The following is a 239,560-nucleotide window of genomic DNA, read 5'->3' on the forward strand; positions in this document are numbered from 1 at the left end:
TGAGTCTTATTTTCATCACTGGGCTTGTATCCCAGAAATCCTTGGGGTTGCTAGACCTGCAGCTGTGTGTCTTTGGCTGTGCAGGTCTATGAGGTAATCGGCTGCATGTTGAAGGCTCAGTGTGAGGGAACGCAGCCAGGTGTGTGTGTGTGTGTGTACCTGAAGAGCACCTGTGGAAGCGTTGGTCAGGAACGCTTGAATAATGCAGCACACACACAGATGTTGTTGTGTAGATGCTGTGTCTGTATTGGCAGGCATGATGGATGGTACTCATTATGTCTATGAATGTCAGCAGTCCTCTTGAATCTGTCTTTAGCAAAGCTTCACAGATCAGCGATGGATTCAGTTGAGCATGTGCTTTCATTAAGTTTTATAGATATGAAAGCAGTGTTGGTTCCATGTGCATGTCTCTAGACAAAATAAATTATTGGTCAAATATAATATAACAATAATAGAATAGAATTTCAAATTAGATGGTGTTTTATTTTATATATTTTTTTATAATGTATAGTGTTAAATTATTTAATTATATTAAAGAACAGAAATTAAGTAATTTTATATTTATTCTGTTCTATTCTGTTCTATTCTATTCTATTCTATTCTATTCTATTCTTAACGTTTCTTATCTGAAAAGGTCCATATAATTAAATAATTTCAATAATTTTATATTTGTAATAAAAGTATAATTTAAATAATATATAATTTAAATCTTAAATTAAAGACAAATGTAAATATTATATAATACATATTAATAATTATATTGTGGTTGTTGTTAATAATAATTTTTTTAGTCTTTTTATTATTTTATTTCTGCTTTTTAACACAATGGAAATGAAATCATCATCATTTATTATTATTATTAATAATAATAATTTAAAGTATTATATGTCATTGTAATATATTTTGTATTTGTATTTAATGTATTATTTTATATAATATTATTATTATATTATGATATTATTTATATATTATTAGATATGTGTCAGTAATGTCTTCCTGTGTCTTGTGTTTCCCCTCCTCTCATGCCCTTATTTGGTCAGTTTCCTGTTTCCTGTTCTCGTTTAGTTCTCATCATTAGTTTATTAGTCTCCAGCCGTGTTTTATTAATTATCTAGTTTTCCCCAGTGTTTATTAGTCCTCTGCTTCCCTGCCTCTGTGTCTGGTCTCAATTGTGATTCTGTGCATGTCTTTCCGTGTCTCCAGTGGTCCCTAAGTCCCTAAGACGCTTTGGGGAACGCCTACAGCGTAACCAGCTCTGAATACCAATTAAATCTGTCCAATGGATGGGAGGGACGTCACGGGCGAGGTGACTTAATGACCAGCTGGTATAAAAGCACGTGTGGTGAAACCGGCGTCAGCTTTTTGTCATTCAGCAAGCGCTCTGTGTTTCTGTCAGTCTTATTTACTGTTGTCTGTCTTTAGCCATGGCTAAGAAGAGCCAGTTTAAGGCTTGGAATATGGGAGAAGTGCAATACGAGCTGTGTGTTCCTCCCCGCAGATGTTTTTTTGTGTATGCGGGGGATACACACAGCTTGTGTGTGTTGGCGGTCCCTGCGGCGCTGCCCGCTTCCGCTGAGGCAACCCCTAGTTACACGTTTCCTCCGTGGTGCACTAAGGCAGTCGGTTCGTGGATGCCACTCAGATGGCCTATGAGTCTTCTGACCTCCCCTCGTCATGGGAGTCAGAGCTCATTCCATGAGGAGTGTGGCGGCCTCCAAGGCCTTTCTCGCAGGTGTCCCTATTGAGGACATCTGCAACACTGCGGGATGGTCTACGCCCCTGACCTTGTCAGGTGTTATGGCCTAAACATACGAGCCACTCCAGGTTTTCCGTTCTCTCGCCCTAGCTGTGTTCCTTTGGATACACACAGGGCAGGGACTTGGAAGTCTGATGCCTTGGGTATCTCGTTCCCCAAAGCGTCTCCTGACGCAGCTCGAGTTCCTGAAGAGGTAACCCCAGTTCCTCGAAGGAACGAGACGCTGCGTCGCGAGGCCACACTTCCGGCATCCCTGCCAGCGCTTGCTTCATTCTAGAAGCTGACGCCCGTGACGTCCCTCCCATCCATTGGACAGATTTCATTGGTATTCAGAGCCAGTTACGCTGTAGGCGTTCCCCAAAGCGTCTCCTGATGCAGCGTCTCGTTCCTTCGAGGAACTGGGAAAGGGGAAAGGGAAGGGAAGTGGTGTGTGGCCAAGTATGGTGACCCATACTCAGAATTTGTGCTCTGCATTTAACCCATCCAAGTGTACACTCAGTAGTGAACATACACCCGGAGCAGTGGGCAGCCAATGCTGCGGCGCCCGGGGAGCAGTTGGGGGTTTGATGCCTTGCTCAAGGGAACCTCAGTTGTGGTATTGAGGGTGGAGAGAGTGTTGGTTATTAAATCCCCCACCTACAATCCCTGCTGGACCTGACCTTCAGGTTACAAGTCCAACTCTCTATCCATTAGGCCACGACTGCCCCTGTAACCTAAGACGTTTTGAAAAGTTCCTCGCCTCCTCGTTCCCTGGCTCCAACGTGCTGTTACAATATGTATTTATCTTTTAAATGCATACATTTATTATAAAATTTTATATGCCTGTGTATGTACATTTAAGTTTGTTTTTGAGTTTGTGTTTTAATAACTTTACACGTAAACTTACTCCATGTATTGCGGAGAAATTGTGAGTAATTGCTTTCCATAATTCTCACACTTGCTTAGCATATCAGTTGGGTGTGATGGCACATTTTTCCACCGCTGCCAGACGTCTGATGCTCTGAAAATAAACCTTGCAGCATCTGAGCACAATTATGAAGGTTACTGTGTTAAATTTAGCTGTGGAAACCACGGAAGAGCAAGGAGATGTGATGAATGAGTGCGTGCTGTTGTTGTTGACTGTGAGCGCTGTGGCGGAGGTGAGTGTGTGGAAAGTGTTTTACAGCGGCTTTCTGTTTCTCGTGCTCGCACTTTCACTGTGAATGTTTCGAGCTTGTTAACGTGGGCTCATAAATACTAGAAGCCTGCAGGTCCATGTGCGCTCAGGTCAATGCTACGTGATGTGTAAACAAACCGTTTCCTGTTTTCAGTGTATATGTGTATTTCTATTAATGCACGTGTGGGTGGAGATTATATGTGATAAACAAAGTATGTTCTGCTAAGTATGTTCTATTCAGCTTTTTCTTATTTCCTTCATTTAAAAGCTTTCTTCAGAAACTGTGGGAGTCCGTCAGAGAGGTATCTCTGCAGTTTTTCCGTTTCTTAAGATAAAAAGGTTATGAAATTCAACAGTAGCTGCAGGTTTGACTCATGAAATTGGTGTCAAGGGAAATCAAACCCCTCTTGGACCCCTGAACAAATTAAGGAAGGTTTTTAGTTGTTCTAATCAGAAATTAATTAGAAATTAGAATTTAGAAATGAGAAATACTACAATAGAGATACAACCCTACACAATATACATACAACTTATGAAAGAATCCCGCATCCAAAGAGCACTGATTTTTGGACTTTTTATTCCCCGGCAGCATTTTTTTGCATAACTTTGAAAATATACATACAACTTATACATACATACATACATACAACTAATATATATATATATATATATATATATGTATATATACAGTGTATATGTGTGTGTGTGTGTGTGTGTGTGTGTGTATTACGTGCCTTGCGAAAGTATTCATACCCCCTTCATTTTTATCATGTTATGTTACTGCTAAACTGCTTTGAATTACTTTTTCCCCACATCAATCTGCACTGCATACACCATACTGACAAAGCAAAAACAGAATTGTCACATCTTCTTAAATTTATAAAAAAATAAAACATTTAAATAAGTACATTGCATAAGTATTCATACCTAAATACCTTATAACTAAATATTTAGCTAAAGCACCTTTACAGTCTCAAGTCTTTTTTGTTTGATGCGACAAGCTTTGCTCATCAGCATTTGGCAATTATCTTCAATTCTTCTCCTCACCTCTTCACCGCTCAAGCTCTGTCAGGTTGGATGGGGCAGATGCACATTTTTAAGTTTCTCCAGAAATATTTGATTGGGTTCAAGCTCAGGCTGTGGCTGGGCCACTCAAGGACATTCACAGAGTTGTCTATAAGCCACTCCTTCTGTGTGCTTAGGGCCTTTGTCCTGTTGGAAAGTGAACCTTCTGCCTGTCTGAGGTTCTGAATGCTCTGCACTGGGTTTTCATTAAGGCTATCTCAATATTTTGGTGCATTGAGCTTTTTTTCTACTCTGATGAGTCCCTCAGTCCCTGCTGCTGAAAAACAGCCCCACAGCATGAGGCTGCAACCAGCACACTTTACTTTTGGGATGCTACTCTGCAGGTGATGAGCAGAGCTGGTTCCCTTCAAACATGATGCTTAGAATTGAGGTTCATCAGACCAGAGAATCTTGTTTCTCAGAGTCTGAGGGTCAATTTAGGTCCTTTTTTTTTGTAAATTCCAAGTGTGTTTTCATGTGTCTTAACTGAAGAGATAATTGAGTCTTGCCACACCGCCATAAAGCCCAGATCGGTGGAGTGTTGCAGTGATGTTTGTCCTTCTGTTGGTTTCTCCCATCTGCATATACGATCATGGAGCTCAACTAGAGTGACCATCAGGTTCTTCGTCACCACTCTAACCAAAGCCCTTCTCCATCAATTGCTCAGTTTGGCCAGGAGGCCAGCTCTAAGAAGAATCCTGGTTGTTTCAAACTTCTTCCATTAAGGGTAACAGAGACTACATGCTTCTGTGACCCTTCAGTGAAGCAGAATTTTATTTTTTTCTGAACTCTTCCCCAGATGTGTGGCTTGACGTAAACCTGTTTCTGAGCTCTACAGACTGTTCTTTTGACCCCAGGGCTTGGTTTTTGCTCTGATATACATTATCAGCTGTTGTACCTTTTATTAAGTGTGCCTTTTTAAATCGTACCCATTCAATTGAATTTGTCACAGGTTACCTTCACTCAAAGTCTAGTAACACCTACAAGCAATATGAATGCTCCTGAGCTAAATTCTAACTGTCCCAGATAAGGGTATGAGTACTTATGCAATGGAATCATTTAAGTTTTTTTTTTTTTTTTATAAATTTCCAAAGATGTTAAAAAACTTTTTTTTTTCCTTTACCATTATAGTGTATGTGTCACGGAACACTTTGAGAGCGCCGTGAAAAGACGAAAACAGTGTCCAAATGCAGGTAAGGCTCTCTTTAATAACGAAACAAAAAGGCCAACAAGGCAAAACAAAACAGATTAGAAACGGGATACATTAACGGCAACACAGTGCATGTATCCCCAGAGTTTCCACAGTGAAAAAGACTAGTACCATAAATTACAATTAATTGAACCAGACAGAGTAGCGGGAGTGTGGTGCATAAATAGTCCATGCCAATGGGGAACAGCTGGGAGTGTAATATGCTACCAGGTGTGTGTAATGTGACAGGTGTGTGGAGTTTAGGGGAATGGAGTCCGGGAGGAAGGGAGATGGTGTCCTCTGGTGGAGAAAGGAAGAACTGTAGCCCGGACTCGTGACATTATGGAGTGTAGATTGATGTGGGAAAAAAAGTAATTTAAAGCAGTTTAACATAAGGCAGCAACATAAAACGTGAAAATAAAAATGAAGCGGTATGAATACTTTCGCAAGGCACTGTATATATATAAAATTAAAATTACCGTAAGTCTTAAAATGTCTTATGCTATAAAAAAATTTAATTATGACTTTAAGGTCTTAAATTAGCAATTTCATTTTGGTCTTCTTTCTCCTTTTTCCTTTTTTTTTTTTTTTTTTGAGCTGATTTTTTTTTTTTTTTTTATAATTAAAAGAGTCAATTGCCTTTTAAAGTCTTAAAATGTCTTAAATGCCATAACAAAAGTCTTATGATTTTAAGGTCTTCAGTTTGGGGGAGAAAAAAATAGGAATCACAATACGGATTAATGTAATTATTAACTTTTTATTTTTTCTCATTATCTCTATTTTTCTTGAGCTGAATTTGTTTTTTAAATAATAAAAAAATAGTCAACTGCCTTTTCAAGTCTTAAAATGTATTAAATGCCATGACAAAAGTCTTAATTATCTGAATGTTCAGACAGAAAATTATTTATCTTTATTTTTCTTGAGCTGATATTTTTTTAGCCTTACAATAAAATAGCCAATTACCCTTTAAAGTGTTAAAATGGCATAAAAATGCCATAAATAAAAATAAATGCCCCCCCCCCCTAAAAAATATAGATTTTTGCCCCCATTTTTCATGAGCTGAACTCAAAGATCTAAGACTTTTTCTATGTACACAAAAGGCCTATTTCTCTCAAATATTGTTCACAAATCTGTCTAAATCTGTGTTAGTGAGCACTTCTCCTTTGCTGAGATAATCCATCCACCTCACAGGTGTGGCATATCAAGATGCTGATTAGACAGTATGATTATTGCACAGGTGTGCCTTAGGCTGGCCACAATAAAAGGCCACTATAAAATGTGCAGGTTTTTCCCCCTTGTTGTGGAAGTGGAGGTGGTTGCTGAGGGACCCTGTGAGGGCCCCTGACTCCTTGTCATGCCCAGGAGAAGCCTCAGCTTCCGAGCTAGCCCAGGAAGGCTTCCTGTTCCTGTGGGCTGTCCTGTCCCAGTCCTGTTCCATTCCTGTTCCTGTCTTGTACTGTTCTGTTCAGTGTGTCTAGCCCCGAAGGGCTCCTGATACCCCCTAACTTCCCCAGGGAAATTTCCCCGGGGGGGGTAAAAGGGATCCGGCTGTAGGGGCCGGGCCGAGGGGTCCGAGGCCAAGGCCCCGAAGACCATCTGCCATGGCCTCCTGAGCGCCCAGCTCCGCCTTGGCCTCCGTCTGTCTGTTCCACTCTGAAGGTGCCCGTCCTGTGTTCCTGTCCGTGTCTGTCCTGAGGGGCCTCCAGAGCGCCCATCCCCCCTCCCCGATGGAACTGTTAAGGCTCGGGACGAGCCTTTCAGGAGGGGGGAGTTATGTCAGTCCTCTGTCGTGTGTGTTGTGTTCCCGCCTCATGTTTCCATATTTGGTTTGTTTCCTGTCCTTGTCTGATGTGTTTATTAGTTAATTCTTGTCCAGCCATGTTTGTCTAATTATCTATGATTATCCTGTGTATTTATAGTACTGTCTGTTCAGTTTGATTTCTTCTGGTCTGCTCGTTACTCCCCGGTGTTCCTGTCTGTGTCTTGCCCTGCCTTGTCTTGCCCTGCCTTGAAGTTATCAGTAAAGACTATTATTTGAAGTTATATCCTTGTCTGCGTGTTCCCGTGTTCCTCCTCGTGTGTGCACCGTGACAGCTATAGAGTGCATAGTTTATCTCATCTTTTTGAATAATTAGTTGAAAATACTGAGGCATTTCAAAATAAGAGCCACGTTAAATATTTAGTGGAATTAAAATAATTTTGGTCCATTTTCCTTATAGAGAAAGACTGTAAATTTCAAATTAGCATATCTGGTTAAAAATAAATGTGAAAATAAAATGTGTTTAAAATTACTAAAATACTTTTGTCAGTTATAGGAGTAAATTCACATATAGGGGCTCTCTTCCTCTCTTCTTTTACAACCTCTTTTCCGAAAAGCCCTGGCCTTTGACCCCTGGGCTAATGTAGTTGTCCATCTCTGTGCCTGTCACTCTTCTCCAGTCTAATGCTGTGAAATGAGACTCAGCCATTCTATAAATTGCCTGTCAGAGTTGTGAGCTGCTCTTCTGAGGGGAGGAGGGCTGAATGTACAGCATGCATAGCTGTGAATTATGTATTGTGATTTTTGCTTCTTGAAGATACAGCGGCTCAGAGGGATCTTGCTGTAAAAACTGCTGTCGTCTGAGACTTTGGGCCTGCTGAGCCATCAAATATAGTGTGTTTTGTGTATGCATATTATTTTCTGTGCGACGTAGATTCACATTGCTCGTAGGATGACCTCATTACTCACTGTACACACACACATACATACACACGTATGTCACAAAATAATACTCTCTCCAAAAAAACTTTACTTATACTGTAAAACTACTGTAAAACCATCGTAAATTAATATGGCTCCTTTTTTCTAGTTTTGTTTAATTTCTTATTTTTTGACACTGGATATTATTAACAAAAGTAGTTTTATTATTCAGACTAGTTATAATTTTGGTGATGAAATGGCTAAAACATATTTGTGAAATTTAACTAAAAAATAGCAAATAAATGGCTAAATAATAAATAATAAAAAAAACAATATCCATCAATAATAATAATAATAAAATATATTTTACTATTTATTGTCAATCAAACCAACCAACCAAATAAATAAATTAATTAATTAATGGCTGAAAAATATCAATATAAATATAAATAAAAATATGTGAAATTTAACTAAAATATCATCTACATAAATTAAAATATAACATATTAAAACAAACAAACAATGGCTGAAGATTATTTCCGGAATTTAACCTTAAATTAAATATAAATAAATAAATAAATAAATATATGTGGAATTTAACTAAAAATAATCTACATAAATTAATACAGTATGTTAAACAAAAAACAAAGACGGAAGAATATTGTAACTTTTTAAAGAAATTAATTAATTAATTAATTGTTGAACAATATCTGTGGAATTTAGCTAAATAATAATAAAAATATCTGTGGAATTAAAAATATAAAAATAAATAAATAACTATTGAAATGACTGAAAATTATCTGTGGAATTTAACTCAAATTCTGCTAAATAAATACATAAATACTATCGTAAGTCAAACAAAGGGGGATTTTTATTGACTTTACTTGTGACCTCTTGCTAGAAATAGTCCTGTATGCAACAATGGCTCATACTGAAGTTGAAATCCTAGAAAAAAACTTAATATGGAAATTGTATTTATCCTTACCAGTCTAATCAGTCATTTCTGCACACACCACTCAGATATACCTTAACAGACTGATTGTGATCGGACGGTTGTCAGGCTTCGTCATGTTCCTCTCTCATGTAAAGCATTGCACCACTGTGATCTCTGACTACTGAGCTCAAGTTTCTTCACAATCTTCAGCTCTACTTCTGACCTACTCAAGTCTTCCATCAATCAAATATGAATCTCACTTAGCTTTTTTTCTGAAAGTTATAAACCTTTTCACCACAGTATCATTTCCAGCACATCTCAGATGATGTATTGTGTTTAACAGCGTTCTGTAGTGACAGAGACATAAATTACATGAATACTCATATTTTTACTTTCCATTAACTATGATCACTGCTGTTTTAGAGATGAAATAGAGATGTTTGTAAGGGTATATTTGAGCAAACAGCAGTAATTTTGAGATTGTAGGAGGGTCACTGGGATATTGGGTCACGCTTGCATAATGTGGTTAAAGTCAGACTACATTACTGTGCTTTATAGGGCATTGGAGTTTATGTGAGATTTGTTGACTAATTATTTTCTCTCTCACTCTCTGTTTCTAGGCCTGTATTTTTGCCTGAGTCTTCCTCACCTGCCAGCCATGGACTAGACGAGAGGAGTGTGTGTTAGAGAGTGTGTGACGCAGACATAAGCATGGTGGTGAGGTGGCTGCTCAACTACAATTGAGAACACAGAAAGTAAGAATGCCTTTATTCATGCGACCAGTATTTATTCACAGGAACTTCACAAAGCCCATACGGAATCTGCATGTGATTATATCTGACAAATTCTCTGTAGAATTTTAAAACCCGTCTTTTACAAAACTTAACATATTTCCGCACTTTGTTGATTTTGGGGGGGGGCTTACTATTAAAAAAGAGATTTCATAAAATATATTAATAAAATATATTTTTTATAAATTAAAATTATATACATTTTATATACTCTACTATTTCAGCTACTAGAAATTGCTCTATATACAGTCTCAAACATTTATCATTTTTATTGATCATGAACAACTGGAACTCATTGTTTTAACAGTTTGCAAAAGATACAAAACTACTGTATTTGAATAAGTTATGTTACAATAAAAACATAATATTCTAATTATTATGGAAAAATAATTATAACAATATAACATGTATATTATTATTATTATTTATATTTGAATGATTATATACAAGTTTAATTCTATAAACAGTATATATATATACATTTATGTATTTACGTTTATACTAATGATTACATGCAAGTTTAATTATATAATAATATATTATGATTAATTTATAGAAAATATATAAATTACAGTTTATATAATTATAATATAACATTTTTATTTTACTTTTATATGTGAATGATTATATACAAGTTTAATTGTATAATTCTATATAAATATTAATTATATACAGTATATACATAACATTTACGTATTTACTTTTATATTCATGATTACATGCAAGTTTAATTATACTATATTGTAATATATTATGATTCATTAATAGAAAATATATAAATAACAGATTATACAGTATATAATAATAATAATATAACATTTATGTTTTTCATATTAATTATTATACAAGGTTGTTTATAACTTATTTATAACTATTTATTATTATATTATATTAATATGATGTTTTATTACTATGCAGTTATTAAAATTACAGATGTTATAAAATAATTAACATTTGTGTTTTTTATATTAATGCTTATATACAACAATTTTATTCATACAGTATATAATTGTTAATAATTCATTATTTGTAATATAATTATGAATTAGATATACTTTACAAATGCACCATAAGTAGCAGAAAGTTTTTATTTTTATTTTTTAAATAAAATGAAAAATACCCACCTCTTGATTTAGGCCTACATTCACTAGAATAAACTCCACCATAAATCACACTGAATCCAGATCTTAAAAGCATGTTAGCGAGTACATTTGGCTGACATTGCACTAAAGTTTTTTTGGGCTGTGGCTTTTATGGTTTTTTTATGTTTGAGTTTTATTGGATGACCATCATTATGTTGATGTATTACAGAACAGGTCAGTCGGTGATCACTAGATCTAGAATATAAATGTGGCTGAGGTGTTTCATAAACAGTCATAACCAAATACATTCGTTTTAAATACTGAACCGCTGGATATTTTGGAGCTAATGTTTTGAGTGCTTTACTGAACTGGTTTTGCTTACAGTGAATCCCAACACAGACCCACACGTACCACACAATACAAACAGCAGGATGGAACTGGGTCAGCTAAACTGCCACTAAAGTGCTGGGCTTCCTGATAAATAATGCAAGGCATATGAAAAGAAAAATGTTTTCTTATCTTGATATGAGGAACATATAGGTTTTTGCCATCAAAACAGAATATTATGTAAAGACAGATATACTGTATTATTACTGTATACAGGTTTAGGATTTGCCATTATTTATGTAGTTATATGCTAATCTAAAATTTTGAAGTGACTGTGATTATACTACATATTAGTATGAAAAGTGCTGTACTGATAAAAAGGGAGGTTATTTCGTTTTATGTTGTTGTTGTTGTTGTTGTTATTAATTTACTAATTTGTCCTTAAACACATGACAATACTGCTAACTTTCCTAATGAATACCAGTAGTGCTGTTGTGTACAATTAATTAATTAATTTATTAAAACTTAAATAAAAAAATACTTGAAGATACAGTGAACTTTCAAAAGCAAAATCAAGTCCCTGCAATATTTACCACTGAATATTGAGTTATTATGTATTTGTATCAGGGTTATTAGTTAAACTAAAGCTAAACTGAAACTTAAAACCAAAACCATAGAAATTATTATTAATTGAAAAATAAAATAAAAATCTTTAAAAAATTTTAAAGATTAAAAGTGCACCAGAGCTTGCGCCGCGCTGACCTGTCATCGGTGTGGATAAATTGCCCGAGCCGCGCAACCAAACAAATCTCGCGCTACGTCTGGAGTGATACACATATTTAGGTAGATTTTGAGGCGCATTACCTTGAAAAATGAAAGTAATCCACAGCGTCCTCAGCAGCTCGGATGTTGTGAGAAAATGTCTTACACGAGTGTGTCTCACTCGTACTGGAATGTGAAGCTGCGGGCTCTTTGATCGCCCCCTGGTGGCTGGCTGCAGTACAGGTCATAAACCCCGCCCTCTCCATGTAAACGAATGGGACTTGAGTCATAACAAAAAATTAATTACACTTCCAATACAATTTTCCAAAATAGGATTTTGGTCATTTAAGATAGTTGTTATCACACTGATATATGTTCAATTGTTCGCTTTTGGGATAAGTTTGATTTTAGCTAGTAAATTGATGCTATAAAAACGGGGCGTGTCGTTATGGTTGATTGGGTCTGTGGGAGTTTTATTCCGCAGCTTCACCTCACGACTCTACTGCGCAGACTCTGGCTCCAAACGAATCTCTACTGCGCAGACTCTGGCTCCAAACGAATCGCTACTGCGCAGACTCTGGCTCCAAACGAATCTCTACTGCGCAGACTCTGGCTCCAAACGAATCGCTACTGCGCAGACTCTGGCTCCAAACGAATCTCTACTGCGCAGACTCTGGCTCCAAACGAATCTCTACTGCGCAGACTCTGGCTCCAAACGAATCTCTACTGCGCAGACTCTGGCTCCAAACGAATCTCTACTGCGCAGACTCTGGCTCCAAACGAATCTCTACTGCGCAGACTCTGGCTCCAAACGAATCTCTACTGCGCAGACTCTGGCTCCAAACGAATCTCTACTGCGCAGACTCTGGCTCCAAACGAATCTCTACTGCGCAGACTCTGGCTCCAAACGAATCTCTACTGCGTAGACTCGGGCTCCAAATTACATCATTTACTCACGATGGCAGTGGCCATATTGAGATGTTTTGGCTTCACTTTTCTATAATGGAAGGAAGCGGAGACGCGTCGTCCATCTTTTTTAAAGTCTATGGTCTTACATATAAACACAGAGCAATGGGATTGCTTGCAAGACATTGTTGACGTTACAGCTGCTCGAGCGTGGAGAACATGGAGGACAGCGGACAACTGCTGAGACCAGAAACTATGGCAATGCAGGGCTATCAATCAGGCACCGTGGCCCGGCCCTCCGAAATGTGACGTCACACTGTGGTGAGAGTCAAAACGGCAGGCCTAGTGAGACTGACTTGGTTTAAAGGGGATTAAAAAATGAGGAGTGGGTGGATTTTTATCATTGTAGGGTGGTTGTGTTCACACACTGCCAACACACATTTATGTCCAAACACCATTTAAAAGTGGATTTTGCATAATAGGTGCCCTTTAAAATATTAATTAAAAATATAATAATATCTCAATAATGTATAACACTTATTTGGAAGTACTGTATGTTATTTATTTGTAATTTCCCACATTATATATTACCACACTGGTTGTGTAATGGTCATCAGGCTTTGTGATTATGTCATTCTCTCATCTGTTTGAACCGGACAACATCTGGCAGCACAAAGGTGACATATGAAAAAGCACAGAAAGAAACCACCTGCCGGCAGAGGCCATACAGTTTGTATTGTTAATGTGCTCTGTCTCTTAGAGAGTGAATTATCTAATCTTATGTTTATTTCTTCAGGGTTAGTCAGGCTTCTCTAATGGCTATAGCAAAAAGTAATTGCAGGTTTTGTAATCTTACTCAAAGTGCAGTGGATTACTTTGTATTGTTTTGAAGCTTACTCTCAGCTGTTCGGTTTAGATTAGAGACCAAAAACATACTTCACGCAAGTATCCAAACATATGAGTGGAGTAATGAACTGTTTAATTAATTTCACATTACTGATGCCCTGCAGCTCACATCTCCAAAAACGAAAGCAAATTTTCGAATAGATGTTGTTTTTATTAACAAATTGCATATTTAAGTCTAAACAACTACATTCTCGCCTAAAAACTCTTAAAACTACATTCCGTGATGTAAAAAGAGTATTATTTACAGAGGCGTATTTAGAGTTTTAGGGGCCCTTAGCAAATGGTCCCTTGGTAGAAATCACATTCCGCTGGACCCCCCTACTGATTATTTGTAAAATTATAGTGGATTTGACACTCGCTGTGAGAAATACTGTAAACAGAGTTATACAAACGATGAAATGGTTGGAGTGCTGTTATCACTAGAATATCCCACTCTTCTCAGCCAATCAGATTCGAGGACCAGAAAGAACTGTATGTATCATTAACCCTTAAATGCATACCTTGGGTCTTTAGCAACCCGGGACGTCATTCACTACCCTCTCCCTCCATTTTTTAAAGTTAGACATCAACTTTCGTCAACTTTCTAGACTCAATCTATTCATTATAATCAATATAACAAGAAAAAAATTATAACATTTAAAATAATGTCTGTTTTCTGATTACTTTTTTATAAAAAAGTGTATAGGGTCACTTGAGACCCGAGGTGTGTATTAGTGTAAGTATATTTTTTCTGCGCAAAAAAATATTTAAATATCTGATGACTCAATGCATGCAATTCTCCTTTACTCCTCGAGATGGCACTGTTTAATAGACAATAATGACATGATGTTTCGCTCATAATCACCACAGGCATAAAACTAAAGAATATCATAAGCAAAAATTTAACTGGTTTGAATGGCTGTACTGCAGAGCAATTACTGTATGCCATAAAATATAAATGTAATTGTCATTTGATGGTGGATGTGGTGAATAAGCTGCCAGCGATCAAACTATTGATTTTGAAGTCACTGAAAATGGTAGTTTTGCGAATATGTTTGAGATCGCGAATATGAGCCAGATGCTGAATCATCTGCTCAAATTATTTTTTTTTTTACTTTATTTTATTCTTCTGTAATTGTTCTTAAAATATCTAGAGAGTTTTTGCTATTGCAGCAGTTAGAGATCCATCCAGCTAAAGACCCGAATATGTAATCAGAATCAGAATCAGAATGAGCTTTTATTGGCCAGGTATGTTTACGCATACGAGAAATTTGTTGTAGTGACAGAAGCTCCACAGTGCAACAGAAAGACAGCAACAGGACAGGACACAGATAATAAAAGAATAATATACAAATAGGCAATGTACAAAATAGCAAAAACACAATATAAAATATACAATTATGTGTGTACAGGTCTGATATGTGCAAATTTGCAATGAAAAAATAAGTATGTGTGGTGAATAAATAATGTATAATAGTGTTGTGTGTTCCACGTTTAATGACAAGTGTTCATGAGATGGATTGCTTGAGGGAAGAAGCTGTTTCTGTGTCTGATCGTTCTGGTGCTCAGAGCTCTGTAGCGTCGACCAGACGGTAACAGTTCAAAGAGGGAGTGTGCTGGATGTGAGGGGGTCCAGAGTAATTTTGCCAGCCCTTTTGCTCACTCTGGACGAGTACAGTTCTTGGAGAGTAGGGAGGGTTGTACCAATGATTTGCTCAGACTACCCTCCGTAGTCTTCTGAGGTCAGATTTGGTAGCTGAGCTGAACCAGACAGTCATTGAAGTGCAGAGGATGGATTCAATGATGGCAGAGTAGAACTGTTTCAGTAAGTCCTGTGGCAGGTTGAACTTCCTCAGCTGGCGAAGGAAGTACAACCTCTGCTGGGCCTTTTTCACAATAGAGTCAATGTGATTGTCCCACTTCAGGTCCTGAGAAATAGTGGTGCCCAGGAATCTGAATGACTCCACTACAGTCACAGTGCTGTTCATGATAGTGAGTAAGGGGAGAGCAGGGGGGTTTCTCCTGAAGTTCACGATCATAGTTTTGAGCGTGTTAAGCTCGAGGTTGTTAAGACTGAACCAGACAGCCAGCTCCTTAACCTCCTGTCTGTAGGCAGACTCGTAACCATCCTGGATGAGGCCGATCAGTGTGGTGTCATCTGCAAACTTCAGGAGCTTAACAGAGGGGTCTTTAGATGTGCAGTTATTCATGTAGAGGGAGTCAGTTTTTTCTGAAGGGTGTCGGGATGATGGTGTTAAAAGTGGAGCTGAAGTCTACAAACAGGATCCTCACATAGTCCCTGATCTGTCCAGATGCTGCAGGATGAAATGCAGTCCCATGTTGACTGCATCATCCACAGACCTGTTTGCTCTGTAAGCAAACTGCAGGGGGTCCACTGGAGGCCTTCAGATAAGCCAAAACCAGTCTTTCAAATGATTTCATGGTCACAGACGTTAGAGCCACAGGTCTGTAGTCCTTAAGTCCAGTAATTTTGGGTTTCTTTGGGACGGGGATGATGGTGGAGCATTTGAAGCATGAGGGGACTTCGCACAACTCCAGTGATCTGTTGAAGATCTGTGTGGAGATGGGGGCCAGCTGGTCAGCACAGGTTTTTAGGCAGGCTGGTGACACACCGTCTGGGCCTGGTGCTTTCCTTCTTTTGTTCTTACTGAAGACCTGGCGCACGCCGTCTTCACTTGTCTGCAGAGCAGGTGTGGGGGAGAGGGGGGGTTACAGGAGGTGTGAATGGTGTCTTTTCAAACCTACAATATAACTCATTCAGGTCGTCTGCAAGTTGTTGATTCTCCAGAGTGCTGGGGGATGGTGTCTTGTAACTGGTGATATCTTTTATACCTTTCCACATTGAAGCAGAATCACTGGAAGAGAATTTGTTCCTTAGCTTGTCAGAATAATTCCTCTTGGCCACTCTGATCTCCTTTTCCAGTGTGTATTTGGCCTGTTTATACAAGACTTTATCCCCCTTTCTGTAAGCATCTTCTTTGGCCTGACGGAGCTGTCAGAATTTTGCAGTGAACCATGGTTTGTCGTTGTTGTAAGTTAGATGAGTCTTGGTAGGAATCCGCATATCCTCACAGAAAAGGATATAAGATGTTAACGTCTCTGTGAGCTCGTCCAGATCGTTTGCAGCAGCTTCGAAAACAGTCCAATCAGTAAGGTCGAAACAGGCTTGTAAAACCCGCTCTGTTTCATTAATCCATCTTTTAACAGTTCTTAATACAGGATTAGCAGATTTAAGTTTCTGCCTGTAGGTCAGTATGATATTAACCAAACAGTGATCAGAGAGTCCTAAAGCTGCTCATGGGACAGAGTGATATGCTTCCTTTATCGCTGTGTAACAGTGATCCAATATATTACTGTCTCTGGTGGGACATGTGATGTGTTGTCTGTATTTTGACAGTTCGCGGGAGAGATTTGGTTTATTAAAGTCCCCGAGAATGATTAAAACAGTCCGGGTGTTGTTATTGTGTCTGTGATCTGATCAGCGAGTTTCTGTAAAGCTGATCTCGTGTTCACGTGCGGTAGAATGTAGACACTCACGAGAATGAACGAACAAATCTCCCGCGGCGAATAGAACAGCTTGCAGTTAATGAAGAGCGTTTCTAGATCAGAACAGCACATCTACTTTAACACAGTTACATCTGTGTACCACCTATCATTGATATAAAAGCACGTCCCGCCACCACGCGATTTTCTTTTTTATTCTGCACCGCGATCTGCTCTGATCAGCTGGAAGTTAGGCAGATGTAGCACGCTGTCTGTTATGGCGTCATTCAGCTAGGTTTCTGTGAAACACAGAGCAGCAGAGTTTGAAAAATCCTTGTTTATCCGGGAGAGCAGAAGGAGTTTGTCCATTTTGTTGGGTAGAGTGCGGAGAGTCTCTAGATGGATGCTAGATAACGCCATTCCAAATCCGGCTCGCTTCCCCCGTCTGTGCGTCCTGAAGCGTTTGACCAGAGCTATGGCTCCGCCAACTACAATGTCCAGCAAAACGTCCGAATCATCAAAATCCGGTAAAAGATTTTGTGGTGTGTTCTACTGAATGTTCAGCAGGTCATCGCTGGTAAAACTGATCGTGTTTGAGAAACAAAAAATAGGAAAAACAAACAAAAACAGTACAAACACTGAAGAGCAAAGACTGTAGCTGCCATCTGCGGCACCATCTTATATTGTTTTTTAATAGTGATTGGCGAAACATTTATGCATTTAAGGGTTACTACTATTTTTCAAGTCAAGTAAATTTTTGTCTTATATTTGACTCGTGACCCATTCATATACAGAACGCATCATAAAGCTTGTTTCAGGTCTGTGAGTTGCACTCAGTAGTGGGCAGTTAAGCTTGTTCTTCACTGTGGGCAGTTTCACATTCTTCTCATTTTTGTGTCACGCTCCGTAAATGGTGCGGAAGCTGCTAGCCGTCTGTCCGGCCGTCTGACACACGGCACACGTGCACAGATAAACAGTCCTCTGTTATTGCAGCGAAGTCGTAGGCGTTCCCCCTTCCAGCCAGCATAGCAGGGTTTGGTCTGATCTCACCAGCATCAAACAACGGCGCATTTCATAAGGCAATGACAAAAAAGGCCTTGAGCAGAATGTCACAGCCAACGTGTTCCAGGTGAAAAATCCCACACGCAGCCCTCATACAGTCAGCACAGTGTTGAAACATCACACCAGTCTGTCCGCTGTCAAGCGCTGTGACTCACTCGCACGGCCTTGTGACAGAAGAACACACCCATAAGCACACATGCAACAGGTTATTGACGCACTACAATTTAAAGGAACAGTTCGCCCAAAAACGAAAACATGTTATCATTTACTCACCCTAAAGTTGTTCCAAACCTGTATGAGTTTCTTTCTTCTGTTGTACACAAAATAAGATACATGTATTTTGAAGAATGTTGTTAACCAGACAATTGATGGTAGCCATTGGCTTCCATAGTATGGGAAAAAATAAAATGGAAGTCAATCCAGAAACCAAAATGGGTTTTGGTTACCAATATTTTTCAAAATACTGTATCTTATTTTGTGTTCAGCAGAGGAAAGAAACAACATGAGGGTGAACAAATGATGACAGAATTTTTCATTTTTGGGTGAATTGTCTCTTTAATAACTTCGTACAGTATAATCTTTCTTTTCTCTAAGTAAATTGCATTATGCCAAACAGCTGCATCCCACAGCAAAGCACTGGCGTAACATTATATGTTCTCTTTGGGAGTTTGTTAGTATTTCTATACCATTTCTATGGCGATCAGTCTCCACACACTCAAAAAAAAAAAAATGAAACGTAAATGAAACAGAGATTACTGGAGTATGTTTTACAAAACATACTATTTAATTCGTTCTACTTCAAAATTTCATGTTTATTGAATGTGTTACTTGATCAGCTAATGTTTGATGACCAATCAAAACATTTTGTAACCTGTTCGTTCAAAGTTATCTGGTGTTTAATCGTGATCTCAAAATGTTAGCATGGAACATTCTTCTAAAACTTTCGGCTAATCTCTGTTAGTCTGACATAGGTTTCTAAAATTACAGTGGATTTGGGCGTCCGCTATGACACTCGCTGTGAGAAATACTGCAAGCGGAGTTATACAAACAGTGAAACAATTGGAGTGCTGTTATCACTAGAATATCACACTCCTCTCAGCCAATCAGATTTGAGGACCAGAAAGAACTGTTGTAAATATATACAATTACTACCATTTTCTGAGTGAAAACTGTTTCAAAGTAAATCCTACACCTTTTTTTTTTTTTTTTTTTTTGTCAGTGCAGTCACTCCTCACAGTCATGTCACTCATTCCTCAGGCTACATTCATCTCTGATTAATCTGAATGTGATCAAACTGTAAATAACAGCCTGATGTACTGGTAATGCTGCATTTTGCGCTCAGTTTTCTTTTGTTCTTTATTTGATGTTCTTCAATGATTTCTGTGATATTTCCTGTGATTTTTGTGTAGATGAGAGCGTGAAGCTGCAGGGCAGGCAGCACAGCCACATGATCCCATGACTCTGGACATGGATGCGGTCCTGTCAGATTTTGTTCGGTCCACAGGGGCAGAACCAGGTCTGGCACGAGACCTGCTGGAAGGTAAGCTTTTTGCTTTTTGTTTTAAAAAGATGCTCTAGTACTGGAGGTTAATTTTGTTTAGATGTCTTATTTTTAATGTATTGCTGGTTATTAGTTCTTGTAGACACCTAATGTCATTGCTCTTGTTACATTTAATGGTGATGATATTTCATTTAAGGGCCCCAAAAGTGTTCTATGAACATGATCCACTAATGTATGACAGCCACTCCAAATACTTTTGGTTTTTAACAGTATATCAGTTGTTGCGTGTGTTTGTACTATATTTATTATGATATATTATGTTATAGCTTTTTGTAGATGTTTCTAGAGTTGTACAATTTTCATTTATTTATAAATATATATTTATATCTATATATAATATCTTGTGTTGCAAGGTATTATATATATATATATAATATCATTCTCTGTGTCAACGGTGCTTTGGATTTTCAGCTCTTATGCTGTGTTTGCTTTCAGTCCATTAATGGCTATATTAATGAAAGTAAATGTGTCATAGTATGTCAGCTATATTATGTAAAGTAATTTATAACAGTGCTGTAAATGTGAAAGTGTGCATCTGTTGCCTTTAGAAGCAACAGTATTTGTTCATCTCATATCTGATAAAAGGCACCATGACAGATAGTTTTGTATGTTTTTTTTTGTATATAGGAATAAATAAATAAATGCATAAATGTTTTATACATAAATAAACAAACAAATCAATCAATCAATCAATACATAATTATTAATTAAAATAATGATATCAGACTATACAGAGTAAATTAAATAAATAATGAAATAATAATGCTGCAAAATGTGATAATGGTATAATAATTTATAAGCTAAAAATATGAATATAATATGAATATATTATTAATATTGCTATAATATAATATATGTTTAGTTCAAATATATTATATGTATATTAATATATTAAAGTATTAACATAAAATATAATAACATTTTAATAAAACAATTTTTTTAATTTTATAATATGTTAAATTAAATCATATTTTAGCATATTTTAAAATGCAATTCATTCCTTTGAGGCAAAACTGAATTTCAGTATCATTACTCCAGTCTTCAGTGTCACATGATCAGAATCATAGAAATCATAGAAATATGCTGATTTACAATGCCCTTCATTTTTTTCACATTTTGTTATGTTGCTGCCTTATTGTTAAATTGCTTTAAAATAGTTTTTTTCACATCAATCTACACTGCATACACCATACTGACAAAGCAAAAACAGAATTGTCACAACTTCGTAAATTTATTAAAAATAAAAAACTAAAATATGTACATTGCATAAGTATTCATACCCTTAACTAAATATTTAGCTGAGGCGCCTTTAGAGTCTCAAGTCTTTTTTGATTGATGCGACAAGCTTTGCTCATCAGCATTTGGCAATTATCTGCCATTCTTCTCCTTGCCTCTTCACCTCTCAAGCTCTGTCAGGTTGGATGGGGGCAGATGCACATTTTCAGGTTTCTCCAGAAATATTTGATTGGGTTCAAGCTCAGGCTGTGGCTGGGCCACTCAAGGACATTCGCAGAGTTGTCTACAAGCCACTCTTGCGGTGTGCATTGTCCTGTTGGAAGGTGAACCTTCTGCCCAGTCTGAGGTTCTGAATGCTCTGCATTAGGTTATATTTTGGTGCATTGAGCTTTTCTTCTACTCTGATGACTCCCTCAGTCCCTGTCATTGAAAAACAGCCCCACAACATGAGGCTGCTACCACTACACTTTACTTTTGGGATGGTAGTCTGCAGGTGATGAGCAGAGCTGGTTCATCAAACCAGAGAATCTTGTTTCTCAGATTCTAGGGGTCCTTTAAGTGCTTTTTTGCAAATTTCAAGTGTGAATTTAATTTCTTATTATTTGACCTCTTCAAAATGAGTTTTTGTTGCTGTCACTGAACCTCATATAGGAAGGTTAAAAGCTAAGCTTTACTAGATTTACAGTACTGCTGGGACAGCTGTTTAGGATATGCATCTCTGGCTTTGTCTGTGTGGCGTCTGTGTGTCTAAGCTTGATTTTTGTCCCATGTGTGCCTACATAGGGTTTATGGTTCAGTCAAGCGCAAAATGCACTGTCAAATCTACAGTGGCCCTGTGCTTGAGATTTAATTCAAGCTAGGTTGTTTTCTCCAGTATAATGAGTTGATGTACAGCTTCTCTTTCCATGTAGTCTAGGCCCGAGTGCAGTGTGCTTAGACCTGTGTTTTAACTCTTGTCCTTTTAGGCTCGTCGATGGCACTTGCGATTCGTTCCAGACTCACTTGCAGGTCTTTAGGGTTTTGGTTTCTGCTGTGATAAGGGTTTTGTGCTGATCTACTTTCTGCTCTGATTGGCAGCAGGGAGGGCCTACCACGGTGGGCGGCAGGGCAGATTTAGGGCCCGTGTGATGGCTTTACGACCAGGCTCCCCCATGAGAACTTTGTGCCCATTGAGTGGAACTCATTGAGGAGTGGAGGGCCGCAAATGCAGTCTGTCCTGAGGAGACGGGCCAAAGAGAGAGCGAGAGTGAGAGACATATCGACAAACAAAAAGTCAAGGCCGAGGGGAGAGAAATGTTCCCTCTATAGAAAAGAATAGGATGGAGAATAGAGCCAGCAGAAGAAAAGAAGTGCACCCTTTTGAGAGATGATATACAAAGAAGAATAAGAGAGAAAAATGTCCTTCAAAAATGCAGGAGAAAAAGTGTGAACTATGGCTGTGTGCCAGTCCTACCTAGACAGCATTTTAGACAGCAAATCACATTGTATTATTATTATTATTATTATATTAATATTTTCAGATTTATTCATTTGATTTCATCTCATGCTATCACTAAAAAGTACTATTTATAATTTATTTGTACCATACTAATATTTATTTATAAATAAATGATGCTATTATTATTAATTAATTACTTTTTAATAATAAAAATTATTATAATTATTAGTTATTGTTAATATTTTATATAAATTATTAAATACATATGTCATAAAAATAGACATAAATAAATGTATAATATAAAAATAACTTGAAATATATGTGTGTGTAAATCTTAATTTATTTAAATCATTTATATATATACATATACACACACACACATACAGAGATCACATGACGACTTCTATTGGACAAAGAAATATAAAAAAAATTACATTTCATAAAACATGTGGGTCTATGGTTCATAAAAGGTGGTAGAACAGCAATATAGTAGAAACAATAAGAGAACAATATGACTCAAGGGATGTTTTCTTCCCCAATGCTTTGACATCAATTTTATGACATTTAAGTTTTAATGCCACTTAGGTTCTAATGGGTGAATATAAGGGTACATTTGTACCCAAACACACACCTGCTTCAGCTATAGGGCCTCACTCAGCATCAGCTAGGAAGCTGTTTAGCTGTGAGTGTTGTGCTCACCTGCCTGGCCAAGGCCACCTCACACCTCAGAGCCGTTGCACATCATCACAGGATGATATTTCCCATCTGTTTGAAGCCTGACGCTGATAGAGCAGTGCTGTTTTTAACAGAATGCTGGAGTGAAGAGAAACACATCCGTCTCTGCCTTGCCATCATAACCCTGGTGATATTCCCAAGCACATGGAAAATTATTCTTAACAGGGTCATTTCATTAGAGCATAAATGTAACTCTTAAAATTTCTTACTGTAAAATTTATATGGTTATGTTTATATGGTACGTACTGTATGTATGTATGTATGTGTGCATGTATGTAATATGTATTATTATTATTATTATTCATTCATTCATTATTTTTATCTATTTATAAATTATTATAACATTTATATTATTATATTATATTAACATTATAATATTTAAGTAGTATTATTTATTTAAAAATAATAATTTAACATGTTATTATTTAATCATCATACTATAATATTATTTATTACAGTTTATTATAATATATAACCTATTGTAATTTTAAAATTCTTATAATTTATATATATATATATATATATATATATATATATATATATATATATATATATATATATATATATATATATATATATATATTAGAAGATTCTTAAATTAGACCGATGATTTTGTATTTGTAAATTATAACATTTTCACAATTATTTAAGCATTATTATTAGTCCTATAGTTAACATTAAATTCTATAATAATTTGTTTTTATTTATAAATAATACTATTAGTTATATATTATTATGTGTAAATTATTAAAACGATATTATTAAAAATTATTACAATTATTATTACTAAATTATTAAAGATTATTAAGACATACACACATATATGCGATGCAACCACTACTTTATATGCATTTCCATAGATTAAGCAGTTTGTTGAGTGTTTTGTCTGATCCAGCATTTATTCTCCATAAATCATATCATACATCAGAGTGAATGTACTGAAGCAGCTATTTTAGATGTTGCATAAGCATTCCTGTGTGCTAATGTACATTTAAACCCCTCTCTGAGGACTCTGCGTTAATAGATAGCTGTTAAACACTTTCAGCAAGCATATTCCTCAGAAAAAGATCAGGATCAGCACCTCCCCGTCCCAATCTCTCATAAAAACCCGTAAGACCGTTCTCAGATCAGTACTATAACTGCTTTGCTGTAAAAACACTGAGGCTGAGGCTTGTTATTCAGAATTAGCCATTTGTTAATGCTCTTTAAATGGCCCCACCGCTGACATTTCACTCCTGCCTCTAACAAGCCATAGTTATGAATGAAAAGGGTATGAAGTGCCTTCAGTCCTCCCCCTAGATCCCAAATAAATGGCACCGCTGTAGTCAAGCACAACATACTTTGTATCCAAAAAAGCTTGGGGAAAAAACACCCTCTATCCACGTTTATGGCTTATTAAGTCTGGAAATAAAATGGTGATTTTCTCCTACTGCGTGGTTATGTAATCCATTGTATCCTACGAAGCTTATAAACGTGGTTCGCAAAAGGCAGGAATGTCGTTATCATCCCGCACATGTGCTCGGATGTCTGCAGAGGGGGTCGAACGTCGGGTCGGCCGGGAACTTTTCACCGTCAGCTCCTCCATGCGTATGTGCAGGAAGAAGTGCAACTACTGAAGGGGGGCATGTAATGAGAAATAAAGTGGGCTTATTAGTAAAGGCTGGGCGAGAGCGCAGACCCTGCCAGCTGTCTGCAGCGTCCCAGCTGTCACACACTCGCAAGCGCTCACAAAGCACTGATATTTATGTAACATGCACTCAGTAACCTCTGCATATGCCTGAAATCCCCTGTTTGCAGTGTCATGTTGCCATACCACTAGCAGGCGCTATTATACTATAGAGTTACAGTCAATCACAAATGATTTGGAGACTCCCACAACCGACTGAGTGCACAAGTTGCATTCCCGAAGTAGAAATTCCATTTATTTTCTCCATAGGGAAATGTATATTTAAAAGGAATGGTTCACACAAAAATTAACATTTGCTGAAAATTTAGATGAAGGTGTAGATGGATTGGATTCTTCATAGGAAGATGTGGAGAAATGTAGCATCGCATCACGTGGTTCCTCTGCAGTGAATGGGTGCCGTCAGAATGAGAGCCCAAACAGCTACCACAAGCTAATCCTCAAGTAATCCACACCACTCCAGTCCATCAATTAACATCTTGTAAATTGAAAAGCTGCATGTTTGTAAGAAACAAATCCATCATTAAGACAAATTTAACGTTAAACCATCGCTTCTGGCCAAAATACAGTCCATAATAATCCTTCCATCTCCTGTCCTCCTCTCACATCAAAATATACCAACTTATTTGTTTAGAACTGTTTTTGCTTGTAAGCATTGCTTGATCTGTGCATATTTCTCACCTGATTCAGACAGGATGACTTATTCAGTGGAGAAAGCAATATTATGGAGAGAAGATTCACATATTCATATATGTTAGCCGGAAACAATGGTTTGATGTTAAAAACATCTTGATGATTGGTTTATAATAACATTGAATTCAAAGCAACAATTTACCCAAGAATGGTTTACAAAGATTGAGCCCTCAATCTCAGCCTCATTTTTGTTTGTCATTCTAAATATGGCCACCTTTGAATTACAAGGTTCTATCTGCATTCTGAGCGGTTTTGAGGTATTGAGCATCAAAGTTTCCACATTCCAAATACTTTGTAGATAGAACTTTTTTTCTTTTTTTAATGGGATAGTTCACCCAAAAATGACAATTCTGCCATTACTTACTCTCCCTCATGTCGTTCCAAACCTGTAAGACCTTTGTTCATTTACGCAACACAAATTAAGATATTTTTGATGAAATTTGACTCTGCATAGACAGCAACACAACTACCACGTTCAAGGCCCAGAAAGGTATCAAGGACATCGTTAAAATAGTCCATGTGACATCAGTGGTTCAACTGTAATTTTACAAAGCTACGAGAAAACAAAATGACTTTATTGACGAAATTGTCAGATAGAACCTTATAATTCCAAGGTGACGATGAGGCATCTCCTCTGAATAAGGTTCATTATACAGTCGATTATGTATCAAAACTAACAAAGACATTGAAGGCTGATCTAGCCTCAGATTTACCAAGGCTGGACTGTTTTTCTGTATTGTACAGAAGTCAGTCCTTGCTCTTCATAAGATCCTAGTGTTAGATGCCTTATGTTTTCTGTGAAGTGTGTCTTGAGAAGAGACCTCTAGGTAAAACTGCTTTACTGATTGGGAGTAACTAGCATAAAAGCACTGATGCTAGCTAGCTCAGCTGTTTTCAAAATATCATAGCTTTTCCATTAAAAGCAAGTTTTTTCCCAAACAAACTAAAGTGTATTTTCTCTCATATTTATTGTGCGCAAGGGAGTTGGGCACAATAAATATGACAGCGTTCAAATGGTAAATTCACAAGTTTAACAAACTACAAAATAAGAGCATGACAACAGTTTAGAAGGGTTGTTTCACCCCAAACTGGAAATTCTGTCATCATTTACTCACTGTATTGTTCCAAACCTGTATGAGAAGATATTTTTAAGAAAGCTGGTAACCAAACAGCTTCTGGTAGCCACTGAAATCCATAGTAGTTTTTCAATACTATGGAAGTCAGTGGATACCAGCAACTTGTTGTTTACCTTTGTGTTCATACAGGTTTGGAAGAACTTGAGAGTGTGTAAATGATGACACCCTTTAACTACTGTAAAAGTGCACTTAGTTATACAGTGATCTTGGATTTTGTACTGACACCTATTGGTGTGGATGAATGACAGGGCATTGATATGTGTTTACTGGGGATTTTCTAAGAGTTTTTATCATGTCATAAACATGCAAGAAGATTCCAAAGTGTGTGTTGCTTGTCTAATAGTACAAAACTAATATATATTTTCAACAAATATCTTTCACAAGACAAACAGCTAGAGCTTTTTGAGAACTAAACGTCTCACTGATTGTTTCACCCACCAAACCAAGCAAAACTGCTCTCAGATCAGATCAAAGATATGCCACAAGGCTCAAATGATCTCTGGCTGTGATTGACTGATAGATGGTGGCAGGGGAAGCATGTGTCCCCGGTTGTCAGTGCCACTCATCATTAGCACGTCATCCCACCTGGCTGTTGTTGCTGTGTGTCTCCCGCCTCCATCGGTTCCCTACGGATCCACCGTCACTGAAGCTGTTGTGGAAAGCTGAGTGGGAAGGGCCACAGGCCCTTTGAGCGGTTAGAGGTGTTCTGGGGGGAAAAAATTACTCAGCCGACACTGGCAGACATTTTGTTATGGGTTTTGTGCTCTATTCAGTTACTGTTGTGATTGAGAGATGACATTTCATGCTAGCAAAATTGACTTACACTTTTATGATTAAAGACCCATTATAAAAAGATACAACTAAAAGTCTTTAGTTGTGTCATCAATGAAGCTTTATTTGTGGTTTGCGATTGTGGGGTGTATTGTCACCCTCTAAAGGACTGATAAGGTATCGCAACTACTACTAGGATTGTTTCTGCAGTAGACTGTGCATATATGCAAATTTTCTGTATTCATGTTTCACACTACTGTTTGAAACATTTGTTGTCGAATAATATGTTGTTTCATATACTGGATTGCAGTGTATAGTGTACAGTATTCACTATGTAGTCAGCATATTGTAAGCTTTTCAGAAACAAAAATATTTCACAGAATATTTAATGTGTTGTCTCCTCACATCTCTCGATTACAATGTCATTCTCCTCAACATAAATAAAGCAGAGCACCTGGTTAACGGGGAAAGAAGTTTAATTACTGAAAGAACATCTTGCAGAAGAACTGTGAATGTATTCGTTCATTAGCAAAGACACAGAAAAGCACCAAATTAGAGTTGTTCAGTTGTCCAGATTCATTCTTCACCTGCTTAGTTTGTGTTATTTGAACAACAGGCAAGGAGATTGGTTACAGCATGCTAAGTTTGAATTGTGAAAGGCTTTCATCCAAAAAGATAATAAATAAATAAGTCTAATATAATATAATATACACTCTAAAATAAAGGTGCTATATAGCATTAAAGTGGTTCTTTGGCTCGTAATCATAGGGGAACTATTTTGGTGCTGTACAGCACCAAATCTTGGTGCTTCAGTGGTTCTTCACCGGTTCTTTGGCATGACTCAGGGGCTATATAGCACCGCTACCATAAACAGAACCTGTTAACCCTCTTTACGAGCCAAATAACCACTGTTGGTGCTGTTTAGCACCATTTTTGTTGAAGAAATACAATGCAGTATGGCACCTCTTATGGTTCTACATAGCACCATTTGACAAAGGTGCTGTATAGCACCTTTAAATATATGGTGCTATATAGCACCAAAAGTAGTTCCCCTATGATTATGAGCCAAGAACCACTATTAGTGATATATAGCACCATTTTTTTAGTGTATAATATAATATAGTTGTAGTATAATATAAATACATATAGATAAACAATACAATTTAAAATAAATAATACAAATATATAACATAAGTACAGTATGTTTAATATTTAGAAAAAATATTTAGTAAAAATTAATCTGAAAATTATTTGAAGTATACAAATAAATTTGTATAAAAATAAATATGAATAGAAAACAAACTGTATAAAGATACTGTACAGTATTTTGGATGATCTGGAATCAGTTCAATATCATTATTGAATAAAGCTGATTTAAAAAAAGAAAATTGGACAGGGTGATTTGTTTTTTTTTTTTTTTAAACCCTGCTAACCTTTTGCCATCAAAGCTCCCATGTGTACTTGTTTAATTAAATTAGGTGTTTGACCACGTTTGCAACCAGCGCTGGAATTTTAAAGCACTGACCTAAGATGAAAAGAATGTCTGCTTCAGAAATGATTGAAATATTTTAAATTGTGTGGTCTGAATGTGTCCACAATATGTGATAATGTCTGCAAAATCCAATTGTAAATCTAAAGCACAGACAGAGGAGGGGACGTCAAAAGGAAACTGCCTTCAGCACATTGATTGCGACCCATAATGCTTAGCAATCTGCAAGATGCATGTATCAGAGGTGCTGAGCGGTCATTCAATTAAGCCTTAAAATGTCTTTTAAAATTTCTGGCTGGTCAAAGGATGAGGAAATCCATAAACTACAATGAGATTTGTATTGATTGATGTGGGTTCTGGTGCTACATAAGCTACAGGAAGAATGTAATAACTCTGCCCAGACTGACCGATGAGAGACTTGCCAGTTAGAAATAAAATGGATGCTATAGGCTTCAAATGATTACAGAATTATTTTTGTTTGTTTCAAGTTTAAATTTAAGTGTCCAAATGTCTCTTCTGGCCATTAAAGAAATAGCATCTGAAAATTCACTGATCCTCAGGTCATCCAAGATGTGTTTGTTTCTTATAGGAGCAGATTTGTACAAATTTAGCATTACATCACTTATTCACCCATGAATCCTTTGCAGTGAATGGGTGCCGTCAGAATTAGAGTCCAAACTGCTGATAAAAACATCACAATAATCCACACCATTCCAGTCCATCAGTTAATGTCTTGTGAAGTAAAAAACTGCATGATTGTAAGAACAAATCCATCAAGATGTTTTTTTAAAAGGTGGGTAACATGTTGTTTCATGCATTCAGAGTTCTTTACACTATTAAAGAGTTGGATTCTCATGCTAAGCGTGGACAAAGTTTCAAAAAACAATTTGAACGTATAACAGAGTATTTCTGTGCCAAAAATTTTACTTCCGCATTCGTACAAGTTTCGGAGAGTTTTTTTTTTTTCGATCATGGCTCTTCATGATATAAACAAAGGTGGAACTCCTTATATGGGCATTTCTCCCAGAAGAACGCGCCCGTGCACGCATCGACCAGAGCGAGAACGAGAGCGCGCCCATCAATGCGCTTCATTCGGCTGCACTACATGGGATTCGCTCGGGAAGTGTGTTTTCGGTTGTGAGGGAAAGATAACCTTGTTCAGCTTCCCAAAATAATCCAGCGTTACTTGAACAGTGGATGCAGTTTGTTTTTACGGGGCAACAACAGAGTTTCTCAAGTGTGTTTTTTGACAAACATTTTATAAACAAGGCCCAGTTCGACACTGGATTTGCTCATCGTTTGATACTGAAAGATGGAGCGGTCCCAGCTATAAAAGATCCCATTCATGAACTGCAGACAGTAAGTGAAACGGCATCAGTCTCTGGCTGTATCCGAAATCGCCCCCTATACCCTCAAATAGTGCACTATTTGAGGGGACGGCCATTTTAAGTGGTGTTCGAAACCTTAGTGGATGTTCTCGAGTGCACTCATTCAATCCCACAATGCACCGCAAAAACGAGTGTACAACCGATGTACACTCAACGGCTAGAGAATCCCCAGAATGCACTGCGAGAGTCGCGCGGCGAGTCAATTCCCACGTCTCACCAGAAGATGGCGCCCGCAGCTGAATCATCCATTCATTGATTTTAGAAGCGCTCGTCCACGGCGTAATACAGTGGAATACAACAAAGGTACAAAATTAATTGTAAATTGACTATTAGGGTTTATACATAATTTCCGTGACAGAGTTCAAGATAAATCCTTCAATCTTACTACTGGAGCTGCCCGTTTCAAATGATTATTTAACAGGAAGCAAACTATGCAAAAGCGGCAGTTCTTCCGGTGCATTCAGTGTCCGAATTCACTCACTCGTTTTCATTCACTCCTTCAAGTGAACTATATGAGTTGACTAATGTAGGGAATAGTGAATGAGGGTATAGGGGGCGATTTCGGATACAGCCTCTGTTTTGTTGGCGATCGGCGCTCAAGTGCTCGTCACTCTTTAGCTCCGCCCACAGCGCCCCCTCCAGGAGCTTGGCTTTAACTTTAAACAAGTCCTCTATCCATAATACTGCCTTCTCCAATGAAAAAGTCTTCTCGTCTGAATCAGGAGAGAAATCTGCACAGATTAAGCTCCGTTTATGAACAAAAAAACAGTAAAAACATGCGGCCTTTCACTTCACAAGACATTTATTGAGGGACTACTTGTGGATTATTGTGATGTTTTTATTAGCTGTTTGGACTCTCTTTCTGACGGCACCCATTCACTGCTAAAGATCAACTGGTGAGCAAGTGAAGTAATGCTAAATTTCTCCAAATCTGTTCAGATGAAGAAACAAACACATCCAGATCTTGGATGGCCTGAGGGTGAGTAAATTTCAGTAAATGTTCATATTTCTTTAAATCTGATTTATTTTTATCATTAAAATCTAGTTATTAAAATCTAGGGACATTGTTTAGTATGTTATTAAATAAATTGTACATTATGTTGGGGATTTCAGGTTTTACTATCCCTGCAGAGGTATTTGTTTTCCACAGTATACACAAAACACACACACAGGCTGTGTGTATCTCTCTGTAGATGGTTAGACCGACCTGTGTCTTTGGTCCCTGCAAGGCCTTTGGGTTACAGAGATAAGACAGTCGCTGGAGGACATGGAAGCAGCTGCGTGTGTGTGTGTGTGTGTGTGTGTAGGAGTCTTGAGGTGACTGTCATTTCACATTAGAGGGTTTGGCTTCTCTGTCTTTCCTGTGATTGTCCTCCCATTTTGCTTGGTAAGAACGTTCTCTCTATCTGTAGACAAAATGAACTTAACCAAAAACAAATCTGTGTTGTTTTTTCATCGAATTGTCTTCGCTCAGAGCACACTGGTGCAGAAGCACAATCGTTTTGTCCCTCTTTATCTTCAGGCTTGATGTGAAGCGGAACTCCATTGTTTAGGGTTTGATGTGAACTGTAAGCGTTTTGTGGCACTCGTGTTGGCAAGTGGTGTAATTGGGATAAGATTGAAAAGCCTTATGGGAGTTGGCAGGTGCACTCAAACATTAGCTTGACGAAATGAAAGAGAAAGCCAAGGCCATGTTTATTAACAAAGACCTCCTTTTAGTGGTCATGGAATCAACGTGATTTTTGGCCCACTTTACTTCAATGTTTCAAATAACGTTTGTGAAATAAAACGTCAAAACATGGGTGAAATAATGTTCCATCATCATTCAGTGTAACAGATGTATTTATGTAAAAGTTAAATGTTTTTTTAATGTCATCTAATGATTCTTGTTCTTAATATGTCTGACAAGATTTTTTGTTACATGAATTATTGCTACACTGAATGACATTTTATTCTGTAAATCATGGTAAAAACTGGTAATAAGTTAGTCTTTTTTATTAAAGAAATAATACGTGTTTTTGCTTTTTTTTTTCTTATTTATACCTAAATAAAATATATCAATGACAAAATTTATTTTATTTTTACAAATATTTTATTTTTATAAATATTTCTGTCATGACAACTCTGAGTGATTTGCATAGTAATGAACATGACAATGTTAATGTATTTGGTCTTGGCGGAATAGATCTGCTACGCTGCTGCTGTGGCAGAGCAAGTACCGAGACTTGCTACTGCCAATACATCTACAACATGCTGCTGTGAGCATGTAAGAAACACTGCTGCTGCACATATAATACATGAAATACCCCCCCCCATACAGCATACATGATCACCCCGTAGCAGATCTATAGAGGTGGAGCTGGGGAAGGTGGAGGATTTCTGAAGCATGCTGCAAACTGCTACAGTAAACACTAGTCATATATTTGAATGTTGAGCAGCGAGCTCATTGGCTACCGATACAGGAGAGAACCAATCAGCTGTGCCATGTGATAATGATGTCATTATGTCAGATTGAGTTAGAACTTATCGAACTGCGCCATCTAGAGTTTCATGCCATATATATATATATATATTATATATTATAGTTTTGTATTACATTATTATAATTTTTGATGTCTGATTTCGCTTCCTGTTTAAAATTGTGGACATCATATTGTTTGTCGATGTTAACAAAGAAATAATTATTGGATATTTGGTGCACAGCATAGTTGTAAGAGCATATGTGCGATTACCTTATCAGTTTTAATGCAAATTATTGTGCCACTAACAAACTATGGTCCTGAGGGAGGCAACAGAGTTTATCTAGAGTTTATTATCTGTAGCATTAAACAGGATGTGCTGTTGTTACTGTAAATAACTTTGCTACAAACATGTTGACAATTGAACTTTTTTCAGCAAGATAATTTTCTCTGCTCCATGACAGTTTTTCAGTTTGACCTACCGTTGATGCTAAAGCATTAGCATATTCTCACAATGTAACGTCAATTTTGTTGTTTGTTTGTGATGAATCAGGTAAAAACTGGGACCTGAGCGCCGCTCTCAATGACTATGAGCAGCTCCGGCAGGTTCACACTGCCAACCTGCCCCATGTCTTCAATGAGGGCCGTTACTACAAGCAGCCGGAGCATAGCAGCACCCCGCAGCACATTAGCAAGCCTGAGCAATGCCCTCAGAAACAAGAGGACAACACTCAGGGTGAGCAAAGCTCTCTTACAGCTCCTCCTCTTGAGATTTATTGTTCAATATTTTCTTCTATACCAGTTTAAAGTCGTTTATCTTTTTATCTTTTTAAAGTCGTTTATCTATTATCTTTTTCGATAATCCATTTCACACTAGTGCACGCTACGATATGGATAAAAATATCTGTGGCTATTCTATTTTATCACAATTGTAATATGCAGAGAATAAATATAAGTTAGACATTTGTTGATTGATTTCCCTGAGAATTCCAATAAACCCAACAACATCAGCTTGACCAATGGTGTGAGGGATGGGTGGAGCCATCTGTTTTTCTGACTAATGAATGCGGTTTAGTGGCACTAGTGGTGCAAAAATTACACCCATCACTTTTCAATTGATTATGAAGCAGTTTTGTGTAGTATTAGATCATATAGCATTCAAGACAACAAACAATGACATTGGTAATGATTTTAAATTATTTAATGTCATTTTTAAGATTGAAAAATAATATTTAGGGGAAAATAATGTAGGGCTGGATTTCATTTTGTTTGGATTTGGTTGGATCCTGAAAGGTCTAATAAAAACATATTAGTGGTTATATTATTTTTCCCTGCTCACGTGGACTTTGTTATATCAGAAGCAAAAGAAGTAAAGGTTGAGAAAGTTATTACATTACCAAAATGTAATAATAATAATAATTTAATAGTTTTTTTTTTTTAAATGAGGAAAATGTTTATAATAAATTGCATATTAAAAAAAAACACAACCATTGATTGATTGATTGATTGTCTGTCTTATTGTGCAATGGTGATTAATATTAAAAGACCTGGAACATTTTTTAAGAAAGTAAAATCAATTTTAAAAATTTTTAAAATGAGTAAAAAAGGTTTTTATTTATTTGTTTGTTTGTTTATTTATCATTTGTTTGTTTGTTTGTTTGTGAAGCTGTGATTCATAAACATTAAAATACCTTTAACATTTATTTAGTAAATACAATTTTAATTTTAATAAAAAAAATACATAATTAGAATATTTTCTTAATCTTTTAATATTTATTTATTCATTAATTTAATCATTTATTAATTCATTTATTTATTCATCCATTGTGTGGTGATGATTTATAGACAATAAAATATTATTAACATTTATAAAGAAAATAATTAAGATATAAAAACATTTTCATAATTAACATATTTTCATTTAGTATTATATTTTTGAAAAACGTATTTATTTGAAAAATATGGATTAATTAATTGATTGATTGATTGTTCAGTGATGATTCATAATCATTAAAAGACCAGAGAAACATTTGTTAAGAAAGTAAATTTGTTTGAAATATTTATAAATAGTTTGATTTTTATTTCCTCTCTCTCTCTCTTTCTTCCAGAGAAGCGTCTGTCCCGGGGCATTTCCCATGCCAGCTCTGCCATAATGTCTCTGGCCCGGCTGCAGGTGTCAGGGGATTGTGCCAGGGAGCAGTTCCCCCTGGAGATGCCCATCTACACATTCCAGCTGCCCGACCTGAGCGTGTACAGCGAGGACTTCCGCAGCTTCATTGAGCGTGACCTCATTGAACAATCCACCATGGTGGCCCTAGAGCAGGCCGGTGAGCCCCAAATGCTGCTCTCAGATCAGCGGCAGAGCGAATCCCAGGCCTAGCCCTTCCCTGCAGTGATGATAAACACAGATGTATCATCCGTACTAATGTCATCTTAGATTGCACAAGACCAACTACCGACTGCTAGAGTATGGTAAAATTAGAATGAATTAAGACAGAATTATTCTAATCTCTCATCTTGGATCAACAGGAAAACCAAGCAATAAACACAGACTTGCACTTCCCATACAACAGAGCTCAATAACACCAACAGATATAGATATAGATATAGATTCTGACATCCTTTATATTTTTTTCAGTGAAACACAAAAGAAATTCTGAAGATTGTAATTACAATAAAAGTCAATTACTTGACTATCATTTATTTATTTGTTTAAAACTTAAATTAAATGTATTATTATTATTAATTTGTTATTGTTATTAATAGTATTAGTATTGTTATTATTATGCATTTATAATTATTATTTATAATAATAATAATAATAATAATAATTTTTATTATTATATTTAAATGTAGTATTTAAAAAATGCCTTGAATTTTTATTTATTTATTACAATGTGTTACGAAATTGAATCTTTTGCTGAAAGTGGCATAAATCCATATAAACGTGTTTTAAACTAGAACATTAATTAGCAAAAGATCAAGTATTGCAAGGACGCATTTCCAGCCTGTGCAAGCAAATACTATAGCGAAATGCAAGCAGGTTGGACATGGCCTCAGGGCTTTGGAAATGCTTTTGGACAGTGGGAGGAAGACCCTGTCCCAAGGGAGGGCAGAGGGGCTGAGGCTGGAGGTGCTGAAGTTCACCCGCGGTGAGCTTCACCAGCTCCAGAGAAAAGAGTGGGCGAATGGTCAATGCCCAGTTCAAACTGCCTCAGGGCCCAGAGCTGCAGAGGACTGCATGCCAGCAAAAAAGCGATGCTTAGTGAGCTATGCATTATAACTAAGCTAAACAAATATGTATTTTGGATTCAGGGCCCAAAATGAACAGAAAAATCACAATCGACCAAACAATGCCTGTGACGATTAAATAAAGATAATTGGCTGCATGACTAGAAACTTTTTAAGGTTGATTTTAGTTTTGAGAGTGTGATGGGATGTTGGGTGATGTTTATTAGTCCATGCTTGACTTAAATCATTGTGTTTAAACCGTTCTAGGTCGTTTAAACTGGTGGTCAACCATGTGCACCAGCTGTAAGAAGCTACTACCGTTAGCGACAACAGGAGACGGCAACTGTCTTCTGCATGCAGCTTCTTTAGGTGAGACTTTCAGAATTTACATTCATGCACGCTTGTCACGTGTATTGCATGAACACCTGCAACACCTGGAAAAAAGAGAACCGTTCAGTCTCAGATTTCATGTGATGTTCTTTTATATAGAAACACTTCACCGTTGTATGTTTCTGAATAATATGGTGTCGTGTGTCTGGCTATCCGTATTTTCCAGGAATGTGGGGCTTCCATGACCGGGATCTGGTGCTGCGGAAGAGTCTGTATGCCATGATGAAGAGCGGAGCGGAGAGAGAAGCTCTGAAGAGGAGGTGGAGGTGGCAACAGACTCAACAGAACAAAGAGGTTGGCAACTAACACCTAAAATATACTTAAGTTCAGGCACGAATGCTTCGTGTATGTGTACAACCGAACACTTAGCCTTTCAATGTGTGTACTCCATCTGATAGTATGCATGAACACAGGTGTTCAACACATGTGCACTAAAAAGTTAATCTTGGTCTAGATTTCTCTCCACAAGTTATGAGCGATAAAAGTGACTTTGTACTTTTTTAAACTGGAGTTGCGTGTATCTATGGAAGCCTGTTTCCGCCACCGAAAAAAAGAAATTAAAAAAGGCAATGACTTCTTATCTCATAATTCTGAATTTTTTCTCTCAAATGTGACTTTATATCTCGCAATTCTGACTTTATAACATGGAATTGCAAGTTACAAAGTCAGAATTGTGAGATATAATCTCGCAGTTGTAAGAAAATTGCCAGGCTTTTTTTCCCTTAAAAATCTGACTTTATATCTCACAATTCTTTTCTTTTTTAAGTTATATTTATTGACTTTTATGCCTTTATTGGATAGGACAGTAGAGAGCAGACAGGAAAACATTGGGTGGAGAGAGGGGGACAGGGTTGGCAAAGGACCTCAAGACGGGAATCAAACTCAGGTCGCCGCGAGCATAGTTACGCTATAAATCGGCACACTAACCACAAGGCTATTGGTCCAGATGTAGCTCGTAATTCTGAGAAAGAAAGTCAGAATTGCAAGTTTATATCATGCAATACTGAGAGAGAGAGATGCAATTGTGAGAAAAATGTAGGAATTGCAAGATAAATTACCTTTTTTATTTTTTATTCAGTGGTGGTAACAAGCTTCCATATGTATCTCTAAATCCACTCATGCAAGTACACATTAACGCAGGCATCTATTATTGTTGCGTCTCATTCGTTTCATTTTTTACTGTGAAACAAGGGGCCAGTGTCACCACTTTGTGGACAAACTGTGGTAATGACACAAAAAAATTCAAGTTGCATGTGCAAGAAAAATCTGGCTGCGCATGTACAATATGAATGCTATGCTGACGATTAAATTTATGTCACACACACTCTATATATAGCCTAGCGTACACTTATAAACGGATAAAAATCCACGTCATATGCAATCATGAAAAACTGTATTAAAGGAAATGAATTAGCATTAAGGTTCACCGTTATCATTGTCCTTCTGTTCTAAATCACTTCTGTTTCTATTATGAAGATCGACAGTAGAAACGTAATCAACTTCCTTGATTTTTCGCCATTTTGTAACTAGCCTATTAAGTTTTAGCATCTGTTTAGCATGTTAGCATCTGTAACACAATTCCTCAAACATACCAAAAATACTGTTTTGATATATTTAATCTTTAAAACATACTACCACTAAGTACTTTTATGTACTTTTTTTTCATAGATAAACTACCGATTTCCTCACTGTACTAAATAGTAAATAGCAGCAATGCTATTATGCTAATATTGTGTTTATTGTAGTTTTGGTTTGTGTTTATGCATGTTTCTTTTTAGTCCTGAATTTGTTTCCTTAGCTGTCTACTTTAACGCAATTAGGGAAACAAATCAAATACTAAAAAGGTTTGACCTATTTTATTTATTGCAATTGTCAATTTTGTAACTAGCCTACTAAGTTTTTGCTACTATGTTAGCATCTGTTACACAAGTTCTCAAACATACTGTTTTAATTTACTTACATATTATTTATTTACATTTCTATTTACATATTAAAATATCCTTACCACTTTTTTGTATAGATAAACTACATAGCAGTGCATGTTATGGTAAAATGGTGTTAGCTGTAGTTTGGTTTGTGTTTACACAGACATATTTCTGTTTAGTCCTCGATTTGTTTCTTTTGGTGCCTACATAGATGTTACAAGCACAATATAAGTACTTCCTTCAAGTAGTTTGGTAAAAATCCGTCTGCCAAGTGTGTAGTTGTAAAGCGTAAACATTAGCCTGCGGTTCATTATGGCTCTCCCCATAAACACTTGTGCAGATTAGCTTGTGTGTTTCCTCCACAGCTTTTAGCGTAAGAGCTTATTGCTGTAACAGCATACCGGAGGACAGGAAATCAGCAATGTGATCGATAGCAAATCCTTGAATTCTTTATTAGCTGCACTGTTTTCATTGTCATGAAGGCCCGGAGCTTCTGCTGAACGAGTATCAGTGATTAAAGCTGTAAGAAACGAGTGGGTGTGGATGAAGTGGAAATGTTTGTGTGAGAGGTGGAGGAGAACGAATGAGTGGGTGTGTTTCCTATAGAACTTGTACATATTGACGCCATTGAGATAAAACAGACTATAAAACTGAACAAAAGTGCATATGCAGGGGAAAACATTTGAATTGATTAAATACATTCAGATGTTTTCACTTACGTTTGCGCAACCTTCTGTTTTTCCATTTACTAACGAAATGTTTTAACTTGCTGTATCAAGTTAACTCATTAACTCAGCGCCATCAAATGCAAAAATTATGCAAACTGCCAAATAATGACAAATTTAGCAATGGACTATAGACAGTTGTCCAACTGATTTTTAGCACAGTTGCTATTGTCACCACTGACAGAAAACATTGTATGACTGGATTCCATTTATTGTATGAAGTAGCCATTTAGTTTTTTTGCCTGGTGTTACCAATAGAATCTATGCAAAATAGGAAATTGTATTTAAAAATTACATATAAAAATCCTGATAATTTTTAAAAGAATTTATTAAATTTTTACAAATATTATGCACAATATAAATACAGAAAATGACAAAAAAATTACATTAATAAAAGCTATTTTTATAATAAATAAGTACACAATTTAATTAGGGAGATAAAAATGATACAAATAATTTTATTATTTTTATCTCCTTAATTAAATTGTGTATTTATTTATATATAATGATGAATAGAATTAAATTAATATAAATTGTCTATATTTTTCAAATGCACATTTTTATTTTGGGATATAACAGTAATCTATCTGTCTATAAAATATAGAATTCTATAAAATATGCACAATATACCTACAAAAAATACTAAAAAGCGTAAAAATAAAAATGTCATTATTTATTATTAAATGTAAAGTTATTTAATTATAAATCATAAATTAATTATAAATTTGTATTAAACTAAATTATATTTATTTATTTTTATTTTTAAGTGATAAAATGTTTATTATTATTAAAATATAAAATATTTAATTTTATATACAAATAACATTTAAAAACATTTTATATAAATTTATTATATATATATATATATATATATATATATATATATATATATATATATATATATTTAATTATTTGTATTTTTTGAGTAATGAGTTTTTAATAAAAATGAAGTATTAATTTATAATCTGAGCACAGATGCTTTTGACGGGTGTGATGGATATAAAATGGGACATCTCCGGTGGAATATCAAGTGAAAATTTTTCAAGTAATGTTGTGGGAAATGTTGTAAATCAGCGATATATTCTCTCTGTAGTCAGGGCTGGTGTACACCGAGGAGGAATGGGAGAGAGAGTGGAACGAATTGCTGAAGCTGGCCTCCAGTGAGCCGCGCACACACTTTAGCAAGAACGGCAACTGCAGCGGAGGGTAATGCTCACCCACACACCCTCACATATATAGACAAACAGTTACATCTTGTTATGTCACATTCGGTTGTCTTTCCATTCCCACCTACTGTAGAGATGTTTAAGCGCAAACACTTCTTCTTATGCAAATTGTGTAACCATTTACAACAATAGTACAATTTACATAAAATGCTACAGAATAAAAAAAAAACTTCATATCAGCCTCCTACACACGTTTACCCAGCATAACATTCTCATACATACGTTACTATGTATATGTATGTAAATTTTTAGGGCATTAACCAGTATGTCATAGGTGATGTGTAATAATTTCCACTTCAAAGTTTAAAGTTTGGATAAAATGCAGTCAAACTAATGACCAACTATGGACTGTCCCAATACGCCCAGCTACGGATCCCACAGACCCACTCAATGCACTCAGACTGCCATTAGAGGCCACTAGAGATTAACTCCATCCAGTAACCTCACTTAACTCATGACCTTTAGATGGACATTATGCCATTAGACAAAACACAAAGAACCCATCAAGAACCTTCTTTTCTATATACTGTTATAATGCATGGAGAAGAATGCAGGGAAGTTGAGCTTATTTTGTGGTTGAAAAATAATGTTGTGTTCATTTAATGTGTGACGGTTGGACTATTACATTATTTTTGGCTTCATTCAGAATAGCATACATACTGATACTCTTTCTGCAGTATGTTTACTGTACACAGTATGTATATTTTCTGAATGTGTGGAACACTGTGTCCCACAATGCAATGTGCCTCACATTTCCAGTGGAAGAGATGAAAGGTAATATCAGCCTTAATTTTTAATCATCTTTAAAAAAGGCTTTAAATATCTTTTTCTTGATTTCTTTTCTTATTCTTGATTTTATTTTATTTTTTTACACAAATGGGAATTTTGGGTGAATTTATTTTATATATCAATTGTTTAAAATTCAAAATGATTGAAGAAAAAAAAACGTAATTCTATTATCATTTACTGACCCTCATGTCTTTCCAAACCTGTGTGAAGTCAATAGGGTCCAATGCAATGTTACTTTAATATTATTCATATACTATTATAGTTTTTAATAACATTTATATTTAAATTTTATTTAATTCATGTTTCATTTTTTTATGTCATTTTCATTAGTTTTTTGTTTTGTTTCACTTACTAATTTTAGTACTTCAATTTATTCCCATTAGTTGCTGAGGCAACATTTCTAATTTTTATTTAGTTTAAGTTTTTTTAATCAAGTATTTGCATTTTTATTTTATTATTTTATTTCCATTAACAAAAATATTTAGTTTTTGTTAAGGATAACGGCAGTAGCCCATTGGTTTTTGGACCTCAACATTCTTCAAAATATCTTCTTTTTTTTGTTCTACAGCAGAAATAAAGTCGTACAGGTTTGGAACGACGTGAAAGTGAGGAAAGTTATGGGTGAAATATTTCATTTCCAAGATAATAACAACAAAGTAGCTTGCTAATGTTTGAAGCATTTATTATTGCTTATTATTATGACACATACTGTTTTTATTTTAAAAGTAGTATCTAGTATATACTGTGTGATGTAGTATGCAGAACCAGTATGCTAGTATTCCTTCATGAACACCCATAGTTCTGAAAGTAGTGGATTTAGAAAATGATTCAGATTTTTCTGAAATTTTCTTGCAAATCCATAACCATGGACTGGACACACTCACCATATGAAGTGTGTATTTTTTCACTGTTAAAATACTTTTTCCTTTCTCAGTTTCACATGCAGAGACAACTATAAGTAAACCACTTGTAGCCCGATTCCTCTCAAAAGTGTAATTATGTGCCTCTGTGCTGCTTTTGAAACATTTCTTTGTTGTTTGGGTATTCTGACCAGCCCAGCATAGCAACACTGATTCAACCAATAGCATGCATTTGGAGTGTTTGTTCGACCAATGACAGACAGGAGGAGTGTTTGGGTAACCTGTTTGAAAACAGTCCATAGTTTTGCAGTTCCATTTGGTGACGCTAGTGCTACAGAAGTTATTTCACCTTTAACTGAGCATGTCAACCAGTACAGTTGATCTCAGGTCACAGATCAGCGTAGTGGAAACTCTGCGCTGGCAGACAGCAGTTTGGTTTGGTTTCTCCTCTCAGTAGTGTGAACTGAAGCGCTGCGGTCAAAAGAGTTTCGAACTAATCTTGCTTCAGGAGGAAACTTACCCCTTACCTTTCATCTGCCTTCTGAAGTCACGCTGACTGGAAGTGAAAGCATTAACCGCCAGGTCTCTGGTCATACTTCAGAGTCTTCTGGATTGGAAAATATAGCTTCCTGTTTTTCTCAGAGTGATCACGGTTCTGTCTGCTCTCACAATAGTGAGCTAAAAATGAACTGGTTCCTTTTTTGACTTGTGTATGAGAACCAAAAGATTGGTAATAAGTTTCAATAAAACGTTTAGTAAGTCTGATGCAGTATTTTAAAAGCCAAGAACAGTATCAAAAGACAGTGTAACTTAAGGGATGCATTAATAAATCGCTCTGTGTGATGAAGAATAGTCCAATTAGTGATGGTACAGTGCATGAAGGATATTAGTTGGAGAGGTTTGCCTTTTAAAAAGCTTTTTATGTGTTTAGCTGCATTGCCGCAGTGGATAAAGGAAGGTTTTTATTATGCTGGACTCTCACAATATGACAAATATGTCAGAAGTTTTCATTTTAAAGGGATAGTTCACCCCAAAATTAAAATTTTGTGATTAATTGCTCACCCTCATGTTGTTCCAAACCCCTAAGACCTTTGTTCATCTTCAGAACACAAATTAGGATATTTTTAAAGAAATCCAAGAGCTTTCTGACTCTGCATAGACAGCAATGCAACTGACAAGTTCAAGGCCCAGAAAGGTAGTAAGGACATCATTAAAAAACAGTCCATTTTTTATGCAAAGAAAACAAAAATAATTACTTTATTCAACAATTTCTTCTCTTCGTCGTGGTACTGTCATGAATGTGTGCCGAACACTGACACGAAAGAGAAGAAATTGTTGAATAAAGTTATTTTTGTTTTTTTGCGCACAAAAAGTATTCTCATAGCTTCATAAAATTACCGTTGAACTTCTGATGTCACATGGGCTATTTTAATGATGTCCTTACTAGCTTTCTGGGCCTTGAACATGGTAGTTGTGTTGCTGTCTATGCAGGGTCAGAAAGCACTCAGATTTTATCAAAAATATCTTAATTTGTGTTCCAAAGATGAACAAAGGCCTTACTGGTTTGGAACGACATGAGGGCGAGTAATTTATGACAGAATTTTTATTTTTTGGTGAACTTTAACGCCTTTAACGCCTGCATCAATACTGTAGGTGATATTTAAATTTATACTTCTGAAATGTTTTCATGGCATAATTAGGTACAAGATGTTATATTGTTATGTTACTGAATATGCGGTATGAGGTGTTATATTGTTATGTTACTATGTTACTATAAATGTGACTGTTGCTGGTTTTCTGAAGTCAGCGTAGATATTTCGCCACCCACAGTATGAGTGTGTGTGGTTTGGTAGTTAGTACTGATAAAGTGCTTGAAATGAGTAACTGTTCATTTTTTAAAACATACAATTCAATTTCTATTATTTGTTTTTCCAAAAACGCATTTTTCACATCCTAAGCATGCTTTGCATGGTATTTTTAAAAAGTAGTAGGCATATGCAGTAAGCTAGAGAAGTGTGTCCATTCTGAATGCAAGTGTAGTTCATTATAGTAATGGATTTAGAAAATATGATTATCCAAAATTTATCCTTCTGATTCTTAAGCAGTTTTATATACCCAGCCAAGTCAAGTCTAAAGCTCACTTGAATTAGCTGTCAATCTTTAGACATAACATTATGGTGAACTGGAAGCTGCTGTACCTTGAATTAATTTTCTTACTTGCACCAATAAACAAAGAATCATAGTGTTTGTCAAGAATGTCACTATGTGTATGTGTGTCTTTTAAAGGGTGGATAACTCAGAAGACCCGGTTTACGAGAGCTTGGAGGAGTTCCATGTGTTTGTACTGGCCCATGTTCTGAGAAGACCTATCGTGGTGATCGCTGACACAATGCTCAGAGACTCTGGAGGGGAAGGTAAGACTCACAATCAAACAACTAGAAAATGTGCAGTTTTTTATTCATACCACTAGAGGGCTTCATCGTGTTTTCTATATAAAACCTATTTCAATGGAAAGCAACTTTATTTTCTAGTTGAAAACCAATTAAAGCTGTTATCAAGAGTTATTAAACACCTGATAACTCAACGTTGTGTGGCTGTAATTACATGCTTGAATGCTTTTAAAGGATAAAAAATGTAAACTCTGTCATTTACTCACCCTCATGTCATTCCAAGCCATGACTTGCTTAAAAACGTCAGCGTTCAAACTTCAAAACTGACACAAAGCAGAGCATTTGAGTTTTCTGAATCCATATGAAAGTTTTATGTGACAAACTGTTGTCTTGGAAAATACTGACTTCTGCCCTATAGTTCCCCTTGTAATGCTCATGAGAGAAGTAGTTCCATATTCTTTTGATTCAAACCTTTTCAATGAATCAATTCAAGATTCTAAATGATTCATTCACAAATTCGGACTGACCCAAAGATGATCCACTGGAGGGGAAGATAAACATAATTTAAAAAGATTATCTGAATTTTTAGATGAATTCCCTTACCAAAAAGTAGTATACTTCAAGTTTATTTTATTAAGTATACTTAAGTAAATTTCAAGTATATTTTTAAGTATACTTAATGTAGTAAGTATACAACTATCAGTGTACTAGTAGTACACTAGTAAGTGTACTGTTTCAATACTTCTTGGGACTAAATTGGCCCACTTTCTAGTATATAAAAATATACTTTTAAGTATAACAGTAGTACACTTTGAGTGCACAACTAGTTTACATCAATGTTTTTAGCTTGTACTGCAACTATACTACATTTACATTTATTCATTTAGCTGATGCTTTTATCCAAAGCGACTTACAATTGCTATATATGTCAGAGGTCGCACGCCTCTGGAGCAACTAGGGGTTAAGTGTCTTGCTCAGGGACACATTGGTGTCTCACAGTGGATTCGAACCCGGGTCTCTCACACCAAAGGCATGTGTCTTATCCACTGCGCCATCACCACCCACAAAAGTGCACTTATAGGTATACTGATAGGCTAGTTTACTAATTAAATACTTGTAGTAGCATTTTTAGTTCACTTTGAAGTATAGTCTCAGTAAACTAGTTTTATACTGCAAGTATACTAGTAAGTTTTCTTTAAGTGAACTTTACATCATACTTTAAGTATACTACTTTGTCCCTATTTAGGTATTAATTTGTATATATTTTGTTATATGAATATCTGAACATACAAAACATCAAAATAAAGAATAGGGTATCTGCTTGTAAACAAAAACATTGTATTCTATCTTCATGCATTCTTTTTTTAAACACTTGAATGTGGTTACGTTTCATTAAAAAAAATAAAGAAATAAACAACATTTTGAACAAAAAGCTGAAAAAAAGACTATGAATTGGATTCAGAATGATAATCAAAACATAGATGGAGTCGATCAACGCCCCAAAGCTTGACAGTCATTATTACCTCTTCATTGGTCGACATTTTATTCCATAACGTTACATTTACATTTATTCATTTAGCTGACGCTTTTATCCAAAGCGACTTACAATTGCTATATATGTCAGAGGTCGCACGCCTCTGGAGCAACTAGGGGTTAAGTGTCTTGCTCAGGGACACACTGGTGTCTCACAGTGGATTCGAACCCGGGTCTCTCACACCAAAGGCATGTGTCTTATCCACTGCGCCATCACCATCAACCACGTTACACAGTTTCGATGCTGTTTTATGTCAGATGATCGTGTTAGATTACATGTGGAAGTATCTGTTGTTTCGGTTTCTTCTTCACTTGTGTTTTCTGGAAATTCTGTACAGAAGAAGAAGTGCCTCCTAACATATAACAATGAAAACACGGATTGTAAGAGCACAAGTATAGCTCAAATATATTTAGAGAAGTACATAAAGCCCATTTCTGAGAAGTACATAAGTAAACTAAAAGCATACTTTCCTATTTTTAGTTTAAAAGAAGTATACTAAAAGCACACTTGAATAAACTTATTTTTCGTAAGGGTTATTCATTTAAGATTCAGTTCCCCCAATGTCAATGAAACATTTTAGTATGAATTTAGTTTTTAACTTTAAAATAGATTCATTTAAGTGTCATACAGACAAACGAACCATTTGTTGTTCTTATGCCTTGCAGCTTTTGCACCCATTCCCTTTGGAGGGCTGTACCTGCCATTGGAGGTGCCTCCCAACCGCTGTCACTGTTCCCCGCTGGTGCTGGCCTACGACCAGGCCCACTTCTCAGCCCTGGTGTCCATGGAGCAGAGAGACCAGCAGAGAGAGCAAGGTAGACACACAGCAGACCGAATCAAACAATCACATAACATGATGATACAGCCGGGGTTAAGTAACTATGTCTAACTGATATAAAATCCAATGTAGACTCTAAAGGTTTTGCAGTTAATTCCTGCTTTAGGGCAGGAATGCTAAGAAGATGAAATAATTTTACAGGCAATAATTTAGAAAACAAAGCTTATTTAAAATCTATTTTAGATATTGAAGTAAATACAAACCACAAAATGAAACATCTGGAGAAATAGCATAAAAACAGTATCAGTATTGATATTGGATATTTATTTGTGCATGCTTATTTTCACATATTTTTACATTTAGACTACCTTTGCCATCATGCAATAATCATTTAAATCTAATATTTAAAACATGAATAATACCACTGTTAAATGTAATCTTTTGAAAATTTCTAAATAAATATCCATTTTTAAAAATACTTTATAATGTTGTGATGTGATGCCTAAATGCAGTTGTAGCATTTAATTTTATATATATATATATATATATATATATTTATACAAACTAGAATAGAATTTTACTATCTCCTATTTATGTGATGAAAATAAAGAAAATAACTATTAGATTTTTCATGTTTAATCCATTGATGAGGAGATTTTTGTATTTATATTTATCTAGGTTTTTATTTCTTTATTGTGTGTACAAGGGGAATACCTCCATTTTATATGGAATTTATCTATAGTTTATCTATAGCAGAAATTGGTGGCTTATCAACCTTTTTTTTAAATGTGCCATACTGGATAGCACTTAATATGCATTTTTATTATATTATATTATATTATATTAAAGAAGTGACCATTTTTTTTACATAATCTAATGTTGAAATACCCAGCTAGTATTACTTCAGGTTCATTAATCACTCTTGAACTCCAGGTATTCCATGCATATTGTTCATTCATTCCACTGAAATTGTCTAGAATTTTTTGCAAAGAATGGACTTGAATCCATCTAATGCTAAATGAATAATGCAGACCTGAAATCTAATTACCTTTGATCAATTATTAAAAGTACATTTTGTAGACTCCAGTCGATTAGAGATTGAGACAGAGGGGGAAAAAAAGAAAAGGAATTATACGGTTTACTATACTGTTTCAGACTCTCATTTGGGAGTCTGGCTCCCAGTTAAGGACATTATTAGCTGTCTTCTAGACCATTATGGTCTATCTTGCGATCTGTACAGTAGAGTGTAATGTGCACTATAATGTGCCCTGCCCCCTCAGAAGTCTGTCTGTTCACTGCAGTGGTGCCAGTTTGAGTGTGAGGTAAAACAACACACATGCAGGCAGAGATCCACGCATGCTTCTCTCTCTATCTTTCTCTCTTTCTCTCTCCAACCCCCGTTTCACTGACACACTGAAGCTGTCAGTACAGTACAAGCTGTTCTCTTCACACACACACACATACACACTGCAGTTGTCTCACAGTCAAGGCATTTGCTACAACTACCAAGGATGAGCAAAACCTTGCCTGTGGCATGGCCCTTTGGACACCATCAAAAATCAAATGAATATTGTAGGGGACACCGGGGCTAGTTGTCACATGGGCTATATTTCTTTAACTGTTAAGTCCAAAGTCTCATTTTTATCGGGTTAAGTTTTCACAAATGTTTTAGGTCTTATAAGTTTATACCAAAAATCAAATTGTTTTTTTTTCTTTTACTTAGAATTTTGCAGTTTTATATTTGTTATACCATTATACAGGCAAAAGTCATATAATAGTCTGTTTTTTGTCAGGTTCCATTATGACAACTTGCCCCATATATTGTGAAAACATGCCCTGTCATAACAGTGAAAATTTGAATTTTTCATTTTTTTTGTAGTCAAAACAGAACCCTGAGAAATGTTCCTTAGAAAAGAGTAAAAAGTTTGACAACTAGCCCCAGCCACATGTTAGTTTGACAATAAATAACTCTCTAAAAAGCATATTTGATGCACCATATTTTGTGCCATAAAATTGAATATAGACAGCATTGTCTGTAGTTTATGTAAATAACATGTCTGGGTGATATAGAGAACCACTGGTTGAGTGTTTATCCCGCTAGATGGCGCGCTGTCCTTCTGTTAACCGCAGGAAACCTCCTTGCATACCCTCATGTACCCATTGACCCCAAAAGCATGTGGTCGGTTTGAAGCAGTGGGTTGTTGACAGATTAGAGGCCTTCACTGTAGTCACATTTCTCCAGGATATGAATGACTGGCTACTCGGAAAATAAAAGAAAAACACCTTGCACACTCCCGTCTGGAATACCTCCACCTTTCTGTGAAGGTTCCTTTTTTAGAAACGTGTCATTTATATATTATATTATATTATAATTTTAAACTAAACACATTTGACTGACTAACTTTCCTTAAGAATGGCCTAATAGCAAATTTATTCATAAAAGTTATTTGCAGTTTTGTATGGTGAAATTAAACAATTTTTCAAAGTATGAAAAATCAAATACAAGTTGTATAGGTTTCATCCATACAGACTATACTATTTTCTTTTCTTTTCTTAAACAGAAAGAAAAATCATTTAAGGAAAATGACGAGATTGATCACAATTAGTTTTTTTTTTAACTATCAGCAACTTTAAAATTTAAGTCCTATGTATTTAATGACCCAAAATCTAAAATTTTAAAAAATACATCTAGTTGGGAAGCACTACTCATGCTATGCAGTGAGGTGAAGGAGCGCCCGCCTTGGTTTCCTCTGAGCAGAATGAGGTCATCTGTTGCCATGTGTCTGGAGATGGTTAGTGCCATGAGGCCCCATTTACATGTTTACCACTACTTTACACAAATGCACACATTCACACAATAAGACATCTCCCTCTGACTCATTTCCCCAGATTCTATTCTTACCCACTTTCTCTCTCTCTCTCCATCCCTAAAGAACTGCTTGGTCTCTGCCATTTAGGGCAGATCAGTCCAAGCCAATCACTGCATGTGGTTTAGGCCCTAATCTGCTCCTCCCAAACCCCTACCTCCCTTCTTCCACTTCCCGACGGAGAGTCTGTCTCTGTGTGGCTGTCTTGGTGGGTGATACCCCTTCCCCCCGGATCTTCCGCTCGGGTCTGCCAGGGAGTGCCCGTCTGCCCAGTGTGAGTTCAGGTGCCAGCGGTTTCCCGAGAACACTGAGACTCTTGTGTGTGTGTGTGTGTGTTAGAGAGAGAGTTGTGTCAAAAGACCCGTGAAATTTTTCACTTGTGGCTTTCGATGTATGCTAGCTTTGAAGCTAACATCTATATATTAGTGTACTTCTAAACGTTACTAAAATAATTTTGTTTTTAGCATATTTGCACATTGAAATTTGTGTCTTTCTCTTCTACAAAAGCAGAGCAAAAATATTGATGACTCATCCTGCACTTGTGGTCGAGTCAAGTTTTTGTCCTATCAAATCCTTTAGAATGAAAATGGCCCCACCCCTTAATACCACATTCTTCTGACTAGCAATAGAAAATAGCATCATTAGCAGCTGTGATATAAATTAAAGCTTTAAAAAAATTATAAATAAAAGGCACAAGCCTTTCAAGTATGTCTAGTTCAAATTTCCTGTTTCAATAGGAAATGTGTCTACACTGGAGAAGACTGAGTGAATTTATGCTGTCTTTAAATGACTAGCCAATTTGTAGGCTCTCTATGCTCTTGTCGTTCTTCATAAAAATTTAAAATGGATGTTCAGACTCTTATTTACATGTGCACACATCTGTTTCATTCACTCATTCTCACTCATTCATTAATCCCTATGTTGTGTATGAAAGTTGAGTGCACAATATAAAAAGTTAGTTTTATATTATAATGAATATGCTGCCTACAGATTAGCGAATAGTTTTAAATCATTCACCAAATTAACATCAGATATCTATCATCTTTTGTAAGTTAACTGCCACCTCAGTAAATTTGTAAGACATTAAACTGAGTTAATGCCTACATAATATGTTTTAATATTAGTGAGTGTATATCGGATTTTAAACTCTTTTGGTGATTTAAGGCCCTTTTGAAGTTTTATTTTTTTCCTGCGAGTTACAGACATACTGAATGGTTTCCCTGTGACGTGCCATGCTAACATTTCTTTAATGCACCTTCATTTTTCTGTGGTTACACTTTAAATGACACCAGTCAACCAACAGGAAACATGCGTTGCTATTTTAAGACGCGCCTGTCCAGCTTTACGAAGTCCTCTATTTTATTTGGCATTTGGCAAGCAGCTTTTAAAGTTTCATCTTGAAAGAATGAAAAACCTTCTTGTGCCATGACCAATTTATGCCAAGCTTGGGTTAAAAACATCCAGATTCCTCACATCGCAATCAGCGGTAAACATCAGGAGGCCTACGGATATTTCCGTATACAGATTGCGTGTTTTATGTGGCTCTGGAAAATATGTAGGCAATCACATTCCCACGCATGTTTCGGAGATTCACGATGAAGCTTTGTTTAGCCTTGCGATTATTGTTTACAGTGGCTGTAAAATACACAACTGTGAACGAAAACTCCTAAATTCACACCTCATCAAGCACAAGAACGGTTTGCGTGACTAAAGTGGACTAATTGTTTTCCTCGGTGGGTGCAACTGCAGTGATTGATATCACCCACCAGAGGGGGGAGAGTCAAGAAAACCACTACGATCCTGGGAAATAATGCTTTGGGAGTCACTCTCAAAAGGATTATATCACACATGCCTCACATGACAGATATTCCCGCTCATTGCCTAACTTTCCTGAGGCGGTGCCATGTCGTGCAGCCAGACCCACTCGGCATACATCAACCTCCCCCTCGTGCCAACAGAATAAACTCTGCATGTAATGCGCTTGTAATGTAGCATGTTAGACTCCATGAACAATATTGTCTGTCAACAACTTCTGTTTGTATTATCACCGCAGCGCTAGGTCAGTAGGTCAGTCAAGGACAGGTCTACATGACTGCCAGAGGAGATACAAAATACATTACACTCTAGTCCCTCAGGGTAGAACTGGCAGTGGCGGTGTTTGGACCTGGAACTGGCCCAAATGGTAACAACAGTGCGAGATGAAGCGTGTGAGTGTGTATGGCAGGCCAGAGAAGGGAGGACAGCTGCAGTGTAGGAGTCGGGACACAACCCCACATAGCTCCAGCGTTCACTGTCTGACCCTTCTCTGGTGGGAAACTGTATCTGTGTGTGCGATGGGGAACACAATGGGGTACTTGTTGGTTAGGTCTATGTATGAGTGCATGCCCACGTCTACGATTTTGTGTGTTATTCTGAACAGTGTGTGCTCTGCTTTGGGAATTCCACTTACATTTCTTTCAGTTTGGACTTTGGATGCTCTTTGTTGTCCTGGTGTGACTCCCCAAGAATTTGACCCACAAAATGCTGGAAGAAACCTCATAGCCTCAAATGTGTCAGAAGTTTATGTGTTTCAATAACAGTGAAAAGAACGTCATGGTTGGGATAAATGATTTTGGCAACTTAGATGTTTTTTTTGGATCAACATCTTTTGTTGGTCTTGGAGCAACATTCCTTTTAAAGAAACATAGTTGTAAATGAGATTTGAGATTGCGAAGCAATTAAATATTCTTCTTTTAGTCAGTGTTATCTTGGCTTTATTTCCTAAAATGTTTCTTTAATTGCCAAATTCCTGTTGTAGAACTACATTAGGCTACCCATTATCATGAGGAGAGACTTTGATCCTCCAATCAGCAAGAAGCACATTATAACAGCTTGGCAGCGACCTCCCATCCCATGGAGTTTTGTAAATGACATAATTGAGTCAGAATCGCTCCATGGTCCCAGGCCGAGACCACCTTGTCCAGACGATTTCGCATGATTGTTTTGGTACGATTGTCATGTTCATATATGCCTAAACCATTTGATCTAAGAAAGAAAATGTGCCAGGTTCAAAAACATATGCGCCAAATGAGTCAGGTGTGAAAACAGCATTAGTACCAAGCCTAAATTTGTCTTATGTAGCCATCTGTTTGCTTCAATATGATTTGAAAGTGGTCACAACCTTTTCAGTAAATACGTTCTGCTTCTGAAGGTTACAGCTAAATCTTTCATTTAGCCTTTTTGTACCTCAGTTTTTTTCTTTTCTTCAAATCAAAGTTTGCAATGTGATTATTCATCTCTGTGCTCTTTGGTTTAACTCACTAAGCTCCACTGGAGGAATTGAATACAACAAAAGTAGCCAATGACAATTGTGTTCTTCTGTCATCCTCCCCAAACCTTCACAAAAAAGTACTGTGCTGGTACCATGATACGGTAATGATATGAGATTGTAATTCCATGGTGGATAATAATCCCTTTGTTTTTTGAGAAAACTTACAGAAACTGAATGAAAGGTACATATTCAAGACAAAATGTGCTTGAAGGGAATAAAAGTTGGAAATTCTTAGAGGATGGACTGAGATTTTGGATTGTATGAATGTTCAGTAGACCAGCTGGACATTTTTGGCACTTCTTGTTGCCAGGATTGTGAATTAAAAGACGTGGGTGGGAGGCAAAGTCGTGTGTTGATTGAAAATTCAACAGGGAGGAAGTGTGCTTCAAGCATGCTCATGTCTTACTGTAGAAAATGGCTAGATGGTACACTTCTCTACAAACTAGGGTTGCATAATTAAAAAAAAAAAAAATTATTTTGACATATTGTGATTTGAACTGCTATTTTTTTAATAATAGGTTTTATAATGTTCCTCAATCCATATATATATATATATATTGTGTAATCTCTTTTTTGTGATTGTTTGTGTCATATTAGTAGATTTAAGTATAATAACTTGCATCTGTTAAAAATGTGTATCTTGAACATAAATCTTGTAAATTTTGTGGTATAATAATCTTACATATCCATAATCACGATTTGATTTTTTCTACTTTTTATCAGCCCTACTACAGACACTTTCTCTCTCCTTTGACCTTTTCTTTCTTTCACACACACATTTATTCATTACTTGACTCGATGTCTCTCACTCCTACTCTACATAGTGTCATTTAAATGAGTCATCGAAGAGCAGTATGTTCATCATTGGTACACCGTGAGTTCTACCCAGCAGTCACCTGGCAAATGGCAGGCCATTCATGAGGAGAGGAGACAGTTTGTTCTATCAGTGTGTGCGTGTTTGTGAGTGTATGGTTGTGACAGAAGGGGTTGGAACGTCCTCTGTTCAAACATGCTGTATTTTCCAACAGTCACGATAACTCATAAAAAAAGCGCTATACAAATAAACTTGATAACTGAATCTCTTTCTTTATCTCTCTTCTTTCAACTCACTCTCTCTTTTCCCTTCCATTCTGTCTGGTGCCTGTGGTTTAAAAAGACTAGTCAGGTACAGTGACAAATACTGTAACGGGAAAGGGAGAAAAAGAGAAGTAGTTGGAAGGATGGAAGGCCGTGATATTTTTTTTAGGAAACAGTGCCGCACCCAGGCCTGTTAACTTACGGTTAACATACCCCTTGATTAATGTTGAAATGTTTTTCCTGTCAAATGGGTGTTGGAATCATGGAAATATGATTTGTGTTTCTCTTACATAAATTTAAGCCATTGTGCACTGATAAACTTCTCCTGCTAAATCAGATATGATGGCTATGGCACAGATAAGTAACATCATCCATAATCACAGAATCTTCATTTTTGGGTGAACTATTCATTTAAAAGTACAGTAGCTAAGCAGTGTAATCTAAACAAGTACACCTCTTCCCCCTAGTCCTAATGTCCAGTCAAAAACTAGGTCCACTGTTTGCTTGAATCTGTTTGGAAACTGGTTGCAACCTGGTTTTGAAGGTTACATCAAAATCTTTAATCTCGTCTTTTTGTCCCTCCCTTCCAGCCGTCATCCCACTGACTGACTCTGAGCACAAGCTGCTAGCGCTGCACTTCGCGGTGGACCCTGGGAGGGACTGGGAGTGGGGGAGGGATGACAACGACAATGCTAAGCTGGCAAAGTAAGACCCCATCCTCCATCCACCCCTACAGCAAGCTTAGAGAAATTGAATATCTTATGAGCATGTTCCAGCCAAAATGAGGGGTAATTAAGACAAAGGTCAATTGAGGCCAAATTAAGGCCTCTCTATATATGTTATCTCTACCATATGAGGGATTAAATTGGACTAAATCTGTCCAGAAGGTCCCAGCACATGGAACCAGCGCATATTATCCTCATAGAGGTCGATCGGTGCTTGATTGACACATCTTAAAGATCCATTCAATCACCTGTACATGTTCCAAACTTTTATCACTTGCATATTCTTGCATTTAGTCTTATGGTTAAGATCTGAGTAAGTTTGCAGAGGTCTGTCAGTTAAAGCATATATATAAACCACCCCAGCCATGACTTGCAGAAGGAAGAACATAGACCAAAACAAACATCTGTGCTGAAGTAACTGTAATGATTTGGCCCCCAGTCCATTAGCTCCATTATGGACTGATAAATACAAACAAAATACAATACAAACTATCATTCCCTGGTGACTAGATTTATGCACTGATTGAGTTCCTATTTGCATGCCTCAAATTGTTTGTAATTTCTTCCATCCCCTCATTGGCACATAAGAGATGACAAGAATATTCAATGCCTCATTCGAGCTGATAAATCTTTTGAGCTACAAATTAGGTTTTAGAAGAGATGTGTGACTATGTTCTCCTCTCTCTCTAGTCTTATTCTATCACTGGAAGCTAAACTAAACCTTCTGCACAACTACATGAATGTAACATGGATTCGAATTCCTTCTGAAACAAGGGTAAGTGGTCGTCCATTTATTGATTGACAGGGGTTGCAAACCCTGCTCCTGAAGACTACCTTCCTGCAGACATATGTTTCAACTCTGCTCCAACACACCTGGATATGTTTTCAAGTAATCCTGTAAAACTTAAATAACTGGTTCAAGGTATAATTGATTTAAGGATGGAAGCCCTCCAGGAGCATGGTTGTTTCCCCCTTTTCTAAAATTTTTGACTGCAGTACTTGCTGCTGACTACAGTTTTGAGTCCTAATGGCTGATCTGTCTATTACAGGCTCCATTGGCTCAGCCCGAGTCGCCCACTGCCTCTGCAGGTGAGGATGTACAGTCTCTGGCAGAATCCATGGACTCGGACCGGGAGTCTGTTTGCAGCAACTCCAACATCAATAACGGCAAGTCAAGTAAGGAGAAGGACAAGGACAAGCAGCGAAAGGACAAAGACAAAACAAGGGCAGACTCAGTGGCCAACAAACTGGGCAGCTTCAGCAAGACTCTGGGTATCAAACTTAAGAAGAATATGGGTGGCCTTGGAGGACTTGTTCATGGCAAGATCAGCAAGTCCACTTCAACAAATGGTCGAACGGTAGAGAACGGAGAGCAGAAATCCAAGAAAAAGGACTCGAAAACACGAAAAGGGAGCAAAGAGGAGTCAGGCCAGTCGGCCAGCACATCCTCCTCAGAAAAGGCAACCAGTCCCTCTCCTACAGACCATGCTTCTGGTAGCTCACCTGTTGAGAGACTGCCAGGATCAGGCAAAAACTCTGGTGATCGGACACTGGACAACTGGAAGTATAGCACAGATGTCAAACTCAGCCTGAACATACTTCGGGCAGCCATGCAAGGTGAGCGCAAATTCATCTTCGCTGGGTTGCTGCTCACCAGCCACCGACACCAGTTCCATGAAGAGATGATCAGCTTCTACCTAAGCAGTGCCCAAGAACGCTTCAGTGCTGAGCAGGAACAGAAGAGAAAGGCTGAGGCTGAGAAGAAGCCTCAGACCAATGGGGTGGCACTAAAGAAGCCTGAACAGGAGAGTATTTTCCAAAGGGAGCGTTCAGATAGCTCTCCACCTGAGAGTTGCTCACCGGTGTTGCAACCTAGCCATAATCCTTTCCAGGCTGTGAAGGTCCAAGAAAGGGGAAGCCCAAAGCTTGCTGCTTCCCCTATCCAAATACCCATCGCAGCTTCCATCCCAGGATCATCCATGTCCCCTGTCCCTTTCTCCTCCCCTAGTAACGGTGCTAAGAGACCTGGACCAGTCCCTGTTTCAGCTCACTATAGCCATACGCCACCTATCCAGAGGCACAGTGTCATTCATCTGAGGGATGTCAATGTGCAGTCATCCAGCTACCAAGATGAGTCTTACAAGCCAATGGTCGGCACTCTCAAAACTTGTGCCACCTACCCCCAGCAAAACCGCTCACTGTCCTCTCAGAGCTACAGCCCAGCCCGCATGTCTGGTATCCATACGATTAATGCCGTAGACACCCTTCCGTACAACATGCCTGGGGAACATAAGTCCCACACTTATACCAACGGCTTCAACACTGGCGACATCCGGGACTGTCTGGAGTTTGCAGATGAGGACCCGGCGCCCCATGCCTGGCTGGAGCAGGACAAAACCAAAGGGCAGAGTGGTGTTTGCCCAATGTACTGTTTTCAGCAGAAACGTTGCAGGAGGGAGAACTGCACCTTCTATGGCCGACCCGAGACAGAGAACTTTTGCTCATACTGTTATAGAGAGGAACTGAAACGCAGGGAACGAGAGGTGAAGGTGCACCGACCTGGATAGCCCTGCAAATCCGCACACATATATAGCCACCCCCAATGTGTGTGAAAAAGAACAGCAACACCACCACCTTTTTGCACTTTGCAAGCGATACAAAGAACTGGCATAACATTTTCCTACTATATTTAAGATCGGCCTCCTTGTATTCTTGTTACTTTACTCTCAATAGCGAACGAACACTGCTTTACAATGACAGGAAGTGCAACCAGAATCAGTTTACAGCTTTGGCCAGAGATTGTGTTATTGTTTGTCCTGTGTCCGATTTAATTCAATCTTTTACTTGTTCTAGAGTAAAAGCTCTCGTCTGTGCATTTTGCTCAGTCTGTGTTGTAAAACTCCTTGTAAAGAGATGTAAAAGCATACGTCAGTCTCTAATGGAGCTTCCCAAATCATGGAAGGGAGAATTCTGTTTAGAGGTCATTATAATGCAATACTTCACAGCATAGCTCTTTTGAATCTTTATATTAAATAACATTGATTTGCTGTGTATTGCAAATAATTACAAAGGGAGGGAGATGCACTGTTCAGCACTCAGATTTTTTTGAAAGCAATAAGTTTGGTAACAACCGTCAGTCCTCCCCTTTTTATCTATGCATTCATGACGTCAGCCATATTCTACTTTTCCCCATTTGATTCTACGGGATATAGATTATAATAGGTCTGCTGTACAGGGATTATTATGGTGGAAAATATTTAATATGTGGCATATCAAAGTGTGCTTTTGGATTGATCATGTGGTGTAAATATATATATATGTATATATATATATATATATACTACAGTATATTGTAATATAAAGTGGAAGAGGGTTTGCATTCCATCATTATATCAAATGAAACCTCACTGTTGTGTGCTACTTGAACTTGACATCCGATACAGTAAGCATTTGACTTCCATTCATTGCTTTCTGTATTTGCAATATATAACAGTCATGCTCGCGAATGCTAAATTACAAGAACCACCTTACCTGAGGATATATGTGAAATGCAAACCCTTATATGCTTTAGCTGTGGACTAAAGGTGAAAAGCTTATGAAACTGTGTATTTGTCAACTGTTTTATACCTTAACTGATGACACAGCTTGGCTACAAGCAACTGGCAACTGCTCATCAACATTCTTTAGCACTCATGCTAACACTGCCATGCTAGCCTTTCATGTGCCAAAATGGTCCTTCACCTCGATTTCATATGTCCTCAGGAATATTAGTCTTAACCACACAATTGTGATAATAATATACATAGAAACATCTAAATATATAAATGTAAAATTGGATATTTAAAGGTACAAATCTACCTCTTGAAAGCGTTTTAGGTTTTTGACTCATAGATTACATAGCAGTGTAAAATGTCCTTGGTGAAATGTGGAATGTTAGTAGCTGAATTTTTCATGTGTACAATGAAAACGAAAATTCGGAGACACAACAAATTCACAGCCAATTAGAACATGTTTTATGTTTAATAGACCAATGAGATTGCACTGTGGGTGAAGCAACCTAGTGAAACCAAGCGATAGACAAAATATTCATATGTTGCTTGACCTGGTCAAAAGTTTTAGTTTGGACAAAATCTCTGATTAATTTATTCTTTGTCAGTTTGTATCACGGCTGGACATAATGCCAAACCAAATCTCTAAATGTAAAATTGGACATTTTATGACACAAGCCAAAATTGATCACAGCAGTGCAAAAACCATTACAGACAACAACATGCTAAGTAACTAACTGGCTAACAAACATACATGCTCGAAGCGCTTGTTCTCATTATGTGCTAGAAAATCAGGATGTTACAGATAACTGCGCCAATCAAGTCAACTAGCGACTAGCATGTTAGCCACTTTGTGTGCCTCTGCTAAGCAAAGGCCCAACCAAGTGCTTTTCTACTTCATGACAAGATTACCATAAGAGCAGCGCTTGTTGTGTTTTGTTGTGTGGCGGTTTCCAGGTAACCAACGCCGTTTCTCTGTAAGTGTTTTGTCTTTCCTGGCCAAGGATGTCCACTGCTTCGTTCTCTTCCCTCGTTTCTACACCTCTACAATCATGTGTCTTTCGCTTCCCATCTTCCTGCTTTTCCTCTCCCTCCTTTATATTCGACAAGCTCATGGAGCTTGCTCACCGTCTTAGAATTGTAAAATATGATTTTGTATTCATTTGAGAGTTTTACACTACTTTAAATTATTAATTTGCACATTAGGTACCAATGTAAATAGCAGGAGAAAAAGAGACAAAATAAGATTAGTTTATTGTTAAAAACGGTGTCTGTGTGGTTCTTTTAATTGTTCCTGTGAAAGAAAGGTGTGCGCCTGTGTGCTAGCATACTTGCATGTCTGCGTGTGTTTTTCCTCAACGTTCTGTAATTTGAGCTGCGCCCTCGGCTGCTGTTTCAGTCTTCAGTATACAACACCCACATTAGACTGTCTGACTTCTCATATGATTGAGTCCGCAAAACTGGAATAGAATCTGGTGTAAAACTTCACGTCTAGTGGTGTCCGGCTTTTATATCCCTGCAGTAGTTGCTGTCAGTCGTGGACTATGGCATTAGCATGAAACACAGCACCAAACAGCTGCCCCACCGGTCACCTGTTTAACATCTGCCAAAAAAGTCTCGCCCTGACAATGAACTCTGTTGTGTTGCATGTTCACTTAAGATGGACATTCTTTGCATACTATACACAAAAGATTTTAGAGGCCCGAGACTTAAAATGCAAATCAGGTCACTTTAAAGAACGGGAGGTAAATAACTCTATGATTTGGGTCACCCTTAAAATTTTAGTCATGCATATTTTAAGCCCCTCTCCCTTTGAGACTGCAAAATATCTTGAATTGCAAAACCTGACGGTGGCTTATCTGTTATCGTCAAATGTCATTTGCATCATGTGTGAGATGTTTTAACGACTGTCGTGAAACAGGATACTCTCAAGATTTTGCAAAACGATCATAGACACACCCACACATTTTACTGAAGGCACATGGTATGGAAGATATAATTCTGCTGATGCAGAAACTAGGGCACTTTCCCAAGAATTGAACCATGTTCCAGCTGTCATAAAGATGTAAAATGACTTAGCAACTTGTTCACCATAGTTTTAGCAGTGGATTTCAAAGAGACTGGGGAAGTTGGGGCTTCTTAACAGTATCAAGTCTTATACTTATATGTAGTAATAATATTGACCTAATTTATGTTTTATTTAGGCATGGTGGGAGTCTCAACAGTGTGATTCTGTGCCCTTATTTTACCTTATAATCATACAATAGTATACAACACCAACATGGACACCCTAAAGCCACATTTACTATCTCCAACATTCACTTATGATTGTCTCATTTCTCTCCTAATTGCACAGAAGTTTGAATTAGAATCACAACTGGTCTGGTGGCCTCATATAGTCTAGCCGCAAAAAGTAAAACATTTTGAAGCATCCAAAGTCTAAATCCGAAATTTACACACGCATATGATCAGGAACTCCATGTACTTCCATTGTAAATGGAAAACTTCCGGTCTGTCATTTGTTGGAGATGAAAACTTGAAAACTTAACCTTTTGATTTTTTGTTCAGTAATTTTAATGTTTGCCTTTCATGACAATTCATGGGATTGCTGTCAGAATTCACCAAGTCATACAATAGTGTAGCACTGCTTCTGCTTGTTTATCACAAGTACACGATTGTTGGAACTTGTACCGTATTTGTGCATAAAAAACATGCATGCAAACATTTTATTAGAGAGGTATTTGAGCTCATTTTCACATCTCTGATGTTTGATTGAAGGTGCTTGATTGGAAACTTGGCAAATACAAGCATAATGTGAGATGTTATCTCTTCTGAAACTCTCAAAGACACATGTGTGAGATTACTTAGATCTTTTTCTCTGAAGAAACATCTGAGCCCTTTTCTTGTACTATGTTCTGAACATGAAAACCAAAATACTACTGACATATGTGCAGGGCCCTGACCTCTCGAGGGGTAAGTAGAAGGGGAAAGATGTTTTTCTTTTCAAGGAGGCACGTGAACTCATCTCCGTTCAAAGCAGCACGCACGGAGATGCAAAGACACACTGCCATCTATCAATCAGCAGAACGGCCCCTGTACGGCTCTCCCATGACCTAGTTTGCATTTGTGCACAGCTCTCTTCCAAACATCACCCTGCCCACATTTTTTTTCTCAGAAGTCTCTCGTCAATAATCCGACTTTCTGTTTGGCGGCTTACAGTTTCTCAAAAGAATGTGAAAAATGTGAGAAGAAAAATAAAACGAGAGAGAGAGACAGTATAAGGTCACACAGTTCTTTGCCGCATGTTATTTGTGATCCATGTCTTTCCTGCATTGCTGGAGAGGAAGAAGGAGAAAGTGTACTGAGCTCAGCTGGGGCATGGCATGCTGTCATGTGTTTCTAGGACTTAGAGGTCTTGTGACATTGCAGCCAATGCTTTATTGTGTCTTACAGTACATAACAGCACAAGACAGTGATAGTGTACCATTGTACGTAGTCCAAACTTTACGGTCTTGACTCTACTGACTGTTGATACCACAAACAAATTTCATGCTATTAAAGCATTACACCACCATTTACCATGGGTTCTCAGGCATTATGTGAAGCAGAGTAAAATATGCTTGTCTGTGGTAATTTCATACAGCCTCGAATAGCTTGCTTTTAAAAAATAGTGATAATAAAAACAAGTATACAATGACTAACAAAATCTCTTTAACAGGTGTTAAAGTGACAGTGGGCCACGTTTCCAGTCTTTTCTATGTAAATTTGTATTTTGTCCTAAGCATTTTCACTAGCATTTTATTGTTTTTTGTTTGTTTTGTTTTCGTTGAATATTTACAGCAAGGGATCATGGTTTAACTTTTTTTTTTAGCTCTAACCATTTTCACAAGCATTTTCTTAACAGTTTTTGTTTCTGTTGGCAGTTTACAGCAAGGGGTCATGGTTTACCATGTTAGCACAGCTACATTAGCCCAGTTAGTGTACTAAAAGCTAAAATATGTTAAATATTCCATGTAAAGCTTCTTTTTTTTTTTTTTTTAAGTCCTAACCATTTTCCCAAGCACTTTCTTGTCATGTTTTCTGCAGGCTGTTTCCAGCAAGGGACCAAGGTTTATCAGGTTAGCATAGCTACATTAGCCCAGTTAGCACATTAAAACGTAAAGTAGCCTATCTCTTCCATTCAAACCAGCATTTTTGTTCTCACCATGTCCTCAAGCATTTTCTTGTGTTTTTTTCTTTTCTGTAAGATATTTACAGCAGGGGGTCAAGGTCTATCAGGTTAGCATGGCTGCATTAGCTAAAAGCTAAAATATCTCTTTCATGCAAACCTGTATTTTTGAAAATGTTCCCAATGTTCCCAACCATTTTATTGTTTTTGTTCTTTAAGCTATTTAGCTATATCAAGTAGTCAAGGGTTATCCAAGGGTTATCAGGTTAGCATGGCTACATTAACCCTGTTACTATGCTAAAGGCTAATATATCTCTATCATGTAAACTTGTTTTTTCCTAACCATGTTCACAAGCAATTTCTTGTCGCTTTTTTGTTGTAGTACAAGGGTTAGCAGGTTGGCATGACCCCATTAGCCCTGTTAGATGATGCTTTAACATTTTTATAAGTATCTTTATCCTTTTCACGTCATTTTTTGCACACTAGTTGTCTGTGTAGCCGATCAAACATAAAATGTTAGAAAGAGTGAAGGAGAACATAAAGGTCTTTGTAGAGGTGAACCAGCCCACCCTGTGTAGGCGATGTACTGTAGACAAGCAAAGAAAGGAAACAACCAAAATACTCACTGGTGGGTGGGTCCTTTTTTCTGAAAGAGACAGTGAGACACTGCAAAGAAAGAGAACAAGAACTGTCTTTTCTTTTTTGTGTGTCCGCCAGATTTATGGTTGCAATTGAAACCATCAACAGCTTTGCTCTTTTGGCAGAGACCGGAGAAGCCCCAAGATGGAGACACACCCTGTGATCAGTGTTGCCACTTGTATGGAAGCAATTTTCCAACAAAAGCCCTTATCAGAAACGCTAATTATCATCTTTACTTTCATGTTGGTAACAGCGGTGTCTGTTTTGGCTCTGACATAATGAGACCAAAAAGAGGAAATGAAGCTTCTAATAAATATGCATGCTTATTTTCTGCCAAGATCATTGAGCATTTAAATTAAAACAAGAGGACTGACTGTAACAGCATGGAAAATGGATCACTGCTGTTTTAGCAATGCTTTTACCTTTAAATCTTCAACAAAGCTGCAGTTTTAATAGACAAAATATTCATAAATCCTTATGAATAAGATAAATCCTTACCAAAATGGTACCATTTTAGCTTCTTTAGTTGAGCTTTTTGAGTTTGTACAACAAACGTAGAAGGACAGCGTGCATCAGGTTTTGTCCGCCTTGCTAACTTCCACTAGGCAATGAATTTTAAGGCAATGAAAAATAATTTACAGTGCCATTGAAGAACATTGCATCGAAGTCTGCTTTGATCCAAAAGTTTTAAGTGTTTTTTTGGTTTCAGGAACTTTATGCTCCCATAAACCTGTTCAGTCGGCTTATACTGTACACGGGCCTGTTCAGATTATAAATGCTAGTTGAGGTGTGTCTGTGATCTATGTGTCCCCAGAGAAAGATGTTCCCTGCTCACTGTGTCTCATCCAGGACGGCTTAAGCTCAGCCCTACAAAGAAACAAAAAATGTTCTGTTGATAGAATGATAATGTTTCCTTTTGGTCAATTTGGTTGGTATAAGAAAAATAATTCAGGATTTATTCTATGAAAAGAAGTCTTATCTTACACAATTTTCTTTCTCCAGGTATTTAATAAATGTATTTACTTAGTTACACTTTATTTTAAGGTGCCCTTGTTTCAGTGAAATTATACATTTAAGTACTGAGTAATATTAATTAGCTACATTTACTTACTATGTGGTTAGGGTTAGGATTAGTGTTTGGCTTCGGGTTATTTGCATGTAATTAGGCATAAATTATTGTTATTATAATAGTAAGTACATGTAACGTGCAACAAGGACAACTTAAAATATTACCTCACTTACTTACTGGAAAAGAACACCAAAATTAAAAGTGAGATTTTATTTTTTAATTTGTACATACTAAAACTAATAATAAATATAGATGCAAGCAGCAATTTCGGGGCCAAGCACATCAGCGGCAAAATGAAGAGCTAAGCATGGAGCATCAGACCAACTGCAGAAATTAATAATTGGAGCCATTTTAAGATTATTGTAGTCCAAATGGTTGAAAAATCACTTAAAACTACTAGTAATATGATTGAATGACTTTTAACTTTTAACCAACAGGTGGCACCGTTATGAAATCGATGTGGTGTGTTCTGTGTGAGGTGACAACGGCACACACAAAGTTTGGTGTCAATATTGCATTGCAGAGATACGTCCTCAAGTGTCATTTTGGCATCATGTCTCAAATTCGTTGTTGTGGTATGTGAAAACTGTTTTGTCTATCAACACAAAATCCATAATCTTTTGTCAGCATGGTCTGAAGATGATATGATTCGATTTTGGTGAAAATTGGACCAACGGTCTAGGAGGAGTTCGAAAAAAGTAGGTTTTTAAAGAAACTCAAAAGGGCAGAGAGGAAGTTTGGCTGACTGTGGCAACATTGGTATCACTGTTCTCAGCATGACCCAAGGAATATATTAATACCAGTCTCATTACAATAGGCAAAATTCACAGAAAGCTATTAGCATTTATTTGATATGTCATTGTAACTTTTGAACACAAGATGGCACTGTCTCAAAGCTTTTTCAGTACTTTCAGGTCATGATCTCCATGGTACATATAAAGTTTCGTAATGGTACACCAATGCATTCGTAAAATATAGCATTTTATATCATAATACTCTATTGTAGTCAAAGGTAATTTCATGATTTGTTCAATTATAGCGCCACCAAGAGGCACAATCCAACCAGATTTTTTATGTGTCCTTAGAGTGTGGCCATACGTATGTGTGTCAAATTTGGTGAAAATATCTCATTTTGTTTTGGAGTTATAGACATATTTGTGTATAAGTAGATTAAAAATGACTGACTGCTGACATTTTTGTGCCCCTTACTATCAAAATTTTGGCAATTGGGCATTAGAGTATAGCTGGCACGCTATGTTTTCGAATTTCCTACGGTGGTTTCGTGTCGATCGGAGTAACGGCTCCTAAGATATTGGCAAATGTTTTTTAAGCGCTAAAATGCAACAGTGCACAAACCATAAGGCAAAATCTGGCAAGTTTGGTATCGCTGGACTCGGCAAGAATTCGGGACTCTAAAAAGGTGACTCCCGTGAAAATAAGTCAACCCCACGCAAAGTTATAAGCATGTTAATATTTGATTTTACCACTACGTGGCGCTGCCTCGAAACTTCGCAGGCTTCTTCAGGGCATCGTGCTGATGACCCATACCAAGTTTCGGAATGATACGTCAATGCGTTCGTAAAATATAGCATTTTACTACAACATTCAAAATGGCCGACACCCAAAATGGCTAACATGGGAAAATTGGATATGGTTGGACTTGGCATGATACACCGAATTTAAAGAGACCAGTTTTGATAGTGATTTTTGGCCAAACCATTGTGAAGTTATAAGCAAAAATATGAATTTTTCATATCTCCTGACCACTAGGTGGCGCAGCGCCGAAACACTGCAGGCAGCCTCAGGTCATGCTTGTTATAACACATACCAAGTTTCGTCTCAATACGCCAAACCCTTGCGGAGATATAGCCTCAGATACATTTTTGCATGCTTTTTGGCAAATTCGTTGTGTGGTATTCGAGAACGCTTGGTCGAATCGACTTGAATTTCATAACTTTTTGCCAGCATGATCTGTAGATGATCTAAGGCAATTTTGGTGAAAATCGGACGAACCATCTAGGACGAATTAAAAAAAGTAGGTTTAACGAATAATTGAAAATAGCGAAAAAACTAAACCTTACGATTTTAGAATTTTGGACTTCATTCGACTCGGCTTGAGCCAAGGATTCAGAGGAAAAAATCATTTTTGTTACGGTTCAAAAGTTATTAGCATAAACATGACTGAAACTTTGGACAAGTGGTGGCGCTAGAGAGTCTGAGATAGACACTTCAAATTGGCTGTGATTAGTATTGACACTATCCTCAATATTAATAATAATAATAAGAAGAATCCTAACGGTTTCAATAGGTGCCTTAGCACCTACGGTTCTTGGCCCCTAATAATAAGAAGAAGAATGCAATGGATACAATAGGTGCCTACGCACCTTTGGTGCTTGGACCCTAATAATTTAAGTCTAATCCACCAGTGTTATTTTAATATTGATTATGCACTGTTGTACTATTTATTAATACTATAAATTAGCTTGTATTTTTCTATTTAATCTTTATTTTAATAATTTTATTAATATTTGTATGTGCTTTTGTGATTATTATGAGTTTTTTAATATTTCTATTTAGCGTTCATTTATTTTTATTTAAGTTTTAATTCAACTACTTTAAGTACTTCAACTTGGTAAGTTAAATCATCAACAATTTATCATTTATTTCAGTTTAGCTTTATTTCAATTATCAATAACAACACAGTACACAGTAATGTACATTATAAACTGAAGATATTTTCTTGTGTCTTGAATGTTTTTTTCATAATTTCCCGGTTAAAGCAATAGTTCACCCAAAATAGGAAACTTTTCTAAAAATGTTCTCAGGCCATCCAAAATGTAAATGAGTTTGTTTCTTCATTGCAACAGATTTTGAGAAATTTAGCAATACATCACTTACTGTACATACACTCACCAGTGGATCCTCTGCAGTGAATGGGTGCCGTCAGAATGAGAGTCCAAACAGCTGATAAAAATATCACAATAATCCACAAGTAATCCACACCACTCCAGTCCACCAGTTAATGTCTTGGAATGTCTTTTCTCCAAATCTGTTCCAGTGAAGAAAAAAACTCGTCTACATCTTGGATGGCCTGAGGGTGAGTACATTTTAATTTTGGGTGAACTTTGCCTTTAATAGGCTGAATTATCTAGAGTAAGCTAACTTGCTATGCAAATTTATGCCAGTCTTGTTTGCATTACATCATTTTAGGATTTCTTAAACCAAATAGGAAGTGGGTAAAAGTGGGTAAGAATGGGATCAGGATCAGACCCACATTAGCAGTATGATTTTCTGGACGGGCATTGAGTTCGCGCCAGTGCCACCCGGTGCCTCCCCCCTGCCATGCTGGAGTACGTGAGGGACAGAGGAGATTCACACCACGACGGCACCCACAGAGACACCCACTCACAGTCTGAGCTCGTGAAGCTCAAGTCCTGATCACCCAGCACAACCACACGGCTTCACCCACTCTTTATCTCACTGCCTCTCTCTGTTTCCCACACACACCTTCTTTTCTTTTATATTTGCAGTTTATACGCCCCGTATCTGTTTTAAACTCAGTAGCATTAAGACTCTAAAGCCGCTGTGCCACAAAACTGAATGAAATGATTGCCGGCCTCACATCATTTCACCGCAGACTGCCATTTAGCATCCCAGCTGGTGAAAACCAAAAGCAGATAGAGAAAGAGAAAGAGAGAGAGAAAATGAAAATAGTATGATATTCTCTCTCGCTTTTTAATCTTTCCCCTTACCCCTCCATCCAGCAGCAGTCACTGTACACACACACACACACACACACACACACACACATTCAGCAGAGAAACAGTTCGTTCTCTGTCTGTCTTTCTTACTCACTGGCTCCCACTGCAGTACCATCACTCACTGAGGGGGAGAGAAATGAATGATGTGTCTTCCTGTCAGTCTGTCTCTGTTGGTCTGTCTGTCTTTCTGTCTTGACTGCTGGACCCAGGACATACAGGGTACAAGTGGTGCAAAACTTACATCTGGGTGTATTGATTTATTCAAAAATACATTAAAAACACACTTCATACATAACCTGAATACACCATTTCTCTGGTGAGCATGTTATTAATTTCGGTATTAATATTCATGTTTCAGTTTATTGCTGTCAGGGTAATATAACTGTATCATATCATAAGGGAAAAGGTCAAATTCATAGATTTAATGTTTTGAAAAGAAAACGTTATTGAAGCAACTGTATGTCAGTTTTTTTTTTTTACCTTGAAATCTCAGTTTTAAAATCTTCTTATAAAGCGAATGGTTTCTTTTTCTTTCTCACAGTCCCCTTCAAACGTCTGTTTTGGGAGTTTGTAAGTTTAGTGAGCGGTACACAATTCCGAGAAAATGGCGGACTACTTTACGGCAGCAACTTGCACGTGCACAGCGATCCATTGTAATTATGAGAGTTCTATATTTACGACCGTGAATTCCACACAATTAAATGTAGGGGGCGCTACAGTTACAAAAATACACAATACTACATACGGTTGCTTTAAGTAGTTAGCCATAATATATTTTTCTTCTTTAAAATGTACAAATATGTTAAATAATAAATATGAAATATAAATTAGTAGGCTAATTAGTTGCTCCACCGCTGAAACGACTTTCCCCTTTACATCATCTTGACTTACATCATCAAGGCCTCTTATTGTTCATTTCAGTCACTTAATCTCACCTCCCTTTTTATTTTAGGTTGCGAATTATATTTCCATTCCCATTTAAAAAAAAAAAAAAGTAAAATCTCTCTGAGAAGTAAAAATGGCAAGATATTAAATAAATGTATTCATTAAAAAAAAAAAAAAAAACATCTGGCAATGACAAAAATATATTTGTTGTCCCTTCTATTTTTTACCCCACTGGCAATTTTTATTTCTTGCAAAAATGTATTTTGATTCTAAATTCAAATAAACTCAACTTGTTTCAAGATTCAACTTGTTTGACGATGCACACTAAAATGACAAGGTGATATTTCCGTTTGTTTTGTTTTTTTTCTCTCTCCAGCATGCCCTGGAAATTGCTGTCTTTGTTTTAACCAAATACATATACCTATGGAAAAAAAAAAAAAAAAAATCTTTTAGGAGAAGATTCGCAAATTTGTTGAGTGTTGTAAATTGTGTAACAATCGATATAAATCATTTTCACACTATAAATATTGACATGGTTTCTGATTAGTTTTTCACACTTTATCTAGATTTCAAATTTTAATGTGGCCATACAGAAAACTAAAATAATAATAAATTAATTAATTAATAGCAGACGGAGTAAGGAGCACACCAGCTCTATCTCAGCATATTTTTTTAGCATTTTCATTCTTCTTAACAGGCCTCAAAATGAGAATAACCAGAGAAAGACATGCCAGTTAGTGGGTGGTTGTGAATTTTGAAAGTGTTGCTTCATTACATAACTGAGTGGGACAAAATGTGGGCCACTCATTCTTTAGTTTTGAATAGGCCCTTATTTGATATTGCAGTGGTCCAGATTTTCAAAACAGTCTTTTCTGTGTGAAATATATCACTTTACACACGGCGTATGATGCGACGCACATGTGCCAGCCACATTGCTCCTTTGATATCTCACCATCTTGACCCTCTATTCAGCACAGGCCTTGTTCAGTGTTGCAAATGACTAGACAGAAGACACAAATGCCACCTGTTTTGTGGTCTCTGTTGATATGTCCCTGCATCACTTACAGTAAATATTTGCATGAGTGCACTAATGCCAAGAACAAGGTGTACTTCCTGCAGGCGGACGTATCTGAGCGCATTATTCCACTCAACAGGCATCTCTCTGTTCTCGCTTCTTATTGGCATCCTGCTGAGCAACAAGTGCAGCCATTGGCTGTGCGCTAAAGGGTTCGGTTGAATTTGTGATGCAAAGTCTGCCTAGAATTGTGCTCTGCGTGCCAAAACTTTTGATATTCAGAGCCAGGGACTGCAGTGCGCTCAGGGCTGCCAAATACTGTGTATGTCATGGATATCTTTAAGGAGTACACTCTCAGAGTCTGTAATGAAGTTACTGAGCATACAAATGAGCAAGTCTTTATTTGATGGATTGTTATAGACTAGCCTGATGAGAATAATTCTTTGACAACTTTGAGTCAAGTTTGACAACTTTTACTTAAAAAACAAAACAAAAAAAATTGTTAGTGTAAATTCATTTTGAATTTGTGTGTGTGTGTGTAACTAAATTATTTTAAATAATATTAATAATAATATCATAATTAATTATTAATGAGTAATTAATGACATAATACAATATTAAATGTATGTATAATTAAATAAAAATAGTAATTAAAATAATTACAATAATGTATTCAAAATAATATATGAACAACAACCACTGTGAAAAAAAGCTGATAAATTAAACCAAATTAAAGGTTTTATATAAAAAATATTAAATGTTTTATATTTTAAATAATCAATTATATACAAATAGCATATTAATAAATAAATAAAATCATAATATTATGATATTAACATAATAATATATTTCAATTAATGAAATATATTTATTAAATTAAATTTATTTTATTTAATTATGAATCGTAAAATATTTTAAGAATATATGTCAAAATATATAAAATAAAAAAATAAACAGTTTTATTTATTTAAACATTTTAAATAGTTGTTCACACCTATGCTGTCAGATGGATATATTATATTATATATTAATATCAACATATGTATATTGTACAAAATTAAAACCTGAAAATTATATTTGTTAAACAAACAAACAAAAAAAAGACAATTAGAGCATTGCTTCTTATTTATGAATTTATTCTCAAATGTAAACTTCACTATTTCATGCATACAAGTTAAGACAACATACATTATTTGACAAATTCTTGTTAATTCTCATATTTGCATAGGACATAGTCACAATATTGTCTAACATGTAAAACATAAAAGGTCATAAAAAGGTACAGCAGAGCAACCATAGACCAGCAACAATAATATAATCTGAATAATTCAAGGAACTGTACAACTGTAATACTTCACTGTAGTGATTTGGTTGATTGCAAATAAAAATCAAAACAAAACAAACAAAAAATCAGTTTCATTATGCGGCAGTTGTTTTGAATGAGGTTATGGAGAACAGAACTGGCCATTGCTAGAGAAGAGCTATTGTACAAAGTACAGAGGTGCTGGGAAATAGAAACCCAGCGTCATGTAGTCACTGGAGCAGGCATCACACGGTGTCGTTAAAATAGATTGTTAAAATACAGACGGATACGTACAATAGGAAGGCAAGTCGAGTTCACGCGGCGAACGTCTACAGGACAGCATGAGGCCGCTAGTTCTTCACTACGATTCAATATACAACACTTATCGAAATCTCTACGATAGGAGAGCATTTGCACACGATGTGCTTGACTGGTATGTATGAAGAGGGAGGAATTTGAAATTACTTTGTTCCCATATCAGGAACATCCACCACCCGAACTGATTTCACAGGCGTCGGAGAGAAAAGTCGCATGGAACCTGCAATGGATGATGATGCGTTCAGTCTGTCAAATGGCTCTTTCAGAGTGTCTGATCTTCAGAGCACGATTATGGGGTTTTATCTTATGGGAAATGTAATATTCATTTGAAATTAATTTTGGCGAACGGTAGGGGGTCGTTTGCGTGATTCTCCTCAAATGAGGGGGACTAGGTCACAACACCTGGGGATCAGAGACAAATGGGCGCCTTGAGTTTTTTTGCAGTTGTGAGGTTGTTCAAACCCAACCACGTGGTTTGGCAGACGACCAGACTAACAGAAATGACCACAGCCCTCAAGAGCAGTTAGTGTCTCCTGAGTTGAGCAAGAGACAAAACATAAACAACAGTTGAAACTAAGCCACGGCTAAGACTTAAATCCACTTCCACCATTTCAAATCAGAGGCTACCGTTACGCAGACCTCAACTAAATTATGTTTGTTAGCACATGACATGGTAAATATCCATTTCTGAAGTTGCGCTCACTGTCTAGCGACTCAAGAAGCGTTTTGCTTTGTTTACCTGGATAGACAATCACTGTATGGCATTTACATATCCATAGGTTCTTTGGAGAAACATCTAACTGCAAAAACACAGTGTAATTTTCACCAGTAAGTGATCTTCACACCGAAATGTCCAACTTTAACTGGTGGGACTATAAAGGCAATGTTTTGTATGTGGACATATTCACAGATATGTATTTCTTGGATTATATTAAATCAAAAAAGCCTTTTGAATGTGTGAATGAAGGTCAGCCAAGTCAAACATTGGCAATTTTGCATATCCATGTTGAAAACTGTCAGCCTTCTTTGATTGTTTCCACTAAAAATGAGTTTTGTATGCAATATATATTTTTAAAATGCCCCTCAGTTCTTTCTCTTCAATAAAACACTTTTCTGAAACCATCAAACGACGGAATTCCAACTATGCGACGTGAACATTCATTAATTAGATCCTGAAGCCTTTGGTAACATCTTTTAAACAAGAACTCAACTCTTCTAATGCAATCACCCAATGCCAAAAGTGAGAAAGTCGTGGCATTTCAGCATCCTTGGCAATAGCATCTTACTAAAACGCCATCCTCCATCAGCATTGAGAACATCAGTTATTCAAACTGACCCTATTTTGTATGGGAAGACAATATTGGAACTGATAACTGCGCATTTGTATGGAAGCCATCTTGTCTTTTCTCTATTCTGTTGAACATATCAGAATGTGGCATGGCTGTTTCTTTAGGTAAGAAGAGTATGGAGAAGTTTACAGGATGCCGGAAGGACAGCAAAGTTGGGGGAAAAGTTAGGTACCAAATTGAACTAGTAACAAAAGTCATGTAATACATGTATCACAGTCAAAAAGAGTAATACGAGCAAAATAAATACATAAAGAAAAGAAGCTTTGATGCATTGGTTGGATATAAGCAGCATATTTATAGCAAATGTAATTGCAATCCTTTGGAATGGTAGAGCTTTCACGTAGGATGGTGAACAGGTTAATATCTAAGCTTTCACTTTGACTAATATGTGCATTTGTTCTGTACAACAATGACAAATTAAGAAAAGCATAACTAAAAGAAACAAAAAGTATATCAAGATCGCGCCAAAGGGGGGAAATTAGAAATACTCGCGCATCTAATACATCATTCACCCCGCTACATACACATAAAAACGTACATCACTCATAGAAAACTGTACAAGGTCATATTTATCTTGACTATCACTGTATATGATTAAATAAAATCACCTTCCCAATGCCTTTGGCACTCATTATTGAACTAGCATGCAGTTTGTTGAATGTAGGATTGAAGGATTCGATAAAATGCTATTAAAATCCTTAGTTGGATTTTGTGAACAAATAGCTTTGTACAAAACAAATTGTTTCTCGTTGAGTCGGGTCTGTGGGTTTACTGGGAGAATGAATTTCATAAAAGATGATTTGCTTTCAATATGGTGCTCTGTGGCTCGTAAGACCATGATAATTCATAAAAAATATTGTATTTAAATTTACAATTCATTCAGATATGAAATCCAACAAATACCCCTACCCCATCCCATGAGAAAAAAAAAAATCATAACCTTCTCGATTTTTGTAGAGGTATGAGTTTGAAAATATACATGACAGAAAAAATTTAACACATAGATGAAATTCTAATTATGTTAAATAACACAATAAAACATGAATGTGACTATCTACTCACAATGCTGTGGTCTCTATGGTAATGCGATATATCAGACTTGATCGTGTGTATCGCATTCAGTCTCATTAAATGTTTTTGAAAAGTCAGGATATTTCCCTTTTTTCTCACTTAAAACCACCTTTTACCCTCCATGATTTAAAATTTGGTGGTTATACACCTATATCCCGCTATTGACAAAAAGCTTTCTTTCAGTGTCCAATTTTGCTAGCATCGTTGCAGCAGACAGAAAATAAAGCCTTATGAAACACTAACAACAAACTTTGCAAGAAATATTAATAATAATAATAACAGCTAAGAAAATAAACAGAAAAAAATACAACACAATGCAGAAATATTGAACAAAGAAAGAAAAATGAGTACATCCATGGGTTTTAAGCCGAGAAACGTAGCAGGTACAGTTTGACTTGTCATGACCTAGACATGTTTCCACCTGTGTTCAATGGTCTTGCTTCGCATTCAAGTAGTATCGGTACAGTGAAAAATACAGAAACACAAGCACGCATGTATTCGTTTTTACATGTAATTCACACTAACCTGGGCTGTGAGTGAATTTGAATTGAGAAAATACATTTTCAGTAAATATTATAAGGAAAAAATATATATATTTAGTTGTGTATACTCTAACCAGTACCCAAATGCAAGAGACTTGTGTTGCCTGCAGGTTTCGGGTTTTCGAGGTTCACTGAACATGTTTTACCAGGTTTGAGAAGTACTAATGAAGAGGAGGTTGGTTCAGACCGACCTTATTCTGCCCCAAAATACCCTCTCCTGACCAGCAGTTGAGAGTATTTGCAAGATACAATCAAAGGCGGTTGAACAGCAACTTAAATAAAACGTCTACAAATTAATTTCTTGCACACAGTGAACATACATGGCCAGCTTACTTTGGAAGTAAAAGCTGACGTGCGAAATTCTGGAGGAGAAATCAGCTAAAGTTGGCGACGTCGCAATGGCGATGGTTGACGTCACATTTGAAATGACTTTGAAGGGCCAGGGGAGGGTGCAATCGCAGCTAGACAGCTTTACGTGTGGGTTTATTGCAGAAATAATGCCACCGTGGCACTGTTTATTTTGATTAGGGCTGTTTTCTTTAGCTGAAAGCCGTGATTATGTGGAGGTTTTTTTTTAGGGCTATGAGAGAGGCCCCTGGGAGGGGGATGGGGGCTGTTAGGAAGGATAAAGAGGGGACAAGGCCTGGCATTCACAGGCCTCCCCACCTGCTCCTCAAGCCCTGGAGCACTCATCCAGCTGGGCGACTCTGATGCTGGTTTCCCTGCACTGGGCATGGAGGGTGGGCAAGGAAAACGTGCAAGATAATATGAGACGAGACAAGATGGCTGGTGTTGAATAATGAGCTTATGAATATAAAGTGAAAAACTGTCACAGAAAGCTTGGAAAATGAATATTAAAGTGTCACTTAAGGAACATTGCGCGTATGGGTAAGTGAGACAGTGGATGAGGCAGTGCCACAGTAGTTTTGATAGCGGTGCCTCAGTTCCTGGAGGGTCTTGTATGCCTTTCGCCTGAGCGAGTAAGGCCCGGTCGACAGTTTCTCATGGTAACCCTTCTTCCTTGCAGGCTGAAGCGACAAAGGACGGTAAATTCATTGTTCACTTGATATGTATGATTATGTACAAATCGAGTAGTAATGCCTAAAGCCCCCTTTTCAACGAGAGTCAAGTTTGAAAGCAGCTGTTCATTGAGGTAATGAGTGGTCACACTGACAAATCAGTGGTCCGCAACAGTAAAACAAAAAAGGATGTGCGAGCGGTTCCCTGTGCTTGTAGAAAAAGTACAGTCATTTAAAGAAAGAGTGACTGATCTTGTCTGAATAGTAGTCGACAGTGCCAAACTGAGGAAAAAATACTGATAACATCTCATTTTAAAAATTCCCAACATGCTCAACTCTGATTTGATACCACATCATGCCTATTGTCTGTGAGCCATTATGATTTGGGCCTCAACTTCCTCTATTACAACCTCCCTGGCCGGCTGCTTGGATGCTATCCAATCAGACGAGGACATTTTCCCTCTTTAAGCTCTTGCAATGCATTGTGGGATGCTGTTGGCGGGTGAGAGGGGAGTAGTGCAGAGGGGAGGGAGGTTTCCGTGTGTGAGAGAGAGGGAGCTGACTGGGTGTTTCTTCTGCTGGAGTGCTCAGCTCCTGATAAAGCCTCCGTCTTTATCTGTCTCGCTATGGGCCAACCCCCTCTTTCCTGCCTCCTGTAGATAGTGCTCTTTGTTCTCATGGAGGCCTGTTTCTCTCTTCACCACAAAGTGAAACAACCCTGATGATACAAACTCTGACAATCTTGTTCACAATGAGTTGTAAATCTGTGTCCTAACTAGTGGCCAACCGATAAATCGGCAGGGTTGGTTAATCTGCTGATATCTGACCATTTCATGAATAACTGTATCGGCTGATAACAGTGTCTGACAGACCAATATATCAGCAAGGCCCATTGATTGGTCATTTTGAATATCGGTATTGGCAGATAACAGTATTTTACTGACCAATATTTTGTTCAGGGCTACGTTTCCATAAAGCATCATAAGCACCAATGATCTCTAAAGATGCACTTAGCCTTACAATGCTTTTGGAAAATGCAGCCCAGGCTGATTATTCAAGCCGATATTTATCCATTATGAGATTAGAAATATTGGCAAACAACCGATATTTCAGATTAATTATTTAATTGAAATTTGTTAAAATTGTCATTAATTTATCATTGATGTAATACCAGTATTTAAATAATAATATTTAAAAACAGAAGTTGCATATCGGTCTCATATCGGTCAACCAATAGTCCTAACCAGGTGCAATGACAAGTGATAACTGACAAGACATTGTTTTGATTTCTGTTTGATTTACTGGGTAACTCTGCCCACAGTGCAATCTCACTGGTCCAAATTCCATCTTCACATAGCTGTATATTAAGCTGCAAATATGGCTGCAATATTGTCACTTTACTATTTGATGCATGGTGCTTGGTTATGACACAGTGTATAGATCTGATATCTTTTTCTTTTAAACTTTGCTTTGGCCCTCCATCTATCTCTCTCATACGCCCACTCCTTCTTGTCAGATAGAGTGAGCGAGACAGAGTGCGTAAAGCTCCGCTGTAATGGCTCTCGTCTCCCTGGCTAGTGTGCTATGAATAGCCCTGTGTAGGATGATGCAGTTTCCTAAGTGGAAGGCCTCTGCAGATGGAGCTCTGCGGAGGGCAGAGGGCCAGGACTTCTGCTGTTACCTGAGAGAATGCCAACATCCCTCCCTCCCTCCTTCCTCTGGGTAGAATAAAAAAAACCTCTCTGTTCTCTTCTTCACACCTTGGTCTTTGGTGGATTCTGCTCATGTGCTTTTTGTCTTTATTTGAGTCTGAAGTAGGCGTACATCCAACAAGTCCCTTTGAATGTGTCGTACTGTAGTGAAAAACCCTGAAGTTGATGAATGTGCTGTTTTTATTGAGGAAACAGCTGCTTTGAAACTTCAGCCTCTAAATTTTCAAGGGGAGTTTAGTTTAGTCCACCGAGAGACATGGTGCTGTCTGTTCTCCTCATTGGGCGGCTCAAGCATGTAAAAGTGGACTGATAATGACATTCATGCTATATTGAGAGGATTCCCTTTGAAACATGGACCCAGGCCAACACAGCTCTGTGTGACAACAGGGTTAGCGGGAGATAGCAATGTTGAAAATAAAGTCATTTCCAGTCTCAAGACAGAATTGCCCCCCTCAACCCTTCGTATCTGCTGAGTGGTTCTGCCACTCTCGTTAAAAGACTGATTTACAAAAAATATATATATATATTAATAAAGAGAATGAATGACTGTTAAAACCCAGAATTTGCTTCCCCTGATGTGAAAACCAACCAACCAACTCAAAAAAAGAGTGCAAAGTTTCCTTTTGTCCAAGTGTAAGGCTCTTTCTTAACGTATGTTTCTCTTCATTGTGTTCATTCTTTCAAACAAACGAGGCCATTCCTGAGCAGGGCGCAAAATTCAACCTCTGTTGAATTTCGGAGTAAAGTGATGCTTGTATTGTGCAGTCAATGTGAGTATTAAAGGAGAAAAAAACTGTTCTGAATCCTGAGGTGTATGCGTGCCCCTCTCCCTCACCCGTTTTAAATAAAAAGAAACATCTTTACCTGTCAAACCTTTCAACTTTTTAGTTCATTTGAACAGAGCGGTTGTATATGAAAGCAACAAAAACCCATAATGGAAAGAGACTGTGGCCAGAAGCTATAAAAAATACAGACATATGGTACATCATGTAAATATTGCCATGTGGAAAAGGCATTTTCTTTTTGTGTTTTTTTTTCTCTTTTAGGGGTTGCACAAGAAAATTGCACTACAAGAAGCAGTTATGTACAGTACAGTACACCACACCACAGCAAGCGACGGGGTTTAGCATGGCGCTTATTATGCCGCTCAATTTTTTACGAGAAAAATGATGGATAGAGCAGAATTTAAAAAATGAGCCTAGAGACCCAGGCGCCGTGGAAAGAAAGTGCGGCCAGGTTAAGGCGAGTTGGCTGGGCTGAGGGCGGGGCTAAGGGTGGGGCTTGAGGCGTCGGATCGACTGTAATCACTGAGGGAGCCAGGGCGCGTGCTGCTCGAGACGGTGGCATTGCCACCGCCGTGCTGCCTCTTCAGCATGGCTGGCTGGAAGTCGGAGTGGCGGCGTGCGTGTTTCATCAGGTGGTCGCTCCGCATGAATCGCTTGTCGCACAGGGGGCACCCAAACTTCTTCTCGCCCGTGTGGGTGCGATAGTGCCGTGCCAGCTCATCAGAGCGAGCAAACTTCTTACTGCAGTCAGGCCAGGTGCAGGGAAAGGGGCGCTCTCCTGTGACAAACACAGAGAAAGCAGAACACACAGCTGTTAGTGTTTACTACACATTCATGATCACTCAGACATATGTGATGTTTTCAAAACATACTGTAAAAATATACAAGCTTTACACTCTTCACAGATTCTAGGCCAATGTGCCATCTACAAACAAGTTGTAGTTGTGCTTCCGAGTATTTGATTGTTGAAACTTTGCTTTGAATCCATTTTTGAAAGCGTAAACTTGCTCCAAAAAACAAGGTGTTAAAGAGGCCACATCATAAACACCACCATGCATTGCTAACAGCCATAAATAGGGGCAGCGGTGCCAGCTGATGTGAACCAAGTCCAGCCCTTATGTGGACAATGAAGTCTTTCAGCAAAGAAAGTCCTACTGCTGCCTTTTTTATTCTACATGGTCCCCATTAAGCCCGTGCCGACATGCCTCATTGGCATAATATACTCTTTTAAACTGATCTAGAAGCAGTTTTGTGGTTTCTCTTGGTATGCCAACATTCAGCATTCACTGAAGAAAAGGTGAACCTAAAACAGTGCACAAAAGCCATACAGGCCCCAATACCATCCAAGTTCACACACTAGAGCAGCTAAACCACCACAGAATCAAGACCAGTTCATGCTAAAAACAACAGTGAATGTCCCAGACCATTCAGATCCAGGTCACGCAAGGGTTTACCTTCCACGGATGGCTTTTAAATCCCAAAATGAGCAGTCTTTAACCAAACGTGAAAGACCTGATGTGGCACATCTATTTAGAAGCGGCTCATGAGAGCGTGCTAATCCTATCCCATAGAAGCAAAAGTCTGCAAAAAAGTTTTTTTTTTTTTTGCAGTCACTAAGCTGAGTGAAAAGCCCACACATTAAACCAAGAATGCACTGCATTAAAAATGAACCATATGTTCCAGCCCAATAAGCACTGCATCATGCTAATTGGAGAATCATGAGAATACTAGGGGGACACGTATCACTTTGACTGCTCCAAAGAAGCTTATGGGATTTACTGACTCATTATTGAGATAACTGATGGACACACAAACACATACTCACTGGTTTATTTGGACCTGGCACACATCTCGAAACGACCTTGAAAAGTATTTTTTCTTTCTCCCATTACAACCACATGTTGCAGAGCCAGACAGCCAGTTTAATTAGGCAGGTTAACGGTCTTTACTATGGTACCCTGCCCCAGCATGTACTCAAACACGAAACTAGCAGTGAGCCAAAAGCATGGGAAATTATACCCTACCCCTTTCCCCTTCAGGCAATAAAAGTGGGCTTAGACACAAATCTACCCAAAGCCAGATGGGACCATATATCTCGGTGTGGTTTCTTCACAGTCGAGTAAATGCGGTACCAACGCCCTCTTTCTTTGTGCACACGTCAGATACAGCATGTATTTTAGCACCATTTCATTGGTTGTCTTCCTCCACAAATGTGAGAATTGCTTTACTCACTTTACCAGCTTTTCAACAGCAGTTTTCCCTCCCTTAGCAGCGCCACCACAAAGGTCTTAAAACCGCCATTGAATATTGTGAGGGTTCTGTGACTGCACTTTTCATAATTTTGAAAGGCAAAGAACGGGAACGAAAAAAGCCAGACATCTCAGTCATTACTTGGTTAAATTAGACAGAACAGGCTAAGTACACCGAGATCCAGACAGCTTTTTGCTGCTGCCTTTGTTTTGTGGTTTCCCCTTAAGGCCCCAATGGAAAACAACTTCAAACGAAACATATACGTGATGCCAAATTTATGTGTGGGACGACAGCTTTGCTGGGGTCCCTTCCCCCTACTATAAAAGATTGAGAAAGTGAGAGAAACACCAGGCAGAGCGAGTCTAGACTGCCCCCATCTAAATCTATAACCTGCCACTCACTTTCAGACAGACCTGGTCCCACCATTCGAAACAACACACATACAAAAAAGTAATGTGATGACATATGCACCTCACATGTAGACCCTTGCTATGTTATATGTCAACAAATAAAACCTTCACACACACAACAACTTCTTAGCGCTCTCATTAGTACAAAAACACATCATTAGCCACACACATATTCAAGTCCATCCAAACATACAGCAAATATACAAAGCTGCAATTTAAATCCACAAACCTTCAAACATGCCACACCCACAAGAACTAATCTGAGAGGGTCACTGTTGTTTCACCTTTTTTAAACATCCTGGATCTAGTCATGATTGTGGCATATAAACATAAATACACAAGATCTAACATTAGCATAATAGGAATGGGGACAGAGCGGTGGATGGTCTGAGATTCTCCCTTCAGCAACGACAGGATCCAACCTGTAATTTACAGTCTAATTAATACAAGAAAGAGTCTGTGGGAACTCAAGGTTGTAAAGTGTGAGTTATGAGTGGTGAGGAGCTTCACAGCAAAGCTAAGAGTTGCAATATTATGACTATTTCACAGGTTATAACAGAGATGAGCAGGACTAGGCTATGTAAAGGTGTGAATAGTGACATCAATACAATGTGCAGGTGTTAGTCTAATTCTTCTGAGAGCAAAGCAGCTTCGAAAAACAACAAAAAGCAAAACAATTCTACAATTCTGCTCTTTGCAGTCAGTTATTTTATTATCAGTTATATACAGTACTGTACATTTTAGTAGTTATTAATATATTCAACTAGGTTTTATTTTTATATTTTCAGGTTTAATTTTAATTTTTAGCTTTAGTAATTGAAGTTTTAGTATAGTTTTATATGTGCATTTTTATTATTTTTATGAGGGTTTTTTATAGCTTTAAATTGTTTTTATTTCATTTTTATTTTAATCATTTTAGTACTTAAATGTATTTTTTTCAGTTAGTTGTCAACAATTCTAAGTTTAAGTTTATGCATTCCCATCTAATATTTATAGCTTTGTTTTAATTACAGGAAGCTCTGTCAACAATTTCACCGTTTGCAGTTCACTGCAAAGGCTTGTGCACTGGGCAGCTAGCATATAAGCTCAAAATAACCTGTTACAGAAAGCATTACCTTACAGACAAGACCATTTGCAACTAACGTGCTTAAAACTTTCTGCTTGCATGGTTTGACCATGACATGTCAAGTAAGACATGTTTCCAGGAATATTATTATCACCAACAAGGGCACTCTTGACGTGGCTCTAAAGAAGGCTTATGTAAAAAGGTCGCACTGTCCAGTGTGTAACAGTTTCATAACAGATGGAAGTTGCTGCGGCTCTATCCACCACGTCAAAAACCATGCAAAAGGGACACGAAGGACACTTCCTCTTTTTGTCCCTCTGGGAAAACAATAGTGAGGCCGTAACCCATGTTGCAACTGTGTCAAACCGTTCATGCAAATACCCACAACAAAATTTATGTAAACTTTACTCAACCCCTTGCCTGTGGTCAATATATTTATTCACAGCATGACACTTGTACAAAAGGAGACTTTTTTTTAAAGTGGTTTGTTTCGGGCACTGTCATGTCTTCACACTGATGAGCTACACCCTCTTTGGTGTGGTGCAACCAGCCCTGCATGCGCCCAAGTCTTTTTCGCAACAGGGGCCAGTAATTAGGAGAGCTTAAGATTCGACCTCTGTGTTAACGAACACAGTGACCCAGTTACCCTTTACAGCAGTTACATCACAGTTGCTAGTACGGACATCCCATAGCGAAGGTAGCCGAGCAACAGTGTTTCCCTTCAGAGGCGATACCTTTATGTCACAGACAGCAGCTTTACATAACTGTTCTCTTTTGGGGCCACTGGGTCAGTAAATAAACTCTTGCTCATGTCTTCGCTCAAGTACAAAAACACATTGCAAATCATCGACTCAATTTCATAGAGGGCCCGAAGAATGAACAACTTCAGATTGCCTTGAATCTGTAGGTAACAGGAGAAAAGGCCCTTTTGAAGTGAACAGCCTATGCCACAGACATCTGATCAGGCCACTATCTGAGCAACACAAGTACAGACTGAACATCGATCCAGGAGACTTGGTGTCGCTCACCTGTTCCAACAAGAGCTACCAGCATCTCTGTGTGGGTGAGATAAAATTCCTCAGGTTTCTTCAACCGTGAGGCCACTTACGGAGGCCGAGACGTAGGTAGGGATGGAGACAGCCAGACACTACGTGAGAAAGGCAGTAAGGAACTCCAGTGGGAGGTCTTACAAATGCTTTATAACCACAAGCTCAAAGTGGACTTTCTATGCTTGCTCAAGAGCTACACACTTGATGCCCTAGAACATGCTTTGAAATTAGCATAGTCTGCAAGTCCAACGTCAGCTGCTGTCATTCGGAAAGCAGTTCCGACTGAGAAGACATTTTAATGAGGTAATTAGGAGAAGACTTTGAATTCATCCTCTAGATACCAAACTGACATATCTCTTGCAGACATCACACAATTGAACACAGGAGAAACTCTGTGCTATTTGTTAAGTTTGACTTGCAGTAATGAAGGTCAGCACCAGGACAGTGGAAACTGACCTTAGATTGGTACAAAACGCCTATTTCCAACCGTAAAGATCTAGATTTACAAGATTTTTTGGCCAAGAATCTTACAGACAGTACACATGTGCCTTCAGTTATCTTTAGCTAGAGGCAAAGCAAAAACGATACAACAAATACAGATTTAAACTAGACCAAGACATGATGCTTTCAATATAATATGTATTAGATCCCGATGTTGCCCATGGTGATCCCAATTAGATCAGACATTCTGAATCAGGGGCACACTGTGTCCTAGCCTCCGGTCTACCACTGATTTGTTTTCTGTGGAAAACCACAACAAGCCTGATCTCCAAAATGGCACCACAAATGTTGCTGCAGCACTTACCAGCAGGTTGTAATTTATTCCTGGTGGGTCATGCAGAAGTCTGCCAGCTGAAGCCCTCAATGTTAATGACGAGACTGCTTTGGGCCACTGGAGACCCAGACAGGCCGGTTCTTAATCGCAGAGTTTCCAAGACTGTCTGCAAGAGAGTTCTCAGCTTCTCTCCGCAAACTGGGGAATTTCTGCCAACAACTCAGCTTTCCCCTTTCCACCAGGGCTGAGATGCTTGCCGAGATGATCTCATCACTACCCCACAGGAGCAGGGAATTTTGGGAGTATATGCAATCCCATCAGCAACCGAGTTGGGAGAAGATATAGGTCACACCCTCCATCTAACTGAGGTTTCCAAGAAGTGAGTTCACAAAGATTGCAACACACCATGGAGACCAGAAACCACAAAGTGTGGCACAAACATAGCTTGGACTTACGCTATAGTCATGGGCAATTTAACAAATAGTCAGCATTATCGTCATATCTACATTAGACACAACTTCATATTAATCCAGTGAAGGTCTAGTGAGCAGATTGCTGACTGAACGAAATATTTCCTGGTGGTTTGACCCAGATCACAGCATTTAAAGACAACTGTGGGAATGGAACAAAAAAGACAGAAGTACACGACACATATGCATGTGCTTATGGAGGGAGGGGGAGCCGGGTTGACTAACCACACTGAGTCTTGGTGAGTCAGATCAGGCTTTCAGTACTCTGTTCGTGACAGTGATTTTGAGAAATTGAGGATTAATGCTAATGGATGTGGGTGTAACAAAGACATTACGGCTAGGTCAGGTGCAACGATTAGGACTGGGCCAGACTTGTCCAGAGACATTGTGACAAAGGCAACTATGTTTAATTTATCATCCTCTATTGTCATCAATGAAAAATGCTAAAAACCACTTTCAATTGCACATTCTCCTTCAAGGATTTTAATGCTGTTGAGAAATGTGAACAATAGTACTGGCCTTGTGTCTGACGGAAGAGCCTTCACCATCAGGCATTTCAATCAAGCCTTCCAAGCCTAGTAGACATAACTCACTCCTCCCAGTCTCTACAGCACATGTGCACACATGGTCACATTATATGAGGACGCATCCACAACTGCTGCAGATTTATGTCCCCTCCCCTCTATATTTTCCCACCTCACAAAGAGCACATCTCACAGCATTGCCCTACTCATTGTTGTAGCTTTGGAATGGACCTTCTTGTGGGTCCTGACCTAACTGTGCCACTAGGATTGTTTTGCAACATATCATAATTATTTTAACCCCATTTTCCATTCAGCCATAAGCCTGTGAACGGTAACAGGCAAGGGCAGGTGGGTGGGGTCACCCACAGCTCTGACATTCATGTACAGACACAAAGCTTGCTAAATGTCAGGACACTGAGCTAAATTTTATTTTTATACTATCATAAGAGTATAAATTAAATGGCTATTAACAAAAATTGCTCATGAAGGCTGATCTTGAACAAGTTTCTTCTATTGTTAACCATGTAAAAATTTTCAAACATTAGTCAAAGCTGTTTGACGCTCTGTTTACATTCTTGAGTGATGCGAAATTTAAAGGGGATAGTTCATCCCAAATTGTTGATGCAAACCTGTATGAATTTCTATCTTCATTCAGAAATGCCTGAGTGCTTTGTTTGTCAATACAATGAAAGTCAATGGGGTCCAATGTTATTTTGGGTGTCACTGACTTTCATTGACTTAAAACAGGGGTCATCAGACTCTGTCCTGGAGGGCCGGTGTCCTGCAGAGTTTAGCTCCAACCCTATAACACCACTGACAGTAAGATCCTCTCTATTCGAAACCGCCAAGCCAACCCTTCCCCCATAACTGTCCACTGAATGATCCTTTTCATCCTACAGCCACGCCTGGAAGAGCGCACAGGCCCGGATCCTCCACACACATATTTATTAGACAGTAAGGGATCAAACATCTCACTGGCAAGAGCTAATGTCAATATAAAAGCCTGGAAGGAAACCAAGGGTCTGGCACACAGCAGAAAACAACCTCTCTCCATTTCTTTTTGTTTGCCCCCTCAAACCTCATCACAAAAACCCAAATGCGTGCACTGCTACTGCAGAGAATCACCAAATCAGATTGCCAGCAGATGCAGCTGAGCAAGTGACCTACATCAATGGAGGGCTTTGACAACGGATCCCACCCTGTACCCACCCCCACACTTCTGCCTCTCTGTACAGTACATCCCCACCCACAAATTGCAGTGTTAGCGCCCCATGCAGAGTTTGCGTGAGACCCTAAGCCAGCGGCTCTTGCTTCAGGAAGCTGAAAATACAGCTCCACACTAGCTCCAGATCCCCTTCTTCCTGCACAGAGAAATCGACACCCATACATAGTAAATGTAGGAAAGCAAAAGAGCTCAAACTATACAACGCTTCAGCAGTTCTGTCACCTTACGCCCTTATGGGTGTAGAGGACACAGGGCAATGGGGGGATGGTTAGGCAGGAACAGACTCGCTTTTATAAGACTCTGCCAAAGCTAACTAAAGTATACATAAATTCAGCAGAGTTTGAAAGGTACCAACTCCAATACCAAATCTATGGTGAGTTAACTAGTCCTACTTGTGTTTTGGTTTTTATAGCAGCTAAAAACTCTATGCTTTTCTTCATATGAAAAAAAAAATAAGAGAACTGTATTCCCATCAGTGAAGGCTGCTTCAGGAGAGATGGATGACTGCAAAAGGGTGGATGAGTGCATGATGAAACACCCAGGGGGCTTCAGCACTTCAGCCTATCATATTTGAGTGTGAGAGAGTGATGCACCAAAGCATGGTTTCTACCACTCACACAGGAGGCTGACAGTAAAAATCAGAAAAGATACATGTTAAGTGGATAGAACTGATTCATACAGATAACTAGTTAAACGGTGTGAAGAGTGTACACAACAAATTAAAAAAAGAATGTATTCAAAGCATATGCATCAAGTTCCTAGAAATTTACTTATTACATTTATTTTGGGTTCATATGGTTTTCAAAAAAAAAAAAAATTTAATCAAGTATTACTTTTTTGGAAGGTCATAAGATAACATTTTAAAATCTGACCTAAAATTGTAACCCAATTACCTAGATCTTGTGACTTCTGTTTGCACTAATCTTCTCTCAAACATAAACACAGGTGCACATATGAAACTCATAAAATCCCTGCTTAACATCATTCCCAATTAACTAGCTGGTGCGTATACTGAATGGCAAGTGGGTCAGCCAAGCCCATACACTCTTGGCATCTAACATATATTCTGGTTACAAGGTAGCAGGCCAGGGGTGTGGAACGGAAAATAGTTTTAGTCAGAGAAAGTAGAATCCCTGCTGTGAAGCCATCACCATCACACTGAGCCCAGCCCCACTCCACCTCAGCCATGGCACTGTGCCAAGCACAAGGCAGAAGAGCCCAAGTCCCACCCATCCTCTAAAACCTTCCACCTGAACCACGGGCAGGATGACTGCACAGGATGTCATGTCCGTAAATAACCCAGCGCAGAGGAAAGAAAAATGGCTGACGAGTCAGTTTAATTTTGCATGTATTTGCTATAAATCTGGGAGGAGGGTGTTCTAGGAACTCGCTGCTTTAATGCACACTTGAACCAATGGTCGGATCTATTGTTCGAGTGAGAACATTTGACCACGTACACTGTTTTTGTCCACGCACAAAATTCTGTAGCAAAACAATGTCGTCTTTGCATTGTTCACACTACTGGGACTCTTGAAAACAATACAAAGGGTCACATAACGAACATAAGTTTACAGGCCATACAAAAAAGCTAACCAACTGTGAAATATGTCATTATGGGCTTTGTATGCATGTATGGTGCTTCTGGTGATTGAATGCATACTAGCCACACACAGAAGCAGCATGACCTTTACTGATGACCCTACCCATAGTGGGTCAATTACCATCTATTTCATAATACTCAAAGTGGACAGTAGGACTACATCATGCTAAATTAGGATTCAAAACTAAATGTTTTAATTTGAACCTTTGTAAAAAGCCCATCCTGTCTTTGGTGGCACAATGTCCTTTTTAGGATCCTTCCCCTAACAAAGATGCTATAGCCAATCTTGCACATCAATTTGTGACAAAATCTGTCCTCCTATTCTCCATAGAATTTGGGGTTGGAGAGAAACCCCGCCTCCTCATATTTGCAGGAGATCAGACAAAGCTGTCTGGTAACCTTAGACCCTCAACCTGCTGTGTCCCCCTTCTCTTCACCAACCCACTCAGCACAATGAGCAATTTGTGTACCGCATTCGCTCTCATCTTCTACATCCCACCGCTCCGCTTGCTCATACTTACCATCTCAATGCGGCGGAGGATTACAAAAACCTCTGAGGCCTTGGAGGTGATCTCATTTAATCTCCCTTGCACAGCACATCATGCAACAGTGTGATCTGAGGCGTGCTATCAATATTCAAGACTCTCTCGAGTACTTAGTGGCTTGATGTGGTAACATGCCCCTCCACATCCCTGGAGATATTCCCATGAGTACAAGGACTGGTGATATAGGTCCTGAGTAGCCCAATCAGGATAATGAGTCTACGAACTGGGCCCAGATGACATTATGGAGTTGTACAGGGAGCAGATTAGATTATGGGGCAAGGGAGATTAACCCAGAACACAAGGGCCACATGTACCCATTCTGATCACGAGGGTCCATCATGAGTTTGCCATTGAAAGCAATTTGTGAACCTAATGAACCTTTTCATTTAGCCTTGACTTTCAAAAAGTATTGGAAGGGAATGGTAACAAACACAAGTCTGGTGAATACCGTACCTTAAAACTTTAAAGAGGATTATATGGGAAAGTGAGTTAAGCGAATGCAGGCTAGTTAAGGGAATATACTGGGTTCAGTACAAGATAAGCTTAATCGACAGGATTTGAGGCATAATGTTGATTTTCAATAGGAGTGAATGGGACCAATTCAGAAACATTAAAATACTCCCCGTTTCAAAAGTATAGCCACAAGACATAAACATAATACAGATGGGCTTTTTAGTGTGCAAAATAAAATGGCTAATTAATCTTTTGCGTAACTTCCATGATGACACAACACTTAAATCCATAAAACTATAAAATGACTTGATTTAAACAGATTTGCAGCTCAACACAAGTTTTAACAGAAAACAGTCATGTATGTGCTTTTAAATCCTCTAAAAACGGGCCTGATTTACTTCCATTGTACATACCTCACGTAACCTTGATTTTTATTTCTTTTTTTGTTTTTAATAAAATGAGGAACGAGTTGAATTTATATTTTGAGGTAATCAACATTATGCGACAAATTGCACTTGCATCGAGCAATGCTTTAATGCATTACATTTTACATGTGTAGAAATCTAACGCTGTAGAGGTATAAGTACTAATACAGCAGTTTCACTTTGAGCAAAACATTTTTCAAGTCAGGTATTGCATGCAAAACACTTTCAGAGGAACTACACTTATTAGAAATTCACATGCACTGAAAGGACACCATGTCTTTTCTGCATAACGAACAGCCAGAATACGTCACAGCCATGGCCTTGGCAGTCTCCTCAAGCCATGTCACTTCCTCTTGCTAAACTGAAACTTGCAGGTTTGTGAAAATCTTTTTTTTTTTTTTTTTTGTTCCCGGATGACCCCACACCCATTTCATCTGCATGTATGCATACCACAGGTTCCTTTTCTTGTAACAAGTCAACTGCGGCCTAATAAAGTAATGAGCATGTTATAAATTATCATCTGCAAGCATATTGTGCACCATTACAGTTAACAACTCATCAAATGCAAACCAAGCATCTCTCTGAATCTGTCCATCTGTGTTTATAAGGATGATTAATGAGCCCTTCCTTATCCAGCCACATGCTAGTTGGAATCTTTTCCTTACTTTCTACCCTCTCCAACTTTCCTGTGTGTCCTCCTTTTTGCCTCGAGACTGTGCATAGCCATAAAACATCTGTCAAATATTATACTTGATGCTCTCCTAGGCCATGAACTAATCATGACTATAAACCTCAACAAAATGGAGATTAAAGTCCAGGATGCGCCAAGAGAACAGAGGCAGTGGCAGTACAGTCAGGCTAAACTGAAAAGGTCCTCTCGAAAGGTCACAAAAGGGTTATTTACCAGACTTATCTCAGTGAGGGACACGCAGTAACCACAGGTTGCCACAGAATTGCTGTGTTACAATACATAGTCTTTCTTTATAAAGAAAGCAGAGCTACAAATAGACCCAGAACCTAAAATTGGTGGCTTGGCAAATGTATGTGGTATAAGACAGTAAGCGAGATGGAAAGGGTAATTTCAGACCGCAAACAAGTGCTTTACAAAGTTATGTGAGCTAGTAACAAATTCTTGGGAAGGGAAATAACACTTAAAAGACTTTGCACTGACACGGTTATCTATACTAATGCAATATTGTACAGTCTTCAAAAGTACAAAGTTAAAAGTTCTTTTCAGTGCTGTTTAAACAACTGCATTTGCTGCAGTGCATTTCAAAGGGGAGCCCTTTGAAACATTTCTGTGCCGTTTGATCATGATAGTACATCTGCTCTAGCTCTATCATAAAACGCCTTCGTCTTCCAGCAAGCTTGCACTTGTGATGGTTTGGGCCGTCCCCCTTTCTCCTGGAACTACTCGTTCAACGGAATAGCATATGAACACCGCAAAGGTCTAGCGAACAAATAAAATAAAATAATTATTTACACTTTATCCCTAAGTTGCCATGGCAGTACAATGCAAAAAAAGAAACATATCAAGACCTGTTGCATTTTTCTGAAATTACTCCTCGTTTTCACGAAAGCAGTTTGACTGCATCTCTGCGCAATGAAGGAAAGCCCCAGAGCCCAAGCTTTTATCCTACCGCTACAGTATATGACTCCATCGGCGACACTACGGTCTAAGTAGAAAGCTGGACGCAACTCTCTGTGCCCAATTCCTGCTGGATTAAGAAAAATTATCCAAAGCAGGGTGCAAACCAGAACCAGCAGGGAATTTAGGGCGTTTGCTGAAGTCAAATGAGGTCCTCAGTACTTTTGGCTCCCCAAGTTTGTTTTTATAACTCTGTGTTCCCCCTTCATTTCAAAAGCAGTGCATTGCTGGGAGAAAGATCCATCTTCTCTTTGCTCCATTGGTAGAGACTGATGGAAAATCTGCTGAGTGCTTAAGAAAGGCGCCCAGAACGGAGCAGGTTGGCTGAGCCTGGGCTGCTGAACTCAAATGGCCCACATTCTCTGATTACCAAAACAAATGAGATGGAAAACTCATTGTTTAACTGAATCATGGTCCGATCGCAGACCGGTGACTACAGTGAAACCCAATCTAAAGTCTGCAATTTAGAGAACAGCCCAACTGAAAGACAGGAAGTGAGGGAGATCTTAAATACATACCATAAACAAATTCACCTCAAACGATTAACTGAGCTGTTTATCTGACTTACTTTGACATGTCAACACAAAACTAGACACATAACCAACACCATACACTGGACCGCAACTAAAGCTGGAGTTTTACAGAACAATATGCCTGAATGCAGGGTGGCATGTGGTGTGTTCTGACATAAACATGTCATTATATATACTGTAAAAGGCCCAACCTATTATCAAGCGAAGTAAAAACTAAAAGGAACAGCAACCGTGTAGACAACACACCCACCTTGAGTTCTTCAAAGCTTCAAAGTTATATATTATATACAAGCCTTCTGCACCGAAAATCCAGTCAACCCACACTATATACAGTATGTATTATTTTAAAATCAATGTGAGGTTTTGGGGTAGTCCTGCCTCACCAGCTATTCATGGTGGCAGCAAATCCTGATAGGCATGGTAGTACATTTGATTTTATTCTGGCTGTTTTTTGTTTTCTAACTGACGAGATGTGCTAGTTATGTTGTAATTTCAAAGATGAAAGTTTAAACTGTTAGGTTATCATAGGCAAGTAAGTCAAATTTTCAGAACACCATTACCACAAGTGATAAGTCACTATGGTTGATTAGTTGGGTTCCGGATAAGTGGGGGCGACTAGTTTAATTAGATTTTTGTTACATTGCTTTTATATATTTAGCGCTAGTGCTTTAATTAGAATGCGATCACAAAGCTATACATTTTGCACAATAGCTGAACCTAATTATACGGTATATCTTATTAATGAATGTGCAAAATAGGCTATAGTCTCCTCCCCTATCATTCAGATAACTGTGGTCAACCAACATGAGCAACAATTAGCCTACACTTTCTTAAATTTCTATATTTCATAAAGCAGAGATGATGACAAAGAACTGAGTGTATCACTCCAACCATCACACTTTTACAGAAACTCTATCTGATCTATTTTGCCTGATAAAACACATCGCACTGTCTGAACATTCATCATTTAGAGTAACCAGGGGTGTGTTTCGGAAAGCCCTGACACAATTCTGCGGTTTATCTCTGATCTGAGGCTACAGCGCCTTTGGGTGTCAAGAACGTTTCGATTTAGACCAGGTTTCCTGTCAGGACATTAATAAAACGATAGCGGCGCCAATACACGTCACGACGCGTGAAAATGCGGTACAGAAACGTGTAAATACATTTCGAAGTGTATTTTCCATTCTAACAGTCAATTCTAAAGGCTTGAGGTCTGCGCTGACTCTGAAGGCGGTTCAGCGCTCGGCTGGTCGAGTCTGTTGCTGGCCAGATCAGCTGGCAGTCTGTCCGGGGGTGTGGCACATCACAACAAAGAGCTTAACAGTCAAACAAGCAACCGCAGAAGTCTCGCCAACCCCCATCTTTTATTTTATTCTTTTATCCATCTTTTTCATTTTTTACCCCCCTTGCATGTATCTAAAGGACTAACGCAAAGAAAACCAAATTATGCGCGAACCCGCTGTTTCTGGACTTTAAAAGCCATTCGCTGTCTGCGCCGCGCCGTGACTTTTCGCAAACTACCACCATCGCCTCCAGAAACTATAGCCTACAAGACTTTATGAGCGATTACATCATGGGGTGCCTGGCTCTTTTACGCCAGCAGAGTGTTAGATTTAATTGCCAGCAGATTTTTGTGAGAAGGTATTGAATGTAACGTTATATAAATATGTCTGTATGCATGAGCACGCGAACACATGTTGTAAATAGTTTTTTGTTGGTATTCTTGTTGATTGTTTATTTTATGGTACTTTTTATTAACATTCCTGCCACTTTGTTTATTTTTATTTATTTTTTTCTGTCACCGTTTTATTGTGTGGATTAACGCGCTGGCACCATGGTATGCAGAATAATCGTGCCAATAAAGTGCTTTGAACTTGAAACTTAAAACTGCTTTATTGGACATATGTGTGTGTGTCGAGTTGGCTCATATAGGCGAGGCACTGGGGGGAGAAGAACTGTTGCTGTTTATCATATAGCTTCCTTAAAGTGGGCGTACCAATATTTACTATGCTACTTACCTAGAATAACAATTTATTTCCTTTAAACCGACTAGTTAGAGTAAGTGCATGTTTAATAAAGAATATGAGTGCAACACAACAGTTTTGCCCCATCATTTATAAACTGACCTCGTGCGGAACACAATGTGCCCAAAGTGTGCGAACGCGTAAATGTCGCGATGTTTACATTGGATCTGCTAAATGGCAATACACTTGGCAGGAATGGAAACTGACCTGTATGTGTCCTTAGGTGGGCTTTGAGATGGGACGATTTGCCATAAACTTTTTCACAACCTGAATAGTGGCATTTGTGCTTTTTCTGTGGGGGTTCTTGTTCAATTCGACCCCTAAATCGTTTGCTTCTTTGTTTAAGAGCAGAGTCGCCGGTGGTGATGGTGGTGGTGGTAGGTGTGGCAGAGTTCCCATCATCTCTGGTTAGGGTTGCTGTTGTTGGTGGCGTGCTCTCCTCCTTTATTTTTGCCTGCTCGGCAAAATTGGTGGGGGTCTGTTGATTAAAATCCGCCAAAATTCTCGCCACCACAAAAAGAGATGAGTTGTCTTTCAAAGGCTCCTTGGTTTCTTCTCCATTCCTCTGTGCAGCCGCAGTTTCTGGCTTGATCTCTCTATTCCCTTTAGGACCGTGGACAATTGCTTGGCTGGACATTGACACAAGGCACTCTGCTGCGAAGTGATCCATTTCGTTGAAGAATAGAAGTTGTTTCTTTATGACATTCAAACCCAATGACAGTAGACCATTGAACTCAGTAGATCCCTTTGTGTGATGCTGAATAGGCAGCTCTCGTAAGCAAACTCACTTTGCACTATCTTACCGGCTTTTCAGCAACACTGACATCCTGCATGTAAATCATGCGAGATCGAGCCGTGAGCGCGCCACACCGACTGCTTTCGTCCTTTAGAGATAAGTTTCCGGTGATGAGAGCTCTGAAAACTTGTCTGAATTGACTATCAAAACTCCCATCGTGGCTGTAGTCCTCACAACGTTAAAGTGACAGTATGCTGTGCGCCGATTAGAGCTGATCGTATCCATGCTGGGGGCGTGTCGGCCGGTAGCGTTTGGGAACGTCACCGAGCCGGCGCGCACTCACTGGATGGCGACGTGTCCCGAGTGCGCTACCTTACTTGCCCCCACCAAACTTTTTTATTAAAGTATTAAAGAAACTTCACTGAGAACCTATATGCTTAAGACATGCATTGATAGGTGTGGAAATGTAGATTATTTTTCAAGTAAAATGAATTTACATTGTAAAATTCACATGGTAAAGTAATGGTAAAAATTGCTAAAGATTTCACCCCTCACTCACTCACTCACTCACTCAAAGCATTTTTGTAATGACTCCAATCCTACATTTTTTATTTCTATAATTTAACAGGATTTGTAAGGCTACAGTCAGAGACTCCTAATGATAATGCTTCTGTTCAGCGTATTTTATTAATAATTGCAAATATTATCAGCATAATATTTGCATATAAAGTTGACCTGAACATTTTATTTATTTATTTATTTGATTTCATTCATTATCTTTGTATACTGGATTTTATATATATATATATATATATATATTATATATATGTATATATATATTTTTTTTTTTTTTTTTTTTTTTTTTTGGCCAGTTAATTCTTATTTCCCGCTTTATAAGTGGCACTCGTTTAGGCTGGAAAAAAATCAACATTATTTCATATGATTTACTGTATGATGAAGCAGTAGTTGCTATAATAGTTCTCACTTATGTTAAATAGTCCCCCAATAGCCCCCAAAGAATGGAAACAATACAGTAAAATATTTATGCAGTTGGCTCCATTCAGTCAAAGACTCCAAGAGCCTGGATTCACAAAACATTTCAGAATAAATAACGCACAGACACAGAATCCCAGACTGGAAAATATATTCATATTCCTGCATTTCACAAGCAGACTGTGGGGGTGAAAATCGAGATCAGTGTCTTAAAAGTTACTTAATCTTTTTCATATGAAAGCAGGAGAGGAGGAAAGAAAGGGCTGAAGCCCACCACTTCAGCTCTAACGATGCACTATTCTCCTGTGGGAAAGCATGTTCTCTCTTTCAGTCCTATTCACAATAGACTTCTCTGGAAAGTTCCAAGTGTTCATTGAGAGCAAGGCTACATGGCATTCAGAGAGCCATCTGGTTGTATTACTTTACATTTTCTTTCACCATCATGAGAACTTGGTGTTCTTGCATTTCATGCAGTCTTTCTGAAGCAAATCCTATCACAGCATAACGACAAGACGGCAGATCCAATTTCACAAGATGGCTGCCTCAAAACCCAAATGGAAGAAAATGCAACTTAAAAAGATAAATTATATAAAAAGTATTTATTTATAAATACAATTATTGTGTTTTGTATTCATATTTTTGCATTTAATATTTATTAATTTGATATTTATATGAACATATACATTTATAATCTTTAATATTTATACAATTATCCTAGCTCTTTATGTGATTCTGTAAATTTATAGACACAGTGTAAGATACACCTTACATTTTTTAGCATAATTACCCCATAACACATCATAAGATGCACTGATTTGCCTGATCATACAGTACGAAATGTACCAAGTACTGCAAAATGCCTTTTTCAACCAGTGAGAAAATTTTAATGAAACTCAGTGCCTCACACATTGAACAACCCACGCTATCATTCTCCTATTATAATTTGTGTTCCTATCTCAACAATCACCAAAACGTTTCAGAAGTAGGTTGAATCATATTCTCAATTTCACCACGCGAGTGAGATGACTCAGCCATTCTTCTATACTATCAAGAAAAATCACATTCTCATGGGGCTCTGCATCATTACTGATGATTGTTGCACATACCCTCTTGAGTTCTGAGATGTAATCCCATTGGATACGAACAGTTTGTGAGAACAGCCTGACCGCACCACCAGGTGGTACAGACCAATCAAGGCCATGCTGTCCTAGAACACAAGGCCCACATACTGTAGTGCTGTGGACTGATTAGACTGTTTCCTTGTATGGCACACGCCATACATAGTGTGTACTCTATTTTTCTATTTTATATAAACGTGACTTGATGAGATTTGAGTCTGCCTTAGTGTATGTGTTACATTTAAAGGTGTATTTACTTTTCTTCTGAGAAAAACAAGGCTGTTGTTTTCCATCCAAAGAAAAAGAGAGACAGACAGATGAGGGATAGATAGACTGATGGACAGACAGACAGACAGACAGACAAGACAGATAGATAGATAGATAGATAGATAGATAGATAGATAGATAGATAGATAGATAGATAGATAGATAGATAGATAGATAGATAGATAATGTAAAGTCCCCTCAAAGCTGTCAACTTTTTACCTAGGCAAGCTGATACCTTTTAAGCAAAGTCATTATGGGTGGAAACTGATACTTTTCCAGTCATGACTCATGTGGGTTGTGCATGTGATTCCTTTCCCGCACTGGACAAGCAAAGAAGAACAATAATGTGGCACCTCTTACACCGTCTCTCATAATCACCACTTGACTGCACGCTTCCCAACAACGTGTCATCATGACCTGAAAGTCTGATTAGCAAACACACCTCAAAAGACTGAAGGACACATAATACAGTTAGGTTTGTCTTCTTTCCATGGAAACTATAAATTAGAAATGACCTGCACTCTCATCATGGCCTGACTCTGATAACTAGGGCTTGACTGTAAAAAGATTTTGTATTTGCCTTTTCTTTTCTCCCTCTTTCTTTCGTTTATGAGCTTTTTTGTGTTTTATATTGAAGTTACTGAAGCCTTTAAATGTCAATTCAGCTGCTCTGGCACATGTGAAACACAGAGGCTGTTTACTACTTGTGGTTTAGCTGTGTTCTTTTGATCTACAGTTGGGAAACATATCATTTCCCATCATGCATGTAACAACTCTCTTCCTGTTCATCTTCAGACAGTGCCCTCTTATGTTGATCTAGGACCAGCTTTGTCCCAGCCCAGTTCTGATCTTAACCATCAAAAGAAAAACCACAGAACTGGCCTCAGATCAGCACCCAAAGACAACTTAAACAAAACCCTCTGCGAACTTGAGCAGCACAAACCAACTAAAAAAACATTAAACCTACAAAACAAACCTCATCATGAGAATAAAAACCTGCAAGAACTTCCTGAATAACATCAACAGTGCTCTTACATAATATAGTTGACTGGTCAATCATTTCACATGTTGAAATTTCCGGCCATGTCCTTGGCAAGATTCCTGACCTCAATGACTACCGTGGATCACGCTGTTCTCCTCTGTTGTATCCCAAACACCCTCGAACAAACATCTCACTTAAAGGTACATGAACTGAGCTTCAACCAGATGCTGGGCTTTTGTTATGTCTGTTGAAGGAGACTAGAGCACAACCAGAAACATTAAGCTATAAACCAACAGCGAGTCTAATATATTAAGCAGTTCTTCAAGGATTTCATGCTTCTGAGAGACAAAAACAAGTCCAAAGTTTACTTAATCAATGTCCAGAGCTTGGATTTGGTCCAGCTGGATATTTAAGTTAAACATGCCACAAGTAATTCATATATTTATCTCAGTAAAGCAGTGAATTTTCATTTACAGTTTGAAATATTACAGTTAAATATAGAAATATAATTAAGCCACTTTAATGACCCTATGATATGAAAATAGTATAGGTTTTAGTTTTATGCCTTAGTCCATGTGCCAGTGTAGTCTTACATATTGCATAAATGGGTATTTAAATGTATAGTCACTGTTTTATAGGGAAACAGACCAAAACACTGATGACTCATCCTGCACCACATATTTTTGTCCAATTAAATACTCTTCAGAATGATAAAGTCCCACCCACATATACAATCTGCCATAGGTAGATAGATAAATAGATAGATTTTGCCCAAGCGTCCTGTTTGAACAGAAAATACATTTGCACAGGAATCAAACCTGCAGCTGTCAAGCGATTTCAATGCAAATATTGTATTGTTCAATAACCCGAATATACCGTATCAATTCATTAAAACAGACCACAAGGTCATATTAGTTTTGCTAATTAGTACAAATCAGTGACATGCTAAGCGTAAATTGATTTTATGAGGCTGATGCTTGCTGAGGCTAGCAGTAATCCACTCTGAAACAATTCTGCAGGGAATGGCTTTGTCTGCTTCACACATTACAGCTTAAAAAGAACAAATTGGAACAAACACACTTTAACTTGCTGGCTGAGAGGAGCAGCTCTGTTCATGAGGCATCAATCAGTGGGCTGGTAAGACATGTCTGATGGAGGAAGAGGAGGAAACCTTCATCTATCTTTATCTCTCCCTTCTACCAGTTTGACCCTCAGACTCTGCATTAGCACGCCTTGATGACGACATGTATAGAGGGCCTCTAGCTGACCCCTATTCAAACTCAACAGTGATATGTACATGCACACTATGTACACTACTCACATGTAACCTATATCACACAATGGCATGGCCTTAGGGTACACGTATGTAATGTACTCAATGTAGGACTTTGAACGTTGCTTTTCCTGTTCTTTATCAAAAGACGTAACCATTTTTGTTTATGATGTTGACTTGTGGCTTGAATAATTCTGACTTGTGTCAGCAACGCTGGAAGATCTTCAAACGTTTATATGTTTATGTTAAAAATCTATTAAAATAAAGAGTTCTGTTACTCCAGTACCCTAATTGCTCTCTGTTGGCACATGATCTATAATCACATTATAGCATCTACCCCAACAAACTTTGTCATGTGGGATAGGCAATGGAAATTGAAAATTGAACATCAATATTGCAACATTCAAACCTTGCAGCAGATGTCAATACCCTGCACATATGAAAAGCCAAGTAGGCCGTGCCCTCTAGCAGCTAACGAAAGGACAGATTAACAAGGCTCTCATTACATGAGAGCAAATCCTTCTGAAACACAGAGGGGTCACCGGATGGATTTGAATTCAATGTAACACCAAAATCGTTGTTAAGACTTTTAAATGTTATTTTTAACTCCTAAGATTTGGATAATTATTTATTTAATATCGTCCTTATTCAATATTGTTTCAAAATCACAACAAAGAACTGGATTGCTCCTATTGATGTTTTCTTAAGGGATTTTCAGCATGAAGAATATGTTCTGACGGCAGAGCAACTGACCACAATAAAACAAGGCTAAACACAAACATAAACTGACCACTGACTCTTTATGGAAACTTTCATTCCATAGGTCTGCATAGTAAATATCTATATTTGAAATTACATTATTTGAAGCCAGTGCAGTGTTGGGGGTAACGCATTACAAGTAACGCGAGTTACGTAATCAGATTACTTTTTCAAGTAACTACTAAAGTAACGCATTACTTTTTAATTTACAAGAAAGTATCTGAGTTACTTTTTCAAAAAAGTAACGCCGGTTACTTTGTTTTCCCATTTATTGACTGAACTCTCCTGTCCCCATGTTGGGAGAAATCAGAAGTACAGAGGCGTTGTGTGCACTGTCTGAACATGATGTTACTGTAGTTCTAGACTAAATGTGAATGTGCATTAATTCATCCCACTCGCAAAAAAACAGATTTACTATTCATCAAAATGAATTAAATCAGTGAAATGCAAACTCAGAATATGACGCAAACCTGCAATAATTAAATATGTTAAATAACACAAATGTATCTAATCCCATTTTATTAATCAATGTCTTTGCTGCTGAACTTTGATGATCCAGTTCAACCATACTAATAAGCAAAAATGACTTTAGGTAAACTAACAATTGTGCTTCAATGTTTTTTTATTGCTGAAGAGTGTTGAACTTTCTTCTCCTGCATTCTACTGTACAGACGTGAATTTACTCTTCCTTCAGCCTGAGGTTTATTCATGACACTTTTTGGTGTGAAAGGGCTTCTACATTTGCTATAAATAGATTACATAATTAGTTACTTTTTTAGGGAGTAATGCAATATTGTAATGCATTCATTTTAAAAGTAACTTTCCCCAACACTGGCAGTGGGTGTGCATTTCTGCTTTCAAACATATTGTTTGTCAGGAAATCTTATGAAACCAAAATGAGAAATGCAGCTGCTATAGCGTGTGAATGTCTTCTTCAAGTGCTTGTGATTTCAGAGCTAAATTTACTCAACAATGACAGTAAACAGTGATAAACAGTCTTTGTAAGTAGCTTTGTAATGTGAAATGGTACTTATGCTCATATGGGATAAATAGATATACAATAATATATTTTTCAATAATCAAGCAGTACTTTTGCTTTAATTGCAGAATTATTTAGCTGACCTCACCCTTGCTGTGTAATGCCTGGTTTTTATGCCATATATTTTTACTGAGTGCAGAAGGTATAGGTATTATTGCATGTTCTCACATGCTGAGGTTGTAAAGTATTTGTTATTATGGCCTTGAATGGAATTCATTAGTCTCTCAACTATATCTGACACATGCTCTGCATTCAGAATTGGACTTTGGAGACATAAACAATTAAGCACTGTACACAAATCCACTGTTATCGAGTTGCACAACAAAGTGAGGTAAAATAGCAGGCAATAATGTGTGTTATCTTGAACAAGAGCTTTGAGAATTATGGAGGAAGCAGAGACAGTTGTATCACTTTTTTTGGTTTGTTTATTTATTCAGGAAATATTAAGCCTTAAGCTTTGAAATTTAGACTTTTAAAACATATTGTGGCAATTAAAATTATAACTAATGTGACTCAGTTAAATTCACAATGTAATAATGGAAGTAGCGACCAATCCTTTCTTCCATATTGTGATGCACAAGTGAGTAAAGCAAAAAGCAAAAAAAAAAGAAAGGTAGGGCTAGTCTTGGTTCAATCCACTGGTTGTTGATTGGATGGAGTCAGATGAATGCAAACATTTAGTCAACCAGAGGAAAGGGGTGAGGTTTAAGCAGATGAAATGATTGGAGAAGTCCAGCATATGTCACCAGAGAAAAGTCTGTAATTTCACCAGAAGATTGATTGAGTTGACATTGTAAATACAAAAAAAAAAAAAAATACATTAAAAAGGTCAAAAGGTTTTTAAAAAATAGAAACATATTTGTGGATGAATCATTTACAATAAGATCAATAAAAATGCATTCAGAAAACAGACATTAATACACACTAGACACATGAAAGTAGTTCACTACATTGAAGGGATAGTTCACCCCAAAATGAAAATTCTGTCATTAATTACTTATGTCATTCCAAATCCGTAAGACCTTCGTTCATCTTCGGAACACAAATTTTTGATGAAATCCAAGAGTTTCTGAACCTCCATAGACAGCAACGCAACTGCATTCAAGGCCCAGAAAGGTAAGGTGGCAACAGTGGCTCAACCATAATTTTATAAAACTACGAGAATACTTTTTGTGTGCAAAAAATAAACAAAAATTACAACTTTATTTAACAATTTTTTCTCTTATGCATCATTCTTCAACGCAAATTCACAAGAGTACCACGATGCATGCATGTGTTGCGGCTGACGCAGGAGCCAGTATTCTGATGTAGAACATGGACTATTTTAACAATGTCCTTACTACCTTTCTGGGCCTTAAACATGTCAGTTGCATATGCAGGGTCAGAAAGCTCTCGGATTTCATTAAAATATCTTAATTTGTGTCCTGAAGATGAACAAAGATCTTACAGGTTTGGAACGGCATGAGGAATTAATGACAGAATTTTTATTTTGGGGTGAACTAACCCTTTAACAAATTCTTGAGTTAATAAGGGTCTATAAGAGAAGCAATTGCTTCTGATTTGTGAATGAATCGTTCTTCAATTGCGATGGCACACTTGGTCAGTGAATTGGTCATCCAGTTCATAAATTCAGGCTGAACGATTTGCTCATAAATCAGTCGAGTCAGATAAATTTGAGAACCAGATCAGTCGGAATCATGAATTAATCATCCACTGTTTTTGTGAACTAAATCAACTGATTCGTTGAAAAAATCCAACAAAAAAAGATTCGTTCATGAAACGATCATCAGTGTTGGGGAAAGTTACTTTTAAAAGTAATGCATTACAATATTGCGTTACTCCCTAAAAAAGTTACTAATTACGTTACTTAGTTACTTTTTATGGAAAGTATTGCGTTATGTTACATTTGAGTTTCTTTCGCGCTACTTTTTAAATATGAGCAGGGCTTGATTGTTTGTTTTTAATACAAGAGGTTCTATTTATAGCAAATGTAGAAGCCCTTTCACACCAAAAAGTGTAATGAATAAGCCTCAGGCTGAAGGAACAGTAAATTCACGTCTGTACAGTACAACGCAGGAGAAGAAAATTCAACACTCTTCAGCAATAAAAAAACACTGAAGCACAATTGTTAGTTTACCTAAAGTCATTTTTGCTTATTAGTATGGTTGAACTGGATCATCAAAGGTCAACAGCAAAGACATTGATTAATAAAATGGGATTAGATGCATTTGTGTTATTTAAATACTGCAGGTTTGCGTCATATTCTGAGTTTGCATTTCACTGATTTAATTCATTTTGATGAATACTAAATCTGTTTTTTTGCGAGTGAGATTAATTAATGCACATTCACATTTAGTCTAGAACTACAGTAACATCATGTTCAGACAGTGCACACAACGCCTCTGTACTTCCGATTTCTCCCAACATGGGGACAGGAGAGTTCAGTCAATAAATGGGAAAACAAAGTAACTGGCGTTACTTTTTTGAAAAAAATGTTGTAAATTAAAAAGTAATGCATTACTTTACTAGTTACTTGAAAAAGTAATCTGATTACGTAACTCGCGTTACTTGTAATGCGTTACCCCCAACACTGACGATCATCATACTACTTTTGAATTTTCAGAGCTTAACAGTTCCAGTCCCCATTCACTTTCAATATACTGAAAACAATATTCTTTAGAAGAAAGGGAAAAGTCACGTTTTTAACAAGAGGGTAAGTAATGATGCCATACATTTAATTTGGGGGTGAACTAACCCTTTAATTTGAGAGGCATTTTCTAAAATTATTAATCTACTACTAAAATAGATTTTTAATTGCATGAACACTTAGTTTCAAATAGTACATAATGGTAGCCACAAAGATGTATTCTACCCCTCAGACTGAAAACAAAACCCTCCCCCGTTGTGTGCACATTCTTTGTATGGTTGTTTTGATCGGAGTGCAGCGAGTCAACGGGTTCAAAAGTGGGCGAGGCTCATCGGGGCTGCGCAGCGTTCAACTCTCTTTCCCCAAACACACTGCGCTGTGTCGTCTCACACGACGAAACGTGTGCTATTCCTGCGAGAAAACTGATCTTGCATCCTTACCAAAAACTGCAGTGTTCCAGAAATGTTGTACACTGTGTTTGTCCTCAAGTGACCCGCTGCAGAAGTGAGTACATCCCGTTCCTGTGATATTAATAGCTCCCTTGCGTCACCAAATTGTGCTAGACTGCTCTGCTAGACACGCGATGCTAGCTTCGCACTCCAAACAAACATCGTTATAAAACAGATATCTATCGGGCATCAGATGTGGGAACGTGTGCGCAACCTACGTGATGCATTGATTCTACAGTAGGGCTTACCAGGAAGTGGTTATCCTATTTTGTTTAATTCAAGAGTCTACTTAATATGAATCTTATTCGTGTGGAAATGCAATATCAAATGAATGTTGCATAAGTTTAGTTTAGTCATGAAAAATTATAAATACAGACTAGGTTAGAGGGAGCATGTGGGTAGAGAACTGTAACTCATCAACAGGTCACAGTATCAGCAGTACAGTGTTAGTCAATACTGTAAGAAATAGTTTGTAGTGCAATAATAAACAGTATTTCTGTATCCATTAGTGCTAGTATTAACTGCATATGTTCTACTGTCAGAATTGACACTAATCTTCACGCCAGTGTCATGTTTTCATTGATCATCTGTGACTTTTTGATACATAACACATTGAATATATGTTACAGGCATAATGGATTAGGCATGTCTACTTCCTAACGTGACTGTGGCCTACATTGCAGTTGCAGCACTGTAACATTTTTTTTTAAACCATTTTATGCTCATTTCCCAAATATTTATATGTGGTGCGGTCATATAAAGCTCACTTAAAGGCATAGTACACCCAAAAAGCTAATTTGCCATTCACTCGCCCTCAGGGTATGCAAGATGTTGTTTGTTTCTTCATCTGAACTGATTTGGAGAAATTTAGCAGTGCATCACTTGCTCACCGATGGATCCTCTGCAGTGAATGGGTGCCGTCAGAATGAGAATCCAAACAGCTGATAAAAACATCACAATAATCCACAAGTAACCCACACCACTCCAGTCCACCAGTTAACATTTTGTGAAGCTGCTCAAAATGTGAGAGCACAACAGGGGATGGACTTTAAAAACACAATAATTTAACAATACTGTTAAATGTAATCTTTAGCAAATGCCAAAAAGAAGATACATTTGTCATACTGTACATAGTATTGCTGTGATGCATAAAGTCTCTTGTAGCATGTAAAAATATTTCAGTTTGTAGTGTTTTATTTTACATTTATTTAGACAAAATCGTGTCAGTTTTTCCAGATTCACCTAGGTAAATATTATGTTTATCCTCGTGTCTCCCCAGGTGAAAGCCGAAATTCAAATCCACACTTGATGCTTAGAAATCCCCATGTCATTATAAATGATTTTGTAAGCCTATTTTGGCATTGCTCTTGATCTTTGTAAACACACTTCAGTTTGTGTGATTCACATCCACACCTGTTGTTTTCAGGAAACTCTTTAACCATAATGCCACACGCAGTTTGCAATTACGTACTAACATGCCCTGCAGTTGCAGCGTTGCATAATGTGTATCTGGTTACATTATTAGAGCAACCGCTGATATCATTCGTTAGCCTAATATAACAACGTGATGCAAAGTAATGCTGATGTGATCGCCTTTCACCAGCTTCTGCTGGAGTTTACGCTCGGGTGCAGTGGGATCTTGGCATGGCCCCAGAGAAAGGGGGAGGATAGCAGACAGAGAGGAGGATGGAGAGAGAGACAGACAGAGGAGGGAGGTGGATCTTTCGATTGTTGGGTTCAGCGTTGTAGTCTATGGGGAGATGGGGGTGTTGATGAGACAAACCTGACCGAGCTCCCCTGTGTGTACTGCATGGAGACAAACCTATTCAGTCACAAACAACTCACCTAGATATTTTTGTTTGACTTCAGTAGGAAGTTAGCAGAGTGAATGCGCTGCGAGTATGCAAGTGTGTGTGAGTATGCAAGGTTTTTCAAAATAAAGACTGTTTTCAAACAAGTTTCCTAACTGCCATTGCCTATCAAAACCAATAGCCACACCCTAAACCTTCGCTATTGGTTGAGTTGTTGTTGTTGCTATGTCAGGCTGATCTGGAATAAATAGACTCATTTGATAGCACCACAGAGTGCAGACCTACAAATGGCATTTATTTGAGTATTTTAATAATAATAATAAAAATAACAATTGAAAAAAAAAAAACTTCACAAATAGGTGTTTTATGTGCAGCAATTTTTTATTTATTTTTTTATCAGTGATGTACATTAGGGTTATTTAATGCTTTTAAAGGATTATTTTTGTGTCTCTGTTCCCTGAAGGTATTTTGTCTTTGTGTGTATGGCCCTGTGGACCATCTAACTATATGAGCATTGGCCATCCATTTTTTTATGACGAATTTGTGCTGCCATTTTTTTTTGCCAGACATTCAACTGGATACATATTTACAGTTTAAATCTATTTAAAGTTTTCCTTTTCAGGTGGTACATACTGTAGATTAAGCCTGACAACTGTCATTATGTATCACCTTTTAGATTTATATATCACAAAAACACTTTTAGTATTAATATTAGTATTAGTGTTTTGTCTTTTAGAGAATTGACTGTGCTAGTGACTTGTGTAAAATAAGCTTAAAGGGTTACTCCACCCCAAAATGAAAATTTTGTCATTAATCACTTACCCCCATGTCGTTCCAAAACCATAAAAGCTTTGTTCGTCTTCAGAACACAATTTAAGATATTTTAGATGAAAACCGCCATTTTAGCGCCATTTTGGAGAATATCCATTGGATGCAAACTGCGTACGCTGTTCTGTGTCAGCTGCGCCGCACGAATACGTCTTCTACGTTTGTTTACGCTTTGATTTAAATGAAAATAGCGTATCTGTGCGGTGCGGCTGAAACAGAACAGCATATGCTGCTTGCGTCCAGCAGATATTCTCCAAAATGGTGCTACACTGACACAAAGGAGACACATTTTTGAATGTGTTTTTTTTTCTTTGCGTACAAAACATATTCTCGTAGCTTCATAACGTTACAGTGGAACCACTGATGGCAGATGTTCACAGACTATTCTGATGATGTTTAATACTTTTCTAGGGCCTTGACAGTGTTAATGGCCTGGCAGTCAATGGGACAGTCACAAGCCTCCCGGTTTTCATCTATCTTAATTTGTGTTCCGAGAACGAACAAAGCTTTTACGGGTTTGGAACGACATGGGGGTAAGTGATTAATTACAACATTTTCATTTTGGGGTGGAGTAACTCTTTAAGTGGAAGAGACCCTCCAATTCTTCACAACCCCATGTCTACCTAAAGAAACATCCCATCTTGGTTCTCTTAGCAAACCGGCAATTACGAGACCCATGCAAGTGACCAACATCACTGGGTCTCAGTTCAGTCAGAGCCTCACCCAGACATCAGGCACCATACAAATTACAGCGCAACCCCAAACACACACCCACATACAATTACCAGTGAGACAGCAGCCCCTACGGAAGGAGCGTGTCCCTCTGAATCAGACCCAGACAGATAGTAGAACAGGACTGACAACTCTGTGATGAGCCTTTTGAGTCACGAAAAGCAGAGGCCCAGCCTGATTTAGTTTTGTACTGTAGATACTCTGGATCGGAGCTGAGCAATGTTTTGTCATATCAAAATAAAACTACCCTTCCTGAATGTGTGTTGGACAGTGTTGGGTGTAACGCGTTACTAAGTAACGCGTTACTGTAATTAAATTACTTATCCACTGAAAAAGTAAAGTAAGGGATTACTGTTCATTTTTAGGTAATTTAATTACAGTTACTTATAAAGTACTTGCGTTACATACAGTAAATAATTTCAACAGTTCTAAAAGCAATATTGAATTTGAAATCTAAATTTACCGTCTAAAGATATTGAATGCAGCGGCTTTAACCCTCCGCGTGCGGGTGCGTTCACTTTCAGATTTTCCTGATTCACAGAGAAACCTTAAATACTTAAATCAGGGCCGGCACCAAGAGGGGGCATTCGCGGGCAGAGTTACGGTGCCCCCCACTTTCCATCCTCTCCCCTTCTTGCTGAACGTGATCGTTTCGAAAGCGAAAGTGAAACCGGTAAAACAGCGCACATAAGAAAGCGATTGCACGCTTTAGCGAGCGTCAGAAACTGCACGCAATCACAGATTGCACGCTTCCCATCCCACCCCGACCCCCCCACCACCACCCACCACCCACCACCCACACACACAAAACGTGATTTGTGCCCCCCCCCCCCCCCCCCCCCCCCCCCCAGAAACTGGCGCCGGCTCTGACTCAGATACATATAAGACTAAAATCAATAGAATCTAAAAATCTTGAAGTGTCTACTTGACACTTGAACGAATTCAAATTAAAAACTAATGTTTCTGATTATGCAATCCGTATGAAACTAAAGCAAGGTACAGTCTTTCCCGTGTCTGAGCTCATTATATGCAGTCACCTGCGCGCATATGCCCTTACCTAGATACAATTTTTTTTTTTAAATATTAAGAAAAAAAAAATCATCTAATATTCATCATTTTTGAAAGAAGACCTGCTATGATAACTTTACCTCATAAGAACAGCGCGATCTGACATTATTCAGCAGAGAAGATCATTTCTGTAATTTATTCTTTCCTACATTAGTTAACGTGTTATTTTGACATAAACCTGTACAGATTTTACTAGTTGGGCTTTTCCTGAACATCTTGCCAAACTGAAATGTATTGTTTAACTTTTAAGCCTTTTTGTTATTCAGATATTTTGCAGAGTATTTCTATTTGTTAACCAAAGGTGGTTACATTTTTTTAATAAAAATGTTTAAGTATTACAGTTGTTTTAAAGCTAAAAGGCTAAACTATTCTATGTTTGACTCGAATTGAAAGAATATAGAATTTAATTTCTATTAAGGTTTATAGGGATTTTAAGATGTAGCCTAATTAGCGATTTGAATAATTAAGTTACTTATTGAGTAACTAAGTTACTTTTCAGATAGAGTAATTAGTAAAGTAATTTAAATACAATATTGATGAAGTAATTAGTAACTGTAATTAATTACTTTTTGAAAGTAATTTACCCAACACTGGTGTTGGATGAAAAAGCATTGGTTGTAAAGTTATAAAGATGTTTGAATCTATTGAACTCTTATAGATGTACAGTGCTACAGTAGTCACTTGATTCAATACTGATTCGATTGCTTTTTGTTTTCTCACGTTTTCTCATGGAAATTGCACACTTTCAGTTCCTGTACTTGAATATTAGGAGACTGTGTTGCACAAGAAGTCTGTTGAAACCTGTACATTTTTTGAAGAAAATACAATGCTGCTCAATGTCCAGAACTTGCAGCCACAGTGCTAGGTAGTTGTAAGTGGTTGCTATGGTATTAGTAGAGTGTGGTTTTTAGCACGTTGCTAGGGTGTTTTGGGTGCTTGTGCACTTGCCCAGAAGTTAAAAGAGCCCAATCGCAGTCTTTATGGGATTTTTATGATCTTGCATATGAAAATCATAAGTCTGATGGAAAAGTAATAGCACACTTCTTCTCAACAAGCTGCATAATTTGAAATACCATTCTTATCTGTGGGGTTAGGAGTAGTGATGCATGGTGGGTAGATTACTTGCAAAGTGTTGTCCATTACTGATTCCAAATTACATGAGAAAAAGTGTAGTTAGTAATCTATAATCCATTACATTACACATTTTAAGAAGTATAATCAGACTACTTTGATTATTTTTGACTTAACTCGTTTATCACGTTAATTTTAAATAGGAAAATGTACTATATTGATATAAAAATACTAAAAACATTTTTTTAAAATATTTTGTTAACCTGCATGTCATGTGACCATTAACCAATGTCAGAGAACCGTGAACATTTATTATTAACATAATTATTAACTTAACACCTTAAAATCTCATGGGGTACTTCAAGTATAAATATATTAGGTGAAAGAGGTTGAGATGGCAAAAAAGTTTGGGAATGCCTGCATTACATGTTAAAAAGAAATGAATTTGTGCATTTTAATGTGTTTGAAACACAAAAGACTTCCAAAGACACACAGTAGTAATACATGGTTAAATAACCATATCAGTTATTTAATTCACTAGTATCTGCCAATATTGGATATTTAATTGTGCATTTATGGTTATGTAATGTTCCCAAAGCTAATCATAAAAACTGTCCGATTTAACTGCAAATCTCCAAATTAATATCCATTTTCCATACTGTATATCATAATGTGTAAATGTAGCATTTGACATTTTACTTTTTTTTTTTTTTTTTTTTATTGGCCATGGCAATCAATCAGTCAATCAATAAATAAACATTTTAATATTAGTGCTTAGTCAGGTGTTCGTTTAAATAACTACGTATTAGCCATATTAATGCATGACACCGTTTATCCATTCTATACTGTTTAGATACAATTTAGATTAAAAGAGTAAATGGAGTTGCTGATTAATGGGAATATCCAAAATGTTATTTGAAAATCCTTGTTCCTTTTATGCTGCATAGCAACAAAACACTGGGTAAATGTTGTCACTGGGAATTCCTCTTTCTGAATTATGCTGCTGCTAGTTCTCTACTAAGTTCTTCTAAAGAGCACAGTGTTCAGGACGTTGTGAAAGTGGGTCAAATATTTGTGAACAGGGGCAGCCTTTAGTCATGCAGATGACTAACAAAATCTCAATGTGTTATTTTGCATGAATACAGTATATGTATTTTAGATAACATGAATGCTAGCTTTAGAGTTCAGTTAAAGGCTGAAACGGTCAAGTATATTGGGTCTCGTCTCCACAGATAACACATGGCACACGCTAATCTCATTTAGCCTTTGCCCATAGTCAACTTGAGCAGGTATATTCAGTCCACTCTACTGAAGCATAGCCAATTACGACATTTCCTTCCCATTTGTTGTGACCCCCCCCACACACACACACCATCTGTGCTTCAGATAATACATCCACAGATAAGGTCCCATAAATACAAGGCAAGACAGCTATCATCAGCAAGATTAAACAGATGCTAACAGGCCGACTCCAATCCATGGCTTGGATGAAATTTTACACTGACTGTTATTTTTGAAATGTAGAATCAAAGTCTGAGCTTTAAAGACGGACATGTTTTATGAATGTCCCTAGTTGCTGCACAGTGTTTTTCACTGCATAGTTATATTCGCCTTTGATCCACCTCAGTATCTGATGAGTTCATGCAAGGACTGGATTTCGATACAAATTTCCAGTTAAAAGTAAATTCTGATTTACAAGCTCTCGATTTTTAAATTGCTTTGATTTGATTCCAATTCATCAGAGTACATTTCATTTGTAATGCCCATTTTGTTTGCTTATGAAAGAAGTTTACTCTCAGCTAATGCGGTAAATTATACAGCACTGTTTTTTAGACTGACGCAAACCAGTAACTCATCTTTTTGAACTATTCATTTAGAGAACTGCCTCAAAAAAAGAATTTGTTTTGGAACTGACTGTAGTCAGGGTTGTGCCATATTTTACATTTTTGACAGGAATGAAAATGAGGCTGTGAGAGATAGAAGTACAGTGTATTCAATGTTGTTTAACAACATACTGATTGTTCAGCTGATGAAACATCTTTATGAAAAAAAAAAAGAAACTTTCAAAAAACGAAAAAGTTGTGAAAATACATGTACACTTTTAGTGCAGAGCTCGCAAAATCGCTAGTCTGACGTCCCGGGGCTATTGCGTTTTCCAGTCGGGCTACCAAAATGTATCAATGCCCTGCCCGACGGGCTACCTTAAATACAGGGCTGACCGCGCAGAAGAAATAATGTGCCTCGCGCATGCAAAAATGAGTTGGGAAGCCATTTGATTATGGGATATTAGACTCAAAATGATTAATAGATGCACGCACAATTATCCATGTACTGCATAAATTTTATGCATGTATCTTACTAACTACGAACAAATGTCTTTCAATTTGAGTCTGTGGAATTCAGGATTAAATGATTGTGCAGCGATTTTAACAAATACAGATATGTTTGTGTATAAAAATGTTGTGATCTGCATTAATATATCATAAATTGCTCATGCAAAAAGGAATCCGTGCATTTGTGGATCAGGTGACACACGTGCATGTATTGACATCTTGTTTGCATTAATCTTGTTCGGTTCATTTGGATTTTGAGACTTCATTTTCGCAGTTTGCAGTATTTCACGACGCCCACACACACAACTACCAATGAACAAAGCCCAGTGCAATTCATTAACATGTACACGATTTGAAAAACTCGCAAATGTGCATCACTACACTGAAACAAATGCTTTTCAACCAGTGTCTGCAGAGTTTAGAATTACATCAATGTGCAGCATTTTGTACAAATATAGACTTATTGTTTAATACAAATGTTATAGTTTTGTATTCTATTCTATCAGTTTAAATAGTTTGTTTTGATAATATATTATGTTAGGCCTATATTATAAACTCAAAAACAAGGTCAATTATTTATCAGGTTTTTGACTTTGAGTCTCTTGCTCATCAACGCTGTATTTATTTAAAAAATACAGAAAAAAACAATGATATAGTGAAGTATTATTGAAATTTCTAATATCGGTTTCCTATTTTAATACCTATACTTTAAAATAGTATTTATTCCTGTGATCAAAGCTGAATTTTCCGCATTATTACTCCAGTCTTCAGTGTCACATGATCCTTCAGAAATCATTCTAATATGCTGATTTATTATCAGTGTTGAAACTGTTGTGCTGCTTAATATTTATTTGGAACCAGTGTTTCTTTTTTCTTTGATTAATAAAAAGTTTAAAAGAACAGCATTTATTAAAAATATAAAAAGTATCTTTAAAAAAGAAAGAAAAAATTATTATATAGTTTATATTATATAGTTGAATAGTTTATATTGTAACACAAAATCTCTATTTTGACTAAACACTGTTCTTTTTAACTTTTTGTATTTTAAAAATATCACAGGTCCCAAAAAATACAGTATAATAAAGCAGTACAACTGTTTCCAACACTGATTAAAAATCAGCATATTAAAATGATTTCTAAAGGATCATGTGACACTGAAAATACTGCTTTGCTTCACAGGAATTAATTACATTTTAAAGTATATTAAAATAGAAAATATTTATTTTAAATTGCAATAATATTTTGTGAAATAATATTCAGTATTTTTATCAAATAGATACAGCCTTGATGAGCATAAGAATCTTCTTTAAAAAATTAAAAAATTTCACTTAAGTTTGTAAGTCACTATAAAGAACTGCCTCTTAAGAGTAATATGTTCATGAATGACTTTACACTTGTCACACTGTATATGTTTATGATTCACTAAAATGAACCAGTTCATATGAGTTCATGAACTGGACTAAGTGTATGTATTATCATTTGATTTTTATTCATGCAGCCCATGAGGACGATGCAATATAATGCAATCTTGTCATTATTTTGCAGAACACTGTCTTTTTATTGCCTAACATTCAAAATAAACCGCAAACCCATAATCATTAACATGAAATCTATATTTTTACCAGCTCTGTCATCTGCAAATACTACTATTATGTCAAAGCAGATAAAGAGCAATATTGGCAACAATGAAATATGATGAAGGTTTAGTCTTCATCAGACCAGAGATCTTCTTCTGTACATATTCAATTGATTTTTTTTCTGTGCATGTCCCTCGTTTCTTATCGTTACATCTCAACTGTTGCTTGACGAGTTGGTGCTGGTGCTCCAACGATAAACAACAATTGTCTTCAGTGTCTTCTCCACCCAAATATTCTGTTAAGAACTAGATAATAACCCTCCTGTATCCATCTTGACAGCAGGCATATTTGTTTCGCGGTTTTGGGCTTTCCAGCGGACCCACAATTACTTGGGTTTCTCTGCAGTCGCAATCTGTTCACATCAACCCTTATTCAATTGCAGGCCACGTCTTTGTCGACAACTATGGGATGTAACAAGCAGCAAAAAATAAAATGGCGCATGTAAACAAGATTGTGTGGGTGAAATAAAGCACAAGACTGCATTTCAGATTTGTTCTGTTAACACGTTAGCGTAATCTACCGAGTGGCGCTGAGGCTCACCACAAATCACCCAGAATTCGAGCCGAGCTATGTGGTTTACATTCTCAACACACTGACCCACATTCGTCTCCTCCATTTAGCAAATGGAATCCTTGACTCAACTGGAAACGTCTTAATTGATGATTTGCGTATGGCATATACAATGTTTCAAGGTATCATACTTCAATCAGAGTGCAGTTCTGTAATATTTATGGGACTCTGAGATGCCATGTTGAAAATGATTAAGCTTCTGTAAACTAACGACGAAGCTTAATTTGGCTAGTGCTGAGTAGCTGACAACATCATTTGGCTCGCCTAGAACAAATATTGACTGCTCATGCTTTGTTATATACAATAATCCCAGTCTAGTCAGTCTTTGTCTTGTGAGCCAGTCAATCATTACAGAGACTGATACAGATCTTTGGTGATTATATTCTCTTGTTGATGTTCATTTACATTATGGTCAAATAATGGAGAGTTTGTTACTGTAAAATGCATGTGAGATGGGCCGTGGTTTGAAATGGGGTTTGCCTCATAGTAATTTAGGTTAGTTATAGGATACTATATGCTGTAAACATGTGCAATGTAGACATGTGTAGTAATGCCATATGCCTGTCTCGTGAGTAACAGACAGCAGACATGTCTAGTTTTGTCTCTTGTTGCCTTGAAGCCTTGGAAATGACCCATACAGCAGATTTGTTATTCCTCACAGCAGTCTGCTGGTGATACGAACATCAGTCAAGTAGGAACTCCGGTGCGAACGCAACAAGACAAAGGTTTATTGTCTAGAACACAAACAAATGAATGAATCTTAGCTATATCTGATTCATTAATAAATTGTCAATATAGTGCACAAATCATATGGACTACTTTTCAGTTCTTGTTGAGTAACTCCAGTCCCCATTCATTATAACTGCATGGAAAAGAGCAACCAGTGCAGTGTTCAGAATTTCTCCTTTCATGTTTCATAGGAGAAAGAAATTCTTACAGATTTGGAGCAACATGGGAATAGTAAATGATAACGGAATTTATCAGAAATATCCCTTTTGCATGATTTAAGAGATCTTGAAATGGCCAAAAGCTCTTTCACCCAGAGCTGAGAAAGAAACAACACAAAGGGGAAAAAGACGTGAAAATAAAGTGTTTAATCCAGCCCTCTTGGATATAACATCTGGCTCTCATGACTGCAGATGTTAGTTTGATACTATAAGTTTACACAGCTGACTTGGAGATGAAAAGCCTGAGCATTTTCTCCTCCCAGTTCGGCAAGGCACGTCACCCTGAATTGAACCTTGGGAGTAGACTTAGTTAGCATAAAATCTAACACCAAAGAGGCCACTGCTGAAAGAAAACAAAGGGCTTAGTGCAAACCTTCACACTGAGGAGAGAAGCCACTCATTTTTCCGTTAAATCGAACTCAATGCTGACAGGTGACAGGTCAGAGTGACTTCTAGGCTAATAGCCATTGGCACCTACACCAAAAAAACTAATCTTGTTTACTTAAATAGCTATTAGTTTTGCAGAAGGTGTGTCTAGTTCCAAATATGAGGGCTCCCACAACTCAGTAGCCGTAAAATCTACCACAACTCATCAATTCCAAGTTAGTGAGCAAGAGGAAGCCTCTTCAGAGGGATTTCCCCTCGCTCAGCCAAGTGTCCTGTTTGGGGGCATGACCTTTTGTCCAACTTTGTTCTCCGAGGAGAAAGGGATTGGAACATACAATTACACGGCTCACTAGGGTTCCCCTTCACCCTTTCCAAAACTCAAAGAGGGGATTCATAGAATGAGGTAACCCACGGGGAGAATTTCTAAGAAGTGTTTACCCTAAACGTGAGCTCTGCACAGTGCTGAAGGCGGAGAAAGAGCAAAAGGGAAGTAGGTTGGTCCTGCAGAGAAACACTGAGGTTGTTCCACCCATGAGACCTCATGGTTTCAGGGGCAAATCCCCTCTTTCCCATGACCAAGAGACAGACGGTGCGCTGGGCTGCTGCTCCTCCTCCACCACCCCTCTGCTCTCGTGCCACCAGCCTCCAACCAATCTGGGCCAGGACGTGTAGATGGGTGTAGAGCAGAACAGAATGGACACCACCTATTCCTATGTTTCTTGTCAATGCAGAACACCTGCTCGGTTTCGATGGTTCAGCCCCCTCGGCAAGGGTTGGGAACAGAGGAGAGTCGTTAAAATACCTACATATCATCTAAAGAATATGTTTTTCTCCTTCTCAATTAGAGGCGGTTGCTTAGGCATTAATCACTATTTCGATTGCTCATAGGGTTACGGATTGGACGAAATGTAGCTTTTCTTACACTGTTTGTGCTACAAATATGAATTATACCTCAAATATTGAGGAAAGGTGTGCTATTACTTTTCGAAGTGATTGAATTTGTGATTGGAATATCATGGACTTGGTGGTTTTCATCAGAAAATGTAAAAATCTAGCATCTGAGAATCTGAGCAGGAAGTAGATGTTTTACTTGGCAGCATCATTGCAAGATTTTATAGGCTTTATAGAACTCTTCATTGCCAAATGATATAAACGAATAATTTAGATGGATAGCAATGTCCCATCTTTGTCATGAGTGTCTAAGCAATGGCATCATCATAAATCATATTGGACATCTTGAGTTTCATTGGAAGGGATGGTGGAGTATGAAAAGTCACCAACACAGTGTATATCAGAAGAAAGTAAATAAAAAGCAGGAAAACACCAAGATCAGCATGGAAACCGCACCATTCATATGTTTACCCAAAACATCCTGTGCAATTACAGTAGGTCTCTTATGAGAGTGATATGACACCTCTCCCTGTCTGTCTCTCGTGTTCGCTCCCTCCCACCCGTCCCAGCCCCCACAATTCCACACAGGAAACAAGCTGTGATCCTCATTACTGTTGTTTTTTACGGCTTTGTTAGTGCTTGCTGAATTGTGCTCAGACAACGCAACCACTTTTTTGAACATATGACAATTAAAATGGGAGTCTTCGCACTAATAGTACATACACAGACACAACTATGTGGAAAGACTGGTTTAATTTGAGTTAAATGGGTAATTATGAGACCCAGCAATAAAAAAAGATTGTAGCAGTACTATAGAGAAATCTAAAAGTGTTAACAATTTTTCTTGTAGGAAAAGGCATCTTGGTGGCTGTGGCCCACTTTATAAATCCCACAGTGCATCCAAAGCACTCTGGCATGTCATATTTCACATTTTGTTCGAGGAGAAAGGCTTGTACTTCACGTCTGTGTTCCAGTAGACAATGTTGTATAATAATACAACATTGAATGCAGCGCTAACCTTTGACAAAACGTTCCCATCACTCCATTCTTAAATGAATGAAATCCTCTCCATCAGTAATGTTGTGTGTCCTGATGACATGACATGAAAACTGTGGTAAATCCTAATGCTTTGAAATGTGTGCGAGTCTGAACCATAAACAACAATATGATGCACTGCAGGGCTGGTTAGCTTGCAGAGCTAGCCACTGCTAATAGATTAGCCTTTAGCGAGTAGTCTTTCTCCTTTTAAAGGGCATTCAGATTGTTTTTTGTATTTTCTAGCAACAGCTAAATAGAAAGTATTTCACAATAATATAGCAGATAGTTTACCAGTGCCTTGATTCATTTTAAAAGTCTCTTAAAACCATTTAATGAATATTTTTCCTTATCTGCCTTTCACTTAACAACTCAGGATAGTCACTAGTGAAGTGTTTGGGCTGCGAATGAGTCAAGAACCTTCCATTGAGATAAATTGAAATTCTAACTGATAGATCTCTTGAGGTGTTATAGAACTTGATTTCACATACTCTGTTGAGCATCAATTGGCGAAACATTAAATGTTTTCTTAGACCAAGTTTCTTTTCTTTTTGGTGTTTGACAGCTTCTATACTAATTGCACAATGCACGTAAGCTTTTGTTTTTATGGGAAAATGTAGTATGAACATATTTCAAAATCTCCTTTATTTTTCCACTAAGGAAAAAGTATTTCAAAGTAATTCAAACCTGATCTTAGTAGTATTCATAGGTATTCATACATAATGTTTACACATTTCACGTTTTTTTAATATGCAAAACACACTATGGAAGTAGTTACCGTATCTAAAAGGTGAAAAAGTGTTTACATATGGACAGCTTTAGAATTGTAAATAAACTTTAGATATTTTTTAGAATTGTAAATGTATTTACATTTTCACTATAATATACATATGTTTCACTCCTTCACCTGTTCTATAATCTAAAAACTCAGTAGGTAGATGAATGTACAGTGACAATAATTTAATTGAAATATTCACAAAATATTCACTCATTTCAAATTTTTAAAGCATATCTTTGGTAAAATGATGGAATCCTTTAAAGCAGGGGTGTCAAACTCAGTTCCTGGAGGGCCACGGCCCTGCAGAGTTTAGTTTTAACCCTAATTAAACACGCCTGATCCAACTAATCAAGTCCTTCAGGCTTATTTGAAAACTACATGGTTTGTGTGTTGGAGCAGGGTTGGAAAGAAACTCTGCAGTGCAGGAACTGAGTTTGACACCTCTGCTTTAAAGGGATAGTTCAACCAAAAATAAAGGACATTAATTACTCACCCTCATTTAGTTCCAAACCTGCATAGACTGCAACGGAACTACCACGTTCAAGGCCCAGAATGGTAAGGACATTGTAAAAATAGTCCATGTGACATCAGTGGTTCAACCATAATTTTATGAAGCTACGAGAATACTTTTTGTGTGCGTCGAAGACTGACACAGAAGAGAAGAAATTGTTGAATAAAGGTATTATTTTTGCTTTCTTCGTGCACAAAAAATATTCTCATAGATTCATAAAATTACGGTTGAACCACTTATGTCACATGGACTATTTTTACGATGTCCTTACTACCTTTCTGGGTCTTCAATGTGTCAGTTCCTTTGCTGTCTATGCAGGGTCAAAAAGCTCTCGGATTTCAATAAAAATATCTTAATTTGTGTTCCGCAGATGAACGAAGATCTTACAGGTTTGGAACGACATGAGGGTGAGTAATTCATGACAAAATTTTCATTTTGGGGTGAACTAACCCTTTAAAATGAGTTGAAAACTGCGCCAGAAATGAAAATGTTATAATGTCAAAGGATGTAAATGCATTGAATAAATGTGAAATATGGCGTAGAGCATTTCTAATGCCATTAATTTGCATAAAACCAGCCCCTTAATTCCAAGTCTCAAGAAGGCCAACTAAAGGTAACTGGCTTCAATTTCACCAACTGTGAGTGATGTTTACCTGAAGATGTAGGGTGATTAGGAGAGGCACGTGCCTGTGATGGTCTCACACTGAAAGCATGCAGTGATGTGGAAATCAACGGGTGCGTCCCTCATTGCATGCGATACTGTGATTTTGTTATGACTGTCGGTAAAAAGATCAATTGTATAAAAGCTCGCACAAAGAGGTTTTTGACTATGAGGAAATGAAAAGAAATAAAAACAGTGTAATGCACTAGATTAGTTATTCTAAAGTCCACAACAGTCTCTCTGGTGTCTGTTTTGACATATCCAGTATGTTCTGCTGTACTTCATTCAAGATTGACTAGTTGAACTAGTAGAGCCACAGGTTCAAATCCTCCTGTCTCTAGAAGCTCTGCTGGGAGAAATCGACATGCCTCGGCATGCCTTGCTATCAGCTCTGTGTAAAGTTTTCCTTTCTCTCTAGTGCTTGTCCAGCATATGTTTCCCTTTTGCAGAATGGCATGAATTTTGAAAGACCCAAACATGAATGGTCCACCTGTCCATCTCTTGTACCTTATTCTCTCAGAACATGAGGTGTATGTGATCCACCATTCGTGCCCATCAAGATCCCACCTTCTCCTCTTCTAAACAAAAATCCGTCTTTCGGATGAGACGTTAAACCGAGGTCCTGACTCTCTGTGGTCATTAAAAATCCCATGGCACTTCTCGTAAAGAGTAGGGGTGTAACCCCGGTGTCCTGGCCAAATTCCCTCTACTGGCCTTTGTCTATCATGGCCTCCTAATAATCCCCATACACTTGATTGGCTCAATGACACTCTCTCCTCTCCACCTGTAGCTGGTGTGTGGTGAGCGCACTGGCGCCGTTGTGCTGTGGCTGCCGTCGCATCATCCAAGTGGATGCTGCACACTGGTGGTGGTTGAGGAGAGACCCCCTCCCCCCCACATGATTGTAAAGCGCTTTGGGTGTACAGCAATACACAATAAAGCGCTATATAAATGCATCATTCATTCATTCATTCAAACACACATGGGGAGAGTAAAGAGCGGAAACACACACCTTTGTGTCTGCTGGGGCTGTTGTCTGTCACTATAGTAACCAGGTGGGGCCATCAGCTTCCAGGTAGGACAGACACCTGCTGCATTATTCATCTCTGCTATGCGTAGCTGCCTGTAATCTGACTACACGGGAACAAATATCCCTTGGCGACGGACTGTAAATTTACTCTTCCACATTTTTTTTTGATCCCATGTCCTTTATCCTCTAACTTTTGAGGAGGTTGAAATCCGCTAAATTGACCTTGTAATACATTTCTAAGAAGTGTTTTCCATTGATTAGCACATATGGAACTAAATTGGGGGGAGGTTAACCTGCCGGCCAGCTGTTTACTATATTTACCCTGTTTTTGGAAACATGTCAGGGCAAAAATATTTGGAAATGAACAAGTAGAAAACAAAACAATGCATTCATGACAGCTGTTGGCCATCTACAACACAACACAATGAACTTCATGTCTGCACAGGTTTGTTTAGTCGGCTTGGTGGCTGGTTGGATTGATTTTTTCCATGTGGACCAATCAATGATTCAGAAAGGTTAACAGACCTAAATGTGAACTTTTGAGTAGATCGGATGAGTCCATCAGACAGTTCCTTGAAACTTTGTGACTCTCTGCAGTTGGTTATGTTGACTCATGGACGTGACCACCTGCGCGATGCTTGTGATAACTGGTTCAGGCAGTAAAGATACCTGATGTAATTGCTTGAAAACATATGAGTCATTTTAAAACTGTTGCCTAACACAAAAAGTGTCTGTTGACAAGACGTACAACAGGAGGAGATGTTCAAACAGGAAGCAAATTAGTATGGTCGGGAGCAAGGACTGTTGACCTAAAACTTGTCTCTTATGCAAGCCAGGCATACAAAGAGACCAGGAAGTGAAAGTTCATGCCAGTTCCTTCTAGTTAGAATATGTCAGCTATGTGAGAAACAGTGCTGTGTGAGCGCTATCTAGTGGTAAGAAATATATTACAAGAAGTAATGAGGTCAGAAAATGATGACCACCTGTTAGCAGTAACAGTAACAATAGCATAAATAATATTAAAAAAATATTTAAATATATATATATATATAATATTAAAATACCAAACCAAAATTGTTTAATATTTACAAAATATTTTATATTATTTTAACATTTTTATTTTATTTTATTTTATTTAAGTCTATCCATCCATCCATCATCTCTCTCTCTGTCTGCCTGTCTATTTATTGTTTTACATGTCTGTTTATTTGTCTATATATCTATCTGGCATGGTTTTTTTTTTTCTAAAATAAGTAATATTTTGCTAATCTTTATATAAAACAACTCATCAGTCTGCAGTCTTGAAATTGGATATTGTCACTATATATGATCCCCACCAGTGCAGATGAAATTATGTTCATGCTCATAATCCTGCATTGTCAATTAAGGTCTGCTGAGCTCTGTGGGTAATGTTAGTGTATGGAAATCCATCTTAAGACAATGGATTGAGTTTCAGCACATTCCTGAGAGGGCAGATCATGTGCAAATCCTCGGCTGTCTCACTGATTTGTTTTCACATATCAAATATTCTCATTTAGACTCAGTCCTCTATATTCCTACATACTGTGTATTATACACTCAGGCTCATATGCATTCTGATATTTATTTGTTCAGGACAGCCATGACTGGTCAAAGGAAATGGATATTTTATAATAAAACAAGCCTGTTTCAAATAACAAACTTTTTTACATTTGTTTATGCTACAAAATAGTTCTAAAAAGCCGATACAGTTTGGTGTCAGCTGCATGCTGTATATGGGAGCCCTCAGGGTTTTGTGGAGAGCTCTGGTCACCAAAACAGGCTCATGAGTTGTAGGGAATTAGAATGTGCGCCTGAGCCATCTGCGCCCATAAAGCTCATTTGTGTCTGCTTACGAGGAGAAATTATGCATTATCTGTTCTTAAAGCAATGGAAAGACAAAGGCAAGCACTTCTATTTGAGAAGAACCTTCATTGTTTAGAGCACAATGACAGCTGTTGGGAAGTTTACAGAATTCGTCATAGGTAATGTGTGTTTACGTACGCTATAGACTCATCTGATGGTACTTGAAATGTTGTTGTTGTGAGTTTATTGTATGTCAGGGATTCAATTAGCAAACGTACTCGTGTGGCATTTAATCAAAAGTGTTGGAGGAATTAGTAGATGTTTTCATTTTAGCCTGTAAACAAATCAGTGTTTGTCCTGGCTTGTTTTAAATGCCCTCGTGCATGAGGGCATTTTTTGGATTGATTTTGATGAATTATGATATTGTCATTTTTAGAACGCACAAAGCCTCGTAAATACTGCAGAATCAAGCTATCAGTGGGTCGCTACTCTTATGTAACACTAGAAACTGTTCATTTCTAACAAACTGACAGGTGAATCTGAAGTCTACATGTGACATAAGTCTATCTCTTTTATTTCTTTGGATGAGCAGACACACTGTATCATCATTCTGTGTGATTTATAAGCTGTTTTATTCATAGAGACAAAAAAAGAGACAAAACACAGCAAAATTACTAAAACTTTAACTAAAGTTAAAATTATTTTAATTTAAACTTTAAATATAATGACAAAAAAAGGTCAAGGTCCCCTGAAGGTCAACATTTACTGGTATAAACTTCCTTGTGTGTCCCCATAATGTAGGGAATGCCGTGTGTGTGTGTAAACTGAAATTAAAACTAAAACCATTAAAAAAATAATTACCTGAAATAAAATAAACGTTAACTGAAATAAATAATGAACAGAGGTGTAAAGAGTACCTGAAAATCATACTTGAGTAAAAGTACAGATACCTTACAGTGAAAATTACTCCACTACAAGACAACTCGAGTAAAAGTCTTAGAGTATCTGATTTTAACAGTACTTAAGTATTTTACTTGTACTAAATATAGGCTCAAAGATGCACAAGTCAAAGAGACATTCCAGTCAAATACTGTAACGTTGTGGAGAAGCTGGGGAAAACAGGGAGAGGTAAGGATCTGTGTGCAGATATTTCATGGAAAAACTACAACAAACAATAAGAACAGAATGACGGGCAAACAGACAACCATTACATTCAACAGCTCACAAAAAACTAAAGAAACACTAGGGCTGTATATACAGTTTACAGGAGGCTAACAAGCTGAACATGATAAGATACAAACTGACTACAAGCACCACGGGAGACAGGAAGTGACATAAAAGTCCCAGACAAGGCACAAAACGCAACAAAAACAAGAAAGCGCTGATTTGTGATGAGAGAAATCACGCTTATTTTCTGAAACCAAAATAAAACTGAACACCTCAAAATTGCAAACACAAAAAAACGATATCCTTCAAAAAGGTATCTTCAGTGTAACAGATAAATAAAATAATGTTAAGTAAAATTAAAAAGTCAAAGTCTTCTTGCACTGGATGTGCTGGGTTTGGCCTCATCTCATTTATAAAACACCTGTGATTCACAACTACTGGCTAAGAAACTCACAGCCTAGTTGACCGGTTTGGGTAAGGGCAAAATACACAAGATATAGTACTTTTGGTGCCCTGTAGTTGGCAATATCACATCTTTTGTTGCATAAATAAACTGCTGCAGAAAAGCTAGGTGCCATGCAAAATGTAATGTGTAACTGCAACACTCATTTCAAATGTAGTGGAGTAAAGAGTACAGATACTCATTTAAAAATGTAGTGAAGTAGCGAGCAAAAGTTGCTAATATCTTTGATATAGTACAACTACAGAGTCCCCGAAAAGATACTTAAGTACAGTAATTAGTTACATTTATTCAAGTACTTTACACCTCTGATAATGAATGAATGAATGAAAAAATCAATAAAAACTATATAGACATATATAATTAAAAAATGACAAAAAAAATAAATTCTAATTTAACATAATCAAAATATTCAAATATAACATACAGTATAATCTCAATGATACTAAAATAACACAAGATGTTATAAACGTTATCGTGTATATAGGCCTATCACATATACACAGCATATATATAATAAACATTTGAATTATTAGGACTTGGTCATTTTTTGTGATCTTTAGCAATTTACTTTGTGCATGTTACTGTGTGATTTTAATTATATACATATAATATACTGTATACAATATTAATAATAATAATAATGTTAAAGCTTTAGTAATCTAGAAAATGTGTAATATGGAGATTAGTAGATATGGTATAGATATGGAGATATGGTATGAAGTGTTGAATGAACAACAATAACCACAAGAGGGCAGTATTCTACTTTTCAGATGTTCACATAGCATTAATACAGAAAAGTTCCTCTCAGTGTAATTGATTTGAAAGGTCTGGAAGGTGCGCATCTGTTTCAGGTTTCATTTGATTGATTCTTTTATTTCTGTGTGCATTAAGAGAGAAATTAATTTCATTCATGTCCTCATTTCATATAATCCCTTGGTTGTAGAGTGCTAATCTCTGTGCGCTTGACTATTTAGATGCTTCACTTACCTTTAACAAAAAGAATGCCATGTTTAGAATAAAATCACCGTGAGGTAAATATTGTTATGGTTTGCAAAACCGTCAGATGTTCTTTTCAAACGTCACCACAGTACGTCATGGTTTGTAGGCCTACCTGTATTCTTATTGTAACTCTCAAGTCTTCAAAGTTCAGGAGACACATCGTCACAAAGTTTGCATGTTTTCAAAACCTTTTTGGGCAACAGTGTCCCAAAGTAGATTTACCTTCAATAACCATTTATTAAATCTCTGCCCCATTAAAGTCGCAAGCTTCCAAGAGCTGGCTGCATTAATCCTGATTACAGGAGGAAACGGGGTCTGTGTGTCAAGCGTGTCATCGAGAGATGTTTTATCCTCATCTGTGTCTTTCTATCTTGTCAGTTAAGGGCGGGAGAACCCAAAGAGTGAACATCGGGAGATGAGTTTGAGCGCTGATAGTGCAGGGACCGCTTTAGAGACAGAGCAAAAAAGGGTCTTAGAGGGTCATGAGTCTTTGAGGTGCGGAGTGAACGGGACACATGGAGCGGGGCAGTAGAAGAGCCAGTGGCTCCATCAAACGGGCCTCCATCAAACGCTCAGCATCAGGCTCTCAGAAGGTAAGAGTGTCCGCTGCTTTAGGGATGCTTAGGGCTGTTACCTTGAATCAGTGATCTAGAGGTGATAGAGATGAGGGAAAATATGTTCTTCTTTATGAGTGAAGTCAGGTGTTTGTGGCATGATAATGAACCAGGTATTCTCAGCAGGGTTATTTTAGTTAACTAAAACTAAAACCATTTAAAAACATTTTCATTACCAAATATAAATAATCATTTACTGAAATAAAATAAAATAAACTACTTTATTTCAACTAATTTCAACTACTTTTTGTTTAGTTTCAGTACTAAAATAACAAAAACTAAATAAACCACAGCTAAAACTTATAGACATATTTAAAACACAAGAAAATTACTATAACAAATATTCAAATAAAAATATCTAAAAAATAAAATCTAACTCTAAATATGAACTAAAACAATATATTAGTGATACTAAAATGACATGGATTCACAGGTTTATGTCTCAGCTAAAGGGTTTAGTTTTCATCCAATCAGCTTTAACAACGTGAAAGATTGGAGAAGATCTGACCAATCAACTTGGGCTACATATTCTTATAATTATTTCCATAATGCACTTCTAATGCAAAATCAGTGCTGCTTGTTATTATTTCTTTACATGTTCTGTGCTTTTTAACTTAAGCTTCAGCATTGTAAATATTATATTATATTATTATATTACACAACTGTTAAGCATTTTCATACAGGGTTAACCTTACAGTAGTACACAACACCGATTACTGTCAGACTTTCAAAATCCTTCTTCAAATGAATTAAGATTATAATTGAATTTTAAAGCACAGCCACCACAAAATCAGATTTTAGCACCTCTTTTTACTTTTAGATCATTCTGAGGTTAAACACAGATTTAAAATCATAAGATATAGTTTAATAGCTATAATACTGTATTTGAAATCAAATCTTTGCATAGCTATGACAGGAAACACTGGCGTCTAACAATGCCTTGGGAAAAAAAACAGTTAATCTTAAAAAATAAAGAATACATATATAAACCCAAAATAGGAAATAAGACAGTTATCGAATAAACATTTGTCTTATTCTGTGTCCTAAGCTCCTGAAACACTGGTGTCTCATATTTTAGAGCTGTGTGTGTGTGTGTGTGTGTGTGTGTGTGTGTGTGTGTGTGTGTGTGTGAATATTCAGATGTAACCCCGTTTGTAATCGTTAACATTTTCATAAGTAATCGTAATTTAATTACACATTTTTTTCTCAGTAACTAACAGATTAGTTACATTTTTATTTTGTAATTAAATTATGTAACGCCATTACATGTAACTAGTTACAACCCAACACTAATGATATTTTAGAAATAATAATATAATATAATTAATATAATATAATAGCTCACATTGCATTTTTACTTAGTATATTTACACCTTTTTTTTAAATGTTTGGAAAGGGATCATTTGAAAAATGTATTCCCTCTTTAAAACTTGCTGATTTTCTTTACAGTTGTAACGGCCACTGCTATTAATTGGAAAAACTAATTTAACTTGTTACAATGTTGCAAAACATGAAGTTAGAGATATATTATATAAAACAGATTTGCATCTTTGATTTAAACCTCTCACTAATCCAACTCCTAATCGCAAGAGAAAGCAAAAGGGCGGTTCCAGCCCAATGCAACTTTCTCCAGCAGCAGCAGAATGAGCAGCACCTCTGTGGTTTGATGCTCCTCCGCTGCCTCTAATGCCCCATAATTCATAACCCAGTATGAGCACCAGCATTTGGGCAAGATTAAGCACTTTACCTCCCTACTTTCACATGTCTGCTTTCATGTGACTAAGACTGAAAGTATAGCTTTCTGAATTGCCCAAGGAATCAAATATATCTTTACACTGATAACCTCTCGCCAGTGTCAAGTGTCACACTTTCTGATGTAATACATGGAGGAATTGTCAAAGTAAGCAAGTTTACTCAATATCTTCCAGTAAATCAGAATGCATAAATCCAGTTCCTGTGAAGATTAACAAACCTTAGAAATTAGTGATTAGTGAATAAATGCAATCATAAGTAATGCCTTTATTGTTTTCTGTACAGTAAAAACAGGCTTTTTCTTGAAAAAGATGACAGCACATGCAAATAGACGTGCAAACAAAATTTTGAGGGATGTGTGTCCAGTCTGAGTAAATGCGGAAAGAATGATATGATTGTTACTAAAACACATCCTTTGACATTTGCATGCATCCTCCAAAATTTACAGTCATTTCTCTTTCAGTCTCTGCCCCTTCCCCCTCTCTCACAGACAGACAAAAACACTCTCACACAAACATAGTTGTCTTATGACTAAGAAATCTCAAGGCTAATCAGTGACATGTTGGTCTCATGTGATGATGGCTAACTGGATTTTCAAACCCACAGAAACAATGAGTCTTTTTAGAGACAGAGTAAGAAGGGGATAACACTGTTTTAAAAAGGTTAAGCATGTTAAACTTACATAGAAGTCCACATGCCTTTTGTCTCCAGACCTGGTATAACCTATATAAAACAATTTCTTTGCAAGTAAGTTATAGCAAGTAAGTAAGATATTGTTTATTATAGATAGATAGATAGACAGACAGACAAATGGACAGATAGATAAAGACAGAAGGACAGACAGATAGATAGATATAGATAGATAGATAGATGAGACAGACAATTGGATAGACAGACAGACACACACACACACAGACAATTGGATAGACAGACAGACATATAGATAGACAGACAGACAGACACACACACAGACAATTGGATTTTAAATATACATTGTGTTTTTACAAGGTTGTGAGTTGAACTGTGAGCACAAATCAAATCCCACGCTGCTCATTAGCCCTGAGGAATGGGTCACCAGACTGTTGTGACCCTCTCATGTGATCTTCAGTGTCTAGTTTTAGAGAGGCTCATACAATTCATGAAGTCTGTGAACAGACAATGCCATATCTAAATTTCAGTAAGTAAGTATGGATTTAATGTAATTACCACATCTTTGTGGGTTTTGCCATTACAATGTGAAAAAAACTGTGGGAAAGGTTTGCATAAACATTTAATCTGATTTCCCCCTTTCAGCTCCCACAAATCACAGCTGCAATCCTATTTATGAACAAATGCCTTTTTAGTTGAGCAACAACGTGCGAGATGTCTGACTATGTGGAAAGACTCAATAGTGTTGATTGTTGCCAGGTTTGCTATAGGCCTTGTTAATTTAAGCAAGAAAATCTGATTTTTCCTCCTAGAGAGCTTTTGTGCATTTTCCGAACAAAGCTGGTGAGCTCTCAGCGGATTTGAGTTTTAATTGCTGTGGATAATGAGTTTAAACTAGCCGAAATAAGTGCGTCACACTGGCTGAACTACTGCAGTGGCAAGAGCCCTTTGTCTTCAAGAGCTTTAATTACCAGTTGTCCACGTGCGTTTTGACGACAGCACCGAACTACTGAAAGAGTGAGATGGTTGAGGAAAGAACCCATTGAAAAGCACTTTAAACCAATGATCTCACCATTTCCTTTTGACCCATAAAGGGCAAAAATGTACATCTTCATTTTAGGTGGAATCTCACGATGTTTTCAATGATTGACCAAGCAGCCCCGCTGATTAATAGATTTTATGATTAATAGGTTATACACTTTCCATGCCTAATGCTAAATTGATCAGTCTGGTCTGTTTCAAGTTTTGAGGGCATTTTAAAGCTGGTCATGCTAACAGACCCAAGCAAACACCAGCTTGGACTGATTTACTGATTATTTACTTTTTTTTTCCAACTACTAGTCACTCAAACCCTCTCTAAATGGTTTGTGACTATCTTCACAAATGTAACTTCTCGAATCAACTGATGAAACACCTTTTATTGAGTAGATTTCCTCACTTAAAGACTTCTCTTCTTTTGTATAAAAGACTATTAAAGTCAGTAGCGTCATCAATGCTTAGTCTTGATTGTTAGTCCGTCAGAACCGTTTTCCCCCCACAACACGGTTGGTGAAAATAGAGATTAACAACAATTAGTATTGGATGACCTTGCCCCCAGTCCTGTCATGTCTTAACTAGGCCTCTTTTCAAAAGAATTCCTGTGCCCAATTCTCTCAATTATGCAAATTGGGCTTGAAATCAAAGTGGTCGGAGGAGGGTGACACTTTCAAATGAAAAGCTCTGGTGAGTTCCCATTCCTGTCCGTTTCAAGATACAAACCTGACTCTCTACATCAACTTGCGAGAAGTGTTTGAGGTAGAAAAGCCGTCTCTCAGGGTTTTCTGAGCTTAAGAAGTGTGTTTCACGGGGGTTGTGAAGCTATCAAAGTAGATTTGTTGTGCTTTGCTCCAACGAGGGATGAAAATACCCTGTGGGCAAGGAGAGAGGGGTCATGGGACTCCCAAAAGGATTACCTTGAACTGGAGTCATGGGACGTGCCCCGAACAAAGAGCCTGCTCACATGCTCATCATATGAACAGCCCCTCATAAAGTGATGAAGTTTCATGTCCTGTGGGATTCATTGGGCGCCAGCGCTCTGGGAAAGAGCACCCCCCACCAGCAGAGCTCCAAGAGGGATCGCTGATGCCGAAAGTTTCTCTTTGGCACCTTCTTAATGTCGATTAGAGGCTCTACAGGTAGGACCCCCACTAGCTAACACTGGGTGACTAGAAGGAACCCAGGGTTCTGTTGTCTACTGATGTGATGATGGGGTAGGAATGATCAGGATTGGGATTACGAGATTGTAGTATTGAGAATGATATATATATTGTTTTCTCGTTTCTCTTGATGCAACAACAATTTCTAGTATCCAATAAAACATAGTCTTTGTTAAACAATGTATGATTTTTTTTTTCTTTTTTTTTTTTCTTCAAGTTTTTAAAAAATTAAGAGGTGACAAACTTTCTAAACTATTAATTTATTGTATAATTTTTACTTATAATTGTGCAATGGAAAGCCATGGTTTTGGGGGTTTCTAATATGTTCTGTCTTTCTTATCTCTAATATTCTGTGACTGATTTTTCGAGGGAGATTTGTCTGAAAAGCTTTCGTCTTAATTAGGGCTGAACCAATAACAAAAGCCTAGACAGATATTGCTTTGAAAGGTTATTTTCGTCCAGTGCTGGAGCACAAAGCTGGCACAACAGAATCTTTTTCGATTTCGAAAGCTAAAAATGTTGGTGAGTTTCCATGGCACTTTCTCAGAATAGAAAAAAAGAAACAAATGGTCTGGAGCAGAGTTTGCACTCTAATAATTTCAGGCAAAACAGGCTACAGCCTGGATATTGTCAATGACTCTCTGGATGCTTTTGCATTCAACTCATATCTACTCATCTTGAAGCAACAGTTAGTTGCTTTGCAGTTTTAGTAGCTGACTATGGGAACTGTAAAAGACCAGCATTATCTGTGTACTAGAATATTCCTAAAAGCACACTTATCAGTGTTAATGATGAACAAATGCATTTCACCAGAAGTCTCCATAGTTAATCACTTTAGACATTTGCAATCTACATATTTTCTCTTCAATGTATTCTGTGTATCTACGGCTTGTGCGTACTGTACCACTCATACTTTAGTAAGGATTATCATCGCAAAGAGGATTTGCTCTATTCACTCTGGGCAAACTCAAGGGACTAAAAGCAGTTCTTGCTGTAATTGATGTTATGCATATATTAATATGGTTGAATGGTACATTGAATATATGTGTAATGTTGGAAGTTTGTGCTTGTATAACCAACCTACTATTTTATTTTAATCATTTTAATTTATTTTCATAACAATGTGAATTGCGAACTTTCAACTTATTTCAACTGCTTCTTTAGGCCGGAAAAGTAAATATTTTATTTTATTATTGTCTGTTTCTTAGTGCCAGAAAGCTTGGATTGAGAGAACCTTTCACAAAAGAGAATGTATGCACATTTTTCCAGCCAAGGACCCAACGCGGTGAGCTTTCCTATTTTGAACAATTTCAAAAGAACATGCAACTACATATAATGACACCGTTGTGCGAGACAAATTACCTCTATGACTCAGTCTGTTTTGAGGCTTTTTAGACTTATGTAATGAGGGGTGATGTGTGACATCATAAATCCTTTCACAAATCACTGTGTGGGCATGTTTCAAGGATGGATGTGAGAGGGCAGTGTAGTTCAGTCCACCGCACTTCCTGTGGGTGGAGGGATGCCAGGGTGTGCACTGATGCATGTAGCCATTGAACACTGACTGCAGTTTAGACACAGCCCTGATAGGTGGTCTACGTGCACAGAAAAACAGGCAGTACTCTCAAACCAAATTATTTCCTTGATGAATTGTCAGCTAATTGAGTTACGTAAGCAACATCCTGTTGCATGCAATAAAACAAACCTCCAGCATTACTTCTGCTGTGATTTTCCTCAGGTGCGCCTGTGGTTATCTACTGACTCAGCACACGGCCATTGCAGCAGGCGCCGTCACCAACAAGCCCTCCGAAGAGAACCAGCTAGTGCAAGTCGACCCTCCTCAGGAGAAATGGTTGGTGGTCAGACATACCCAGAACGTCCCCACAGACGCCTATGGTACCATTGAATTTCAAGGAGGAGGATTTATCAACAAAGCCATGGTATTTTGAACATTATAGGAGGAACATTATAACTAGTTATATTGTTATTGAATCTAGTTTTATTTGATAACCACATGTAAGCGAAGGACAATACAATTTTTCAGTTAATTCCCTCTCGAGTCTAAATAATCCAATAAATGTAAGTAAAGTACCATGTTAGCATAGTTCACGTAGTGAGGAAATAAACATGTTTCATTCAAGAACAACAGTTAAATCTGACACTAATCTTATAATTCAATATCTCTTACAGTATATTCGGGTGTCATATGATACTAAGCCAGACAGCTTGCTGCATCTCATGGTGAAGGAATGGCAACTGGAGTTGCCCACGCTGCTTATATCAGTTCATGGTGGCCTCCAGAACTTTGACCTGCAGCCCAAACTCAAGCAAGTTTTTGGGAAAGGTCTGATCAAGGCTGCTGTGACCACCGGAGCATGGATCTTCACTGGTGGAGTCAGCACTGGTAGGTATTTTTTGAGTACAACAGGGATAGGCAACTCAGGTCCTGGAGGGCCACTGTTCTGCAAAGTTTAGCTCCATCTCCAGTCAAACATACCTGAAAAAATCATACCAGAATCTTCAGGATTACTAGAAAAGGTGTGTTTAATTGGGGATAGAGGTAAATTCTGCAAGACGGTGGTCTTCCAGGACCGGAGTTGCTCATCCCTGGTCAACAAGTATGATTCCAATCCACATGGATCACTTGGATCCAACATTTAGATCCATATTCAATTTGGTTTGGTATCAGATATAGTTAAAAAGGTTTCCTAATTTGTTTTATATTACTTTCATAATGTAGGAGTGATCCGGCACGTAGGAGATGCTTTGAAGGATCACTCCTCTAAATCCAGAGGGAAGGTGTGTGCTATAGGCATCGCTCCATGGGGAATCCTGGAGAGCAAAGAGGATCTAATTGGAAAAGATGTAAGCACGAATTATCGGTGTATAACACAAAACATGATGGTGCTCATAAACTTATGGAAAAATAATTGTATAAGGCGTTATGCTACATCATCTAACAGTTGAAGCTTCATACTTGTCCACTGACATCTACATTGTTATGTTCCTCTTCAGGTGAACAAACCATACCAGGCCATCTCCAATCCTCTGAGCAAACTTGCTGTTCTCAACAATAGCCATTCGCACTTCATACTATCTGATAACGGCACATGTGGGAAATACGGGGCGGAGGTCAAACTACGCAGGCAGTTGGAGAAACACATCTCCCTCCAGAAGATTAACACGCGTAAGTGCGGTAGCATGAGCAAATTTTATCTGATTTAGGTCTAATGTACCTCTGATCCTAAGAGGGCATATTTGAAAGCATGCTAAGGTTTTGAATGATGCGAGATATATCCTGATTATCCGTAATGGAGTTCATGGGGTCAGGGACCAGTGGAGATATGCTCTAGCCATTCTAGATTTGATCAAGGATTTGGTGTCTGTGACCTATGGGTTTCCCTTTGTCATCCTATGCCTGGAGCTCGTGATAAGGCAGGGACAGCAAAGGGAGGCTCAGCTGTCACCACTCACATCGTCATCTGGGATCAGACCCGGGAGAGTCAAATTAAAATGATTGTACTCCCCACTTCACTGACTTTTAAATACCTCTCCTATTGTTAATCATAAAAGGGCTTTTTGATTTTTAATGTGCATGCAATTTCGAGTAATTGAAAATAAGATTTACAGCACAAAACACCCAAAAGGCTCAAACATTCAGGCTAATGTTTAGTAATAGTATTATATTGATATGTGCACAATCCCTGTAATACCAAGAAATTCAAAACATTTAGGTAAGTGAATTGCTTTTTTTTCTGTGTATGTATGTTAGGACTGGGCCAGGGTGTACCTGTGGTATGTCTGATTGTGGAGGGGGGTCCCAATGTGATCTCGATTGTCCTGGAAAGCCTGCGCGAGGAACCGCCTGTGCCTGTAGTGGTTTGTGATGGCAGCGGTCGAGCCTCTGACATTATTTCCTTCGCCCACAAATATTCTGAGGTTGAAGGGTGAGTATTAATAGTCATTATTACACAGATGTCTGGAATACTTGAGTCTAAATTATCTATCACAACATTCTTTGTCCAAATGTTGAAACATCAATATAATTGAGAAATAATTAAGGTGTGTTAAGGTAATTAAGGTAATAATTAAGGTAGTTTCACATTATCCCATACATTTCTAGTATTGACCCATATTTAATAGAATAACTGAGAATCAGTTGTCAAAACTATTCATTATCACAACTGAATTGTATTTTTAGACTGGTAAATGAGGACGCAAAAGAGCAACTGCTGGTCACCATCCAGAAAACCTTTAACTACAACAAAATGCAGTCAGGGCAAATTCTGCTCATGGTCATTGAATGCATGAAGAAGAGGGAGTTGGTAAGTATCTACAGTGATGTAAGATCATGTAACAATTGTAGACCAACATCCATCAACACAAACCCACTCTCTGCTTAAACCAGCCTAAGATAGTCTTAGTGGGTCTCTCATTCTGGTCAGGTCTTCTTGTTTTAGATTGGCTTTGGATACTTTTCAGCTTGGAGACCATCTTAAGACCAATTTGGCCAGGCTGGGAGACCAGCTAGACCAGACTAAACCAGCGAAGGCCAGCAAATCAACCAAGGCTGGTTTTAGATTATTTTTCAAATATACATTTAAAACAACATAATAATATACATATAAAAACAACTAAGAATAAAATGTTTATGAATATTTTTTTTAACTCTTTGTGCAACCTTTCATCAATAAACATTTCCATTCATTATTCATTTTGTCATGTGTGTCTTTATTCATGTGTCTCTCTCATATATTCATCTGCATTTGCTCCCTAGTTGTATTAACCGGTACAAAACATCATATCACATCACATCCTTTCATATCTGGAGCAACTAGTTCTTTTGCTTCACATATGAGACTGTTGTGATTAACAAGTGCTTTCAGACTTCATATGTTAGAACGGACTTCACAATCACTATTATACTTGCCTATAGACTATATATCACCTAAAGGATGACAGCTAGTGCACAAGCTAGAGCTTGGTTAATGGTAATATTTGTGCCGGTGCAGCTTTAACTGAGGCTAAGTGATGTGTTAAGTATTTAGTAATACTGCCTCAGGACAGGAGATAATCTGTAGCTCTATACATCTGGACTAGGATCAGTGTAGTCCCTGCTGAAAAAACCAGCTTAAACCAGCCTAAGATGGTTGGCTGGTTTTAGCTGGTTTAAGCTGGAAATAGCTGGTTTTAGCTGGTCTCCCAGCCTGGCCAGGCTGGTTTTAGCTGGTCTCCCAGCCTGTCTAGGCTGGTCAGGCTGGTTTTAGCTGGTTGGTCAGCTGGCCTTCCAGCCTGGTCAGGCTGGTTTTAGCTGGTCTCCCAGCCTGTCTAGGCTGGTCAGGCTGGTTTTAGCTGGTTGGTCAGCTGGCCTTCCAGCCTGGTCAGGCTGGTTTTAGCTGGTCTCCCAGCCTGTCTAGGCTGGTCAGGCTGGTTTTAGCTGGTTGGTCAGCTGGCCTTCCAGCCTGGTCAGGCTGGTTTTAACTGGTCTCCCAGCCTGTCTAGGCTGGCCAGGCTGGTTTTAGCTGGTCTCCCAGCCTGGTCAGGCTGGCCAGGCTGGTTTTAGCTGGTCTCCCAGCCTGGTCAGGCTGGTCTCCCATCCTGGCCAGGCTGGTTTTAGCTGGTCTCCCAGCCTGGTCAGGCTGGTTTTAGCTGGTCTCCCATCCTGGCCAGGCTGGTTTTAGCTGGTCTCCCAGCCTGGTCAGGCTGGTCTCCCATCCTGGCCAGGCTGGTTTTAGCTGGTCTCCCAGCCTGGTCAGGCTGGTTTTAGCTGGTCTCCCATCCTGGCCAGGCTGGTTTTAGCTGGTCTCCCAGCCTGGTCAGGCTGGTTTTAGCTGGTCTCCCATCCTGGCCAGCCTGGTTTTAGCTGGTCTCCCAGCCTGGTCAGGCTGGTTTTAGCTGGTCTCCCAGTCTGTCTAAGCTGGTCTCCGAACCTGGCCAAGCTGGTGTCTATTTTACCTAATTACAAATTAATTAGATTGTTCCACTTTCTGACAAGGTTAAATTCAAGGGTAGTTTAGTATCATAGTCAAGCATGCTAGATGGTACATCTTAAATTATTCTAGTTGCTAATGATATAATATATCTGAGAGGAGTCTAAAACAAAATTATAAAACTGGTTTCACAAATAAATTATAGCATAAAATACAGTATAAATCTGTAGCATGCCCTGACTTAAATCAGATTAAATTATTGTCTGATGAAATACATTCACCATAGTTGTATGACCAAATATAATTTGGTATTTATATAATATATAACAATTTTAGTGTCATCAGTAATTAAAATATACTAAAATTAAATTTTTACAATATCTTTGACAAGAAATGCATAACGCATATATAACTTCTGGAATGTGTGAGTCATTGAGGACTGATTGAGGACGTTTAATATGTACAGAATATAATTTTCTTAGTTTTCTGTAACACTTTGTACTATTTTAAATATACTTCAGTTATTTCCAAGGATGGAATTCAATTGTGTGATGTTTGTAAAATAATTAAACACTACTTGTTATAGAGAATGTAAACTCACATTTGTTTTTCATTAACATCTTTTCTCTGTTCCGACAATTTTAAAGTTAAGGCAAGACGTGTTGCTGTCGACTCCTGGCAAATGTCCAGGCTAAAGTAATCCCAAGTCAACTACTTCCATTGTTCAAAACTAGGTTTCCCACTTACTGTTACATACAATTCTCAAAAGCATGACTGACAGTAGCAGTCTGAAAGATCTGAAAGTGTAGGTTGTATGTGTTGGAGTGGGGTTTGGGGGTGAGTGAGGGGAGAGAACAGACTGACAGTCACACAGAAACAGCATCACTATATGAAAAGAGCTGCACTGTGACACACCTACATCTACAATCCCCCCACCCTAGACTGCTATACACACACCCACTCTTCCTCATCGACATCCACTCACCCAAACCTCCCATAGCAATACACCAACATCCCACAAACTCTTGCCACCACACTTTTCTCACCCAACCCACACTCATACACCCTCCTCTACACCCATCCACACCCCTCACATCAACTACCTCTCACCCAATCCACTTCTCCCACATCGATATACCCACCTGTGCCCTGCACTTACTGCCCCCACCGCCCCCTCCCCCCCACACACACACACACGCATGTTGGTTTTTGTGGTTTATTATTTATGGGGACTCTCCATAGGCGTAATGGTTTTTATACTGAACAAACTGTGTGTGCTATTGCCCTACACCAATCCTACACCTAAAATTACCCCTCACAGGAAACCTTGTGCATTTTCAGATTTTCAAAAAAACACCATTTAGTATGTTTTTTAAGCCTTTTGAATTACGGGGACATAGGCAGTGTCCTCATAAACCACCTTCATATTGTAATACCTCTGTCATACCCATGTCATTATACAAATTTGTGTCCTCATAAACCACATAAACATACACACACACACACAGAGTGAACACAAAATAAAACAAAATAAATAAAATAAATTAAAAATTAATAAAAATTAAACAAGTAGATTGATTGAAAGAGGGAACACTAATGTTAGAGGAAAAGAAAAGAAAAGAAAAGAAAAGAAAAGAAAAGAAAAGAAAAGAAAAGGTGGACAAGTATGGTGTCCCATACTCAGAATTTGTGCTCTGCATTTGACCCATCCAAGTACACACACACACACACACACACACACACACACACCGTGAACACAAAATAAAACAAGTAAAAAGAATAGAAAAATAATAGATGATTTAATAATAATTAATTTATTTATTTATTATGTAATGTTCTAATTTTAAATGTTTATGTGAATTCTTCGTGACTGTGACGTGTTTTAATTGGCGCGCGTGCTGAACATTCGAGTCTCATTCAAACACTGGAGTAGAGGGAGTTGCCATGGAAACGACGACTGACTAGCAGGAAGCTCCGTCTTTCGCTGCTGTTTTGACTGTTTTCGGTAAGCTTAGTCCCTAAAATCACACAGATATTACATACAACTGTCCCTGACACTTCTCTTGCTTGTAATTGTCTGTTGAAATTAATTTATAAATGGTTTAATGTCTTCGAACATGTCCGTTAGCATTTTAGCAGTTTTCAGAGGACGTAACATTAGGCTAACTCCATAGACTGAGCTCTTTATGAAAGTTTGGGATTTTAATTACATATGTATGTGTAGATGAGAGCTTTTGACAGTTCTGTAATAGTTTTGCTGGTGTTTTTTTCAATGGGTAATTGGAAATAGGCTCATTTATTTAACCTAAACATTTAGCCTAACAGTTGCACTGTACCGTTAATCCGCGACGTCACTGCGCTACAGTTAAACTGAATCAAGTTAAACTGAATCAAGCGTGTTGTGATCTCTCCTGCTAAACAAATACAAAAACTACTGATTGCAGGAGCAACAAACAACAGGGGAAGCTCCAAGATTCCACAATGTCTGAAGGGAGCCCTAGACGGAGAAGGACAGGTGAACTGGGAAAGCTTCTTAATTTTTTAAGACGGGTTTGACATCCATAAGTAAGCAGTATGAGAATATTAAATAAGTAAACCTAGAAACAAATTCTGTTATGTTAAGAAATAATTTTTAACTTTTCCACATTTCACCTCTGCTTTAGAGGTGGCATTTACATTTTCCTTGTAATAAACCTGGCATTGCATACTAAATATGGTTGTCTCTGTGACAGATTGCTTGTTATGTTCCTAGATTCTTCAATGCTGATGGCCTGCTGCACCCCAGAATCTGAGCGAACCTCCTGTCAGACAACATCTCCAAAGCACAGTGAACCTCAAATATACACTATTCTTCAAAATTTTATATTTTTAGAAAATAAATCTCTTATGCTCACCAAGGCTGAATTTATTTTAAAAAATCAGATAAAAAAACACACAAAAAAAAGCCCCAGTAATATTGTAAAATATTACGATTTAAAATAGCTGTTTTGTGTGAATATATAGTAAAATGTAATTTATTCCTGTGATCAAAGCTGAATTTCCAGCATCATTACTCCAGTCTTCAGTGTCACACGATCCTTCAGAAATCATTATAATATACTGATTTGCTGCTCAAGAAACATTTCTGAAAACAGTTGAGCTGCTGAATATTTATTTTTAATTTTCTTTAGGATTCTTTGATGAATAGAAATTTCAAAAGAACAGCATTTATTTTAAGCAAAATTCTTTACACTCACTTTTGATCAATTTAATGCATCCTTGCTGAATAAAAATATGAATTTCTTTTTTCTTTTCTTTTTTAAAATAACTTTTAAACTGTGGCGAGGGGGCTTGTTTCATCCCACTGTTTTTGGGAGAAGCACGCACAAGCTCCCAGTCCAGACTCTCTCTCCACCTTCCCGTTCTCCGGTGGCTTTTTATCCAGCCAAATGTACCATCATGGATCACAAGTATAACCAAACCATCATATCAGTTATCATAGCAAAACATTACAATCAGAGTTGTTTCAAGGTAAAAAAATTTAAAATCAGCATAACCTTATCCACGCTAATTACTGCAATTAGACACAGGTGTTTATCATTTTGCACTTTACTCAATGCTCGTCTCCCAAATCTCTCTCCTGCTGCAGACCTTGCTGAACCACGCCTGCTGAAAATACAGCTTTGGTCACAGAAATAATTTACAGTTTAACAGATATTCACACAAAACACATATCATAATCGTGCACTACAGTTATATGTGAAGAAATGGATCATCTTTTGTGTGAAATAATACGAACAGCACCTCTGCTAATCTTTCTCCTTTTGGTTTCCTGTTTCTGTCTCGGGATGCCCATCCCAAGGTTACTAAAGATTATGCAAGTTCCAGTTTGGATCCAGCCTCACTTGAGAAGACTTCAGAAGACGCCAAATCTCACGATGACTTCAGATGATGACAACTATAAATGAACATACAAAGCTGCCAAATATTATCCTTATATTGTAATCATTGCCCTAAAAGGTAAGTTAACAGATTTTCAACCAGATTTGTATTGTTACAGTGTTGGTAATATATGTAAATGAACAGTGTTTACCTGTTCTCTAAATTACATGTACCGAGATATCACCATTTATTTGTAGGCAAAACTCTGCCAGATGATGCAAAAGGTTGATTGCACGTCTCATTTGTGTGTGGTGGTGTGTACTATAACTTTTGAAGAGGAACTAATGCTCCTTTGCAGGGCTTTACAGTGCGACCATTTCAGTCCAGCCAAGCCGCTGTGCATCTTCATTCAAATACAGCGGTGTTTCGTTTAAGAATGAACTGCGTTTTTAAATTAATGAGTCAATGATTCAATTACCCATTCATAAAGACAGTCATGTACTTCACTCCTGAATGAATCAGCCGTTCGAACGAATCAATTCAATTAATGATTCAGTGATAAAATCAGTGAATTTAATTGCACTTATGCAACCTCTGAGCCTCATTAAACATCTGAAAATACACCTACAAGCCACTTGTGTTCTTCTGTGCCACCTCTGTAGTACACATTTATTCCTTATTTACTGATTTAATTTGATATTTAGCATCGTTTGGTACTGTGTTGCCTCCAGGCAACATACTTTATTTTAGGATTTTTTAATAAAATGAGACACCCATTTAATTGATAAATGCTATCTCAGGGTAGTAGAACTCAAACACTAATCAATGAAAACCCCAAAAAAGTGGTCACATGACCCACAGTGGTCCATTTTGCTTCCAATAGGTGCGTTCGACTTCATGCAGCACTTAGCAGACCGATCGGCGGCTGACTTGAAGCAGTGCATGCCGGTTAGAAATTTAGTCCGACTTGAACCGGCACCGACCACACGTCACTGTCACGTGTGGCATCAAAGTACCGCGATAGCGTTTCGAGAGCAGCCGGCTGACTCAGCCGGCGCAATTTCTCCAGAGCGACTGCGGGAGCGCTGATGACGACACAGCTGTTTCACGATTGGCCAAATTCACCACATGACAACACCAACGTGTATTTCGGGTTTATTCTGACAACTTCAGTCCCACTAATGCTCATATACGGACTTTCAAAAAAATTAAAATAAATTAACTTTTCATGTCATCTTCATCTCGTAAATCATGTTTATTAAAAGATTACAATTATTTTTACTGCAATCACTTTTTTGTTCATTCGTATAGCATAGGTTTATTTTGGACCTTTTTCATACAGACCCTTTACAGTATTAAGCTGCATAACCTATTTAGATAATCATTTTTTTATGGAATAAATCAAATGTCAATCTTACAGATTTTTAATATAATGTGGTCATCATGGATTCTGATTGATACTAATTGTCTAGTTACTGGGTTCATCCATCTTCACTTGCATGTGATTACTGCCAACAACTGGATGTCAACTTAATACAACATTCAGATCACTTTCATAAGCTGGTATAAATCATAATAGAAAGGCAAATAAATTGGGCTTATCCGTAGGCCTGTTCATGGTGTTCACGTATGAATGTTCATGGTGTTTTGTCTTACTAAAATGTGCTTTTTTATTATTTTTATTAAGTTGCAGTAGCAAAAACACGCATAATGAATCATACTGCACAAGTCAAATTTTCAATATGTTCTGTTTATTTACTTAAAACTTGTTTCTGTCGTGATGACACCCTTTCAAAATATTACATACATCTTAAAGGTTTATTAAAACAATACTTATTACATTGAACCTTTACTCACTTTCGTTGCTCATTGTGCTCAATTTCATACAACAATAACGGCATTTCTATAGCTTCCAGTTCGTCTGCAATAAAGCAAGCAAACGCCACGTGATCTGCCATGACTGAGGTAGATGCAGCAAATTACGAGAGCCCCGAAGTGTCCGACTTGACGACTCCGTTTTCAACTCCGCCCCTGACTGCAAGCGGCTACTCTCGTTGATCGCCGTCTGTAGCCGTGCTTCAAGTCGAACGCACCTAATGTCAGGACATGTGCACGTCACATGACTCCCTATTTTCTCCAATGAAAAGTGCATATATCATCAATTTTCATCCATATAATTGCCTACAACAAGTATGAGTCACCTTCATTATTAAGTTAAGAAGTATTTTCAAAAACTTTTCTTTATATCATCATATTTATTTTAGGAAATTAAAACTTCATGTTGCCTCAACATTGTACCGTAATGGAATCGGATGAGGCCATGCAGGCCTGCTAAGTTATAATACAAGTATATGATATTAGTAAGGAAAAGAGTTAGAATTATCTAAATGTATTTGCATTTTTGCAAAATTTTGTAATGCATTTGTAAAAATAGTAATTCAGATACTATATCTGCACATTATGATTTTTCTGTTGAGGAATTGCTTTCTCAGAAGCAGTGAGGTGTCATTAGTGAGGAAGGAGATTTTACATGCATGTGCGTGTGTGTGTGTGTGTGTGTGTGTGTGTGCATGCTTGTAAGGATAAAGTGCATATTAGGATAAGGTTATGCTGATTTTTTTACCTTAATTTTTTAACTTGAACTCTGATTGTAATGTTTTGATATGATAACTGATATGATGGTTAGATTATACTTGTGATCCACGATAGTACAATGTTGCCTGAGAGCAAGAGCTGGATATGAAATTGCATTTTATTAAATATGAGATATGCAATACTTTAAAAACTTGATAAAACTAACTGTTCAGGTGTTTGGTTATGGAAAATGATGTTAACAATAAATATATTTATTTTTTATGCATAAAAATGTCAAATGTTTAATTTGTCCGTTGTGGTACAATGTTGCCTTGAGGCAACACACTTTTAAAATATAAATAAATAAAATTAATGAAAATGTTTATTGAATTTGTTATAGTGTTCAATTTTAAGCAGGAAAAACATCACAAATATTTTTTTTTCTCGTTGATATTATATTGCGTACTGTAGAGGGTTAATCTTGTATGAAAATTGCATGAAAAAGAAAATGCCAGTATTATGCCACAAATATTTTCTACTTAGCTAATCTTAAATTAAACTTGGATTGATACTTTATAATACCAGAGACCAGATGTGATACTTCATAACGCAGGGGTGTCCAGATCTGAATTTAGGAAGGCAGATCTCCAGGAGCAGGATTAGGCAGCCATGTTATATTGGTTATGTATGATGGATTTTGAACTGTACTATATTTATTGCATGTTTTCTTGGTTTCCAGTTGAAGACATCAGTACATCAGATGTTGGCCTGGACAGCTGTATCAGTAACAGTACACCACACTGACCTCTCTGCGTTTGCATGGATGGCTGACTACTACCATGTTCTATGAAGGTATTATTTTAGCAAAACTGAGCACCTGTGACAGTGAAATTTGCAGTTATAAAAAATAGTCACACATGCGTATCAGTAAATTCGAAGTCACAAAAATTTTTTTTAGGAGTTGCAAATGTTTTATTTACACTTTCTCTCTCACAAACACAACACGACAGTAATACAATTTCAAATCCTGAGGTGCACAAATCCTATTCTACAAATCACAAATTAAGAAACTCATATGCTCACAGTTAGGAAAGAGTTGTTGCAGTGAATGTGGGGCAAAACGCATTCATACACCCGAATCAAAAATGTGAAGTCATAAACAAATTAGGCACATTTGTATATACAGTCGTGGTCAGAATTACTGGCACCTTTGATAAATATGAAAAAAGAGGCCTGTGAAAATAAACATTAAGACAATATAGACACACATCATCTTCCAAGCAGATTTGTGACATTTTCTGTGGACTGGAAATTTTAATTATGGCCCTGATGGTGGAAATGGGAATTTTCAATGCTTTAGCTAATGTTCTTATAGCCACTTTGCAATTTGTGATGCTCTTCAATCTTTTGCTGCATATCAAAAATATATTCTTTTTTTTACTCATTGTCGGGCACGTGCAGGTGGGGGTTTGGTGCTTGAGCACCTGCCCCTTTTCCCCTCGATGCCCAAAGTGCCCTTTTGTCAAGGCAATTTTTTTACTTTTTTTAATTGTAATTAAACGCCCTTTTGTGAAGGCCTGCCCAATCTAACTATTAGTAAAATTAATGAATAATAGTTTAGCAGTAAATTCAATTATCCACATGATAACCATCCGGGGCAATCCCTCACGTTCAGACACCTTTAGGATGCTTTCAGTAATGCAAGTTGAAGCAAGCTTCAGACGGGCCCGGACATGTACTGGCTTAAGCAGGGGGACACGTCTGGCACTGCAGGATTTGAGTCCCTGGCGGCGTAGTGTGTTACTGATGGTAGCCTTTGTTACTTTGGTCCCAGCTCTCTGCAGGTCATTCACTAGGTCCCCCCGTGTGGTTCTGGGATTTTTGCTCACCGTTCTTGTGATCATTTTGACCCCACGGGGTGAGATCTTGCGTGGAACCCCAGATCGAGGGAGATTATCAGTGGTCTTGTATGTCTTCCATTTTCTAATAATTGCTCCCACAGTTGATTTCTTCACACCAAGCTGCTTGCCTATTGCAGATTCAGTCTTCCCAGCCTGGTGCAGGTCTACAATTTTGTTTCTGGTGTCCTTCGACAGCTCTTTGGTCTTGGCCATAGTGGAGTTTGGAGTGTGACTGTTTGAGGTTGTGGACAGGTGTCTTTTATACTAATAACGAGTTCAAACAGGTGTCATTAATACAGGTAATGAGTGGAGGACAGAGGAGCCTCTTAAAGAAGAAGTTACAGGTCTGTGAGAGCCAGAAATCTTGCTTGTTTGTAGGTAACCAAATACTTATTTTACTGAGGAATTTACCAATTAATTCATTAAAAATCCTACAATGTGATTTCCTGGATTCTTTCCCCCCATTCTCTCTCTCTCATAGTTGAAGTGTACCTATGATGGAAATTACAGGCCTCTCTCATCTTTTTAAGTGGGAGAACAATTGCACAATTGGTGGCTGACTAAATACTTTTTTGCCCAACTGTATATTCCCTGCACTCCACAAAAATATCCTGGAAATTTAGCAGTGTTCAGAATAGAAAAAAGAACGAAAATATAAGTAAAAACTAACACAAACTGCAGTAGCATTCACTATACCACGTATTATAAACACCCAGCCTAAATATTTAAAGTGAAACTGAAACGAGTGGCGTGGTTGCTGGAAACTGCACAATACAAACTCTAAATAAACTCACTTTTCTCATTCGTCACCAATCCTAATGTGCACGCTTTGCGCTTGACCTTGATTGTTTTATATAAGTCGCCTTAGAAATCGCAGCACCTTGGAATGAATAATCCAGAAAAACAGTATTATATCCATTTTCATAAAAATGTGTGTGGAAACAGAAGAAAGCATGTCTTTGCAAGATAAAACAACAAATTATTTCCATGTTTTCCTCACAAAATTACAGTGCCAGTGAGCAGGTGGATAACACTGACAATTTAATTTATGCAATTCATGATAATTCATGTACCCTTACTGGAAAGTGTTACTGAATCCTGAAAAAAAATGTATCACCATTTCCACACAAAATATGAAGCAGCACAACTTTTCAACATTGATAATAATCAGATATATTTCTTGAGCATCAAATAAAATTGGTTTCTAAAAAACCATGTGACACTAAAAACTGGAGTAATGATGCAGAAAATTATCCTTTGCATCACAGGAACAGCATTACATTTTATAATATATTAAAATAGAAAACTTTTTTTTTTTTACATTTCCACTTTTTTTTAAATTTGTAATAATATTTCACAATATTTTGATCAAATAAATGCAGCCTTGATGAGCAGAAGAGTTTATACTTTAAGGTACTTTAATAATAACAATTCTATTTATGCTTTATATTATATTATTATCATGATTATTAAATGCTGCTTTTTATTTTTACAGGACAATAGTATGTATTACAATATAAGATATATCTTTTAATGTGCTAAAATATATATTTTTAATAATAAGTGCCGGGGGCGTGGCTTGTGGGCGTGGTGATATTTTCCTGCTTTTTTTTATTTGTCTCTAACTGATCACATGCCTGTTTTATTTTTTTTATTTTTTTTTACTTATTGAAAGGTTAGATTTTTGTGATTATTTTATTTTTAATGAAAGAGCAAAGTATAAACAATAGATTTATTTTTTTATAGGCTTCTTTGATCTTATTTATTAAGGGTGCCTATAATTCTGACCGCGACTGTAAGAATGAGAACTCATATGCGAGATCTCACATGACATATCAGTATGTGAGATCCCACATGCATACCTGCGCTCTATCCACTGATAAACACAGCATGTGGCCCTTGACCCATTTTATTTGACCCAGAATTCTGACATGATCGTGTCATTATTACTCAATCGACACAACACCACCCTGAAATTACTTTGCACTGTAGAAATATGGTTTTGGCAAGAAATGTACAGTGGCAATTTTTTTTTTGTGCAATTTTTTTTGAGTGCTACTATTTCACATTCAATATTCTAGACTAAATTAAAGGTATATAAGTCACTTTTATGGATGTTTCTTTACAAACTTCATAGTTTGTTTTTTTATACCAAAGATATACCACAACAACAACAAAAATACCAGAGTTAAATTCTAATAAAGTCTATAAAAAATGTTCAGTTCTAATAAACACACATTACAGGAAAAAAAGAATTAAATATTATGACGAAATTAATATTACAGAATATTCTGAAAAAAATGAAGTATATCCCTGCATAAATCAGGTATAACTGAGCCTGTGAAGTTCTTCATTTGTGATTTATAGAATAGGATTTATACACCTGCAATGGAGATTTTGAGAAGGTGTAACTGTTTTGTTGTGTTTGTGAGAGAGAAAGAAACAAAATATAAGATTTCAACTCCTAAAACATTTTCTTAAGGGAAATAAAAGTGCTCAGTTTCGTTACAATAATACTAGATACAATAGATGCACTGTATGCAAATATAACAAAGGGACATAAACAACTTGCAAACTTATTATCTTTAAGTGAAAATATTCATTTTGAATACAAAATAGATCATTTGTGTGATTCGTGTAGACCCAAAGAGTTATTGAAAATTAACTTTGTCTACTGATATTAAAATTGTGGGTTACATGTTCATCACCTTTTTCAATCCTGACCTGATTAGTTTACATCCCTGATCTGATAATGCAAAGAACTTAGTTTTAATTGCAACATTTTAATTTCTATATTAGTCTAATAAAGAAGCTTTGTATACAGAAGGTTTGTATGCTCTAAACATGTATTTGTAACTGTATATTTTGTATTAATAAAGATATTATGACTAAATGTGGTGTGTTTAATAAATTATTACTAATGTATCTATTATTAAGTATGTGAGATTTTTAAAAAGCAGAAAATCAACATTGTTTTGATGCCACGAGAAACTACGCTGATTCCATGTCAGTCTGCTATCTGGCCGGTCTTTGACCAGCTTAAACCAGCCAAGACCAGCCTGACTGACCAGCTAAAACCAGCCAAGACCAGCCTGACCAGCTAAAACCAGCCAAGACCAGCCTGACTGACCAGCTTAAACCAGCCAAGACCAGCCTGACTGACCATCTAAAACCAGCCAAGACCAGCCTGACTGACCAGCTAAAACCAGCAAAGACCAGCCTGACCAGCCAAGACCAGCTAAAACCAGCCAAGACCAGCCTGACCAGCTAAAACCAGCCAAGACCAGCCTGACCAGCTAAAACCAGCCTGACCAGCTAAGACCAGCCAGCCTGGCCAGCTAAAACCAGCCAAGACCAGCCTGACCAGCTAAAACCAGCCTGACCAGCTGAAATAAGCTAAAACCAGCCTGACCAGCTGAAACCAGCCAAGACCAGCCAGCCTGGCCAGCTAAAACCAGCCAAGACCAGCCTGACCAGCTAAAACCAGCCTGACCAGCTGAAACCAGCTAAAACCAGCCTGACCAGCTAAACATGTGGTCAAAACCCCTCTAAAACCAGCCTGATAAACCAGCTATGACCAGGCTGGGAGACCAGCTAAAACCAGCCTGGCCAGCTTAGGCTGGTTTAAGCTGGTTTTTTCAGCAGGGGTGCCACCTGTTCTTGCCGACTTGCTATGTTCATTCACCCTGTTCCTGAATATGAGCAGATGGGGGGGAAGGAGGGTGGATCCATTTCTCTCTAATCCACACTGAACATCTCCTCTGCTTATTTCAGTGACATCTCATCTCGTTGTCTGGCATTAGATAGGGTAATGGCTTTCCACAATAGTGTTTTTACATTAAATGCTAATGTATGTTAAGAGCTCAAATGTCCACATAAGTACATAAGCATTTCCCTTATATGGATATTAGGTACGTAAATGTACAACTTTCAAGCCTACTATTAAACATGACTATTGATAGCTTAACAGATGCTATTATGAAAGCTAGCATGCTAGTGTTTCCCTAAGCCATCTGTGTCCAAATGGTTTGCTTAAACCAAGATATTTAACATGAAATGAACTACCATTCATTCTCAAAATATTATAGAGTTCAATTTAAGATGTCACCCCTCCCATTGCAGCCATGAGGTACTAATCTAAAAGCCCATACTTCACCATAAGACTCTCATTAGCAATGCATGCTAACACTCAGGAATGTCTTGGAACAGGGCCACTAGTCCATGCCAACGTGATTACATTTAAGATTAACATACATGTGACTGCAACTTTGAGGTAATTGCATTTGATACTAGACATCCTATACAAGGAAAGCAGCATTACTTAATTTGAGAGGGAAATAAGCTAGAGTGTGAATAAGAATGTCCCGCTAATGCTAATAAAGTTAAGCAAAGCATTCATCCTAAAAACACATTTTCCATTATTTCCACCAGTAATTCATTCATCATCCTCACCCAAAATAAATGTATGCATATTAAAGTTTTGCTGCCCCGTCTAACTTGGTATATGTAGATAACAGTGTTTCGAATGGGCGCTGAGGGACAAGATGACATTGAAATGGCTATCCTCACTGCGTTACTGAAAGGTATTGTGAATATGCGGACCTTCTGAAATACCACAGATTTGGTTCATGGTTAGAAATGAACTATATATAATGGGTGTTCATTGTAATTCAGGAACAAACGCATCAGCTCCAGATCAGCTGAGCTTGGCTCTGGCTTGGAATAGAGTGGATATAGCACGCAACCAAATCTTTGTGTATGGACACAATCTACCGGTGTGTGAAATAAACTATATCCAAGAAATAAGACAATATTTATTTCACAGAGACTTTCTCAAGTTAAAATGTTTGTTTTCATAGCCTGCAAGCGCCCTCGCTGCCATTTCCACCAGCGCAGCACCATCTCAGGAAAAGCAGAAAGGAGCAACTCAACGAAACAAAGGAAAGGCTAGAGGGAAAAAAGGCAAAGGAGGCAAAGCCAAACCAGAAAAACCAGAGGAAACTGACCCCAGAAAGTTAGAACTACTGAACTGGGTAAGACGGTGCAACTCTTTTGCTTAGATTTCCCCTAAATATCTCATATAATGTATCTCATATACATTTATATATGAAGTCTTACTGGTATTCCTAAAGTGGTTCCTAAAAACTTAAGTAAAAGATTCATCAGCCTGATTTTATCCAACAACTCCAGAGTTCTTGAGTCTTTGATACCAATTAATTAAAAGAGCCAGCTCATAAGAGTCGTTTGATTATAAATCAGACTTTAGTGTTTGTGTTGTAGGTTTTTGATTCCCTGAACAGATGTGTCTCAAGAATCATTTGTTTATGAATCGAATTATATCATCCTTGCAGCTTGCTTATCATTATTTTGCGGTCTGTAGTAAACATTAGTACCAGTTAAGTGAGACATGAAAGACGGTTTATGGTCCACCTTTTACTAAATTCACAACTGGCTAATCTAGATAATTAATGTAACATATATGAAGTACTTATCTTTAAGTTTAGTGTTTCAGCAAACTTAGCATTTCCTAACTTTAAATTCCTGCTCGCTGTCGCCCTCTTCAGGTGAACTCCCTCGAGCAGGCCATGATGGACGCTTTGGTTCTGGACAGAGTGGATTTTGTCAAGCTCCTGCTAGAAAACGGTGTAAACATTCACCATTTTCTAACCATCCCTCGATTAGAGGAGTTATACAACACTGTAAGCACTGTAACCATTATCACTTTGGAGCTTATCACAAAGGAAGTACAATAGAGCATGAGAGCAATTCATTAATCCACAGAAACAATATAGGCCCTGCTGTCATATTTTTTGATATTCCTCATAATTCCATTACTCAATCATACGCAATCTGTGTTATTTTGTGTTTATCAGAAACTTGGTCCTGCCAACACTCTACATATTGTCGTGAGAGATGTTAAAAAGGTAAAGCTGTCTGACTTTTGAATTCTGGTTAATCCAACTTCACTGCTGACGTTTTCTAAAGAATATATAAAAAATATTATTTTATGCATTGCATGTAACTTGACAAACATCTCAGGAGAAATAACTTTTATTCTTTTGATTTCAGGGGAATCTCCCACCGGATTACCAAATCACATTGATCGACATTGGACTGGTGGTGGAGTACCTGATGGGTGGAGCCTATCGCTGTAACTACACAAGGAAAAACTTCCGAGCTCTTTATAACAATCTTTACGGACTAAAGAGGGTAAAACATAGAGATTCCTCAAATGACTAAATGTTTTAAGTATGCACAAATAGTCAAAGTAACCTAATGTCCCTTTATTTCCAGCCTAAAGCCCTAAAGCTGCTTGGAATGGAGGTACACATAAAATATTTGAACTTTTTTAAATTACATTCTGGGAAAGATCACCCAATATCTCTATTAATATAAATATCCTGTTTACCGCATTAGGATGATGAGCCCAGGACAAAAGGCAAGAAGAAGCAAAAGAAGAAGAAAGAAGAAGAGGAGGACATTGATGTGGATGACCCAGAGGTCAGCCGCTTCCATTATCCCTTCCACGAGCTAATGGTCTGGGCAGTGCTGATGAAAAGGCAGAAGATGTCTCTGTTCCTGTGGCAGAGGGGCGAGGAGGGTATGGCTAAAGCTCTGGTGGCCTGTAAGCTCTTCAAAGCCATGGCTCATGAGTCGTCTCAGAGTGAGATGGTGGATGACATATCCCAGGATCTCGATAACAACTCCAAGTAAGTGAATGTAAAATTCCTTTCAAGTCTGGTTCACTAATATGCTGGTATGAATGTACAACCTATGAGGGGGGAAAGGCAAAATGCTAAAATGTTATGCTAAGTTAAATGGTAAGTGTTTTTTTTTCTGGAGTTGGTTTTATTACTTTTTTGTTGGTTTTATTTAATTTTAGGGAGTTTGGAACTTTGGCCTACGAGTTGCTGGATCAGTCCTACAAACATGATGAGCAACTAGCCATGAAACTGTTGACTTATGAGTTAAAGAACTGGAGTAACTCTACCTGTCTGAAGTTGGCAGTGGCTGCCAAGCACAGAGACTTCATAGCCCACACCTGCAGCCAGATGCTCCTCACTGACATGTGGATGGGCAGCCTGAGGATGGGTAAAAACCCAGGACTGAAGGTGAGGCAATTTCTTTTGATATTTCCAGGGTTCCTGGAGGCCCTTTAATTAAAATGATCTTGAATTGGAGCAGGAAATCTTATATTTCATCTTAATTCATAGTCATTGCATTAAGTGTTACATGTACTGCAACAAATGAACATCTTCCTGATTATTTTTGTCTTGTTTTCCCGTTCAAATATCTAGATAATTTGTTGTAAGTTGTTTCTTAATTGCGATTTGCCTTTTTCTTCTGTTTCTGCAAACTCCAGGTTATACTCAGCCTCATTTTCCCACCTTTTATCCTGCTGTTGGATTTCCGTCTGGGTGATGACGTGTCTCATCAAGTTACTGCAAATAGTGAGGACAGAAAGACCAAGGATGAGGATAAGTCAGGCCGGGTAAAAACTGCACCACTCCTTCTATTTAAACAAACCACTCCTTTATTAGATCAGTGTAGCGTACATAACTGAAAGCTCTTGACCCGACATAAGAGCTTATCCATCAGTAAACACAAGTCTTGCGTGACACATCCATAAATGATGTAGATAATAAGTGGAAGGATTAAATAATAGAAAGCATAGGTAGTTTGCAGATACTCTATTATTTTACAGTCTATAAAAACTCAGTATTTATGGTTAGTCCTGTGGGGGAAAACAGTACAGGAACTCTAGCGCAGAGGTTATTGCTGCATCAAACGGCTTCTTAATCTTATGTTTGGTCTGGTTAAAACAAATCCAGGAATTTTTGGTGATTTAGATTTTAGAGAGGATGCTATTTCTATTGTAAAACCACCTCATGTACATCTAGGATGCCAATGCAGATGCAGCCTCTAAGAAAGGAGATGAGGAGGAAGGTCATGAAAAAATGAGACGGATTCCTATTGGAACGAAGATCTATGAGTTCTACAATGCACCTTTCACCAAATTTTGGTTCAATACTGTGAGTAAAAAATTAATCCATCCATCCATTTTCCAAACTGTTTGTCTTATTTAGGGCAGTCTATGGCAGCATCTTGGGCCATAGGCAGAGAAATACTCTGAAAGGATTGAGTAGAATATATTATAGAATATTTAATTTTAATATATTATTATTAAAACATTAATCCAAAATCGGTTTGCATTGCACAGATTTCCTACCTTGGCTATCTCATGCTGTACAATTATATAGTACTGGTGAAGATGGAGCGTTGGCCATCCTTACAAGAGTGGATCGTCATTTCATACATCATCACTTTGGGGTTGGAGAAAGTCAGACAGGTAAATATGCAAATCTCTAATTAAAACACCACTGCAGCCACATCTCTAGAAATAGATGCAAAAACACTGCAATCAACCCAAACCCAATAACAAAGAATCAGCTTGTAGCCTATATCTGGTACTATCTCCTCCAGATTTTGATGTCAGAACCAGGCAAGCTTAGGCAAAAGATAAACGTGTGGTTGGAAGAGTACTGGAACATCACAGACGTGGCGGCCATCTCGACCTTCTTGCTTGGGCTACTACTTAGGTTGCAAAGTGAACCTTACCTGGGCTATGGCCGTGTGATCTACTGCGTGGACATTATCTTCTGGTATATCCGTGTACTGGACATATTTGGAGTCAACAAGTACCTAGGACCCTACGTCATGATGATTGGGAAAATGGTAATGCAATTAATTTGATTAAATCTGTTATACTTTTAGACCTTGTACACTTGATTGTCAACTATATGGACTTTTTGACTTCAATAAGCTGCCACCTGTCTTGCAGATGATTGACATGCTGTACTTTGTGGTGATCATGTTGGTTGTCCTGATGAGTTTCGGCGTGGCACGGCAGGCTATCCTCCACCCAGACGAAGAGCCCACATGGCGCTTGGCTCGCAACATCTTCTACATGCCTTATTGGATGATCTATGGAGAGGTGTTCGCAGATTCGATAGACCGTAAGACTAGAATTCATAGTAAGATTTTGTTTCCTGCCTCCAGGGTAGATAGATAACTTTCAAACTTGGAGACAGAAAAATTTGTTGTCAAATTGTGGTTATTTCAGTATTTCAGGCTGTATGCTATTACACTGCTGTACACATAGCAGCAGTTTCTAGTTGATTATCCAGCCTGTCTGTTGATTAAGATGTTGGATTTGATTAATTCTTGTTGCATACTTTATTCTTGTTTCTCCACTTGCACTAACTGACTGTTCGTGTCTATTCTGCTCTTCGGGAATGTGCTCAAGTTTACGCAATGGAAATAAACCGTAAGCAAAACTATGAACATTTGACATAATGATAAACACTGTTTTCATGAAAAATAACCCTACTAATGGAATAGCGCCATTGGAATTGTTGTGAATGCAGAACAGATTGATGGTTGCTGCTATAATATAACAAAAAGCTTTTTTAAACAGCCCCCTGTGGAGAAAACTTATATGATGAGGATGGGAAAAAGCTTCCACCATGCATCCCTGGAGCCTGGCTAACACCGGCCATCATGGCCTGTTATTTGTTAGTGGCCAACATCCTGCTTGTGAATTTGCTCATTGCTGTCTTCAAGTAAGAATGCTACCATTTCATGGTATTGATGACCTATTTCACTTGTAGCATGTAAAAGCCAAACAATTTTTGGCTATTGGTCTTTACACAAATGTCTTCATTGGTGTATATCTAGTAACAGTTCAGTGTTGTTTATTCACTGCTATGTGTTTTCTCTCATTAAAGCAACACGTTCTTTGAAGTCAAGTCCATTTCGAACCAGGTGTGGAAGTTTCAGAGATATCAGCTCATCATGACCTTCCATGACAGGCCTGTGCTGCCTCCACCAATGATTATCTTTAGCCACCTCTACATTCTTTTTCGCAAACTCTGCTGCCGCTGTAGCAAGAAAAAGGAGGGAGAACTGGATGAAAAGGATAAAGGATTAAGTGAGTTTCATAAAATAATTAGACCAAAATATATATATATTTTTTTTTTGTGATGTGTGGCCAACTATGGTGACCCATACTCGGAATTTGTGCTCTGCATTTAACCCATCCAAGTGTACACACAGTAGTGAACACACACCTGGAGCAGTGGGCAGCCAATGCTGCGGCGCCCGGGGAGCAGTTGGGGATTCGGTGCCTTGCTCAAGGGTCTCACCTCAGTCGTGGAATTGAAGTGATAAATGATCAAGATGCAGGTTAACCATATTTGCTTGTATTCTATGTCTTTTCCTCATAAAGAGCTTATTCTTACCCCGGATGAGCTGAAGATGCTGTATGAGTTTGAGGAGCAATGTGTGGAGGAATATTTCAGGGAGAAAGAAGATGAGCAACAGTCCTCAAATGATGAGCGTATCAGGGTTACAAATGAAAGGTAATTTAAGTACAGGAATACGGGTAAATCTCTTAAATCCCAGTATAAAGGCTTCTTATCTATTCAATCATCACATTTACATAATCTTCTTGTTCATGTTCAGGGTGGAGAACATGTCCATGCGCCTTGAGGAGGTGAATGAGAGAGAGAACACAATGAAGGCCTCCCTTCAGACAGTGGACCTTCGTTTGTCCCAGCTGGAAGACATTAATGGCCGAATGGTGAATGCCTTGGAAAGACTGGTGGGAATCGACCACTCCGAACTCACCCGAACACGTTCATCGGCCTCCTCTATTTGTGACCCCTCCTCTCTCCAACGTCACAGTAGCATCAACAGTGCTGATGGGTACAGCCTCTACCGGTATTACCTGGGTGTTGATGACCGTCCACCTGAGGAGAAAGAGGCAGATCTGAGTAAAACAATAAGCACTACAAACCTCAACACAAAGGAATATGGACAGAATCTAGAGGTGGATATTCCAGGGGTAAAAAGACGCCTTGGCTCATGTGTGGACATCCGAATCATCCCTTGTGATAAGGGTGTTGAGGTTGAAGGGACAAAGCCAGAATCACCAAAATCTACAGTTCCTGACAACCAGACTTCTTCAGATAGAGCCACACTGAAAGAAGCCTTGATGATGGAGAGAGCAAAACTGCAGGCGACTACCTCCTACCCTCTAGAAAAGGTGAAAGCTTTTAAATACTATCCCGGAGAAATACAAAGCACATCCCCGTCCACTGTACGAAGGTGTTGGAGCACAATCTCATTTGATCAAGCAAGTGGAAGGGAACCAAATCAAGAAGGAGAAGGAATGGGTGAGTCTCCAGCTACAAGACGTTGGAGTGCTGGCTATGAGTATAAGGTACACCCTAGTCTTTTTGGTCAGACGCCAAAGGTATCAATGGTAAGATCCTTTGAACAGATTGACCAGTTTAGCAACAGTTTCAATGTAGAGCAACATTCTGACCAGCCTGAGCAACAAATGCTGAGAGTTTCTTCTAGACACAGTATAGATGAGATGGGAATGCAAGACGGGGAGAAGACAATAGAGAACTCATGTGGATCAGTGAATCATGAACAACGTCAGTCAATTATTGAAGATGGGATAAGAGAGGCGGACTCAGCGGAGATGACTGGAAGACAGGCATTGCTTGATGTAGATCAAGTAAATCAGGAAGAAGGGAGTGACAATGTGGACAAATGCCTGAAAGATAGTGAGCAGGAAGAGACAAAGGAACCAGATAATCTTGAAGGAGGTCTTGGAAAGGAGGAAAGTTCAGAGAAGCAAGACGGAGAGCAAACAGAGGAGATACCAACAGGTGAAGGTCCCTTTGATTCTGAAGTCCTAGCTGATGGTAGCCATCTGCTTCTGCCAGAAGACACAATGTTCCTCCCTGGAAGATCTAAAAGCTTGTCCACAAAACCTTGCAAGTCCTTAGGAAACAGCTTGAAAAGAGCCGATGGATCGAGCAGTGAAAGAGACCTTGCTGGAACATTTGGGGACTCTCCTGATTACCCAGGTAAACCAGCACAGAAGACAAAAGATGATGCACCATCAAACGAACTACAACCAGATACCCCAGAGGGAGTCCAATAAGAACAGAAATTCAACAAAGAATTGCGCATATATTAAATTCTGTATATCCACCTATAACACTATATACTTACATTAACAGTATGCACTCAAGTGTCATGATCAAGTTAACGGAGTAACAAATCTCTGAAGCCATAGTATCAACTATCCATTATTTGTGTGCTTGCACTTAAAATATTTCCTTCGTTATATGTATTTAAGGTAGAAAATACATTATGTGACAGTATGTATCCCCGCTCACTGCTCTGGTCTTCATTATGCCATTTATGTATTATAATTTAGATGTTTTTGACTGGTAAAATGACAGTATTATGACAATTTATGGGCTAAAAAGTAAGGCTATGCAAACTGAACTAGTCAAAGGACAAAATGAGTCTACCTCAATCCAAAATGTTTGGAGTTAGCATGTTGTATGAGTGCATTCTGTTTATTGTGGGAATGTGTGTAATAGCTCCATCTGCTGTTCTGGATGATGAACTGCTGGAGAAATGAAGAAACTTTAGACGAGAAAAAAATAAGCTGAAGACAGGTTTATACAGAATTTACTTTGGTTATATGTAGTATAAAAGTCTACAATTAATAAAACCACACTTCAAATTCTTGTTCACATTTTCTTTGTTAAGGTTTCAACACATTTAAATAAGCATACTGTAGCTTTTCAGGAGACCGGTCACATTATAGAGTCCAATAACACCACGTCATCTCTTAAAATTTTTATCATACAATCACAAATATTAAAGAAAATACATGCATAACAATGGTCCCATCTGAATATCAGTGGTCATGATATATGCTACATTTGTCCAAGTGAAATGACGATCACCAAAAATTTGTGCTTATTTAACCAGTTGCATTCTTTGACTAAAACTACACAAAATCACAGTACAAGCCAAAGAAGAAAAAAAACAATAATAATACCACTTTTTGGCAACTGTATGTTTCTTTTAAGAGCCTATGGTGAGAAATATGTAAACAGTAACTAAAGGTTGCTTGTACATTGAATATATAACCTCATGTACTGGATGTTATTGTTCAAAAATGAAAAAGAGCTACAATGAGAAATATCAAGCTGGAATTTAAAAAAAAAAAGCTCAGTTTTCGTTAATGAATTTTCAGAAACATGCGTTAGTGGCTTTCCTGTTCAGCAAAATACAAAACACACTGTAGCAATGACACAAAGACCCTAGTCTCTATACTTGATTTCAAGCTAATTAAATAATTAATGATAATTTTCGTATTCAAAAAATGTGACAATTTTCACAAATCAGTGCTAGACTGAATTTGAATATAAACCCTATATTTTTTCACCCTAAGGCTAAGGATCTACAGTACAACACAGGCACAATTTCTCAGGTTTAGCTGTGTCAGACACACTATAAGTGACTGTGATTTTGCCAAGTGAGACGTGTTCCCTTTGATACCTGACCTGAAGATATTCCTTCACCCATCTTGCTCTACAGCCATCATGTTCTATCTTTGCAACCTTCCTGCAGATGGATTGATGTCCGTCTGTGCTATACATGGACGTGCCTGTGAGGAGAGCTCACTGAAAACACATATAAGGTGCTTTTAACCCACTGGCGTCCCAAAAATGGCCTTTTACACATTTTCTCTGTAAAATGTTTTGAACAAGTGCAAGAACACAGTGTATATACTTTATAAAAGACACCCAGGAACATATTACAACAAGACAGACTCACTGACTAATTCAGAAATACTGTACATGATGCATCTAAGCCTTCAGCAGCAAAGGTTTTAAGACAGCATGTGCTGTGTCCATATAGAATATTTTACAATAAAATAAAAAAAAAAACATTTGTATTTGATCCATTATCTTTTGACACAATCATCACGATTATCACCACACAACAAAGGAAACGTTTCCCATTGTGACTCTACCACCGAGTGAACTGACTAAATTTCTCAAAGCTGCATCATTCCTCTGTTCCATCTTGACTTTAAGGGCTTGGAAATACGAACCTTCATCTGTTCTTGAGCCTGATAGTCCAGCTCTTTGCAGGGGCTCGTGTGATGTGTTATACCAGCAGAGCATTTCTGGCTGCCGCAGACACACAGCGAGTGAACGTACTGTATACACTTGCTGTAAAAGCGTTACAGCAGAGCACACTTAAAGATGCTGTGCTTTTTAGAGCGCTTCTCTGAAATCTTCACCGGCCCTCCGCTATCTGCTTGACCACCGTCATTCTAGTCAACAGAGAGATAGAAACATTTTAATTTTGCTTTGTTAAACATATTTTTTAAAAATTATATAAACTCGCAATTGTGAATAATAAAGTCAGAATTGTGAGATATAAACTAGCAGTTGAGAGTTATAAAGTCAGAATTGGTTTGTTAAACATATTTTTTAACAACATAAACTCGCAATTGTGAGTAATAAAGTCAGAATTGTGAAATATAAACTGAAGTCAGAATTGTGAGATATATATACTAGCAATTGCGAGTTATAAAGTTAGAACTGTGGGATATGAACTGGAAATTCAGATTTTTTTCTCAATTGTGTGATATAAATTCACAATTGCAAGTTATGAAGTCAGAATTGTGAGATGTAAACTGCAATTCTGACTTCTTAGAATTGCAGGTTTATATTATCTTACTATTGTGACTTTTTCATGATACGTAATGAATTGTGAGATAAAAAGTCACAATTACCTTTTTATTTTTATTTTATTTAGCGGCAGAAATGGGCATCCATAGTAATCAAACTAAGTGCAATTGTAAACCAATGTTTTACCTGCAACCAATATCAAACTAAAAGCAGTTATAAAATAATGTCTGAATTTTTTTTTTTACCCACAGTAGTGATTTATTGTAATAATGATTCATGACACATATTTATTTATTTTTTTCTTAATCATTTGTACAAATCATTTTAATACAAATAATGATAAATGATATATACAGTCATGGCCAAAAATATTGGCACCCTTGGTAAATATGATCAAAGAAGACTGTGACATTTTTTCTGCATTGTTAATCCTTTTGATCTTTTATTTAAAAAATTCACAAAAAACTAATCTTTCATTGGAGAATAAGAATTTAAAATGGGGGGGAAATATCATTATGAAATAAATGTTTTTCTCTACTACACATTGGCCACAATTAACGGCACCCGTATATTCAATACTTTTTGAAACCTCCATTTGCCAGTTTAACAGTTCTAAATTTTCTCCTATAATGCCTGATGAGGTTAGAGAACACCTGACAAGAGATCAGAGACCATTCCTTCATCCAGAATCACTCCAGATCCTTCAGATTCACAGCTCCATGTTGGTGCTGCTTCTCTTCAGTTCACCCCACTCATTTTCTACAGGGTTCAGGTCAGAGGACTGGAATGGCCATAGCAGAAGCTTGGTTTTGTGCCCAGTGACCCATTTTTGTGTTGTTTTTGAGGTTTGTGTTTGGATTATTGTACGGTTGGAAGATCCAAACATGACCCATTATAAGATTTCTAACAGAAACTTATTGATTTTTTTATCTGCTGTATTTGATAGAATCCATGATGCCATGTGTCTAAACAAGATGTCCAGGACCTCCTGCAGAAATATAGGCCCACAACATCAGAAGCCAGTCCCATTTGAAGTTCCAGTTGTGTCTGATAACTGAATATGCTGGAGTTATTTTTTGGATGAGCGAGGAGAATTTTTCTTGAAACCCTCCCAAACAACATGTGGTGATGTAGGAGCTGTTTGACGATTTTTTTTAAGGTTTTCTGACCCCGAGACTCTGCAATTCTCCAGCTGTGGTTCTTGGAGAGTCTTTAGCCACTTAAACTCTCCTCCTCACCCTGCATTAGGACAATATAGACGCACGTCCTCTTCCAGACAGTTTCATAACATTTTATGTTGATTGGAAATTCTTAATTATTGCTCTGATGGTGGAAATGGGGATTTTCACTGCTCTAGCTCTTTTCTTAAAGCCACTTCACTAATTTGCGAAGCTCAATTATCTTTTGCTGCACATCAGAAATAAATTATTTGTTTTTTCTCATTGTGATGGATGATTAAGGGAATTTGGGCTTTGTTCTCCCTCCTATTTATATTTCTGTGAAACAGGAAGCCATGGCTGGATAATTTCATGTTCATAATCATCACCCTGGAGTGCTCAAAATTGTGAATATGAATGGGAAAATACTTCAGAGATATTTTACTCATAAGAATTTCTAGGGGTGCCAATAATTGTGTCCAACGTGTGTTTGAGAAAAATATTTATTTCATAATGATATTTCCCCCCATTTTAAATTCTTATTATCCAATGAGGGTTAGATTTTAGTTATTTTTTTTAAATAAAAGATCAAAAGGATTAACAATGCAGATTCATTTTCACAGCCGCCTTTGATCATATTTACCAAGGGTGCCGATATTTTTGGCCATGACTCTATAGTTACTGTAAATACTGTTTTGCCAATTTTACAAAAAACTTGAAAAAACACTCACCATTTTTCTGCTAAGTCGAGCCATAATGTCTCTGGCAAGGGTGAAAAAGGCCTCTTCGACATTTACGCTGGTTTTTGCACTTGTTTCCAAAAACTTGATCCCATAATCAATTGCCAACTGTACAAAAAGTAAAAAAAATTACAACAGTTATAAACAAAACAAAACTGCTAGATAAAATATTTAATAAAAAAACAAATATAACATTAAAATTCGATCCAGTATCAATTATAATACAAGAATGACATTTATTAATTTTATTTGTTCTCCTTATTTTAAAATATTTATTTTATATTATTCTTTTTAAATTATTTATTATTTGTATGGAAAACTATAGGTTTGTAAGGCTTGAGAGGCCTCACTTTCTCTCCTCTCTCTTTGGACACCTGTCTCCTGTCGTTCATGTCACATTTGTTTCCGAGGATCATCTTCTCTACGTCAGATGATGCATGCTGAAATGAGTAATTGAGAAGTTCAGCACTTCAAGTTACAGTCAAAAGAAATTAAATTCTCTAACAAATGTATCAAATTCACAAATCATATTTGATATAACTTTATAGAATGGGTAACAAGCCTATTATACAATGGCCCCTAATATGATTGGACAGCAGTGTATTAACCAATCAGAAACCAGGACCGAATCTGTTTTATAATTAATATTACACAACACAAATTATAACACTACACAAATCAATATTTGAACACATTCTTCTTTAGTATTACCTCCTCAATGTTGCGTATCCAGTTTTTAATGTTCTCAAATGACTTTTCACTGGTGATGTCATATACCAACATAATGCCCTAAAAACAAAGCAAGCAGAAATATGAAACATCCACCTTCAGTGATCCTCACTTTCACATACTGTATACTAGAGTAGTAGCCAGCAGTGTTTTACCATAGCACCTCTGTAGTACGCCGTGGTGATCGTCCTAAATCTTTCCTGTCCTGCTGTGTCCCTGTAAAACAATCAGACAGTCACAAGCAAATACTATATGCATCCTTGGTCCTTCCTTCCTATGTCACCCTCGCTCGGCCTCAGCACTTCACATTCATTAACAGTGAATCCCACCCTGCTCTTTGCCAGGTTTTAATATAAACATCCTGTAGATAGAGGGAGAGGTACGGATGTACAGCCTGTCCATGACACTATTATCTGCACGTCTCATCCTTCATTAGTCACCTAACTGGACAGGGTGCGTGAGCATTATGACTGTTAACAGGAAGACCAGCCACAATGTGTAATGTGATCTCCTTCTTACTCATCAATCTTCACAGATGAACGATCAGGCTGTAACAAGTTAGCAGTGTTAATGGGCTAGCCATATGCTATATTAGCAGGTTATTCAGTGTAGTGTAGTAACTTGCGTATATGTAGGCTATCAGACTAAGCAGTTAAAATATGCTAAGCTTTGGCTAGTGGCTAATTTTCTAAATTTGACATAGGCTAGTGGTATGCTACACTAGCAGAATAATGGGCTTGTGAGATGCTATGATAGCAGGTTACTGCTAAGCTAGTAGTTTAATTGATGAGAGGTACAACACAAAACGTGCCTGCTAACTGTTTAACTTGCAAGCTAACTGGAATACAATGAGAAATCACTTATTTGAACATTTATAGTTATATATTATCATCTATTTGACATATTACTTAAAAGATTTTGAAAACGGATGTTTTAACCAGGTAGCCTACCTGTGTTTACAAGTTCTAACTGATATTTCAGCATTGTAGGAGGCCAAAAACCTCCTTGTAGTGCTTTGAATGAAGTACAGAAATTAATTAGCATATAGCTAGCTCATGATTAGCTACTTGCTTTTGCTAATCACAGGCAAGTTGTAGTTGTAATGGGAAAGAAACCGCACTTAATTGTACTGAATGTGCACTTATATTATAGTATAGTAACACTTATAAAATATATTTTTAACAAAACTTGGAGATAATATAATATTGCTGAAATAAAAAGCCGCTTATGTGAATTTAACACTTATTTTGATGTATTGCACATGTCCTTGATTACAATGTACTTGATTGTATATAGGAATTATTTGATAATTTGATAGGCTAATATGGTTTAAATGTTCTAAGTCACAGCTTTATTAAAATGTGTAATTACAAATATGCAAGAGGTGTCTTTTTTAACTTTTAGAAGTAGCCTACAATATCTTACTAGCTTCAAAGCTACTTACAAGCAACAAAACTTTTGTTCTCTATATTCAGAAAGTCTTTTTAAGATGTGAATAACACACCAACAGTTTACACGGCTTTAAATATCTCTGAAGACGAAGTGTAAATGATGATATAATGGGACATTTATAAAACAGGACTTAGTGCTGCATATTCACGACAAACAAACGACTCACCATATCTGCAGCTTGATTCTCTTCCCATTCAGTTCAATTGTTCTGATTTTGAAATCAATTCCTGGCAACAGAGAAAAAGAGAAACATCGTCAGATCTTCAATGACTGACACCACATGGAATCAATGGTACAATCGATGTTGCACTGCAGTGGTGAAGATATAATTAGTTGTTTCCTGTTCCTGGGGTTAAACTGCTTCTCTTGCAATTTTTTGCCCTGTTGGTTAGTGGAAAATTGGTTGTTTTTCTGTATTCCAGGTTGCCTCGCACAAATGCTGTGTGTCACGCAACAATAAACTCAACATTTTAGGTTGCTCTGTATATGACATCTCAAGCCTATTGATGGTGTTGAGAGATCATTGGTTTCCAATCAATAACTGAATCAAGATGGAGGATTCAAATCTTATTCATGATGCAAAATGTGAAGATCTGGGCTGGTAAACAAAAGGTTTATACCGAAAAAAGGTTCTTGTCTTAAGCACAAACCTCACTAAATTTTGTTAAAGTTTTGTTACCTCATGTCATTTTGTCCAACAAATAAATTGTTTTTTATTTATTATTATTAGCAATGCATTTCAGTTAAAATGTTTGGGCAAATAAAGGTCCACTGATTGGCAAAATGCTTACGAAACACCAGCTACCTGGCATTTTTAAAAAGCTGTGTAAACATATTTACTCCACGAACATGGATAACGGCGTTTACATGTTGTCTGCAGCATTATGATATCCCAAAATGCACATAAAAATAGGTGGATAGAAACATAGCAAATAATACAAATGTTTACATTGTCACAGGAAGCAGAGGTGGGACGCTCAGAGAAGTGTGGGTAAGTATGTAGAGTGGCCACAACTGGGGTCATGGACGTCCTGGCACAAGAAAGCAGATGCCAAACAAATGCTCGGCTGCATTGGCGGAAGAATGCTGAGATGGGCTGAGTAAATATCACGAGAGCATGATGGGGATTTAAACAGTACAGCCCTCTGTTCACGGTCAAGTCTACTATGACCCTGCACAAAAGAACTGTACTTTCCCCAGCACCCCGTCCTGATGTCACCAAAATGTTGTTCATACAGACTGACTGATGATTTCTAACACCCCAACATAAAACATTTTCAGCAAAATTGCTGCTTTTCACCAGGGAATGTTACAGATAAATGGACTGCAAATATAACTAAAGTCTGAAAGAAAGTCAAGGCTCAGAGACCCCATTGCAAGACAGCATCGCAAACAAAGGCAGAGGGGGCGGTGACGTTTTAGTCAGATGGAAAACTGACAAAGGAAATGACTAAACTCTCTGTGCAGGCAAACGAAAGACAACTGTGCAACATTCACACACACACACACTCACTGCAAAATAATTTTCTCATGCCGTATTTTGTCTAAAAATCTTTAAAGCAAGATAAATGTACTTGATATTTTACATTTTATAAGATGTTTAAGATATTAAAAACTATTATTTTCTTGTTTTATGTAAAAATAGAGGTTATATGAATCATAAAATAAAGGTTCTTTATCAGCATATGGTTCCATGAAGAACCTTTATGGTACATTCATGGAACCTTTCCTTTCCATAAAAGGTTCTTTATACTGAAAAAAGGTTCTTTAGACTATTAAAATGTTCTCCACACTAAAAAAAAATATTTTAAGAACTGTTCAGTAAAAAACCCACAATGGTACTTTTATGGTATCGCTGGGGAACCTTAATTTTACCTTAAGTGTATGCGTATGTACAGAAAAAAAATACAGAAAATTGAAAAAGAGCAAATCAAAAAGGCGATGTTGCTGTCAAGCTTCTTCACCCTGCATACGTATCAATATAGTTTATCGCAGGTTTTCTGCATCATCAAGAAACACGCTCCTTCTTTCTCACCGTCAAAGAATAATGACTCTCGTATGGAAAACAGCATCTGCTTATGGTTTTAAACCTAAATGCTATAACAAAACATCTATCAGCAATGTACTGAGTGGCTCCATCAGTGTGAACACAAAATGCCTATATAACTCAATACAGTGTTTATGTTTCCCTTGTGTAGACTCCTGGATGAACTTGTAAGGCCATTAGTGAGCAGGGTTCACAGGTTAAAAGTAGATACAGCTCTGGTCAGCAAAATATGACTCTCACACCTTCGCAGAGGTGACAGCATTGTTTCCAGTGTACCTATATCTGTATATATAGATATAATCTATATACTAGAATAAACTGTCTATATGTTACTGATACTAGTTTTTCATATTAAAACTTGGATACAAATTTAGACACAATATAACGTTACTGTACAAATAAATAAAATGTATATGTGTGTGTGTGTGTGTGTGTGTGTGTGTGTGTGTCAGCCTCTCTAAAAACATTTTAAAAATATTTTAAAATGAATATTTGTCTACATAAGCAAGCTGAACAGTTGTATGTACTCAAAGGCCTAAGCATTTCTAAATTAATCCAGATGTTTTAGTTTTACACAATCACATGATTGATTAAAAAAACCCACAGGTGCCTTTTAAACCTACTTTATCTATACAAATGCCACTAGAAACTTAATTATTACAGCTTTACTGTATCTGACCACTATTGTCCTGCATATAACGGGACACGGTCCAGTACCTTCTACCCAGATCACCGGTGAACTGACCGATTGTGGAGATGAAGGTGGTGTTAAACGCGTCCTCGCTGAATCTGAACAGCAGACATGTCTTTCCCACTCCACTGTCTCCTATTAGCAAGAGTTTGAAAAGGTAATCGTAAGTCTTCGCCATTTACCAAGCCGGTATTTCCTTTATGAGTGTCAGAGCACGGTTTCCCTTGTTCATGGCATTGACACAAAATTCATAGAGGGGTCTCAAGAGAGGGCGGGGTCTCGAGCGAGGGCGGAGCCTCGTGGTGTGACGTCGGCGCATGCCTGCTGTGTGATTGGTCAGAGTAGTTTCTAGGAGGACAGTGATACGGAACACCTCTAGATCCATTACGCCTGGTAGTTATCAAGTACTGCACATATGCACGAATTAATTTAGTGTAGACTATTAAAATATCTTTTTTTTTTTCCTAAAGGCACATATAGAAAAATTACTTAACTGAACTATGGCCTAATCCTGGCTTAGTCTAAGCCCTGTCTGTGAAACCAGCCTTAAGTTTTTTTATTTATTATAATGCTTTTATTTATTTAATCTTCTCATACTCTTTATTTTTAACTATTGCATTTCTAAATTTTGTGATATATTTGTATGCTGGCCTTTAAATGACAGAGTGATAGATGAATAATACCATTAAGACCATTAAATGCAGTTAATAACAAGGTTTCACTCAAAATAACTAATGAATCAATAATAATAAATACACCTGTATCATTTGCTTATCTATTTGATAACAGTTCCTTCATTTACTGTGCAGTTCTGTAGCAGCCTACTGAAAATAATGGGATGATGGCGCTGCCATTGAGCAACCACTAGGTGGCGCAGTCACAAGAGATTAAATAGTAGATGCAGGTTTACTCAAAGTTTGCAATTCGTTCAAAAAAGAACACATAATAACACAAATAATTAAAATGAACAAGTAAATGTATCCCGTAGGGACGGCTGCAAATAAAAAACAGTAGGTGCAGATGGCTGTCAAGGTTGCCAGTACGGGAAATATTAATCCAGAAGGTTAACTTCTTTTTCTTTCTTTCTTTCTTTCTTTTTTTTCTTTTTTTAATAATTACACAAATTGTAATTGTACAGCATCTTCTGCTTCTTCTTCTTCTTCTTCTTCTTATTATTATTATTATTATTATTATGTCAAAGTATATAGCCTCCCTATGTACACATTGAGTAGAGCTTTGTTGAGATATGAGGTGAGGCTTTGTTGAGATATGTGATGGAAGCACTTACTGTTGTCGAGCTGATGTAATATTCGGGAAATATCTGTAATGTTGTCAAGTTTTATAAGGTCTAATGTATAAAGGCGTGTTTTATTGTGGAGCATGCCTGGGCATGTCTCTTCAGATCTGCTTTATGAAGCTGCGCTTGGCAACCCTGCAGTTATCGAGAGATTCGAGGAAAGCAGCAGCAGAGCCGCGAGTATCAGCAGCTCCTGACCATGCCTGTAAGTGGATTTACTCAACTAGACCACGATTCCCGCATTTGACAGTTGTTAATATATGCTCTATCGTCTGGCGTTTCAATATTAATCCATTATTATTTTAACCGTGCGATAAACATGGGAAAGTGTGTGATTTCACGTGGCGCTGCGCAGGTTCAGATAGGGCCTAATGTTTCACTTTACACGAGACATGTTTAAACTGTTGCATTGCACCGAGTAAAATCATAGGTTGGACAGTATCGATGTTTTATTTGATTTTATAAAAGTAAAGTATTATAGACTGATAGTGATCAATATGGCTGTTGAACAATGTTGTTTTTGTGTGCAAAGAAGCATGCTGTCAGTTTGTAATGTTATTTCAGTAGTGCCTATATAAATAATATAAAATAGTGTTGCCAAGATTGTAGATTTTGTAATTGAGATAGTAAAATTACTGTCATATTGTTGGAGATATTATATATAATAACATTTATGGGGTGTGTGAAATAAATAATTTTTACATAAATTTGTAAATATTAATATTTGCATTACACATTTAAAATGTTAAATATGTGTGTAATTTTATGTAAATATTTGAAATGTCAAAAACTCATTTAAAATGTCAATATTTTCATATAAGCAGCAGCTGAATATGTAATAAATAGATATGTAATATATAGAAATATAAATATTAATATATTAAATAATACATATAATATACAAAAGTATATTAAATATGTTATATGTGCAAGTTATGTAAATATTTAGATTCTAATTGGAATATTTTACACACACATGTATCTATCTATCTATCTATATATATATATATATATATATATATATATATATATATATATGCATACACATTTTAAATATTTATGTATGTGTAATTCTATATAAATATACAAATATTTTAAATTTAAATATTTACATAATTTATTTTAATAAAAAACTTTAATACATATTTTAACTATATTTTTGCCAGCTGGCCAAAGATCTGCTGAACCCGTCCTTCGATTTTGAGAGAAGGCAGCATAAGAAGAAAAGGCTTGTGCAGAGTCCCAACTCGTACTTCATGGATGTGAAGTGCCCAGGTTTGAGATCTGTAGAAGAACCCTTTGCTTGTCTTATCATGGGTAATATATGACTTGTTGGAAATGTAATCTTTTCTGTTTATCTTCGCGCAGGTTGTTATAAGATCACGACTGTGTTCAGTCATGCGCAGACGGTTGTGTTGTGCGTCGGGTGTTCGACAGTGCTCTGCCAGCCCACAGGAGGAAAAGCAAGGCTGACTGAGGGTGTGTATTTGCTGAATGATTGTAAAACATCCAGCCTGTCTGGGTTGTACTTTTGAATGAGACGGAACTACAAATCTAAATATTTGACAGTATCTCAAGCTACTTATTTATTTTTTCAAATAGGTTGTTCTTTCAGAAGAAAGCAGCACTGAGAAGGATGAAAAAGGAGTGATGCTTTGAATACAAAGAATTATGCAACTTCTTAATGCCTTACTTTTCATTGATTACAATGAATGAATTTGAATAATGTGATAATGAATGGTGCATGGCAGGTTCTTTCTACCATGCTATCAGTTCAGTGGTTCTGAATAAAGTTTCTTCTGCATGATACAGCTGCATCCTGCAATTTAATTCGAACATATTCAAAACAGACAGTGCAACATTTTTAGTTTCATTTCTCATCTCATGCAATGATCAGCACCTTGATGTCATGTTAAATAATCTTTAACATCTATATTTATCTATACTACCATTCAAAAGTTTTGAGGATAAGATTTTCAGTGTTTAAAAAAAAATCTGTTATACTCACCAAGGCTGTTTATTTGATGAAAAATGCAGAAATACAGTGAAATATTATAATTTAAAATAAAAAATTTATATTGTTTAATAATGTAATTTATTCGTAAAGCTGAATTTTCAGCATCCAATACTGGCAGTGTCACGTGATCCTTCAGAAATCATTCTAATATGAGTTTTCTTTATTATTATTATAAATATAGAAAGGTTGCGCTGCTTAATATTTTTGTGGAAACTATTTTTCAGTTTTCTTTTTTTAATAGAAAATTCAAAAGTACTGCATTAATTTAAAGTGTTTTAAATAGCTTTACTATCACTTTTGATCAATCTGATGCATCCTTGTTGATTAAATGTATTGATTTCTTTTTAAAAATCTCACCGACCCCAGACTACAAATTGGATGTGAGGGTTTTTATACAATATAAAATAAGAGAATACTCTAAACTGACTTTTACATAATTTTTTTTGAGATTGCTTTCAGTTGCAATTATGCATATTCAATTAAAGAAGGAATTGTAATGAAATGTTTTATTTGTGACAATTAAACTCATTTTAAATAAGGAAACGACACATTAAATATATGACAGTGAATATATGACATTCTTAGAAAATGTACAAATACAGATTTTCAACTGACAAAAAAAAGTGCAGCGCCCACTCTTGACAAAAGCACATCTACAGAATAACATACAAAAGTGAACATACTCAAACATACAGAATAATTTACATGCATATTTAAGTCACTAATAAATTCCGTTTGTAAATGACTGACATTTTTATCCAAAATAGTTGCTTTGATTAAATGTCCATTAATAATCATTTATGGTGGTAACTGCCAAACACTCCTGGTTCCTCATGAGACACTTCAGAAAGAAGAATTCCAGTGGTGGCAAGAAAATGGTCCGTTTCGTAAGGCTTGGTGAGGAAATTCTTGCTGTACATATCGCTCAGCAAGAACTAAATTTAACCGGCCTAATACTGAGTGTGCATTTACAGCCACACAAGTATTGCAGCAGCAGTGTTTCTGCTATACGACATTTACTGAGTCTGGCACTGGACGCCACGCCTGGGGCCTTCGTCTTCATCGTAGGCTTCACCACTGTGGTTTCTCTTTTGTTTTTCATAGTCTACTTCACACAGCTCAACCTCTTCCATATCATCTGACATCATGACGTGATCTCTGACTGGAAGTAACCTCTCCAGGTCAGGCAGCATGTGCTCAGGTAGCCAGTGTTTATCTGGGAACTCAATCTGAGGGAATAGAAAGGCTTCCGTTAAATGTGATGTTCCCAACACAAATTATAACCATTGTTTTCTTTCTCACAAACTTTTTTCTTTATTATTTATTTATTTATTAATTTATTTTTCCAATGTGACAATTTTTATTTATTTGGCTGTAAACAATTCGTTTTTTTCATAGAAGATTAAAAGTTAAATATTATAAAATATATAAAAAAAATAAATAATCACACATCAGATTAAATTATATTAAATTACTGTAGTTTATATTAATTAGTAAATCGCACAAAAATATTTGTTCTTTTCAGTATATATAATTAAATTTATATTTAATTAGTTTTGTTTTTGTTCCATACCAATTTAAATACCAATAATAACAGAAAAATAAAAATATAAAAATAGTACAAATTTTAATTAATCACAAATCAGATTTTAAAAAAAATTATTCAATTATTTTAATTAAATTAATTCATTAGTAATTACTTTTTTTGGCATTAGGCCATCTATTTATTGTTTGTTTCTAGAAGATGCAAAGCAACATCAAATAAAATAAACCATGATAAAATAAAATAAAACAAAGATTAGGTACCGATTTACCTCAAACTGTATGATGAGAAGCCCTTTCTCATAAGGGCCTCTGTACACAGGCATGCCCTCATTATGAATACATTTTAGATCATTAGGTTTTATTACTTGACCTAAAACAAAAAGAATAAAACAAATGAATTTGACAATTTAAATATTTGATGTACTAAATATTAATTGAAAAATCACTCAAATATTACTCACATATAAATAGTATATGGGACATACCTGGAGCGGAGTTGATGAGCAACAATCGGTTATCTAGCGTATGAATAGTTTTTTTAAACCCGCAGAGCGCCTCCACCAGCTTGATCTTCATCTTCATGATCAGGTTGTCGTCTTGTCTTTGGAAGACGGGGTGTTTTTTAATGTCCAGTACGATTATAACATCACCAGGCTCCAGTCCAGGCTCTTGATCTCCTTCTCCGTGGAATGTGATCTTCTGGCCGTCCTTCATTCCTGTGACAAAGACCATTATTAGCATGCATCTAGAATACTTAAGAATATAGAAGGGCCTGGAAGTTCCTGTTCTTCTACCTTTGTCAATATGGACTTCAAGAATCTTCTTCTTGCGTTCCACTTTGCTTCCATTGCAGTTCTTGCAACGGTCCTTGGAGCTGAACTTGTCTCCCTGTCCTTGGCAGTCGGAGCACATGCTCTGAATCTGCTGGATCATTCCCGGTCCAATCTGTTGCACCTGGACCTGAACCCCTCTTCCTTTGCAGGTTGAACATTTTTCAATTGTGCCTTTTTTGCCTCCATAACCTGCAAGACAGAACGTTTAGATCTTAAATCTTTGCAATATTATTATAACAATTTTCCCATTAAAGGAACTCAGACTAGCAACCTTCTTACCTTCGCATTTCTCACAGATCACGCTCTTCTGAAGGCCAAGTTTTCTTGTTGAGCCATTGTATAATTCCTCCAGTGTGACTCCAAGCTGGTGAACCACATTCTTACCTGAATAAAGGAAAACAGACAACACAGTATTAGCTACCAACCACCAGGATATGAAACATTAAAGTGCATAAACTATATATAAGGTTATATTTGACTTCCCATGGGGGGGGGTTACAGAACATGACGCTTGCTTACTGCCACCTAGTGCAGTAAATAAATCTCACCTCTCCTTTCTCTTTGCGTTCTGCAACTGCCACCAAAAAACATGTTGAAAATGTCCATGGGAGATCCCCCTCCTGCCATGCCTCCCTCCTTTATGGCTTGTTCACCTCCTTGGTCATACAAATCCCTCTTTTTGGGATCTGAGAGGACCTCATAGGCTTGTGATATGAGTTTAAACTGGAGGATAGAAAAGATCATTTTAATAATGCATGCATAAACACTTTTAATCATGAGTCTGATATTTTTCTGTAATAATTAACTAATTTCTTTAAACATTTATTCAGCATTTCTTTTTTTGGTAATTTCTGTTTTTCTTTCTTTTTTATTTTTCACTTTCACTTTTTTCCTTTTATCCTGATTTGCTGCTTATTAATAGTAAATGTTATGAAATGTTAAGTTTAGGTATGGACCCTTTTCACAAGACTGTGATCATGCATTTAACAGTCATCATCATCATCGTAAATCCTCAAAAGTATGTAAATTTATAACACTATACTTTGTATACATCACCTTTGCATTAAATTACAAAAAAAAATAAAAAATTGAAACTAATTAATGCTAATGCCAGGGTGTTTTTCCTTTTTTTCAAACTCATGAAAACACTACTGCGGAGTATTTGTTTTGCTTTTTGAGCAAATGGGAATGCAAAAATATATTCCGGTATTTGTGGTGCTCTCTCATTCGCTGTTCTTGAAGTTAACCCAACTATGACGACTTCCGCTGCTGATAAACCCAGAAATGTGAAAAAGGTACATTGGCAAGGATAAGGGATGTAGAATATGCTCATGCAGATTATGTGCTTTGCAGTGGTGTTTTAAAATGAGGAGGCAGTTTCATATAGCTATATGTATGTGTGTGTGTGTGTGTGTGTGTGTGTGTGTGTGTGTGTGTGTGTGTGTGTGCGTGTGCATGCCCCTGTTACACTTAATGTTGTCACATTTTCCTGGGTAAATAAATATTACATAAAAAAAGAGAACAAATATAATTATATTTTGTATTTTATTAATATAATTTTTGTATTTTATGTAATAATTTTAATACTAATTATACATTTCATAGTGTTTTTATGCATTTTTATATTTATTCCAAAATCATAACTAAAGGCAGTAACAATTTGAACAATATTCTGGAAACAATAAGGTTTCATTAGTTAACTACTTTAGTTAGCATGAACTAAGAATAAACAATAGCCTACTTCTACAGCATTTATTAATCTTAGTTAATATGAATTTCAAAATTTACTAATGCATTATTAAAATCAAAAGATTTGTTTGTCACCATTAGTTTATGCACTGTGAACTAACATGAACTAACAATTAACTGTATTTGTATTAACTAATGTAAACAAAGATTAATAGGCTAAATACTGTAATAAATGTTCATTGTTTGTTCATGTTAGATTAAATGACACCTTATAACTTCGTGTCTGTGGCAGTGTTTACATTGCGTTTATGACGATGATGACCCGAAAATAAGTTGACTATTAAAAAGAACAGCTGAACATCAGTTCACAAATGAAAAATATTGGTAACATATTACAATATCTTTCATTTCATCACACTGAATGCTCACTCAAAACTGACGCAGTCACCATGTTTTCAGACCATTTCAAGTTTTATTTTGACGTGACACAAAGCAGTGGTATCGAAGCAGGAGAGTTGTTTACTTACTTTATAATTAGTCAATAACGCCATCATTTTCTTCATTCAGGCCGAGAGCTCGCACGAAAACAAGAGGCGGGATTTATCGCAGGAACCAATCACATCCAATCATAACCGATCATATCCAGTTATAGCGCGATGGAGGCATTGCCTCCTCTCACGTGACTTTCCCCCATTCATTTCAATGAGCCTCCAGAAAAGTCACGGCACGTTTTAGGGCAGGGGTCACCAAACTTGTTCCTGGAGGGCCGGTGTCCTGCAGAGTTTAGCTCCAACCCTAATCAAACACATATGAACCAGCTAATCAAGGTCTTGTTGGTATACTTGAGACTTCAAGGCAGGTGTGTTGAGGCACGTTGGAGCTAAACTCTGCAGGACACCGGCCCTCCAGGACCGAGTGTGGTGACCCCTGCTTTAGGGTATCTGTTTTAAGTCTATGGACCGAAGGGAGGCAAGCCTCAGCTGTAACTTTACCGGCGGGTGTCACTGTTTGACAGTGTTACTTTATAAAAAACGAGTGAATTTTATACTTTTAATGCCATATTTAGTCATATTTGCGATTTATGTTTGTAATATCGATTATTTTGAGAATTGGTCCCTATACTAAAGTGTTACCAACAACAAAAGGTGAGATAAAATATAATTAAACAAAATTACTGTCAAGGGCTTCTGCACTAGATTGAAAATAATAAAAAATAAAATAATTATAAAAATACAAATCATGCACTATTTGCATCCATATATTCGGACAGATCTCAAAGCCATGTTTAGAAATGCTTCTCACCACTCACATGAGTGTTCAGGACACTTCCTTTCATTTCTGTCGCTGTATTTATCAGGCAACGTGAAACATGATACAGTCTCTACACCTCCACTTACTTTCTCGCCTTCATTCGGGTTTTTGTCCGGGTGATATTTCAGCGCCAGCTTCCGATATGCCTTCTTGATCTCGTCCACCGAGGCTTTGGGACTGACGCCGAGCAGATCGTAGAAACCGGTTTCTCGAACCATCTTTAACAGGAATCAGCTGCAGTGTACAGGAACACAACATATCAACAGTCCTGCCTACTACAACAATATACCTATGACATAGTAGTTAAAAGACATATTGAAGCTCAACACGATATTTAATAATGCCACTAAACATGCATGTTACATAAAACGATATTAGAGCAGGTTAATACAAGCGATCGTTTGATTTACAACAGACTGTTATTACTTGAACGCTAACGTGATACTCAAACTCTCCGTAACATGAGTGAATGGCGCTACAGAGAACTCTTCAAATAAAGCTTCGTGATTGTATTTGTGCACGTTATGAGTTTGATAATACTCACAGGAATAAAGGAAGAGGAAAAGCCGACTCGCTGTGCTGCGTTGTGTTCGTCTCTCTGCTTGTGTGACTGTGGTACTGCCGCTGAACGCAGCGCGCGCTGTCGCTCTTATATAAACCGCGGCGCTCCAGAACCTTCTCGAGCTCCAGCGCCGGAAACTTCCATGAGAAGAATAGACGAGATGGGATGGAATAAAGGCAAGCAGCTTCACATGGGATTTGAGATGTTTGCACGGTGTCCAAGCAATTATGAATGATAGGCCTACCTAACTTTATGTATGTTAGAATGCGTTTGCAACTTTGCATGATGTTTTAATTTAGAGTAACATACAAAGTATTTTTTATTTTTTTTTACATTTTCTAAAGAAATGTGAGATGCATGTGCAAATATTGCAAAATTAATATATATATATATATATATATATATATATATATATATATATATATATATATATATATATAGAACGTGTATCAGATAGGCCTATTAGAACACAGCGAGTTTAAGTAGCAAAGTAAATCTAGATCCCACATGTGTCGAGTCTCATTTATTTATATAGCGCTTTACACAATACATTACAGATTGTTTCAAAGCAGCTTTACTGGGATTAACAGGAAAATAATAGTTAAAACTAATGGAAAATAATACAATGTAACTCCAAAAATCTATCTGCCTTGAGATTTGTTCTGACGATTGCTCAGCAGAGGTCGCTCTTTAACAAGGTAAACTTTTCAGCAGGCTAAATGATGATGGTGGATATGTTATCTACAATTGTAGTGTTATTTGTTCATTATTTTGTTTTAGTTTAATTTTAAATTAATTAAATATTAGTACATGAAACTAAATGAAACGTTTGCCCAGGCAATTAGCTGAAATAACATAGGATATATATATATATATATATATACACACACACTCACTGGCCACTTTATTAGGTACACCTTGCTAGTACCGGGTTGGACCCCCTTTTGCCTTCAGAACTGCCTAAATTCTTCGTGGCATAGATTCAACAAGGTGTTGGAAACATTCCTCAGAGATTTTGGTTCATATTGACATGATAGCATCACACAGTTGCTGCAGATTTGTCAGCTGCACATCCATGATGCAAATCTCCCGTTCCACCACATCCCAAAGGTGCTCTATTGGATTGAGATCTGGTGACTGTGGAGGCCATTTGAGTAAAGTGAACTCATTGTCATGTTCAAGAAACCAGTCTGAGATGATTTGAGCTTTGTGACATGGTGCATTATCCTGCTGGAAGTAGCCATCAGAAGATGGGTACACTGTAGTCATAAAGGGATGGACATGGTCAGCAATAATACTCAGGTAGGCTGTGGCGTTTAAACGATTAGGCATTTTGGCATTAAAAGTAATATTAGATTTATTTCTAAAATAAAAGCCAAGCTTCAGTTTGAGCTTCCTGATTAGATTAGCAATATGTACATTGAACAAAAGCTTATCATCAATCTAAATGCCCAAGTACTTGTAAAAAGGTACTCTTTCAATCATTTTACCATTAGATGTAAAAATACTAAGATTATCAAGTACTTGTGCCTGAGCTTTTGAAAAAACCATAAACTTTGTTTTCTGTGAATTTAAAACTAATTTTAAACTAACCAGAGCATCTTCTAGTGACTGAAATGCAATCTGAAGCTCTTTCACCGCCTGTGTTATAGATGGAGCAAGTGTATAAATAATAGTATCATCAGCATAAAAGTGTTTTTTTGCTTGAATGTCCTTACCCAAATCATTTATATAAATAGAAAACAAAATGGAAACCTGGGGGACCCCTTTAGACATATCAAGAAAATCAGATTTGAGATCCTCCACATGAACACACTGAGTCCGATCTACCAATTAATTTTTAAACCATTTCAATGTCCCTGGTCCGAAACCAGCGCTGCTAAGTTTGTTTAGCAGTAATTCATGATTCACTGAATCTAACGCCTTAGACAGATCCACAAATAAGCCTGCACAGTGCTGTTTTTTTTTATCCAGGGCACCAATAATATCATTTAACACTATACCGTAGCAGCAGTAATGGTACTATGACCAGTCCTAAAACCAGACTGAAAAGAGTTATGATGTTATTATCAAATAAAAACTGTTTTAAGTGAAGTGACATTCAGCCAAGTATGGTGACCCATACTCGGAATTCGTGCTCTGCATTTAACCCATCCATAGTGCACACACACAGCAGTGAACACACACACACCGTGAACACACACCCGGAGCAGTGGGCAGCCATTTTATGCTGCAGTGCCCGGGGAGCAGTTGGGGGTTCGGTACCTTGCTCAAGGGCACCTCAGTCGTGGTATTGAGGGTGGAGAGAGCGCTGGACATTCACTCCCCCACCTACAATCCCTGCCAGCCCGAGACTCGAACCCGCAACCTTTGGATTACAAGTCCAGCTCTCTAACCATTAGGCCACGACTTCCCCTCCACGACTTCCCCTCAGGTAAACTTTTAATTGTAAGTTTACCTGAGATTCAGGAATCTTGGCCAAAATTGAAAGTTTAGAGATAGGACAATAGTTGTTCATGTCTGAGGGATCACCACCTTTAAATAATGGGAGAACATAAGCAGCTTTCCAAATTTTAGGCAAAGAATTCGATAAAAACTTAGATTAAAAATATGATATAGCAATAACTATATGTGTGTGTGTGTTTCATGTTCATTTTATTGCAAGCAACAAAAATATGAATCTGAATAAGGAATATTTACCACCAATTCATATAACAGAAACATATTTAAGTTTGTAAAAACAAAAGTTTTGCCCTTTAAAGTTTATATAGCTTGTCAAACATTTAAAGATAAATATATTTAGATAGCCCTACTATCTTCTGTCATCTTAATAGGTTGTGAATTTTGATTTCAACCAAACTGCATCATAACTCTGGACTATTGCTCATGTTTTCATGTTTTGTATATATTTAGCCTGTATACCCCACAATATTTCAGCAGAAACATCCTGAACCGATTAATCTTAATCGGTGATGCCCGATTTGTGAATGAATGACTCTTTTGAGTCGATTCTTTTGTATGAACAGGTCAAATGAGTTCGGGCACGGGCAGCTCACTCACCCACTGAATCATTTGTAGCGGTTTCTCACTTCTAACAGGTTACTTTAGGACACAGAAATCAAACAGTTTGATGACGTGGATGTTGACCTATAATTTACTGAAACCCTAAAGAGCGCCCCGTCGTCGACCAGAGGCGAAGGGGGTCTTCAAGTTCAACACCTGCGCGTGCAGCTTGTGAACCACTTACTATAAGGAACTTTAATACAGGTAGGCTAAGACTTCTTCCTTCTCAAGAGAGAAAACACTAACACAACATTGCTCTTTCTTATGCATATTGTTATTAATATGAATATGAATAATCTTATCATTTGCACTTTGCATATCTCCCAAACGCGGTTATAAATAAAGTAGTAGGACTTTTATAGTACAAACTTCTTTATACAGATTCAATGAGGTTTGGCAAGCCGAGGACGTTAGGAAGGTTAACATGACCTCATGTCATGTCATGTCATGTCATGATGTAACTGGCTCTTATTTTTGGATCTATTCATTTCTTCATAAAACATTCAAAAGTGCAATTAAACTGATGATTTGATATTTTTGGTGAGATAACATAAAATACCAGGCTGGATCAATGATACTGATATCATAATGAAGAAAAAACTCATTAGACGTTTTAGAAAATAAAACCTTATTAAGCAGTTGGGCACATAATATAATAATATTAGAGCATCCAGACCATCGTTACAGTGTCTTTAAGTTTCTACAATTATCAAAATGAGTTCAAGCTGAAAAATGCCATATTGTGCAATTCCCCAAATCTTAGGTGTGGTATTAGTATTAGTGTAATAATATTACCTTGAAAAAATAATTTTAAACAAACAATAAATAAATAAATGTCTTACTCTTCTACTGTTGGTATTATACATTTAGAGTAATTTTTAAATAGAAATGTATAACTGTTTTTCAAAATTACACCAACATTAATACAAAGAGAACATTTCTGAGAACTTTAGAGTACTTTAGAGTTTTAATCCATTTTTCCTTTCTTCATCATGGACACTCTTATTTGTAATTGACCCATACATTTAAGCTTGTTTGCTTTGTTGCACAACAGAAAGGACTCGATTTAACGTAAAAAAAAAACTTTGGAGTTTGGAACACACCAAAGCACAAAAATGTAATGTTCACAGAAAAGCAGTTCTGTGTATGGAAAAATATGACTCTTCCTCTCTTTTCCTTAAGGTGATAAAAGTAAAATATAAAAATAAATCCCATTAGAAATTAATTCATTTTATTGACGATATGTCAGAATAACCTCAAATAAATTCAGAGTGGGTTGTTTTACACAAATTCAAAGGACTGTAACAAATTTGCATATGAAAGCCCACAAACTCATTAATATGCATTGTGTTTTCATCCAAAAACATTTCACACTGAACAAACTTTTTGCCAATTTAACCTAAGAAAAGAACTTCACTAAGATTATATCCCAGAAACTCAGCATACTCAGAGCATCATAAAAATAAGCGCATATCTGAAGTTTTTCATTTGGAGAATTGAGATGGTGCCTCATGGAGCCATTCATTGCTTCATTCTGTCCTCATTATGCCAAGAACCGGACAATCTTTGAACAGTTCATACCAATCAGCATGAGCACCGGCACTCAAGTACACCAGCAAACTGATCCAACCAATAACCAGCTTGGAAAAAGGTATGTGGATGTGTTTAACATAATTTTAATTAACTTGGACAGTGACATCTTCATCATGTTGAATTTTAACCCTGCACATTGATATTCGAGTCGTTTTATGTGAATCAAAATGAATCAAATATCAATGCAAGAAAAAATAAGGTTACAGTGAATTTTTTTTTTCTTTAACAGTGCGACACCTTTGGTTCTTAAAAAAATTGTGAGAATTTGTGTTAAGTTATGTTCCGATATGGTTGCCACAGATTAGAATAAGATGTAAAATGTCTTTTCTAAAGAGTCTGGCAGAACACTACTTGGAAAAAACTTCAACAAAACTTCTGGTGCTTTTCACCAAACACACTCTGAATCAAAATGAACAGCGGAAATGAAATCAGTTCAGCTGCCAGTTCTGCCACTCTTTTTTACAAAGAGCATCAAGTCTGTCAATTTGTAGGGATGGCAATTTTAAAGCAACCTAATGTGCCCTCTCATTTGTGGCTGTTACGTCAAGAACTGAAGTGAAAGAGTGAATAGAAGTTTCCAAGACTGATGGGAACAAAATTCACACATTTTGTGAGCACCCGTATGTCAATAAAGCTGAAGGGACTTTAGTATTTAGTAACCCGAACGTGTCATTGTGGGGGCTTACAATGCTGTTGAGTGGTTCCAGTATGTGATTCATGGGTACAACAGCAAGAGCCGGGTCTGACTGCAGGGAAAGCAAGAGTCCACTGATATCTAACAGACCAGCAATCTGTGTTTCAGCTCGGTCTGTTCAACCATGTCAGAGGTTTTGCAGCAGGATGTTGGGACTGGATTGTGTAAGTAGAGTAACTATTATTTTGTTTATCATATTTGGAGTTTGGAGATCAGGATTATGTTCTGACTTTCTAATTCTGTTGTTCACATCATCAAATTTGTTGTCATTGAACTGTGATGATCTCTAATTCAATGCAGCAGAGAAAAAGAGCATTGAGGAGGTTCTGGCAGGTGCAGAATTGGCCCCAGCCCAATCCCTGTGGACTACAGAGGCCAGCGGATCAGTTCAGCTGAGAATGGATGAACTTTGTCCAGAACAGCCCATCACTGTGCATCAGATGTTTACCAACTCAGTTCAGAAGTACGGGAAGCTGACCGCTTTGGCAAGCAAAAGAGGAAACAAATGGGAAAAAGTTACCTTTTCAGAATATTATCACCTCAGTCGAATGGCTGCGAAAAGCTTTCTAAAGGTGATCATAGAGCAGTTTTTATACGCTAATTCATACATAACATGTTCATGTAACAAAGTTAATTTGCACAGCTCATTCTCATGTAATTTATGGATTGCTTATAATACAGTCATATTTTAAAATTATTCTAGCTTGGTCTGGAGCGGTTCCACAGTGTAGCCATCCTGGGATTCAATTCCGCAGAGTGGTTTATTGCTGCTGTTGGAACTGTCTTTGCAGGGTGAGAAATACCCTTAGTTCTTATTTAATTTAAGCTTAAAAATTCCTCACTTGTTATTTTTCAGTTTGAAAATCGATGGTGCACCTTTTGCTGTAGTCAAACTAGTGTCAGTTTCTCTGTCCAAGTACATGACAGAATGCTTAAATCGAACATTTGAAGGATTAAATGCATCACCTTTTGTCTTTTGAATCACATGCACAATGCAGAGACCAGCGGTATCACAATTAAAATACTGTTTATACCAGGGGTCCTCAACTCTGGACCTCGAGTCGAGATCCACTTTCCTGAAAAGTTTAGCTCTAACTCTAATCAAAACAAGCTAATCGAGGTCTTCTTTGATCCAGGTTGGCACTAATCTCTGCAGGGGAGTGGATCTCGAGGTCCAGAGTTGAGGACCCCGGGTTTTTACTGTACATGCTGGATGAAGCCAAGCTACAATTGCATTATTCCAATTGTGCTGTTAGTCCGACTTCACAAATATCACAAAAGCGTACAAATCTAACTTTTGAAGTACATGTGAATGTACTTAGTGTGTAACATGGAACAGAATTACTAAAAAGGACCCTGAGTTAACCATCTTAAGTGTAGAAAGCTTGTTTACACATTGGTCACTTTGTTGCAGGGGCCTTTAACATCAAATACAACTTTAAATTAACTTATTAAGGTGGAAAGGGAGGGAGTATTAGATCATCTATCACTGCCCTCACATCTATATCTTTGTTTGTGCTAGGGGTATAATGGCAGGTATCTATACCACAAACTCACCAGATGCCTGCCTCTATGTTGCTAAAGACTCAAAAGCCAATGTCATTGTTGTGGAAAATCAAAAGCACCTGGATAAGATTTTACAGGTAACATTTGGTGTACTTTATTTTCTCAACCTGGACCTCCTCATACTCAATGAGCAAGCTGATTAATACTCCTGTTTGTCTTGTTAGGTAAAGGATAAGCTTCCACACTTGAAAGCCATAGTACAGTATTCTGGATCTTTGAAGGAGAAGTTGCCCCACCTCTATTCAGTGAGTGTCCAATATATAGAGATCTGAGTTACCATGTAGGCCAAAGTTACTCAAAGAGTTACTATCACTGTTTGTCTTTGAACAGTGGGAAGAGTTCATGGGACTAGGACTGGAGGTCTCTGATCAAGAACTTGATGAAGTCATCAGTAGTCAGAAAGCCAATCAGTGCTGTGTACTTATTTACACATCTGGGACAACCGGATCCCCGAAAGGAGTGATGCTAAGCCATGATAACGTAATCTGCTATGGGAAATTACATTCACAATATAGCAGCATGGTTTTGCTGCAGATTAATGACAGTTTTAAATTTTGGACTCTTATAGATCATATGGACAGCTCACCATGCAAGCAGGGCTGGAGATATGCAGCCAGCTGAAATCAGGCAAGAGTCTCTGGTCAGCTACCTTCCTCTCAGCCATATTGCCGCCCAGATCTATGATCTCTGGACAGGGATCCAGTGGGGGGAGCAAGTTAACTTTGCTCAGCCAGATGCTCTTAAGGTAAATGTTTAAGAACGGAACTTTTGTTTAGCTTTAGGCCAGTCAGTCTTGCTCCTGGAGAGACACTTTGCTACAGAGTTTAGCTCCAATACACCTGCCCTTCTTACACACTTCCTACCAATCTTACACACTCTACTGGAATGTGGAACCCCTGCTTTAGATGCTGTAACTGGTATCATCATCAAATATCAGTGTTGTAGTCGAGACCAGGACAGGACCTAAGTAGATCAACTCCAAATAAAGTCAGAGACCTGAAGTTGGTTGATTATATACATTATAATCAACCCCCCAACCAAGATTCCCAGTGCATCACATCATGGCCGAGTGCAGATACGCCGGTTACCAACAGAGGCTATGGCACCTGGATGCACTGTTGGGTGGACACAGTTCCAGTTATGCTGTGGGCAATGTTTTGTTGGGACACTTTAGGCCCCATTATCCCAAAAGTACAATTCCTGTCAGCTATGAGGTATCTGAACTTCGTTGTGGACGAAGTGCACCCATTCATGGCAACAGTGTTCCCTGTTTGTCGTCGTTACCAACAGGATAATGCGCCATGCCACACTGCCAGAATTGTCAAGGAGTGGTTCAAGGAACATGATGGTACATTTCTGTTTATGCTTTGGCCTCTAAATTCACCCAGTCCAACATCTGTTGTTTGACTTGGAAAAGCATCACCACCACCCCTCAATATATGGAAATTGGAGGACCTGCTGTTGACATGATGGTACCAGATACCCCAGGAGACCTATCGCCACCTCGCCGCGTGGCCACTGTTATGTGGGCTAATGGAAGTCCTACCGGTTATTAAATAGGTGGTCATAATGTAAAGATTCATGGGCGTATGGTCTTGGACTCAGACTTTAGTCCAAGACTACTACAGCACTGTCAAATATTATAAAGGATCAATTTCTACTCTACATTCTACTCTACATTGCTCTGGTGTTTACTTGAAATTTTATGTTACCTTTTAGGGGAGTTTAGTAGACACTCTTCAAGAGGTAACCCCTACAGCCCACATGGGCGTTCCTCGTGTTTGGGAGAAAATTATGGAAAAGATCAAAGAAGGCATTTCACGGTGTGGATACATGAAAAGGAAACTTGTGACATGGGCCATGTCTGTTAGTCTGGAAGCTAATCAAAGGCTTACCAAGTACGTCAATTGTTTTACAGTATATCACTGTCCACATTACATTGAAGTTATTTGAAGTTTTCTTATGTTTTTTATGATCATTTTCTTTAAATTAGGGATGAGGAGAAGTCATTCCTCTTCACTCTTGCAGACAGTTTGGTCTTGCAGAAGCTTCGTGCTGAGCTGGGCTTCTCCAATTGTGTGAAGTTCTTCTCGGGAGCAGCACCTATTGGAAGTGAAACTCTTCAGCTCTTCCTTGGCCTCAACATTCGACTCTATGAAGCCTACGGGATGAGTGAAAGCTCAGGACCCCACTTTATGTCTGGACCGAAAGTGTACCGATTTTCAAGGCAAGCCTTCTTAACTCAATTTACAGGTTGAGAACCTTCAATCTGAAGGCCAAGGATCAACAAGTTCACTGTGTAACAATTCCCAAAATTCTTCTAGCTGTGGTAAAGTGGTTCCGGGCTGCCGATACAAACTAGTAAACGTAGATGCTGATGGCATTGGAGAGGTGTGTTTCTGGGGCCGCAATGTCTTCATGGGATTCCTCAACCTGGAGGATAAAACAAAGGAGGCTTTGGATGAAGATGGATGGCTCCGGTCTGGAGACTTGGGAAAGGTAGATGAAGATGGCTTTCTTTACATCACTGGAAGAATAAAAGGTAAAGGATGCTATTTTGAATCAGACACATATTTTACTAGCTTTGATGCTATAATTAGATTCAGGTTAGCTTAAAATGGCATTTCCATTCAATCGCTTTTCATTCAGAGCTTATTGTCACTGCTGGAGGAGAGAACGTTCCCCCACTTCCCATAGAGGATGCTGTAAAACAGGAGTTGCCAATCATCAGCAATGCCATGCTGATTGGAGACAAGAGAAAATTTCTGTCCATGCTGCTATCGCTAAAGGTAAACTATATGCCTTGAAGGCTCTGGCTTCAATAACTCCAAAACCATCTATTATAGTCTATTATTCCTTTCCTTGGATAGTGCACAATCAATCCAGAGACTACAGAACCCACTGACATTCTTAGCTTGGAGGCTGTGGAATTCTGTCAGCGGCATGGTAGCCAATCGACAAAGGTGTCAGACATCATTGGAGGAAAAGACAAGATAGTGTACCAGTCTATTGAAGAGGGCATCGCACGGGTCAACTCAAAAGCAATCTCAAATGCCCAGCGCATCCAAAAATGGACCGTATTAGGGAAAGATTTCTCAATTGTTGGAGGAGAACTAGGTGAGTGCTGTGCACATTACTTTTATCCAATGGGTATAAAAATAATATATTTTCTGATGGATTTCTTTACTTCTATTGAAACTGGAACAAGTTATTTCCAAAAGATAATAGCATTATGTTACTTTTCAGGTCCTACAATGAAACTACGTCGCCCAGTGGTGTTGCAGATGTATCAAGATGAAATCGAGAGTTTTTACAGAGAATAGACTACCTCCAGACAGGCTGTATCTCTGTTAAAGATGCTGTTGCTTTTTTGGCCAATCATATTGTAGAAATTAGATTTTTAATGATTTTTTTCTTTTTTATCTTTCATGAAACATACTGTTAATTGTCTTCCATGTAAATTGGATATTCCTGTATGTTTTGACCAGATCTTAAAAATAAAACTTGTGCTTTGTCTATGGATTTACTGAATATGGCAATGCTAGTTCATGCAGTATTATAATGATCATATAATAGTGCTCTGTGAAAATAAAGACATAGGTTGTTTTGTCCATAACAACAGACGTATATATTCCATCGACAGTCATGTCTTGATAGTACAGTCATTTCACAATTGACACAGCAAAGGTCAAGAACTGTTTGAATTATATTAATTGTTAACCATAATGCAAAGTTCATAGCTTATGTAAAAGCTTAAGCATAAACAATGTGAAACATATATTCACTTTTTTTAACTGATTTGCCACACTTTGAAGCAAAAAACAAAAACAAAACAAAAAACCTAAATAATTCAAAATAGCCTTTATGTATTTACGCCCCTACTATTTGGACAAGATTATTCCTGTCATATGACAGAATGGCAAATTGTCAAAACACATCAAACCAGAGAAAGTGTCCAGTCAATAAATACAGTTTATGTAGTTCCTTTTTGACAGATTAAAACAGCTCACAAATACAGTCACTGAAGGACAAGAATTTAAGACAATGCTTTGTAGTTCTGGAGAAACAAAAATGCAGACACTTAGTAGAATTGTGCACAGATATCAGAATGATACGAAGATTAATTTCTTTCTTTTTTTGACTCCGTTCTTTAGGCATCAGATCCAAACATAGACACTAGAAAAGCCTCATTCCATGTCCTGCACTCTTCGGCAGATGTCAGCTGTGAACTCTGAGCACTTTGAGTTTCCACCGAGATCTTTGGTCAGAACCTGAAATATTAGATGGGTAATAGGAATAAAAATAAGTTCTCTCTTGATGGTAGAAGCTAAATTCATATTCATATTCAATGACTGATCCTACATTTTTTTCCCGTATGGTGTCGAAGCAGGCGGCCTCAATCTTTTTAGCGTGACCATGAAGTCCCATGTGGCGCAACATCATGACGGCACTCAGCAAAAGGGCGGTGGGGTTCGCCAGGTCTTTGCCTGCAATGTCGGGGGCAGTTCCGTGTACCTAACACATAAAAAAAAAAAAATGGAATGATGCTATTTGATCAATCACTCCATTGTGAAGCTATTGCATCAGCCTCCAGAGTCCAATACATACGGATTCAAATATGGCGACACCATTGGCTCCTATGTTTCCACTGGGAGTGACTCCAAGACCCCCAATCAATCCGGCACACAGGTCACTGAAACCCAAATCAAAGCTTGGTGAGACTTGCACTTTGTAGATCATCATATCACATATATTATCATTATATGATGCTTTATACAGACTCACCTCAAGATGTCGCCATAAAGATTAGGCATAACTAGTACATCAAACTGAGAAGGATCTTGCACCATCTAGTGGATAATCACATTACAAAGTAATTTAAAGACTGTATATAAAAGTAAAATGATTTCTGGGTCACTACATTGAGCAGGTCTTCTAATAAATCACATAAATTATAAAACGGTTTGACGATTATTACAAACTTGATCATCATGAAATTTAATTTACATGAAACGGGGGACCACATTTACTTTCAAATCCTGTATTTGCTGTGTGTGAATGCAATGCAACGGAATTCTGTATTTTTTTCCATATTTCACAGCATAAGTAAAAAAGGCCAAACTGAAACTCAGAACATGCATTGTTGTAACTGTTAACTAGATATATAAAATATAGATGACCATTTAAGAAAAAGAGTCTGTAATTAATATGAAGCTGAAATAAAATATAAACATTGAAATAAAAGAATGCAATATAAGAAAGACTTTAAATTGAAAAACAGTCATTTAAACTTATATAGAAATACAATACAAAAACTAATAAAAACAGCAAAAGCACACATTTACAAAATAATGTATGCTTTACAGATGAATAATGAATGAAGTTCTCTTGTAAACATACATTAAGACAGACTGTATCCAGATACATCTCAGTGAATTTCACGTCCTTGAAATTCTCAGCAACCTCTCTGCACTTCTGCAGGAACAGACCGTCGGACATTCGCCTAGAAGACATCACTGAATTTAGCATCTTTATATTACAGTTATTTTGTAATTAGATCCAACAAGCCATTTGTTGTCAGTAAAAACTTGTTATACAGAAAATCTGTGATTTGTGACTCTCACATGATGTTGGCTTTGTGAACGGCCGTGACACTGGCTCTTTGGTTATTCCTGGCGTACTCAAATGCATACTCAGCGATGCGCCTGCTGGCTTGCTCTGTGATCAGTTTAATACTCTGCACAACTCCATCCACAATCTGATTAAGAGTGAAAATAGTGCAAATATAATACTGAGATAACCAGATCTTGACAAAAGCCATGTTTAGGTTTCAAAAAACAGGGTCATGTTAGCGAATACAAAAGGGCAAGATATGATGACTGTTATACACACTCAGATTTAAATTTTGCACAAAAAGTTTCATATGGTGGACTTGACCTATAAGGCAGCTTAAAGGGATAGTTCACCTAAAAAACTAAATTCTGTCATTAATTACTCACACTCATTACTCACCCCTCCTAACCTGTAAGACCTTCATATATCTTCAGAACACAAATTAAGATATTTTGATGAAATCCGAGAGCTTTCTGACCCTGCATAGACAACAACATAACTACCATGTTCAAGGCCCAGAAAGGTAGAAAGGACATTGTTAAAATAGTCAATGTGACATTTTAACCAAGCTACAAGAATATGGTTTGTGTAAAAAAAAAAAAAATTAAAAAATAATTAATAACGTTTCTTTGAGCACAAAAAGTACTCTCGTAGTTTCATAAAATTAAGGTTGAACCACTGATGTCACAAGGATTATTTTACCGATGTCCTTACTACCTTTCTGGGCCTTGAACGTGTCAGTTGTGTTGCTGTCTATGCAGGGTCAGATGAACAAAAGCCTTACGGGTCTGGAACAACATGACGGTGAATAATTATTGACAATTTTTGGGTGGACTGTCCCTTTCATGCTTTATGTATAGAACCACATCATGTATAATACCATTTAAAAATTTGGGGTCTAAAAGATTTTTTTTTAATGTCTACAGAAAATTTGAGAAAAGTAAAAAGATTCTTTTTAAATTTACACTACTGTTCAAATGTTTGGAGTCTGTATGATTTTTTAAATGCTTTTGAAAGAAGTCTCTCACAAAGACTACATTTATTTGGTCAAAATCACAGTAAGAACTGTAATACTGTGAAATATTAATACAACTTAAAACAACTGTTTTCTATTTTTACATATATATTCCTGTGATGTAAATCTGAATTTCCAGCATCATTACTCCAGTGTCACATGATCCTTCAGAAATCATTCAAATATGCTGATTTGCTGCTCAGGAAACATTTCTTATTTTCAATTTTGAAACGAGTTGTGGTCTCTTATGTTTTGGTGGAAACTTCTTTGAAACATAATCTGCTTTATACGTGTCTTTACTGTCACTTTTGATCAATTTAGTGCATCCTTGCTGAATAAAAGTATTACCCCCCCCCCCCCCCCCCCCCCCCCCCCCCCCCCCTCACTGACCCCAAACTCTTGAACCGTAATGTACAACTTGATAACGTGAACAGACAAAGGGAAGATCGCATGAATGAAATGTGGCGACCCGAAGGTCATTTCACATGACGCTTGGACACACTATGGACTGGGACCAGAAGACAACTGATTTACAGCAGCCGAGTGGCACCTACCTAAAGAATAAACAGCACTGAAATATGAGCTGTGCCACTGAATTCCCGCTAGCGCTGCATGAGAAACTGGTTAAGACAGCATTAGATGTCAATAGCATGACCTTTGACATTTGTGAAGGAGCCAATCAGCTGCTGAGGGTTCCAAAAGTCAAATGACATCCTATTGTGCTACACTGGAACTAAAGGTCTAAATGCAGTTACAGGAAAAAGTATGTGAACCCCATAAATCCTGATGACAGACTAGCTGAGATGCTTTGGCATTAAGAATACTAAACTAGATTTTAACAATAAATGGTCCGATTTAAAAAAGGACTTGTTTATAAAGTCAGATCAAATCTGATGACCAATTGATGTAGAAATCTTTCAAATCCAATGGGTTCACATACTTTAAAGTAGAAATCAAAGGAATAACAGCAACTAGCCCTGGTTTGGTTGGGTTACTGGGTAAATAGTTTAAAAGGCAGGAGAGCACTCATACTTACCACATGTTCAATCCCACTGTACTCTCCTTCTGTGTTTTCTCTGATGGTGACCAGATCCACATCAGTGTAAGGTGTCTTATAGCCCTCAATTGACACACAAGGACGCACATTAGCATACAGGTCAAAGGTCTTCCTCAGCAGCAGGTTCATGGATGGGTGTCCAGCAGCAATCGGTGTTTTCAGTGGTCCTGAAATATAATTCAGTTTTGATCATGCGAGTTTCAAATATACTATGAAAATCTGCCTGCTATGAGACACAGTCAGCAAATGTACCTTTTAATCCAATTTTGTTTTTGTCCATCGACTCTTTGGCCTCAGGAGGGATCATCCACCTGCCTCCAGGCCCTTTGATGGCAGTGACATTTCTCTCTTCCCATTGAATAGGGGCCTGGTTAAGGAAAGAGTTCACAACTAAAATTTAAAACAGTGCACAAAGGGGTTAAAAAATATAACAGTAGCTCAATTTTAAGCCTGACATGCAGGAAAAGTGGATAATGCACTTGTTGAAACTTGCAGCCTGTGCTGCATTCCTGAAGAGTAAAACAACAGACTCTTACCTTAGCTGCTTCAAATATCTTCATTACTGCAGAGGAGATCTCTGGACCGATTCCATCTCCAGGAATTAACGTTACAGTTTGAAGCTGTCAAAATAAAGCACAGAAAACGAGACTGAATCTGGAAAATGATCACAAAAGCTTTCTACATAAAGTTTAGACAAGGAATTTGAGGATTTTAGTACAAAAGGTCATGAAGTTTCAACACTGCTGGCTGCTATAACTAACATCTCCAGAATAACAAGGACAACAAAGGCATCAATTTCAAGTTTTGCTGTTTGTTTAGAGTAGGTCTGACTCATTCTGCTTTTACTAGTGCCAAAAAAACCAACGCCTTCAAATGAACAATCTTGACTGAAGTAACTACTCAACTGGCACAACTACATAGTTTCTGCAGGCAGCAAAATGAATGCTAGACTTCTTTTGTGATTGAATCTTTATACCCAAGGCTGGGCATTAAGCTCTTCCAAGTACTTGCCTTTCAGGCAACTAAAACTGACCTTTTATGTACCAAACCCTTTTTTCCCCCCAACAATATAATGTATGGCTTTAACACATAAAACTACTATAAAAATTGGATTTGAAGAAAAGAAGAATTTTTTTTAAACTTTAACAAAAATCTTTTGTTTTTATTTACAATTTAATCAGTTTTACTTGTCAAACTGCATATTGTCACATTTAAGGTCACTGTATAGTTGACTTCCTAAATCAAATTCAATTTTCCTAAAATTTGTAACATATTAAAATATATTTAAAAAATGGTTTGACAAGTGGTGTAAAAGCGAAGCTTTACAAACGAACCAAACTGGACCACAAACTACTTTCATTTTGACCATGGTACATTTTACGATTTACATTCAATGTACTTGTAAAAAAACAACCATACAATTACCGTGGTACATGGTACGTGTTGGTTTGAACTTACCCCTCTGGAGAAGGTTCTGGGCTGTGGGCTCTGAGTCTTTATGGCTCCCATTACACGGGACACCTGCAGAAACAATTTCAAATTAACAAACAGATCAACAACACTGAAAGACAGATTTAAGCTGATAATACCCGATACACAAAGCCCAAACCATCTATTATAAAGCGAGCAAATTAACCATGTGTTTTCAAAAAGTGCTGCATTTGATGCGTCTGCCACTATGGTTGATCTTCACCGTGGCTCTTTGCAAACAAGCACACAACAGCTAAAGCAGTTAATCAGACTGAGCCAGACTTAAAAGACTAAGTATGATTCCATTAACTCTGCATGCAAACTTTAAGTGTTTCTGAACACAATGCGGAAAGTGCAATTATGGCAACAAGCATGTAGAGGGGAATTACACCAGGGATCATCCTGAAGTCAAAAGATTAGACAAATGCAAACCAATTAGTTGTGATTAAATTTGAGTTATTAAAAAGGTAAGGACTTATCCCTGGTGTAAAATGAAAAGTTTAAATCAGCCTAGAACTTGAAGGCTACTGGTCACTGATGGTCACATACAAATGAGAAGGCTTTTTTGAAACAAACCCCTCAAAAGACAGCAGATCTGATGGGGACATTGCTTGTTTTTTTCAGAAAGCAATGTGTACTGTGAGAGAGTGGTGCCATAAAACTGAGTGTGAAGCAAGATATGTAGCCTAAAAAAGCATTTGAACTCTTTGCCAAAAAAAATATTTTAAATTAATTTCCATTCAAAATGACACTTAAAAATGTCACTGCAATAGATAACACAATATCCACTAATATCCAAATATCTAAGATCCAGCATTTTTCTCTTTTCAACCCAATAAGAAGTTTAATAGGTTTTAACTTCATTCTATTTCTATTTCTTCTTTAACCCATAGATTATTTGTAAAACAGCAGTCTGAAGGACAAAGTTCTTCTGCATCTTCTCGTGTCTTATCGCTTATATTCATGATTTGTTTTCCTCTTCTAGAAGAACATTCAGTCCATAATGACACTCATAAACTAAATCTCTGGTCTAGTTTAATCTTGACATCAGTCAACTCTTCTTCACTAAGCCAACATGTCGAGGTGACCTTCATCCACCAGATTCTTTGCTTAGTTAGCGTTAATGGTTCTCCTTGCACATTTAAATTAGCTGTTTTGCTGATCTCATTTCTAAACTCTATTTCACCCTAACTATTTTAATGTCCATGTCAGATTTGCCATCTTTTAAGCCCCTGCGCGCTCACGCGTTAAAGCGAACTGAGACGCGCGTCTTACTTCCGGAGACCAGCTCGAGTCACTTATCCGCACGCCGCACCTCTCGAGAAGTTTTATGAGCTGAAAAAGCAAAAATGTCGTTTTAAATTTCACACCCTGACCTTACTGTCCTCCTGGTTGAGTGTGCATACTATTTGGGGGTATTAAGCACAATAACGTGTGGATGGTGAGGATGAATGCAGAGGTTGAACATCTGTGGCGTGATTCATTCACGAGATTAATACGCATCGTGTCATTCTCTTAACTTCATTTATATCTGTAAACAGACTAGTAGATGAGTTGACTGAGAGCTGTTAAATGTATTAAACGTGTAAGTGCCGGTGTGAAGGGCATGCAGTACAGGGCCGCTGTGGCATCTCTATTGCAACGCAACGTTACACACTTGCATTCACACTACAGTCATATTTGGCAAAATACAGCACAGACTGCTATGATGTCATATAATGTAGTCCTTACCGTTGACCTCCACGCGTTCCCAGCCATCCTGTGCTAATCGTGTTCAGGTGACTAGTAACTCAATGCAGCTATCCGGTCCTCTACTATGAGTATCTTGGGTTGCCAGATTGTGACTACACTAATAGGAAGCTATGCGTTACCTTACGCCGGGGTTTTCAATCGTTTTGATCTCACGGACCCCAAATGTGATCATCCAAAAGGCAGCCATATATTTTCATGTGAAAAAAAAAAATAATAATAATAAAAAAAATATATATATATATATATATATAGAATTATTATTATTAATAACTTAAATTCACACACACACACACGCACACACACGCGCACACACACACACACACACACATATATATATATATTTTTAAGTTATTTATATTTAGATATATTTATATTAATTTTGTTATTGTTACATTATTACATTTTCCTAATCACTATGTATTTATTTAAAAATACATTAGTTCATTTATTCGAATGTTTTATTTCAAATAAAATTTTTAAATATAATTTTTACAATGTTTTTATGAAAAAAAATAAAATCCACAGACCCCCATCACTTCTAAGGAGCGTTTATCTTATGAGATTTCAGAATTTAGAAGAAGCAGGTGTAGTTTTTTTTATTTTTATTTTATTTTTATTATTAATTCACAAATGTTCCCAACAGGTTAAAACTGAGATTTGCTTTTTATCAACATGCAAGACTCCAACAAGGGTTTTCTTAGACTTGGCAACAGCCCACTTCTCTGCGGTCGGCTGTGGAGACATGCTGAACACTCATCTCCCCCTACTGCACCGGATGCCACAGTACATTTTCGACGGGGAAATTACCCCTTTTGATTGTGCAACGTGATTTACCCTTTTCAGGTTCAAAACTAAATCATATTTGTTTTAGTGTGTGAATTTTAGGAAAGTAAATAATTCACGAGGTGGGCAAGTTTTACATTTGCTGCCTGTATTGACTACTAGACCAATTCATGTAAAGACCAGGCGATGGAGTTATTTTTTTAGAATGTGTTCAGAACAATATTTTATACCTTACTTGTGAAATGTTAGATGTATTCACTCAAAACTGAAAGTTCGTACACCATTCACATGATTCTGCCTGCTATATTCAATTGAAGAAAGAGTGTCTTTGTTTGGAGCAACATGTGGGTGAGTAATCGAGGAAAGAATGTTTATTCATGGGTAAACTAGCACTTTCACCATAACACTCTTTAATAAGCAGCTTTTTACATTATCTGTAGGATTAATAAACAGACACAAGGACATCTTCTGGCATGAATGTACTTTATCCAACAAAATATAAATACAAAGATGCAAAGCTGATCATATATCATACAATTTAGATGTATTCTAAAACAAAAAGCTGCTTGAGAGAATAAAAATCATCCACATTAGGCATACAATAAAAAGGCAAAAAGCGTTCACTAAAAATTGTAAACAAGAAGAGCAACATGGGAAAGCTTCAGAAGTGCTTGAAAAACAATACAAGTGCTTCACCAATATGGAATATACAAATAGCAGCATTTTAAGCATAATTTAAAGCATAAAGTTAAATACAGCATTGTGTTAAAGGAGTGCAAAGAGGAATTGTCTTGATTGTGAACATCCTGAGACAGTGATCAAATCGGATTAGGGGTAACTACACTATCAGTCTCTCTAAACGGTGGAAAATCAGAAAGATCTCAAGTGTAGTTACGAAAACTGAACCATCACACTGCAGGCAACACGGAGCATTTTGGATTTCTGGCACCGGTGATGCATCAAGCTTATGGACTTTTAAAAAGACATAGAAAAAGCTGTGGAAAAAAACATATGCATTCTTATGGAAACATAATGAGATTGAGAGATTCCCAGATTTAAACGGCGTACTGCTTTGGTTGGTTCTTGAGGCTGATGGTCCGTTCGTTTTGTGAGATCACATGGGCTGCTCGACTGTTCAGCAGCCTGCATTCATGGAGAACATCTGTTGAGATGATTACCAAAAAGATGCTAAATTAGGGCTTTGGAAATGTGACTGCTGATGTGTTTAAAGAATGGTTTATAAAGTGGTTTTGATTAATGGAACGAAGACGAATTTAGTCCATACCACTGAATTGTTTATAGGCTTCATCAACGATGGCATTGTTTGATCTCTTTATCTCCCAAAAACCATCATCCACCCAAGGTTCGGTCTCTGGCAACTCAGGCAGTTGGCCATTTTTATACATGCCTGCTACAAATAAATAAGTAATAAATAAACAAACAAACAGAGAAAATAATATTAAAAAGCAATTAAATATGTTATTAATCAAATATATGACTTGATAAGAAAAGTGCTTTTAAATATTAGATAAATTAGATTAAAATGTAATTTATTCCTGTGATGCAAAGCTGAATTTTCAGTATAATAACTCCAGTCTTCGATGTCACATGATTCTTCAGAAATAATTCTAATATGCTGATTTGGTGCTCAAGAAACCTTTATTATTATTACTATAATTATCTCTGTTAAAAAGAGGTTTTTTATATATATATATATATATTTTTTTTGGTGGAAACTGCTATATATATATATATATATATATATATATATATATATATATATATATATATATATAATTTAGGATTTATTCATGAATAAATATTTAAAAATAACCACATATATTTGAAATAACAATGTAAAAGTCTTTACTGTCCCTTTTGATCAATGTAATGCACCTTTGCTGAATAAAATTAATAATTATTAATAATTATAATCTGTATTTTTAGGGCTAATTAATCAAACATTTGATGCAAAAAAAAATTTTTGTCATTACAGTTGTTTTAGCATTTAGACGTGATAGTATCATGTGATATACACAAAATTGCATGACATAAAATAATACACAAGTGCATTGAATTTTTCTCTTATAATCTTTGGAATTTCTCTGGATTTACAAATCCTTGGGAACTTGGGTACACAACTGCATGAAATATATCACACTGTGCAAGTAGTTTTTGTATATTGTATTACGAAAATCTTATATATTGTGCCTTTAAATGACAGGATTAAAATTCCAGCAAATACCTTTAATAGTATCATCAATATCTTTGCATAGTTGATATAAGTCACTTCCACGTCCCACCACCCTTTCACCTGAAATGACACGTTAAAAGGGAATATGATAACTTGCTAGACTGAGTACAAAATTGAATGCACAACCGCATGTGAAATAACAAAAAATGTGTTTGGCAAAATTCTATTAAAAACTCACCATCCAACACTTTCATGTTTGGGAAAATGTCAAGAATAAGAGTCCAATATGATGAATTCTTGCACACTGTTGCAAAATAAATTAGTAAGAATTAAGGGCCATATTTAGAGCTCCAAAAACATTTAATCAAAAAATCCCAACTCCCAAAAAACCACTAACCTGGATTGGTATAATTATAGGTGTTGTCCTTCAGTCTGATGCTCTCCAGCTTCTTCAAAGACTTAAGTGCATGAAGATTATCAACACTGTAGGTGCAATGCAACATGTGTGACATAGAAAGGTGGATAGGAAAGCAGATAAATATGAGTAACTAAAAAGGCTGCTTACCTCGGTATCACATTGCCAGCAACATTCAAACTCTGTAAACTTTCACAGCTGGAAAGAGGTTCTGAGAAGAAACATGTTCAACTCAGTCAGATATAATATCACAGATTTGTTTTTGTTTTCTTTAGATATACTGTATAATCACATTAAAGGAATAGTTCATGTAAAAAATTAAATATCAAGATATTAATTGGAACATCACTTGCTCACCAATGGATCCTCTGCAGTGAATGGGTGCCGTCAGAATGAGTCCAAACAGCTAATAAAAACATCACAATAATCCACAAGTAATCCACACCAGTCAATCGGTTGACATCTTGTGATGTGAAAAGCTGCATGTTTGTAAGAAACAAATCCATGAAGATGTTACTTTAAACCTTCAATAGTCCTCTATCCATAATATTGCTTTCTCCTGTGAAAAACAACAGTTCTAAACAATTATGTTTGTGGATTTTGATGTTAAGAGGACAACAGCAAATTGATTTTTTTCACTGGAGAAAGTGTTATTATGCAAGGATTTTGGACTTAATTATATTCTGGCTAGAAGCAATGGATTAAAGTTAAAACGCCTTAATAATGGATTTGTATCTTACAATCAGCAAGCAGCTTTTCACTTAAGATGTTAATTGATGGACTGGAGTCATCTGGATTGCTTGTGGATTATTGTGATGTTTTTATCAGCTGGTTGGACTCTCATTCTGACGGCAGCCATTCACTGCAGAGCAATTGGTGAGCAAGTGAAGCAATGCTAAATTTCTCCAAATCTGCTTTTTTGAAGAAACAAACTCATATGCACCTTGAATGGCCCAGAGGGTGAGGAAATTTTAAAGCAAAATTTATTTTTTGTTAGAGCTATTACATTAAGATTGAAATAACTATTACCTAAATTAGAGATTCTGTTGGCTGACAAATTAAGAACAAGAAGTCTTCGTAGAGGCGAAAGAGGCCCCAGATTTGTGATGTTATTTCCAGAGAGGTCCAGCCTCTCCAGGTGTATACACTCTCCTATGCATCCAAGATCATAAATTCCTGCAAAAACACATGCAAGATTGTGTTTTTGTGTATTTCGAGAATGTATTCTGCAGACAATAAAATCATTATCATCTTACCTAAATTCCTAAGCTTAAGAAACATAATGGACTCCAAATCGAACTCCCCGGTGCGGGACTTCAGCAGCACAGTGGTGATCTTTGCACATTCTGTTTCTGGAATATGAGGAGAGTGAGTGTGATTATACTTCATGCATCTGAGGGGAGATTATCAATGTGGCTCTCCATGATGCCAAAGGTTCAAATGGTGATTACAGTTTACATCTCGCTTTGTGTGTGAACTCTCAAAAATCTCCAGATCTGCAATTTTTTTTTTTACCCAAACATTTTTATCACTATTAAACAACATCTTTTTGTCCTTCCATAATTTGTAGTTTCTTCTCCTTTTTTACTTTAATAAAGTAAAATAAATTAACTAATTTACTACATAAATAAATCAACGAATTAATGCAGATTGTATTTTAAAAGTAGAAGACATACCATTTTTTGTTTTTGAATACAGATAATTATAATAATACTACAGATTATTATTAATGCAAAAAAATATTCTTTTTTTTTTTATAAAAAGGTTCTAAATAGTATTATTAAAAATGACATTTTATTTATGAATCATTTGTCAGATTTAGGCAACCTCTGACAAATATTTTGTCCTTAAACATGCCAGTGATATTATTTTTATATTCTCACAAACTGGTTATTTTTGTTAAACTGGTTAAAGTTAAGTAAAACTGGTTAAAACATTTTTGTTAATTGAAATAAAGCTGAAATCATCATCTTAATAAATAGATGAAAAACACTGAACAAAAATTTCATAGACATTTAAGAACTAAAATTACTAACTAAAATAAAAAATCTATAATAAAAAAAATAGTTAAACCTAGTAATATAAAAAAAGCAAATAACAAAATGACTAAACTACAATTGAAATGAAAACTGAACTAAAATATGAATAAAAAGTATAAATAAATAATAATAAGACAATGTTATGGGGTTGGTTTCTTAAAAAGGTAAAGAATCGTAAAAAAATAACAATCTTAACCTCACTGAATTACCTTGGATAGTAATAAAATCTTTTAGGACGACATTGACAACACGCACAGAACCCACTTGAAAGAGTTTTACCAACTAAATCAAATAGCTGTCATTATGTAGATGCACTAAAAGTTGTCGCTAACCAACAGTTGGTTTAATCAACGGAACCAAATGTGTTTAATGAACCAAAGTAAGCGCACAAGAACAAGCGAGCGATGCCCTAAAGGAGACACCATGCTGTTTCACCCACTGCTCGAATTGAAGGGGGGCTGGGGGGATCCGGGACCCCCCATAAGGCATTAGGGACCCCCCATAAGAAGTAAAAAATAGACTTAGGGGGGTCCCTCAGACATTTTCACTTGGAGTAAGCCATTTAAAAGAAGAATAGTAGCTTATCTCTCTTTGTTATGCAACATTAAATAGTATATAGTTATGCATATTATGATCAAATATATTGTTTATTTTGTATAAATTGTATATTGCGAGACTAACCCCCACCCCCACCAAAAAAAAAAAAAAAGTCTGATGGTGGGGACCCCCCATAAGACTTGATTCAATTCGAGCACTGGTTTCACCCATATAATAATGCAACACTACACTTATTAGGCTTCCAAGCAAATCCTTCAAAACAAAATTGCATGTGATTTTAATCCCAGAAGTATATTTGTGAATCAGCACCACAGTGTGTGGACAGCTACCGCTGCTAGCAGGCGCTAACATCAAAACACTGCTTTAATAACTAACTCACCGTTGTCCTTTTCCCTCTTCGAGTCCATTATCGCTCAGATTTCCGCAGTCATTCGCAGATTACAGCATGGGACGGATGAACGCTGGTGGGCATGAAGAGTATGCAGCAGATCTGACTGTTAGCTCTGCGGCTAGCCTCACTGTAGCGTCTAGATAACGTTACTCATGGTTTTAATGTCCCCCTGCTGTTTCACTGCTCCGATGTTTTTATTCATTTCAAGCGTTCTCTTAGTTTAATTAACGCCTGGATAAATTAATTATTTAAAGTTCAGCCCAGCCGGAAGTTGCCCTTCAGTGGTTACTAGGATATTGTCATGGAAACAGGGACAGGAATGCAGCACTTAGAATTCTTATGTCATGATGTAAAGTTTAGTAGACTAAGTAAATAAAGTAAACTAAAATTGACTAAAAAGCGAAATATTATTTGTTTTGAGCCACGAGTGACTTGATGTTATTAGCATCGATGATTCAACTTTATAGCGCTCATTAAATCTTAGTTTTTTTTATGTAGGCTAAATATTAATATAAGTATAGTTCATACAGTATAGTAAAAAGAAACACAAAATAGGCAAGGTAATTTAACTTTGATTATAGCCTATTTATCTGTTTATCTCTCTCAATTCTAAAATTATCTTACAAATGTGACCCTGGACCACAAAACCAGTCATAAGGCTCAATTTAAATTCTGAAAGCTGAATAAATAAGCTTTCCATTGATGTATTGTTTGTTTGAATAGGACAATATTTGGCTGAGATGCAACTATTTGGAAATCTGGAATCTGAAATAAAAAAAAATCTAAATATTGAGAAAATTGCTTTTAAAATTGTCCAAATGAAGTTCTTAGCAATGCATATTACTAATCAAAAATTTTTTGTTTAAGTTTTAATATATTTACGGTAGGAAATTTACAAAACATCTTCATGGGACATGATCTTTACTTAATATCCTAATGATTTTTGGCATAAAAGAAAAATCAATCATTTTGACCCATACTATGTGTTTTTGGCTATTGATTCAAATATACATAATACATGACCAGTGTTGGGGGTAACGCATTACAAGTAACGCGAGTTACGTAATAATATTACTTTTTTCAAGTAACTAGTAAAGTAACGCATTGCTTTTTAATTTACAAGAAAATATCTGAGTTACTTTTTTCCCATTTATTGACTGACAGTGTGCTGTCTGAACATGCTGTTACTGTAGTCCTAGACTAAATGTGAATGTGCATCCCACTCACAAAAAAACAGATTTAGTATTCATCAAAATTAATTAAATCAGTGAAATGCAAACTCAGAATATGACGCAAACCTGCAATAATTAAATATGTTAAACAACACAAATGTATCTAATCCCATTTTATTAATCAATGTCTTTGCTGCTGAACTTTGACAATCCAGTTCAACCATACTAATAAGCAAAAATGACTTTAGATAAACTAATAATTGTGCTTCATTGTTTTTTTATTGCTGAAGAGTGTTGAACCCTCTTCTCCTGCGTTCTACTTTACAGACGTGAATTTACGTCTGTAAATCAAGCCCTGCTTATATTTAAAAAGTAACGCAAAAGTAACGCATCACTCCATAAAAAGTAGCTAAGTAACGTAATTAGTTACTTTTTTAGGGAGTAACGCAATATTGTAATGCATTACTTTTAAAAGTAACTTTCCCCAACACTGTACATAAATATAAATGATGTTAAATGTTCTTTATATTACTCTTTAGAGTGGAAAAACGTTCTTTAGATTATGGTTATGATTATAAAAATAGCAGTGCACGTGATTAGCCTATATCTTAGATGTTTTAGTCTTGCAGTCTTCAATTAATTTCCTATAACCTATTTTAGTTATATTTTTAATTGTTTTAAAATGTTCGGTTTTATTAGTAACTAATCATTTAATTAATAATGCTAAAGTTATTATTAGATAAAAAGTGTAAACTTTTATAGTAGGCCTGTTAATGTAATTTAGATGTTTGCATATATTAAGACTAGACAGTCTATAGTGTTCTCTGTGTTGAATGCTGCCTCCTGCTGGAGTGAAGTGTTAGTTGGTTCTAGAATCGTTTTCATTGATAATTCAGTCAGAGTGAGAGCGAACAGCGACAGGACGGTATATGCCGCGCGCGTCTGGAACGGTACGCGTCAAACAAGTGTAACGTTTCTTGAGCTGTTAAAGTATTTATGGAGAGTGTCGCCTTTACCACCAACAGGCATAGGCTACTTCAGGAAGGACTGAAATTTCATGCTGCCTCCCAATTTTCTCGGCTGGCCAAACCGTGGACATAAATGCCTAGAACAGAGAAGATCAATGTGATGCATCTGCACGAGAGGAAAATCACTCCACTAAGATGGGTAATAAGCAAACGATATTTACTGATGAACAGCTAGACGCCTATCAGGTAAGAGACTCTAGTTTTCAGCGTTACAGACGAAAATTAAACAGCAATGAAATAAAATGTTGCTTTAAAGAAGCTTTCTTACTTTCTTTTTTTCCCTTTCTTTTTCTATAGTCAAGTGAATTAAATCATTGTTTATTTAGTTAATTTTAATGTGCATTCTTAAAGAAAACTGCTTAATTTATGTAGGCTAAAAACTATATATATATAGAGAGAGAGAGAGAGAGAGAGAGAGAGAATTTAAGCAGTTTAATATATATATATATATATATATAAATTCCCAGAGATGTTCTGTATGATTTTATGAGGCTTCACTTTGTTCTTAGTTTGTCTGCGGCATACAAGCGACTTTATTGTTTTTCCCAGTGCAAGGTTTGTAGGATTTTGCAAGGAAATTAATTTGATGTAGAATGATATTGATCTTAAATATTAGGCTTTTGCTTTTAACCTCTAGACTATTTCAAATGTCGGAATTTAATTCTATAAATCTTCATGATGTTCTTAAAACCAGTAGTAGTCCAACCATAATGGCCAGCACACAGAAGTAAGGCACTTTTATTTGTAATCACAATTTCTGTGTTTTATCATATATAATTTGATCTTTGTGTGAAACTTAAGGTCTGAGCATTGAGGCAAATCTGAGGACATATGATCATATTGTTCTTTATTCTCCTCATGCATGAACATGTGAGAAGGTCTTGCTTTTGTCTTCCATAACTGTCTGTCATGCTTTCGCGAAACATCGTCTCAGTCTACTAAGTCTAGAAGGACTCGGAGAGGCTTAAATATTAATACCAGTGTAAGATACCCAGAAACCTCATTCTGATTAGTCAGCTGTTGCACTTCTGCTGCCAGAAGCTTTATAGTCTGTTTTTCTATCTATCTATCTATCTATCTATCTATCTATCTATCTATCTATCTATCTATCTATCTATCTATCTATCTATCTATCTATCTATATTATGTAACTGATTCATTGAGTCGGATATTAAGGAAATTTAAATAGTAGGCATCTGAGTTTCCCACTTGCCAATCAACAAAGTGCTTCATGAAGATTTGCAACAATGGCTGCCGCTCCTTGTGCTCTTTAATCACTGGATTGTACTACCTGGATCAGTGGAGCTTGGCCATTTGGCTGATAGACTCATTCCTTAGAGCAGCCAAGTCTTATCAAGTCATTCATCGTGCTGTAAAACAGAATCAGGCTATTGGGGGAGAATATTGTAGAAAATGTTGTGGCTAATCCTATAGTAAATACTTGTTTTGAGACACATTTTCCTTTCCATAAAAATTCACTTGTGTCTTAATATATAGTTCATGTGAAAATTATGATTTTGTCATAATTTCTTCAATTTCTTTGTCATAATCAGTTCATTTTGGTATATTTCAGTTATGTTCGTTTTTCTTAAAAGATGTTCTCTCAACTTCTGTAATTATACAGGCAATGTTTCAAATGGATTCAAACTCATCTTTTTGTGAATTAATCCTTAAAAGAATCAGTTCATAAGAATAATTAATTTCAGAAATTATTTACACTGGTTATGCTGTAGCAGTATTTCATTTACTGAAAATAAGCTGGTTCATCGGAGTTGTTTGTTCATGAATTGGGATACACTGGTCATTCTGCGTGTTTTCCATTTATTAAAAAAAACTGGTTCATGAGAGTTGTTTGTTCAGGAATCAAAATACACTGCTTGCGTTGCATGTTTCTGATTCACTAGCTCAAAAGTGTCATTTGTTCCTGAATCAGAATACACTGGCTGTGCTGCATGTTTCCGGTTTACTAAATAGTGTCTGCTTTAATTGTGTCATTTGTTTGTGAATCGAAATACACTACTTGTGTGTTTCTGATTCACTGACAAGAACTGATTCATTAGAGTCATTTGTTTGTGAATCAGACTACAGTGGTCGCGTTGTATGTATTTGATTCACTAAAAATAACTGATTCATTAGTCATTTGATTTTTAATTAGACTACACTGTATGTTTCTTTTTGCATGCAGCCCTCCACCACAACTCTAATACAAGGATGTTTTGTGCCGTTATTTTACTGTACAGTCTTATTATTCCATCTCTTTCAATACAGACTGCAAATTCACATTCATAACTCAAGAAAAATATGATTTCTGTTACCGTGAGGCTGAAGATTCTATCATCGCAATGGTGACATGCTGTAGTTTCTTTTCAGCCCTACCAAAAATGAAACCATAAAAATACCATAAAATATTGCCGGACGTCTTTTATCTGATCATGACGAGGTAAATTGTTTCAGTGATCCATTTTTAAGTATATAAATATTTGTAGAGTGCAGGACTATTTGGGAAGCAGTGAGAATGATTTTAGTAAATGCCAGCTGCTCTCGTACCTTTATATTATGTCTGACGTGATTATAAGAAGTTATGAAGAAGCCATTTCTTTCTCCGTGCATGTAATGTCATTATTAGATATGTGGGCTTACGTTTCTGGTAATAATTTAACACCGGGTCGTCTATCCTCTGTGTTAATAACTCGCAGCTGTGGCCTTACCTCACATCTCACAGATTCAAGCCTCAATATTTCAAATTAATGAGCAATTAACAGTACTCAAAGGCTAATGCGCATAAATCACAGGACGGTCTTGCGAGCTGCTCCGCTGATTTGGGGTATGGATATTTTTTTTTTTAGCATAAAGCTGGCTGGTGTTTGGGTAAACATCATAAAAGAGAGCTTAATCATTAGCTAATAAATCTGTCGGCTCAGGTCGTCTACAGTGAGGTAAGAAAGGGTTTTTCTTAAAATGGGTTTTTAGGCGTTTCGTGCTACAGTGGGCCGACAGCTGTTGTCGTTCCCTGCGGTCATATTGCCAGGCCTCATTTGGCGTGTTGTTTTTTGGGATGGGTAACACTTATCAAACACAGTGAAACCTAAGAGGCATTGTGTGCTAATACAAAAAGGTGTTGAAAAAGCCGACAAGGAGCTCAGGTGTTGATCCACGTGCAGTCATGCGGTGTGAATGCAAAAACGTTGTTTAACGTGTCAAAGAGGTGGCTTATCGACACATTATTTGATATGCTTTTATAATTTTTATCAGGTAAAATAGAGGACCTCAAAGGAGCTATACACTACCTTTCATAGGGAATTTAATAATAGTAAATTAATAATTATATTCAACAGGGACACCTTAATTTAATCAAAAGTGACAGTAAAAACATTTATAATACTACAAAAGATTTAAATTTTTATTTCAAATAAATGCTGTTTCTTTGAATTTTCTAGTTATCAAAAAACCCTACAAAATTAAGCAGCACATCTGCTTTCAACATTAATAATAAGAAATATTTTCTGAGCAGCAAATCAGCATATTAGAATGATTTCTGAAGGGTCTTGTGCACTGGAGACTGCAGCAATGATGCTGAATAAATAAAAAATATATATATAAAAATATATTAAAATAGAAATTGTAATAACATTTAATAATATTACTGGTTTTATTGTATTTTTGATCAAATAAATGCACCATTGGTGACCATAAGAGACTCAAAAAAAGTCGAATGGTAGTGCAAATTGAAAGATTTTCATAGACATTTAAAAAAAAAATCTAACCAAATCCAAACTTTTAAACTAATGAAAGTGATATATTTTATTAAACATTAGGCCAAAAATCATCCTAGTGCCCATCAGATATCACTAAAAAACATCACTCAAATTTGCTCACAGATTTGCTTTACAGTTCATTTCTTGAAAGTTTTATAATGAAACTGCAATTATTTTATATGTGTGTTCATTGAAAAGTACTTTTCTTTTTCTTTTCATCTTAGGACTGCACCTTCTTTACCCGCAAGGAAATTCTTCGGTGAGTATAAACCTTTTTGGCATTCTCCGATTCATTTTGGTAAATAACTCTGTAGAATCAGTGGAATGGTGTAAACATGGTGTAATTTGTTTTTAAAAAATTCATGATCATTGTGGGAAGAATTTTTAAGTGAACTCTCCCTTTTGCATCTATTGTGTTATGCTATTGCATCCTCTACCAGTTCATTCAACTCTACTGCACTCCACTGGCTCTTACCAACCGTGTCTAAGATCTATAAATCTCTCTCGCCCCATTCATGCAACTCATTTTTCCCCTGTCAGCAGTTCAGCTCCAGTGATATTCATCCATGCTCATTCATACAGACCAGTCTGCATTTAACAGTCCACTGGCTTCATTAGTATTCCATTCACAGGATGTGCACCATTTGTTTGAGTGAAATTCATACTCTTGCTCTGATGAGACCTGAGATCTAATAAAGAGAGCCTGACCATTATAAAGGTTCTTTTTATGGGAATTCTCCTTTATGTGAGCCACCATTTATGCAAATATAGGACCAGCCGATTCCTAAACTCAGATCTAAAGCTCTGTTCCAAAACCTGCTTTGCATGGGCAGATGCCTTTTAAGGAACCTAATAAGTGACTGATTTGGATGACTTTACATCAACTGCAAGACAAATATTGGGAAAAACTTGGGTAGTCCACTTTTTTTTTGCTCGACTTCGCTTCGTCATTTGGAACGCTTTATGTAGGCATCAACTGCACTGTGCATGACTGTAAATAAATTAATGTAAAACACATCAGATTAGCTAAGCTAACAGTGTCTTACCTGCAAATATTGAATAACATTGTTGATTTTTAATAAGATTGAACTTTTTTGTCTCTACTTGTCAGTATTGAATAAAAATATAAATCAAATATATGTTATATATAAGTATATTTTAGTCCAAATGTCTTTAAGCTTTTGTCATTTGGAATGCTCTACAGAGGCAGCAACTCACGATTGGTTTCAGCTGTTTGAATTAGCATGCGGCTATGCTAACATTGTGATTTTAATGAGATTTTTAATGAGACTGAACTTTTTATTGCTAGTTTTCAGTATTGAATAATATATAGACCAAATATAAATGGATTTGGTTCACAAACTGATTTTAGCTGTAGCAAAGGTAACAAATGTGATTCTTTGGCAAGCATATAGTACAAAAATACACAAATACTGGCTAAAGTAGTCCATTTTTAATAAGATTTAACTTTTTTATCATTGCAGTATTTTTCAATTTTAAATTTATAGCCTATTTATAGTTAACTTTTTTCTTGACTTTCATGTTTGTAACGTTATATGTAGACCGCAGAGCTAAGCTAACAGTGTGTTATTCTTAAATATTCTTTAAAATAGTACATATTTAATTAAATTGAACATTGTGTTGATATTTTTCAGTATTTGGCTCACGATTGATTTCAGCTGTTTTACATTAGCATGTAGTTATTGTTATAGTGTGATGTACATAAACCTACCAGCATCTACCACCATGACTTATCGCGAGAGGAAGGAACTACATTTTAGTCGCATAAAATCGGTTAATGGAAACTCTGTCATTTCGCAAGAATGTTTTATCGACATTTATAAAATATCGCAAAAGTTTTCCGCAGATCTGTAATGGAAACACACCTACTATGATAGCAAGCATAAAAATGCATATGAAGTAAAATCTTTTTAAATTAAATTTAACTTTATCTCTTTTACAAAGTTCTAATCTCAAATTACATCTTTGATTATTAGCAGCATATGATATCCTGCCTTCTACCAACAAACCAACCCACAGGAAGCATTTTTGAATCAGAAGCCAGTGTTCTTAGGCGAGAAACATTCATCCTGCTAAACAAGGGAGAGAGAGATTACATCCCATCCAGCCGAGATTTACAGCCTTGCTCTGTCTGCAAGAATGTGATTTCTTTCTTGCTTTTTTGTGGCTCTATCAGAATCTCTCCCTGACAGGCCATGCAGCAAGCAGCGAAGCGTGTAATTGTCTTTAGCCACCAACACGACATTGCCTCGGCTGTAAGCCGTTGGTATATACATATATAACACTGTTCTGTTGGCCCAATGCAGCAGCTTTCAGTGTAGCTGTACTAATCGGCTTTCAATCAGAAAGGATTGTTCCTACAATTAATCAGCATGAGCTTCAGGCTAAACCTAGAGTCCATCACTCAATTTCTCTGCCAGCCTCAATTAGACAATGTGGCTGCCCTCCAAAACCAGAATTTTCTGTACGTAGCTTGTAAGTTCTGTTAGTTTTTGATTAAAGTAATTTATAGCATATATAAATCTTTGTTTATATTGTTAAATATTATCTAATCATAATTATTTAGCATATAAACAAAGTAAACAACGGCAACAGGATAGTTAAACAGTAGATTAAAATGCTTCACTGCACAGCGACTGCAGTGAATACACACAGTAGTTAAAATGTGGATCAATCAAATCTAAATATTTTTAAACGTTACTATTAAATAGTCTAATCATGTTGTTTATGAGGCAGGTGTTTTGTCACCATGGCCGCTGATGTTGTATCGGATGGAATTATTGGTCATAAAGCAACTGCAGCAACTGTACCTTGATCTGAAATACAATTAGAGGCTGTTCACACTGAACATGGTTTTGTCTTCCATTGTTTTTCTTTTCCATTGTTTTTATATGTCAACATGCACTAGATGGATGAGTTTATCCATTGCGCTTACATCTCACATCTTTTGCAGCATCTTGCACTGAACATTGTTCTTAAAATGTGGCGATCAAGTTTTGTTTTTATTTCACTTCCCTGCATCTTGTGCCGGTAAATTATTTGAAATTTGAAATTTGTTTAGCCTGGATTCAATCTCTTTTCTGTTTGGAGTTTTTCTTTTTTTGCATTTACTTTTTTCTTTAGTAGCTCTGTAAACACAAATAGGCTCAGTCAGTTATTGACTCAGTCGTATTTTACAGCACAACTTGAGCATGCCAGCCATTAGTTACAGCTACTAAGAATCCTTGCAATGTTGCTTTTATCTAGCATCCAGTGCCGCTTTGGTGCATTATATACACAAGCTATATGTAGCTATATTTACTTTTACATTGGGAAAAAAATTATTTGATCCCCTGCTGATTTTGTACGTTTGCCCACTGACAAAGAAATGGTCAGTCTATCATTTTAATAGTAGGTTTATTTGAACAGTGAGAGACACAATAACAACAACAAAAAATCCAGAAAAACGCATTTCAAAAAAGTTATAAATTAATTTGTATTTTAATGAGTCACACAAGTCCCAGGTGTCTTTTATACAGGTGAGAAACTCGGATTAGGAGCACTCTCAGGGAGTGCTCCTAATCTCAGTTTGTTACCTGTATAAAAGACAACGTGTCCACAGAAGCAATCAATCAGTCAGATTCCAAACTCTCCACCGTGGCCAAGACCAAAGAGCTGTCCAAGAATGTCAGGGACAAGATTGTAGACCTACACAAGGCTGGAATGGGCTACAAGACCATCGCCAAGCAGCTTGGTGGGAAGGTGACAACAGTTGGTGCGATTATTCGCTAATGGAAGAAGCACAAAATAACTGTCAATCTCCCTCGGTCTGGGGCTCCATGCAAGATCTCACCTCGTGGAGTTTCAATGATCATGAGAACGGTGAGGAATCAGCCCAGAACTACACGGGAGGATCTTGTCAATGATCTCAAGGCAGCTGGGACCATAGTCACCAAGAAAACAATTGGTAACACACGTGAAGGACTGAAATCTTGCAGCGCCCGCAAGGTCCCCCTGCTCAAGAAAGCACATGTACAGGCCCGTCTGAAGTTTGCCAGTGATTCAGAGGAGAACTGGTGAAAATCTGTGGAGGGAGCTGAAGGTTCGAGTAGCCAAACGTCAGCCTCGAAACCTTAATGACTTGGAGAGGATCTGCAAAGAGGAGTGGGACAAAATCCCTCCTAAGATGAGTGCAAACCTGGTGGCCAACTACAAGATACGTCTGACCTCTGTGATTGCCAACAAGGGTTTTGCCCTAAGTACTAAGTCATGTATTGTGAAGGGGTCAAATACTTATTTGAATCATTAAAATGCAAATCAATTTTTGAAATGCATTTTTCTGGATTTTTTTGTTATTCTGTCTCTCACTGTTCAAATAAACCTACCATTAAAATTATAGACTGATCATTTTTTTTGTCTGTGGGCAAACGTACAAAATCAGCAGGGGATCAAATAATTTTTTTCCCCACTGTACATTTAGTTATTTCGCAGACGCTTTTATCCAAAGCGACTTACAAATGAGGACAATAGAAGCAATCAAAACCAACAAAAGAGCAACAATATGCAAGCGCTATGACAAGTCTCGGTTAGCCTAACGCAGTACATGTATAAGTGTTTGTTTTTTTTTATAAAGAAAACAAGTATATAGAAAAAAAGAGCTATATGTACATAAAGTGACATCACATGTACAGTTTTGTATATTGGACTCTTAATATGTACAATTTCAACATATTAATATGATCCACAACTAAAATAAAACTTTAGAGATTGACAAATCTTTTTGAATACCATTGCATATAACTGAGCTGCTCAGACACCGTGTCATAACATGACTCCAGTTTATCAAATAATGATGGAGAAACTTTCAAGAAACTTTCCAGATTTAATTAGTCATAATGTCAAATTAGATAAATGCATAAACTGTGTTTAATGATTATGATGGAATTAAACACTTAGGGCCTGATTTACTAAACAGGGCAAATTAGCGTTAGAGCACAATTCCATAAAAGCACCGTTGGGAGGGGAAAATTCTGCTGGTGATTTACTGACAATGCGCACATTAAAGAACACAGCCACAGCCAGTTAATTTTCATAATGACCAGTGCAATCTACCAAGGGCAGCGCAAATTACCGCCAGCTTTAAGACATACTTTTTTGGGCGTTAAATAATGGCGCAAATACCAATAATTTGACAAGGTCAAATGTTAGTAAATCGCGTTGCATGATGCATTTTAATACTCTCCTCCCATAAATTTAGCCTCTGAAAGACCTCCTACAAATGCATATTCAATAAGGTCAGGTGCAAAAATAACTGTGTCCAAGCCTTTTCAGCACTAATTCTTCACTGCGCGTCTTTAGTAAATCCTGACAGTACTATTTTAACGCCAAAAGACGGTTTGCGCTGGCGCAAGCTATTAGTAAATCTGGCTCTTAATCTCATTTACCGTAAATACAATAAAATCAACCTATTACATAAATTCACTATTCTATAAACAGCAATTTTTATATATTTGTACACAATTTCAAAGTTAAATGATAATGTACAGCTAAGATCATACAGAAACATCTGAATTTTATAGTGTTTTTTTTGGTTTGTTTTTTTGCTCTGTTTCAATCATGGTTAAGTTTTTGTCATTTTTCTACAATTTCACCATCTCATAAAAATTCACTTAATATTCAACCAAACTACTTATGAAGCCATGTTTAAAGTTCATATGTGAAAGTGTTTGCATTGAGATGATCATGACATAAGAAATCCCAACGTTATCTTATGATTTTTTTTTAACGAATTAGCAATTTTGTATAAATTAGTACAATTTGATTCATACAAAAATATATGATTTCTATAAAAATTTAACTTAAATCTTAACCCCTAAATCTATCTCTTAGTAGGGCGTGATCATTGTTCGAAAATGTATGAATGCAATAATTCAAGAATGTGTTAAAATACCTACAAACACTAACAAGATCTGAATTGCATTGCTATAACTGGTTCTTAATGTTTTGATAATGATAAATCCTATAAAACATTCTTTGTGTTCCTAAGAGGCTTCTAGAATGTTCTTTTGAAAGAAACTGAGACTTTCTGTGTAAACACCATTACCTGCATTTCTCTCACAGCATAGGATCGCTTTTCAAACCTTACAAAAGACCTGGAACCCAATCTCTTGATTAGGCACAGACTTGCAAAGTGTCACATCAGGTCTGGTTCATTCCTGTCCACGATAACGTAAAGAAATAAAGCCTTGTGTTTGTTATTCGACCTGGCTGCTGTCCATTCCCTATGTGCATTAGGTATAAATAAAACAAATTGCCTGCTTTCTGTTCTAATAGGATTGACGTATTGCTCTCAGGTTTCAGGATATGCTGTTAATCGCTGTCGTTTGAAGATCAAGTGTCTACTTTAAGAAATTAAAAGCAGATACAGGAGAAAAGGGTACAGTGTCAGTTTACAGTCAAACAACCCAATTACAGTAATACAGAAGCCCAACAACAGGCTCTGATTGGCTGAGCTGTAACTAGTGTACTTCCCCCAGTCTGACTCACAGCCAGGACATTTCCAGTACTGTATATACGACTTACTTTTTCTGTCTGTCATATTACTGTGTAGGAAATTCAGTAGGTATCTTCCTACTTTGCTGTGTTTTTCACGCGTGACTCAGCCTTTAGATTTTATGGAGCTGGTATGAAAGTATCATTGTTTTGATGTTTAAATTACTGGCTATGACATATTGATTATGGGAAATATGGGTTTTCTTTAATCATCAGCAACTCAATGCCACTTGTCCCTACCACAGGGTTTCTCTTGATGTTCCTTGCATGTTACCCAATGCATTCCATCTTCTATTCCAGAATCATCACCATCTCTTACCAAACTGTCAGGCTGCGCTAAATACATTGCTCTCACTTCAACTTAGTGTATTCAATCCAGTGGCCATTTTTGGGCGTTGTGTATGATGTGAGATTGATAGTTTGGCCGATGACCCCTCATGATGATTGCTCTGGTGTGTAAAGCTTGAAAGGATAATAAGATATGATTCAGTTTGCCGCGCTGCATCATGTACAAATGATTTACTGCTGTTTTCTTGGCCATGTCTGTCCGAGTCCCTGGTTGTGGACGTAGTGACAGTTAAATTAGATTTTATTACCATTCTGATAGACATTTATGGGGAGGCTCTTCTATAATGTAGTCTTTAAAAACATGCGCATTGCAGGCTTTAAAAAAACCTATACAGAATAAGATGAATATAAATCAAAAGGTGGATTTTCATAAATAGGAGACATTTGTGACTTGTTGTTTTTATAAGGTTCAAATCTCTTTTTTTTTCTTTTGAGACCTATTAGGTTCTGTTTGTTATATAAACTATTAACAACATAAACACTTAACATTTCGCAATCTCCTGAACTGTATCCAACATTTAAAATTATACAATGTTTCTAATATCTCTACTACTAATTAATAATAAATTAATAATAATAATAAATTACTAATTACTAACTAGTAATAAATTACTAATTTTATTTAAAGTTAACTTAGTAGTTCATCCAAACATGAAAATCTGCTGATTATATACTCACCCTCATGCCTCCAAGATGTAGATGAGTTTGTTTCTTCATCAGAACAGATTTTTGGAGAAATTTAGCATCACTTGCTCACTGATGGATCCTCTGCAGTGAATGGGTGCCGTCAGAATGAGAGTCCAAACAGCTGATAAAAACATCACAATAATCCACAAGTAATCCACACAAATAATGCATGATTAAGATTTTTTTTCTCAAAATTAATAATATTGCTTTCTCCAGTGAAAAAGTAATCTGGATCAGGAGAGAAATATGCACAGATCAGTCACCATTTACAAGTCAGTCCAAAATCAGTATGTGGGTGGATTTTGAGGACAACAGGAGATGGACTTTTTCACTGGAAGAAGCGTGATTATGGACTCTGGAATTTGTCCAGAAGTCTTTTTTTTTAAAGTTTAAAGTTAAATGATATCTTAATAATGGACATTTCTGTGTTTCAGAACCTCTTTTATTCCCTGCTAATGGAAAATCCCTTATGATATTACCCAGAATTCCTTCACTAAGGGTATTTTGCTGAGATCACATGAGCAGCTGATGAAAATCTTCCTGTTGGTCGGTGATGATTGGTATTATTTTGTGGCTGTAATACCCATCTAATGATGAAAGGCCTCAGTTAGCATAATGAAACCCATCCTACGGTCTCCTGGTGACTCATGATGGGTCATGGACTTTCCTGTGAAAGTGAATAAGCCTCAATATGATGTGTAGGTACCCTTAGGCGAAGAAACCTCCTCCTGTCCTATCAACATATCAAGTGACCTGATCACTATCACACATAGCTGAGGTACTGACAAGTTGTTGCCCTTCTAAACTGCAGTCAGTGAAACTACAATGAATTCTCTTGATGCACAGTATCTGTGTTGACTTCTCTTGTATATGTTTCATGTGGTGGGTTGAAAAATCTATGCATTTATTAACTGGGCTGAAGCATAACATAGAGGCTGCGTCCATGAAAGGGGTTAATGAGATGTTTAATGCATTACTTTCTAAAGGCCATTATAGGCTCTGCTTATTCTTCAGCAATGAACCATTACTGGCTTTTATCTCATGTCCCCAGAGCCCTTTGCAACCCTCTGCTTCCATTTCCCATTCACTGGGTGCTTTAATGCACCAGGATGCTTTGAAATAAACTGCAAAATATTCCACATAACAATTAGCTTCATGGTGTTAAACACATAAGTCTCTGGATACCATCCTAGAGCTACTACTGCTGGTCAAGTCAAATAAAATATTATACCCTTCTCTCTCTGACAATGCATCATTTATCTGAATGGAATTGTTGGTGCTTATAGCGCTTACTTGTGCAACAGCATTATAGAGTGCTGTGAGTGGTTACTAGGGCATTGCCATGTGGTCACTAAGGTGTTCTGTTTTTTTAGTGTGTTCATGTGGTATCTAAGGTGTTCTAAATGGTTTGAGCGTTGTTGTGTGATCATTTAGGAGTTCTAGGTGTTTTAGTGCATCTGTATGTGGTATCTAAGGTGTTCTGGGTGTTTTAGTGCATCTGTATGTGGTATCTAATGTGTTCTGGGTGTTTTAGTGCATCTGTATGCGGTATCTAATGTGTTCTGGGTGTTTTAGTGCGTCCGTATGCGGTATTTAAGGTGTTCTGGGTGTTTTAGTGCATCTGTATGTGGTATTTAAGGTGTTCTGGGTGTTTTAGTGCATCTGTATGTGGTATCTAAGGTGTTCTGGGTGTTTTAGTGCATCTGTATGCGGTATCTAATGTGTTCTGGGTGTTTTAGTGCGTCCGTATGCGGTATTTAAGGTGTTCTGGGTGTTTTAGTGCATCTGTATGTGGTATCTAAGGTGTTCTGGGTGTTTTAGTGCGTCCGTATGCAGTATTTAAGGTGTTCTGGGTGTTTTAGTGCATCTGTATGTGGCATCTAAGGTGTTCTGGGTGTTTTAGTGCATCTGTATGTGGCATCTAAGGTGTTCTGGGTGTTTTAGTGCATCTGTATGTGGTATCTAAGGTGTCCTGGGTGTTTTAGTGCGTCCGTATGCGGTATTTAAGGTGTTCTGGGTGTTTTAGTGCATCTGTATGTGGCATCTAAGGTGTTCTGGGTGTTTTAGTGCATCTGTATGTGGCATCTAAGGTGTTCTGGGTGTTTTAGTGCATCTGTATGTGGCATCTAAGGTGTTCTGGGTGTTTTAGTGCATCTGTATGTGGTATCTAAGGTGTCCTGGGTGTTTTAGTGCGTCCGTATGCGGTATTTAAGGTGTTCTGGGTGTTTTAGTGCATCTGTATGTGGCATCTAAGGTGTTCTGGGTGTTTTAGTGCGTCCGTATGCGGTATTTAAGGTGTTCTGGGTGTTGCTAAGTGGTTGTTAAGGTGTTATGAGTTGTTTAGAATGTTTCTGTTTTGTTTTCAAGGTGTTTTGAATGGTTTAGCGTGTTGCTGTGTGGTTGTTGTTAAGATTATTTGAATGGTTTGAGTGTTGCCATGTGGTCTCTAAGGTGTTCTGTTTTTTTAGTGTGTTCATGTGGTATCTAAGGTGTTCTAAATGGTTTAGCGTGTTGCTATGTGGTTGCTAAGACATTTTGAATGGTTGGAGTATTGTTGTGTGGTCGCTAAGACATTCTAAAGTGTTCTGGTGTCAGTGTGTCCAAATGTGGTTGCTAAGGTCTTCTGAGAGGTTTTGAGTGTCGCTATGTAGTTTTTAATGTGCTCTGAATGGTTTAGTGTTGCAGTGTGGTTGCTAAGGTTTTCTGAGTGTTTTAGTGTGTTACTATGTGGTTTGTGATGATGTGTCTTGAGAGGTTTATCATGTTAATTGCATGGTAAGGTGTTCTGGTTTAGAGTGTTGTTATACATGTTCTGAATGATTTATAGTATTGCTGTTTGGTTGCAAAGGTGATCTGAGAGTGTTTTTGTGTGTTGCTTATGGTTACTGGGGTATTCTGAGTGGTTTAACATGTTGCTATGGTGTTCTGAATGGTTTAGAGTGTTGTTATGTGGTTGCTAAGGTGTTCTTAGTTTCTAGGTGTGTTACTATGTGGTTACTAAGGTGTTCTGAGTGGTTTATCTGTGTGGTGTTCTGTGTGGTTGTCAAGGTGTTTTGAATGCAACTGTGCCTCTGTGTGGTCGCTAAGGTGTTCTGGGTGTTTTAGTGTGTTCTTATGTGGTTACTGAGGTGTTCTGAATGTTTAAGTGTGTTACTATGTGGCTGCTAAGGTATTCTGAGTAGTGTAAAATGTTGGCTAAGTGGTTTCTAAGATAGCTGTTTAGAATGCTGTTTAGTGGTTGACAAGGTGTTTTGTATGGTTTGAGTGTTGTTGTGTGCTCACTAAGGCTTAGAGTGTTGCTATGTGGTTGCTAAGATATTCTGAATGGTTTAGGGTGTTTCTGTGTTGTTGCTAAGCTGTCCTATGCTATGTGGTTGCTATGGTGTTCTGAGTGTTTAGATGTGTTGCTATGTGGTTGCTAAGATATTCTGAATGGTTTAGGGTGTTTCTGTGTTGTTGCTAAGGTGTCCTATGCTATGTGGTTGCTATGGTGTTCTGAGTGTTTAGATGTGTTGCTATGTGGTTATCAAGGTGTTTCGAGTGTTTAAGTATGTTGCCATGTGGTTGCTGAGGTGTTTTGAGTGTTTAGGTGTTGCCATGTGGTTGTTAAGGTATTTTGAGTGTTTAGGTTTGTTGCCATGTAGTTGCTAAGGTGTTTAGAGTGTTTTAGCATATTACTAAGTGTGTTTTGAATAGTTAGTGTTGCTATATGGTTGCTAAGGTGGTTGCTAGTTGGTTGCATTCTATTAGTATAGGGGTTCCTTCAGTCTACGTTTATGGGAATTTTTGGCTATTTTATTGTTCACCAGACAAAATTGTACATCTGATGTATTAGAAAAGTAACAGCATGAATCTCTCCTCCACATTATTTGTGGTTTCAGTCATGTACTTTCTTTTTGGCGCACTCAAGTATATAATGCACAGCTTACCTGAATTATGTCTACCACTTGAGTTTTGTTTTGTCAAGCAGCTTGCAAACCTTATTTGCATAAGAACTCCTACTTCCGATGGCTCGTTCAGGGATGTTGTTTTTCATTTCTATAGTTCCGAGCTGTCATCCAGTGTTTCGTAAGTACTTCCAGCTCTTACTTAAGATGCGTCAGCCTGGTTTGATTCATGTGGATGGATTGTCCCTCTGCAATGACACTGAGATTGGTTTTGATAACAGGGCCAGAGAACGAGAAACAAAATGGACAATCACTGGCAAACCTAATGGAGTCTTGTACTTTATCACCTTCATAAAACACTCCTTTTCTCCTGTTCCCCACACGCACCCGCACAACCGCCAGGCTGTTATGCAAGGTTAGCGTAGGTTTATCTGCAATCATTATGAATTGGCTTGTATTTCCTTGCATCCTGATTGGATGCCTGTGGTGCAACATGAGATTTGTCTCTTTTCTTGTAACTACGGCAGGTACAAGATACAGTATGTACTGTACAATTGTCAATACTATAAATATTTCCACAGCCTCGGCTAATAACATGTCTAGCAAAGCTTTTTATCTGAAAACATATTATCATGTGTCATAATATAAATATAATGGGCTGCAGTTATTGTAATGTGTGTGTTTGTTATTAAAGTCTGCAAGCTTAAGCAATCACTAATCGTATGTTTAATCACCTCAGTGTAGTTTACTACAGTACAGTATAATATGAATTTTTTTTTTACAGTCATGAATGGAGATGTGCTTCTTTTTTTCTTGCAATAGGTCACTTTAGCCGTCTATGTTTACTTAAACAATAAATTGGAGAGCCTTTATCTCTTTATAGATTTTGTTTCTTGTAGCAGTATACTGTGATATTACATTGTTTTGTTTCCTGGTTTGTTTGTTTATTATTAATTATTTACATTTTGTGTTTTATTTTTGTTTGCTTCTGTTTTTTGTTTTTTTTAGGCCTAGTTTTTGTTGAACTTGCTTTTTGTTTAATTTAGATTCTACTCTGTTTTTGTTTTGCTTGGTCTTTAGCAAACAAAAAGGCTGGGAAATGTGTGTGTTTTTTTTTTTACTTTATATGACTGTCAGTGAAAAATATTAAATGTTTTCTTTCCTACAAAAAAGCTTCATCCACTTTCTATATCGTCCTGTGTCCCTGCAGTCCTTATTTTTTCTAAACATCGGCGATCATCTCTGTGCAATTTTACATTACTGCTGCAAAGGCCTATTACAGTGTCCGCTTCCCTCTGTCCTGTTGCCATGCTCAGAATGAGTCATCAGTTCACCGTTAGCTGGCAAGCCTCCAAAACTCTTTGTGCAAGACAAATAGACAAAGCAGTTTTGTGAAATCTGCCTGCTTAGTCAAGAGCATTACTAATTCCTCTTATACTGAGTGCTTAATTATGATGAGTTAGTGTAATTAACAATTGAGTTTCACAGAATGTGTGAAAGGTTTTACCATTGGGGTGATTTCAGGAATAAATATAAACCAATGCTGATGGAAACTAAACATTGTTTCTTGCAACTTGTCAATTTGCCTTTTAGTTTTATTTTATTTATTTATTTCTATTTATTTGTTTATTTTTGCTGTCATTGCATCAACAAAAAAACAAAACAATAAATGGGTTGTTTTGTTTTTGTTCTGTTTTTGTTTTTGTAATTTCATCACCAAACAAAATATAAACATTTTCTATTGTTGTTTCTTTGTTTTTCCTTTTCTTTTCATGTTTTTTTTTTTTTTTTTGGGTTAATAGATTATAATTCCTCCCCAAATCTGTCATCTTAACTTGTTATTTGACCAGTGATAGCATAGTTTACTAAAACTAACACCTTAATAAAAATGTTACTTAAAATCAATGTTAACTGAAATAAAAAAAGTAACTTAAACTAAATAAATTAAAACTAATACATAAAATAATAAAAACGATAAACTATTAAAATGACAAAAACACTCAACAAAATTACAAAAAATTAAATCTATTTCAAAATATTACTAAAAACTATAAAATTATACTAAAATAGCATTCTACTTGACTCGTGCTATTTTATATCTTGTTTCTCAGTTAATCAGTAAATTTAAAATACCATCACTCAGGACTGTGGTGTTCTGTTACATTTCAAAAGAGCTATTTTGTTTCATTCTCTTTTTTGTGAAAAACAAAAAAAAAACAAATTAGGTCTGATTCACAAGGTGATTTAAGAAGAAGTCACAAGAACAGCGATGAACTGCAGTAACCAGTTCTTACTTTTTTCTGCATTGCAGCTTGCATGGAAGATACCATGAGCTGGCTCCACATTTGGTTCCAATGGACTACACCAACGACCCTGATGTTAAAATCCCTTTAGCTCTCATAGTCAACATGCCGGAACTGAAGGTAATGCTAACTATTCACTATAGAACTCCCCTTCCAGTTTGCATACAGCAGCGTAAGTGAGGGCAGAAATATTCCCGTTATCTTGTTTAAGCAACATGATGCTTGTGCAATGACTCTCTGCACTTTTAGTTTATATCAGATATAATAGACACTAGTTTTTATAGGACGAAATTGGTTTTTAATGGCCACGCTGGCTGGGCTGTTTATATGACAAAGCACAACCGGTGGGAGCAAGGGATATAACACCACTATGCTTGTGAAAATTAACGCTCCATGAGATGGTGCCATTTCAGCAAATTATATTAGCGCTTTAGATATTCCATGGTTGTAAAGACGCATACGTTTAATCTGAGTACAGCATCAAGAGATCGTTTATAGGATTAGCCTATAAGAGCATTAGCATTATGCTATTATTAAAGTAATAATTATGTTACTTTGTAGAGGTAACACTTTATTAGCACAATTCCTGATCTGATTATAGTGAAACTCTTTCAGATTATCTCATTTCAAAGATGATCTTGTACTTTTTTAACTGCATAAAATTTGATATGCAAATATCAGAGGCTTCTAAATTATCAGTATGATCAATACTTTGCTGAAAACCCTGTTTTTCAATCTACTACATGCCCTCTGTCATCTGATTTATAGATTATGTTTTTTAGGAAGTAAAGAGACTTTTAATATAATTGTAAACACATCCTTCAGGTTGTGGTTCAAGTGTCTTTTCACGGTGAAATAATGTTTTTTTAGAAATATCATATTAAAATGTAAGTATGAAATATGATACATAGGGTTTTTGAGGAATGTTTATTTGTTTATCTTTCGATCATCATTGTATTCCATTACATTATATGTTTCGCACCACAGTAAAAACTAGAGCTTTGATTATAAAACAGTTTTTTTATATCATCTTACTAAGACATTATTGGGAGATAAAGCGTGACATCTGATATTTATATGCATTTTATTTAAGTAATCTGCTATACTGTTATAAAGATCTCATTGATTTACATTACAAGCTATTTGATTTTCATCTTACTTTTGGCCATATAAATATCAGCATCAGCACCAAATTGCATATTTTTTTCTCAGTTTGGGCCTCTGAAGAAAATTAAGCTGCTTTTTCACCCAAGTATCATATTATATGAGCTATAAAAATCTGATGTATCAAACATGATACTCAACAAATAAGACATATGCACCTTCTTTCGAAATATTATGTCTAAAGGTTCAATCTAATAAAAAAATTGTTCAGTCAAACCGAGGATTCATTATTATGATCAAATCGCTGTTCCAGTCTCACCTTTCCTTAATAATTCAGACCCAACCCTCAGTCAGTCAAAATCTGCTGGATGTTACGGCTCCAGAATGAGCCCCATTATGTCCTCCTTGCTGGAGACATAATTTTACCGCCCTCTAAAGCCGTCAGATGGACGGAGGAGCTATAAACCCAACCCTAGGAGGTGGATGATACTGATGGAGATCACTCAAGCTGGGATTGATGGGGCTATGACAGTTTCCAGTTTGCAAAGATCTTCTCCGCCTTCGTAAACATAAATCTCTAACACTTCAGTCTGATAATTAGCCTTTTCATGCAGAAGTAGAGTGATTTAACACATCAGAGCATAAGAGGGATGTTTTCTTGACATCTGCCAATACAAATGCCTCTTGAGTTTTTTGACAGGCTACACATTGATGGATGTTTTTTTTATGATGTTGCCCATAAGGCAGTCTAACCTAATTTTCTTCAATTTGAATGAATCCAATCTGATTTCAGATTCTGAAAAATGTCTTCATATGAACCCTAAACCTTGCAATCCAATTTCATGTTCATTTACATGTGCATTGCATGTGTTCAGAAACTAGTGCAATAATGTCAATAATCACAGTTTTTTGCCTTAATGACATATATATATATATATATATATATATATATATATATATATATATATATATATATATATATATATATATATGACCAGTTTGGAATATAACGCATGTAAATATGAACCATGGCACTGAGCACATGTACAAGGTATTTTGAAATCAAATGAAGAAAATAGTCAGATTTAAGCATATATGTGCCAGATTTTTTTCTGGTCTACAACTTCTAATCCATTGTTGAAGTTTCATTTGATAGCAGTGTTTACATGAAGGCTATTCAGTCTGATTTAGTCATCAATCAAGTTACTAACAGATTATTTGGATGCATGCAAACGTAGCTAATTTGAAATCATGCCTGACGTTCCTTCAGTGTGAACTGTGGTGCTTGCTATGGCTTACTTGAACAAGCCCCTAACCTGAAGTAATATATTATACCTCAAATCCTACGTGTAAAGCTTGCTTTTTTGACCTTTCAGATGGAAAACTGGCACAAAAATATCACCTGGGATGGTGTAGGTATTATAATTATGCACAAGATGTTGAGTGCTTAAAGCAGAGCGGAGACATCAGGGTTGGGCTTGGTCTGCTGTGTTCATGCTACTGTTCCTAGAGCTGTTGAGTCAGCTAGTAGCACAGGGCATAAAAATTCCTTTAGGCCAATAGCCAGTAAGAAATATATGGGCGCCAGTTTGGGGAGTCAGCCTTTCTACATTTTATACATGACTCACTCAGCAAAACTCCCTCTGCTGCACACATGCTTGAACATCCATACATTTGCACTCGATAGCCAAGCCTAGATACAATCTAGAGATGTATTTTTTTTTTTTTTTTTTTTTGCATCTACATTGATTTTTAAGGTAAAATATATTGACTTAATAATTAATACTGCTCTGGGTGTGTGTTCACGGTGTGTGTGTTCACTACTCACTGCTGTGTGTGTGCACTTGGATAGGTGAACTGCAGAGCACAAATTCTGAGTATGGGACACCATAGCCACACGTCATGTCACTGTCACTGTTTGTAAAATATTTTAAAAAGAATAGTGTGGTATTATATGGTTTCCATGGTATTTTTATTGTTGCACCATCACACTTTTAATCGTAGGTTTCCATAAGAATATCCAGATAAAGTTTGCAGTGTTGTTACTGTTAACTGAAACTATTACAGTCATTGAAATGATGGAAAAAAGTTGAAGTACTGAGAATACTAAAACTACATTCAACATAAAAATTAAAGTTGAATTGAAATAATTTAATAACAAATAATAAAGAAATCACATAACACATTTGCTAAAACTTAGACTGACACTCAAAATATTACTAAATACAAAGTTCTGTCATGAAACTCTACATGGCGCAGGCCGATAGGTTCTAATTCAATCTCATATAATCATATCATTACTCACATGGCGCAGCTGATTGGTTTCTTTTTGCATCAGCAGATTGCTGCTCAACATTCAAAAACTTGCCTAGTGCTTGCTGTAGCAGTTGCAGCGCACTTCAGAAACCCTCCACCTTCCCCAGCTCCACCTGTATAGGTCTGCTACGGGGTAATTTCATGTATGTTATATATGGAGATTATTTAATGTATGTAATATATGTAATTTTCTACATGCTCACAGTAGCATGTCTGTGGATGTATTGGCAGTAGCAAGATGGTACTTGCTCTTCTACAGCATAAGCGTAGCAGATCTATTTCAACAAGACCAAACACATTAACATTGCCATGTACATTACCATGCTAAACTCTTAGAGAGTTGTCATGACAGAAACAATATAATAGTAAATAGATGGATCATACTAAAATTACACTGATATTGCAGCCTCTCTAGTTCTTTTTATAGTGTACTCCTAAAATAAAATATTCAAATTTTTGTTTTCTAGGAGAATCCGTTCAGGGATCGGATTGTGGAATCATTCTCTGAAGACGGCCAGGGGAACCTCAGCTTCAACGACTTTGTGGACATGTTTTCAGTTCTCAGTGAAATGGCTCCCAGAGAACTGAAAGCCATTTATGCTTTTAAAATATACGGTAAAATTATTTTTTTATTAACTCATGTACAGTCCACAAGAACAAAAAAAAATATATATATTTTTTTACAATGTGATTGTCACAGTGCACAGTTTTAGAGGTTGTAATAAACATTTATATTGCAACTTTCATAAACGCTGCAGCAATTTTACAACATGAACGCCTTTTGTAGAGAATTCTTATCTTCTTGTTTTGTTCTTAGACTTCAATGTGGATAATTACATCTGCAAGGAGGACTTAGAAAAGACTCTTAATAAGTTAACGAAGGAGGAGCTAACACCAGAGGAGGTTAATCTGGTGTGTGAGAAGGCCATTGAGGAGGCCGACCTGGATGGAGACAACAAGCTCTCTTTTGCCGACTTTGAGAATATGATCTCCAGGGCTCCTGACTTTTTAAGGTAAGAACAATAGATGTAATAAAATGACTTATTTTCTCAGATGCATTCTAATCAGAGATTTGCTAATTATAAATTGTAATTTAAAGTTAGGGTTTTGGTAGTTTAGTCTATCTCAGATGGTGGAGAATGCGGGCACAATTCTCATAATATAATTTAATTCATCACTAACATAGATTGAATTAAATGTTCAAATCTAACTCAAGGATGGCAGTTTAATGCTTATTAGTGTTCTGTAGTGTTAGCTTAGTAACATGCTAACATCAAACTCATTGAAATCTATTGAAATAAATTGCAAGTTGAGTCACTATTTGTATAATGTATAGATTTACTGCCTGTGTAGAATTTCCCAAAATCAGTTGCTTATTAGCTTCTTTTTTGGATAGCATGCTGCCGTATGTACTTACGCTTATGTACTAGTTACTAGTTTGTACTTCACAGAAATGATACTCATCATTTTACTGGGAGTTTATGTGTTCATATCGGACATACTAAGTCCTTGTAAAGCCAGTTATGCTAGTTTCTAAAGTTCTGGTTAGCTTGCTATTCTGGCCGCTTAAATATGCTTTATAGGCCAAGAGTTCTTCTGCTTGGCTTTTACAGACCTTTTTGGACTGCACAGCTGTGCGTCACTGACCACATGATTGAGAGGGACAGGAAGGTTTTGTATCATCATTTGGAGACCTGGATGCCAAACAAATATAGAATTGCTTTCAGCAGCTGTCAGTCAAAGAGAGAATTGCTTTCTTGAACACTCATAGAAAGTTAATGTAGAAGGGATTTATGCCCTTGGCATTCTGCTGACTGTACTTTTTTGTTACTTAAAGGTGAAGTGTCATTTCTGCACTAACAAATTACAAAATAAACAAAAAACAACACTGTTTGTATGACTCAGCAATTTCCCACTTTAATGGGAACATGTACCCCTAAATCAGATCTTATAGACACATTCATTATAGGGTTTAAGGATAAACAGTGCTACAAGAGTCACTTTTAATTATGTTTCAGTTTGTTTTAATCTGTTGTGCTCCTTACTGAAAATAATAATTGAAGTGCTGTTGCATAATCACTGAGTGGCCAATCCACTAAACACTTATGCCATTTTTGCACATGGTATTTGAACACAAAAACCTGTCTTATTTATTGAACACTCACAATCTAGCTTAAACGGGTGCTAAGTGTTGTAAACTCTGTATACAATTCAAAAGTTTGGGAGCAATGGGTGTTAAAAATGGCTGTTTTACATCACATGAATAAATTACATTTTAAAATACATTACAATAATTTTACAAAATTACATATTTTACTATATTTTTAATCAAATTAATGCAGCCTCGGTGAACAAAACTTAAAGGGGTCATATGATGCGATTTCAAGTTTTCCTTTCTCTTTGGAGTGTTACAAGCTGTGCATAGATGAGATCCCTGAAGTTGCAAAGACTAAAGTCTCAAAACCAAAGAGATATTCTTTATAAAAGTTAAGACTCAACCACGCCCTCCTAAAACGGCTCATTTAAACACGCAGATTTGCAAAACACCGCCCAAACGTATACGCAATGAAAGAAGGCGTAACTTTTATTCTCGCTGTAGGATTGTTGCAGCCGCCGGCGCCATGTCCTGGAGACGCTGTGTTTCAGTGTGAAACTACTTTGTTTGGGCTTCCAATGGAGGACACAACTAGAAATCAGGGGTTAAGTTGTATTTACAACACTGTTCCAGAACAGTTCAACACAAATATTAGAGTGTGTGCAGCGCATTTTACAGAGGACTATTTCCTCAACCTGCCAGCTATGCACAAAGGCTGTTTCTATAAAGTGGGGCAATTCCAACTTTGCAAGGCAGTCTGGCGCTTCTGACTCACAGCCTGTAAGTACATTTTCTTATTTAAAGAATTTTCCACTGACGATTCAAATGCGAGTTTTGAGCAATGTAGAGTATTGCTTGTTGTTTGTCGTTTCTCTGATCACAAATGCAGACACGATAATGTAAAAAGACAGTATAAGTCATTATAATCAGTAATTATGTCCCCACTGGATGCAAAAAATGCCTCGTTTATAATGGGTTTTATTGTTTTTGTGTCATCGCGCCGGGACACAGCATCACAATACGGTGAGGGGCATTCTGTCTCACGCTTGAGTTATTCAGAGGCCGATCACAATGCACTGGATAGCTGGCCAATCAGAGCAGGCCTCGCTTTTCTGAACGATGAGCTTTGTAAAAATAATGTGTTTTTGAAACTTAAACCGCATAAACACATTGCATTACACCAAATACACAAAATAATGTTCTTTTTAGCAACGTCATATGACCCCTTTAATTCAGTGAGACTTCATTCAAAAACATTTTAAAAAACTTTTAACTGGTAGTAAAATATTATTTTTTAAATAAATACACTTTTTGGGCATTTTTGTGCCATTAGGCTACCTGATTATGCAATTTTCTTTAGCGAATCAGTTGTGGGGAGGAAAAATACATAGAAAGCATATAGAAACCAATAGGCACAATTCAATCTTTGTAAATTGCTTCTTCACTGTTTTAAATGACAACTGTCAAATGACAGTAAAGGGTGACAAATGCTAAAAATTCTCCTTTTAAGAGAATAACACAGCACTTTCCCCAAATGTCGTGTGCACAGGTGGTTAATGTCTACTGTTGAAGATCTATGACAAAGGTTTGGAACTCAATTCTTTCTGCTATTTGATCTGGTGGAATTCCAAATTCATTTTAGAATCAATTTTATTATCAAAATGCCATCAGAAGCCATCTGCTTCTCATCCTGGTTCTTCTTGAATACTTTTTAATATCACCTTGTGAACAATGTTCATCAGTTACTAGTGAGACAGCAAAAATCGACTTGAGTGGTTAAGACTATAAAATGCAAATCCTGGATTTGTCACTTTTTTTGCACTTCGAAATGAAGCCATCGCTTTAGGGACATGAAAGGGCATAATTCGATTTTGACTGGTCCTTCTGTTTTTACCTTTAATCTAATATGCTCTTTCTGTCTTTCTGTACTGCAGCACCTTCCATATACGAATCTAATATGGCTTCAGTGGAAGACACCAATGCTGATGTTCCTTGAACAGACAAGTCCACATCGGAGGATAAATGTCTACAGTTGTTTTCCTTTCATTTTTGGAAGCACAATTGACAGGATTACTGACCAATGCATGGCTGTTTCATTACCAATGAAACGTTTGGATCAGATATCCCTTGTGTTTTCAGAGAAAGGAAATGGAAAGTTGAGGCCTTTTGTGGATTTGACCCACACACCTCATCCTGGAGTAAAACTAATGTGGATGTAAACCACTTTTATGGGCTTCTACCAATGTCCGTGGCACATTGGACACACATTTAACTCACACTCCCACTTCTAAAGACACTTATTTGGGATCAAATAAATCATGGGACAGTTCAATCAGGAAGGGACAAACAAAATGGACAAGAGAGTGAGAGAGAGGGCTACAAGCACATTATTGGCATCAGTGCCACCGAGACAGTGTTTTCTACAGCTATGCAATCTTTCTCCATAAAATGCATGAATTAGATTACGTTCCCCACCTTTTCCCGTTCCCTAATGTCCCTACAGCTTTGCCATTTCACAATCTAATTGCTTATAGAACTGGAGCATGACGACAATCATATCTAAATGTTCTCCAGTTGAATGAAGGGCTCTGTCATCATATATTCTCTAATTGTCTTCTCTGTCATTCGCTCTCCATGTATTTGTTCCGCCTGCAGATCCCTCTATCCCTTCTGTCCTAACTTGAGGTGTTAGTGTCAAACTGTCTCTTACCTTTTTTCAGTATTTGATGTTATAGAGGGCATTTGACTTAACTTTTAATAAAGGTTTTCTGTTGATTGTTGACTGAGTGCATCTATTGATATTTTGGGGTTAATGCTTGATTTTGAGACAAAATGTATTATTTAAAGGGATAGTTCACACAAAAATTAAACGTCCATCATCCTTTACTCACTCTTATGTATTTTTCTTCCATAGAACATAAAAGAGAAATTACAAAGAATGTTTACGTCGCTCTTTTACAAAAAGGATAAAAAAAAATTTGTTTTGAGGGACAGATCATAATTTATGACGCTATTCCCTGACAATTTTGACCTGCTGTAGGGATAGTTCACCCAATAGTGAAAATTCTGTCATTGATTACTCACTTTCATGTCGTTCCAAACCCAAAAGACTTTTCATTCATCTTCAAAACACAAATTAAGATCTTTTTGATGAAATCCGAGAGCTTTCTGACCCTCCATAGACAGCACGCAACTGACATGTTCAAAGCCCAGAAAGGTAGTAATGACATCGTTAAAATAGTCCATGTGACAAAAAATAGTCAAACACCGACACGGAAGAGAAGAAACTGTTGAATAAATTGAATTGAATTGAATTTATTTATTTGATCAGGGACAATGCACAAAAAACATTAGTCTAAAAAAGAAGAGATGTCATGTGCCAGGTTATAGCAAAAAATGCTAATTTCCACCCGCAGTCCCTGGACAGGTTGATATTATACTTACACAAATTCATAAAATATATACAAAATAATACATGGAAGCATTACTTCACTCACATCATAAAAATACTCTCCACTTCAGGAATCTATCACTCACTCACTCACAATTTACACCATTCATATCACAGTCATTCAGTGTGTACAGGTTTGCTTTAATATTATTTAATAAAGTCGTTATTTTTGTTTTCTTTATGCACAAATTGTATTCTCATAGCTTCATAATATTACGGTTGAATTTTAACTATGTCTTAAACAATCTCTCTGGGCCTTGAACATGTCAGTCCCATTTCTGTCTATGCAGAGTCAGAAAGCTCTTGGATTTCATCAAAAATATCTTAATTTGTGTTCTGAAGATGAACAAAGGTCTTACAGGATTGGTATTACTGACATGATGGGTGCTTAATTAATGACAGAATATTCATTTTTGGGTGAACAATCCCTTTAAATCTCATTTGTGCTTCATTTTGAGAACTAAAGGGATAGTTGACTCCCAAATGAAAATTCTGTCATCATTTACTCATCTTTACATATCTTTTTGTGGAATGCAAAAGAAGATATTTTGAGAAATGTTATTTTCCATAGAATGAAAGTCAGTGGGGTCCAAAACAACTTTGAATGGACAAAAACAACACCGAGACATTTCTCAAGTCTTCTTTCATGTTCCACAGAATAAAAAATGTTTGGAGCAACTTGGGACAACACATTATATATCCAAATAGAACAGCGCTGAACTTATTATTGGGACAGTCCATCTTGAGCACATTGTGACTTGATCACGGTGGTTTTCTAGTTACCAGCCTATCCCTAATTACTTACTGTTAGAGATGCTTTTAGTTTTTTTTATTATAAATATTTGAACTGTACATTGTTGCATATTTTAATATAATTTTAGCTGAATTTTTGTTACCCCAGTCATGGCCCTGGCTGTTTCCTTGTCCTCTTCTCGTTCTAGTTCAAAGCCCCATGCAGCTGCAAGCCAACCAAACTTAACAATAAAGAGGGGCCAACAATGATTCTTCAGCCTATCCTGTCGAATTCCACTTTAATGACTTTTTAAGCTGAATGAGATCGTTAGGAACAGCGCTGCCTCAGCACTCGTATGATTATACACAGTGCGCTTTGATCCCGGTAAATCTCCACCCAGAGATGCACAGAGATGTCCTTGGCCATATTAGTTCAGCTGATGATTTACTGGGTCAGATGCTTATGTCCTTTTAAAAGAGTCCAACATTGATTCAAATGCTTTAGATTGTTTTTCAAGGAAATGTTGTTTAAGATGTAAATGTGTATGTTGTGCTTCATTTTTGGGGTGAGTATGTGATTCTGTTGATCTTGTAATGTCTTGAGGACAATGCATGATATCCAGTCATACACTGACATGGCTAAGTTTTATAATGCTTAATTTTATTATTTTCATACTGGGTTGCCAGGGGATTGCTAGATGGTTGCAGTGATATTCTGGGAGTTTGCTATGGCGTTACTAGGCTGTTTTGGGTGGTTACTAGGTCAGAGTTCCACCTCAAGTCAATAGACATAGTTGATATCTATTTTGTTTGTATAATACAAGTTTGTATGGTAGTTCAATTTTTGCGCCACATATGGGGGAAAAAACAAGCTTTGGTAAATCCTAATTATTATTATTATTATTATTATTTATTCATTTAGCAGACGCTTACAAGCGACTTATAATGAGGACAACAGAAGCAATCAATTGTAGTATTAAAACAACATACTACCTATGCACATTTTACATAATTATGACATAAAAAAGAAATCATGACAATCTATGTCATAATTATGAGATTAAAAAATTGGTGTTTAATGTCAGAATGTCATCTCAATCTCATAATTGTGTTGTTGTTTTTTTTTTGTCATAATTTCAACTTCTTTTTCGGCCAGATTTACTAACAGCGCCAGTGCAAACTGTCTTTAGGTGTTAAAATAATACTGTCAAGATTTATTGAAGACCTTATTGAATATGCTTTTAGAAGAGTTTCCCTTTCAGATGCAAAATATATGGGAGGAGAGTATTAAATTGAATCATGCAACGTGATTTACTAAAGTTTGCTTTCGTCAAATTTCTGGTATTTGCGCCATTATTGAACACCCCAAAAAAGCATTTCTTGAACTATTTTGCGCTTACAATGGCTGAATTTTTTGTTCACCGCAGAGAACAGAGAGTGCGTGGTAGAAGTGAGAAGATTTTCTCCACATGTATTAATTTATAATACTTATAATACTGTATTTATAATTAATTTGGAATGCCAGAAGAACACATCAGAATCTGAACATATCCTTATGCTAATTTGCACTGCACTTGGTAGATTGTGTTGATCATTATGGAAATTAGATGTTGCGTCTGTTCTTCAGTTTGTGCATTGTTGTGTTTTGGAATTGTGTTCTTGCGCTAATTTGCCCTGTTTAGTAAATCTGGCCCTTTATCTTATGTAGGAAATGTTTCTCATAATTTTGATGAATGTCACAATTTATGTCAAAATTTCAACTTTGTTGTCATTTATTTTATCTCATAATTATGACTGGACATAATTATGACCATCTCATAATTGTCATAATTTTGACTTCATCATCATTGACTTTTTATCTCAATTTCAAATTTGTGATTTCAATTTTCAATTTCAAATCTTGATTATCTTGACTTAGGTTGTCATAATTATCTCATAATTGTTTGTCATAATTTAAACATTTTGTACAGCCCTAATTCTGGAAATGTTGGGACGTTTTTTTAATTTGAATAAAATGAAAACTAAAATAATTTCAAATCGCATGAGCCAATATTTTATTCACAATAGAACATAGATAACAACACATGTTTAAATTGAGAAATATAAAATTTTATGCACAAAATGAGCTAATTTCAAATTTGATGCCTGCTACAGGTCTCAAAATAGTTGGGACGGGGGCATGTTTACCATGGTGTAGCATCTCCTCTTCTTTTCAAAACAGTTTGAAGACGTCTGGGCATCGAGGTTATGAGCTTCTAGAGTTTTGGTGTTGGAATTTGGTCCCATTCTTGCCTGATATAGGTTTCCAGCTGCTGAAGAGTTTGTGGTCGTCTTTGACGTATTTTTCGTTTAATGATGCGCCAAATGTTCTCTATAGGTGAAAGTTCTGGACTGCAGGCAGACCAATTCAGCACCCGGACTCTTCTACTACGAAGCCATGCTGTTGTAATAGCTGCAGTATGTGGTTTTGCATTGTCCTGCTGAAATACACAAGGCCTTCCCTGAAATACACGTCATCTGGAGGGGAGCATATGTTGCTCTAAAACCTTCATATACCTTTCAGCATTCATAGTGCCTTCCAAAACATACAAGCTGCCCATTCCGTATGCACTTATGCACCTTCATACCATCAAAGATGCTGGCTTTTGAACTGAATGCTGATAACACACTGGAATGTCTCCCTCCTCTTTAGTCCGGAGGACACGGCGTCCATGATTTCCAACAAGAATGTCAAATTTGGACTCGTCTGACCATAGAACACTTTTCCACTTTGAAACAGTCCATTTTAAATGAGCCTTGGCCCACAGGACATGATGGCACTTCTGGACCATGTTAACATATGGCTTCCTTTTTGCATGATAGAGCTTCAGTTGGCATCTGCAGATGGCACAGCAGATTGTGTTTACCGACAGTGGTTTCTGGAAGTATTCCTGAGCCCATTTAGTAATGTCAATGACAGAATCATGCCGATGAGTGATGCAGTGTCATCTGAGGGCCCGAAAACCACAGGCATCCAACAAAGGTCTTCGACCTTGTCCCTTACGCACAGAGATTTCTCCACTTTCTCTGAATCTTTTGATGATGTTATACTGTAGATGATGTGATTAGCAAAGCCTTTGCAATTTGATGTTGAGGAACATTGTTTTTAAAGTATTCCATAATCTTTTTAAACACTCTTGGAGAGCAGATTGGAGAGCCTCTGTCCATCTTTACTTCTGAGAGACTCTGCCTCTCTAAGACATCATTTTTATTGCTAATCATGTTACAGACCTGATGTCAATTAACTTAATTAGTTGCTAGATGTTCTCCCAGCTGAATCTATTCAAAATGTCTTGCTTTTTCAGCCCTTTGTTGCTCCCGTGCCAACTTTTTTGAGACCTGTAGCAGGCATCAAATTTGAAATGAGCTCATTTAGTGTATAAAAGTGTAAAATCTCTCCATTTAAACATTTATGTTCTCTCTGTTCTATTGTGAATAAAATATTGGCTCATGTGATTTGAAAGTATTTTAGTTTTCATTTTATTCAAATTTAAAAAACGTCCCAACATTTCCGGAATTTGGGTTGTAATGATTATGACTTTTCCTCATAATTTCAACTTTGTCGTCATAGATTTGTTGTCTTTACCTCATAATTAAGACTTATTTTGTCATATCTCATAATTGATTTTTTCATGATATTGAAAACATCTCATAATATAAATCTAACGTATTGAACCCATTTTATCATCTGCTGAAGGGAAATCTGAATGTTTATACAAGTTATAGATCATCTCTCTTCAGCAAACCACACAATTTAGAGGTATAATTCATGTCTATAGCACAAACTTTCATGTCTAAGCAACAAAATTACCTTAAAGGGGTCGTTACAATGAAAGTCAATAGGGTCAGGGTGAAAAATTCAGAATTTTCATCTTGGGGTAAACAGTCCCTTTAAATAGTAAAAAAGCATCCATTATCTGAAATAGTTATGGTTTCTTACAATTCTTTCATCATTAGACAAGTATTTTGACATACACATATCAGAAAAACTAAAATGGACTTTAAAATAAATACAAATGCAGATCCCATTAGTAGGGCTTACGTAAGCCATGAAAATGCTTCTCAGACATAAAACAAGGCATGCCTGGATGAATTGGTGAGGGACCATTTTGGCGATATCATGGTGGTGTGCAGTCATTAGGGATAACGCCGCCTGCACTAATATGCAGTTAATTCCTCATCCCGTTACCTCCAACTCCCTTTATGAGGACTGTATTAAAAACTCCAGTGGGATGTAACTGCTGATGATGCGCCTCCGTTAATTACGCCTCTCACCCTGAGCATCTGCTGATTTAGATGTGCTTCTGCTCTAGTCTGATACAGCCATTCAGGCTGCTGACAGTAATGTAGGCATTAGAGCATTGATTCTTCTGGACACAGGGCATAAAATGGGACATCAGTGACTCACACATGCGCGGCGGTTCGTGCACACACTCGCTGTGCTGGCCTTGGCTGCCCTCTAATCTTATTAGCCCAGTGATGTTTGCCAATATGGTATCCCAAGAGTTTCAAAACAATCCATTTTAGTGTTTTTTTAGGAGCTAGTTCGATAACAAAGGCAGGGTATATATCAGTATTACTGGATGTGTTCAAGTAATGGCTTTTTTGTAAGGCAAACACGGTACGCTAATTTCCTGATCAATAACGATAAACAAGGAAACACAATACATTTGTTTGAGTCTGCAAACACATCATCCTAGGTTTTACACAATGCTTTTACATACAATTTTGGAGCTTTACCATTAGTATTGGCATTCAAAATGTCTATTTTGCCACTGTAGCCACATGCTAACTTGATAGCGTGTGATTCTGGATAAGTGGTTTATCCGAAATCGCCCTCTCATTACCTATTCGCTTGAAGAAAACGAAAATGAGTGCTCAAATTCGGAAATTTACTTAAACAATTGATAATCAATTAAAAAGGAATTCAAGGCCTGTTTACACCAAGGATGTAACAATAAAGGTTTAGTTTTAAATGTTAAAGGTCCAATCAAATCAAAATCTATGTTTTTTTGGGTGTTAGTATCAATATGTTAGTCTTAAGGTTATCTGTATGCCAGTGTGCTCCAAAACAATGACAAAATTCGCATTTAGAAGATATAAGCATTCAAAGCTTGCAGTTCGTCACTTCCGCCAAAATGGCTCAACGATTTTTTTGACGTCACATTGTACTTCATCTTCTCATCAAACTTTCTGTCCAATCAAATGCTCTCTAGAACGTGAAGCACCCGCCCTCTACACTATAAATAGACGCTGAAGCTACGGCTGAGATCGGTCAATTGTTCACGGTGTAGTATTTCCTGTACAGTGAATGTACGGTGTAGTATTTCCTGTACACAATGTAAGCAATAGGGAACGTTTCAGACAGTGTAAATGTGCTTTCTATTGGGGCAAATGAGGTCTGGTTTCGCGTTGTTATGCCAACCGCGGCAGTGCTCACAGTCTAATCCCTGATAGCACACGGACATCTCGGAGACGTCTATTTGACGTCTGCATTTATATCTGGAAGACATATTTTTTAGAGTGTTTGCTCATCTGTAATACGTCTATAGGACGTTTCCTTTTAGATGTCAAATAGACGTCTATTATATGTCTTTAAGATGTTTATTATTTAGAATGTATGTAAAACTGAAATCTGAAAGACGTCTGTCAGACGTTTGTAGACAGCAGATGCTTTCCGGATCAAGAGATCTTTAACAGACATCTGAAAGACGTATGTGTGCTATCTGGGATCCGGACTTTGGCTCCGGTCCAGAGACGCGATCGCATGCAGTGGATCATATGCGGGAGTTGGCATATATTAAACACTTTTAAAACTACACAGCCTCAGCATGATTATGATCACTATTTTGTTTTACTAAGAGTTTCATATTGAATCTAGGGTAATCTATTAGACTATGGCTGCCAAATGCGGCTTTACCAAGCTCAAGTGCAGCTCTGGCCCGAGCAGATATAAACAAAACGTTATTGGCTATTTTAAAAAGGGGGCGGGGCTGCTCAATATGTCCCGCCCTGTCTTTCTGTTTCAGTTGAAATTATGTCACCACATAGAATAACGCTGCGTGTTTCAAAGCACTTCAGGGGACATTTAATGACAGACGAACAACATCATTTGAATCACTTTTTTCCAACTGACAATAAAAACATTGGCAGCCAATCAGAATCCACTTGACTTTAAAAAGCTTAAGCATTTAAAGTGGCAGATGAAAAAAACTGTATACTTTAAAAAAATAGTATGTTTTTTATAGTGTGAATGTGAATGAAAGTTCAAGTTCAAGGGATGTAAGTTCAAGTTTACGATACAAATCGTTGCAAAGCAGCTCTACAGGAAATTAAGTTTCCACAATATATTTATATATTGCAGAACCTTAATATATTTAACTTATGGCAAAATTTGGTAATTCTGTATGTTGTCTGAGCATTGGCATCCTCTGAGGTCCTCTGAGGGGTTGGCATTATCTTTTCTCAGGTGTTCGGTCATCTCAGATCATTTAAGGGTTGGATCCAGACTGAAGCTTCTGTAATTCCTAGTTACCATGGGATGTTAATTAAGAGACACAAGTAGAGACATAATTAGCGTAGCTGCTGTTCCATTTAAGCAAAAATGATTTGTTCAACCCAAGCTAAAGAATAATAATAATAACGTTTGATCAAATATAACTGCAGTAAAAGATTATAAGATGCATACATAGAATGATTGGCTAAAGAGATGTGTCTTTAATCTAGATTTAAACAGAGAGAATGTGTCTGAATCTCGAACGTTATCAGGAAGGCTATTCCAGAGTTTAGGAGCCAAATGTGAAAAAGCTCTACCTCCTTTAGTGGACTTTGCTATCCTAGGTACTACCAAAAGTCCAGAGTTTTGCGGCCTTAGGGAGCGGGTTGGATTGTAGCGTGGTAGAATGTTAGGTACATGTTAGGTACACAGGAGCTAAACCATTTAGGGCCTTATAGGCAAGTAATAATATTTTGTAAATGATACGGAACTTAATAGGTAGCCAGTGCAGAGACTGTAAAATTGGGGTAATATGATCATATTTTCTTGACCTGGTAAGAACTCTAGCCGCTGCATTTTGGACTATCTGTAGCTTGTTTATTGAAGATGCAGGACAACCACCTAGCAGTGCATTACAATAGTCCATCTTTTCTGCATCAGAAACAGGTAGCATGTTTTGAAGCTTGGCAATGTTTCTAAGATGGAAGAATGCTGTTTTGTAACATGGGAAATATGGTTTTCAAAGGACAAGTTGCTGTCTAATATAACACCCAGATTTTTGACTTTAGAGGACGTAACAGTACATCCGTCTAGTTGCAAATTGTAATCCAAGATATTCTGTGTACTGTTTTTTGGTCCAGTAAGTAATAACTCTGTCTTATCTGAATTTAATAGGAGGAAATTATTGGTCATCCAATCTTTTAATTTTTTTACACACTATCTCACTTAGTTGAGAAGTTCCATCTGGTCTTGTTGAGATATATAGTTGAGTATCATCAGCATAACAATGAAAACTAATCCCGTATTTTCTAATAATATTACCAAGGGGCAACATGTATATTGAAAATAGCAGAGGACCTAGGACAGATCCTTGTGGTACTCCATACTTTACTGGTGATAATTGAGATGACTCCCCATTTAAATGAACAAAGTGGTAGCGATCGGACAGGTAGAATCTAAACCATCTTAAAGCCTGCCCTTGAATACCAGTATAGTTTTGTAATCGATCTATGAGTATGTCATGGTCTATAGTGTCGAACGCAGCACTAAGATCAAGTAATACTAGCAATGAGATGCAGCCTTGGTCTGAAGCAAGAAGCAAGTCATTTGTAATTTTAACAAGTGCAGTTTCTGTACTATGGTGAGGCCTGAAACCTGACTGAAATTCTTCAGAGATATTTTTTTTGCAAGAAGGAGCACAATTGAGCAGACACAACTTTTTCTAAAATTTTAGACATAAACGGAAGATTTTAAATGGGTCTGTAATTTTCCAGTTCATTAGAATCTAGTTGTGGTTTCTTAATAAGAGGCTTAATAACCGCCAGCTTGAATGGTTTTGGGATGTGACCTAAAGATAACGATGAGTTAATAATATTGAGAAGCCGTTCTTCTGCTACAGGTAACAACTCTTTCAGTAGTTTAGTGGGTACAGGATCTAATAAACACGTTGTTGGTTTAGATGCACTAATAAGTTTATTTAGCTCTTCCTGTCCTATAGTTGTAAAGCACTGCCGTTTTTCTTTGTGTGCGATGAGTGAAGCTGAAATACTAGACGCAGTAGAATCTACATTTGATATTGTATTTCTGATGTTATCTATTTTATCAGTAAAGAAATTCATAAAGTCATTACTATTAAACTGTGAGGGAATATTTAGATCAGGTTGCGTCTGTTTATTTGTTAATCTAGCCACTGTGCTAAATAAAAACCTTGAATTGTTTTGGTTATTATCTATGAGTTTGCGGATATGCTCTGCCCTGGCAGCTTTTAGAGCCTGTCTATAGCTGGACATACTGTTTTTCCACGCAATTCTAAAAACTTCTAAGTTAGTTTTTCTCCATTTGCGCTCAAGATTACGAGTTTCTTTCTTGAGAGAATGGGTATAACTGTTGTACCATGGCGCTGTTTTATGTTTTTCTCTAACCTTTTTCAATTTGAGGGGGGCAACAGCTTCTAATGTATTAGAGAAGATAGTGCCCATGTTGCTAGTCATTTCGTCTAGTTCATGTGTATTTATGGGTACACAGAGCAGTTAAATAGAGAGATAAATCAGGCAGGTTACTTGTGAATCTGTCTTTGGTGGCTGGAACAATAGTTCTGCCCGGACGATAACGCGGAGCCATAAAATTAATATCAGTAATACGCAGCATGCACGATACAAGGAAATGATCAGTAACATCATTACTTTGAGGTACGATATCTATATCGGTAAGATCAATTCCATGCGATATAATTAAATCTAGCGTATGATTAAAACGATGAGTGGGCCCGGTGACGTTTTGCTTGACTCCAAAAGAGTTTATTAGGTCAGTAAACGCAAGTCCTATCAATGTGAATGTTAAAATCTCCGACAATTAGCACTTAATCAACATTAACCAATAGATCTGAGAGGAAATCTGCAAATTCTTTTAGGAAATCTGTATATGGCCCTGGCAGTCTATACACAGTAGCCAGAGCAAGAGATAGGAGAGATTTCTTTTGCATGTCTAACAGTGTAACATTAAGCAGAAGTATTTCGAATGAGTTAAACCTTATGTATCCTGTTTTCTGAGTTACATTGAGAATATCACTATATATTGTTGCAACATCGCCGCCACGACCAGTCTTACGGGGCTCATGTTTATAACAGTAGTTTGGTGGAGTAGACTCATTTAGACCAAAATATTCATTTGGTTTCAGTCAGGCAGAGTACATCAAAGTTATTATCTGTGATCATTTCATTTACAATAACTGCTTTGGGTGCGAGTGATCTAATGTTTAGGAGCCCAAGCTTTAAAAATAGTTTTTGTTTATTTATTTTGCGTTTTTCTGGTTTAATCACGATCAGATTTTTTCTAGATCCTGCATTAAATTTATATTTTGACCTCGCTATTCGGGGAACAGACACAGTCTGTATAGATTGGACAACGCAAGTACTTCTATCTTTTAAGTGGGTAGAACAAAAGTCATCATAGTAGTTATTTGAGAATTGGCTTACTAGTCATATGGAGCATAGCGTCCTGGAGATGTTGTCCAAAAGGAGTTCCGCTCCGACTCTGCTGGGGTGCAGGCCATCAGCACGGAAATGCCTAGGACGCTCCCAGAAAAGATTACAATTATTAACAAAGAGCAGTTTCTGTTCTTTACACCATGACAATAGCCATTCGTTTAAAGCAAAAAGTCTACTGAACCTTTCGTGTCCTCGTTGACACGTGGGAAGCGGTCCTGACACGATGATCGTCGTCACGGGCGATGTGCTGCGTACCGTCTCGAACAGGCTCCTGAAGTCCCTCTTCAGTGTCTCCATCTGCCGCAGCTTGGTGTTGTTAACCCCCGCGTGCAGCACGACAGCACCAATGCTCTCGTCGCCCTTCAGGATCGCGGTTATCTGCACAGAAACATTGAGAACACGAGCACCAGGGAAACAGTGAGTGTGCACTTTACCTTCAGCTAACGTAGCACAGACATGCCAGACGATGGAGTCTCCGACGATCACAGCGTCGCCTTCCGTCTCGCGGAGGGGAGCGTAGCGGTTCCGGGTGGAGATCTCGAAGACCGGAGGGGGAGAGGTCGTCGCCCGGGGCCTGGCTCGCGTCTTCCGCTGCTGGTGCACCCAGGGTCCGTGGCGTCCCGGCGCCGGAGTGAAGGACATCTGGGAAGATCGCGTCCTGGGTGCACAGGGTCTGTGCAGAGAAACACACGGAGTAGAGGTGGTGGGAGTGTTAGCAGCGTGCTGTATAGCTTGTGAGCGTCAGCCCGGGATGTTTCCAGCGTGGCTCTCCGCCCTCTCAGCTGGGCCTGCTTCTCCACCAGGTCGCGGATCTGCTTCTCCACGGCCTCCAGCTCCAGCTTCACCGAATGCAGCTCGAATGTGTCCTCACCTGCACTCAAAGGTAGACACAAATCCGCCATTTAAGCAAGTAACAGTGAAACAATGGTAATGTGTGTAAATAGAGTATTAGCAATCTAAGCAAGATTAGCGGCAGCCACGCTGTCGATGCTAACAGGCTATAAGCTAATAGCAGACTCGAGAAATCAAAATAAAACTAGTGATAACAAGGCGCTCTGATTGGTTTTGTTTTAGAATGCTATAGGGGATATATTCACACGTTATAGAAACGAAAATGATAGTGTATAAAATTGTTTTTAAGATATTTTTTTTAAGAAAATAGATGATAAAGAATCAACTTGATGGAGCTCAAACTCAAAACACGCAGTCACAAATCAGCGCATGCGCATCACAAAAGAAGAATGCAAAAGTTTGGTGATGGGATGTACTACATTAGTTTTGACTTTATTATCATGAGAACTACCAGTGTCAAGATTTATGTTGATAGATAAGCATTGCATTAAGATGGTCAACATACATTTGATGAGGAACAAAATTCGCAGCTGTTCTATATAGTATGATTTTGTGTAGTATGAGTGAAATTTGTACATACTTCATCCGCCATGTTGACCTACAGTGTCTGTTGCGTTGCTTCACTGCCATACAGAACTCCTCTTCGGTGGCCTCATGGGATATTGGATGTGGATATAAGTATCCATTGAATGTGAATTTCATAACCTTAGTGGAATTACTGTAGATTATCTGGTAACTTTACAGCAACTGTTTTATGAGTACTAAATTCAGACAAACTAATTTTTCACATACTGCTTTTCACCTGCTATATAGTAGGGAAGTATGCATATTTGGCTACAAGGTTTAACTGGTTAGCTTAGCCACATTAGCTCTGCTAGTATACCTTTTTTCATACACACAGTGTATGATGTGTCATACAGAGAAGGACACATTTTGTAGACCGTCTCTCTTCTTTGCTTAAATCTGCCTGAAGTTCTGCTGTCTGTTTGATGACTCTCTTATTTACGATTTCTGCTGCCTACAAAAACCAGATCAGTCACTGCTGGCAGCTTTATTGTCCCCTTTTACATGAAGATCTTGCCCGACACCATTTGATCCCTTGAGTTTGTGCATAAGGGTGCAAATCACAGTCTTGCTTCTCCAAGGCGTCAGAAAGGCCGCTATAAATTTCCTCCAGACATAAATCACATGTGAGGATACCACCTCTACTTTCTGTAGGGAGTCAGGAAGTTTCTAGGAAACAATAATTAATTTGTAGATGTGCCTGATTACTATGATCAATAGTCCTATAATTTAAATCCAAATGTAGTTATCCATATACACTGTTTAGCTTTTTTATGTACCATAGCTAGCAATGTTTTCAAGACAAGCTTATTTGAGTCTGAAAACAGTTTAAGCTCTGGTATTAGCTGTTCATTAGCTTGTTGCTAATAACTTAGCACGCACTAATGAATAAACAGAAAGCTAAAGCTGTGTACAGATAATATGACTCACTCATGTCATG

The 239,560-nt window shown here is 37.1% G+C and overlaps 10 protein-coding genes and 1 long non-coding RNA gene across 17 annotated transcripts; 6 read left to right on the plus strand and 5 right to left on the minus strand.

Annotated features, from left to right (window-relative positions):
- Positions 1-19,551: 19,551 nt before the first annotated feature.
- On the plus strand, positions 19,552-57,236 carry LOC306866654 (OTU domain-containing protein 7A-like). Of its 2 annotated transcripts, none has more exons than XM_079411930.1 (11): positions 19,552-19,639; positions 33,243-33,425; positions 34,798-35,016; positions 36,188-36,289; positions 36,477-36,604; positions 40,054-40,166; positions 44,122-44,249; positions 46,425-46,574; positions 54,382-54,496; positions 55,207-55,291; positions 55,566-57,236. In XM_079411930.1, the coding sequence occupies exons 1-11, from the start codon at positions 19,555-19,557 to the stop codon at positions 57,081-57,083; spliced, it is 2,826 nt and encodes a 941-aa protein (XP_079268056.1). In that variant the 5' UTR covers positions 19,552-19,554; the 3' UTR covers positions 57,084-57,236. The 2 variants fall into 2 exon arrangements, with proteins under 2 accessions (XP_079268056.1, XP_079268057.1); XM_079411931.1 differs by having other exon boundaries at positions 40,075-40,166.
- A 19,903-nt stretch (positions 57,237-77,139) lies between these two features.
- klf13 (Kruppel like factor 13) lies at positions 77,140-93,732 on the minus strand. The gene is made up of 2 exons (XM_079412179.1): positions 92,905-93,732; positions 77,140-78,478 (listed from the first exon to the last, which is right to left on the minus strand). The coding sequence occupies exons 1-2, from the start codon at positions 93,365-93,367 to the stop codon at positions 78,153-78,155; spliced, it is 789 nt and encodes a 262-aa protein (XP_079268305.1). The 5' UTR covers positions 93,368-93,732; the 3' UTR covers positions 77,140-78,152.
- A 9,147-nt stretch (positions 93,733-102,879) lies between these two features.
- trpm1b (transient receptor potential cation channel, subfamily M, member 1b) lies at positions 102,880-155,788 on the plus strand. Of its 5 annotated transcripts, XM_079412184.1 has the most exons (28): positions 121,179-121,253; positions 124,082-124,296; positions 130,121-130,197; positions 130,651-130,852; positions 131,103-131,316; positions 131,653-131,777; positions 131,928-132,099; positions 132,685-132,859; positions 133,114-133,237; positions 147,689-147,761; positions 147,853-147,953; positions 148,038-148,211; positions 148,743-148,877; positions 149,052-149,102; positions 149,248-149,388; positions 149,473-149,502; positions 149,596-149,888; positions 150,062-150,290; positions 150,542-150,670; positions 151,080-151,211; positions 151,400-151,528; positions 151,663-151,914; positions 152,021-152,213; positions 152,486-152,506; positions 152,657-152,801; positions 152,967-153,169; positions 153,467-153,599; positions 153,703-155,788. In XM_079412184.1, the coding sequence occupies exons 2-28, from the start codon at positions 124,219-124,221 to the stop codon at positions 155,195-155,197; spliced, it is 5,226 nt and encodes a 1,741-aa protein (XP_079268310.1). In that variant the 5' UTR covers positions 121,179-121,253; positions 124,082-124,218; the 3' UTR covers positions 155,198-155,788. The 5 variants fall into 5 exon arrangements, with proteins under 5 accessions (XP_079268307.1, XP_079268309.1, XP_079268310.1 ...); XM_079412181.1 differs by lacking the exons at positions 121,179-121,253; positions 124,082-124,296; positions 147,689-147,761; ... (16 more) ...; positions 153,467-153,599; positions 153,703-155,788 and adding exons at positions 102,880-103,015; positions 106,011-106,132; positions 133,373-133,621; XM_079412180.1 differs by lacking the exons at positions 147,689-147,761; positions 147,853-147,953; positions 148,038-148,211; ... (14 more) ...; positions 153,467-153,599; positions 153,703-155,788 and adding an exon at positions 133,373-133,621.
- LOC306866818 lies at positions 136,771-143,816 on the plus strand. The gene is made up of 4 exons (XR_013783969.1): positions 136,771-136,847; positions 137,287-137,357; positions 137,595-138,841; positions 142,017-143,816. It is a non-coding gene; the product is annotated as an uncharacterized lncRNA (long non-coding RNA).
- LOC306866816 (ras-related protein Rab-8B) lies at positions 155,711-164,828 on the minus strand. Its single transcript, XM_079412186.1, has 7 exons — positions 164,631-164,828; positions 162,005-162,065; positions 160,542-160,602; positions 160,369-160,446; positions 160,008-160,097; positions 159,649-159,765; positions 155,711-157,399 (listed from the first exon to the last, which is right to left on the minus strand). Exons 1-7 carry the CDS (start codon positions 164,752-164,754, stop codon positions 157,307-157,309), a joined length of 624 nt encoding a protein of 207 aa, XP_079268312.1. The 5' UTR covers positions 164,755-164,828; the 3' UTR covers positions 155,711-157,306.
- A 621-nt stretch (positions 164,829-165,449) lies between these two features.
- On the plus strand, positions 165,450-167,682 carry rps27l (ribosomal protein S27 like). The gene is made up of 4 exons (XM_079412187.1): positions 165,450-166,078; positions 167,040-167,148; positions 167,242-167,352; positions 167,476-167,682. The coding sequence occupies exons 1-4, from the start codon at positions 166,073-166,075 to the stop codon at positions 167,502-167,504; spliced, it is 255 nt and encodes an 84-aa protein (XP_079268313.1). The 5' UTR covers positions 165,450-166,072; the 3' UTR covers positions 167,505-167,682.
- A 577-nt stretch (positions 167,683-168,259) lies between these two features.
- LOC306866815 (dnaJ homolog subfamily A member 4-like) lies at positions 168,260-173,938 on the minus strand. Its single transcript, XM_079412185.1, has 8 exons — positions 173,813-173,938; positions 173,355-173,502; positions 170,817-170,991; positions 170,548-170,652; positions 170,230-170,457; positions 169,921-170,151; positions 169,705-169,805; positions 168,260-169,119 (listed from the first exon to the last, which is right to left on the minus strand). Exons 2-8 carry the CDS (start codon positions 173,484-173,486, stop codon positions 168,907-168,909), a joined length of 1,185 nt encoding a protein of 394 aa, XP_079268311.1. The 5' UTR covers positions 173,487-173,502; positions 173,813-173,938; the 3' UTR covers positions 168,260-168,906.
- A 4,514-nt stretch (positions 173,939-178,452) lies between these two features.
- LOC306866707 (long-chain-fatty-acid--CoA ligase ACSBG1-like) lies at positions 178,453-184,267 on the plus strand. The gene is made up of 14 exons (XM_079411991.1): positions 178,453-178,544; positions 179,289-179,344; positions 179,481-179,752; positions 179,884-179,972; positions 180,703-180,823; positions 180,911-180,991; positions 181,077-181,226; positions 181,315-181,491; positions 182,466-182,644; positions 182,740-182,973; positions 183,071-183,288; positions 183,396-183,535; positions 183,617-183,863; positions 183,993-184,267. The coding sequence occupies exons 1-14, from the start codon at positions 178,483-178,485 to the stop codon at positions 184,067-184,069; spliced, it is 2,103 nt and encodes a 700-aa protein (XP_079268117.1). The 5' UTR covers positions 178,453-178,482; the 3' UTR covers positions 184,070-184,267.
- LOC306866706 (isocitrate dehydrogenase [NAD] subunit alpha, mitochondrial) lies at positions 184,260-191,747 on the minus strand. Of its 2 annotated transcripts, XM_079411989.1 has the most exons (12): positions 191,633-191,726; positions 191,177-191,236; positions 189,890-189,952; positions 188,968-189,051; positions 188,684-188,798; positions 188,411-188,598; positions 186,371-186,504; positions 186,147-186,249; positions 185,532-185,596; positions 185,355-185,439; positions 185,109-185,261; positions 184,355-185,017 (listed from the first exon to the last, which is right to left on the minus strand). In XM_079411989.1, exons 1-12 carry the CDS (start codon positions 191,657-191,659, stop codon positions 184,934-184,936), a joined length of 1,161 nt encoding a protein of 386 aa, XP_079268115.1. In that variant the 5' UTR covers positions 191,660-191,726; the 3' UTR covers positions 184,355-184,933. The 2 variants fall into 2 exon arrangements, with proteins under 2 accessions (XP_079268116.1, XP_079268115.1); XM_079411990.1 differs by lacking the exon at positions 191,177-191,236 and having other exon boundaries at positions 184,260-185,017; positions 191,633-191,747.
- A 1,159-nt stretch (positions 191,748-192,906) lies between these two features.
- On the minus strand, positions 192,907-198,336 carry LOC306866852 (leucine-rich repeat-containing protein 61-like). The gene is made up of 9 exons (XM_079412244.1): positions 198,022-198,336; positions 196,302-196,397; positions 196,075-196,221; positions 195,196-195,256; positions 195,028-195,113; positions 194,869-194,934; positions 194,682-194,750; positions 193,722-193,847; positions 192,907-193,598 (listed from the first exon to the last, which is right to left on the minus strand). The coding sequence occupies exons 1-9, from the start codon at positions 198,047-198,049 to the stop codon at positions 193,492-193,494; spliced, it is 786 nt and encodes a 261-aa protein (XP_079268370.1). The 5' UTR covers positions 198,050-198,336; the 3' UTR covers positions 192,907-193,491.
- Positions 198,337-200,099: 1,763 nt separating this feature from the next.
- LOC306866640 (calcium and integrin-binding family member 2-like) lies at positions 200,100-226,060 on the plus strand. Its single transcript, XM_079411907.1, has 6 exons — positions 200,100-200,419; positions 204,213-204,247; positions 217,774-217,885; positions 221,653-221,800; positions 222,003-222,198; positions 225,215-226,060. Exons 1-6 carry the CDS (start codon positions 200,369-200,371, stop codon positions 225,234-225,236), a joined length of 564 nt encoding a protein of 187 aa, XP_079268033.1. The 5' UTR covers positions 200,100-200,368; the 3' UTR covers positions 225,237-226,060.
- The last annotated feature ends 13,500 nt before the right edge of the window (positions 226,061-239,560 follow it).

Source organism: Barbus barbus (genome assembly GCF_936440315.1).
Source record: "Barbus barbus genome assembly, chromosome: 48".
NCBI classification, from domain to species: domain Eukaryota; kingdom Metazoa; phylum Chordata; class Actinopteri; order Cypriniformes; family Cyprinidae; genus Barbus; species Barbus barbus.

Excerpts from the sequence above, each read along its gene's own strand:
- LOC306866706 (XM_079411989.1), bottom strand. The coding sequence starts at position 191,659 with ATGGCTGGGAACGCGTGGAGGTCAACG. Across the intron at positions 186,250-186,370 it reads GTTCACAAAGCCAACATCAT|GCGAATGTCCGACGGTCTGT; the intron begins GTGAGAGTCACA and ends GATGTCTTCTAG. Across the intron at positions 185,018-185,108 it reads ACACCATACGGGAAAAAAAT|GTTCTGACCAAAGATCTCGG; the intron begins GTAGGATCAGTC and ends CTAATATTTCAG.
- LOC306866640 (XM_079411907.1), top strand. The coding sequence starts at position 200,369 with ATGGGTAATAAGCAAACGATATTTACTGATGAACAGCTAGACGCCTAT. Across the intron at positions 200,420-204,212 it reads AACAGCTAGACGCCTATCAG|GACTGCACCTTCTTTACCCG; the intron begins GTAAGAGACTCT and ends TTTTCATCTTAG. Across the intron at positions 222,199-225,214 it reads AGGGCTCCTGACTTTTTAAG|CACCTTCCATATACGAATCT; the intron begins GTAAGAACAATA and ends TCTGTACTGCAG.
- rps27l (XM_079412187.1), top strand. Across the intron at positions 167,149-167,241 it reads CATGGATGTGAAGTGCCCAG|GTTGTTATAAGATCACGACT; the intron begins GTTTGAGATCTG and ends ATCTTCGCGCAG. Across the intron at positions 167,353-167,475 it reads AAAAGCAAGGCTGACTGAGG|GTTGTTCTTTCAGAAGAAAG; the intron begins GTGTGTATTTGC and ends TTTTTCAAATAG.
- klf13 (XM_079412179.1), bottom strand. The coding sequence starts at position 93,367 with ATGGATCACTTCGCAGCAGAGTGCCTTGTGTCAATGTCCAGCCAAGCA. Across the intron at positions 78,479-92,904 it reads CCACCTAAGGACACATACAG|GAGAGCGCCCCTTTCCCTGC; the intron begins GTCAGTTTCCAT and ends TGTTTGTCACAG.
- LOC306866816 (XM_079412186.1), bottom strand. The coding sequence starts at position 164,754 with ATGGCGAAGACTTACGATTACCTTTTCAAACTCTTGCTAATAGGAGAC. Across the intron at positions 160,098-160,368 it reads GGATACGCAACATTGAGGAG|CATGCATCATCTGACGTAGA; the intron begins GTAATACTAAAG and ends TACTCATTTCAG. Across the intron at positions 159,766-160,007 it reads CCAAAGAGAGAGGAGAGAAA|TTGGCAATTGATTATGGGAT; the intron begins GTGAGGCCTCTC and ends CTTTTTGTACAG.
- LOC306866815 (XM_079412185.1), bottom strand. The coding sequence starts at position 173,486 with ATGGTTCGAGAAACCGGTTTCTACGATCTGCTCGGCGTCAGTCCCAAA. Across the intron at positions 170,458-170,547 it reads GATCTGTGAGAAATGCGAAG|GTTATGGAGGCAAAAAAGGC; the intron begins GTAAGAAGGTTG and ends TCTGTCTTGCAG. Across the intron at positions 169,806-169,920 it reads GCTCATCAACTCCGCTCCAG|GTCAAGTAATAAAACCTAAT; the intron begins GTATGTCCCATA and ends TTTTTGTTTTAG.
- LOC306866707 (XM_079411991.1), top strand. The coding sequence starts at position 178,483 with ATGAGCACCGGCACTCAAGTACACCAGCAAACTGATCCAACCAATAAC. Across the intron at positions 182,645-182,739 it reads GCTAATCAAAGGCTTACCAA|GGATGAGGAGAAGTCATTCC; the intron begins GTACGTCAATTG and ends TCTTTAAATTAG. Across the intron at positions 183,864-183,992 it reads AATTGTTGGAGGAGAACTAG|GTCCTACAATGAAACTACGT; the intron begins GTGAGTGCTGTG and ends GTTACTTTTCAG.
- LOC306866654 (XM_079411930.1), top strand. The coding sequence starts at position 19,555 with ATGACTCTGGACATGGATGCGGTCCTGTCAGATTTTGTTCGGTCCACA. Across the intron at positions 35,017-36,187 it reads GGTGGCCCTAGAGCAGGCCG|GTCGTTTAAACTGGTGGTCA; the intron begins GTGAGCCCCAAA and ends AAACCGTTCTAG. Across the intron at positions 36,605-40,053 it reads AGACTCAACAGAACAAAGAG|TCAGGGCTGGTGTACACCGA; the intron begins GTTGGCAACTAA and ends TTCTCTCTGTAG.
- trpm1b (XM_079412184.1), top strand. The coding sequence starts at position 124,219 with ATGGAGCGGGGCAGTAGAAGAGCCAGTGGCTCCATCAAACGGGCCTCC. Across the intron at positions 148,212-148,742 it reads AGTTAGAACTACTGAACTGG|GTGAACTCCCTCGAGCAGGC; the intron begins GTAAGACGGTGC and ends CGCCCTCTTCAG. Across the intron at positions 149,389-149,472 it reads ATCTTTACGGACTAAAGAGG|CCTAAAGCCCTAAAGCTGCT; the intron begins GTAAAACATAGA and ends CTTTATTTCCAG.
- LOC306866852 (XM_079412244.1), bottom strand. The coding sequence starts at position 198,049 with ATGGACTCGAAGAGGGAAAAGGACAACG. Across the intron at positions 196,398-198,021 it reads GAAGAGGGAAAAGGACAACG|AAACAGAATGTGCAAAGATC; the intron begins GTGAGTTAGTTA and ends CTCATATTCCAG. Across the intron at positions 195,257-196,074 it reads CAACAGAATCTCTAATTTAG|AACCTCTTTCCAGCTGTGAA; the intron begins GTAATAGTTATT and ends GTTTCTTCTCAG.